This window comes from Marmota monax, unplaced genomic scaffold (genome assembly GCF_021218885.2).
Source record: "Marmota monax isolate L192 unplaced genomic scaffold, Marmota_monax_Labrador192_F-V1.1 WCK01_AAM20220418_F8-fsc00041, whole genome shotgun sequence".
Taxonomy (NCBI): Eukaryota; Metazoa; Chordata; class Mammalia; order Rodentia; family Sciuridae; genus Marmota; species Marmota monax.
Genome location: NW_026695238.1, coordinates 1,167,996 through 1,372,500, shown reverse-complemented (window position 1 = coordinate 1,372,500; position 204,505 = coordinate 1,167,996). Strand labels below are relative to the sequence as shown.

Genomic DNA, 204,505 nt, shown 5'->3' with positions numbered 1-204,505 from the left:
TCTCTCCCTCCACTTCTGACATGCTTATTGCTCTTGCTACAAGTCCCTCGGTTACCAGTCTGGAAATATCTGCTGACCACAACCTAGTCTGTTATACTAAAGATTCTCATTAAAGTGAAAACAGACAACAGAGGAAATTGAGATTTTTAAAACAAGATTTACAATCTAATTTCCACTAACCAAATAAATGTGTGACTTGGTGTCCCAATGACTTATAGGAGATATACTCTGCATTTTAAAATGTGAATTATTCTACCAGTTTCTTTCTCTCTTTTTATTTATTTATTTTTAGGTACCAGGGATTGAACTCAGGGGCACTCAACCATTGAGCCACATCCCCAGCCTTATTTTGTATTTTATTTAGAGACAGGGTCTCACTGAGTTGCTTAGTGCCTTGCTTTTGCTGAAGCTGGCTTTGAACTTGCAATCCTCTTGCCTCAGCCTCTTGAGATGCTGGGATTACAGGCATGCACCACCAAGTGTGACTTATTCCACCAATTTCACAGGAATACTATAAATATGAAATGAGTTAATAGAGGTAAAATGGTTTGTAAACTATAAATATTGTACAATTCATCACAGGATTTTTGAAGAAGTATGTACATGGTATGACCAAAGTAAAAGGTGAGGTGGTAAAATGGCTCAACTTAAATTCTCAGGGAGTGGGGTGGCTGTGGGCCAGGTACCTCAAGAGAGAGGCACTGCAGACTCTGAATTTTGTAGGTCACGGGCAAGGGAGCCAGGCAAAGAACTCACCCCCTTGCCCTCTGTTACTCAGAAGCACATGAGAAATGGCTTGGTGGGGGAAATTCAGATTAGTTTCTGAGAGAGATGCTTCCAGGCCATAAAAACCACACCTGGAGTTCATGAGTCCTATAACAGTATCATAAATGAAAAGAGCAGTGCCTAGGGGAGAAGAAGAGATAGTCACAGGCTTCCTGTGGGACATCCAGCTCTCAGTGAGGCAGGGACTGTCCCCATGGTTAAGGGCAAGGAGGAGGTCTGCAGGCCAGGGGGGTCTGGGGGCTGAATGAAAATGTGGGGTAGGGGGGTGTTTCTCAATTTATCCAGCCATCTCAGTCCCCACAGCCACTCTCGCACCAGTTGACCCACACAAAATCCACTTTCATTGTAATTTAATCACTTGGCCATTATGCTGCCAGAGGGAGGGAGGGATTAAACCAGGCACATCGTTAGAATTGCCTCAAGTTACTCACAGTGAAATTTGAACAATTGAGGCTTGTTTTTTCTTTTTTTAAAGTCAGTAATAATTCTAAGAAAAGAAATTATTACTTCAGCTTTAGTTTAGGCAGACAGAGAACTAAGTGTGTCAATGACCACTCACCCATATCTTTTTTTTTTTCTTTTTGAGTAATGGGGATTGAATCCAGGGGCACTCAACCACTAAGCCACATCCCCAGCCCTATTTTCTATTTTATTTAGAGATAGGGTTTCATGGAGTTGCTTAGCACCTTGCCTTTGCTGTGGCTGGCTTTGAACTCGTGATCCTCCTGCCTCAGCCTCCTGAGCTGCTGGGATTATAGGCATGCACCACCGCACTGGCTCAAATCTTTTGAACAAACTTTAACCTTTGTCTTTTCCGCCCCCCTCCAAATAATGGCTGAAGCCTAATGTCTTTGGTGAAGACCAGAATATCCCCAAAGGTAGCTTCTCCCTCTAATTGTTCTCCTAAAAGCAAGTGACCACAGTTCTCCTAGCAAAAGAAAAACTCTTCCCTTTTACATGTGTGTCAAGTCCACCTTCCCTTTGAGTAGCCTCAGCCTACTTGGGTCAAGACAGGCTCTCTTGGGGACCCCAAGCACAGCCTGCTGAGGCTCAAGTTGCAGGGTGACTAATGCTTGTGGGTGATGAGGCCACAGGGGATAAAACTTGTTTTCAAAGCAGTTATAATTCTAATTTTTGATCACATCTTAGCAATAAAACCATCCTGGCACACTAAAATAATAATCGTTTTAATTTTTATAGACAAAAGGGAGAAAGAAAAGGATAGGTTGACACATGATGACAACTTACATGACACATGGGATTTTAGCTTCAGCTGTTCTGTTGAAGAAGACAATGAGGGCTTCTTTCTGCTGCTGTTTCTGTTGAAAGAAAGGTTGAGAGCTTCAAGACCACTCTTGGGGCTCTGGGATAAGCTGACCAACTACTGCTACTCAGCTTTACCAACACTCACCACCAGTCAATGGAGTCAGAGACCCCAGACTCTGACACTGACTTATTTGCTTCCTCTTGGCCACGTCATAGGAACTGCCTGGGCTCAGGCAGAATCAGCGTTATACCTACCCTGTCTTTCTCTGAGAACTGCTGGAGAAACCTAATTAGACAAGTGTTGAGAGCCACAGCCAAGTCGGAATGGCTCCTGGCATTTTGCCAGAAGTAATGGTCGAGAGGCGAGCCATTAAGATGATGCTGGATTGATTCAATTGTATATTAGATCTTTACTGTCTGGTAATAGGGCGGCTCTTGCTGCCTCTGGCACCCACTACTTTGGAGTTCCCTTTGAGTTCTCCCGGGGTTCCGGAGAGTGAGTGCGTGCGCAACCTGGATTTGAACATACAAGTGCTTTGTGGCGGCTCAGTGATTTGTGCCCAGCCAGACTGTGGCCGACAAGGAACATAAAAGATCTTCTGAAAGGCATTTCAGGTGGTGCTTCACACGCATCAGACTCATGGGATCCACTGAGATGTGGCTGTGGCCACTCACATCTATTTCCTGTAGCACAGTGACAACTTATGTGTGGTGTTTGCCCAGCTTGTTTTCTTCTGTCAAATGGTGTCTGTGCCCCACTGATCAGGCTCACCTCTGTCCAAGACTTAGTGAAATCACTTCATCTGGCTTTGACTGTTCTAATATCATTTCAAAACCAATACTCATGTGTTTTCAGCCTGCCTCCTAAAGAAGGGACTTCACTACCTGGGAGAAGAAACCATGTTCTCTATGGTTTGTATCTAAATTAATCCCACTAAAAAGTACCATATATATAAAGAATGCTAACGCTGGAGACACTCAGCTATGATCACTCTGACCTCCCAGCAATGCTCCTCCACCACTGGTAATGCAGTGCTGTGGTCCTATTTAGTGAAGTACTATTCAAAAGAGTAACTGAAAATAACTTAAAGGCCCAACTAAAACAATTGACAAAACTATAGTATTGCTATCTGAGAAAACACAATACAGTCTTTAAATACTATATTTTAGCTGACATGGGATGGTGCATGCCTATAATCTCAGTGACTTGGGAGGTTAAGGCCACAAGATGAAAACTGCAAGTTTAATGCCAGCCTGGGCAACTTTGCCAGGCTGTCTTAAAGAATTAAAAAAAAAAAAAAAGAAATCTCCATACTGCTTTCCATATTGGCTACACAATTTGCAGTCCCACCAGCAATGTATGAGTGTACCATTTTCCCCACATCCTCACCAATATTTATTGTTGTGTGTCTTCATAATAGCTGCCATTCTGACTGGAGTGAAATGATATCTTAGAGTAGTTTTGATTTGCATTTCTCTAATTGCTAGAGTGATGAACATTTTTTCATATATTTGTTGATTGATTGTATATCCTCTTCTGAGAAGTGTCTGTTCAGGTCCTTAGCCCATTTGTTGAGTGGGTTATTTGTTTTTTTTGGTGCTTAGCTTTTTCAGTTCTTTATATATACACTAGAGATTAGTGCTCTTTCTGATGTGTGAGGGATAAAAATTTGCTCTCAGGATGTAGAAAGCAGTATGGAGATTCCTTGGAAATCTGGGAATGGAACCACCACCATTTGACCCAGCTATCCCTGTCCTCGAACTATTCCCAAAGGACTTAAAAACAGCATACTACAGAGAGACAGCCATATCAATGTTTATAGCAGCACAATTCACAATAGCTAAACTGTGGAGCCAACCTAGATGCCCTTCAGTGGATGAATGGATTAAAAAACGCAAAAAATGTGCATATATACACAATGGAATTTTATTCAGCAATAAAAGAATAAATCATGGCATTTGCAGGTAAAAGGATGGTTTGGAGAAGATAATACTAAGTAAAGTTAGCCAATCCAAAAAAAAAAAAAAAAATGCCAAATGTTTTCTCTGATATAAGGAGGCTGACTCATAGTGGGGTAGGGAGGGGGAGCATGGGAGGAAAAGATAATTCTAGATAGGGAAGAGGGGTGGGAGGGAAAGGGAGGGGGCAGGGGACTAGCAAGGACAGTGGAATGTGATAAATATCATTATCCAAAGTACATGTATGAACATACGAATTGGTGTCATCATATTTTATATACAACCAGAGATATGTAAAATTGTGCTATATATGTGTAATATGAATTGTAATGCATTCCGCTCTAATTTTTTTAATCAATAAAAAATTAAATTAATTAATTAATTAATTAAATAAAAAGGGCTGGGGATATAGCTCAGTTGTAGAGTGCCCCTGGTTTCAATCAAAAGTATTATACATACACATACACACACAAAAAAAAACCCCAACAATAACAACAAAACTGTTTTAAAAAGAACACTTAACAATATGGAAGTCTTCCCGGCAGCTTTGTAACTTGTTTTTCTTCCCACTTGATGGGTGTTTGTATGATCTGAATCTGCTTTTAAAATACATATACATATATGTATATGAATATATATACATATATGTATATACACATATGCATATGTATATGTACATATACATATATACAAATACATATATGTATATGTACATATACATATATCATTATCCAAAGTACATGTATGAAGATATGAATTGATGTCAACATATGTATATGTATATATGTATATGTACATGTACATATGTATGTTTATGTACATATGTATATGTTTATGTACATATACATATATGTATATATATTACTTATTACATAAATAATGTATCATATATATTTGGTTTATTTATAGGTATACACAAATATATTCTGTGACTACTTATATATAGGTATATATGAATGTATTTTAAACAAAATATACATATTATAGAAAACTATCCAAATGCTAAAATTATGTAATAAAAAAAGATTTTTTTATGGTACAGCAATAAAACAATAATATTTATGCACTACTTATTATGGGCCAGACAGTGTTCCAAGATATATAAGTGCATTAACTCATTAATAATCAACATTGCTATGAGGAAGGTACTATTGTCCCCATCCGCAGAGATGAAGGGAATTGAAGCAAAATGTTGAGTGATCTTGTCACACTACTACTAAAAACTGGGTAAGTGCTTGATCACTGAGTGACATTCTCAGCCCTATCCTATTGCATTTTAAATGTGGGAGAAATCAATAGCTTTAGCTTATAAAAAAAAAATCACCAACCTTCATTAATAATCTCACTTCTTTTGCTGGTTACGGGCCAGATATTTTAAATAATCTGAATTCTTTGTTCCTGCCTCCTAGACTTTTATTAAATTAGATCCACTGGAGTTCTCAAATTATTTTTCTGTGTTGGAAATTTGTATGGATTGCCAAATGACAAGGGTGAACAGATATTGTCACCAGGAAGTCTGCATTGACTTGCTCTATTGTTCTGCTTCTGGACTTGCTGCTCAAAAAATGGCTTTAGACTAAGAATGATTACAGTCAGCTTTCCTCAGCTTGTGAAGTAATATCTATTATTTCAGCTGAAAAATGAGAAAAGGCTTTCATTATAGCATTGTATTTTATAAATTGGCAACTTCACCTTGGCTTCTGTGACTTGAAGCATTTTTTTTTTTTTTAATGTCCTCCTCCAGATGGAAAAGTGTGAAGAACAAAAAATTAACTCCTGACAGGCTGTTCAGCAGGGCTCAGCGGAACCCGCACCACAAGCAAAGCTGCAGGGAAATAGGGCTAAAAAAAGTATTGACAAGAACCAGTGTGTGGGGTACTCAGTAGAGGACAGAGGCTTGACCCAATCAAGAAAATATCATTACCCATTTTAACTCTTTGAACTTGGTTGGGATTTCACAGCTGGCCAGGATTTGGAAGGGATGTCTGTAGTCATCTAGTCTAACCAGCCAATGCTGGCTCTGGTTTCTGAAGGAAGCAAGGGTGATGCTCCTGCTTGGATTCATGGCTTACAACTGCACCATGTCAGTGGCTTTAGAAGTAGAAAGGTTTTGATGGTCCAAAGCAGAAAGCACACCAAATTCACTTTCTACTCAGATCTATTACAAAAATGAACTTATATTAAAGAGCACCAAGATTTCAAGGACTTACTATCAAAAAGAATTTAGTATCTAATTTCAGTAATACACTGAAGGTAATGTGCACCAACTCAATTTTTATCTTTCAGACATAGGCAATTTGTCTAAGACTCCAGGGAAGCAGACTGCAATTCTCAAGTGCTGGATTGAGAAGAGCTCTGGGCTCTTTCTCAGCTGCAGTCTTAAAACATTACACTCTAATTTGGGCTTTATTTTCATAATCTGCAAAACAAAGTTAAGACTCCAGGGAGTTTTTAAGACAAAGATGACAATCACACAATCGGCAGGACCCTGAGCAATTGGTTCTTATGTTCTTCCCAGCACCAAGGCAGGTTGTGGCTCCCCTTCCTAGATACAAAAATATTAAAACATCCCCCTAAATTTAAGGGACCAAAAGCTGTAAAACATCCAACATTCTTCATTTTCATGGATTAACTTAATTTCATATTACCAATAAACTCTAATATTAAACTTTCAGGCTGCATCTGAAATCTTTTTTTTTTTTTAAATGTTTTTCAGTTGTTGATGGACCTTTATTTTTTATTTATTTATATGCAGTGCTGAGAACCAAACCCAGTGCCTCACACATGCTAGGCAAGTGCTCTACCACTGAGCCACAGTCCCAGCCCAAATATTCAGATCTTTGCATTTAAAAGTAGTTCATTCCTGAATTTTTTTCCCATGAATATATTTACTGTGAGAGCTGGGTGTGGCAGCACATGCCTATAATCCCAGTGACTCTGGAGTCTGAGGCAGAAGGATTGCAAATTTCAGGCCAGCCTGGACAACTTAGGGAGGCCCTAATCAACTTAGCAAGACTCTGTCTCAAAATAAAAAATAAAAAGAACTGGGGATGTAGCTCAGTGATAAAGTAGGAAAAAAATTATTATTATTATTATATAAGGGAAAAAATGAGAAAAAAATTCCACTTATTACATTTTTCTTGTTTTCTTTCTTTGTTTTTGCAGTGTTAGGGATTGAATCCTGGGCTTCATGCATACCAGGCAAGCACTCTACTACTGACCTACATTCCCAGCCCTCATTCACTGAATTTTTATCTCAACCAGGAAAGGACTACCAAGATTGATTTTAGCAACAGAGCACCTATTTCTACTGAAATGTAATTTTTTCGGGGGGTACCACAGATCAAACTCAAAGGCACTCAACCACTGAGCCACATCCCCAGCCCTATTTTATATTTTAGAGACAGGATCTCACTGAGTTGCTTAGCACCTTGTTGCTGAGCTGGCTTTGAACTCGTAATCTTCCTGCCTCAGCCTCCCGAGCTGCTGGGATTATACTGAAGTGTAATTTGAGAACACAGTTCTGTATGTCCACATCAGTACTTCTGAACTTTGAAAACTTCACAGCAAAGAGATTATGCTTGCTCATTTCCTTGGGACTATCCAGATTATCATATGTAACACAACGTAAATTAAATAGTGTAACAATTTACCAGTGCATCTTCTATACTATCCTGTTTCTTAAAAGTTACCAGTTATCTTTGCTCACCACCAGATAAAATAACAGTAAAAACATTGCACATTTTATCTGCTGTCATTCTAATTTACTTTGTAATATCCCAGAAGGCTGAGATCTCATTTGTATCTAAGTTTCTTCATATGGAGCAATATCAAACCCAAGTAATGCTTTGTGATTATGTCAAAAATTATAGAAAGTAGTATAGATAAATTCATAGCACTTAGTAGAGTGTAACACTGAAGACAAAATAAAAGTATATTGAGGGCTGGGATGTAGCTCAAGCGGTAGCGTGCTTGCCTGGCATGCGCGCGGTGCTGGGTTCGAATCTCAGCACCACATACAAATAAAATAAAGATGTTGTGTCCACCGAAAAACTAAAAAATAAATATTAAAAAAATCCTCTCTCTCTTTAAAAAAAAAAAAAGAAAAAAAGTATATTGAAAAGATAGAACACCACAGTGGGAAGAGCCCTAAATCACTGGGGTAAAAGCCAGTTCTAGCCTTGCTGCTGCCATGGAACAGCCATGAGACCCCAGGGGGCAAACTGCAATCTCTGTGAGCCTGTTTTCCTTCTCTGAAAAATGGGGATGCCAGCTTCCTGCCTACCATAAATAGCTATATCTAAGTAGGATTCAAAAGGTTTAAAGGCTTAGCCAGTGTGGTAGCACACTCCTGTATCCTAGCTAGCTACCTGGGAGGCTGAGGCAGAGGAATCACAAGTTCAAGCCCAATCTGGGTAATTTGATCAGATTTTGTCTTGAAATAAAATTTAAGAAGGGCTGGGAATGTAGTTCAATGGTAGAACACTTGCCAGTATGTGCAAGGTCCTCGGTTCAATCCCTAGTACCTCCCACCACACACACACACACACACACACACACACACACACACACACACACATACACATACAGGTTCAGAGGGTTTGAAAACTCTGTTTTGTTATATAAATGTCCATTTGTTATTCTGACTAACACAAACCAAAGGGAAGAGCTAGAGGGTTAACATGTATCAAACACATGTAGGACAAATTTTCTAACAACTGTTACAATACCGAGGCATTCTCAAAATACTCTAAGAGTGAATTTCAATTTTCTTTAAGGTATTCAAAATTTTTTATATCAGCTTCAGCTCTCCGAGGTTGGAAAAGCCCAAGTAGTCCCAGCCCTAGGACATCTGGGGATAGAGACCAGGTTAGACTGCTCACAGGACAGGAGCAAAAGGCAGAGATCCCTCTTTGTTCAGGGAACTTCAAGTGATAGATGAACCCCAGATAAGAAAAATAAGAAAAAGAAAGGAAAAGGAAAAAGCCATTCTGCCACTGCCCTAGAGTTATTTGTATGACCACAGGTTAACAGCGATCCACACAAATATAAAACCACAAATTAATAAGAGATTTTCAAAAGAGATCAGGTAGGCTGAGAAATAAACTGGCTGGCTCTTCCTGCCCAGGGAAGTGGAAAAGGTGCTGGAAAGGCAAGTTCAGAGAACTCAGGGTCATGTGCACAGAACATTTTACAAAAAGGAACCCCCGTGGACATGTCTGTTTCCACATCCTTCACCAGCCCCACACTCACAGTCTGGCCCTGGGTCATTTCCATGGCTGCAGCATCCAGGGTGGCTCTGGCCCTGGCACTCATCCGTCCTGGGGAGACCACCACCGTCTTGCGCTGTTTGGCTGGCAGCTGGGAAAGGACGTCAGACTTGAGGCGTCGCAGCATGACCGCTTCTTCCAGCAAGAGCTTCAGCTCTCCGAGGTTGGAGGAGCCGGAGTAGTCCCAGCCCCAGGACATCTGGGGATAGAGACCAGGACAGACTGCTCACAGGCCAGGAGCAAAAGGCAGGAATCCCTCTTTGTTCAAAGAACTTCAAGTGATAGATGAACTCCCAGATAGGAAAAAGAAAGGAAAAGGAAAAAGCCATTCCACAACCTGGCACTAACCCTGCAGCTCCAAATGCAAAAAGTCCAACAACTCGTGCTTGTTTTATTAAAAGACAGAAAACTCTGCTTATCAGACTATTACTGTATATTAAGTAGAGTCATAAATCTTACCCAAGGGTTCCCCTTCAGAATTCACTGTACAATGTAATAAACAATGTCAGTAACATCTGTATTTGAGACTTAGAAGGATTTAAAAACTACTATTTCTCAATATCAGTTTCAGCACCCAACCAAGTACAACACAGTTAATGCAACTGCGGTCTTGCTGTGGGCGGTAGAGGCTGAAGCTTGGCAAGAGGGGCCAGAACACAGGCTTGTGCCAGGCTGGCTGAAACCAGAGGGTTCTGGGGGTCCTACAAAGTCCTTCACAAACATGATTTCCTCATTTTGTAGCTCCGAGGAGGCAGTGAACTCAAATGTCTATGCCTTCTCACATGGCTAGGGAAGTTAGCAATTAAAATAAAAACCTGGGAGTAATTCAGCAGAACACTTGCCTAGCATGCATAAGGCTCTGGGTTCAATTCCCAGCAATGCAAAAAAAACAAAACAAAAACCAATCAATAATAAAATAAGAGACCCTATCCTCCACTACAATATTGCTGGAAACAGGGTTGATTTCCACAGACTTTGCACAACTCTGGTGAGCCAGTATGTCTGCTGCTTTGCATTGCTAGGTGCTCCATCCTCTCCAGCTCCACATGCCCTGGACTGTGAGCTGCCAGAAGATAGGAGATAGGCTTGCTAGCCTCACATGGCCCACGGGTCTACCATAACAGTGGAGACAGGGTAGGATCCTGTAGATCTATATTAAATAGAGAATAAAGAAATAAATGAATCAAAGCTGTTTCTTGGGCTGGGATTGTAGCTCAGTGGTAGAGCACTTGCCTAAATGTGTCAGGCACTGAGTTTGATTCTTAGCACCACATAAAAATAAATAAATTAATTCAATAAAGATATTTTTAAAAGCTGTTTCTTCTTAAAACAAACAAACAAACAAAATAACACCTCGAAATTGCACTTGGGATGTAGTCCAGTGGTACAGTGTTTACCTAGCATATGTGAGACATATATGTGAGACATATAAGGCCCAGTGTTCAGCCACAAAAGAAACAAACAAACAAATAAAAAAGCAAAAAATTTCACCCCTCTGAAATCAACTGAAAGTTCTCAGCAAATACCTGAGACAGCCAGGAGATAGCAAATGAGCTCAGCGTGGGTATTCCCTTCTTAATGCAAGAAGCTGGAGGGGGCAGGGGTGGGGGGGAAGCAGTCTGCCTTTTGAGCTGCATTTAAAAAAAAATGTTGTGACCAGGTGGATATCATAATTAATTTGGGTATTATGCTCCTAAGTTTAATGTTGTTACCTCTTAATTTTGCAGGTTAAAATCCCAAATATTAAAGATTTAAAATTGGACTTTGGAATAATCATAATCCAACAAGCTCTTACTGAAAACTTACTCAGACACTGGGCTGGGTAAAAGGAAGCATGAAGAGACTCTGCGGTAGGGCTGGGATGAGAGCAGAGGAGGGAATGGGAGTGGTCAAGGATGATGCCTGTTTCAGATGTGAGAAACTGGGAGGGGCAGGCTTGAAAATGAGAACCCAGGAAAGGAGAGTCTAGAGAGTAGAGATGACAAATTCTACCTTCAGCTCCTTCCATCATCAGCTACAGACCTATCTAGACAAAGGAGAGATCTTAAGAAGTCGAATATTTGCAAACAGGATGTCAGTACAAATCACACATGAAAACTCTACACAATCTAATCTGGATTAATCCATGGGCAAACTGAGTTGCAGAGTTTGTTAAAGAAGTGTATGGTTTTTGTTTTCTGCTCACTGTTGTCCACGCTGATCTCAAACTCCTGGGTTCAAGCAATCCTTCTCCTTCAGCCTTCTAAGACGCTGGACTATGAGTGTGTACTATCACACCTAGCAAAAGTATATGACTTTTAAATATATTTAACAATTTGAGAAATTTCCTGCCTCAACAACCAGCTTTGCAATTAACTTTTCAAACCACTACAATTTACATTTTAAGTACTTTGCATGTAAATGGATATTTTCTAAGTATCTGAGTTTTTTTCCCTTAAAAAATAGTTTAAAAATATAGCAAACAGCCAGGCATGGTTTTGTGCATGCCCCAGCAACTTAGTGAGACCCTGTCTCAAAAGAAAAAAAAAGATCTGGGGGATGTGGCTCAATGGCTAATCAGCCCTGGGTTCAATTCCTGGTACCAAAATAAAATAATAATAAAAATATAACAAATAATCATGAATTTGCATAGCAGGGATTTGCCCTCATAGATGGCTGATGAGTAGCTATAACCATTTCTCTAAGTATCAGTGTCACTGATGCAAATAGGGGTTCAGTGTATTTTGATTTGATCACAAAGCAAGAATCACTCAGGTCTGAAAAAATGTGAATTCATAAATGGAGATATTGACTGAAATGCATTTCTGTTTACAAGGCTGCCCTTTACATTTCTGGAGAATTGCAGCAGCTGTGTCCAGGTACTTGCTCCACTGACTGTATTCATAGAACCAATCTTAGGTCAGAGGCTTCGGCCTACTGACCAGGCAGTGATGCACTGAGTCACCACTTATGGGCAAAGGCTCGCTGAGAAAGGTCCTTACAAGGCATCTTGGGATCACACTTCCACTCTACCTGCTCAAAGGTTCTCCTTCACCTTTCTGCACAGATAGGATTTTTCTTTTACTTCATATTCCTCCCATGCCAAGCAACCTTGCCACCTTATATACTTTATTGCCTCTGCCTAGGGCTTCAGCTGTAACCCACCTTAGTGCCCTCCTCTGGAGCTAACTTCTGGCATGGACTTTCCTTCTACAATCCCAGCACCATGCCTTGTGCAGGAGCTATTAACTAAGGCCAGACCTGCTGGTTCTCAGAGCTCCACACACCTGCACATTAGCTGGTGGTCTTTTTCCTAGAGAACACTGACTTGGAATCACCACAAACATTGAAACTAGGAGATATTAATTTCATTTCATCTTGCCCTTGAGAATACTCCAAGGTTGAGGTAGGGGGTAAACATGAACTAAAATCATGATCCATTCCCTGATCCCTTTTCCTCAGTTCACTTATACCACTGCCAAAGAAAGGAATAGAGATTAGATGTAGAGCCTGGTGGTAGAGCGCTTGTCTAGCATATGCAGAACCCTGGGTTCAATACTCAATACCACCAGAAAGAAAAGTAGGGCCTGGGGATGTATCTCAATGGTAGAGCACATGTGTGCAAGGCCCTAGTCTGATCCCCACCACCAGGGAGGGGGGAGGGAGGGAGAGAGAGGAGGAACAGAAAGGTAAGTGTCAGAATCAGGACAAGGGATGGGTGGGCTCAGAGGAAAGAAAAAACAAATACCTGCTTGGCATCACAGTAGCGAAGTCCAAAGGCATGAAACTGAGGGAAGAAAGTTGGCTTGACTGCAATGATCTGTGTGTAGAGCTCTGCAGGCCGGGACATGGCTGGTGTACCTGACAGTAAGATCACCCTCTTGGCAACCTAGAAGACAAACAGCCAAAGGTGCCCTGAATACACAGGGAGAAGAACACAGGGAGCATCCAAAATGCCCGTGAGGCGGGAGCTAGATGCCATAAGAAATAGCAAAACCTCCTGGCATTCAGCCTGACCACCTTCCTGGCCTCTCACTGCTGGCAGTTCTCAAGTTCAAACATCACAGAAACAAGGGTAGATCTAGATTCCAAAGATACTCAATACCAGCCTTACTATAGACCTTCACGTGGTGGACAAACTGGGGTCTCTATGCAGGGCACTATGAGCCGCGAGGACCTAATGGAGATGCCGATATGGTAAGACGTCTTCTCCTTTTCTTAAATCCTTCCTGACTGCCATCACAGCACTTAACATTTTCTTTTCCATCTCTCCAACTAGATGGAAAGCTCCTTGAGGTAAAGGACTAGGCTGGGTTCTATTTCCTGTAGCATTTGGTGCCTGGCACAAAGTTAAATAATCAGGAAGTATTCACTGAATGCCGAGAAAAATTCAGAAGGAAGCTAGTTAGTGTCACAAGGAACATGGAGTAAACATAAAGAATACAGCACTGGAACCAGAAGTGGGAAAGAGCGACAGGTCTGAACTTCTGAATAGATTTCTGACATTCAAGTAGAATTTACTATAAGATAATGACACTGCTATGACCTGAAGGAAGTGACAGAGATTGCCTGTGTATATAGCCTCTATTTGATGTTCTTTAAATGAAAAAAAGGACTTCCCCATCTTCACCTTGGTTCAAGCCTAGAGGTCTCTGACTCCAGCTCATTTTGCAGTTAATAGGGACTTTAAATGGCAGCACCCAGATCCACATTCCTTAATTCAGCCCAGGTCTGCAGCAGCCTGGTCAGCAGTGGGCAGGATGGAAATAGTCAATTTTAATGATGTTCTCCACTACCCTAACAGAGACCTGTCCCCAAGGAGATCAGACCCAAATCCTGCACCTCTTGTAAAAAGAAGAGAAAGAGGTTGAGACTGAAAAAGTTCCGGCTCTGTTGGAACTTAATATCACCACAAATTACTGAAGAGAAAATTCACTTCAGCTCTGGGAAGGGACCCTACCTGGAGTTCAGTTGTCTAAAAACAGCTTGTTAACCACTGTAACCTTGAGCTAATGACAGTAATATAAGGCAATCGCATTGAGTAAATCTCCTCGAGGAGGAAATTAGTTTTTTAAATGGATACACTGCCTCAGGAAAATAAATAAAGGTGTAGCAATGGGAAGAAAAATGATTCCTTATAAATATACAATATATACAATTCTAAAAATGCACTTATGCCCTCTTAGCCACTGCCAATACTAATTTCATTTTGAAGGGGCAGCTATGCATTTCACCAGCTATAATTTTCCACAGTTCAATTACTTGGGTCTTCTAATTTCCTGCAAGGTTTAATGCAAACTAATTAAAATAACAATGAGCTTCCTCAATGAAGTCTGTTGCATCTCTCACCCTGGCTTAAAACCATTTCAATGAAAGGGACAAGATGAAAAGGTTCTATAGATAAGAGAAGATCTGCCAGGTCCCAAACCCACTCCCCGTGTGGCTGTGCTTGCCCAGGACGGAGCCTGGGCCAAACCAGCTCTGGCTCCAGGGTCTCCTGCTGGATATTTATAGGCTGTTAATATAATACTGAGTCACTTCTCTCATATACATCCCAGACCAGAGTGACAGGAGCTGTGCAAATGGATGTTGGGGGGTGTTAAAAAGCACAAACAACAGTACAGATAGAGAAAAAGGCTGGCTCTGAAAAGAAAGCTGCACAGCATCTAATCTGATTGACTGAGCCTGTTCCCTGCTCAGTCCCAAAACGTTCAATTTATCATCACTGTCATTTGTAACGCCTTTAATCTATACCCAGCTGCAAATGATTTATATGATTTATGTTTCCATCTCAGAGAACTTCCAAGCTAGGAAAATATAAATGCATAAAGCCAGATAAATCAACACTAACCTGAACACGACAGTTAACCAGCCTGGCTAAGGAAAAGTGGCACCCAAGAAAGCTCCAATGGAACAATGGGAAAAAATAATCTCTGCTTGGTGTGATTCATGAGCAGACACTGTTGGGGGCAGATAACCTTCAAAGATAGGCTTGGTTTCTTCCTGAGCTGGGTGTGGGAAAGTCCTGCAGAATAGGTTGCTAGCAGGATAGTAGGTCAAATTAACCAAGAGAATCCTATGTGGTTATTCAAATAGATAACCTTTACGTAGGTTTTAAAATATGAGCCCAGAGAATGTTCTACTGCAGAGAAAGGAGATGAAGTTGTTTTAAACAAGTTCATACAAGAAGCAGTTTCAAAATGTTTCATCACTTTTCATTGTTATCTCTCTTTTTTTTAATTCCAACTGAGCCAATAATTTGTTTGCAGAATAATTCTGATTGGCTATAACATCCTTTACCAAGACCTAGGCCAGAAATAAAATCATGTTCCACAAAGCTCAGTCCCATTCTTTTATCCAGTATTACTCCTAATAGTCCTCTAAATAAAGTTTATGCAATAATCTCAATTTAGAAATAAGACAAAAAAAAAAAAAAAGACAGGTAACATCAAAGAGTAGACCACATCCAGACTACCCAATTGTCCAACACTCATAAACCCTGACATGGCAGGGACAATGAAGCTATTAAACTAGTACAGAAGTCATTATGCAATCTTCAAAAATAAGGACAGTGGCAAACACAGCTTAGAGCAATTGACCAAAAGCACCCAGATCAAAAACAAATTTAGGGGCTGGGAATATAGCTCAGTTGGCAGAGTGCTTGCTTTGCATGTACAATGCCCTAGGTTTAATCCCCAGCATCACAAAACACAACAACAACAAAACAAAAACAAAAACACAACATCAACAAATGCAAGATCAGAGTGACCCCTCTCCCAAGGAGAAACAGCAAAATCCAAGGCTTGAGGACAGAGGAAAGACCCTTAAGCAGATAAACCCAGAGATGAGAATTTGGGAAGGGGACTGAGGTTCTGTGCTTCATTTTGCCCCCAGGCATCGTTTTCCCCAGGACAAACGAGACCAAACCAAGACAAACAGCATAATTATGGCCACTGCTGCCCAAAGCCATCCCCAGTACCAGCCAAAGGCCACTTAACACTCAGTGATACCTAGTGAATGGCCTTTTTGAGCCTCTGATTAGGTCAGCATATTTTATGTAGGTGAAATGATTCCTCTAGGTCCTCACCTGTGTTCCAAAAACTCTGAAAGGTACTGACATGACTAGACTGATCTGCATGATAATAGGGCTTTCAAGCTACACAACAGCATTTCGGCTACCAACGAAATTGTGATGCCACAGTTCAGGCAGTCCTTGGGTTAGAACAGACAGAATGAAGACGATTACAGGCGTATTGATTCAAAATACCAATATGCTATAATGAGAATACAGCAAATGGTGTAATTCTAGCTGATTAAAGTCATGCCATCATGAGCTTCAAGGCTTGCAAACCACTCGTGGACAGGTATTAAGAGAGCATGCATGTGAAAATTAAATACTAAGGTGGATTTTTTTACTCTAGAAAACAGTCTATTTCTGTAAGTATCAGATGCCAATAATTTCCTTTTAAGTCTGACTCTGTAATGAACTTGAGAATAAACCAGAATGGCTACGCCCAGGGGCTTCACTTGTAGACTTGACACAACAGGGGAAAAAAACACAACCAGCCAGCTGATGGCCCTCTCCCCTCTGGCCTGAAGAAAGCACAGAGCCATCTCTTCCAGATGCAGGGAACTGAATTTTCTAGTGCCTGCTTCTGAATCATTGAGAAGATGGTCAGTCACTGCAGCATTGTAAGAGCTATGATTTAGCTACAAATCCATCAAAAGGGAAGAGATTCATATTTGATGGATTTATACAATAATTCTATTTGTAAGAAAAGAGGGAGAATCTTTTGGAATGATAAAGAATGATTTTCAAGATACATTATTAAGGAAAAAAAGGCAGGTTTAGAGCAGTGGTGGTAGTACACTCTGAGGGAGAAAGGAAACATGCACACCCACACTGTGTGGGTGTGGGCTAGTCCACAGAAGAAAACTGGAAATTGAGTGCCTACGGCTGCTTGGGGAGAGGGATGAGACAGGATCCTGAGGTAGAGGAAAGATGTAGTTTTGTACTACAGTGTAAAGATGTAGTTTTCCTTCCTTTCACACATTTGAACGAAAAATCTATTTGAACTACTCTAATAAAAAAGGAAAAAGAAAAGCCTGAGCCTTTTAGCCAATCTCTCATTAACTTATCATTAGAGATATAAAAAGCACTCTACTCACAGGAAAGAGAAACAGTATTTATTAGGAAAGGATGGTGGGATTCCAGGGGCCTTTTCTCTTTAAAAATTATAATTTTGTTATTATAGTGGTTTAATAGCAACAACAACATATAGTATAAACAAAACCAATTACTAACAAAAAACCCAAGCACATACACTAGATGCTCAAAAGAGAGATGATAATCCTCAGAGCTGGTGTCCGGTGGGGGAAGAGGGCCCTGATAGAGGTTGAATGGGAATGAGAAGGGTTCTGCCCGGCCAGGCTGGACTCAGAGGCTCCACCAGAAGGTACAATGAGAACCAAGAAATCCTGCTTATAGGAATTTGTCCTGATATGATAAGCAGCCAACTACATACAGATGGATGATGTTCACTGCTCAATTATTTGTATCAACAAAGAAGGATAAGGATCAAGGCCTGACGCTAAAGGTTAACCTCCAGGGTGTTTTACACAATGGCATGCTCTACATCACTAAAAACTTCCATCTTGCCCTACAATTGGCATGTCAGAAAAATAACCAATTGTTAACAGTGGTTTTCAAGTTTTAATTTTGTCGTTTAGAGTTTTTTGTTTTACCTACTTTCATACGTTTACATATACTGTATACTTACTTATAGACTAAGCCACTTGGTTTAGTATTAGTAACTCAGGCAAACAATGCTGTGGGGGAAGAAAGAGGTCCTCTTTCCCATGGGACAAGGATACCAGTTTCTTATGAGCTAACAACATGACCTCTATATGCTGAATGCTGACCACTTACAAAATTCACATTTCTGGTACAATCTAGTTCTGCTATCTCACAGGCTATAAGATAATATGAAACACATGTGCTGAAAATATTTTATGATATTCATAATCAGAATATAGATTTTGGTTTAGTTTGAGTACTAGGGATTGAACCCAGGGACACTTAACCATTGAGCCACATCCCCAGCACTTTTTATATTTTATTTTGAGACAGGGTCTTGCTAAGTTGCTTAGGGCTTTGATAAGTTGCTGAGGCTGGCTTTGAACTTGCAATCCTCCTGCCTCAGCCTCCCTAGTCACTGGGATTACAGGCCCATAATATAGTTCTGAAAGATGTACTTTTAGAAAACAATCGAGTGACATTCAATTGGCCCATTAGGTGGCTTTTCAAAGACATACTTTGCTTCTTACCAACTATCTCCTTATTCCCAAAGCATTCAGACTCATTTCCTTAAAACATTTAGATCAGCGATTCTCAATGGGTTTGGGAAGCGGCTGGCTGGTAGGAAACATCTGGAGACAATGTTAGTTATCAAAGCTGGAAGTCCTACTGGCAGCTAGTGTGCAGAGGCCAAGGATGCTGCAGACATCCTACCATGCACAGGACGGCCAAAGAATCATCCAACCCAAAATACCAATAGCACCAAGGTTGAGCAACCTCTGATCTAGATTAAAATATAGCAAAGAGAGAGCAAAAGGTTTAGTGAACAGAATTACAAGGGAAGCCCTGCCCAACTCCTTCACCCCAATCCTTTCATTGTCCAGCACTATATGAAGTCAATATTACTTCAAGACACCTTCATGGACAGCAGGCCATGTTCATAGCTCCTACTTTAAAATATTAATTCACCCACGACCTGAAGCAAATGTAGAGTAATGTGTTCTTGTCAGCAGTTTAAAGATTTGTTTTAAATATGTCACTTTGAAATATACTCAAGATATTAAAGATGTATGTGTTCCAAAGGCCTGGCTCAGCAGCACATATTTCAGAACCTACTACATAGTTCTGAGTGCCCAACCAGACAATGGCTACATTGACAAGGCCTGCTAAGATGCTTTCATATTACAATTTTAATGATATGATCTATCTACTGTGCAATCCTTTTGTCATCAGAGGTACAGATTTAATTTTAGCTTTGTCTATAATTCTGGAACCACAGTACTAAGACCTATTAACATATTTATAAGTTAAACATATCAAAGCCTCTCCAAAGACAGAAAGACATTTCATTTATGTGTCCATAAATGGCTATCAACATATAAATATTTATAGGTATAGCAGCAGAGAATCAAGCCTTTTAAAGTAAAAAACTTTTATTTTTAGGTTTGTAGCATATGACATAACTCTGCCTTGGAAGATGTATCTTATCACCTGTTATTCCTTAATAAAATTAAAACTTTAAATGAGTAGACATTCATGTTCCGTTTTTGGGGTGGTGGTATTACAGTTTAGATATGAGGTGTTGCCCAAAAGCTTGTGTGTGAGACAATGTAAGAATGCTCAGAGGCAAAATTAGTCAAGATTATTAAATCTATTGACCTAGTCGGTGGATTAACTCACTGATATGGATTAACTGGGTAGTCAATGAAGGCAGGTAGGGTGTGGCTGGAGAAAAGGTCACTGGCAATGTGTCTTTGGGTTTTACATTTTGTTCCTGGTGAGCAGAGCTCTCTCTGCTTCCTGGTTGCCATTTCCTGAGCGGCTTTCCTCCACCATGCCCTTCCGCTATGATCCTTTGTTTCACCTCGAGCCCAGAGCCATGGAGTCCACCAACCATGGACTTCATTAACCTCTGAAAACATGAGCCAACACAAACTTTTCCTCTGCCAAGTTATTCTTGTCAGGTGTTTTGGTCACAGCGACACAAAGCTAGCTAAAACAGGTGGGAAAATTAAATTAATTGTCAAATGCTAAATTTCAGTAACAGCAAATCTGTTCCGCTTAGTTTAGGCAAAACTGGAAGCTCTTTTTAGGCACTAAAAGCTGCAGTTTCAAAACACTGGGGTGACACAAAGACTGCCGAAATAGAATGCAGGATAAACTTGAACTTCTGTTGGCTCTACATCAGCTAAAGTGGGTTCCTCCAAAGCCACTGTGAGACTTCTAACTTGCATGAGAGAAAATGCTACTTTCATAATCCATCTTCACATGAGGAAAAAAACTTACCCTAAAGAAATTTGGTGCCTACCCGCTCCGTGAGGGGTAGGGACCAAGACACCAACAAGAATGCCAGAGAAACACAGAGCCTGGACTGCACACCAGACATGTGCAGGGAAAGACCTGACCCTACACCTCATACCCACCCCTGCTCTGCTCTGAATCAGAACTCTCACAAGTCCAGGTGCTCAGGGACTAGTGCAGAACCCCACAGAAAAGAATGTAAACAGCCAGTGCTCCCATGAACCAAGGAAGCCCAGAGAGCACTGAAAGGTGACCAGCTTATAAGGCATGTCTCAGTTCTGCCAGTCCTTCCTGCTGATAACCACTGGCCCTGGCTGGTCCTAGGTTTGGAAAGTCAACTTCTTTGGTTCCCAATACCTTGATAGAGGTGATTCAGATTCTTCTGAGCTGCTCTGTGAATAAGCTGATAAAGGTTATCCCATACCCAGGAAGGAAGCCAGAGAAGGATTCTGGAGTCCTATTCCAACCTGGCTTGTGACCCTCAACAGGACTTCAACTGGACTACTAGGTTCTTAGAAGAATGTCAGGAAGGAAAATGGAACTGACACCAAACCCTAAGGAAAGCTGCCCTCAGTCAATCCTGAATCCTGTCCACCTACAGCTCACAGGCCTGGACAGCAACGGCTCTACAAGGACAACCACACACCTGAGCAATCCCACAGGTTTCAAGGCTCAGCGGGCACAGTCCCCAACTCTCCTCTCATTGGCACTCACCTTTAGAATGGGCATAGCTGCTCGACAGCGGGCGGTCTTGATGTTTTTGAGGAAGTGAGATTCATCCTGAAAGAAACAGCTGTGTGGGTGAACAAGGCTCAGTTCTGAGTGGGCAGAGGGAGCCTACCTTAAGCTTGATCTTGGCCTGGCATTTTCCGTGTGGATGCCTCCCATGCCATGTTCTCATTCAAGGAGATGAAGCAGGGGACCCAGGGAAGGACCCAGGGCTCTGAAGCAGCTTCTTTACTACACTCTAGGCAAGTCACTTACATCTCTCCAGGCAGTGAATCCCTGCCCCCTCAGAGGCTGCTTGGATGAACAAGCCACTGAAAATTGATTTGCTGCTTCATAAGAGGCACCTCACATCTGTGTGGCACAGGAGTAAGATGTACTAAGGACCCACCATGGTCCAGTACCTGCCCTAGGGGCCAGCAGTACAGTGAGGATGTTGGACACTGATCAGTCAGTATTACCACTGCAGGGTGTGAATGAAGCACCGTGGGGACTGAGAAAAAAAAGGATGATCCTGTCCTCCAGGAACAGGCAATCATGCCCGAATATGACACCTCTGCATTCTGTGTATAAGGAAACACAGACTCCATCATATCTCCTAAAGACAAATGAGTTACTACAAATTATTAGTACATGAGGGTACATTTTCTAGGTTGGTACACATTCTAATTTCTTGCTATGTGACTCTGAAAAGCTAACTGACCTCTCTATGGAGCCAGTTTCTCCACCTGCAAAATGGGTATAATGATAGCTCTTAACATATGAGGTTGCTGTATTTGTGTATGTATGTATGTGTATACACACACACACACACACACAAATAATATTGTGCATATATTATGTATATATTTCCCCCCCTGGTGGTACTAGGGACTAAATCCAGGGCCTTGGGCATGCTTGGTCTTACACACAGAGCCCTCATATCAGTCCTGCCACTTAGCATTCCATGTAGCTGTCCTATGACTAGGGGTACTAAAAAGACTCAGCTCTGTCTCTGGAGAAATCTACAAGGACTCCTGTTCCATTTCAGCTCTGATGAACAAAGAGCTCCTCAAAAGCAGAATGGAGGGAAGCATGAGATGCCCCCAAAGCGTTAAGATAGACACTTTGACTCTAGTCACAGAAATGTGGGGTGTAACAGTCATGCTCTGGCTTCATGTCAAGTCCTCAGAACAGTCATGAGATTTCTCTCTTTATAGAGAAAATCACAGAAAGTGCAAGGACACAAAGGGACCAGACCCTCAGACTAATGGGTGAAAACGTGTCCCAAGCAATGGCTTGAAACCAAAGCTGCTTCTAAGAAGCATGACATGACAGGATTGTCACTATATTCCTTTCTACCATGTTTCTTTGAAGTCACCAGAAGACAGGGCTTTTACTTCACTGAAGAACAAGCCAACGTTTGCCAAAAAATATCATGGCAGAAATAGAAAATCCAATTCTGAAGCCAGATGCAACCTGCTTTAATCAATGATCCTCTACATTGTTAGCTTTATGTCTCTGGGGAAATGATCATTACTCCCACTGTCAGCTCCGTTAGCTGTGAAGGGATAACTCAGGAACAAAAGACCATACCTGCTCCGGGGGCTCTGGGAAGATCAGTGGTTACATTTCATGCAAGGGGACACACAAGAGATAAAGGTGTTCTGCTCCTAACACCCAGAGCCATCGTCTTCCACCCTGGAATACCCTTTTATGTTTTTTGAAAAATTTTTGTGCTACTAGGAGTTGAACCCAGAAACTTGTGCATGTTAGGCAAGTAGGATATTCTGCTATTTTCATTTCACTTGGATGCTGACAGTTTTTAAAGCCAGTGAATTTGTGCCAAACTACAAATGACTCCCTCAAAGACTTGTTACCCTTATAGCTTTCAAAAAAAAAAAAAAAAAGTACATTTCTGTTTGTTTATGCCAAGAACACAGTGTGGTTCTCATGTCCAGAACATGGTAAGAGATCCCCTGAGGTCAGCAATTGTCTTCTCCTTCTCTTGTCTGAGCTCCCAAGATGTTTTTATTTGGGAACTATGTTGACACATTCAGTTCCCAAAGAGCTGGCTGGGTACCAAGTCTGCCCAGACTTTCCTCATGAGTGCATGAGCCGTGAAAGAAGGAAAGCCAGGAAATGAAAGATGCGCTGTGGGATCTGGGAGCAGGACTCTAGTAGACTTCTTTTTAAAAATTTTTTAAAACTCCAGTAAAAGGTGCTTTTTATGTTTGTTGGTTTGGTTTGGTTGGGGATGGGGCAGGGTGTCTTTATAATGGTTGAAAGGAAACTTATTATTGAACCACTTTGACAAAATGGCACACCCTTGCTGTCCAGGCTGCTGGCCTAGAGCCCCAGGTGGTCTCGGGTCAAGGTGCTGGCCTCATCTGCAGGATAAAAACCCTAGCACAGACACATTCAACCACAGTTTTAAAATGTTCCCCAGGAAATGATATTGGCCAAATTATATTATTATGTTGTATGCATGTACAAATACATAACAACAAATCCCATCATTATGTACAACTGTAATGCACCAAAAATCAAATAAACAAACAAAAAACCCTGTTAACATTTAAAAAAAGGGAAAAAAAATTTAAAAAGCTCCCCAGGAAATTCTAATATGCAGCCAGGGTTGAGAACTGCTATTTGAGAGGAATGCAATGCCAGCTCTCCACAAAATAAAAACAGCGATTTCTGTTCCCCATGGAACTGAGAAAGGCCCAATGAGATTACAGATCCCTCTAGGAGTTTCTAAGAGATTTCACAGAGACAAAATACTTGAAGACTTTGCAAGTCACTTACAATGATGACAACTTTGAAAGGGGTCTTTAGCTGTTTTTCCAACTTGCTAAGAAGGTCAAAACTGACAATGTTGACCAAGCCAGCTGTCAGACGGCCCTTCCCAGTTATTACCACATTGATCTGATTTGGGCTCAGAGACGGAAGCCACTGAAGGAATGCCTGTGGATGACAAGGGAGAACAAAACACAATAAATGAAGATCAGCCAGCCCTCTCTGGCGCTCTCAATATGGACTGATTTTATCATTTCCTGAAAAGCACATCTGGTTTCACTCTCCACACCCCCTGCATCTGCCAAAAAAAAAAAAGCCTTGTTATCTCTACCTCCCTCTAACCCACCTGCCCCCTCATTGTCCACTGACAGGACACCCCCTCCCTTGTCAGCAGGTACTTGTGGTGACTCTGGGTTTCATCTCTGTGGTCTCAACTAGACAAGAAGTTTCTGCTGGGGAAGAATGTCATTCTTTCTAAGAATTTTATGAAGGACTTAGGAGAGCAATGAAGGCAAACTCCAGTTACTGATGATGATGTAAATACTTATGTAAATTTATGTAAATATTTTCTACAAACACAACTGCCTCCCGCCCCCCCCCCAAAAAAAAAAAACAAAAAACCTGCTCTCCCCAGCAACCCTATAGCCTCTAGTCAAATTTGCTCCCTGGAGCCAGTGGAAGGTCACCAGGCACCACATCAACGCTGGGTGACCATGCACTTTCCAGCACTGCCTGGGCTGCAGTGTTCTGACACTGGGGGTGCTGGCCTTTTCGTCTTGGTACTGCCTATAACCATCTCTCTGACTTCCCTGGAACTTCTGGGTGCTGAGGGAATCTAACACATACAGGTTATTGACTTAATCGTTGCTGTCCACAGGTGTTGGCAGAACTCAGAACACAGATAACAAAAGAATGTATTGTTTCTACACACATTTTTTAAAGTTTTTGCCTTCTCTTTGGTTAGGATGGCACATCTGGGATCAGGCTGACCAGCAGCAGAAAGAAGCCATGCTATATGGAAGCGGGAAGAGACAAAAGTCAGGAAGAGCTACGGCTGATGAGCTAGGTCTTCCTTCTCAGCTGTGTTTGCTTACAGAGATTTGATAACTCAGTGTTCACATTTTTTAGGTTCTCAATCCATAAGGTGACTTGGGTGACAGTGAACATCCCACTCATACCACCCTCTATAGAGTGCAAAACACTGAGCCAAGAAGTCAAGAGGGGCCTTCAAATCCCACACTGCTCCTCACTAGCAGGAGACATGGTACATAACCCATCTAACATTTAGTTTGCTCATTCGTAAAACTGGTCACTGCCTTGTGTTATGGGATTAAGGGAGCAAAGCTATTTTGGAAATAAAGTATGGGGCAGATGGAAGCTATTACTGTGCATACAGAGGGAACAGAGGTACTGAAAGTGTCTACTGTTGGACCAACTGATGTCCCTAAGGTGGTGAATCCTGGACTTTCTTCCCCAAAACATAACCTGACTAATTCAGAAAATGTAAGCCTTGCCAGCTTAAAATAAAAGGATGCCAACTTCTTTCTTTTCCTGTCTTCATTTGAGACCAGAACTTCAAAGATTCCAGGCCTTGTCTCCAAGCCATTCTTTTGTTATTCTAGCACCAAGGAAAATCTTTCTTAAGATTCCAATACAAAGAGAATTAACCTGCTCCCAGGTGAAGCGCACAGAGGACGGTACCACAACCAGGAGTGGCCACTCCTTCCTGTAAAAGGCCGCTATGCAGATGGCTTGGATGGTCTTTCCCAGGCCCATGTCATCAGCAAGCAGCAGGCGACCTCTTTTTGCTATGGCAAAACTGCAAGCAGACAAAGGAAAGTCAGTAGCTTAGTACATGTGTTCCAATACAATCCATTTTCATCAACCTGCTACTACCAAAAGCAGGCTGCTCTGAGCAGCATGGGCTCTACTTGCAGCAAGATTTGCTCCCAAAAGAGGAAAGTATAGGTGCAGATTAGGGGGCAATATAAAAAAAACAGAAAGAGGGAGTCAACACAGGGAAAATATGAAATGGTGATCAAGTAGCAGGGAGAAGACCTAGAAGACAATTTGGCTATGGGAGCCGAGGGGCAAGGTTCCAAGAGAGGACGCATGAGGGAGGAGGTGTCAGCAAGAGGAATCAGAGGAGGGAAGGTTTCAGGGACAGGAGCCAACCCACACAGAGTGGAGCGCGGGCAGATGAGGGAACATGAAGGTGGGGCAAGCTCAGCTGTCCATCACCAGGGCAATGACTCACTTGGGAAATCTGCCCAGGAAGAACAGACAGAAAGACGAGTCAGAGGGGTTAAAAATAAAGCTTTCTGAAGATCTGAGTGCACTTCATAAGCATATAAGCAGAGGGCAGAGCTGGCAGAGACAGAAAATGCTAGAGAGGAGGAAGATGCACCAGGAGTGTCTAAGAGGGAGCTCAGCCTTAGCACAGGGTTTTCTCAATTAGCAGCAGCCAGGATCCTGAAGCCTTAAGGTCTACAGATGCTAACAGTGTGCAGATTTGGAGGATTTCACCATTCTGGAGCCAGATGGTCTGTGCTGGAATCCCACTTCCATCACTAAGCAGCTGCACTGCTTTACGCACCCCTATGCCTCGGCTCCCCTGACAGTGAAGAGGGAATAATAGCAGTGCCTGCCCTCGGGGTGGGGGGAGGACTGACGGAGACAATATTCAGTGCACTTAAGACAGTGCCTGGCACCTTAATAAGCACCAAGAAGTGGTTACATTAGAACTATTATTTCACAAAAATGAGAAAAATATTCAAGACACAAACAGCAAAATGACTTGCTTGAGTCACTAGCAAATCAGTGAGAAGCTAAAAGGATCCCAAATGCCAAACATCTGGTCCCTTGCTCCAAACCCCCGTCCTTTCATCATTAGATGAAAAAAACTGACATTTGCCCAGAAACCTGATAATCAGCTGGTAGAATAGCTCTTTCTTTAATTCTCCTGTAGTAAAAAGAGAAAGTACCATCTTCTAACCTGCATCTGGTAGGGCATATGAGGATTCTAAGAGGCACCTGGCCTTTCTGATTTCTTGGAAACATTGTTTCCCAGGAGGGAAACTAAGCAGCAGCTCTCTAGGGACCTGAAGCTAGCATGCCCAAGGCCCAGCACCATGTACGACAAAGGTGTCATGTTGTAGACTTCCCTGTCCTCCCAACAGCATCTACCTGGGTGAGAGGGAGTGTCCCTCCCTGTAGCCCCAGCCTTGGCTGCTGGGAGGAGGAAGCAGAGTGCCACCCTCCTGTCCCCTACAGGACTGGCCGCCCCCTGCACACCTGCTCTATGAAGTCTTCCCATCCAGTTCTGGGATCTACCCACAGCACAGACAAACAAGGAAGGCGGGTGTGAAAATTTCATCTTTTCATTTCATTTTCTGACTTGCAAAATTGGTGGCCAGGGAGGACAGGCAGTACATAAGAAACAAAATCCATAGAGAACAGCACTCCCTTTGAGTGCCTTTTGTCTCAGCCTCCTCAGCTGTGCCACCCACAACTTCCAGATGGCTTGGTCCATCTGATCATTCTCAACACAGAACAGACCCCCGAACTTTGCATTCTTTCCCCTCCCCTGCCCTCAGGTGGCCCAACTAAGGAACAAAGTGTCCAAAGCATGAGAACAAAGAAAAGGTCTGGATAACAGAGCAACACAGCCAAATGCATCTTCTCTAATTTGGTATTACAGTGAAGAAAGAGCTTCAGGCATCATCAGAAACCACAGACTTGAGCCTCAATTCCATTTCTGAGTGACTTTGAGTAAGTGGCTCTTTCTGGTCCTGGATGCATTCATCTGCTGAATGGAACCAGTTATATATTAGTGGAAGCTGATATAAGATTCTGCTCCATAAATATGAAGGTATGTTTGACACAGTCCTTATATTAAAAAACAAAGATAGTGGAATTGACAGCCCACATCCCCCTAAACTAAATCTCTAACCATTCAGAGACTGAAAGTTAAAATCTGAATTTAATTAGAAAGCTTTGAAGAAAGGCTACAAGGACCATCAGCAGCTTTACAACCATATAGTGTGAAAAAGATGAAAGCTCCTATCCACAGTCCAGTCCTATGGCTACAGCTGTGGTCACATGCACACCTGTCTGGGATGTCTCACACACATACCTCCCTCAGGGTAATGGTGTGAGCTGGCAAGACCAGTATTCACCAAGTGCCAAAGGATATCTAACAGAGCATGAAGAACATGGATACAGCAGAAGGGCTGCTCAGAGGGTGGGGCCTGGCCACCTGTCTCAGGTCTAGTGAAGAAGCCAGAGGAAAAAAGATCAAAGAATAAGCTATCCTGAGCCTCATGAAAACAAGGCCTGAAGGACACTCAACAGATGAAGGATTGAAATGGCAAAGCAAGTAGTTCTTCAAAGTAGTTCTTTTAAGAGAGATGGAAGTTGGAGGGGAAAGGAAAAAAGAGGTGTCAGGCAGGGCTGGGACCACAGTGTTACAAGGGTAGCTGTGTCCAAATAGTACATAGAGAAGAGAATTCCCCCAGAGTAGTAGCTGAGCTTACAACAGAGCACCACACTCAGGCTACAGGCAAGCAGTTTTACAGTTTGTCAGCTCCACTGAGAACTTGGGTTCCCTCCCTTGCATGGGCTCTGTCTCCAGCCATGCTGCCTAATAACAGCTCTAACTCCAATTACTTCTGGATAGACCATTGAGACTTCCTCTTTTCACTCTTTCAAATCCCATATTTTATGAGAAGGCAAGTTGAAAACTAGCATTTACTTCTTCCAAGAAACTCTGGGGGAAAATGGTCAGGACATGACTTGATCTTTTTTCTTTCTATAACAAGATCACCCTGACTTTCCACTCTCAGACCAAATAATTCAGGTGTCATAGGCCCTACCCACTGGATCCAAAGGTGGATTTAACCAGCAGGACTTTAAGCCTCCAAGTCCACATGACTGGCTCCAGCATCACCATTAGACCCAATGACAACAGTGTGAGATCCATCAGGAAAAATGGGTTTCAGCTGGGTTGCTGAGCTGATGGAAGGCGAAGCCCAAAACATCACAAGCTGTCACTAAGAGGAATGTCTGGGTGAGAATAGTGCAAGCCAAGAAGAAAGTAGAGTGAAGAGAGGACCACAGAGTCGTGATGAGATCTTAAACATGATAGATTTTCTATCATGTGCAGAGAGAAATTTCTATTTAAGCTACTTTGAATAGGGTCTCTGCACACCTGCAATCCGGAGTCCTGGTTAATGCATGGAAATTGAAATCAGTAGTTATAATAAGGCTCTGGTAACTGTGCATCTGATTGTTTAATGCCTAGATGTTTTTAATCACCCATGCAAGATGAGTATCCAAAAAAGAGGTAGCATCTGAATCCAGTCCCTGGTGAGTGATGAAATTCAGAAATTCATGCAAGAGAGTGTGAAAGGAAGATCAACAACCTACTTGACTCCAGCTCTCTGAAAGGGCATCAGAGTAGACACAAGCTTGGCATCCACTTCAGAAAGGTCTGCCTCAGGGACCTCAGCAGGTTGGAGAGATGTCTTTTCCAGCTGAGAAGCAAATGCCAGGGTGAGAGTCTTGGGCAGAGGATCCAGCTGAACTTGTGGGAGGCAGCGTACCCTTGTAACTGGAAAGAATAGAGGCATGTGAGCCAGAATGGTCATGCCCAAGAGACATGGGGAAGAAGAAAGGGCTTCAGATGCACAATTCAACAAGTTCTGCCACATGTCATCTTCTCAAAAAGGCCGGATGCAAACTGGGATCTGACAGCTGCATACTAGCATAGTACATGAACCTAGAAAATTAATTTTCTCTCTGTGTTCCTTGATTTCTGCAAATAAAGCACTGGATAATGCAAAACTGACTTGGTAGACTACACAAACACTGGAAGAATTGCCAAGTATTTTTGTGATTGATGTTTTTAAATCTAAAGTAATCTTAAAAAATTGTCTTGGTTTTCCCATTAAATTCAATAAACACCCATATTAAAACCTCACCCTGGAAGACTCCTAAAAAAGCAAGTCTTAAGCAGAATGAATCTCGCCTTATTTCCCTTCTTGTGCTTTGATGTTCTTGATGTCTGAGAAGGCAGCCAACTCTAAGTCACCTGCTGTCAACAGCTCTGCACAGGATATTAGGTGTTCCCAAGGAAGACTGCTAGGGCAGCAGTGCTGCCTACAAACATCAAAAGGCACAGTTCATGCAAATGCCTCAAACTGATAAAAACACACATTTTGACCCTTTTCATAAAAAAAAAAAAAAATAGTTATCTCTAAAATATCCATTAGTCTGAGTATGAACTTATACTCATGATCCCCTTTAGCGGGGGTCAGAAAGTTAAGGCTTGAGAGCCAATTCAGCTTACTTCCTTTTTTTTGGGGTGGGGGGGGAGGTATTCTAGAGATTTAACCCAGAGGACTTTACCACTGAGCTATATCCCCAGTCTTTTTTGTTTTGTATTTTGAGACAGGGTCTCACTAAGTTATTTAGGGCCTTATTAAGTTGCTGAGGCTGGCCTTGAACTCACAATCCTCCTATCTCAAGTCTCCTGAGCCACTGGGATTATAGGTGTGTACCCCCATACCGGGCCAGTTGCCTGGTTTTTTAAGATAAAGTTTTACTGGACCACAGCCATACCATTCAATTCTGGATTGTCTATGGCTACTTTCACACGACAATGGCAGAGCTGAGCAGTTCAGACAGAGATTCACATAGTCCAAAGCCTAACACACTTATTATCTGGTCCATTTAAAAAAAAAAAAAAAAAAGTTTTATTGTGTTGGGGATGCAACTCAGTGGTACAGCATTTGCTTAGCAAGTACAAAGTCCTGGGTTCCATCCCTAGCAACACACACACACACAAAAAAAAAAAAAAAAAAAAAAGAAAAAAAAAGAAAAACCTACCAACTCTGGCTAAAATTAGAGTATGCACTATTACTTAGAGTGACTCTTTGAGTTTAGGGCCCTTTCCCTTTCAAGTAAACTGATTCTAAACCCCTTTACAATGGATGGAGAAATCTTCTAGTTAGGGCCATTAACCCAAGTGGGAGAAAAAGCTTAACTGGGATCCATACAGAAATGAAAGCAAATAAATTGTACCAAATTTGCTTCCTGAAAGAATTTAGCCTCACCTGATTTTAAAATTAAGAAAAAGAAGGAAAAAAAATTCACACCTTTATTCAATAGAGAAACAAAATAAGTGAACCAGAGATTTAAAAAAAAAAAAGTTGATAAAATATGACTGACCTAGATATCCCTGGCAGCTAGTCACCATTAAATTCTGATCACAGTCTGCTATATGTGGGCTGTATCTTAAGATGTTCCCTTTTATCATTTGTCTTAAAAAAAAAAAAAAAAATCTAATTAGAAGAGTAACCATTATTTACAGATCTTAGTTGCTCTTTCTCCATCATCTCTTCAAGGGTACCCTAGGAGTCATAACAACCACCAGTGGGCTAATTGCCCTTAGGTACCCAGGAAAGGATACCAAAAAGAAAAACAATAAACATTTTATTTCTACCCAATATTACTTGAATTCTAAGGTTATTGGTTCTCTATTCTATAGAGTCAGGTGTGATCAGATGTGTTCTTTTGGAGGGAGAGGGTACTGGGGCACTCAAACACTGAGCCACATCCCCAGCAATCTATTTTGTATTTTATTTAGAGAGAGGGTCTCATTGAATTGCTTAGCACCTGATGGGGGTAAGGCTGTTTATGATCTCGCAATCCTCCTGCCTCAGCCTCCAGAGTCACTGGGATTACAGGCAGGTACCACCTGCAGGGCTGAATATGTTGTTAAGATCCTCACAGGTATTCCACGTCTTCAGACCCAACCATTAACTCTTCACCTCCAAAAATACCTATGTGAAGATGGAGGGCTGAGCTATCACTGCTACCTTCAATTCCTTCGTATTTTCAATATATTTAAATCCATTTTTGTCCTTCATCAAACATAAGTACCTGTTATTTCTGGAAACAGTTTCTATGAACAGAATCACCATGATAGGAAATTAGGGAAGGTTGGCAGCTTTAATATAAAACACGCTGTCCATATTAATGTAGAAATCCATCTTATGTCTCCAAATTAAATCTGAGCATGCTGATTTCTGCACACTCCAGGAGACTAAGCACTCCATGTACTTGCAAAAACCATTTTCATTTTAATCCTAGAGATCTTCAGAACTCAAATACCTGATGAAAGCTAAAGGCTGATGTGAAATGTGGTACTTTGTAAGCACTATGTTCTTTTAGCTATTCCAAATGAGGGCATGGGGTGGGGGGGATACATCTACTGTCTCCAAAATCCTTTGCTGCTAGTTCAGCCAGCTGGGTGTGTTTGTGAGAATGCCACCATTCGCCATTCTTGTGAACCACCATCTCTACTGTCCTTTCTTTGATGCAGAGAATGTGTGCCTGGCTTCATGAGTCACCTAGAAGTCATTTCTATGAAAAGCTCTTTGGCAGAATGCTACTAGCCACACAGCTGAGAGATGCAAATGTTTTCAAATAGCAGCTGACAAGACAAGATTGTTGAGAACCCTTCTGGACTGTGACAGCCAGGAGAAACAAAAGGCCACATGCCAATCTCACTGCAGGCAGAAGGACACAAGGCACTTGAAAAGAGAGCAGGATAGCTTTTAGGTTCACTTTACTTAGAGAAAATAACCGTTACCATGCCATCAAAGGGCATTACATACTCGGGTCTTACGGCCATTTCTGCATTAGTTTAACAAGCACGTGCTCGGGTCAGTGATCTAATTTCACACATGAGGGAGAAGACCTCAGGGCGGGGAGGGAAATACACATTCCCCAGGCCTATGGTGTTAATGACGGAATCAGAAATGAACTGAAAACTGTGCTACATTTTACAATGCCTTCCCTCCCTGGCTTCTTAGTTGATGAGCTGGCTTCTAAATTTCCTAATGGGTACTTACAAATGCAGATGGCAATTTTAGTCTTATTTCTGACACTGACTCTACTGTGATCCTGCAATGCTCCCAAGAAAGAAAACAACTCCTTCCTTTCCCTGGGCCCAAGCTTTCTCCCATGTGCAAAATGGGCAGGATAAGTCTTATCTCCTGTGAGACTTTGTAATGATAAGAAAGCATGTAAAAACTCTAAATCTAGAATTCTTAACTCAGGATCTACAGAATTATTAAAGTAAAATGCAAACTTATATGTATGTTCATTATGTGTACTTTTCTGGATGAAGAACCAACCATGTTCATTAGATAATTTAAGGAGTCTACGGCCCACAAAAGATTATAAATCACTACATAATGCTATATGTCAGAAGCCATGGTTTTTTAGCATTACATTCATCTGCAAATGCTATAAGTATCCTGCTTTTTGTCACTCCACAAAAGTCAGTCTTTATAGCTAAGATATTTATGTATCTTTCTTGGTTGAAAAACAATGAGGTAAGAGGAAAGAACTAACTCTTATTTCTCATCAAAAATTCAATTTTGGTCAAATAGTTCCCACTGAATCACAAGTTGCAAATAGCAGCAGCCAGAGAGCCTGATGGACACCGTCCATCCTCCTGTCTCGGTCAGCATTTACTGATACTAAATAGCATCACCTCATATTCAAAATTAACCTTGAAGTTTACAGCAAGGCCTTCCTCAAAGACCCAAAAGCCTTTTCCTTATATTTAATTCCAGTCAGTAAGAGATAAAGATTAAAGATTAGATTCCTTTTTTTTTTTTTTAAACAGAAGGGACAAATGGGACCCAGGATGTTGACATTATCTATACAGGACATCACACATTAAGTCACAAAATCGGAGACACGGAGAAGGAACCCAGCTTGTCATTCTTCCTTAAAACCCTTGGGGCTGGAATTATGGCTCAGCAGTAGAGCACTCGCCTAGGACGGGCGGGACCCGGGTTCGATTCTCAGCACCACATAAAAATAAAGGCATTGTGTTGTGTCCATCTACAAAAAAGATTCAAATTCTCTCTCAATCTCTCTTTCTCTTTAAAACAAACAAACAACAACAACAAAAAAAACCCTCACCTGAGGGGCAAGATGGTCAGCTCCCAGGGCTGGGTCAGGTCTCTTCTGGCTGATAGGCACCAAAACATGCCTCCTCCCACTGTACAGAAGGCCCAGCAGGCCCACAGGGGGACAGACAGGGGAACACACGGTGCTACTGCACACCCACTGCAGAATCACCAAAGCTTGGAAGATGGACAACACTGGCATTCTAGTTCCAGGACAGGTCAAGATTCGACCATGCCCCTCTACCTCAGGCATATTAGAATTTTCTGCCCCATCTAAGCAGGGCACACAGAAGAAAATTGATAAGTCCAACTGCCCAACTGCATCCCCTTCTTCTTTTTTGTGTGTGGGGGGGGGGGGACTAGGGATGAACCTAGGGCATTTAACCCCTGAGCCATATCCCCAGGCCAGTTTTTAAAATTTTGAGACAGGGGACTTGCTAAGTTGCTTAGGGCCTTATTAGGTTGCTGAGGCTGGCTTTGAACTCATGATCCTCCTGCTTCAGGCTCCCAAGCCACTGGGATGACAAGCATGTACCACTATGCCCAGCAAGCATCCCCTTCTCTTACCAGTACACATACCTCCTTCCTCTGGTCAGCCTCTGCAATACCTGTTAAAATGCTGAAGTTCCCTGGTCTAAACTTCTGTGTCTAATAGAATGCACCTCGTTATAAAACTGATAACCACTGAGACTACTTTCTTGAGCTGTTTGTTCTAGAAGTAAACTGAGAGCCTGTTTGTAGAGGCCATCTAAGGCCTCTCCCCTAAGCTAAGCAATCCCAGCTCACGATTGATTCCTTACATCCGCATCACTTCTATGATGAAGGAAGGTTTTTAGGCCTCAGGGATTTTAACAGCAGCATCACACCCTGAGGGATGAAGAACAATATGTCTGCATGGGCTGTCATAAAACTACTATGTCAGTGGACATTAAAAAAGTTGCCTGAGAACATCTCACCTTTACCTACCCTGTCCTCAGTCATCTGAAGTTACTACAGTAGAAGGAGAAGAAGACTCTTCAAAGACATTACATTTAAAGACTATTAAGTCTTAAAAACAGGACAATATAAAAATAGCAAGGTGGGCTTCTCACTCAGTTTATTGTGTTCTTCCAAGAGAAAGTTCCATTTCCTGGTATTGGCATCTGTAATGAGAAGAAAAAACAATACTAAGCCAACAGGACACATGGCCCTCCTGCTGGGTCAGCATACTCATTCACTCCCTGGCTTCCTAACCCTCCACTAAACCGTAGTGACAGGGATGGTCACACGCTGGGCACTGGGGATAAAGAAATAAAGAGCACTTGCCCTTGAGGCATCCACAACACACCAAGAGGGAGGACAGCAAAGATGATAATGATCATGGGTTATAAGGGCTGTGATAAAAGATGCTACAGGACACATGACTGAGGATGGCTCAGGTCACAAATGCCCTGAATATCCAAGATGGGGATGACAATCGTAGCTTACATTTACTCGGCACTTACTTTAAGCCAGGCACCATGCCAAGAAAAGCCCTGGTGCCATCTTACCTGCCTCACAACTCCATGCAGTGGGCTCTGAGACTAGCTCCATTTCCACATAGGAAACAAACTGCATGTGTTCAAAGTGGTCAAACCACCTACGTTCAAATCACAGCTCTGCCTCTTACTGCTGTGTGATCTTGGGCAAGCTCTGTAACACCACTGTGCCTCAATTTCTATATCTAAAAGATGAGGCCACTACAGGGTTATTGTGAGGATTACATGGAATTTACATGTAAAATGCTTATAAAAGTATGCATTGGGTTGGTGGCTCAGTAGTAGAGAACTTGTCCAGTACAAGTGAGGCACTAGGTTTGATCCTCGGCACCACATAAAAATAAATAAATAAAATAAAGGTATTGTGTCCATCTACTACTTTAAAAAAAATTTTATATTAAAAAAAAAAGTATGTCTGGAAAATAATGAACACTCAGAAAGCTGGTTCTTTTTTAATTTTTTTAATATTTTTTTTAGTTGTCAATGGATCTTTTATTTAATTTATTTATTTATATGTTGTGCTGCAGATTGAACCCAGGGCCTCACACACGCCAGGCAAGTCCTCTACCGCTGAGCCACACCCCAGCCCCCAGAAAGCTGGTTCTTAAGATATTGCTATAGTCACTATTATGTCATGTGCTAATTAGTAAGTGTAGCATAAATTATATACAATGTTAACTAGAAGGGGGAGCATCTTACTACTCAGCAGTGGCTAATTTTTTAATTAGAAGGATTTCCCTACTAATTTACTATTTGAGAAAATCAAGAAGGTTTGGATTTTGAAAATGCTATCTGAGCAGCAAAAGTCAATTCCCCCTCTAAGGTCATTTCTAAAGAAAAAAGCATAATGGACATAGGCCCAATTGAGGAAGTTACAAGTAACAAAGCCTAAGTGGCACTGATGGGAGGACCAGACCAGAGATGGTCTTGAATGTAGGGGCAGCAGAGGAAGCCTCTGCCCGACTACAACTTGTTCTGATGGCAGCAGAGCAGCAAGTGGGGAAATCCATGAGGAAGAGCTGTGGCCAAGAAGCCCACCCTGGTTTCTGGAAGTCTGGGTGTGCACAGGATGGGCTATTGATATTTTAGTCCTATCCACTCACCATATAGCAGGCCAGGTTGGGAGCAATTTCAAAAGTGGGTGGTAGACACCCATCATGTGTTGCCTTTTAAGGATCACCAACCACCAGCTAAAGCCAAACATCTGAGTAGGCGAGGAGCAGGGAATCCCAGGTCTCACATGAGCAGCTCACTTCATGACCAGGCCTCCCACACCCAAACCCTGCTGAGCAGTCCAGGCTCCTCAGCTAAAATCTGCGCAGCTAAGAAATGGTGACTTCTGGTCAGCATCACAAGCTCCCTGGAGCCCAGGCTCTGATCTAAGCTCTCAAGAGCAGAGATTCCACAGTGGCATCTTCCGTGACCTTGTCTGGAATGGGGGCCTCACAGGCATGATGTTTCCAGGGTTTGTTTTCTACTTGCCTAAGGAAAAGACTAAGACCCTCCCAAGAATGGGAGAACATTAATCTATAAAATTCAGATTGTTTTTTAAAAACACCATGGGCTGAGCTGAGGAGGAAACCCAAGATGAGCCCCAGGAGTCTAGACTCCAAAGTTGCCCCTGCCCTATTCTGAATGGGCAGCTTTTAAAGAACCTCACTAAATAAATAAATAAATAAATAAATAAATAAATAAATAAATAAAGCGAAATCACTCTACTTTAGCCAGTGTTTTTCAATCTGGTCTGATTATTAGGTTTGCTTGAAGATTTTTAAAATATTTTTGAAAACCAAAGCCCCAACCCCATCTCTGACCATTGAAATAAGCACCTCTGGTTGGGAAGGAGGCACCAGTGTTTTTGATGCAGCCCAGAGAAACTAATGAGCAGTCAGAGAGCAGACCCAGAAGTATTTTCAGACTGAGGCACTGTGTTCCCCTGACCAGCAGCAGGACCAGGGAACTTGTTGGAAACAGATTCTTTTTTCTTTTCCCCACTCTAGAGCTACACAATCAGAAACTGGTGTCTGATAAGCCATATTTTAACAAGTTGTACAGGTGGTTACCATGAATGCTCAGGTTTGCAAACCACTGCCTTCATCTACAGAAAGGCATATTTTTAATGGCAACCAGTGTTTTTATGTTCAGATAAGGCTAAAATGGAAATACATACTTTTTAATGGCTTAAAAAGGAATTTATGTATTTTTACACAAGATGACACAGACCAGGTGACTAGGGAAAATTGTGGAGTCTTCTCTCAGGAGGCCTTAAGAATAAAACAGTCCCCACTATGTGTTCACCATCTGGAATAAGTGAAGTGTCATCTTTCTATAGCAAAGAGGCAGAACTAGAAGGTACTATCAAGAAAGTCATTTTTGAGCCCAGTGCACTAGCACATGCCTGTAATCCTAGCAACTTGGAATGCTGAGGCAGGAGGATGACAAGTTTAAGGTCAGCCTCAGAAATTTAGGAAGGCCTTAAGCAACTCAGCAAGACTCTGTCTCAAAATTAAACATAAAAAAAGGCTGGAGATACGACTCAGTAGTAAAGCACCCCTGGGTTCAATCCCCAGCACCAAAAAAAGGTAATTTTTAAATAAAGATAGAGAAACTTCACTGGGATCACAGACCACTCTATAATCACACAGAGACCAATTACTTGCCATATTTCCTGGAATCCATCTGTTTAAATAGAGCGATCAGGTCCTCTGAATAGCTGACGTCTACCTCGAAGCGGGCCCGGGAGATGAGCATGCATCTCCCTTTGACAAAAGCAAGGGACGGAGCTGAAGGAAGGCTGGCGTATCCCCCAGAGCTGCCACCAACCCCTTCCAATGGCTCCAGGGTGATTGTGGGGAGGCGCTGAGCAGCTTTCACTGTGAAAGAAGAGAAAAAAGTCAGAAGTGACAAGGTGGACAACTCTGGGCAACTTTCGTGTGGCCTAGGGTGACAAGGCAAGCAAGAAAGTAGGGTAGGGATAAGGTATGTAGCAGATAGGTGAGAAGAGATACTATTAGGCTAGGAAGGCTTGCAAGTGTCCTTTAACTGGGGCTTTAGGAATTTCCATACTTATTGAATGTGACAGGTGCACGATGCACACCTGTAGTCCCAGCTATTTGGTAAGCAAAGGCAGAAGGATCTCTTGAGCTCAGGAGTCTGAGGCCAAACCAGGCAACTTAGCAATACCCCTCTTAAAATCAACACACACACACACAGAATATAATTCTTCTGATCAAGTTTTTTAAATTAAAAAATAAAGAATTCAGCAATTAACAAGGGGGGAGAAACAGTTCACTGGAATAAGTAAACTTGGGTAATTTCTGATATAGTATTGGAGAAGCCACTGAAGTCAACACAGCACAAATCAGCCATTTAAACCCTATTCTCGGGTCACTACTCTGACACTGGCTTGGAGAATAAGGGAACAAGAGACAGGACTGACAGACCACAAATGAATGTTTCTAAACATAATTTCATGTATCACAGTTGCATTTTGTGGATCAACAGATTTGACTGTATACAACCAAACAGAAAGAAACAAACTGCACCAAAGGGCAAGACAACCGAGCAAAGATATTTCCAAGAAACAAAAACAAATCTCATGCTTTAAAAAGTATTAAGGCCATGAAATAAAATATATATATAAATGTAACCAACTCAATACAGCAGAAAAAATGACTAGGAAATATTGGAAGAAATGTTCAACTTCACAAATACTAGGAAATATAAGAAGTTATTTTTTTATTTACCAAAGTTACAGAGGGAAAACCAGTTAGACATCTGCATTGCTAGTTGGGAATAAAACCTCTGGAGAAAACTTGGCAGTATACATGTCAGCTCTAAAAAGTGATCATAATGATCCAACTTCTGGGAATCTATGCCAAGTAACAACTGAAAACAGACATATTCTTGTTCACAGAGAAGCTCCTTATAGCTGGCTGGAAGACTGGGGAAAATGGGAGCAAATTAAGCAGTAAGAAAATGATTCAAACAACCTGTGGCATATTCATACACTCAATGTTATGCAGTCATTACTATTTTTTAGAAATTCTGGAAAAGGCAAAAGTTGAAAAATACTATTACATTCAATAACATGAAATCATTTATTGTTTGTTTTTTGATACCAGGGATTGAACCCACAGGGGCACTCAACCATTGAGCCACATCCCCAGTCCTTTTTATATTTTATTTAGAGACAGGGTCTCTCTAAGTTGCTTAGGGCCTTGCTAAGTTGCTGAGGCTGGCTTTGAACTTGCAATTGTCCTGCCTCAGCCTGAAAAGCTGCTGAGATTACAAGCATGTGCTACGCCATCTGGTTTCTGAAATCATTTTTTGAAGGTCACAAGGGCACATTATTGTAATGTTTGCATCACTCAGAATTAACTGTTAACATTAATTAAAATAATTTAGCAGGGCTCTAAGCAACTTAATAAGCCCGTGTCTAAAAATAAAAATATAAAAAATAAAAATAAAATAAAATAAAAAGGACTGGGGATGTGGCTCAGTGGTTAAATGCCCTTGGGATCAATTCCTGGTACCAAAGTAACTAAATAAATAATAAAATAAAAGGCTTGTGCTGAAATAGTATATCAAAAGGCAAGACAAAAATTACATACAAATATAAAATGTTTCTTTTAATGCAAAATAAAAGGCTGGAGGAAGAAAACCAAAATGTTAATAGTGGCTAAGTGAGGAGACTATAAAGCATAGTTTTTCTTCTCTATTGTGTTAATGCTCTGTGTGTACTATAATGAGTGTGCAGTACAGTTAAAGCAAAATCCGGGGCTGAGGTTATGGATCAGTGGTAGGGTGTGTGCCTAGCATGTGTGAGACACTGGGATGGATCCTCAGCACCACAAAAAAATAAATAAATTAAATAAAGGTATTGTTTCCATCTATAACTTAAAAAATCTGGGCTGGGGATATAGCTCTATGATAGAACATGGGTCTAGCCTTTGCAAGGATCAGGGTTTGATCCCAAGTACTGAAAAAAAAAAAAATCTATTAAAATGACAGAACAATCATGAACTATATGAAAATTAGAAATACCATGACAAAGATTTCAAGGCAGAAATGCCAAATAATTCAGTAAACTTTACCTAAATGCTACATAGTGAATTTTGGGCCCAATAAACTGTTTTCAAAAAATAGATGATAATTCCAGAAGGTGAGGCAGGAGGATTACAGGTTCAAGGCCAGCCTCGGCAACTTAGCGACCCTGTCTCCAAATAAAAAATGTGGCTCAGTGATAGAGCTTCTCTGGATTCAATCCCCAGTACTGCAAAAATGCAACAAAAATACGTGGAACATTACAAAAAGCAACCATACCACACAGAAAGTCTAATGAATTTGCAAAAGCAGAGTCATCTCTCACCAAGCATCGTGGTCAGAAAACAGAAGTGAAAAAAAAAAAAAAAACGAAACGAAACCTGATGCAGTGGGAATCACCGGTTTCAAAAGAGCAACTATGAAAATACCAGGATGTCAAGACCAGCAATCTTTTTTGGGGGGAAGGGGGACCAGCCCTTTTTTTTTTTTTTAATTTTTAATTTTGTGATAGGGTCTCACTAAGTAGCTGAGGGCCTCACTAGTTTGCTGAGGCTGGCCTCAAACTTGCAATCCTTCTGTCTTATTAGTCTCCCAAATCATTGGGAGATGTGCTCCACAACTGGCAAGACCAACAATCTTAGCCCAGAGCAGTGGGTCTCCTTCCAATATGGTACAAAAATGGATTAAAAAGAGGGCTTCCTACCAGCTGTGTCATGGGCTGAATTATGACCCTCCAAAATTCATGCTGGATCCTAATTCCAAGTACTTCAGAATATGACTGTGAGATATAGCCTTTAAAGTTACATGAGGGCTGGGGATATGGCTCAAGCGGTAGCGCGCTCGCCTGGCATGCGTGCGGCCCGGGTTCGATCCTCAGCACCACATACAAACAAAGATGTTGTGTCTGCCTAAAACTAAAAAAAAAAAAAATTAAAAAATTCTCTCTCTCTCTCTCTCTCTCTCTCTCTCTCTCTTTAAAAAAAAAAAAATTTAAAGTTACATGAGGTCATTAGGGTGGGCCCTAATCCAATATGACTGGTATCCTTTTAAGAAGAAAGACCCCAGAGATTTGGCCATGGGAGGACACAGAGAGAACTGTCCATCTGCAAGTCAAGGAGAGGCCTCTGAAGAAACCAACTCTGCACACACCTGATCTCAAACCTCTTTCCTCTCAGATTGTGAGGAAATATACTTCTGGTGCAAACCCTTCATCCTTACCCCATCTGTGTTAAGACAGCCCTAGAAAACTAATGCACCAGAGGTTACCAAAACATAAGAACAAGACAAGTAGCCAAGGCCAGGAGAGAGCAGGAAATTCTAGAAACTGTACTGCTGACCTCAAAGAATTCTGCCTCATGCCCCAAATCCACACAGAAGTGATCTGAGCATGTATGCTATCTTTCCCTTTTTTGAGCTGGGCAGGGGAAAGAACAGGTATAGAAATGGATGCTAGGAAGGATGAGTAAAATAAAAGATGAAAGGACCTGGGGCTGTTTCATTGACAGAAGAATAGGCTAGGGGGCCAGGAAGAGGGGACAAAAACTTTCACATAGGACAGTCAACAAATGCTCCAAAGAGAATGGTGTATCCAGGGGCTAACAACAAGCAGACATAACATTGACTGGCTCCTGCCAGGGCAACCCTTCCCAGCACCTCTCTAGCCAGAGTACTATGGGATCTGGGGCTATGTGCTAAACGGTGACCTTTCTAGGAGCAGGGCACAGCATACTGCCTGTCACTGGCACTATCCAGTGGAAACATGCACTCTATGGCATGAATCTCAAAGGTAACTTGTAGGCTGTGTGACCCTGTATTAGTTACTCAGCCTTTCTGGAACCGTTTCCCCATCCATAAAATGGTTGTTATAAGGAGTTAGCATAACTTAGGAGCTTACAACAGCTTAATGCATAGAAGAGACCATAAAATGATAGCTTTTAGCTGACTGTGGTGGCCCATACCTAGAATTCCAGTGACTTGGGAGGCTGAGGCAGAAGGATTGAAAGCTTGAGGCCAGTCTCAACAATTTAGTGAGAACCTGCCTCTAAATAAATTATACAAGGGACTGGGAAAGTATCTCCATGGTAAAGTGCCCATCCTCGGTGACAAAAAAGAAAAAAAAAAAAGTGCTAGCTCTTATTAACATAAGCAATGACCTTTGCTCAAGGAGCCACCTCCTTAGGTTGGCCATAGTGGAAGGAGAATGAGGAGATGCACACCAGGAGCTAGACCTTTTGGTGCTAGGATGGCCCTCCAGAGGGGACAAAGATGTACTCACTTACTCAAAGCACTGTAGTCAGACATGTTAAAGTCCCACGTCTTGGTGGCAGGATCTGAAATAAAACAGAAGGCTGATGACTCTTAATTTGTACTTGAACACTTAATAAAAGTTTGTTTTCTAGGGCTGGGGATAAAGCCAGTTAGTAGAGTGCTTGCCTCGTATGTACAAGGCCCTGGATTCCATGCCCAGCACCACAAAAAAAAGTTTATTTTCTGAATAAATGCCAAGGTCAACATAGTTGACCCACAAGCCCCTTCTGATTTACAAAATCTCTACAGAAGTAGCAAATAAAGGTAATTATTTTGTTTCACCTCAGGCCTGGAAAGTTATGGGCCTTACTTAAGAAGGCTGAGGGCAGTTAAGATGAGAACTCAATTTCTCTGAATCCTAGTGCAAGTCAGGTAAAGCAACATTTAGACCAGTCGTGCTGAAGTGTGGCCAAGCTAGCCACGTCCGGCTCTCCCCTCCAGATCAATCAACCTAGCAGTCCCATTGATTTTAAAATGTGGGGGAAATCTACATTTTTTTAAACAAAAGTTTTTAGGCTTAAATCCTGCAATACATGCAAAACACCTGGCAAAGAAACTGGCTTCTTGGTAAATATTCAGCTATTCTTCCTATGGCCATGCAGTAGATCCTCAGTTTGGCAGCTGTCTGAGGCAATGTCTATTATAAAATAGAATAAGTTTTAATAACTGGATGGACAGAATGTGCCAATGCACTCTTAATATTTATGAGAAACTGTTAGATTAGAAGAGACTCTAAAAATAGGAAAAACATCTGCAGAACAAAGGACTCATTACCATAACTTCTGCTGGGCAGACTCTTAAACACTGCGAGGAGCTGCTTATTATAGCCGATCTGCACCCGGAAACGATCTCCATCCCTTATGCATTTTCCCTGTGTAGAGCTAACTGCTTTTTGGAGTGAGGTCCCCAATTTCTGTTGGAAACTTCCTTCAGTCCTGGATGTCACACCCCCTGAGCCATGATGGATATCAGACATCCTCTGCCCTGAAGTGGAAGTTTTCACTGCCTTGGCCTCTAATTTAGGATCCCAGGGAGGCTGTCCAGAGGAAGAAGCTGGTGTCTCCTGGGAACTCTTTGCTTTGACCAAAGGCTCATGAGCTGTGTTAGCAAGGGATGTTGATTCGATCTTATGTGAAGTCTGAGGATGACCTTGATCTAACTTATAGCTCAAGAGGAACTGGTTATGGACATTTGGAGGACTCTGTGCCAAAGGTGGAGAGAGTTCAGCAAGAGTCTTTTGCCTTGGTGGGCTGTGGCTTGGGCAGGCTGTGGACTTCTTTTCTTGGCTCTTCCATATCCCCGTTGCCTGCTCGGGTGTACTGAGCTGAAAATGGTGGGAATGATGAGGTCTTTGGTGACCCTGAGATGAATTACTGAGATTCTGTTGCTTGAAAATGACACCATCGTTCACTTTCTTAGAAGGCTCTTTTGGGAGATTTTGGGAATAGCCTTGCTTGGACTGGGAAGGGTTGGCAGCAAGAGAGGAGCTCAAGGCTGTGCTTGTGGGCTGTTCTGCTGTTAACTTCTCGGCTCTACGAGCCAGAGCCTTTTGTCGATTTTCTTCAATCTTTTTCCTCTGCTCCTCTGTAAGGGTCAAGGACATTTTAACAGGGAAATGCTTATGCAGTAATGTTGACCTTTAATTGAAAAATTGGCAAAAGCTGTCAAAGAAAAAGATTGAAATAAACATTAAGTGTGGCATACTCCAAACCTTTACTTTAACAAGCTTTTGTCTCGGGAAATGCATAAAAGCACAACTAAACTGTATATTAAAATTTCCTTTACAGTTTAAAAAAAGTGCACACACACATGCAGGTAGTAGGTAGCATATGCAAATATAATGATCCTGATGACAAAGCAAGCACAAAGCTAAAAAGGTATTTCAATTGCAATATTTTTCTCATTCCCATTCCCAGCCAGTTATCAGATCCCAAGAAAGTTCTTCTGTGTAACCTAAATCCATCAGATAATGAGAAAGGTGACATTTTAAACTAGAAAGGATAATGGATTCGACAGAAATAGACCAAACAACCACATACCATGGTGTGACACTTTCTAATAGTCTCTTTCCAGCCTGGAAGAAGGAAAAGCGCATTAGTCTCACATACACCATACACACTAACTTTCCCTTTGCATTCAATTCTATTATCATCCCTGGTGAATCTATCTGTACATGACTGAGCGCAAGACAGAGCCACGGGTATTAGTGTCTGACTTTCAAATGCAAAAGCCAAGTGACTCTCTCAGAGAAATAAGAAAAAAAGTAATGCTCATTCTGCAAAATCCAGATGGCACATAAAGATGTAAAGAAAAGGGGCTGGAGTTGTAACTCAGTGGTAGAGCACTTGTCTTGCAAGTGTGAGGCTCTGGGTTCGATCCTAGCACCACATAAAAACAAATAAAGGCATTGAGTCCATATACAACTAAAAAAAATTTTTTTAAAGATGTAAAAAGAGTGAAATTCAACAGTAATCTCACTAGCCACAACCCATTGCAAATTCAGAGTACAGTTCAGTTCTGAATGTTTTCCATGACATACTCAAAAGATACAGGCATTTATTACCAAGAAGGATCGTCCTATACATTTGTGCTCAGAATTTACCCTCCACATTTTCCTACGAGCTGGGCCAATTTTACAATATTCTGGAACCAAGGAGCAGGACACCCATTTCTCCAGCTTCCACGCAGTGTAAGCCATGCAGTGCTCCTAAGCTGACGTCAGGAGTACTTGAGTAGCACAGTTAGGCCTCTGAGAGGAGCTGGAGGGCTCAAAGGTTTCCTTCCCTGATGGGGCTCCCTTTAACCAGAGCCCCCCAAAACATCGACCCTCTGAGACGTTACACTTCCTTCAACCACCAACATTTAGGAAGGATTAAGAAGACTTTGTTCCCAGGGCACGGCAGCTCTCAGTCTTCCTGGGGAACACCCCCTGCCTAACTTTCCAACCAGGGCTCTCCTGCACTTCCAAACTCCCCAGGTCCAAGGTCTGATGAGTTCATTGCCTCGCTGGACCCGAGAGGTGAGGCCCTGAGATGAGAAGTCCCACTGAGTAGCCCCAAACCATAAAGACATACCACTACATAGGCCCTCGGCCGAGGCGCGCCTTCGCCCCACCCGCTCCTATTTTTCCACTTGGGTTTTCCCGTCCCCTTGGTCCCTTCCCTCCCCCAGGCTGACTTTTGGTCTCGTCCGCCTCCGTCGCCCTCCTCCCCGCGCTCCCTCTCACCGAGTGAGGCCTAGAACACTAGCCGCTTTCGCAGCGGACCCCGAGGCCTAAGCGCGTCTTCAGAGCCCTCCCAAGGCAGTTTACTCTCTGGCTGGACGGTTAGAGGAACGGGAACTCAAGCGCCGCCAGTTCAGCCGCCTTGTTGCAGCGCCCAGGCCTGAGGACTTGATTACGACCGAACTACTCTTCCCAGCGGGCAATGCGGCTGCAGTTCTGCTTCAGTTAGTGGGAATGATAAGACGGGTGCTGCGTGGTCTTCTGGGATTTGTAGTTCATCCAGGAGCCTGGCGAGAAGTAGAAGAGTCGCAACGTCAGGGGCGGGGCCTAGTTCTCAGTTTTTCAAAAAGCTAAACAGCTCAGGATCCTGGAAACCTGGGATGTTGGGGTTTCCAAAGCTGGAGTTTCGCTGTTAGAGCTGTTTCCGGAGGGCATTCCAGACAGCCAAAGTGATTTGGTATCTCTTAACAAAAAGTATCTCTCGGAACGTCTATTCCTAGTATTGCAATCCTAGCAATTTAAGTCCCACCGCTGCTCCAGCCCCCACCTTCCTGGACCAAAGGCGAATTAGCATTGCCGTTATCATTGTTATGTTGTCATCATCAGTCATAGTGTTGAACATTAATATGGACTATCTCATTTAATCCATACTACAATTTATGGAACACAGATTATTCTTATCCTCATTTTACAGATAGGGAAAACGGAACCAGAGCTATCCCAAAACTTTCTCAAAGCTTTATTAGGCTAGTTTGTGATTCTAATTCCAAAGCCCCTGCTTTTATTGGACACTCTCAGAGTTAGTTTACCCCATTTCTGAGCACAAACACCTTTTCCCTTCTGCAGTCAACTCCATTATTACTAATGATGGTATCTTATTCTCTCATTTATGTACTGGTAAAAATTGCTTTGATTCTGTATTCAGACATTGCTCATTTAAAACAAAGAAATAGATCTCTACTTAAGGATTTGAAAAATATACTTAAAAAAAGAGGAAGAAGAAGCATAGCAATATGTAAACAGCAATGTGTGCAGTTTGTTCCATTAAAAAAAGAAAAGTAAAAAAAAAATCCCCTTCCTTATAAATGCATGTAAACATGAAAAAAAGGTGTGTGAAAAGGAAATGCAAAAGCTCACCAAGCTATTCAACATCAGGGTAATGTAGGTAACAGCCTTTTAAGCTATATTGTTTCTGAATTATTTGAATTTTCTTTGATAATCATGTAGAATTTGTGTGACTTGAAACAATCATTTTTTTTTAAATGACAAAGACACTGGTCTATCCTATGGTTCTAGAGGAGAGAGCATTCAAATTTCAGTTTTGCTTTTTTCTTTTTTTAAACCACTGAGCCATATCCTCAGCCCTTTTTTATTTTTATTTTGAGACAGGGTCTCACTAACTTGCCTAGGGTCCTGTTAAATTGCTGAGGCTGGCCTTGATTTCATAATCTTGTGTTCCTCCTGCCTCAGCCTCTGGAGTTGCTGGGATTACAGATGTGCACCACTGTGCCTGGCTATCAACTCTTTTTTTTTTTTTTTTTTGGTCCTATAAACAGTGACTGTGACTTCATTTCTTATTTGAAAAGAAGCCAGGTGCAATGGCATGCCTGTAATCCCAGCAACTCAGGACTGGTATGCAACTCAGCAGTAAAGCACCTTGGGTTCAAGCTCTCAGTACCAGGGGGAAAAAAAGGTAGAAAACAATACCACATAGTTAAATCTCCTTATTGTAAGAGTTGGATTTGAAGTACGGTAATATTGGGAAAATGCTTAGTGAACTGTGAAATCCCAGAATCAATGAGAGAGGGGTGTTGCTATTTTTCAATATAAATCTTAGATCTTTCATTTCTCTACACCCATCATTCATTTCCTGCTATAAAGTGTGACTAGAAACTAAACAATGAGCTCCCGACCCGTCACTGCCCTTCCTGCCCCCAACAGAATCAGTTCATTTGCTAAAAAACAGTGCTGTGCACTTTACCCATGCCTGTCACTGATTCATAGGACAATGTGCTCATTCTCCTGGACCTCAGTTGTCTCACCTATAAAATATGCCCTCTGGTACATGCTAAGAGGACATGAGATCAGTGGATCCTAATATTTGATGCTAGAATTTCTATAAATTCAAGGATCGTACCCCCAGAAATCCAATTTGGTAAGTTTGGAATTGAACTAAAATTGTGATTACATTTATACCTCTAAGAATTCAGTATAGGTCTGGGGTTGTGGCTCAGTTGTAGAGCACTTACCTAGCATGTGTGAGGCACTGGTTTCAATTCTCAGCACCACATATAAACAAATAAATAAATAAAGGTCCATCAATAACTAATAAAAATAGTTTTTAAAAATAATTCAGTATAAAAATCATCTTCAGAAGTAATAAGCCCATACTCAACATTCACATTTTTTACTTCATTAACAGCTTTATTTTCTGAGATTGCACTGTGTGCAAAGCTTTTTTAAAAAAAATTTCTAGGCTGGGAATATAGTTCAGTTGGTAGAGTGTTTGCCTGGTATGCACAAAGCCCTGGGTTCAATCCCCAGTACCACAACAAAATAAAATAAAATCATAAACCTCAGTAATTAAATTTTTTATACAGAAAAATTTCCTTTTCAGAAATTCTTAAGGTAATTTATATTGAGCTAGGTGTAGTCGTGCACTCCTATAATTCCAGTGACTCAGTAGGCTGAGGCAGGAGGATTGCAAGTTTGAGTCCAGCCTCAGAAAATTAGCAAGATCCTAAGCAACTTTAGCAAGACCCTGTCTCAAAATAAACAACAACAATAATAATAAAATATAAAAAGTTGGGGATACGGCTCAGTGCTTAAGCACCCCTGGGTTCAATCCCTAGTACCCCTAACCCCCCAAAAAGGTATTTTATGGTTGTACATTGAGTTCCAATTTAACTCTGAGTTTCCTGGAAGCTAAAGCAAAAGAATCAAGAAGTCATCTGTGTTCATAGCTCAGTGGTGGAGCATTTGCCTAGCATGTGTGGGCCCCTGGGTTCAGTTCCCCCAGCATCACACACAAAGTCAAGCAATCAAACAAGCCCTGCAAGTGTATGCCCAAAGCTCACAAACATCAGTCAGCTGGATAGTGCCAATCTGATCTGAAGTTTGACCCGGTTGTCTTAGAAACTGAGGAACCAAAGGACCTATAGTGAATGTTTTGTAAAGCTAAATTATTATTATTAAATATAAAATCTTTAGTTTGTTTTGTAGTTTTTAATGTTCAACTGGCTTTTCTTTAGCAAAGTGCTAATGGTTTTATAAGCATCTTTTTCTGGCAAAATAGAAAGTTATTTTCCCCTCTTTAAAAAAAAATCCAATTACGTTCAGTCTGTAAATCCCAAAATGTAGCAGACACTATTGTAAGAGAATCTAGAGATAAGTTCAGTTATGTCCCTTCCTCGGGTTACAGTATTTGGAGAATAGAAGTCAAATAGCTAGAATTGCCATATTTAGCAAATGTCCCAAATATTTGTCCCACATTTTGCATGGGACATGTGTATACTAAAAAAGGATCCATTGTTCATCTGAAATTCAAATTTAACCGGGTGTTCTGTATTTTATCTGCATTCGTAAGAGCAGTCCATTCCTATTGAGAGAGGCTCAGGAGTAAGCTGACCAGTAAACACAGGTGCATTGATAGACGATTCACAGATAAGTGGATACATTGAATTTTAAAGCTAGAAGGGGCTTTATTATTTTTAAAAATTTATTTAGTTTTTGGTGGTTCTGAGATGGAACTTAGCCTCATGCATACTAGGCAAGCGCCCTACCACTGAACCACACCCCCAGCCTAAAGGGTTCTCTATGGCCTTGTTTCATAAGTGAGGGAATAAACCCAGATCAGCTGCTGGTTCATATGGCACCTCTATTATCTCAGGTTGCTGTAACAAAATACCATAGAACAGACAGCTTAATCAAGAGAAATTTATTTTCTGGGGGCAGGGAAGTCCAAGGTCAGATTTCGTTTCTGGTAAGAATCTCTTCCTGGATGTATCTTCACTTTGCAGGGGGAAGGTAGAGGAGAGGGAAGGAGGGAGGAAAGAAGGGGCTAAAGAGAGACAGAGGGAGGGGGAGAAAGCATGCCTTCTGATGTCTCTTCTTATGAAGACAAATCCTGTCATGTCAAAGTCCCACTCCTTATGACCTCAGTTAACCTAATTACCTCCCTGTAGGCCCTGTCTCCAACTGAGGGTTTGGCTTTGAACCTATGAATTTGGGGAAAACAATTCAGTTCACAGCAGAGCATTAATGCAAGGGCCTCATGCTCTGCCAAAGCAGGGAGTGCAGGATTCAGATGGAAACAACCAGATTCTCTCCTTCTGGAGTTGGGACTTAAAGATGATGTGGTGAGAGGCAAAGCCAACCATCGTCTGCGGCAGCCCAGGGTGACCTTGAATGGAAACTACTCCTTAGTTCCTGCCACCCACTTTCCAGAGTTCCCCTGGCCCTGTCATTCCTGAGTCCTGATTCTGGTATTCTTGTGAACTACTTTTAGCTTTCTTAATTTTGGAGGGAGAAGGAGGGGCATAATTAAGCAAAACATCTTTGGATGTTACTTACATCCAAAGATGACCAAATTCTACCTCTTTTTGCAGGGAGGGGTGTACTAGGGTTACCAGGGGCAATTTACCACTGAGCTACATCCCCAGACCTTTTTTATTTTTTATTTTGAGACAGGGTCTCACCTAGGTTGCTTTGGGCCTTACTAAATTGCTGAGGCTGGTCTTGAACTTGCAATCCTCCTACCTCAGCCTCCCAAGCCATTGGGATTATAACTTGGCAACACCACTTCTGCCTCTCAGGTCAGAGTGCCCCACCCTCCTTCCCTTCCTTTCAATAGTCAGCTGAAGTTTTGCTATGAAATATAGGCACAAAATGGCAATGATTTTAAAAGGGCCCAAGTGGTGTGACTCTGTGGTTCTCAGGTTCAACTCAAGTCCCTTAGGACTCCATGGCATCATCTCCGGGTTATCTTGGACTCTGGGTCCCTCGAGAACAACTGCTGTGTCTAAGACATATTCTTTCCAGTCTCTAATTCTGAATTTTCCACCTTGGATACTCTGGGGCCCACAGAGTATGATAGCAGTGTTGCTGATACATTTCCAGAGAATCTTTCTAGTTTCCTTTTCTTGATCCATATAGTAAGATTCAGAGGGACCTTGGGGAGTGTCAATCTGCCTTTAGAGGTAAGGAAACAAGCTCAGAGAGGTTAATTGGGACTAATCTACCAGACCAGGCAGAGGCCGGGCAGGAAGGAGGAACCCCAGACTCCTAGTAGGGCTCTTTCTAGTCCTTAATTAAATGTACAGACAGTCACTGCATGCCTGCCCTTGCCTGACAGCCTGTGTCTGGGCACCTACAACAGATGACACCTCCCTCTGGAGCTTCCCTGCTAGGATGGAAGTGCTGGGCTTCCCGCTTCCTCCTTTGCTGATTCCCTAGAGGGCGTGACAGCCTTTTGGGAAGGGATTTTTGACAGCCATCTCAAGGGCATGCCATCTCTCAGGTTAATTACACCTAGAGTGTGGCGATGAGACTGCGAGCAGATGCCAGGCTTTGGGTAGAGAAGGAGGCAGTTCCCTCCTCCCGAGCTGCCTGACAGCAAAGTCATTTGCATATCCAAAGCTCTGAGGAGCAATGTGGTTTATAAGCCAAGAGATTCACCTTCCTTAGCGGTTGTTCCGTTCTGATGGACTTAATTGCTTTGCGTCTGACAGTTCAGTTCTCCTCCCTCCTCTTGTCTCCCCCCCCTCCCATTCTCAATGTAGTATAACCACAGAACCTGCAGTAGAATTTCTACCCCATTTGTTCCATGGTCTGGTGTGAGGGTGCCCCAAGTGTCTTAATTTCTCTGACTGGGCTTCGTGGCTGTGATTACTTCACAAGCCTCCCTCTCAAATCTGGCACATTTTCACGACTTTGTACATCCTTTGCCAAAATACATCCCCCTCTGCACCCTGCTCCACTGTTCTCAGACTTGTGAAATGTCACTTTTTTTGGTTCCTCCAATATTGCAAATTTCACTTCATTCATCCATTCATTCATCTATTCACTTAATGAAAATTCTAGTCCCTAGATGGGCCACTCACAGTGTAAAGGCACTGGGGCTCTAACAGTGAATAAGAACCCACAAAAAACCCAAAATATTCACCCCAAATTGTTACCCTTTCTTCATAGAATTTAGTCTAGTTAAGAAGGCAGAGTCAAAAAAAAAAAAAAGAAGAAGAAGAAGAAGAAGAAGAAGAAGGGGTGGGGAAGGAACAAATAAACAAAGTGATAAGTGGTGTGCAGGCACAAGTAGGGACAGCTGAGGGAGCTATTTTCAGGGTGCTCAGGGAAGGTGGCCTCAGGGAGCCATTGAACTGAGACCTAAGGAGAGGACTTAGCGAAGCAGATCCAAGAGGCAAAGGCAAGCTCAACTGTACAGACAAGCAAAAACCAGGCATGTTTAAGAAGCTGAGAGGCCGGCAAGGCTGGGGGGATGTGACAGCAGGCGAGCAGCAGGTAAGGCTGCAGAGGTAAGCAGCACAGGTAAGCAGCAGGTCCTGCAAATGTAGAAAGAAGTTCAGCTTTGGTTTTGAGAGCAGTGGGAAGTCACCTAAAGAAATGACACTGGAATGATGTGAGCTCATGTATGCCTCAGAAGATTGCTCCTGCTGGAGTGGAGAAAGCCCCAGAGGAAGGCAGAGTGCCCACAGGAAGACCCTGGAGGAAGCCATCCCAGGAACCTGGAGAAAAGAGAGTAAAGATGGGAAGATAGCCAGATTGGAGTCTTAATCTGTTTCTGTCACTAATAACGCAATACCAGACTGGGTAAGTTATGTGGAAAAGATGCTTATTTGGGCTCACAGTTATGGTCCAAGTTCAAGGGGCTACATCTGGTAATGACCTTGCTGGCAGAGTCCTGAGACAGTGCAGGTAAGACAGGGAGCATACGTGAGACCTAGCCAAATGGGCTTGTATAGAGACCCACGCTCAAGAACCCATAACCTACTAATGCATTAATCCATTAATCTCACTAATTGTTAATCCATTCATGGGGGCAGGGCCCTAATCGCCTCTTATGAAGGGATATTAATTATTATTATGATATTAATGATTATTAATTCTCTTAATATCTCATAAGGAGAATTAAATTTCAACATGAATTTCAGAAGGGACAAATTATATTCAAGCCATCGCAGAGGGAAACTCCATCAGCTCCACATCTCCATCTCAGAAAGCATCAACCTCTGGGTCCCGCACACACTCATGCAGACCTCCCCATTTCCTGTGCTGGACATGAGACTATCTTAGATAGTTGAGGTAGTATGGGGAACTTTCTCATAGACCATTATTTTTTTTTCATATACTAGACAGCTTCTTTGCAGAAATATGAATTAGAAAAATTGCATTTGTTCATGAATATGAAAGTTCAAAAAATGAAGGCAAAAGGAAGCCTAGTAGCTTGTTCAAGAATATAGCTAACATTGGAGCCCAAACTGGATCTTAGGTGTCCTAGTTCCTACTGCTAATAAGTATGCTGCTCTGTAGATCCCACAACAGAGGCCAGCCACCAGCTTTTTCCCAGTAGTTCTATTCTGGATATGATTTTGTTCATCTCATGAAAAATTTTAACATTTGTCTACAAATGTGAAAATTTAACACTGGATTATATGCCATTGGCCAACTGCAATGTCCCAGAGGACCACAAGAGGGCAGATAATATCCCATGAAAACTTGTTGGTGTCCTCTGTATCTCCTAAGCCTGTCCGGGCTCATGTCTTCTTGGTTCTGTATGTTAATACTTTGTCTCTTCCTGTGTCTTTATTTTTTGTTTAATGTTACATCTATTTGCTTTTTATCCTTCTCTGCTCCTCTGCATCCAGTCTACCCATAGCGTGGAACAGAAGCTTATTTTCAGTAGTTTGTTGCTTGCTTTGCGTTGCTTCTGGTTTTGAGTTCAAGTTGTAACGGGAGGACAAGTGAAACACTTTGTATTTCCTTTAACTAGCCTTTCTGCATCCTTATTTGTTTCACTTTTTATTTCTATGGCCACCAATTTCCTTCTCCCCTTATAGCTGAATGATATCCAATAGAAAAAAGAAAAGGGTACCCACCCTTGAACAAAATAAGACAAGACAGGAACAACGAAAGGACATTCCGTTGTGGAGGAATTTCAAGGGTAGGAGATATTTTAACAGTCCTGGGGCCTGCAGCCTGTCTCCATTCTACCTTAGGCAACGTCTAAATAGCCACCTGAAGTGGGATTCTATGGATCTGGGGATCCTTCACTTAGAATTTCGCATTTCTTATTGTCAGGAGTTTCCTCTCAGTGTCTATTCCAAATTCTCTGCAAGTTCGGATTTGTTCTGTCCTTGGATGGGAGAGAGATGGGAAGGAACTGCTGGGTACTTAATGCTATTGCCGAACTGGGCCAGGCTCTGAGCTGCAGGTTCAGACATTAGGGTGATGAGGACACAGAGCTCTCACAGCCAAAAGAACTCTTCACATCTGCGTTTGATGGAGGCACTCTCGGACTAAATCAGGGAGAGGGATCCATTCCATTCATCATGAATGTAAAGTATCCTAATTGAGCAGTTAAGAGCATGAATGCTTTCTAGGTAGTTTACAATAAGGGGCCTCCTCCTCCTGGATGCAATAATAGAAAACCACCAGCCATCAGCTCCATCTGGGAAGGAGCATTAGCATCCCAACTGCTCACCTCCTTGGTCCTTAGCACTAGCTTCCAGGAAATCAGCTCCCTCTTAGCAATCAGCTCAATATTATTCGAGTTTTTATTTTATATTTCTCTTATAAGCTTCTGAAAAAGCAGGCTGGCTTTTTCTTAACCCTACGTGTGAAGCAAATCGTATGTAGCCCAGTCTGTATTCAAAGCCTTTCAGAATTACGGCACAAGCCTCCTCTTCTGGATTATGGAAGTAAATCCCCACCCCCCACTGCCCTGCTTCCATTAAATGGACAATTACAATTCCAGAACTCCTTCCCAGTGCCCTCCTCCAGCTTGCTATAGACACATCCTCCCATGCTTGCAGACAAGTGAAAACACTCAGTTCTTTGCTTTAGGTTTTTTTTTTTTTTTCTTTGTACTAGGGATTAAACCCATGAGTGTTTAACCCCTGAGCCACATTCCAGAACCCTCCCCCCCCACACCTCTTTTAAATTTTGAGACAGGGTTTTGCTAAACTGCTTAGGACCTCCCTAAATTGCTGAGGCTGGCTCTGAGCTTGTGATCCTCCTGCCTCTGCCTCCCTAGCCGCTGGGATGACAAGCAAGTGCCACCAAGCCCTGCATTATTTGATTTTTGAAACATTTAAAAGGGCTGTTTTTTTTTTCTGTCAGTTGAAGAAATGGTCCTTAAGAATATTAATTTAAAACAACATATTTCTCGAATAGGCAATGCATTTACATCCTTCAGAGTCACACTCTCACAAAGGCACGTCCAGGAGACAGATGGGGAACAGGAAGCCGCAGGAGCTGCAGCTTCTGAGCTGCTTGTGCACATGCTCCAGTCAAGGGTCCTACACTCCATTTTATATTCATAATTCTGTGTTTTTTCTGTAAAAGCAATCCCTCGATTGAATGAACTTCATTGCCCCCAAACTTGATTCTGCTCTGGTCCCATCCCAGGCCCTCATCGTCCTATTCCTTTCCCAATAGTAACCAATATCATCCATTTCTTGCATATTTTTCTATATGTATCTTATGTACTTTTAAAAAAAAACCATGCATTTATGTCCTTTCTTTTTATACCAATGGAAGCATGGTGTATGCACAGCCCTGCACTTTTTTCTTTGCATTTGATCTCTTCACATTTTTGTTTCTCCATATAGAAATAATTAGACCTATCCCATAGACCTCCTGTTAGGGTTAAATGAGATAATATGAAACACTTAACTCACTTTCTATAATACAGTAAGTAATCAATAAATGCAAGCCATTACTCTATTGTTAGTTTAAATACACTGCCGAGCTATAATAATGGAAACAGTATGGATAACACTATGGTAGATGAATGAAAGAGAAGGAAGCCTCTGCTACTCAGTCTTTATGATTTGTGTGCAAGATACTATTGCCCATGGGTCAAATATAAGCATCAAAAAGATAAAGGCTGCCTCCATAATTTAAAAGGCATGTGTCAATAATAGCTAAGCTATGGAACCAACCTAGGTGCCCTTCAACAGAGGAATGGATAAAGGAAATATAGTATATATACACAATGGAATATTACTCAGCCATAAGAAAAAGAATGAAAACACAGTATTTTCCAGTAAATGGATGGAACTGGAGACAATCATGCTAAGTGAAATAAGCCAATTCCAAGAAACCAAAGACGGAATGTTTTCTCTGATATGTGAATGTTAACCCACAACAAGAGGGGTGGGGAGAAAAGAAGTTCATTGTATTAGACAAAGGGGAATCAAGGGAAGGGTAAAGGGATGGGAATAGGAAAGAATAGAATAAATTGGACATAGCTTTCCTATGTTCATATATGAATACACGACCAGTGAAACTTCATATCATGTTCAACCACAAGAACTGGATCCTAATTAGAATAAATTATACTCCATGTATGAATAACATGTCAAAATGCATTCTACTATCATGTATATCTAAAACGAATAAATAAAAAAATTTTAAAAAGGAGACATGTCAAAAGTATAATACAAAAGGTGCTGGGGATGTGGCTCAAGCGGTAGCGCGCTCGCCTGGCACGCGTGCGGCCCGGGTTCGATCCTCAGCACCACATACCAACAAAGATGTTGTGTCTGCCGAGTACTAAAAATAAATAAATAAATAAATATTAAAAAAAAAAAAAGTATAATACAAAAGGAATTATGGAGCTGGGTGCATGGCACACACCTGCAATCCAGTGGGTCAGGAGGATCTTGAGTTCAAAGCCAGCCTCAGCAATTTATCAAGGCCGTAAGTGACTCAGTGAGACCCTTTCTCCAAATAAAATACAAAAAAAAAGGGCTGGGGAAGTGGCTCAGTGGTTAAGTGCCCCTGGATTCATCCCCAGTATCCCAAACAAACAACAACAACAACAAAACCCCACAAAATTTAAAGGACTGGTGATTTACTGTCGTGACATAGTTCCCCTGGGTTCAGTCCTTAGTACCACCCCTGCAAATTATGGCCGAATTGCTGTAAGGGATTTAGTGAGGGGCTCTGATGGAGGGTGCATTGGGAGTACCGAGCGAGGGGATCTGTCTAAGTGGATGAAGTGATACCTGACCAGGCCTTTAGGGATAAATAGGAATTTGACATCAAGAAATCAAAGGGGAAATGGCGGTTATTATAAATAGGCATGATTCCATCTGACAGAATTGCAAATGCTGAGGAAAATTCCATCAATTGAATGAAATAATGCTCAAAAGAGAAAGTTTATTATTTATCAGAGGATTATAGATTGACAGGGAGCTTTCCTATATGACATGGTCCTTGGGGTCTTTTTGAATCATTGAAGGAGCACTGGGAGTCCCTTGGTGAGGTCCTCTATAGGTTTTGGTGGAATTTGGCAGCTAGGTCTAACTCTCAGTTACAATTAAAGGGGCCGGGGGAGGGGAAGCATCAATATTAACAAAATCTCTGCCTCGTGAGCAAACTCAAAGTCTAAATCTTTAGCTAGTGCTTTATCAATCACACGCTTTAATTACATTTGAGACTTTGAAAATATGTCTCTGTATGATAATTTCAGTAAAGTAGATTTTAGTCACAGGAACTTACGAATTGCAGTTGTTCAGAAGCAATAGGGAGTTTGTCACTAGTGTCATTTGGTGGCAATTGCAGATATCCACAGTACAATGCTTGAACAATGGGCGTGCCTTTCTCTCTCTCTCTCTCTCCCTCCCCTGTATATATGCAAAACACTCCAAAGGCCATCTGATCCCTCCCCAAGGACAGATGGGGCTTTGGGGAAACTGAGTGCAGAGCCACATAATAAATAAAATGAAGCTCAGGTCTTGACCTCAGCAATTAAAAGCTCTATGGCGAAGTCACCTTCCACACAAGTGCAAGCCCTACAGAAGAATCAGTTCCTCAAGGCTCAGTCCTTGGATCAAACTCTTTTCAGACCTGCAAAAGAGGGAGCCCCTGGAGCTGGGCCCAGCCCAAAGTACCCCTGGAGGACATCTTTTCTCCACCTGGCACCTCTTTAATCCAGCTCCTCCTCTGTCTAGATTTCCCTGCCCACCCCTCGCCCCCCTGCCCCCACCCCGCCCCCGCCCCGTCTCACGCAACCAGGGTGTGCTGTTTGTGTGATCAGCAAGTCATTTAGGGAAAAGCCTTTTAATTAAGGGGAGAGCAACAAATTATTAAATCAGAGTCATTTATTACCCTGCCATCTGGCCAGAACTCTTTCTGCACCCCCCCACCCCGCCCTCCTTCTCCAAGCCTGCATAAAAAATGATAGAACAGAAAAAAGAGGAGGAGTTTGTCAGCCTGGGCTTGGAAAGGATCACCCAGCTCTTGCTAGAAGCAGGATGAGGGTACTGAAGACTCCTCGGTGTCTTTTCCACCCCAGAGAGGTGAGGTCTTTGTTCCCTTGCCTATAAAATGGGGGTGATAAAGTGTACCTCCATATTGTGAGAGGGTTGATGCAATGGCTGGTGCAGTGGAGGTGCTGGGGAAATGGAATCAGATCTGAAGCTTGCAAAGGAGAAGCTTTGTTATGGATGATGGTGGCAGCGGTGCCCACGTGAGGCTGCCAGATGTTTCCTCTCTGTTTGCCCCACCTGGTCGGAAGGAGCATTCTCTAGCTCCCTTTTGCCAAATGCCAGGCAAGCTCAGAAGACCCATGTCCGCCCCTTGCCCCTCCTCCCACCAGACCTGGCTGCTAGCATGTCACCCTAGGCAAATGCAGCTGGAGGGGGCAGTGCATGGTGAGAGGAGGGGCAGAAAGAGAGTACTAAGCAGCAGAATCAAACTTAGGGGTACATTTCAATAGGTATCAGCCCAGGGAGGACAGCCCTGGAAGACACAATGAAACAGTCAGATACTATTTTCTAAAAGTAAAATCAGCCCAAATGAGACAGCTTTGTGGGAAAACTAACGCAGGCCTATTGGAGACTGGTGACCACGAATAGCTTGGTTGTCAGGGACGTGATTTTCCAAAATGGCGGACAATTCTGGTAAAGAACTGACCAAAACAAAGAATGTACATCCTTCCTTTAATTTGCTAAGAAGTTCCATTCTTACTGTATACTTAGTGTATAGTAAAAAGAAATCAAGGGAGGAATATATAAAACTAAATTAAATATACAAAATTAAATTTGTATATTCTTAGCAGATTAAGGGAGGAATATACAATAGCAAAGATCCTAAAACTCAGATGACTATAGATAACTTTTTTTTTTTTACTTTTTAAAAATTTATATATGACAGTGGAATACATTACAGTTCTTATTACACATATAGAGCACAATTTTTCATATCTCTGGTTGTATACACAATATACTCACACTATTTGTGTCTTCATACCTGTACTTTGGATAATAATGATCATCACATTCCACCATCATTAATTACCCCATGTCCCCTCCCTTTCTCTCCAACCCCTCTGCCCTACCTAGAGTTCGTCTATTCCTCCCATACTCCTACTCCCTATCCCACTATGAATCAGCCTCCTTATATCAAAGAAAACATTTGGCACTTGGTTATTTAGAATTGGTTAACTTCACTTAGCATTATCTTTTCTAAACTCCATCCATTTACCTGCAAATGCCATGATTTTATTCTCTTTTATTGCTGAGTAATATTTATAGATAACTTTTCTACCTCTATAAATAGCCAGTGGGACTTTTGAAGCTTCATGGAGTGTGGGATAGACATGTGCAAGATCGTCTCTCCAAATGAAGAATATTACGCTGCCTGGGGTCCCACCTCTACTTGCCAGGAGTTGCCCCCAAGGCATCAGTGGGGCACCAAAACACTCCACACCTTTCTCAAATGCCTCTCAGGGAGTAACCTGTGCTAGGCTAAGAACTCAAATGTCAATCAAACGAAATTAAATGTTTTTTAAAAGCCGTGACATAATCAAGAAATCCTAATTTAAACAAAAGATATGAAGTAAATTTTGTTCATTTTGTTAAGTATGATAATTAAATAGTTTTATATGAAAAACACAATCATGTATATGCTTAAGCAAAAAAGAAAATTATAATAAAATCTTAATAATGACCATCTGAGAACAATATGTTTTTTTTTAGAGGATCTTTTTTTTAAATTTTTTTTATTATTAATTGTTCAAAACATTACAAAGCTCTTGACATATTACAATATGTTTATGAGCTTTATAAAAATAGTTCTTGAGTGGCTGGGTGTCATGGCACATGCCTGTAATCCCAGTGACTTGGGAAACTGAAAGATCACAAGTTTGAGGACATCCTTGGGAACTTAACAAGGCTATGTCTCGGGCTGGGGTTGCGGCTCAGCGATAGAGCACTCGCCTAGCACATGCAAGGCCCTGGGTTCGATCCTCAGCACCACATAAAAAAAAATAAACAAAATGAAGGTATTGTGTACAACTAAAAAATAATTTTAAAAAAGACTATGTCTCAAAATAATAATAAAGAACTGGGCTTGTAGCTCAGTGGTAGATCATTTAAATATCCAGTATCAAAAAAAGAAAAGAAGAAGGGGAGGAAGGAAAGAAAGAAAAGAAAAAATTTCTTGGGGAGCTGCCCAGTTCCCATTCACTCCTGTTTGGGAACTTCTTTAATTCAGTTCTCAAGGTAAGCCTCAATTGTAGAATTGTGTCACTTCTTCCCAGTTCATAGGTGATCTGACTAGGTGAGATTCAGGCCTCAATTCAAGCCCATCATATGTTCTTTCACAGAAAGTAGGTATTTTGTAAGAACAACTGGGGAGTCTGTTTTATGTTGCTTTAACAAAATACCCTGAGACTGAGTACTTCACGAAGAAAAGAGGTTTATTCAGCTCATAGTTCTAGAGAACCAAGAGCATGGTGCCAGCATTGGTTACTGGTGAGGGTCTCATGGTGGATAGTACCATATAGTAGGAGAGGGAAAGTGGGGCAGAGAGAGAGATGTTACAGAGAGGAAGCAAGAGAGCAAGCTAAGAAAACAGAACTTGCTTTATAACTGTTCTTGTGGTAACCAATCCAGTCCCAGGAGACCTAACCCATGCCCAAGGGAGCAGCATTAGTCCCTTCAGAAGGTGGTTCCCTCAATGACCTAATTGCTATCTACTAGGACTCTACCTTCTGAAGGGTTCCACCACTTCTCAATGCCATTACATTGGGGACCAAGTCTCCAGCAGATAAACTTTGGGGAACAAACATACTTGAACCATAGAAGGGAGTCTGGGGCGTGCAGACTGAGTCATATTAATGGCACCCCCTAGAAAAGAACTTCACGCTACAGGTGCTGAGGTTTCCAAGGACATTTGTTTCCTGCCCTCTTTAAGATTTAGTAATCAAATCTTCCATGGTTTCTATGAGACATCGTAGAATGCTTCTCCCAAATCTAATTTTTTTGTACTCAAGCCAACAAAAGTTTGTTTCTGTTATTTGTAACTAAAGAATATCTGTGAGATGCTCTCAACTTGGGAGGAAATCATATATCAGGAAACGGCTTAGAGTCTGAAGATCTAGCACCACAGATTAAGTTCATTGCAGAGATATTAAGTTCCAGAATCTGCTTGCATTTATTAAACCTACAAAGGGGATACAATCAAACATGGCAAATCATTTCTCTTTGCATATTTTGAAAAAAACATCATTTGAACAGAATAACTATGATAGCCTTGGCCTGTGCTTTCTACTGGGTATTCACATTCTTGTTTAGTCCCCTCCCGTATTGAACAGGACTGAATTGTGTAACCAATGTAATATGGCAGAACACTGTGTGTGGAGTATGACTTCTAAGGCCTGGTCATAAAAGCCATGGCGGCCTCCATCTTATTCTCCCAGATCACTCACTGAGGAGGGAAGAACATACCTATTGCATGAATTCTCTTTCAGCCCTGTGGAGAGAGTGACATGGACAGAGCTGAGGCCTCCTGCTATAGCCAGCACCAAGTGGTCAGGCCTGTTGAGTGTCTCTTCTTGGAAGCGGATTCTCCAGTCTCAGCCAAAAAAGCCCTCAGATGGATACAGCCCCAGGCCAACATCCTGATTGCAATCTCATGGAAGACCCTGAACTACTAAAACTGCAAGGTAATAGATGTTTGCTGTTGTTGTAAGTCACCATGTGAAAATTTGAGGAAATTTTCACATGGTGACTTACAACGTCCTAGGTGGTCTGCCTGTCCCCTCACGTTCCCTATCTACATCTTCATGGCCTAGTTCTCTCCCTTCTTTTCCTTCTGCTTCAGATTCACTGGCCACTCTGCTTCTCCTGGAGCATACCAGGCATGCTCCTGCCTCAGACACCTTGTGTTTGTTGGTCTCTGTGCCCAGGCTGTTCTTTTCATTTGTCATGTGGCTCTCTCCACGGGGCTGATGAGAGACCTCATACCTAGGCATGCTCTTCCCTCCTCAGTGAGTGATTCAGGAGAACAAGATGGAAGCCTCTGTGGCTTCATCGACCTGGCCTTAGAAGTCATACTCCACACACAATGTTTTGGAATTTTTTATTGGTTACCCAAGTCCCTCCTACTCAATATGATAGAGAACTAAACAAAAAATGTGAATCCCATCTAGCGCATTGAATATTTTCTCCTGGACACTCAATGACTCACTCCCCCCACCTCCTTCAAATCTTACCTTCACGATGAAGTCTTCTCTGGTCACCATTTTAAAAATGAAAACCCTTTTACTCACCTGGAAATTCCATCTCCCTTCCCCACTTTATTTTCTCCATTATCCTTATCACCAGTTAACATTCTATGTGTTTCACTTGTCCATCTTCTTTATCATTTGCTTTATGAGGGTGAAGGTTTTTGTAGGTTTTATTCATTACTTTCCTAGGTCCAGAACAATGCCTAGCACACAGGAAGTACTCAGTAACTATTTTTTTCTTAAAAATTTGTTTCCATAATTATTTTCTAAATGAATGGATAAACGAATTAATCTAGTAAGCTTAGAACATTAAACACATGATGATTTCCTTATACAAAAATTAGTAACTATGATAAGTCTTAGGTTGAAATAAGAACCATCATTTGGAAAGATCCAGCACGAACATTTTTCTGTATATTCTTTCTGACTGCTCTCATCGGTGCCATTTGTTACAAAGAATGGAAATTCACTCTGACCCAGACAAGGAGGGTATTTATCAAAGGCTGCATCGGACTCTAGGGAAATCTGCAGGGCACAAAGTGCCTCTGAGCATTCAGGGAACTAAACTCCAACAGACACCAAAGTTGCTCTCTCTGGCTCATGGGGCCTTAGAATCTCCCTCCCAGGGCATCTAGCTTCCTCTCTTCATCTGCTCCAGTCTGCTCCCTGCAGATCCCTTTCTTTTGCTCACTCATTAGTTCACACATGGTTCTCATGTCTGCCTTGGGACCACCATGATTCTTTTCAGTCTCACTGGCCTAGTCTCTCATTGTCCAATTCCCAGTTCCAACAAGACTCTGATTTTGCCAGCTTAGGCCAGGCATCCTTCTCAGGTGAATAAGGCCAGATCCATAGTAGTTTGCTAGAGTTATCATAAAGTACAAGATGCTGGGTGGGCCAAGCAACAGAAATTTATTGTCTCATGGTTCTGTAGACTAGAAATATGTATGCAAAAATATTATAATTTATTTTATTAGATTTCTTCTTATATTTTTGGTTATTATTTTATACAATACTAAAATGAATTCCTTTGTCCCTAAATCTTAGTGCACACTGATATTTATTTCCCTAGGATAGATTCTAAGTAGAATTGGAGGAACAAGTAAAATGACATTTTAAACATCTTAATATACTTTATTGAGCTGATTTCCAGGATGTTTGTGGAGAATGCCTACATCCCAACCTCTTTGCCAGCATCTAATAAAATATTTTTGTTTGGCCTAAATTGAAAAGATTAAAAAATATCTTATAGTAGTTCCAGTTTCTATTTTTGGAGTGAGGTTGAATATTTCTGCATAGTTATCAGTGTATTTTTTATGTATAGTTATTAGTGTATTTTTTTTAATTTGAGGAATTGTTTATTCACTTATTTCACCTAACTTTTTATTGAATTTTTTTATTAATTTGTGTTAATTGTCTACCTTATGGATATTAAACTCTTGCAAGTTGTAGCTGTTTGTTTAGTGGTGTGAGCTTATGAAATTGTCAGAAGCAAAATGGAGACACCTTTGTCAGACCCCAGCTAAGCAGAAGTAGGAGACCATAAAGGGAAAGGCCTCATGCATGATTTGATTGACAACAAGAGAATGCACCAAACCACAGCTCTTTGTACCATTCACAAGGACAGCTATCTAGATGTACAAGAACATTTGCTTAGTGAACTGACATCAACTCCTGCAATAAACCAATGTTCCCTTTGTCTCAAAACAACTTATATAATCCTCCTCATTTTGCCTTTAAAGACCCAAGCTTTCATTTCTCTCCCAGAGTACACCTAAAGCCTCCCCATGGTTTACCAAGGCACTAAAATCTCAGATTGCAACCTTCTGTCACATGCTCCCTAATAAACTCTTTTCTTTGGAAGTCCTATCTGAGTTTCCTTTTGGGGTTAACAAGCTTTTTTTCTTGCTTTGTTTCAGTGCTGAGATTGAACCCAGGGACAGGCACATGCTAAGCAAGTGCTCTACCACCGAGATGGACATCATTACCCCAGACCTTTTTATTTTTTATATTGAGTCAGGGTCTTGCTAATTTGTCCAGGCTGGCCTCAAACTTCTGATTTTCCTTTCCTAACCTCCCAAGTCACTGGTATTGTATTATGAATGTCCATCTCATTCCACCATCTTTTAATTTTTTTTAATATAAAAATATTGATCTGTATGCTCTTGTTGCCTCTGGTAGATTAAATGATGGTTGAACATTTTTTGCTTCTCTTTCCTTTAAGAGTATAATGCCCTTCTTGAGTGGGGTGAGACTTGGTTGATCTATGATAGAATATTCTATGGTTAAGACTGGTGACTTGGGAATTCTGAAGCTAGTTCATATTCTTATTATACAAGCTTGTAGAGTTCCAATCTCCATAATAGAAGCCCAATTACCTTAAGCTACTATGCTGGAGAGGTTATGTGTAAGCATTTGTTTATCCCAGCTGAGCCCAGAATTCCAATAATTTGCAACAAGATATCAGAAAAGTGAGTGAATTCACCTTGAACTGTCCATCTCAGCCTGTCTGTCAACTGATTATCACCAAGTAACTTCTGTCAACACTAAGTGGTGCAGAAGAATCAGCCAGCTGAGCCCTGCGCAAATTCTGGACCCATAAACTTATGAGATATAAATATACACTTGTTGTTTTAAGCTACTAAATTTTATGGTAGTTTATTATGCAACAATAAACAACTGGAAAGTTCTCTCTTTCCTAGGGTATTATAACAGAATTATACTAATCTGTGATATGCAGGAAGAAGCACCGGAGTTGCTTATTGAATTTTTTTTATTAAAGAGAAATGGGAGCATCAAGAGCTTCAACAAGCTCATAACTGCCAATGACTAATGCTACTAAATCCAGCAGGATTTATAGCTGACATGTACTCTGAAGCAGGACAAAAAGGCAAATTAACCCTGACTCCAACAGATTTTGGGAAAATGCTTTTTTTTTTTTTTTAAATAATGGCAATCCATGGTGTGTTTTAAATGTACCACATATAAAAATAAATTTTAACACTGATTTTCCTCATCTAAACTTCAGTAGACTCCCTGGGAGTCAATGCCATTGTTGTTCCCATTTTACAGATGAGGAAATGGAGGCTTTGAGAGTCTCAGTAATGTGCCTATGGTCACAGAGCTTGAAATAAGACTTGCATCTGAGCTGTTTTCTTGGCCACAGGACTCGCCTCCTTTCCTCAATATCTAAATGAGGGTGATGCTCCAATATCAACTCTCAGATAGTGCCCTCTTCACCAAGGATCATGCCATATATCTGCAAGTCTGTGAAAACAAAGGGTTGATCCAGATACCCTCAAACCTTATAAACTTCTGGTTCCTAAAACCAGACCATAAACTGGGCCTGTGCTTCATGAACAACTCACAGGAAAGCAAGGAGTCCCTCTAAGCCCAGGACTCGGGAGCCTCTGGTTCGACATGCCTGGAGGGACAGGGTAAAGCCATTGGAGAGGAAGGTCCCTGGAGGGACAGGGAAAAGCCATTGGAGAGGAAGGTCCCTGAAGGGAGGAATCAGGTCTAATTCATCTGTCCCTAAGCCCAACAAAATGTCAGGCCTCTCAAGATACATTGAACATAGAAGAGAAAGCTCCTCAAACCACAGTGGCTTGAGTTGGGTCCTCATACGATTTCAGAGAGCTTCCCAGGGTGCTGCCTCACCCATGTCTGGGAACAAGTTCTTGAGCTTATTTCACTCCATCTTATCTCTCAGCCACGGCCTTGTCCATCCACCCTGTGATAGTCCCACTGGGTACAGCTGCCCAGCCACCACCACCACCACCACGGGTTCTACTCTTAAACCTCCAGCGAGGAAACACTACTCATTGATCCACTGCTTTGTCCCAAATAGGTATCAGTCTCCTTCCTCAGCCACTAACTAATATCACTGAGACTGAGCTGTAAATCTCAAAGAGACTGTTCTCTAAGTCTGGGGTTATGGGAAAGAAATCATGAAAACCAAGAATTACCAAAATCTCTTGTCTTGTATGGGGCTCATCCTTAGGATCTCTTTCTTTGCCTGGCTCCTAGCCTGCCTGTAGTTTGCCTATATTTGACAAAGCACAGCCCTCCTGCTGCCTGAACATGCACTCAGGCTGGAAATGTCCCAGACCTCTCTTGGCCTTGGGGCACCAGCTGAAGAGATGTTCTACTCTAGAGGAAAGTAATACTTTTCCTCTTTATAGCCAGCATCAAATTAAATTCTTGCCAGGACAACAGACAACGACAGTATCCATTTGCTTCAAGGGCAGGATTCCACCCCCACCTCTCCACTACAGTATGTCTGGCTCAGATAAGACAATCACAGAATGGTCTGGCATTAATCAGTGCCTTCCACTGGCTTCTCCAGACCTATCCACGTGCACCTTGTTAATGAATGAATGAACAACCTGACCAAAATCAAGGTACTCACTCTGATTCCCATGGAGAAGTTACATACTGAGTATCTTTTTAAGTATTCAGACAGCTTCCCCTTCACACCAGAGCTTATAAATTCATAGCACAACTCCCAACCCCATCAACACCATCCCCTCCTCTGACCATTGTCTGCTCCCCAAGTCCAAGATCATTAATCACCCTGCTGCCTGGCAGGCCCTCTCTGTCAGCGATGGTTCCCCTCTGACCTACCCCGTCAGTTTCTCTCCCTTGCTCCAGCCTCTGACAGAACAGAGCCGAAGCTCACACCTGTCGGAATGGAGTAGACTGAAACCAATCAACATGGTGATGAATCTCCCCCACCGCCTTCCCACGCCCTGCAATATTTCATTCCTCTACCCCTCGGGTAGCCTTCCAGGCACTGACACATCTAGTTCTAAAATTTCCTTCTGGAATTGGCCAAGGGGTGAGAGAAAGTGGGGAAGAACCCAGAGAGAAACAATGATTTAGAGGGGTGCCCTTGAACTGTGGGAGCACCCTAACATCACGCTGCCTCACACGTGGGGGAAAGCTCTCCAACTTGGACCCAGGTTCCCAGAACAGGGAGAAGCCAAACCTAAATGGGAATGCAGAGGAGAGGCAGACTCTGGTGCTTTCCATGTAGGCCCCACAACCTTATTTTCTTTAAAGCCTGCTGCCTAATTTCTGTGTCTATACTGGCAAACACAGCAGAATGAAGCACTAGTAACCCTCTCTCTGTAGCTTTCCCAGGGCTTGGGTTGCCGCAGTCTGGCTGGGCACACAATCACGAGCCACCACACAGCTTGTAGGTTCAAACAGCAACTCTTTATTCCCGAACTCACACCAGCCGTCTACAATCACGTTCTGGGGAAATCCACGTTCTCTGCCTAAATCCACCTCCACTGGGCTTCTATCTCCCAAAAAATACTGTCTGAATCCCGTGAGAACTCAAGGGGAACTCAGGCAGCAGGATACGCCCTATTCCCAGCAGGAATAATCTTAAACCTGGAATGCCCTAAACCCGATTATCCTAAACCGGGAACACCCTAATCCGCCCTGGTCCTTGAGCAAGGTCACCTACATGCAATGTCACTGCAAAATGTCCTATTTCCACGAGTCCTTCCACTAAGCAACATGGGGTACGCTGGCAAGGAAATTGTCATACCTACTTGGCTAATGGCTCCCAGCATTGGGTCACAGGGGCATGAATGAATTGAGTGACTGGTGCCTCAGGAGGAGGCAAAATTATAAAGAGACCATTCCAGTCTTCTCTGAGCTCCTGGCACTGTTAGCTCTTTGTGCTAAAAGGGGCACACTCTAGGGCCTCCCTTTCACTCCCAGGAAACTTCTTTTAATGGTGACCTGCTGGAAAACAAATGGCCCCATCCTTTGTCATCTAAAACCTTAGTGACTCAACGATAGGAATTGCAGGTCTGATAAGAAAGGAGGGTGTCCTAGGCAGGTGGGTAGTGGAGATATTTTTAGGCAGGCAGAGCCTCAGAGAACCCATCAAATCACAGAGGCCCGCCCACTCCACCTGTGTGTCAGCTTTGAATTTGGATTAAATTTTTGGTGGCACAAAAGATTCTGTGCCTCCTGCCCCCAGGAGGGCCTATTCTCCTATGGTGCTGTCTCTGGTTATTCTGCCTCTACAGCATCCAACTGGCTGACTGAGCCTGAAGGATCTGGACAGTCTCTTTGTACTGGCCATCTGTCCAAGGTGAGGACCTCCCTGAGCTGCAGACACAGCTGCTCCAGAGAGGAAACTTTAAAGCATGTGTTGTCCTGGGTACCACTACCTGGGAAGATGTGGGTGCTGGGTTAGTGACTTTTAGGACATATCCTCAATGTCTGTGGGGACCATTCAAAAAAATGGGACCCAATATCAGGCATGGGAGGTGAGGGAGAAAGAATAGGGCTTGAATAGTCAGGAGATGTGGTTTCTGGCCCTGGCTCTGCCACTCACTTTGTGACTTTGAAAATCACTTCCCTTGAGGTGATTAGGTAAACAACTTAGACTGCATCTAAGTTTCCTTTTAACTCTTTTGTGGATCCAATATGACCCAACAATCAAATATATGTATGGAGCATTCAGGCAATATCTACAATGATTCAGTAGAACTTGAAATTGTGACAAGCATTCAAAACTGAGGCCCATCTTTCCTCAATGTTATTAATATTCCTAGGCAGAGTATTTTATTCTATTTGGGAAAGCTAGGGAGAGAGGCTTACTAGTGCTTCATTCTGCTGTGTTTGCCAGTATAGACACAGTCAAAGCATTCAGATGGTTTTAGTGGACTGGTATCTGAGGTATATACCTTGTCTACTTGGAGATCACTTTCTCATTCTAGGAACACTGTTTCTGTATCAGTTAGATCACATTTTGTTGATAGGGACAAAAATCCCAACTCCAATGGACTAAATCTAAGCAAGAAAATGTATCCTCTCATATATATATATATATTACACACACACACACACACACACACATATATATATATATGATTTATATATATATGAGATATATATATATATATATGATTTATATATATATATGAGATATATATATATATATATATATATATATATATATGATTTTTGCTACAACCTATCTCTTCTCTCTCCTCAGCTCTGCATCCTCTGTGTTTTCTCAGGTCTTAGTTAGGAGCTTCTTTGGTGATGAGAAGAGACCTTGCAGGAACTCCTAGGCCTACATACATCCATACTGAAGTCTATGCCAGTTGGTATTATTTAAGCTCCAAACAACAGAAAATCTGATTCAAAGTAACTCAATAAGGAAAAAAAATTACTTCATATAACAAGAAATCCAAATATGGAGTAAGATCCAGGGTGGTTAATTAAGTGCCTCAACAATGTCATCCAGGTGCCAAGATTTTTGCATCCCTTCATTTTCAACTCTGTCTTCCACTCAGGATAGCTTCCCTCATGCTCACACAATAGCTGTTGAAGTTCCAGCAGCAGGTACAGACAACGCAATGTGTAAAGCAACAAACACAAACACAAAACAAAAGGCACCTCTTCCTTCTGCTCTTTCTTAAGAAGGAAACATCTCCCAGAATCTTCTAGCAGATTTCCCATATCTTATGGGATAGAATTGCATCACATGCCCATTCCTCAACCAACCATTACCAAGTGGGTTAAAAATTTCCATGGTTAGCTTAAACTTGTGGTTCCACAACACCACCAAAACCCAGACCTCTCACTGAGAGGCCATGGGCAAGAACTGTATTTATGCTTGGACTCAAAATAGCAGGAGCAGCAGTGGGAGGTCAGGGGGACTGTCTGGAAATGCTAGAGGATGACGCTTGGGAATTGCTCATTCTACCTGGTGGGTGGAAGTGCGGTGGCTTTAATTTTCTCCATTTTGTAGCATTTATCACTTAAGGAGATGCTCAGTTGACCTAGGGAAGTAAAAGCAGGAGGAGTGGAGAAGAAGAAGGCAGCTGAGAGTGAACAGAGAGGGAGAACTCGTTTGCATATATGCTGTTTGTCCCCAACTCAGATGACTTCTCTGCCCTGGACACTGATCTCTGTGACCCAGAGACCTAGACTCCCCTGCCCTGTGGCTCTCAGTTGGGTTTGGCAATGGGTAGCATCATCAAGGAAGGAAAGAGAAATTGGGATATTTATTCCTCCTGCTTCCTCCCTGAGCTTTCAGCGTTCTGACAGTGGCTACATCCCACCATGACTGGTGCTTCTGTTGGCCAGGAAACAAAGCAGCACTTCCTCCCTTTCTCCTTCAGATCTAAGGGTGGCATTAACCCCCTGGTGACATCTTCTTGATGACTTAATACTCTTCACTTGTCCCCTTAATCCTACTTACATATCTGTGAATAGTACCTATATTAGAAATTCTCTGAGTATATCTGTCATCTGGTTCCTACAAGGATCCTGACCAATACAATGGGCAGTGGTAGGTAAAGGCCATTCATGTTACACTGCCGTGACAGCTGGGCATGGTGGCACACACCTGTAATCCCAGCCACTGGAGAGGCTCAGACAGAAGGATTGCAAGTTTGAGGCCAGTCTCAGTAACATAGTGAGGACTTGTCTCAAAATAAATAAGACTTGGCTGTAGGTCAATGGAAAATTGCCCTTGGGTTCAATCTCTGGTACCAAAAATAAACAAACTTCCTTGAGCACGCCCAATGCTTCATGAACCTAAAGAATAGCCACTCATAACTGTTCTTTAGGACCTGGCCTTCTTGAGATGCCTAGTAGTTAAAATGATAAATTTGAAGGTTATGCTTCCTCTCTCCTTTCAAACTCTGCCAACTTTTCCCTATCGTCTAAATAAGTAAAAAGTGTGTTAACCATACTGTATTTGATAATAGTGACTACCATTTTATACAAGCTAGTATGTGTTTCAGGTGGGGGTACTAGAGATTGAAGCCAAGAAGCCATGCACAACTGAGCTATATTCCCTGTCCTTTTTAAATTTTATTTTGAGACAGGGTCTGGCTAAAATGCTGAGCCTGACCTTGAATTTGCAACCCTCCTGCCTCAGCTTCTCAAGTCTCGGGATTACAGTGTGCACCACTATGCCCAGCTCTTATAAAAAACTGTGCCAGATGCTGTGCCAAACACTTAATATACTTTCTCACATTCAATCTTCACAACAAATCATTATGGGGATACTATTGCTTGCCCCATTTTATAGATAAGAGAACTGAGGCTTAAAGAATTTAGTTATTTACCCAAGATAAAATGGCTGGTAAATGGTTATAGTAGTTAACACCATTAACCACTGACATTTTCTATTCTCTTTCCTTTCCTGAAAAACTACATTTTCCAACTCTCATTACAATTGGGTCTTGTAATTGGCCCAAGTGACCTCTTTTTCTTTGGGTCTAGTTTTGACAATGTGTTGTGACTTTAGATGATAAGGCACTGTTGGACAGACTGACACATTTCAGAAATAGCATGTGATATTTAACACTTTGCCTTTGTGCCACAGCAGTCATAGAAGCATGTATTAAAATGGAGGAACCATAAGATGAGTAGATTGCTGATCCCCTACATGAAGGCTGATGCCCTGCAGAGTGATGTGGACCTACACTGACTTGGTATAAAGGCAAATTAAACATTTATTAGTTAAGAAACTGAAATTTTGGTGCTGTTTGTTACTATAGCAAAACATAACTGATACCAACTGAAACAGTGGAGGAACTGGGATTGAAACCAAGTCTTTCTGAACCATAAGTTAGTGTCTTTCACAACTGGGAAATACTGATTTTCCTCATGTCCTTATCCAAGGAGGCTTTTTGAAGTTGTGGCCTTGGAAGGATGAGAGAAGGAAACCAACAAACAAAAACAAAAAGTGACACTAATAAGGATTATTATTAGAGGAAGAAAATAGTTATGGAAGAGAGACTGTGTTTCCTTTGCTTCCCATATTAACAAAAAAAAATACAGAAAAATTTTAAAAGGCATCTTCAAGAAATATTGGTAGGTGGGGCCTCCAAAAATTTTGCTCTTGGACAGGGAACTAATTATGTCTGATTCTCACTGAAAACAGGTTTGTAGCCCATCTCTAGGGAAGCATAACTGGGAATGCTGTGTGATTTGGAAGACAGGTACCAAGCCATGGCTCTTCTGAAAGCAGGATAGAACCTCCATTTGTGTCATTGTCTCCCTGGGTGGTTTTTCTCTCTCTTGGTTCAATAAGGACAATTTGTTGCTTTATAATTGTTTATAAAGCTTAGCCACCTCCTTCTTTCAAGCCTCTGTTGCCCACCACTCTGAAATCCCAAGGATTGACAGACCAGATCTTTGTATTTAAGTTTGGAAAGAATCAAAGTAGGGAGGCCAGTGTCCATGTTAGCTAAAGGCACTTTGTGTAAAGAATGACACAAGGTTACTAGGAAACCTGAGTTTAAAGGAATTATACAGGAAACTAAGAAGCCAAAGTGACCTCTTTTTCTTGAGTGAAGAAGACACTATTTTTTTATTGAAAAAAAAAAAAGTTTTGACAGGATGGTGCCCATTGCTCACATATTCATGTGCCCATGGATGAGAACATAGAGTGGCCAGACCTATCCATTTCCAGATATGTGTGCATGGGTCCCCAAACCATGAACAGCTATGAGAAAAGCTGCTAATTGGCATCATGTTTACCCTTTTATTGTCAACCATAATTACTTGTTTATTAGAGCAGAGGCTTCCCTGTTTATTATAGTCATTATAGTCTGTCAGTAAGAGAGAATGTGCTCAAATTTCACAAGTATGTGAAAAATTGAACAAAGTTTACCAGCCCTAGCTAGGACCAACTCTGAGTGAAAATAATTTTCAAGAAGGCATGGGATTTTATTTTAGCTAATAAGTCCTGCCCAACAGAACTGCAAATCTAAGTAAGGAATTTGCAGCCAATTCCTTATTTAGCACTAAGCCATGCTTCTCTTCAGCAGTGCTAATGCCTAGCATCGAGCAAGGTGCTTACACACAAGTAGGTTCTATTTCCATTCTCATACAACTCTCCCAGGTAGGCAGGAGCAGCCTCATTCTCTAGATAAGGCAGATAGGGCTCTGAGAGGTCAAGTGACTTGCACTGAAGAGCAGGTCTAGGATGCCTGGGATCCAGATCCAGTGTTGTTCACGTACACACTCTCGACTCACACCCATGTGTTCCACACAACTGACTTAGAGAAGAACATTGGCTGGGCCAGTTTTCCTGTGTACACGACTGCAGGGATATATACAAAGGGAAATTTCTCGGTGGTCCAGAGGCAGAAAGCAGAGTCTCTAGATCAGGAAAGAAGAGGGGTGACAACATGTCAAGGTGAGCCAACTAGTGACAGGAAGAGGCTGTAGTGCCTGCTTAGAAGGTTAGAAAACATGACGCCTCACTGGGGAGTTGAATGACCAAAATTTATTGGTTTGGCTGCTGTGGATGAAGTTGGACAACCAGGATTTTAAAAATAATTAGTTAGGCCTCTGATTACAATGGATCTTTTTTGCTTTTACAGAATGTTCTGGGGAGCAGAGGTTGTGGCCCCTAAATGGTGCAATGCATTCTGTGGTCTCTGGGTGCTGCAAGAGTTAGGGTGGCTGTGATCATAATGGAAATAGCTGGCTCCTGGTGAGAGTTATGTGCCAGATACCATGCAAAGTGTTTGACATTAATTTCCTCATTTAATCTTTACACAACTCTTTGAAGTGGGTTCATTGTGTTTGCGGGCAAAGAAACAAGCATTGGTTAAGCAAAGTGGCTAAGGTGACACAATCATAAATTATCAAATATCAAGACTCTGGACTAAAAGAGTTCTGGGATGGGCCCCATCTACTAAGGACACTTTATTTCCCTGACCCTAGTTATGAGACTTATGTCCTGAGGTTTAAGAGGTAACTTTGTTTCTCTTACATTAATATGGAGGTATTTACTTATATATAGTAGAGCACATGAATTTTAAATGGATAGCTTAATGGATTTTTAACCAATTATATATCCATATAATAGCTTTCTATTTTAATAACTATATCTAATCCTAAAAGGTAAAATGATAAACATCGCAGGAAATGCAATTACAATATTTTAATCTCCAGGTAATGTTATTTAGATCAGAATCATAGAGCATGTGTGGGTATGGTATTACATACAAATTATTGTTATCATTTACAGAATCCAAGTCTCCTTTATCTTGAATGGTGTATGATTCTGATTCTCAACGTACATGAGGTACATAAGCAAAAATGTTATAGGATTTTCTGTTTACATTAATTCTGCTTCACATCTCATGCATAAATACTTTCTGGTCTCTGCATAGAGAGGACTAGACACATCCTGTGAATTCCCCAGGAGAAGAGGGCATATAAATTCAAGGTTTTATTATTGTTATGTAAGTATCTAAAAATCAATATTCCTATCTGTCTAGGTATTGATCTACATGTGCACATTGGGTAGTCATTTAAAACAGGCTCTTTTTAACGCTATGTTGTATTAAGTGGACCCTCTGTTATAATGGGTTAGTTTACATGGCTGAAATTAGTAGGATGTGGGTGTCATATATATGTGGGCTGGGGGGTTTTGAGGTAAATATGGATTACATTTTAATTAAGCACTGCAGATGTGAGCGTACATGTTCATCTCAGACACATAATACTCCTTGCACAGTCACATGTCACTCAAACAAGATGATAATGTCATCAATGAGGAATGTTCTATGGAGGCTTTTGTCCCCATGAAGGACAAAAGCCCTCTCATTCTGGGACCACTTGTGAAATGGACACATCAGAAAAGCCCAGGGAAGCATTGGCTGAGACCATCCTCCTTCATCCCAGCCTGACTATGAGCCGGCAGCCACCCTCTCAGCACAATTGAGAAGCAGGTTCCATCTATCATGTCCCACTGTCTCATTGCAGGGTTATTAAATATTTAATAATATCATTTGCCTTTCCAGAAAAAGAGCTTGGAGAAGTTGACACAAATGTGGGTACAGGAGGTGGACATCAGGGCCAGTGCTGACAAAAGCAGTCATGCCCCTCCAAGAGCATCCACAAACTGGATCCCCCAGGAGACGGCTCTGGGCTGGGATGTGGCAGGGGGAGAAGACCATCTGGGTGGTTTCAGGAACCAGTCAGGAGCCTTAGAGGGAAGAAGAAGCGCAGAACTGCTATCAGATGACCATGGCATGCAGTGAGATGGAAACAAGAGCCTTATGTTCCACTCACGTAGAAGAACTTGGTTCAAATTCACGTTACCATAGTGTATTTCATGGAGTGGGGACAACTAGAAGAATCACATTGCCTTTTAGTCCCAAGCAGTGTTTTACCAATTGGGAAATAGGGGCCCTGGTTGTAATGAGTCTCTGGAGTCACAGAGCGAATTAGTGGCAAAAAATATTTCTACTTTTGCTTACTTTCATTCCATTTTCAGCAACGAAAGTGGTCTTTAAAAAAAAATAGAAACCAAATAGTTAAAATTTTTCCATGACTTCCCCACTCACTTAGAATTAATTGCAATTTCCTTCCCCATGGTTTCAGGACCTTACCCAGGATTCTAGTCCTCCTCACTGATGTCACCTTCCAGCATCCATCCCCTCATTCTCTTGCCCCCAGCCAACCTTCTTTCTGTTCCCTTAACATGTCATGCCATCCCACCTGTGCTGGCTGGCTTCCCCACTGGAACCCTCTGTCTCAGGTCTTGATATCATTTGTTCCTTCTCCCCCTTTTGGTCTAAATTCAGTGAGGGCTCTCCTACCTTCTGTGTTCCTCCATCAATATGCATGCTGATCATTCCTATCACCCTACCCTGTTTAGTTTCCTTATGGCATTCACCATAGGAAATTAACTTATTTTATTAATTTGCTTATCTATTTTCTACACTAGGACTTAATCTGTCTTGTTCCCTACTGCACACCTATCCCCAGGAATAGTACAGGACTCCAGTGGTAGATAAACAAATCTCTATTTAGCACCTTTTCCATTTCACTATGTTACCTCCTATTGATACTGATTTGTAAATTACGCTTTACTTACTCATATCATGAGATGTCATGGCAGGCAGTGGCTAGCCTTGCTCTTGTGGGGGCTGGTAACTGGAGGGTGGGACCCTGGCTCTGAGCTTTATCCTCTGCCAGGGTTCTGAAAAATGGAGAAGTACCACTTGCCTCAACACCACTCAAAGAACACCCAAAAGTGCATATCCTAAATCTTATACTAGATATACTGAATCCACATCTCTGGAGGTGACGGCCTTACCTAGGAATCTGCACTGTTAACAAGCTCTAGGGGTGATCCTTAAGACACATTCCTATATCATGAGTTCAAGCTCACCCATTAAGCATACCAAAATACTTTTTTTCTCCCTATTGAGTTCTCACATTTATACTTGCATTGCATTATCAATGATCAAATTCTGTCTGAGGTCCTGGGAAATACCTTGAGGTATAGAAAGCATGGGTATAGTGATTGATGTTCTGAGTACCCTCATGTATGAGTTATGAATTATCAATTGCAGTGTAACACATTACCCCAAACATCTACGTTCCTCCATCAACATACATGCTGATCATTCCCTATCACATTACCTTGTTTAGTTTCCTTATGGCATTCATTAGGCTACTTCATTAGAGACACTTTTCTGTTTACTAGAATTTTCTTGAGAAGGATGTGGGTAGGATGACATGAGTCAGGAGCCGAAATAGGAAAGGAAATTAAAATTCATTTCAAATTGCCTATTGTCTGGCTCAGTGAAAGGCTTAGATAAGGAGGAAGTTGAGGATATTAGTTAAGATGAGGCTGTAATATTGCTCTGGATTCTCATGATCCATAAGTAAAAGAGGACTAGGCTTGGAGTAGTGATGACTGTGGTGATAGTGACCATAATCTTTTCAATAAATATTTATTGAGCACCTACTATATGCCATCACTGACATAGGCCCGAACATCAAAACAAAATCCCTACTCTATGAAGTCTAAGTTCTAGAAAAAGAAATGAAAGATAATGATGGTAGCATTTTCCCTTCCTGTTGAGCATTTCCTTCTCATGAGTTCATAGTCATTTCGGATTCTACCAGTTCCTTAGGCCCAATAAGGGATTCTAGAAACTTTATCTCATCCAGGGTATTTTTAGACTGATATCTATTCAAAATGAACTCTGGCAGAAAGGTAGCTATCTCTGTATATGTGTTGGTGGTGAGAGATATGACAGTGTACAGAGGACTTAGAATAACTTCATTTATCTCATGGTTTTTGTAGGTTAGGAAATTCAGGGGCACGTGAGCTGCTCAGGCACTTTCATGAGGGTACTGTCAAGATATGCTGTAGTCAATCAAGGTTCAACTGGGAAAGGATCCACTGCCAAGTTCATTCACATAGCTATTGGCAATACTCAGTTCCTCGTGGGCTGTTGGACTTAGGGCCTTGGTTCCTTGTCATTTGCTCACTACATGGTCCTCACTACATGGTCCTCTCCATAGGGCCGTCACAACACAGTGGCTGGCTTCCATCACAATGAGTAAGTGAGAAGAGCCAGAGAGAATGTCAGCAAGGTCAAAGTCACAGAATATAGCACCCTTACCTCTGAAGAGATATCCCATCACTTTTGCTATTCAATTAGAGAAGTCAGGATGTCCAACCCTGCTCAAGAGGAGGTTAAATAAGGGCATCAATGTCCCTAGGCAGGGATCTGTGGGGGACATTTTAAAAGCTCCTTAATCCTCCTTTTGAACTATCTTTTGACATGGAACTCATTTTGGTAGACAAATAACTATGTGGAGATTCCAATGTGGCACCTGGAAATTTAATTAAAAATGGAGTGTTACACAGTAAGAAGAACACAGACTTCAGGTCCAGGGAGGCCTCTGTTAGAATTTCAACTTTGGCATTTACCAACTGCATGACCTTAGACTTCCAACCTCAGTTTTCTTATCTGAAAGATGTGAAAAATAATACCTGCCACATGATTCAAGATCAGAAAAATCACTTGAGTAAGGTACTTATCAAAATGTTAATTCCCAGGTTGCTCCCCAAGAAATTCTTATTCAGTAGACTTGGGTGTGGCACCTTAGAATTTCTGTTTTTAATGAGCACCCAGGCATTTCTGAGTACATAAGAAGAGGGCATGAGGTCCTATATTTGGTTAATAATTTGCATATTAATAGTAACTGTGCAAATATTCTTAAGGAGCTATATATTTGAGGAGAGTCAACTGGGATAGAACAAAATTTAGGAAAGCAAATTATACTGAGGATCAGAAAATGTATGAATTCTAGTCTTTGTCTGACACTTGGCTGTGGGATATTTGGATCAGAGCTGTCTAATCTTTTTTTTTTTTTTTTTAAGTCTCTGTAAAATCTCCTATAACCTTGGTACTGTTGTATAGGTAAAGAAGAAACAAGAACAACCAGCCTGAAATCCATTTAGAGTGTGGAGAATCAAGTGCAGAGGCCTTCACAATGAGTCATTGAGTCTGAATTTTTGAGTCTTCTAATATTTCTTCCTGTAGACAATTCCTTGGAGCCTCTCATTCTTCTACTCTTCTTCTAATTGATATGACCCCAACATCTCTGTATGTAATGAAATATATCTGAAAACAAACCCGTTTAAAAGAATAAATCTATTAAGGAACTGAGAACTTTCTGGCATGAAATGAAAAATATTGATTGCTTCCCACCTGTTAGCAACGAAATTCCATCCAGTTAATTAACCTGCTCAGTGATAAAGTTTATTTTTGCCCTTCACCTTCAGCTCCAACTCTTTAAAACCATTAAAACAAGTACCTGGTCAATGAATAAATCTTCCCTAGAGTGGCATTTAGGGCCTTCTGTAATCTGGCTCCTTCACTTCTGGTTACTTAGCTTCAATCCCCTTCCAGCCCATCCAAATGGAAGAGCTAAAGTATTCAGTGTTTCTACTGCCAGGAATGTGCTTTCTTCCTTTGAATTCTATATACTTTAACTCAGTTCAAATGTCATTTCTTGAAAAAAGCTTTCCTAGAGATCTGGCATCTATCTCCTTCTCTCGCCCCCCCCCCCACTCTTCCCACCTCTCTTAATTGCTGCCAAACTGTGTTACCTCCCTATTCAGAACACTCCTAAAACTTCTCAGACTTTGTTGCACTTATTATTCTATGCCTTTCATTATGAGTATGTACATAGAAGACCCTACAAGATGCAATTCCAACAAACTCATTTTTGTGCTCTCTTTATCTTCCAACACCATTGCTTACCTATGATTGGTGTTCAGTAAATACTGTTTGAATGTTTAAATGGAGATCCATTGATTTAACATTTTCTTTATGGTTGTTTTTACTCTTGGGGCTCATGATTCAACACCAACATAAGGAGAGTCTAACTCAGTGAAATGTTTTTCAGGATTCCCATTATATACACAATAGAGTTCTCAAGCCTCTCAGTCTCTCCAAAGACAATCTTATTGTTTTATCCCACCCCTGGCAACTTATTGTTTATACAGATCTTTATTCTTTCAGTGGAAGGGTTGGGAGAAGTGGTCTTATTATGAATATCACCTATTTCTATGACTCTGAAGATAGGCTTCAGATGGTCTTTTTATTTTGTGCTCCAGTTCACTTGCATAACACATTTGGAACTAGCATTTTATGAATATAAACCTAAACATCAATTTTAGACAAAGCAGATATTTTGTCATGTATGTCACACATATTTGTCTAGACCAAAGGGGAGAAATATGTAACTTCACTGGAATAAAAAATATCTATTTATTCATAAAGCTATTTTTTGTCATCTACTGGACTCTAGGTGTGGTGTTATATGCTGCTAATACAAATATAAATACAGTCCCTTCAAGGAGCTCTGAGTCATATGAAGGGAGGTGAATGAGATGATTTTTATAGCGAATTGCACAATGCCAGAGGCGGATACAGGGTGAGTGGAACACAGATGATTTTCAATAAAGAAGTTTGTTTTCATAGCACAGTGTCCATACAGATATCAATAATTTAAGCATTATTTTGTAGTTATTAAAAGCATCAGCATCATTCTCAAACCACTCATCTTGGGCAGGGTCTTAGCATCCATAGTGTGTACTGGGGCATGAATCAGATAAGCAGCCATGCAGGGTTAGTCAAGACCCAGACGTAAATTCTTGTTCCTTAGAGCTTATAAGGAATGAATCATTCACGGAGATGTCAGCAAAGGGGTAGTTTTCTTATGATTCATTGGGCTGAACTTCATGCCAACGATATTTTGGTGCAGAGATTTTGCATGGCGCTGTGTCTATGGTTTCAGTATTTCTAGACACATTATCACAGCTGTATAGATGACTCATTGGAATATGTTCCCCAAGTCTATGACCCTAGAGGTGTGTGTGTGTGTGTGTGTGTGTGTGTGTGTGTGAGAGAGAGAGAGAGAGAGAGAGAGAGAGAGATTGATTTAAGAGAAAAGTCAAGAAGTATTTTTAAGTTTTAAATGACCAAAGTCTACAGCTGCAATTACTGGTTATTTACACAAACTCTTTTAAATATCCTTCTTCCTCTAGCTCTGCACATTGAGGGATACTTTTCTGCTCACTATAAACTCCTTGAGAGAGATGGGGTAGGGTGACATGAGTCAGAAGCAGAAAAATGAGAGGAAATTAAAATCCATTTCAAATTACTCCTTGCAGGTGGCTCAGTAAAAAGTTTGGATATGGAGGCAATTGGGGATATTGGTTAAGATGAGGCTATAATATTGCTCTGGATTCTTATGATTCACACTAAAAAAGGACTAGATTTGGAGTAATGATGATTGTGGTCATGGCGATCACAAGTTATTTAACAAATATTTACCTTACTATATGCCACTGACTTGGGTACATGGAATCAAAATGGGCCAAAACAAACAAACCAACAAAATAAATAGCCGGCCCTTTGGAGCTTAAATTCTAGAGGGAGAAACCGTCAAACGTGGTGCTAGAATTGTCCTTTCTGCTTGTAGGTTTGAAGAGTTTCTTTCTCATGAGGTCTTAGTCATGAGGGACTTTAGTCTGCATCAAGTCCAAACTCCAATATCAAAGTCACAAAACTTTGTCTCTTCCAAAGCTTGCAGACCCACAACTACTTTAAGTGTTTATATGAATAGCGACATGGACACTGATTGAGAGGTATCTGTCTCTGTATACGTGCACTGAAGGCAGCGGTGACAATAAATGGGCAGAAATCCTACAAATGGTACCGTCCACACTGATAGTTTCCACCTGGGTGGAAATGCGAGAGTTAGTACCTGAATCACACCGCCCCCACCCCCGCCATCCCAGTTACCTTTCTGCCTTTACCTTTTACTCTTCACTTGGCTCCCTCCTCTCTTGCCACCTCCCTTTCCCTTGGTCCCTCCCCATCCCCTTCCCTCGCACGGTTCTTTTCTCCTCCTCCTGCTCCCTCTCCCTCTAGCCTCTTTCCCTCTCGTCTCCTTTCCCTCCTCCATCCCTCCGTGGCATCTGCGTCAGGCCCCCACTAGCGTGACGCGCGGGGTCTGGGTGGGAGCTGTCCACTCGCCCCGGGTGCTGAATGCAGCGGCGGCGGCCTCGGCCGCGGCGGTGGAGATCGCTGGGAGCCTCCTCGCTCCGGCAACCTCGTTTCCAGTCCTCGGACCGGCAGCTTACCGCCCCGCCACCTCCCTTCCAGCACCACCCCTTTGGGAACTGAGCCAGGGGGGCAGCAGTCGCGGCGGCGGCGGGTGCTGAGCAACGGCGGAAGACAACACCTGGCAGCAGCCTGGAATCTGATTTGCTTCCTTTCAGCTTTTATACGAGATATATCTGTACACGGTTCGGGGGAGTCTCGAGGACCAAGCTGGAGCCAAGTGCCGGCTGCCTCCCACCTCGGCCACGTTGCTCCGCTCCCCCCTCCCCACCTTCGGCTGGCACCGCGGACAAGCCTTACCTAGTTGCATCTGCGAGGAGAGGTAGCCACCGCGAGCCCAGCCAGCCAGAGGCGGCGACAGGAGGGAGGGGCGGGGTGGGGGTGGGGGCACAGAGCCCCGCGAGGCCGCCCTTGGTGGGGGTAGCGGGGGCAGAGCTGCCGAGAAGACCTGGCAGCCGCCCTCCTCCGCCCCCACCCACCAGAAGCACTCTTTCCTGATTATCTGAGAATCGAATTATTACATTAGTATTCTTTCATTTTTGTATCATCCCCCCTCCTCACTCCCCAACCGCCCCCACCCCCACGCCTGCCTCGTCTCTGGTTGCATGGCAGCACTGCCCGGGCGCGGGGGCTCAGGGCCGGCCCCCCGGGAAGGAGGAGGAGGAGGAGGAGGATCATGAAGCCCGGAGTCGCGACCGCGCCGGACGGCGGGCAGCAGCCAGAGGACGAGCCCGAGCAGCCCCCGCCCCGGAGACACCAGGACGCCGACCAGCAGTCGCCTCTGCCGCCACAGCAGCAGCGGCGGGCGCGGGCAGCCCAAGAGCCAGAGGAGGGTGACAACGACCCAGAGGAGGAAGAGGAGAAGAAGGCGAGGCCACTCGCCCGCCAGGATCTGCCCTTCTCCCACCTCGCCCGAAGGGACCTTTGATGGAACCAAGGGGAGGGGGCCACGGATTTGCAGCCTGCAGCAGGAGTGGGTTAGGGGCTGAGATAATGTAACTATTTCTTTCTCCCGTCCCCTCCCACACGCCCCTCTTCTACCCTCCTCTACACCACCCCCATACACCCTTCCTCTAGCCAGGATCTTCACTCTCAGGAAGGACGTGGCTCTGTGAGGGTTAAAAGATCTTTTCTTGTTCTCCCTTCCTTTCCTCTCCCACGACCCCCTATTTTCCCACCTCTGATCACCAAATTGGCTTTCCCTTCTTCCGTGTAGCCCTTTGGCTGCATAGGCAAAGCACAACCCCCTTGCCCAATATAGCCTGCAACCTTCTCTCCTCCACCCAACTGTTCTTAAAGCAACTCTGGTGCTTCCGGGGGTTAATTGCCCCAGTTTTCTGCCCAGGAGAATTAAAACTTCTTCCAGGCTCCTTTCCGCCTCCACCTTTCCCCCTCAACCCGTTCCCTCCTACTACCTGAGGAAAACTACCTTTTCTCTCTCACATATGCAGCCCTCAATTCTTCATTGAGCTAGATTTCCCTAAACCCAGCTCAGTCCACTTCAAATTTGATTTATAACCTTCCTCACCCTTTTATATAAAAGAAAGAGATTTACCACTGCCAAGGGGTTCCAGAAGAACCCAGTAATCTTTTCCTGGGGAACTTTTAACAATTAGACACTGATCTTAAGGTTCTAACAGCCCAGCATCAACACTTCTTCCGTCACCCTGCTCCTTCCAGAGTCTTGGGGTCAAAGGCAGAAAAGGAGACACCTTGAGCAAAGTCTGAGAAGGGGTTGGGCTGCAAAGGCAAGAAAAACTTTTTTGTTTTACATTTTCCAGGTAGAGTTCAGAATCAGTGACTCACAGTTCTCAGTTCTGGGAGCAATTTATTTGCTGCTTGGAGGGGTTGTAAGAAGAACCAGTAAGAAAGGAGATTCCTCCAGTAACAGCAACACTGTGGACCCCAAGCCCCATCCTATTCATCTCTTCAAAGACTCCAGCTGCCCTCTTGGTCCTCTGCTTTCTGTGGGCACATGCTGATGCCCCTGGGTGGGCTGTTCTGGTGGTGGTGGTGCTGCTACTGCTTCTGTGGCTGGTACTGCTGTGGATTGTGCACCCCAGCTCCCCAGATGTTGCGCCACCAGGGTCTCCTTAAGTGCCGCTGCCGCATGCTCTTCAATGACCTGAAGGTTTTCCTACTGAGGCGCCCCCCTCCAGCGCCCCTGCCCATGCACGGTGACCCCCAGCCCCCGGGTGTGGCGGCCAACAACAACACCCTTCCGGCTCTGGGCGCCGGAGGGTGGGCAGGCTGGAGGGGCCCTCGAGAAGTGGTGGGAAGGGAGACCCCTCCTCTGCCACCTCCACCACCTTTGCCACCTTCTTCTGTGGAAGATGACTGGGGTGGCCAAGCAGAGCCACCTGCCTCACTGCTCAGCAGTGCCTCCTCAGATGATTTCTGTAAGAAGGCTGAGGATCGCTACTCACTGGGCAGTAGCTTGGACAGTGGTATGAGGACTCCGCTCTGCCGCATCTGCTTCCAGGGGCCAGAACAGGTGAGTCCCTTTCCCCTTTCCTTGTAGCATCTCCAGGTCCTGCAGGTTGCTGCTCACCTGCTTGCCCTGGGGAACCATCATGCCGTTGCCAGTGTCAAGGACTATAACTTTTAAGAGCTTCTCAGTGATGTTTCTTGTAGTGAAGTTTGCCCAATAGTTGTCTGGTTTCTGATGGAGGCTGTTTGGTGGCTCAGTTGTACCCTGGTTTTTACATTTTCCTCTCCGTACTAGTGACTTCAACTCCATCCAAAACATTCCATAAACATCACTCAGAATCCAAGATCCAAAAGAAATGAAGGGACTTGGTGGTATGTTCAGGCCTGTTGCCAAGATATCCTTTTCACTGATTTCTTGCCAGTAACATCTTCCCCAGATCATCTTCAGCCCCACTGTCAAACTTCTTCCCTCTCTGAAGTGTGCCAAGAATTTGTTCTCTTTCCCTGTTATTATAGGTGAAATCCAGTAAGTCTGTATTTTTCACTTTGAGCCTATCTCAATTTTCTCAAACACTCTCAAGTTTTCCTATATTGAAGCTGGTAGGCAAGTCCAGGTACGAGTGACTTTAAGGGACATGGAGAAGGAAGTAGGGAATCCGGTCATATCGATTACTCTTCATAGGCCTGATGTGCACTGACAAAGAGTTTCCCTTAAAACTTTCCCCACCCAGGACAGGGGATGCCAAGCATCCCATGGTGGACACATTTCTCAAGTCCGGTGGGTCCTCCCCACCCTGTCCATTCAGGTTTTTGCAGACACCTCATTTACTACTCCACTTACAATCCAGTGCCTGAAACACTGGATAGCATGTGTACACTCTTCAGAAGTAATGAGTTGTGAAAATACTTTGCAGATAATCCCAGACAGAAAAGGCTCACCTGAAAAATCTGATCTCATTAGTGATGCAGGCAAAGGAATATTCGATTCCAACATAAGCAGGATTTTGTGCTCACCTCGGCCTCCTCTTTGGTAATTTCCTGAAGCATAGGGAAGACTTCTGGGTGTGCCTTGAACAAGGGAAATAGAATGCCACCTTAGTGCTCCTGACCAGCCCTGGTTCTTGCTGAGGGCTTGCTCTGTGCAAGGCAGGCTTAGCTGACATTTTCATTCATTTTTTTCTCTTTGCTCTGAATGGACAAAGCACTTCAGGGACCCATGATGCCTGGGGCTGAAGCCTGGGAATGATAAGGGGAAGTGATTTAGATCTCAGTGTGAATAAATGTCTCTGAGAAGCTGAGGGCTGTGTTCCTCCTCCCTGTGACTAAGATTACCTGAAGCACCAAACAAAATGTTGCCCAGAGTTGAAAACTCCTGTTAGGTGAGAAGGTCCAGGATGTCTGCTCCACACCTTTCTTCTAGCCTTTTGCTCCACTGCCAAGGCTGAGCCTCTCGCAGTGCCATGGGGTAGGGTGGCGAGAGTGAACCTCACTTTGGGTTGATCTGGGTCAGGATCTTCCCCATCAGGAACTTCATCTTCTCCAAAAGAAAAAAATGATTTAGTTTCCTGCCTTCCTAAGAAATTTCTTTCTTCTCCCACATGGGCTAGCTCAGGTGTGCATGTTACAGGGGCTGCTGGGAGTGTGCCTTCTGGCTAGAACACTCGAGTCTTGAGAAAATGGCAGGACTTGGAATGTGTCCTGGGAAATATTTCACCTGCTGTGTGAACTTTGTCAAACAGCTTTATGTCTCTGTGCCTCTTTTCCAATTTCTGCAAGGCACTGTTTGCCATCCCTTCCCTTTCCTTACAAGAGGGACCAGAAGATAATGAGTATAAAACTATCTTGGGAAAAATCCATATATAATGAGCATGTATTTTGATCCTGTAAAGGCTGTATTATTGAAATTATTGAAAAGGCTTTTTTTTTGTTGTTGAAAAAAGAAATGGAAAGGGATCATTAGCAATATGTGAAATGCCTTCATGTCATACAAGGTTTGGTCAGAGGTTGGGAGCTTTGCTTTTCTGTTCATTATTTGTACTATGTGTCATAAATAAAGCACTAGATTAAAAGCTAGCACCAATGGGTTCTGCTATTATGTGGGAGGACTAGGGGGCTATGTCTACATTAAGACTGGATCAAATCAAGCACTTTCTACATGTAATTATTATGTTGTGAGGGTTTATTTTGTGCAGAAACCAAGAGGTTTTGGTGAGGTTGTGTTATAGTAGTAAGAATAATTAGATACGGAGAACACACTTTCCCACTTCTTGCTTTTGGTCACAGAGTTTCAATGAGGAAGGGAGACAAAGGAGAACAGATAGGGTAAACTTTAAAAAAGGAAGAGAAATGAAGATGCTGAAAGAGAAAGAAAGGTGGGCAGCCTGAGATTTCTGTATTTCAGTTTCTATTCAAAGAGAGAGAGCTGTCCAGCGATAGTCTACACATGGTCCTGGAGGGAGAGCAGTCTGTAATCTCAGGAGCTGAATATCTTGGTCTTTTCCTGCCCAAACAAAGGAACTGGAAACCTCCCTTCCTATCCACCGTCTCACTCATTTGCTACTTCTCTATGAACTAAAAGACAAATAAAGACTCCATCTCTTTCTGCAAAGGGCTTGCAATATGTGTGGTGAGGGGCAACAGGAAGATGCGGCTCTTTCTACCTTTGTACATATCTACAAAGGAATTTGCATTCCTGCATGCATGCATGCATGCATGCATTTATTTAACAGATATTTCTGGGGCATCTACAGTATGCCAGATGCTGTTCCAGGCACTATTCAGGAGTGAACAAAAGAGATGAGATCTCTGCTTTCCTGAAGCTCCATTATGGTGGAGACACAGAAATAGAGAAATAAATAAATAGAGAAATAGAGAAATAAATAAAAAATAGATAAATCAGGCGATTTCAGATAGCCCAGGGTGCCATGATGAGACCAAGTGAGATGAAACTAACACCAGAAAGTGAGTTAGTCATGAATGCAAGGGATGAGATGGGAGAGGTACCACCACAGTAAATAGGGCAATCAGGAAAATCCTTCCTAAGAATGTCTCCTCTGAGCTGACACTTAGATGATGAAAAGGACCCAGCCATGCACAGACAAGGCAAGGGCACTTCAGGTAGAGGCAACAGCAAGCTCAGAAACCTGACTATGGACAAAGTTTGGCATGTTTGAAATCAGATGAGAAGACAGAAGGAAAGAAAGGGCTGGGGTGGGAACAAATGCTTTGAAAATCCACTTGGCTCCACTCTGGATAGTTCCTGAGTAGCAGCCATTCATTCATGGATGACAGGGACCAAGGACCCATTAGACTGTCAGGCAGGAGCCCATTTGGCACCTCCTCACCCTCTACTTGTGGTTGAAACTGCCCTTGTCCACCTCGAGGGCCAGAGTACCATGGTATTATGCAGAGTCCTCTAAATCCAGGTGGTCCAGTTAGGAGGCTTAACAACTTACCCCATCTCTCTGTGCCTCAGACATTTGTAAAAATAATGACATTCTCTACTTCATAAGATTATTCTGAGCATCAAATCATCCAGTACTATGAGAGCAGTGTTGTCACTGTGTTTTTGTTATTATATCTCAAATGCAAGAGAGTGCTCTTCTTGCTTTGTTGAAAAAGTATGCCCCAGCTCACTGACTGGCGGGAGGCTGGCTATGGTCACAGATGGCTTTTTCTTACACTTACAATACTTTGGACACAGAGTGCTGCTCATCTGTTTCAAACACCAAAGTCTTTATTAAGCACCTACCTGTGCCTGCTGCTCTGCAGAGCTGGAGCTAGAGGCACACAGTAGATGTGGCCCTGCCCTCTAGGATGTCACTGTCTAATCCAGACATCACAGGCACTGACAGAGATCAAGAACACGCAGTGGGTGGGCCCAAGTGAATTACAGTAATACTAGTACAAGAAAGAGAGGCACATTTAAAAGCGGGTAGTGGATGGGGTGCCTATTCAGAGAGATGGGGTGGCAGGGAAAATTTGCTACCTTTCCCCTAATTAGCCAGAGGAGCTTCTGTGTTGTTGCTGATGACCAAATGAGAAAAATTGGATTAGGCTGCAAGAAGAGATGAAGAGTCACATGGGTAACTTCACAAAGAGGTGAAACCACCTCCCAGGTGGGGCAGATGTGAAGTCTGGAGTTGGCCCCAGGATGCTCTCCACCATGGCAGTCAGGAACAGGTGGAAGGGACCTGATCTGGATCTAATAGACAGCAGAAAATGAATACAGAGGGGTTTCACGGGCTAGGTTGCCTTCCTCCTTCTTCTGTGTTTGGCCTCCTTGGAGCTCTGCCTTCAGAGGAGGCAAGAATGCTATAGGATGTTCAGTCAGTGTGTTGGGTTATTTTAGGGTTAGGAAAAGGGCTTTCAGATGACATTCTCTACTTCATAAGAGAATGAAGGGGGGAACCTGGAGACCCCAACATCCAATGAGAGCCCTGGGAATGAATCAAGAGGATTTTAGGAAGGATCCAAATAGTATACTTATTCTTGTAGGCACTGTAGTTTTACTTTACATTTATTTATACGTTTATTTTATTTGTGTATGTCTGTACAAAGAATAGACCTGCACCTGACATTTATCAGCTTTAGGGCAAGACTAAGTGGTGGCTCACATACCAGAGGCCTGTGTATTAAATGAAATGTTCGAACTTTCTTTCTTTCTCTCTCTTTCTTTTTTTCTTCCAGTACTGGGGATTGAACGCTGAGCTACATTCCCAGTCCTTTCTTATTTTTATTTTTTATTTTGAGACAGGGTCTCACTATAATTGCTGAGGGTCTCACTAAATTGCTGAGGCTGTTCTCAAACTTGTGATCCTCCTGCCTCAGCCTCCCAAGTGTCTGGGATGATAGGTATGTACCACTGCACAGGATTCAGCTGAAAAACTGTTAAATGCAATACAGTCTATCATTGCATCCTGACAGATGTACCTTCAAAAGCATCTGAAAGACAGGCTTGAATTTGGAGCTTTTGGATTTGTCTGAATTCTTTGATATCCAAATAGGAATGTCTGGCCTGTGGCCCATAGGCCACTCTGATTCTTTTTCTACCACTGACACTATTCTGCATGGAGGAATTTTGGATACACACACATAGATACTTCTGTGGGTTTGTCCAAGTTCTGTCTCCACCATCCCCTGAATGGTGGCTCTTTACCTTGTTCCCCTGTCCTCCTTGGAGGGAAGTTTATGGACCTGAAGAAGAGAAACTTACAGGTCTTGGGATCAGGCTCAAGGCTGTTTGGGCAGGAATTCCAGGGTCCCAGGTAACTGGAGCACATTCCTGAAGTGGGGTGTGGCTACTGGACCCTACAGGCTCCTCCCCTGCAGGAGAAGTATACCTGAAGAGGGACTGGAGTGGGGTTTTCCAAAGTTAGGGACACTTCTGCCTGGGCCCAAGGGAGGCACTGCAAAGGGACTGCAAGAGGAAGTGACCTGTGCATGTTTGCTCATCACTGACTGGGTCATCAGCTCTCAACCCAGTGCCTGGCATCTGCTTCATGCTCTGTAATTACTGACACATTTGCTCATTGAATAGGAAGCTCCACGGGCAGAGGAAGTGGAAAAAAGAGAACATTCAGGAGAAGAATATTTACTGGCGTCAAATGCTGAAAGTGTGCTTTGCAGAATGAGGGGAACAAAGGGCAGCGCGTTGGCCAGTGAGGAAATCTCCCAGAAGTCAACTTGGGTTTTGATCTTAGAAAGAACTTTCCATCAAAGCTGTCCCAAGATACTATGGTCTGCCTTAAAAGAGGAATCATATGGTTGACGGGGACTAGATGACCCTCCAGATCTCTTCTGAGCCTGAGACTTTGAAATTCATAAGTGAGATTTTTTGGGGGGTCCAGAGAGATATTTAATCTAAGCAGAAAGAAATGACCCTTCCTTCTTCACCAGTGCAAAGGCTCATCTCATGCCAGGACACCTTGTTCCAGTGTCTGTATTACATGGCATATATAAATGTGACTGCAGCAAAGATTTCAGAGAACAGTCTCTGTCCTGTGTTTATAGAAATCCCAAGCTGTTGGCAGTCATGTGATTGCTGCAATTGTGAATTTTTGCCATGCACCCACCATGACAGGACAGCGAGTCCTTCATGGCCAGTAGACTGTAGATCCCACATGGACTTACGGATAGAGAACCATCCCTGAAAAAGGGGAACCAGTAACTGGGGTCAACTTTTCCATAGTTGCCTTTTAGTTTCTACTCTCACTGGTCCTGGTTCCACTTAAACTGGAATCCCCAAGGACCCTTTCTTTATTCAAGGCCCTAAATGATGCTCTGTTTAATGAGAGATGGCATAAGAAACGTGGTATAAACCCCACTGTCAGATTCCTGGCTATTTCACAGATTTATGTATCTGTCACTTACGTGTGTGCATGTCACACGACACATGAATAAAACATGGAGCGTGCCTGTCTCACATTCACAGACAGAACTCTGGATGGGCGGTGGGGAGACTCCTGATGTCTTGCCAGTTGTGGAGCAGTTCTCCAATAAATTGTCTGTCGATCCGCCACAAAGTGGTCACTGTGGAGTGATCCTTCACTTGCCAGCCTCCAGCAGCTTGGGGTGCTGAGCTAATGTATTGGGTGTGGCTTCTAGCTGAGTCTCTCATAGAGTTACTTAATAAGGCAGGTAGAGCAAGAGGTTGTGAAATATGGATTTCAAAAGAGCCAGGGAAAAGAAAGGAACGATATTGGGAGTCTCTCTCTGCTCCCTTTTCCAGCTCTTATGCAGAGAAGCCCAGCTGTGTCCTGTGAGCTGGGGGAGGGGAAGGAGGCTGGAGGGGGAGGAGATTCTCAAAGAAGTGTGGGAATCAGTGAGCTGTTTCTTACTTGCTGGGAACGGGGCCAAGTTGGAAGTGAGCCCGGATGTAAAGGAGCTGGCAAGCAAATACTGTATGGCCTGAGCCATATACCACCCCCCTCCTGAGGTGTATTGTATGTAAGCTAGGATTTGTGTATGTATATCACACACACAGAACACACTTGACACCTCCTCTGTGTATCTAAGAGCAAAAGCAGGGTGCAGGGGCTGGGGATGTGGCTCGAGTGGTAGCGTGCTCGCCTGGCATGCGTGCGGCCCGGGTTCCATCCTCAGCACCACATACAAAGATGTTATGTCTGCCAATAACTAAAAAATAAACATTAAAAATTCTCTCTCTCTCTCTAAAAAAAAAAAAAAAAGCAGGGTGCACACAGGGGATACTGCTTCCTGACAAAATAACAAAATTGAATAAATTACTGTTGGAGTCCCAGGTAGATGCAAACTGGCAAGGGAAAACAAAAGGAAAATCTGGCAACATAGGTTCTGTCCAACTTTGTGATCCAAGGAGGGACTTTGTGTGCCATAAGAGGACAACCAGGCCTCAATCTTGGGCCCAGCTAATTGCTCTCCTAAGGATTTCTCCAGGGTCTGTCCACAGAAGAAAGGAGGACAGATTAAATCATTTTCCTCCTTTATGGAAAGATTACTTTGGCTGGGGTTGAAGCGAATCAACATCCAAAGAACCCTCTTGAAGCCACCCCAGCGGCTAGCAGAGGGCTCTGCATACAGCAGGGACTTAGTATTTGTTGATCCTTTTCCTTTCTCCTGGCACACGTTCATTCCAGATAAACAGTGCTATCTTTGGTCCCTACTATATCATGGCATAAAGTATAATTGCATGTGTGTGCGCACTTGTACAGGTGTGTGTATAACAAGTTCAAATGCCAAATAAGCAGGATATGGATGATCTCTTGAGATCCCATCCAGCCCGATTTTGTGATTCTATAATGACAAATAGTGATGATTTCTCATCCTAATAATCGTAGTGGTCATTACTTCAGCTTGAGACCACTTGACCCGCAACAGACCTTCCCTCATTCTATTGTGGAATGATGGGAAGAAGATAGATCTTTTTTTTTTTTTCCATACCGAGAGTGGACATGTCCCACTTCTTCTTTTTTTTTTTTTAATTTATTTTTTTTATTGGTAAGAAGATAGATCTTGAAGACAGAAGGGCATGGATTTCATTCCCACTTTGGATTTTTCCCAGTTGAGTGATCTTGGGCTACTTATTTACCTTCCCTAGACCTAGATTTCAAGGTTCATAAAACAGGGATACAATCCTGAGTTTGCACCCTTGTAAGGAGCTGACATGCTGTTTTAAAGATGGAGATATATATATAACAACTGCTCATGAAAGGGAAGTGATATTTACTCCCTCCCATCAGTGTGTCTCCAGGACCAGAAGTGGGGCCTCCAGGTTACATGGCTGCGTTTCCTACTACCTGACTGGAGCCTTCAAAAATCAGACCCTTTATGGGCTTGGATCACAGTAGAATCCAAGTTGATGGTGTGCCTGACCCATCAGGAATGTGGCTCTAGGCACAGTGTCTCTGTTTAGCGGATGCTCTGCCTCTGTGTTTCCTGACTCAGCTGAACTCTGTCCTCTCCGCCTTGAGTCCTTCACTCCCAATAGAGTTGTCTTTATCTGTCTCCATCAGCCCAGGGCCTGACAGATCTTTGTTAAGCAGTGTTCTCTGCTTGGCAGCAACTGTGCAGGAAGACACTTGCTGGAGGCTGAGTCCCCAGAGGCCTGGGGCAGACCAGGCATGCTGAGGAACATGAAGAGGAAGTGGCAGCAGAAATGCTTGCCCTGCGTGCGACAGCAAGATGCTTACATTCAGGGTCATCCCTAGATGAATTTTTCAGGAAATCTGGAATGGGACAGAAACCCCCAGCGATGTTAAATAATATTGATCTGCATTGAGAACGTTGCTCCTCTTCAGTTTCCACTAGTGCCTTGTGATTCTGTCCAGGAGAAACATCTCTCTGTAGTAACAATATGTCTTTTAACACCTTTCTAATGCTGTCAAGATTTTTCGTAAACAAAGAGAGGAGGTGCCAGACTCGGAGCCTTTGGACACACACCAATATCCAGCTGGAACGAGTTCATCTTGTTTTGTTTATATTTGTGTGACTATTATTTTTAGTAGACTTGAGTCTTTAGAGCAGTTTTGTGCTCAGGGTGAAACTGAACAGAAAGTACAGAGCATTCCCATGCACCCCTGCCTCCTGTTGTCACATCTCCCACCAGAGTGGTCCATTTGTCATGACTGATTAACCAACATTGATACTTCATTATCTAAGTTTAATTTTTAAAACCATTTTTTTTTTTGTGGTACTGGGTATTGAATCCAGGGCTTCACACATTCTACCACTGAGCTTTATCTCCAGCCCTTTTCTTTTTATTTTGAAACAGGGTCTCCTTATGTTGCTGAGGCTGGCCACAGATTTTCAATCCTCCTGCCTCAGCCTCCCAAGTTGCTGGGAATACAGGCGTACATCACCACACTCAGCAACATATCATTATCACCCAAAGTCCAAGGTTCACACTAGGCTTCATTCTCCGCTTTATACTTTCCAAGCATTTTGACAAATGTATAATGGCTTGTCTCCACTACTAATCATAGAGAACTGTTTCACTGCCCTAAAAATCCTCTTGGCTCATCCAGCTGTTCACACCTCTGCTTCCACCCCCAAGCTCTTGGCTGTGCAGTTTGGCCTTTGTCAGAATGTCAGTCATAGAGTTGGAGCCATATGGGTGTGTAGCATTTTCAAATTGCCTTTTCAGTTAGTAACTGTATTTCAATTTCCTCCCCGTCTTTGTGGCTTACTGTTTTTGTTTTGTGGGCTTGATAGAACATTCTTTTTAGCACTAATATTTCATTGCATGGAAGTCTTATAGTTTATCTCTTCTTTTATGGGAAATGATACCAGCTTTTCATTTATGGTAGTAACAGAAAGTCTCCCTTAGGATAAATTTATTGAAGTAAAATTGTGAGACATTTAAAGACAAGTGTTAAGTTTGAAAGAAATGAGGTATAAGTAGACTACATCAAAAATGTAAATGACGGAAGTCTCAGTGATGCTGGCTTGGGATGTACATCTTTAAATAGTTCTGAAACATTTGTGGATACTACAGAGTACCACAGGAAGGGGATAAAATCCAGAGTTCCAGGCCAGGTCCCTGAGTGGTAGCCTGGAATCTGCATTTTCAACCATTGGCTTTGGCAATTCCATGGCAGGTGATTACTTCAGGAATACTGTGTATTAGTTGGCAGGCCAATGGGGAGAAGAAATGTGCCCTTCAGACCTGACTGAGGTGCTCAGACAGACAAGGAACAGGGGTGGGGGCACTGGAGGAGGAGGGAAGAGTTATATTGGAGTGCACATGTGACCAAGAAGTAAGTGACATGTGTCACCCAGGGCAGAGCAGAAAGGGGTGGTTCTTGCATCTCCCTCGCCTTCCCTGCCTCAGTGATCTGAGAGCTGCACGTTCCAGATGGTAGAGCCACCATCTGGAGTCTAACCCACATGGGACTGTGACATGAGGGAGATGCTCACTTTGATTGCCTTAAGACACTGAGGTTTGGGTGTTTGTCTGTTACCCAGCTAATGCTAATTTCCTGACTACTCCAACCATCAATTCTCACTCCTGAGTTATGTTTGGAGGGTGTTTGAATGAAGTCAAATCAGGGGCTTCCCTGGGGAAGTCCAAGAATCCCAGAGCAGAGCAACAGATGGTAAACAGTTCCATCCCTCACGACTCGCTAAGTACCAACGACTCAGTGCCTCACTTGGATGACACATTGCTTTTGCCTACAACTCCCTGGTTGTATCTAGGAACATGGCTGTGCCTAACAGCAACAAGGATGGGGAGTGGAATTCTCCCGGGTGCCTGGAAGGAGAGAACATTCTGAATCGAATGAGCTCTAGCAATCTCTCCCTCAACAGTAGTAGTACTGCTCTCTTAGGGTAGTTGGGAGTTGAATGATAGGACACATGTCACGTTCAACTCAGAAAGCACTCAGTAAATGTTAGTCATTATTGTTATTATTTCCTTGTTTATTTTATTGTTTTTAATATTTTTTTTAGTTGTGGATGGAACTTTATTTTATTTATTTGTATGTGGTGCTGAGAATCGAACCCAGTGCCTCATGCATTCTAGGCAAGCGCGCTACCACTGAGTCACAACCCCAGCCCTATTTCCTTGTTTATAAAAGGAGGAGGTTGTGCTTAGGAATACTCAAACCCCTTCAACCTCAGCTGTTCTCATTTGTGCCATATCAGAGGAAGAAACAGAAGCCAGTGCTGGTAGAAATCCAATATCTCCTTCCTCCAAAAAAAAAAAAAAAAAAAAAAAAAGTCTCCCTAGAACAATAACCCTAGAGCAGAACATTAAAGACTGAATTGGGGAAAGAGTTTGGAAAGTAGGAAATGAAGATTGTTCCAGGCATAGGAACCATGGAAACAAAGAGTCAAAGACACTTTTGGAAAAAATTAGCATGGTGGATAGGAACATGGGGCCTTTACGCTTGACCTTGACCTTAGCTAAGAGGCTAGACTTGAGGTTTTCAGAATCAGGCCTTCAAATCCCAGTGTTGCCTTTGCAGATAAGTGACCTTGGATGAGTGTCTTACAGACTCTGAATCTTAATTTCCTCCCTGTAGAATGAGAATGATAATAATAGTACCTACCCCAGACACTGTTGTGAGGTTCAACATGTCAAACTCTAAGCATAGTGTGGAATGCAAGCATGCAATAAAATCACAAACACACAGTAAACATCTGCTTTTGACGATGTTATCTGACTTTGCCGTTCTCCATGGTCCTCAAACTGATAATTTCTGCTTTGGTCTGAGTGCGTCTTTGGGCTGTTGACCACAGCAGGAACTACCTACATGTCACAGGATAGGCAGAACTAAATAGACTCAAGCATTACCTGTCACTGTCTAACAAGTATCTCACAGCCATGCAAATGATTCTTCAAGTGTATAGGAAAGCCTCATGATGAACAAAACCAGAAGCATCCTTCAATGTAGTGTAACCTTATGTCAATAAACTTATTCTCAAACAACATATACTCAAAGGATAACTATAGTCATTTGAGGTTTTGTGGAATTTTTTGAATATTAAAGAAGGTCCAAGTTGAGGGATCTTCTACAAAGTAACTGGCTAATACTTTCCAAAAGTGTCAAGGTCTTGAATGATGAATGAAGGAGCAACTGCTCTAGATTGGAGGAGCATAAGGAGGGATGATACAATGTGTTATCATGTGTTCTCTGGATGGGATTCTGGACCAGATAAAAGACCTATGAGATAAGGTGTGTAGATTGGTTAGAAGTCTTATATCAAGGTTAAACTCCTGGTTTTGGTTATTGTATTATGGTTATGTAGAATGTTAACCTTTGGGGAAGTTGGGTGAAGGGTATATGAGAACTCTTCATGCTATTTTTAAAAATAAGTTTGAAAGTATTTCCAAATTAAAAACTTAAAAATAAAGATAATTTAAACAGAGAGGTAGTTTCTCAGACTTGGAAAAATCAGAACTCACTAGTGGAGAAAAAGGGTATGGACATGGTGGTTAGAAATACCTGGATTATAATCCAGGATCTAACATTTACTAGCTCTTCCTCTTTGGGAAAATCACTAATTCCTCTGAACTTCATGCTCTATCTGTAACATAGAGTTAAAAATAAATACTATATAGAATTGTTTTGAGAACTTGAGCAGACAACACCTTGCACAGAGTATAAAAGGAGCACAGGGAAAATGTCAGTTCTCTGTCTGGTGTCTCCTTCTCCCATTGTCCAAAGTGGATGATAAACAGGCTCCGCTCATTTCCCCAGGTGTGAGTACTGTGTGCTAAGTGCTTTGAGATTGACAGGGTGATACCTGAGTAATGCAAAGTGTTGCGTGGGCAGGAAAGTTTTCCTAATGTGGGATCTTAAGCATGTAAACAGAGTTAATAATCATCAGCATAAACAGCGTTGGCCATTATGTTTTGTTCTTTAACACTTTTTAACCTGACACCCCAAAAGGGGTGATTTGGCACACTCAGTACTTGTGAGCTGTATATTTTGAATCATCCTGTGGCGATCCCTCCAGGAGCCCCAGATTTAAGCCTCTATGGAGCAATGTGCTACTTTAGAAAGAAAAGCTTTCCAGGCCTGGGGCACTTAGCTCTCCAGTGTGTTTAGAAAGCAAATGCCAAAGCCAGGCAGTGGCAGGTGAGTGAGAGCAGGCATGAGTGGGTGTGCGGGGGGGTGTCACTCCCTTTGTGTGTGTGCTTGTGGGTGGGAGTGAGAAGTTGGGGGGTGGGCATATGTCTGAGCATGAACTACAGAATTTGATACAGAAGAAAAAGGCTCTCAGGGGTTGGTCCATTTGGCTGCTTCTGCCACTTATGCATCTTTGTTCCAAAGAGCCCAGAGGCTCTGGTCTTTGGAAAGTCACTGCAGACATTCCACACAATGGAATGTTGCAGTGACTTTCCAAGCAACAACTGCCTTGTTGCTTGCTTTGAAGGACTGTACAGTATGATTTCAAAGATTTTTCATCCCCCCACAAAAAAAACCTCCCATTTATTGGGAAATGACCCTAGAAAGGAGTTCCTTATGAGTTCAATTAATTTCCATTTTCCCCAGGAAAGTAATGCAAGTCAAAAAGTGTGTGTTTGACACGATGCCTGGAATTTGCCTCAAAATAACCCAGTGACTACAGATGAAACGAGACTGGCCCTGTATACAGTTGCTGGTGCTGGGTGAGATTCATTCTACCACTAGTCTCTCGACGCTTACGTGTGTTTGAAATTTTTCATAATAACACAATGAAGATAATAATCTAACATTATCATTATTATCTAATAAAATATTATTATGAAGATATTATTATCTGGTTAATGTGATTGTTTGGTTAATGTGTTAGTCATTTGTTCATTGCTATGAAAACCCTTGAGAAAAATCAACTTGGAAGAGGAAAGATTTATTGTGGTTCACGTGTTCAGAGGTTTCAGTCCCAAGTCAGCTGGTTCCAAGGCAGAAACATCATGGCAGAAGGGTGTGGTGGAGGCAAGCTGCTCAGCTCCATCAGATGGAAAGCCAAGTGGGGGAGGGGAAAAGATCTATTCCCCAAGAGCATGTCCCCAGTGACCTACTTCCTCCAACAATGTCCACCTGCCTACAGTTTCCACCTCCTCCCAGTAGTCCCTTCAAGTTATTAATCCATCAATGGATTACTCTACTGATGAAGTTAGAGCCCTCATGACCCAATCACTTCTCAAAAGCCCTGGTCATTGCTGCCCTGGGGACCAAGTCTTCAGCCCACGAACTTAGTGGGGACATCTAGATCCAGATCATAATAGTTAATAATGAGGTTGCCAAAAGACAAGCATTAAATAGGTTTTACAAAAAGGACAGGTGGAACTAGCTGAGGGTAGACAAGATAGGTTTGGGCACACTTCTACTGAAGAACCAGGGCATTTCATCAGTTTTGCTCCATGAGGAGAATACAGTGAAGACCTCTCGAGGGATCTTTTACCCTCAAAGGTTGTAATGTAAATATGAAAATATTTTATTGCTCATTTCCTTTCTGGCCACCAGGTCTGATGGTAGCAAAAGAACCAGTGTGACACTGAATGAACACAGCTGGGTGCCATGCCCTGGGCATGCAGAGGTGAGATGGGAGCTCAGCATGTAGTACCAGAGACGGGTGTGCTAAGACACCATCACAGGACAACACAACAAGTGCCTCAGATTAGAGTTATATGCACTGTGTTTGGCTCAGGGGGCTAGTACTGCTTGGGAGAGCTGGAGTAGGGACACCAGAGAAGCTGACCTTTGAGTGGCCCAGTTTGGGCACGAGTAGGTGGACAGGCAGCTAAGGGAATTCTCCAGGTGGAATGAGCACCTGAGTATGGCAAAGGGAGGTCAACCCCAACTTCCCACCAGAAACATCCCCCTTTCCACCTGGCCTAATCCGCCATCCCTCTCGTTGCTTTTCAAATTGTCCTGCTATGTTTTAGGACCCAGTATGGTTTTCCTCCGAGAAGTGGTTGGTTGCAGAGGGTGCAAGGGCAGGGCCTAGACAGGACAGGGGCTTGTTTATTCTTCTTTAGTGACTGCCCTGACAATGCCAGATCTTCTAGGCTTGGTCCTCATGGTCTTTCTGGTCCTAATGGCCTGATGGTTTGGCTGAGTTTGGGGCCACTGTCTGAGAAGAGGACCTCCACAGAAACCTTGTTGGTTGACTGGAATTTTTATCTGGAAGTTTCCAAAGAGTCTTGAAAGAAACTTTACGACGGCAGAAGCTTCCTTGTTCTCCAACTTGTGAAGAACCCGATTTCTGTGGTTGGGAGGGAAGAGCAGAAATTAGGATCCTAATCTTTAAAAATGAGAAATCAGTATCTAGAGAGGTGAGATGACATGCCTGAGACAGGGAAACAGCAGTGACTAAATCTGCACCCTACAGGAGGAAGAAATGTTTCCTTCTTCTTCCTTTCCAGTCTCAGAACTATGGACTTCCTAACATGTTAATAATATATTGTCACAAAGTACAGAATGTTTAGAGAATAGAAAAGAACAGGGAGGAGAACGGATCGGAGTAGAATGAGTTTATGGTCAATTTTATTTTCCAGTGAACTTTTTGGAGCTAATCCTATAACTAATTTTAATCTTTACAGTTGAAAATCTTTAGAAAATGCGCAGTACTGCACTTTAGCAAAGTGCAGTACATTTAGACGTTGCCCCAAATTTCTTTTATGTTAAGAGATTGTTGTTTAACGCTGGGCTCTGTGGTTCTAGAAGGCACAGGAGACAAAGTTCTAGCTTTAGAGACCACAGGATATCTCATAGAAGCTGGTGGGTGGATTTTATTTAAACAACTTGTTTTATCTTTCTCCCACGTGAGTGGAGTACAGTATCTAGTTCATTCATTCAGCAAAACTTTGTTGAGCAACTGCTTCGGGTCAGAACTATGGAGGATTCTGGAGACTATGGTGACTCCTGTTCTGCTGGAGCTTTGCCAGTGATGTGACTGCAGGTGGGACGAGTGAGATACAGTAGAGGTCAGGAACAGGATTGTGGAAGAACTAGGGAGTATAGGCTGGAGGACCAGGGCAGGCTGCTCAGTAGAAGGGATGACTATGGTGGGCCTGAAGTTGGCCAGTGGAAGAGAGTAGAAGGCATTCCAGGCAGAAGGAAGGGTTTTGGAAAGGAGTATCATCCCCAGGAGGAATGGAAAGATCCAGTGTGCTTCAACACACAAGCACACACTCACTGTCTTTCCCAGGCACTGTGACCTGTGGAGTTTCATCTGCTTCCCTGGAGCATTGGCGCATCGGCTGTAGTAGCTGTGAGTTTAATTTAACTTGGAAACTTCCTCTGTGAAAGGGGGTTGGGGAGATCCCTCCAATAGGTTGCTGGGGAGTGTAACAGGTTTATAAAGGGGGGTACAGAAACTCAAGAATTTCAAATTCTAAATGTGCTGAGGTCCATGCAGTGCTCTTGATAAAGAATGTCTCATTCAAGACCCAGGCACATTTTTATTTCAGATCTCTCACCTATAAGCTGTTTTCTGAAGAAAAAAACAAAAGACAGTGTCAGGCAAGTAGCATCTGCCGTGTAGTTTGTCCAGACCTTCAGCTTATCCAGTTTTCCCCAAACTCCTCAGGGCTCGCTCATATCTGCAGGGACTCAGGACCAAGGTGCCAGGTCCGCCTTTCTTTTTCTTTTTAAAATTATCATTTCTCACTTGCCATCATCATTTTTACTACCTAGCCTCATGCTAGAAGATGTCAGGAGGTTTTGTCACTTATAAAACAATGTAGAATTTTATTTTTTGGTTCTGAGAATTGAACCCAGGGGTGCTTAACTACCAAGTTACATCCCCAGTTCCTTTTCCCCCCCATTTTTTAATTTTCAGACAAGGTCTCACTAAGTTGCTGAGGCTGGCCTCAAACTTGCAGTCCTCCTTCCTCAATCTCTTGAGTCACTGGGATTACAGGTGTGAGCCGCACCCAGCTAGAAAAACACACTTTGAGAATGGGACCCTCCTTCATTTTTGAGATAAGAGAAATAGGGTTCAAAGAGGGTGAGTGATGTGTCTGTATCACTGTTATCCACAGACACAGTGCTGGCCCAAACAATGCAGTCATGAGCAAACAGGCAAGGCCTCCACTCCCATGGGCTTCACAGTCTGAAGGTAAAGTTCAGCAGGATTATGGGGCTTCGGGTTCTGAGAATGGTCCAGTTAGACTCCAGGTAGCCTTGGCCACTGGGTGAATTGCTCCAGCTTCTTAGAATTCCACTACAGCTTGTTCTGTCCTCCTACTGACATGACAAGCCTTCATCCTCTCAGATAATATCAACAAATTTCTTGACCAACTTTCCAGTCCACTGCATTTCGGCCCCAGACATTCAAAGATGCTCTTTTTCTTGCACTTGATGAAGTCTGTCGTGCAGTGGACCTCCATGGGAGCATTATCTGCCTGTGCTCTCTAAAAACTCTGTGGCTTCTGAATAAGTAATGATGACTGAGGTGAGCATAAAGGGTAAAAGTGCAGCTTTTATGCTCCAGGAATAGAAGAAGGTCTTCTAGAACACAACCATGAAATAGAGATTATCATCCCTTTGGAAGAGAGGTCCACTCGGAAGGCAAGTAACTTGTTTGTTGGTTATAGGGCTGGGGTTTATATTTAGGACTCCTGGCTGCAAGTTCAATGCTCTTTCTACTACTTAATTACATTAAATTAATTGTGCCAAGCATAGTGCTGGCCCTTAGATTACAGGTAAATAAATATGTATCCTTCTCTCAAGAACTTTTTAGTCTAAACAGAGACAAATGTGTAAGCAGTAATTGTCATGAAGGTCATGGTAGAGAGATGTCCTGGATGTAACATGGGTAGAAAGGAGGGAAGGGCCAACTCTGCTTGAGTGAGCAGAGGCAGGTGGATTCATAGACCAAAGAACAGAATCTCCAGCTAGTGGTAGGAAAATGGGCAAGTGCTCACAGAAGTGGCTGCAGTTGGGGGCACTCCAGCACTTACAGAGATGAGGCGGCATGGTACAAGGTAGTGTTGGGTCACAGTGATGTGATGTAGCATGGTGTGGCAGCATATGAAAGGGAGTACCCATGAAGAGTGTCAGGAAACCGCTGGACAAGGACCAGAGGTCTCTGAGCATGCTCATTTTGTCATTTCCCTAAGGCATTTCTGCAGTGAAGAGGTTGGTAAAACATCTGGCCCCCCTTTGTCCCAGTAATAATTAGGGGCTCTGTGCAGTTCACTTTCATGCTTCTCATTGTCATGGAAAGAGTTAAATGCCCTCAGCACAGTGACAATCAGGGATAGCCTGGGTTCATCTCCCCAACTTCCCACCAGGTCCTCTGGCCAGTTCCACTGCCTGCCATTTGTCAACTACCACCTTAGCTCTCCTCTTTTCACTCCATCCCAAGTCTTCCTTCTCCTTGGGACTTCCGCTCCCTCTTCCTTCACCAGCCTAAACCCCCAACTCCTCCACAGCCTACCTCCCATATCACCACCTCCACAAGGCCTCCCCCACTGCACCTCAGCTTATCAGGCTGCAGCACTTTCCCCCTGCAGGCTGCCCTCCCTGTCACCAGAACGAGTGTACCTCCATTTCCTTCTGGTAACTATGGAGTCAAGGGGACTTGTTTGGCATGTCCAGTTCCCTTCATATTGTCCACTGTGGCTAGCAGTTGTAGGGGCTCAAGAAGGTAATGCAATTAATGCAATCCAAGTAAATTAGATATCTGAGTACTTTCACAGATACATTCCAGATAAGCATTTGTCCTTATTTGCTAAGGTGTGAGGTAGGAGACGAGCTATGAAACATGTTTTTTTCCATCTCTGTAGCTGGCACATACCTCCCAACTGGCACATTGGGCACATACTCTGGTGCCCACTCTGGGAATCTGTCAGGGAGTGTCCACACAAGCCCCGCCCTCAAGGAGCCTACCTTCTTGCTGTCCGAAGCAGAAGCCTGAGAATAGCAAAATGGCCCAAATTGGGAGACATTCAGCAAAATAACTGATCAGTAGTCTTCCGGGATATCAGAGTCCTGAAAAGGAGAAAGGCGAAGGACTGTTATACATACTGGAGACAAGGAATAAATAACACTAAATGCAACCTGAGATCCTGAAACCAGAATAAAGGATATTAATATAAGCTGGTGGAGCTCAAATGGGGTCATTAGTTGGTGCCATAATTTCTTGGGTCTGATAATTGTACAGTGAATGTGTTTAGTGTTAACACTGGGACAGATTTAATGGGAGACAGGTGGAAACCACATTATTTTTTGGAGGGGGGTACCAGAGGTTGAACTCAGGGGCACTCGGCCACTGAGCCACATCCCCAGCCCTATTTTATATCTTATTTAGAGAGAGGGTCTTACTGAGTTGCTTAGCGCTTCACTTTTGCTGAGGCTGGCTTTGGATTTGGGATCCTCCTACCACAGCCCCTCGAGCAGCTGGGATGCGCCACGGTGCCCAGAAGGAAACTGCATTATTTTTGCAACTTTTCTATAAGTCTAGAAATAGTTCAAAACATAAACAATCCCTGAGCATAGTCCTCAATCCCTCTTTTTTTACTTTCACTTTTTTTCCATTAAGGACATTTTTCAACCAATGCCCTTGTTCTGTGGCTTTTACTTCTCAGATATCTCTTCAACCATCCATTCCTGTGTCTAAACTGCTGTCATCTTCCATTGTATCTTTCCTGGAGATGTTGAGCTCCTTCGGGTTCAGAGGAGCCATGCTCTCTTTGTGGACCTCCATTGCCTCTCCTTCAAAGCCCCTCACCTACCCTTCTCACCTGGAGAACTTCTTTCATCCTTCAGAAGTCCCTGGCCCTGTCTGTGGGCTGGGCCTCCTCCTGCAGCTTCTGCGGACACTACACTCACTGTGCACTCACTCACTTCATGTTGTCACTTCTGTATTCCCCTCCAGACTGTAGTCCCTAGGGGAGCAGGTGTTGTGTCCACGCTGGGACCATCGATTCCCAATACCTTACATGGAGGCTGGCACACATTCAATGAATTTTTGTTGAATGAATGAACCAACATTTTTAAGCATTAAAAGTACACACAAAACACCAAAGATCCTCATTCTGTGTGTTCACAAGAGATTGGCAGGTGCCCAGGAAGCAGAACACCTTACCATCAAGGGTGTGTATGTGAGCGGAGGGGTGGGGGAACAAGTTCAAATTGTTGCTTAACATAGGCACCAACCATTACATTCTGATCAGAACTGACATAGATCCCAGGATGTGGGACTTACAGTGCTAAAACTGGGACAGTCCCATGGACCATTGGTCACCCCAAAGAATGCTCCAATTCATTGCTTTGTAAACTGTTAAACCCAAGAGACAGCACTCAGGTGCTGAAGCTGCTTGTGTAGTGGAGAAGCATTTGATGACTGGTTGATTGGGCCTGTTTACACACTCTGGGAACTAAGAGCCAGCAGCTCTTTGCCAGGCCTCTTAGAAATAAGGAGGTGTGATCTCTGAGACCCCCCTATTTAATCTCACATAGGGCAGGCAAGCCAGGGTCGGCTTAGATCTCTCGTACAAAGCAATATCTCTAGCACAGGGCTTTCCAAGACTTCAGTATGGATATGAGTAGCCTAGCATCTTTGCTAAACTATGGATCCTGATTCTGCAGGTGTAGGGTAGCGCCCGAGATTCTGCATTTTTTATAGGTACCCAGGCCAGGGGACTTCTGGTCCACAGACGATGCTTTGAGTAGCAAAGGATCAGTGGTTCTCATCCTTAGGTATGAGAATTTTCTGGAGGAATTTTTGGTGTCCAGCCATGAAACCAGAGCAATTAAGTCATTTTCTAGGGTGGGACCAGTCATCGGTATTTTTAACTTTTCCCAGAATTTCCAATGTGCAGACAGGACTGCAAATCCCAGGAAGGGGAAGTAGAGAAAAATATCACTTGATGATAAAGGCTGATTGATTGGTCCAGATGGGCTAGGCTGTGCTGTCAAGAGATTCATTGGAAGTTGAATCAGAAATCTAAAAGAGGGAGCTTATTTTGGAAAGCCTAGAGGCAGTATTATTTAAAAAAAAATCAGGGTATAATGGTTTGTGTTTTTTTGGCATCGAGCAGGGATCCACCAACATTTCCTGAGCCCTTAGTGAGATGGCGGCCATGCGCAATTATGGAGTGGGGAGGAAAAGGGAGAGAGCAGAGACCTCCCAAAACCAGAGAAGCACAGGTTTCAGACCAAGTCATCTACATCGGTCCTCTGACTATATAATATCTTTTATTTCCTTGCTTGTTGATGCTTCCTAGTAGCTGTTCCAGATATTTCCCTTTCACTTCAAGTTGCCAAGCAGATGACCTTGCCTCCTACTTTACTGACAAAGTTGGAGTCCACCATTCACATTCCACCATCTTCCTCCTTCCACTTACCATTACTCTCTCAGCCTCTGCAATTGTCTCTCTTTATCTAGCCTGTCCCTTTCCCTGTTTGGAAAGAAGCATGCTGCCTCTTTCCCAAGGTGACCCCACAGTGGTGCTCTTCCATCTCCACGTGGACTTGGCTTCATCCATTGCAACCCCACTTGGACATCTGCAGTCCCTTCCCCTCCACCGGCTCCCTCTCCTCTGCACACAGTGCCAGTGTCTGTAATACCCCTCTCTTTCATCTCCTCATGCCCTGGTTTCCACTTCCATCGCTGATTTAAAATGTTCTTTGGAAGGTCTCCGATAACCTAATTGTAAACATCAGTGCCTCTTAGAAGACCCACCCTCCTCTCCTGATTCCCCCCTTCTCGATCAGGTACCTTGCTCTCTTGGTTCTCTTTTTCTTAATTTCTGTGTGCAGTGCCTAAGAGGACCAGCTGCTCCATACCAGCCTGCTTCTGGTAAAATCCTGTGTCAACTTCCTTCTCCACCCGTGGTGATGAGATCAATGGCATGATTGAAACACAGCCAGCATTTTCCCACCCCATTCCCCAACGTATCACCAAATAGAGCAGAATAGGACAGAAAAAAATCAGAGCACACTACATATAGGAAGCATAAGTATAGTCACCTGTCGCCGAACACCATTTCAATGGTTCCAATGATGGACCACATATGCAATGGTGGTCCCATAAGATCACCTTGCCCAGTGAAGTCACAGTCATCTGAGCTTGTGTAAATACATTATGTGATGGGCACACACGGATGAAATTGCCTAGTGGCACATTTCTCAGGATATATTCCCATGGTTAAGCAAGGTGTGACTGTACTGTGTACTTTAGCTACGGATGACTTTAAAAGTTGGGAACTTTCTGTGCTAGTTTGCCCTTCTGTACTACCAAGCTGAGAAGTAAGAATGACACTTCCCAGACCTCTGTAAGGAATGCAACACTTCTAAGATCAAAGTAAGCCTATCTTCTACTAAACTGAGCCCTCTCCCAAGTTCTCTATATTGCTAATGGTTTCACCGGGATGCTCTGTGACTCCCCTGCCCCGCATTCATACTGAATTGGTCACAAGGACCACTCGAGGACCCAGCGTTCCCTCCCCGGTATTCCTCCCCATTTCTACTGCAGTTACAGACAGAACTGCTCAGACCCAGACAGCGCTCCCAGCTGCTGTTCCCTCTCTAGTTTCTCCAAGCCTTCCAGCGTTTAGTTAGAATCCCCACTGTCATCTCCTAGCTGCCTCAGGAACACCTGGGGACATTTCTAAGCTTTAATATCCTTACCTGCAAAGTGGAAACTCAATACTTTTCTCACAGGACAGTTGTACAGAGATACAGAAAGAAAACACACACACACACACACACACACACACACACCCCTCTATCTGCCTACCTACCTAGGGGTGGATAAAGGATCCTTAGAATCTGGCACAAGTTGGACCTCAGATATTAGCCTCCAGTTTCGGCCACTGTGGATCCCCTATTCTCCAGGGTGATGGTGAGAGGTACCTGAGTTAAGATGATGAAGCCAAGAGCATGGAGCATGCATGATGGAAACAGTGAATGTATAAGAAAAGACTAGAGCTCCTCTCTCAGCCCCACGAGGATACAGCAAGAAGGCAGCCTGCTGCAAGCCACGCAGAGAGGCCTCACCAGAAGCCAACCATGCCAGCACCCTGATCTTAGAGTTCCCAGCTTCCAGAACTATGAGAAATAAGCATCTGTTGTTTAAGCCACCCAGTTAGTGACATTTTACAACAGCCCAAACTAAGGTATCTGCTACCAAACCATCTATAGCTCCCTATTGTTTACTGATTAATGTGTCTCAGCTCTGTTCTTGTCCCCAGCACGTCCTCCCACCTGCCCACAGCCTTTCACTTCTGCCGTCACTTTCCTTGTCCTTTTGGGCAGGGGGACAATGTGCTGTTCCCTCCGATAGTCACACATGCTCCCATTACTGAGCTCTCTTTCCAGGCCTCTCTTTCTGCCTGCCCTGTCCTGCACTCAGCCACACCTGTCCCCTGAAGTCACAGTCCTGCAGGAGGTATCACCTGCTGTGCCAGCTGGTGGCCCCACAGGGAGCTGGGGGACAGCAGGCCTCTTGGAAGGGAGGTGGAGCTCCCAGGTGGAGAAGGCGGTGTGGGGGCCTTTCTACGGGCCTGTGGGACCTAAAACTTCAGCCCGCTAACTTCCTTATAGGGGCCCGAATCCTCCACCATGGCCCAGGTTCACTCATTATTCTGGCTGGAATAAACTCTAGAATTGAACACCCTACCCTATACCCCATTCCCTATATAAACTTATACCCAGTTCCTGGCCACTCCCATAGATAGCTATCCTAGGCTAGTCAGACAGACAGACAGACACACACACACACACACACACACACACCTGGTCTGGCTCCTCTTGAAAACTTGGAGGATGAGAACTCAGTGGGCCTCCCCCTCCAGGAGACAGTCCTGGGCTATTGCTGAGAGTGCCCTGACATTGGGCAGTTGGCTACAGCCATCTGCAACCCCTTTCTCTGACCCCTGGGCACATGGCTGATATGTAGCACTGCTGATATTGGGGTTCTTCTGAGTGGTTGGTGAGCAGCTGTGATCTGGGAGTCTACCATCCTGGACATTCCAGTTTCTCTCTCACCTTCCCAGAAAACTCAACAGAAGCCAGTAAATAAAGGGTCAAAGTCAGCACAATAGGTGGCCTCTGGAGCCTCTTCAGGGGGGCTAAAGGGAGCTGACTGGTTGGTCTCTATGCTCAGATGTTCTGGGTTGAGCCTGAAACAGCACGGGGAACAGGGTGGAGCACACAGTAGGTAGATTATTGACTGACTGTGGACTGAGGCCTGCTGTGCCGGCTTCCTCTCCTTTGTCTCCCTTCTTCCCTGATGACAGAACCTGTCCCATCCTTCCTGCAGGGTCCCCTTTCCAGGTCTCATCCACCCACAGGAAGGCAGGTGGGTCCCCCGCCCATGCCCCTCAGCTGCAAGCGGCCTCTTGCAGAAGCCAGAGGCTGGGATACAGATGGTGCTTTCTGCTCGTGGGCAGTCTGAGTAGTCATCCACGAGAGACTGTGGGTGTCATCAAAACCAGGCTATTTCTTAGACAATGGAAACAAACAGAAGAGCCATCTCAGTCAGGGCGGGGAAGCGCCAGCGGGGAGCCCGCAGACTGGAGGAGCTGTTAAATGGTATAAAGTGACGAAAACCGTTCTGCCTGTGCTCCCTGGTTCCTGCTCCACTCTGCCTGCCTGCCTGCCTCAGACTGACTCACAGCTGCTTTCCTTCCCCTGACCCCCGACCCTAGGGTGGGGGTGGACTTGGGGATGGAAGGAGAAGAGGGGTAAGAGGGGGAAGAGGAAGTTGTAGAGAGTTCCCAACCTGGACGGAAATGGGGGAAACATTTAATTTCCAAAGCCAGGAGGCTTCCATGTGAATCCTGTGCTGCCCCTGGCTGGCTGTGTGATCTTGGGCAAGGCACCTCACCTCTCTGGGCCTTAGTTTTCATATTTCTGAGTAAACTGAGCGAATGGGGCGCATCTGACTCCTTGCCTGCCCTGATGTTCTGTAGCCCCCACCCCACACTCTTTCATATATGCTACCCCCAGCACTATTTTCTGTTGAAATTATTTGGTTCCCCACCCCCACCCCCCACATGGCCAGGAATACCCCACTTCTTTTCCCTTTTTGTCCATGAGATCCTAGGAGCATGGAAGGTGGTTGGTCTGTGGAGAATGTGGCCAAATGGGTGGTGGGTTGGGGTGCAAAGACTGTTGCTGGTGCAGCCACATGGGGCTGCTTACACAGGAAGCACAGAGGATCACTGTCTCCACTGTGGGGTTCACTACTTTCACACTGAGACACAAACCTGGGACCTACCTGCCCCTTCCTCCACTTCTGCCAAGGAGCCAAGGACAGCCTCAGGGGAAGGCCGCAGAGGGAGAGCTGGGGCAGGGGGTGTTGGAAGTTCCTGGTTGAAAGTGAACTTCCATCCCTTTGAAATCATTTTGGGGTTCACATTCACATGCAGCCCTAAATTAAACAAGCAAACACACTCAGAGGAGGAAGCTTCCTCACCTGGAAGGGCCTCCTTGTGTCCAGGAAGTCCAGAAGGTCTGAAAAGCCTGGTGGCGGATCTGGCCAACTCCACCTTCTCCACTTCCTGTTTCCTTTGTTTGGGGCCAGGGGTCGGATGGGAAGGGGAGTGGTAGCTTCTCCTGGAGATTCACTTCTCCACCCAAGCAAGGGAAGGGGGTGGCACTGGGGAGCAGCCCAGCAGGGGGGAGCCAGCTGCTGTTTGATTTAAGGAGTTGTTTTTGAATCACCCCAGCAGGAGGCCCAGAAACGTGGTAGAAATTATGTGCAGAACTCCCCTGAGGCTCCACGCTGCCCTATTGCCCTGGCTGAGTCCCTGTGATAATGGGGTCTCCTGGAGGGTCTCTATAGGATCCCTGGTGATACCCGCCTTATAACTGAGAGACCCCAATAAAACCCAGAGCCCTCAGTCAGTGCCAGCCCCACACTGGGCAAATGAATGAACGAAATGAACAGATGGATGAATGACCAGGGGGGCAGAGGAGGATTTGAAAAGGATTGTAAAACTGCCAGACTCCCCATCTTAATGCCACTTTCTCTCTTGCTGAAGAAAAACACTTCTTGGCTGAACAGTTAAGATAGGAAAACATGTTTTACAAGAGGAGCGGGGTGGAGAGAAAAGAATGAATGGATTTTGTGTTTTGACATATTTACTAAGAAATGTGGAAACTGCTTAGCACCTGCTAATTAGAGCCAGAGCAGCCCGAGCTCCCTGTGATGAGCAAATGCCATGGGAGCTGAAGCCTGGAGATGGCTGGATTTTCCAAAGGGAATTGTGGGCTTCTCTCCATTGAGGATGGAAGGCCACGCCAAGTGGGACGGTGGAAACCAGGAACTGGAAATGGCAGGGCCTTGACATGGCACCTTAGATCTCAGCGTCTTTTCTCCCCTCAGAGGCCAAACACTTTCTTCTCTCACAGATGCCAAATGAGGGGGCCTGCTGGGGAGCACTGGGAAAAGGGGGTTTGTTGACCAGGTCCGTGCTGTCAAACTATAGCTCAGCACCTGCAGCGCTGAGGTCAATACGTTACGGAACTGGGGCCTCCTGAGGAACCGAGGCAGCATGAGGACATCCTCTTCACACCCCAATTCTCGCAATCAAGTCGGAAAGATTTCAGTCAGGTCGCTCAGAGTAACAGGAATGAGATTATTAAAGGGATGGGGAAAAGGGAGAGGGGACACTCTCAAGGGAGAGAGTGGGTCCTCCAGTTTTATTGGGGATCCCAGAGAAGTTTCTAGAGAGTCTAGCCCAGTCCACCTCTTGACTTTTGACTGACAGCAGGGTAACATCAGACTTTTTTTCTTTTTTAAAACTTTTTATAGTTGTAGATGGACAGAATGCCTTTATTTTATTGCTTATTTTTATGTGTTGCTGAGGATCGAACCCAGTGCCTCATGCATGCTAGGCAAGCATACTGCCACTGAGCTACAGCCCCAGCCCCACATCAGACTTTCAAGTCTCCACTGTCATGGCAACTCTAGGTTACCTTGGCCCATGCTGAGTGGTTCTAATTGGATTGGGGTTTTTTTAATATTTATTTATTATTTTTAGTTATAAATGGACACAACGCCTTTATTTTATTTTTATGTGGTGCTGAGGATCGAATCCAGAGCCTCACACATGGTAGGTGAACGCTCTACCTCTGAGACACAACACAATCCAGCCCTAACTGGATTCTTAACCACACATTCTTACAGATTTTATGGTTAGGAGGAACTATCCTTATCTCCCAGGGTTTCAGGATCTGGTCACAAAAGTCTCCTCCTTTAGTGTAACTTGAGTTTCTCTCATCACCATTATTTTTGGCCGGCATTTCTCCTGCAGCGAATAGGTAGTTTGCTGAGGAATGTAACATATCCTGTCCACTGAGGCCAGGCAGGGCTGCAGGTAAATTGCTTCTTGGAACAGAAAGCCTGTGAGAGTCAGCACAGTGGGCCTATTTAATAGAATTATTTCCTTAACCTTGTGTTCCCACCATCCTCATCTATCTGTTCCCTAACAGAAAGACTGGTTCAAGATCCTCCTTGTGGCTGGGCACTAGACCCTGTAATCCCAGTGTGGCTGAGGCAGGAGGATCACAAGTTCAAGGCTACTCTCAGCAACTTAGCAAGGTACTAAGGAATTTAGGGAGAGCCTCTCTCAAAATAAAAAATAAAAAAGGCTGGGGATGTGGCTCAGTGGTTTGAGTGCCCTGGTACCAAAAAAAAAACAAAAACAAAGATCCTCTTTCTCTGGCCATTCACTAACTCATGTTTTTCTTGAGATCTTACCCATCTCTCTTCTGCAGACAAATTTTCAGGAGCACGGACCCTGCATTCCCCTGCTTGCTCGCTGTATCTTTCAGGAAAGTCTCTGGGCCTGGGAGATAACCCAGCACTCACTTTATAGGATTGTTGTCAGGAGTAAATGGGATGCTCCACAGAAAGACCTTGAACTTAACAAGTACCCAATGAATATGGACAATCACCTGTGAAGATCCTGCAGTCCCAGAGCCATGAGTCTCCTAGCTCAGCTGATGATTAGGTGTGCGAGTCCTTGGGTCCCAGGAGCCCCTTTCCCTGTTGGTACCCCTTGTCTGTTCTGGAAAATGGGCACTACTAGGTAATCCAAGGAGGGATTGCAATGCAGGGGACTAGTTACAAAAGATTGGAGGAGCTGGGAGTGCAAGATGCTGAGGCAGAGCAGAGGCCCTTGTCCTTAAGCTGAAAGGACAGGAGGAGGTGGTTACCAACACCAGAGAATCCAAGCCTCCCAGTGAACACTGGGGCCACCCAGGAGGAGCGATGGAACCAAACTAGTTGGACTACTGTGTGGTTTCTCCCTAACTCCCATCCTTCCTCCTGGCAATGGCGCTAAGGTAGATGGTGGAGTCGGTGCCTGCGACATAGAGCAGAAGAGGCAGGGCGAGGAGGGACCGGGCTTGTTACTAACCCTCCTGCACTTGAGTGTTCTAAACTGAGTAAGAAAAGTGGGGGAAGAGAAGGAACTGCCTATGATGTCTGGGAGGATGATTGGAGAAAGGCAGCTCAGAGTCTGGTCATTCACTGAAAAGGTGCTCAAGTTGTTCCTGCTCAGGATCCAAGGCCCGACGTCGTCACTCCCCTGTGTGATCTTATACCATTTTGCTCATACTTTTATCAGGGTGTTTCTCACATGGCAGTGCCGTTTGGATCTATTACCTGACTCTTCCACCAGAGTACGGCTCCCAGGAGCCCCTTTCCCTGTTGGTACCCCTTGTCCTCGGGTGCAGACCCTGCAGGTCAACATGCAGCACTGCACCATCCAAAGCAGCCTCCCAGCATGGCTGGGGCTGAGGACTGTGGATTCCCAGCCGGGGTCACTAACAGGATTTTAAAGGAGGGAAAGAAAAGAGGGAGGAAGAGACAGGAGGTCAGAGGAAGATGGAATGGCTCGGGGTGGGGGTTCATTCCAGGTCATGAATATGTAGCAAGACTTGTGAGGTCTGGTTTCTAAGCTACCAGGTGTCAATGGGACTGGGGCTGGGGCTCAGCGGTAGAGCGCTTGCCTGGCACGGGTCAGGTGCTGGATTTGATCCTAAGTGCCACATATAAATAAATAAATAAATAAAATAGAATAAAGGTATTGTGTCCATCTACAACTAAAAGTATTAAAAGAAAAACTCTTGATTTTCCTTTATAAAAATCATTATGAAAGTTTTAGAGATTTCAGGTAAATAAAAAGAAGAAAATAAAAATAAAAATAAAAATTATCCATAATGCCAACTCCCCAAATAATAGTAAATATTTTGGAGTTTATCCATGCAGTCATACACATGTGGCTTTTTTTTTTCTTACTACAGCAGTGTCAGTCTGTTTGACAACCTGTTTTTCTTTTTCTTTCTTTCTTTTCTTTTTTTAACTTAACAATAATGCTTTAACAACTATCCAAAACATTAAATATTCTTTCACAGAGCACATTTTAAAGCTTCATAGCAGGCCGTTGTAACACTTTTACTCAATTTATTTAATCAACCCCCCTTTTATTGAAATTTTAACTTGTCTTTACTATTTTATCATACTAGATAATTCTATTAAGACATTCATGGAATCTAATCTTTTTTTCACATTGTCATTATTTCTTTAGGACAATTTTCTAGAAATGCAGTTGTTGATCAATGAACACACACACATACAGATTCTAGCAAGGGTTATTGAATTGTTTTTTAGAAAGCCATTTTTCTTCTTCTTCTCTCTCTCTCTCCTTAAATCTATTTGCATTCTCTGCTTATAAAGGAACTGGTTCTAGGTAAATTCACCACCACCGAATTGCTCTAAAGCCATTTCTCCAAAAATTGATTCACCAAATGGCCAATTCGTAAATAGCAAAGTAGGAAGATATATAGTTAGACCAACAGCCAGCAGACAGCCAGCCAGCCAAAGCCATTCATGAAATAACCCGTTAACAGAGCAGGCAACTTAACAAATATACTGATGAACATAGTTATAAGGCTTTCTATTGCTCAGGAAGGTTTGCCTATGGTTTTTGGAGACTGCTATCAAATTTGAGAGGACCTGTTTTCATTTTGTTCTTTAGGTAACAATTTAAGGATGGCTCAGTTTGTTAAAATGATGAGGCTTTGTGAGTGAGCATCTTTAATATTCAAAAAGTGTTTCTCCTTGCTGGAAACCAGAATGTCGCCATTCTAAATGGGCAGTAGCTACTGATTTCTTTTGAATTCTTTTCCATGTCATTTTTGGTTGCAGCACGTAAAATTTTTATGAGTTTCCAGCTAATTTCTAATACTTCCTCAGTGTGTTTCTAGCAATTGGTGAAATTTAGTATATGTTTTGAGGGTTGCTGTCACTTCTGAGTTGCCCTCTCAGCTTACCAACCCTCTAGCATTTTTAGGATTAATAACCAGTTTGCTTTTAATCTTTCCTCAGTAATTTCATATTGATGATTAACGTCCATCCGACTGAGTCACTCGTTAGATCATTATTGTTATCATTATTAGTGATCTTCTTGGTTTCTGTGCTCCTTTTCTGCTGCTTTTTCAAATTGCTTTGAACAGTTTGCCCTTTCATGACAGCCCTTCTCCAAACTGCTCCGAAATCTTCATATCCCAATTACTCCTTGCTGAAACCAGAATGTCAGGATTTCATATTTGATGGGACTGTCCCTCAAATTTCTTTAGTATTCTGGGAACGTCTTTTAATATTTTCTATTATATGCACTTTAAATATTCACTCGCTGATTCCTCAAATCGCAACTCAGTGATAATGCATTGTTTCTTTCCACATTTCTCTTATGAAGGGGCTGTTGGACCTCTCATATGCCATTTCCTATTTTTCCAATCTTCAGTCCTTTGGGGTACACATTCATCAATTTCTCAAACAACACATCAGCTCTAATATTGAATTTACAGAATTCAGCTGATAAAATTGTTGCTACCCTTTTCTTGCTTTGCCTGTCTTCTGGGGTTCACATGATTTGAGGCCAATTAGTGTTTGGTTCTTTCCCCAGTTATTTCATATGGACGGTGAGTCATTATTTAGAATTGGTGATTCTGTTTGTCACCAATACTTTCTTTTTTATGCGTTGGCCACTTATGTCCTAAGTTGTGAAATATTCATATTCCTGCAAATTGCTACCAAGTTGATCTTTCCATGTATGTTCTTTGTGACATAGAAATTTTAGCCATTCTGTGGGGTTACATGGTTTATCATTGTGCTTTTGAATTTTAAAAAAAATTACCACTGAAGCTGGGCATTTTCATAAATCTGTTGGTCCTTTGGTCATCTTCTTTTGTGAAGTTCTTATTCAAACCTTTTGCCCACTTTATCTAACTCTTGCATTTTGGTTTTTAGGAGTTCCTTATATATTCTATATTTCAGTTCTGTGTCTTATATGTATTTTTCAAATATCTTCTATTCTAAAGCTTGCCTTTTTATTCTCTAAATATTTAGACGCACTGAAGTTCTTGATTTAAACAAATTCTTTTCTGATGTGGTTAATTCTATTTGTATGCCATGTTAAACAAACAAGAACCAAACTTACCTATGTCAAAGATCTTGGGGGCTGGGGCTGGAGCTCAGTGGCAGAGCACTTGCCTAGCATGTGTGAGGCACTGGGTTCGCTCCTTAACATCACATAAAAATCAACAAATAAAATATGTTTTTAATTATGAAAATTGTCTTGTCTTCTTTTAGAAGTTAATTCATCTAAAATTGTTTTTGTGTATGGGTAAGGTGGGTTCAGATTCACTTTTTTTTTGGAATGGATATGCAATTCACATTTACTAAGAAGACTTACTTCCCCTGCAGCCCTACAATTTCACATTTCTCATAAATCAAGTCATTGTGTCTGTGTACATGGACCTGGGCAGGGACACTACTTTGTTCCAGTAGTCTCTTTCAATTCAATTTAATTCCACACTGAATTAATTTCTGTGGCTTGATCATTAGTCTTTCCTGGTCCTGGGGATCCAGCCTAGGACTTTGCACAAGCTAGACAAGCATTCTGCCACTGAGCTACATCCACAGACCTTTCTATTTTGAGACACGGTCTCACTGTTTCCCAGGCTGGCCTAGAACTTTCCTCTAGCCTTCTGAGTACCTGGGATTATAGACATGTGTCACCATACCCATCTTGCTGACCCTCTTTTATCTGGAGTCTAGTTAGAGATCTATCCATGTTATTTTCATTAGATTTTTCAAATACCTGATTTTTTAACTTTCTTGATTTTCTCTGATATGCATTTGTTTTTGTATTTCATTAATTTATAATCTTAATTTTATGATTCCCTTCCCTCTACTTACTTTGGGTTTAATTTGCTTCTGAAGTATTTGAATGAATTCTTAGATTCTTGATTTTCAGCCTTTCTTTTTTTTCCTAATATAAATATATAAAGACACAAGTGAAGCTATAATATAATTTCTGATATGTCATATTTTTATTGCTAAGGATGGAAATTTCCACATGATTTTGTCTTTGACCCATGGATTATTTAGGGGTTTGTGTTAGCTTTCTGTTACTGGATAAAATACCTGACATAATCACTTAAAGAGAAGAAAGATGTATTATAGTTACAGTTTCAGAGCTGTCAGCCCATGGTCAATTGGCCCTGTTACTTTTGGGGATGTAGCAAAGAAGCACATCATGACAGGAACATGTGGTAGAGGAAGACACTTACCTCATGGTGGCCAAGAAGCAAAGACAGAGGGAAAGGGGGTTGGGTCCCAACATCTCAATCAAGAGCTCACCTCTAGCGACTTAACCTTCTTGCACTAGGCTCCAGATTGCAAAGATCCCTCTACTTCTCAATAGTGCCACGGGCTGGCAACTGAGACCTTAGCATATGGGCCTTTGGGAGACAGATCTTAGCCATAACAGAGCTTATTATTCAATTCTCAATATTTAGTCATAATCTAGTCATTTTTTTTGTTAATGATTCTCGGTTTAATTTATCATGATCAGAGGAAATTCTGAGTGATTTAGATTCTTAAACTTTTCTTCAGAATTTGCTTTTTGGTATAAAATCTGTTCAAATTTGGTACATGTTTCATGGGGAAAGATGTGCATCTTACCATAATTATGAACAGGTTTTACATATGTTGGTAGGTCAAGCAGGTCTGTTTTTCAGACCTTTCATATCCTTATTGATTTTTTTGGTCTGATGATTCTCAGTTATCAAGGGAATTGTGTTATTAATTCTCTCTATGATTGTGGTTTTGTCTATTTCTCCTTTTATTTCCATCAATCTTTGCCATATATATTTTGGGTTCCAGAAAAGTTGTATGGAAAGAATTATTCTATTTTCCTGATGGATTGACCATATTATCATTATGAAACATTATTAATGAAAACCATTGGCCATATTCTCATTATAAAATGAATGATCATGTTCGTTTACTGCAGATCAGTCCCCAGCAAGGCTTCTAACTACAGTACACTGTGATATCAGTGCAGCTGGACAGTTTTCTTCTGGTGATGTTTCCAAGGTGTCGCCATTCTCCTTTACTTGCAATCTTCTACATCTTTATTGTAAGGGTTATTTCATTGGATTTTGATTTTTTTACGCAGCCTTCCCCCCCCAAAAAAAATTGTGGGGGGTGTACTAGGGATTGAACTCGGGCATTTGGCCACTGAGCCACCTCCTCAGCCGTATTTTGTATTTTATTTAGAAACAGGGTTTCACTGAGTTGCTTAGCACCTTGATTTTGATAAGGTGATTTTGCTGAGGCTGACTTTGAACTTGTGATCCTCCTGCTTTAGCCTCCCGAGTCACTGGGATTACAGCGCCTGCCTCTGACCAAATTTTTATTTTAATTGAAGCAGTCCACTGATACTGAAGGTAATTACTGAGATAGTTGGGTTTATATTTACCATTTGCTTTCTACATTTTGATTTGTCCTATTTTTTGTCTTTTCTCCTCCTTTCCATTTTTGTGTTAATTTAGAATATTTTCCTTTCTCTTAGCTTTTTAGTTACATATTCTTCTAGTGGCCATCTTTCTTTACTGCAGGTTAATATAAATGGGTACTTGGCATTTTTCTCATTTCTAAGATACTGTCAAGACTTTAAAATGTTTATATCTGTCAACCACATCTGGCAGTTTTTGTTATTAATAGATTTTAATTCTGCAAATATTTAAAACCTCATATCACTGTGGTTTTGTGCAGCCAATATGCTATTGTATTTATCCACATTTTACTCTTTGAGCTGCTCCTCATTTCTTCTGGAACTGTCTACAAACAGCTGATACACTGGATGGTGACCTCATCCACCAAGATGTGAACTAGGACTCCCGTGGTCCCTGGGGGACAAAGCTGGGACATAGCAGGATCTACAGTGAAAGGGACACCTGGCCTGGGTCACCTGCTGGGCCCCTCAAACAACCCATGTAGTATTCATAGGCCTCAATTTCTTCACCTATTAAAGTCATAATTATACACCTGCCTGTCTTACCGGTCTTACAGGTATATTCGAGATTAAATGAGATAGTAGTCTAGAAAACACTGCAAACTAAACCAGGGACTGTAACAGACCCCTGGGCTGCATTCAGGCAGCAGACATGCTTTAAAATTGTTTTTTCTTATTATTACAGAGCTCTTTCATTTTTAAACCAAGCCACTGTTAAAAAAAAAAATCACATTTCTTTCAGGTGCAGTGGGGCATGCTTGTAATCCCAGTTACTTAGGAGGCTGAGGCAGACAGATAGTCTTGAGGCCAGCTTCAGCAATTTAGCAAAACCGTGTCTCAAAATTTAAAAATAATAAGGCTGTGGATGTAGCCCTAGTTTCAATTCCCAGTGCCAAGGAAAAAATAATCATAGTTCACAAAAAAATACAGATTTCTGCCTCTCCCGCCTCAGGGGGTGCCATCTGAAGATCAGCTGACGGTGGACCTGGCCTCACCCCTGAGGCCAATGGGCTGGGACTGAGGAGTGACCCCTTGGGCCTGAGCCCAGCCTCAGCTGTGTGGAAGGCCACTGTCCTGGTGCGCACCCAGCAGAACCCGGCTTGCCAAGAGTGCTCCAGTCTGTGCCCTGTCTCAGTCTGTGGCCCTGCTAAAGCATCGTATCAACAGTAGTTGTTACTACTCATTTAAAAGCAGGGACACACAGGGACAGAGCTTTCTAGTGTTAAGTGTTGCTAAGCGCTGAAACAGGTGACTGAGGGAGGTTGTAGAAACATTTCCCTGGAGACCTAAAAATAACACAGATTTATCCACAGCCTCTCCAGGAAGCAGGAGAAGGGCAAAATGACGGTGCCAGCTTCTTCCAGGTCCCAGTTGGCAGTCGGGATGGGGGGGGTGATGGGGGGGGGGAGAACCTGAATTTTAGAACCCACCTGCTAGAGGGAGGTAGGCATAGTATCCTAGATTATGTGTTATATAGGTTCCTTATTACAGTATCATTCAGCATTTAGAAAACAAAACAAAATTTTATAATATAGACAACAGCAAGGCATGAGGCTTTTATCATAACAGATATAGGAGTAGTGGCCACCTGTATTTCCAGTGTCTCAGGAAGATGAGGCAAGAAGATTGCAAGTTCAAGGCCAGTCTCATCAATTTAGCAAGGCTCTAAGCAAGTTATTCTGTCTCAGAATAAAAAAAAATTAAAAGGGCTGGGGATGTGGCTCAGGGGTAGAAATGCCCCTGGGTTCAATTGCCAATACCAGTAAATAAATAAATAAATAAATAAATAAAATAGACATGGGCTAGTCAATACGTACTGACTAGTTCACTTAAAATCTGCAACTTTTACTGTTTGCTCATAATATCTCAATTAAAATTTTTTTAAAGTAAAAACAAAATTTAAAAAGGGAGGCAAGGAATAAATTATAATTCTAGCAGTACCAGGCATTTATTAGGTGCCAAGCAGTGTTCTATATACCACATATCGATTACTGCATTATCTGCCCTCTCAGTATCTTATGAGGTAGGCGCTATCGTTGTCCCATTTTACTTCTGCTGAGAACTGAAGTTCAGGGTGATGAAACACTGTACCAGTTTCTTGGGCTGTAGCTGGGGGAGCTCACCTTGAACTCCAAGCTGAAGGATCCCCACGTTCTCACTCCTCCGCCCTGCCCTCATGGCTTGGATGACTGCAAGGAGAGAATTCATTGTTATCAGTGTGAGGAGTGAGAGACATGTCAGTGGAACTTACTGTAGCATGGATCTGGATGGCTGGCTCACTCAGGGTTAGGTAGGCTTGTTTGGAAGACCCAAGCCACTCAGAGAGTGGCCACTGGGCTCCGACGGCAGGGGGGTCAGACGCCAGACAAGAGGGGAAGGGTTCTTCTGATTGCTTCTTCCCAAGGGAGGCTGGGACTCCCTGGCCTTCCTGGTAAGCAGTTTTGTTTTCTGACAGGACACCTCATGATGAGACGTATTCACAGAATATACTCTGACCATCCAGCCAAGTTAGTGTACCTGAGACCAGCTCTTCATTTGAAAATCTGATGAACGTTAAGAATCCTTCTACAGAAGAAGTGTGCATGGACATGCCCATGTGAAATAAGACTACATTTCAGGAGGTTCAGAGATACCCTGAAGTCATTTATGGACCTCAAGTCATAAACCTGTACTAGCCGGGCATGGTGCCGCATACCTGTAACCACAGTGGCTTGGGAGGCTGAGCCAGGAGGATTGCAAGTTCAAAGCCAGCCTCAGCAACTTAATGAGGAGCTAAACAACTCAGTCTAAATAAAATACAACAAAAGGGGGGTTGGTGATATGGCTCAGTGGTTAAGTATTCGTGGGTTCAATCCCTGGTACCAAAAAAGAAAAAAACCCCACAAAAACCTTTGTACTAAATGAGGATGGGGACAGTTCATAGACCTCGAGCCAGCCTTCAACTTCTCTGATTATTTCAAGCGCCTCATTACCAGTTGGCCAATCATCTGGCTTTAGCTTGTTTTCCTCCTAATGGTTTGATGTGTACCTCTTGATTTCTTCTTGTCTCCTGATGAACCGATCCTGGTAAGTATGTTCCAGGAGATGCTGGCTTTGCTGAATCTCATTCCTACACACATCATCTCATCGTCATCATCATCATCATCATCATTATCATTGTTCTCATCATCATGCTCAAGGCTTTTGATCAGTCTAGTCCTAGTTTCGCAGCCATTTCAGTCACAAAGACTCGCATAATAGGAGTCTTGTTTAGAGGTTCACCACGTGCAGATGTGCAGGTTGTTCACTGGACAAGAGTGGCAGGTTGGGAGAGCTAGTCACTGGAGTAGAAATCTAGCTCATGCTTTCCTCCTCGTCCTAGGTACCAGGGCCCACGGCTGGTTCTTCTTAGAAGAATGGATGTCTTTCTCTAACTCACCCAAATACAGTGTGTGGGACACTGGCAGTCCTGCCTTATTAGCAGTGGCACAGCAGAATTAGAAGCCTGATTTATCTGAGGATCAAACACCAGGGGGTCCTGCTCTGGTTTTGTATCACTGGTTACCTCATGTCTTCTTTCTCCTCAGTGAACAAAACTGTAATATTCCTGGGGCAGCATTGGCTTAGAAGGATGAGCACTTTCCCTGTGGATCAGAGGAGCATGTCAGGGGACAGCCAGGCAGAAGCTCTGCTGAGGGCTGGGCCTTTCTGGATGACCATAGAGGGGGCTGTCTGGGAGTGTACGCCAAGCAACTGGGGGTGCTCGTTCCATGACCAAGTAGAGGTGAGCCTGGGGAGTTGGCTTCTCAGTCCCTGGGGAAGGAAGCCATGTGACAGGCTGGGAATCAACTCCCAGCATCTAGAGGGGTTTCCTGATCCAACCCCGTTCCTGCCGTCGTCCAGTTTCAGCAGAAGGTTCAGTGGCTGCATTTCCCACATTGTTTTCACATAAAACACAGCAGATTGGAGTCTTGGAGGAGGCTTATTGTGTTTCCTGAGAAGCTAACAGAAGGTTGGTAGCCTTTTTGCTCAAAACTGTAGCATTTCTCTATCCTCAAACTCTCTTCGAAGTGTGAATGATTTGAAAATAGCTGAGGGAAAGCAGGTAGAATTACACTGGCTTCCGTGGGCTGGGCCTTTGTTGTTCTCTCACTCCAGGCAGAACACGTAACCACCTCAGAGGTTCAACTCACCAATCCCACCAGCATTTATGAGCGTGTCTTACACTGGGTACAGTTCCACGCCTGGGAGTACAGAAACACAGCCCTTTCCCCTGGTGGAGCGGATTTGCTTTAAGGAAAGCATGTCTTACACTCTACGAACATTCTGGCAAAATAAAAATTTAAAAATTCATCTTTTGAAGAAAAGGAAATGAGTCCCCTAATCCCACCTCCCTAGCATAACATGACTTTCATTTTTGTGTGTCCCTTTTTTATCATCTTTGTTTTTAAAGATCCCTAAAGAAGTCGTTTTGATGCTTTATCTTCATCACATCAGTAAGGTTTTGAGGCAAAAAAAATCTCTTAAGCTGTAAATGCTTCCCATTAGCTAATCCAGAATCCCTTCCGTGACCAACATGGCTGTGGGCAATGGCGCTCCCAGTGCGGCTCTGATTTCATCTCCTGCCTTTCTGCTCATTCCTGGCAGCCTTCCTGGGGTTCTTTGCCCACAGCAGCTGGATCCTACCTCAGAGCCTGAGAACGTGCTCTCCTGTGTCTGGAAGGCTTCCCCTGAGAGTCACCACTTCATTCCTGTATCTGCTCAACTTTATCTCCTTAGAGACACTTTCTCCGGCATCTTCTCTTTCTCTCTATTCCTTCATCCAAAGCTAAATATCTTCATAGCACCAATGACCCCCTCCCTTTGAAATGAGTCACCTGAGGCCCTTGGTCCCCTCACTGCCATATCCCCCTCGAGCAGTAGTGGGCCGATGAGAGGTGCATCTTCCTGCTGAATGATGCTTATCCTTCAGCCTCAACAGAGGTGGTGAGGACCTGTCTGCTTTCCTCGGGATAACATTCTTTCAGAGATGAGTCAATCTCTGATAGGCACATTAACTTGCAGGGCCTTGGGATTAAAGGTGTGGGGACTACTCTGCTATATGTGGGTGATTTGAGTCCAGCCTCTTGCTACAAGCAGGCTCCCCTGTTTCTGTTCTGATGAGCAGCTCCCTGTCATTCCTGCAGCCTGCATCTGAGGCCTGCTGGGAAGGGCTGGTTGTACTTGGTTGGCCGAACCCTTCTCTTTCCTGAGAATCTTATTCTGTGCTCCCTTTACCTGCTCAGTGTCAGACAGCTGGATGGCTGAGATTTTTCCACTGTCTTCCATCAGCACAAACTGGAATGGCAGAATTCTCTTGGTCACCAGCATGTCCATTGTTCATTGACATCCGCCACAACATCCCCATATGATGTGGCCATATCCCATCTATCCTTTACCAGCTCATGGAGAAATGTAAAAAGACTTCATTTAAAAAGGAACAGGAAGTTGGGGCTGGGGTTGTGGCTCAGCGGTAGAGCGCTCATCTCACGTGTGCGAGGTCCTGGGTTCTATCCTCAGCACCACATAAAAATACATAGATAAAATAAAGATCATGTTCAACTACCACTAAAAAATAAATTAAAAAAAAAAAGGAACAGGAAGTTGGTGTTGTACATGGGAGCCCAGGCTGGGTCCTCATGGGAGAAGAGGGGTTTTTGTGACCAGTGAAATAGAAGTTTTAAAGCCTGGCCTCTCTGTTGCACTTCCCTGACATCATATAATAAAAGTTACATATACTCAAAAGTATTCTTATCACCCTAAAAACTTCTATGAAGATAAGAAAGTATCACTGCCAAACAATGATTCTGCTCTTGTCCAGCCAGTGTGGACAAGAGGGCAGGTCTTCTAGGAAGACACTAATTGAAGATTATGCTGTGGCCTCAATATGGTTTGTCCCCCTGAAACTTATGCTGGAGTTTAACTTCTAAATTTAATCTGACAATGACATCCAGAGGGGCCTTTGGCGGGTGATTGGGATTAGACAAGATCATTAGGGTGCAACAACCTTGATTGAATCCTGGGAAAGACACCAAAAGACACACACAGGTCCGCTCCCTGTCTCTTGCCATTGTGATGCCCTGTATCACCTTGGGACTCTGCCCACAAAAAGGTCATCATGCAATACAGGCCCTTGACTTTGCACCTCCAGAACTATGGACCAAGACAAACCCTTTTCTTTCTTTCTTTCTTCCTTTTTTTAAATATTTTTTTTTAGTTGTCAATGGACCTTTATTTTATTTATTTATATCTGGTGCGAAGAATTGAACCCACACGTGCTAGGCAAGCACTCTAACACTGAGCCACAATCCCATCCCCAAACCCTTTTCTTTGTAAAGTAGCGAGCTTTGGGTATTTCATCATAGTAATGAAAAATGGACTAATTCAGAGAAGCACTTGCATCAGGCTTGTACTTGACAGGCTCAGAAGCCTCTTTCTGGCTACTTTGGACTCAAGAAGGCAGAGGAGAGGGTTTTGCAGGTAGCATCTCTTCCCTCCTTTACAGGCAATCCTCTTGCCTACCCCATCACATCCTGAGACTTGCTCTCCCCTGGGATTCCTCTGATGTGCCCAGCAACTACTTTCTCAAACATGTTCTTCCTTATTCCTTAGGGTGGGATTCTTAAAGCAGGGTCCCCAGACCATGTGCTTCTGAGTCACCCTGCGTGCGTTCATAGAATGCATTTTGGGGGCAGCATTCCTGAATTGCAGAATCAGAATTTCTGGGGTGGGAGGTTATGAGCATAGAGCAATTTGAGAACTTCTGCCTCAGTCTTCAGGCACAGTTTTAGTTTCTTGCTGCAGTGGCGTGGTCTCTTCTTCTCTGACTCCACACTCTCCACGAGTGCTTGTCTCTTTTCTCCAAAGGAAAGAACCCTTGTAACACCCGTTCCTAGAAATGTGCTCTGCCTCTCTTTTGTCAAATCTGAGAGCTGCCTCTTCTTTGCAAGTTTTTGCCAGCCTTTGCTGTTTTCCCCCTGTTGGAGAAGGACAGGTGGAAGATAGGGCCTCTGTTATTATAGGGAATTGAGCAGGAAGCACAGCACAGGAAGCAGTTAAGATGTTCTCAGCAGGAAGGCTGCTCTCCGGGAAGCGCAGAAAGCTGTCAGGACAAGTGACCTTTCTAATCACGCCTGACATTTCACAGTCTCCAAGGCGGAAGGGCTGCCCTTATTCCAGAGGCTCAGTGTTGTGCTGTGTCATCCCAGACACCTGCGTCTGCGACCACGGTGACTTGGCCTCCAACCAGGCGATGAATCAGAGCACGTAAGGGCTTTGTTTCCCAGGCAAAGAGACAACATTGAGCAGGGGCTGATGTGGACCCGGCCTGGAAGGCACTGGTGGAGGAGGATTTTTTCTTCCCTGTGCCCAGGGGCTCAGGTGCTGCTGATCAAATGGGCTGCTCTGAGGAATCAGGATTATCTTCCAGTCCCTTCTGGTCCAAGGGGACCTTGATGTCTCATTTTTTTTTAATATTAAAAAACTATGTGTGCTTATTCTTCAAAGGTCATATACAATGGTATAAGGAAGAAAGTGAAAATACAAAATTTAATCCCGTCACTCTGGGATAAATGTCGTTGACATTTAAAGGACATTTCTATACATATATACAATATTTTAAAACAAAATACAATCCTATAATAAATAATGTCTTGTAAACTGCATTTTTTTGGGGGGGTGGGGTTCTGATGATTGAACCCAGGACACTGTACCAGTGAGCCACATCCCCAGCCCTTTTTATTTCTTATTTTAAGAAAGGTTCTCACTAAGTTGCTTAGGGCCTCACTAAGTTTCTAAGGCTGGCCTCAAACTTGCAATCCTCCTGCCTCAGGCTCCTGAGTTGCTGGGATTACAGGTGTGTGTTATCATATCGGGAAAGCTGTGATTTTAAATTTAACATTTTGAACACATTTTCACATGCATAAACAAGAAATTGAGCAATCATTCTTAATGATTTCACTGTAACCCAGTATATGAATGTAGCCTCCTGGGTTTGTCTCTGGTTTTTAATCAAGATAGAAGATACTATAATGGACATCCTCATGATTAAACCTTTCTGCAGAACTTGGAGCACTTCCTTATGACAGATTCCTAGAAGTGGATTTGCTGAGTTGAAGAATAAGCAGCTTTTACGTCTTTTGCTATCCATCTTCTAGAAAGGTTAAACCAGTGTACATTCCCACCAGAAGGGTACAGAGGATATGCTACTTCCTACTCTCCTTGACCTGAGATTACCATTCTTTTAAATAAAGATTTAAAATCTTGGGAGTGAAAAATAGAATATCCCAATTGCTTTTCTGTGTATTTCTCTGTTTATCAGAGTTAAAATTATTTCCTATGTGTTTCTTATTTTGTGATTCACTTGACCATTTTCTCCCTCTTTGGAGTGTTAACCATTCTGATATTTAGTTTTAAGTACTTTTTAGATAATAAAGATAACAATTAACTGTGCTTGAAGTTATACTATTTTATTTAGCTTACGATTTGTCTTCAATTTTATGAGGAAGTTAAAACTTCTGAAGTTTGAACACATAGTTTCAGTTTGTTGTAGTTGTTGATTTGTTTATTTTGAATCACATTTAGAAAGGCCTTCTCTACCTCAGGGTTATAAAGTTATTTATTTGTGTTTTCTTCTTGTGCATTTGGTCTCAACTCCCATGGTCTCTCGACCACTGTCCTCCTGCCTGAAATGATCTTCCTTCACTCTTCAACTGGGTGGTTCCTTCTGTTTCCCAAGTCTCTGATGAAATGCCCATCTCCTCCGAACACTCTGTGGTTTTCCCTTATAGCTTTTATTAAGAAATGCGGTTATAGCTTGTGTACTTATTCACTATCTGCATCCTCATAGACTGTAAAATCTACAGGGGACAAAATTGTACCTGCTTTGTATTCTAAGCACCTAACCGAATATCTGGCACATGGCAGATATACAAAACGTATTTGTTATGAGTCATTGAATGTTAAATCCACCTAAAATGTGCTGGTGTAGGTGTGGACTGGAGATCTAATTTATATTCTTCCACACAGCATTTGTGCTCATGACATACAACTAGAATGCAGACTAGTTTTCTTAGAATTCCCATTTCACCTGGCTCCAAGAAATGAAACCCAGGCTGTGAGAGATGATAGAATCGATGGCTCTCATTATTGCTCTTCTCCAGCCTCATTGTCTCCTCTCTCCACAATGACTTCCCTTTCTCCATTACTGCCTCAGCTCTAAGTGCTTCCCATAATGCTTATTTCAGGGCTTACCCTAGAGCGGATCCTTAATTAATGGTATTTACTGGCTGATTCACATCACTTAAATGGCAAGGGAATCAGATATCTTTGATGTGTTTCATACAATATTCACATTAGCCTTTGGAAGCTCTGAGAAATCTTTGCTCTCTCTACACCCTGAGAAATTGGATTTCTCCACAGCCCTTCCTTATCTAGGTATCCCCTCTACCAGCTGTGAACAAGAATGAGAGATGGAGGTTGTCAGAGACAAAGAGGAAGACAGCGACACTCACCTCCGTGTGCTTTTAAAGTTTCTCAGGTCTCATGCTGTTTGCTCCTTCACAACCCCCCAGCTGTGGAGACCTGACAATGAGGCTTCAGGACAGAATTTTCAATCCTTAAATCTTAACATCAGTAAGTTTTTCCCAATTTATGAAAGTAACACACCCCTAGGCATAAAATAATGGAAGAAATAACGAAAGAATCCATTTTACTCCATTTAGACACTGTTTTAATGAACCTAATAATCAAAGGAATGCAACTTAAATAATACTGGTAATAATACTAATCATCAAAGGAGTACAACTAAAAAAAAATAATTAAATATTATTTACCTCCCAAGCAATGGAAGTCACAAAGAAGAACCAATTGTACTCCATTTCAACTTTACAAAAAATCAAAAGACACAACTTAAGATAGCAATTACATTCCATGGGTCCTAATAAATTCATTGCAATACAAGGTATTATAATGCTTAATGCTGAGCAGAATGGAATAAGAGAAGAGGTTCATGCACTATGGAGGGGAGAATCAATAGATGTTTCTAGAATGGAATTTCCCAGGAAGAAGCAAGAACCTTACAAATGTTCATACTCTACTGACTCCTAATCTTACATCTATAAATCTCTCCTAAAAATGTTAATCATATGGCTGTTTATTAAAGTATAAAAATGTGATAAAATTTGAGTGTTTACCAATAAGTACATAACTAAAATATGTAGGATCTAGCCATAACATGGACTATTATAGAATCATTATCAATCGTATTTCCAAAGGTTGTTTAATGACATGGGATAGGCTCATGAATCAAGTAAGTACCCTGAGTTTGACTCCAAATTTTAGTTTAAAATTATATTTTTATAGGAAATGAATTATAAGAGAGATGAAGTTTTAGTAGTATTTATCTCTAGATGGTAGGATTATAGGTCAAATTCTGTTTTTTTGTTAATATTTTCCAAATACTTTACAATTTACTTTAAAAAGATATTTCCCCTCTTCTCCCTTCCCATCCCTTAATTATATTTATGTGGTCTTGGACTATATTCATTTAAATCAAAAAAGGGAAGTCAGAGAGCTCTGAATCCCTCTCTTGTCAGTCTAACACCTGTGATGTTCAGGATGAAGCCCTCTGGAAGATATACCATATATTAAGTGCATTAATAAAGGGGTGGTCATAACAAAGGGACTTAAAATCATGCAACATGAAGAATGGCTGGAAGACATATGCAGGCTCCACCTGCCCATAAGAGCTAAAGGTTATCATGAAGCAGAGAGCACACTTATTCTGTGTCACCCAGAAGATGGGATCAAAGGCTGGAAAGAACAAAAAACTAGAATTTGGCTTAGTACAAGAAGAACTATCTAACGATTGGAACTGCCTCAAAGAGAAAGAATAGCCTAAGAAGGGATTCTCCTCTGGGGGCCAAGGCTGGATAACCAGTCGGTGACAATGTTGAGAGGAACCTGGTACCACTAATTGCCTGCACTGTTAGGGCTCTACAGAGCCTCATACAGGCCAAGAATAGACACTTCATCCATTATACAATGGGGAGGAGGGTCCTGGAGATACCTCTTGGTCATTTTCTTCTCTCTGTCAGCTCTTTTTCTCCAAGCAGGAAGACTCCATGCCACTGAGATGGGTGGTTCTCTGAGTGAGATGGTTGGAATAGAGCTTGGGGATCAAAGAAACAGAAGCATATTGGATTGTTTGTGGTTGCAAGGATCAGAAAGCCAACGGAACTATCATACAAAATAGAAGTGAATTAAAAATCAAAAACAATAAAAAAAAAAAAAACAAATCAGGAAAGCCCAAGTGAACAGAACTGGGTGCATCCTGACTGGAATCACAGGCTCTGTTCCTGCTCCCATTGTTGGTTTGTGTGGCTGAGTCTGGCTACCTCAGGAGGTAGGCCTCTGCATATGGAAGTAAGAGTTCATGTTGTACCTACAGGTGATGCACTCAGCTCAGACTGAAGCTCAGGTAATATCCTTGGGCAGATCTCCTTAGATGGCTTGGGTCATGTGACCCACCCCTAAACCAGTCACTGTGTCCTAGGGTAGGAATCCTCTAATTCCTTAGGCTGGACATATAACCAGAGGAAGTTAACTTCAAGTACTATGTGGGTAAACAGCTGTGGAAAGGAAGTGTTCTATGGTCACTATTGGGAGATTTTTTGCCTGTATAAAAAATATTTGGGAAAAGAGATGTACAGCTGCCACAGAAATCTATTTCATGCATCTAGCATCTGGTAATTCCACCTCTCTTCTAGCTCAAATTCCTCCTGCTGTAGTTTCCACCCATCTTGTTCTGTCCCATCTTCAGGGTAGATTTAGATCAAAATCTCTTCTCTCACAGACACACTGTGAGGATTAATTAGGTTTTCCAGAAACCATCTGTAAAGTGCCATGGGACCTTCAGGACCAGATGCTTTGTAAAGATATTTTGCTATTAGAATCAGCTCTTCATTTTTTATGCTTATGGGGGATTGGGGATGAGAACAGATCAAAAGGCAAGGAGGTGGAAATCTACAAATTATCCCAAGATTTCCTTTTGCTTATGATAACCATTCTCTTTCCTCTGGAAGTACTTTGCCTCTGCCATTCACAAAGACCAAACATGGAAACCATGAATGGGTTTGAATGTCCACACCCTTCTCCAAAAGGAATAGGAGAAGTTGGGAGCAGGGAGTCAGGAGTGGCTGAACAGGTTGTATAACATGAACCAAAGTAGAATCAGTGCCTAGAGGATTAGCAGCTGGCTGTGTCGAGTGGCTTTCCTTTTTTAGCTCAGGTTAATGAGCTATGAATGATATATAACTGTCTGGGCAGTGTGTGAGTATCACAGTCTGGGCTCCTCTGTCAGCCTGCAGGATGCTTTTCTGGGGACTGTCAGGGATAAATGCTGAAGCACAGTGAGTTAGTGAGAGGATCACATCTCAGGATGCAGGAAGAAGTCACCTTTCAGCAGGATCCAACACATAGCAGGGTTTTTCTGTACTGTTGGATCGTGTGGGTTATGTGGACCCATCTAGGGCAGGTGATGCAGGTAACAGGTTTCTGTGGCTATTCTAGCAAGGCTGGAAGTCAAGCTCAGAGCTGTCTGCCTGACTTCTTTTTCCCCTTTATTTAAAAAAAATTCTCCAACTTTTAATTTTAAAATCATTCAAAATCAGAAAAGTCAAAAGAAGGCTAGGGATGAATCTCAGTGGCAGAGTGCTAGCATATGTGAAGCCCTGGGTTCAATCCCTAGCACTGCACAAAAGAAAAAAGTTGAAAGATTAGTACAATGAACACCCATATGCCCTTCACCCAGATTTATCATTTTGACACATTGTGCGTATTCTCTCTCTATCCTTCTGTGTGTGTTTATACATACGTATACACATCTATGTTTATCTATCTATATTTTCTCCTAAGTCATTTGAGAATAAGTTGCAGACTTTATGCTACTTTACTCCTAAACACTTCTTTCTGGAACTCCTAAGAATAACCTGTGTAAGCACAATATGATTATCACACTCAAGAAATTTAGCATAGAGATAATGCAAAAAGCTAATAGAAAATCTGGGTTCGAAGGAGCTGAATGTCCCCATAATGTCCTTTCAACCTCTTCCCCGTCTAGCTCCTATACCTTTGCCTATTGTTCAGGACATCACATTTTTAAAGAATGAAAAGTCCATGACAGTCAGTCATTCATGAGACTGTCTCTCAATTTGGATTTGTTTGATCATTTCCACATTCCCTCATGGCCAGGTTCAAGTTAAATGCATAAGTTCTTAGCTGTGTGACTTTGAGTAAGTCACTGGATGACGAAGAACCTCAAATTACCCATAACGTTACATACTTCATAAGGTCATGAGAATGAACAGAGAGGATAACTAAAGTTCTCAGCATGGGAATGGCCAATAAGCACCTGAAAATTATTTGCTCTGTGATTAGCATTATGATTGTCACCCCCTGCCACAGTCTGATGCATCCGGTTCCCAAACACATTTTCATCTCTCTGAGGAATGTCCAGAATCCTGGACTCCAGTTTCCTCATCTGCAAATGGAGAATAAGTCTATCCTGAATAGTTTGCTTACTGGGCTATTACAAGAATCAAATTTTTAAAAATATGATTCACAGTGTAGTGCAAACTAAAACATATGTGAAAATGCAAGGAAACATCATTATTATCTTCTGTGTTTGCATATGTTTAAATCAGTCTCTTGTATAACAGAAAACCCAAAGTGGGGGTTAAAATGAAATTAGCATCCAAAAAAAATCTTGTTTCTAACTATGCTTAATACAATAGTTTTCAGGTATTTTTAAATTTAATTTTTATTTTTATTCAGAATTTTCTGTTATCAGGTACTGCACTTCTCTCCCTGCCCCCATTTTTTATTGGTGCATTATACTCAGATACTTTTAAATCATCAGAATCTAACTTTCAAATGAAATCCATGAAACTTTGAAATACCAAGCAGTTTAAAATAAGGCCCCTGTGAGTGAAGTTTGGGTGGAATACCTATGGCCCCCCTACAGAGCCCCTGCACAGACCCCAGCTGCTTCACTGGTAAGGGCCCTCTGGGGATTGCCTTAGTCTCCCCTTGGCCCCTGTTCACAGAGCCATACCATCCTTTTCTCCGCACTCCTAGCCCGTTCCTGCTGAGGAATAGTCATATCGGCAAACCCCAGTGATGATTTGCTCAGTTCATTATTAATCATTATTAATTGCTTATAAACATCCTTTTCCCTGGAAGCAGCATTAAATGCCTTGCACTCAGCAAGACAGACATTGACAGATCACATAAAGAGCAGTTCATGCTGGAGGCTTCAGCACAAGAGTCACCTGTACTTGCATCCCACATGTCCCGAGTTGGACTGGCCACTCCTGTAGCCCAACCAAATCTGCACACCCCCAACCTTACTCTTAAAGGTTAGGGCTTCATCTAGCAACCTGATGAGGTGTTGTTTACCCATTTGGGCCACCTACTTTGCATTTCATATTCAAATCAATCCCAGAAAGTGGACAAATCCTCACTTAGGTACCTTGTTCAAGGTCACCCAACCATGGAAAAGCAGAATGCAAACCAAGATCCTTTAGACTCCAAAGTGTATGCATTCCCAGTGGAGGCTCATACACTGACCTATTTTTTTTTTTTAATGTTTATTTTTTAGTTGTAGTTAGACACAATATCTTTGTTTTGTTTATTTATATGTGGTGCTGAGGATTGAACTCAGGGCCTCACACGTGCTAGGCGAGTGTTCTACCGCTGAGCCACAACCCCAGCCCCTGACCTACTTTCTTAGGACTTCTGGAAATATCATCTGTGCCAATGGCACCCGTGGATCACTGCCACAGGCATGTCCCTTGACCTCTCCAACAATCTTGTGAGCTAAAGTATTAATAGTATCAGCTAAAGCTTGTATGTTACCATCATAAGCTCAGTACAGACCGTTTATTAACTGTTTTATTAATAACCATTTATTATTTGTGTGATCCTGACTATAACCACATGAAATAGGTACTCTTCATTTTACTGATAAGGGTGATGAGGAACTAAGAGGTTGTGTGACATACAGAAGAATGTTGCATAGTTGATGGCAGCAGATCTGGGATTTGGACCCAGGGAGTCTAACTCTAAGATCTAAGCTCTTCATGACTGTGCCAAAACTGAAATATGGTTAATTACTAGCTTCAGTTTATAGACAAGAGAACTGAGAGGTTCAGAGGGGTTGGGCGACCTGCCCAGGATCACATGGTATTATTTGCAGGAAAATCTGGTGGGGAGAGAGTCACAAAATAGTGTGGACAAGAGGCCAAAACTTGTCCTGTAAAATAAAAATGGAATTCTCTTCCACTGATTGGAGTTGCCAAAATAGAGTGGGATATGTCCAAGGGCTGGATTCTAGAGGGAAATCTGGAGTCAAAACTAGGAAAAATTGACAGGAAGACAAAGCTTAGTCACTAGGGCCAGACATAATTGGGTTGGGGAAGAAAGGGCCTGGAATCCTATCTTAGGTCCATCTAAAGTCTCAAAACTGTCAAGGTCCAGAACTGTCAACTTTAAGAGCTGGGCCATAGTTGGAATGCGATCTCCTGAATTAATCCAAGCTGGAAGCTTCACAGGAAGGACTGCATGAGGTATGCTGGGGGATTCCAAAGGAGGGGGCTCAGCTGGCTGAGAGGATGGCTGCTGAGAGGTTTGGAACTTCGATCAGCAGTGAGGGAGACCTTACTTCCTTTGGTCCCTATTCTCCCAGTGACCATCTTTCTTATCAAAAGGTGTATAAGAATATTCCTAGTAACCACAAACCAGAAGCCTTTCCAATTTCAGTCAACACTGTGATATATTCTCACAGTGAGCATACAGTGAAGAGAACATCTATATTGATAGAGCTTATGACAAATGGAACCCATTACAACTGTGCCGTAAGTCCCCATCAAAGTCTGGATCAGGAGCACCATATTGAAGCTGAGCCAGGCTGAAGTCAAATGTAATCACTGAGCCCAAATAGGAAGCCTGGTTACTCAGGGCCAGAGAGTCAAGTTGGGTTCAGAAGTTAGTATGAAACGTCCCCAGTAGACAAAGGGGACAGGTGAGAAAGACCAGACAGAGCAGGTGGACAGGATGCCTTTGCCATTGGCCAGATGGTGTGTTCAGACAAGACAAGCCCTTTGCCCAGGGATCCTAGAGTTGGGTTTGTGGGGTCTGCTTTTAAAAGGGAACAAATGGAACCTTTGGCTGTACCTCTAGGTAAAGCTTCCAAGTTGCAAAGATCCACAACTCTAAACAGTAAACTGATTACTATTTAAGTCGAAAGCTACCTGTATGTCATCACTATGGGACAGAAAAGCTCTGAGACGCAATGAGTGAAGTCTTCTAATGGTGTCTCATGGTTCCGGGGGATCCATGTGGCCACACGAAAGGCTGTGCACTGGGCAACCCCAAGGGCCCTGCTCACATAACTACAATGGGATGGTGGCCCCTGGAGTTGTACCACCCACTACCTACACAGACACACGTGGAAGTCCTGCCTGGGAGATAAAGCTCTCCTTGTAGGGAATGTGTCATGAATGCCTGCTTTCCCTGCTGGACCATCAGCAGGGGCCACAATATCCCCAGTTCTTACCATGGTACCTGGCACATGATATGCATCAAGTACTTTGTGAACAAATGCATGAATGTGTGACCCAATGTGTAGCCTGTTTACAGCAGAGCTAGCCAGGGGCCCTTGTGTGCCCAGGGAGGAAGCCAAAGGAGCGGCGGTTTAGAAGCCCACATTCACAGCCATCGGTGGCCTTCCTTTTATTAGTTTTGTACATTGACATTCCTTGAGGGATACATGTAGGGAAAAGGTTCCAACTACTCAGAAAAGTGTGTGTGGAAATCACTATTCTAGACCTTACCCTCCCCCAGCTATCCCTTGCTCCCTCCCATCTTTTCTTCCTTTTTCCTTCCTTCCAGAAACTTCCACAGAAATAAGGCCTGTCAGGCATTTAAAAAGAGAAACCCTTGCCTTCCTTCTCTCCCTGGATTTTCTTTCTTTCCCACCACCCTGTAATTTGTTGTAAAAAAGGAAACCGTCTGAATGTGTTCCACAGAGAAGACAAGACGGGATCCTCCTGACTAAACAAAACAGCACACTGAGGGCCACCAGCAGCCCAGCACTGGGTTGTGTGAGCAGCGGGGTGGAGCCCGGGATCCTGGGCTCAGCCTGCTTCCCTACCCTGATCGTGTGCACACTTGCTTATACACATACACGTGCACATTCACACCACACACCATATGTCCACCTCATTCGGGTTTCCCAGCTGGAACTCAGAGGCACACATGGGTGTGAACCTGTGAGGGCCCAACTAAGGTACTGGCTATCTGGAGGACCTATACCTGCCAGGGAGGGAGAAGGGTGGGCGTCATGCTGCTCCTGAGGTCAGGCCTGGAGCAGTTTGGATGCTTTGTCAGAAGCAAAAGGGGCATTGTGTGTGTGTGTGTGTGTGTGTGTGTGTGTGTGAAAGAGAGAGGTGGGGAGGGGAGAGATTGGAGTTGGGAGTTCAGGAGATAGGCAAGAGCAAGGTAAAATGTGTTATGAAGTGTGTGTGCAGCCAGTAAACTCAGCATATTCATGAATGAAGCAAGAGATGCTGTAGTATAGCGGGGGGTGGGGGAGGGAGGACACATGCATGCAAGGTTTCCACACTTAAAGTTCTAAGACTAGCACACAGTTGCTGCATAACATTGGGCAAGTGACCTCACTTCCATCCTCAGTTTATTTGCTTATGAAATGCAGATGATGACCACTCACCTCTTGGCACTTTTGTTGAATTAAATTAGTTTGCTTGAGGTTCACATACACTAAGCAGCTAATAAAGGACTCTTGCTATTGTGTAGTAGACATCTTCACTCTGATGTTTAGAAACATTCAAAACAAGATAAAACTAATAATGACTAAAATATACCTCAGTAAAATTATTAAATTCTGGCAAAAAGAATTACAGCTTCTTGACAAAATTCAGGTCTGCCAACTTTGACCTAGAAAAAATTAGATTTGGAAAGATAATAGAGCCACAAAACAAAGTCTTCAATGACAAAGCTGTACTCTTTTGGTATAGATTAAGAACTAATCAACTAATCAAATGCAGTAGTTACTGCCTATCTTACTTATACCATGATTTAGCTCAATAAAAAGTTCCAATATCATTAAATGAGAAATGAGAAAAGGGAAGTAATTTAACTGCTCTATATTAAAAAAAAATTGATTGAAAATTCAACTGACTTAAGGGAAGTATCTTAGGAAAATACATTCTCAATGAGAGTTTTTCAATGCAGCTATAATTCTGATTAAAACTTTGCAGGTGTAAATACAGAATTGAAATGTCCTGGGAGTCCAAATGGTAAAATCAGTTTGTTCAGTAGTGGGTGATGATGACGATGATAATGGCAATGACTATAATGAAAAATGCTTTGGTAAAAGAAGGGTGGGATGTGGGTGGAGACAGATGTTGGGTTGTTCTGGTGAGAAAGGAGAATGTTAAGATACACAGTCCTTCTGTCTCTCCTTAATCTTGGGGATTTACACAGTCATTCCTCTCTGGACCTCAGAGATGAGTACAGGAAAATGGCTGGCAATGACACTCAGGCCTTGATTCCTTTCAAATGGCCAGGACCTCTCAGAACAGCCTCCAACCAAACTGCTCAGTTTTCTCACATCCCTATGATAAATCCAGGCTGAGAAGTGGAGGGTCAAATGAGGACAGATTCTAAACTCTTTGCCATACAACCTGTGTGAATGTGTGTCAGTATGACTGGGGCCAAGAGAGGCCTGCCCCACCCAGACCTCTACTTTCTTGGTGAGACTTGTAGCAGCTCCTAAGCAACCCAGGTTGGTACTTTTATTCCATATCCTCTACCTTCTCTCTTTATTCCCTGTTCTTCTATTATTATTATTATTATTATTATTATTATTATTATTATTATTATTATTTGTGGTTGTAGAAGAACACGATACCTTTATTTTATTTCTTTATCTATATATTGTGATGAGGATCAAACCCAGTGCCTCACATGTGCTAGGCAAGCACTCCATCACTGAGCCACAACCACAGCCCTCTTCTCTATTCTTTTTGCCTCTGGTATTTCAATCTGAGAGTTAGAGTCAATACAGGAAAGATGATGCTCCTCGAAAACAGGGATAGGGCTTTATTCCAAAAGTCAGAAATGGAATAGATGATGGAGGAAATTGTCACATAACTGATGGGAGAGAGCATCAGGCCATGTACCACAACCACAAACACATTCAGAAAGACCAAGTGTATAACCTTGAATTCATACCCATATATGTCCTTTCTTGTCCATGTGCTTACCAGTTTCACCAATATAGAAACTCATCACCATGTTTCTGAGCATCTTTAGATCTTAGTAATGCTGCTTTGCCATGGCTTAGACAGACTTCTGCCCTCCTGCAGCTTATAATTTAACATTTCTCCATTCCTCCAACAAGCATTTGTTGGTTGACACTTTTTTTAAAAAAATGGAACAGGTAGCCTCATGAGATAGTAAGCTCCCCATCATTGAGAGGCTAGTGGAAGATTAAGGATGGCACACAAGAGCTGCTTCCATGGTGAATTAAATGACTTCTACAGAGTCAACAAATGTTTTCTACACTGTCCTGAATTCTAAGAAAGACTTCACAGATGGGAATTTACAGAGTGAAAACAAAGAAGGAATAGAAACAAAAATCATATGATATTGTCCTTACATCATACATATCTCAATAATAGTACCCATTCTTTGTTGAATAAGGGTATAGGGATAATTAGGAGAAGGGAGGAGACAACCAAACTTAAGAGTAAAATTTCCCCTTACTTCCCTGCAAAGTTGTGTTGAGAGAAGCCATCATATCCTCCCTCATTCATTACAGCTTCTCTTTCTTTCACTGAGGGGTCTAGGTATCAGTTATGCAAGTGTGGAACCTTGGATTCCTAACCTTTAACTCTTTAAAGATACAATTCAGGCCAAGAAAACTCATATGGAGCCATGATAGAGACCAGAAAGCTGATTTATATTTACAGTGAGAGATGCGCCTTTTCAATATTAGAGTGCTATGTGCCCATGTCAAGGGAGTGCAGTCTAGGATCTCATATAGCTGAGAAGTCAAATAAAAGATAAGAAGCTTGCCTAGTGACCTGGGGCATGAGGAAGTGAATAAGATGCTTTATAAATGTGACTGAGTTAGCAATAGAAAGCTACCTTTTTCCACTCTAGGGAGCAATTCTTTCCAGTGCTTTGAGTACTGCCCTGGCAGTGTGCCTCTCTCTGACATGCTGCAGATGCACAGTCGCAAACTGCTCTCCAGCTTCCCTGTTTTAGGGTTCTGGGATGGACACCAGTGATTGATGTGGCCATTTCCAGGTGACTTCTTGAGCTTCCCATCGAGTGTGCTCACTTTAATTACAAAGAACTCCTGCTTCTAGACCTTTGGCCTATTTCACCGTCAAGCACTTCCTGGAATCTGGTGTTGGGTGGTTTCTCATCTATGGAGACTTTGTATAATTTGTAGAATCTTTAAGAGTCAGAAACTGCCAGATGCTAGTGGATTTGATTAATCCAATGCTCCCTTTTAACGAATGAATAAACAGTAACCCCAGAAACAGAAATTGACTTGCTCTAATTGCAAGTGGAGGGACCAGAACTGAGAGCCAGGCATCCACCCACGCTGCTCTCAGAGCTGCTTCTTCATCCCTAAACCTTCAGGAATGCACACACTTTGGGCATACCTACTCTCTGGGCTCCACTCCCAGTCAAGTGCCCCAGCCATGCTTCATTCCAGTACCTTGGACAGTGGAGAAAACACTGGTTCTTCCTCCCTGTATTCCCCTAACCTATTAGAGAACCAAGAAATGTGAGAAAAATCATTTGTTGGAGGGGTGAGATGATTTATGCAGCCAATTACTTCTTTAAATAGCTGTCCTGCTCATTTCCCAAGCACTGATGATCCAGTTGGGAGATTAGACACAGGAGCCTGGGAACCCAAGTATGATCCAAGGATCTAGTTTGCAGGGGAAAGGGTTGTTTCCAGTAGTGGAGTCCTGTTCTCTCTTCTAAGAGAAGAACCAAAGCTGTCTTCCTTGAGTTCATTGGGTTCAGGACTTCCATCTGATTTTTTCAGGGGAAAAAGTTCTCCCCATTTCAGAGGAGATGCTATGCATTGAGAACTTTTTCTAGTCTGGCTACTCTATTTTAATTCCATTGTTCTGAGCTTAAACCAGAAAGATGTCTTATTCCTCATGAGCTATGAGAGGGGGACATTGAGAGGGAAAATAGAATTGAGTTGTACATTTTTGTTGTCATTACAAATTAAAAGCTTGTTAGATTGTCATTATATCTTTATAAATTATAAAATGCCATTCTTCTAGTCTCCTTTAATACATTGCTCCCCTTCCTAGCTGAATTTGTGATGAACTTTCAATAAAAATTTGATAATAAATATCTAGAAGCACAGTAAAAATAAAACTGTTGTTATAAATTATGGGCTATTGCTGAGTGTTTTAAAGTATTAATGAAATAGAGTTTCCTTGAAAATTCTTGAATTTGTATCAAAACTTCATCTCACAGAATAATTTTCTGAAGGTATTGACTTTGCCTGTGTATTTTTAGTTGTTCTGCTTTGCATTTGTTACTAGGTTTTCCACGCCACCAGGTCCATAGAGCATGGGCCAGTCAATGATTAGTTCTACCCTAGAAGCAATTGTGAAAACACATTTATTGAGTCTCTGCCCTACTTTAAGCTCTGTACACATCATTCTTTCTAACACTCCTATTAGACAAGTATTACTATTGCCCTCATTTTATTGATGAGGAAACTAAGGCACAAAGACATTAAATAACCTAACAGTCTCCAAAACCACATGCATTATTGTACATTGATGGGAATAAACACACATTGTCTTAATTTTCACAGTCACACCTCTGGCCAGGAATTGCCACGGCAGAATGAACGCTCACATTATTATGAGAATACATTTCCCCTAAACATTATCACATTAATTTATTTGAGTGAAAAAAGTATTGACATCACTGAGAAACAACCACACAGGGATGCCGTGCCATTGCACAGACAGACAAATGGACATACACAAGCAGACAAATTACACCACAATGCATGAATGCATCCAGGAGGTTAAGCTTGTATTTGGAAAGCTCTCTGAAGCAGAAGACTGGTTCTACGTGTGACAGTAACTATGTAGTGCTCCTCTCATGGAAGGCAGTGGAAACAGAGATGAGGAGGTCTACAGGCTGGGTTCTCCTGTGCTGAGCACCCCAACTGTGCTGTGTGAGAGGTCCTTCACCTTGGCTGCAGTCCATCCCTGGAACTGGAACTGTGCTGTTGCATCCAGAATGGCCTCTAAATGTGGCAGGTCCTTGCTGCCATGGCCTCCGTAGGGCCTTTCCCTTAGAGCTTCTCTCACCTGCTTTGTTTTGGGGGAGGGCTGGGTGTGGGAGGACCAACCCTTCTCTGTGCCTCCTGCCATGATGCTTTCACAGCCAATTACAATTCTATTCCATTCCTAGCAAGGGAGCTGGCAGCTTTGGGTCTCCCCAGCAGGACTGGCTGGCTGCAATTAATGTCTCTTCTAGAGCCTGATTAGCTAAGGAGAGGCCAGAATACTTATTCTACCTCAAAAATCATTTAAATTAGGGAATGGGGGTTTCCCATCCTGTTGCTTCTATTCAGATTCATCAGGTAATTCAAACATGTTAACTCTTTGTATTTCACTCTTTATTTTTTAAATATTGAGTAGATACTATTTATTTATTTATTTTTTAGTTATACGTGGCAGCAGAATGTATTTTGGCAGGATGTACATACATAAAGTATAACTTATTTTATTGAGGTTTCCACTCTTGTGGTCATACAGGATATGGAGTTACCCTGGTCATATATATAAATATAAGACTAGGATAGTTATGTCCAATTAATTTTTGTGTCTTTCCCATTCCCCTCCCCATCCCTTCCCTTCAGATTTCTATTATTCCCCTCCCCAATCTCTCTTGTTTTGGGTTAATATACACAAATCAGAAAGAACATTTACTCTTGGTAGTAGAGCTAAATCAGAGAGCCAAGAGATCATATCTCAACTGGACAGACAGAGGAATACAGGGAAGGGAGACTCCTTTATTCTCCAAATTCCAGATCCCTGGCATGAACTGAGGGCCACCTTTATTAGGCACAGTCTAAGAGCTGGGGATTCAACAGAATCCACAGACATGTTTAGTGTTATATTGGAGCTTTATGTAGAAGATAATACAGGGGAATGACTCATTCAAGAAAACAGAGATGGTTCAAATGAAGAAAAAGGAGGAAAAAAGGAAATTAATAAAAATGGAATGTTTATTTTGTGGCAGACATTTTATGTCTATTATAGCAAGGAGTTTCTACAAAAAAAAAACTGCGTGCTTTTATAAATGTTGGAAGTAAAGCTCAAGTTAAAGGATTTGTCTAAGGTTATACAGTGAATGTGGTGGGTTGATTGTACTAGTGGCCCTAGATCTTTAGGTCTTGGGTTGCCACTTCCTTTTGGTGATACTCACCCTGACTCTGGATGGGCCATGTGACCTGCTTTGGCCAATAGGATCTTGAAAAACTTGATGCAGACATGGGCTTGACTTGCCTGCCCTCTCTTGCTGGTGGGAACTCTTTTGCCATGCAAACAAGCTGTTCAGTTCTATTGGATGATAATGACATGTGTGCAGCAGAGCTGGGTCATCCTGTCCTAGAGCTGCCAGCCTCTAGCTAATTCAGATACCTGAGCCAGTCCAGCCATGATCAACCAAACTATATCAGCAGAACCACTCAGCTACTTGTAGACAAGTGAAAAATAATAAGTAGTTGTTATTTTTAAACCAGTAATTTGGGGGAATATTTGCAGGAGCATAATTAATGGCTGGAGTTAACTGAATCAGCTGGCAAATGGCAGAGCCAGCAGTTGTCTATCTCAAAGCTTAAATGTTGTCCACTCACATGAAAAGACAGGAAAAGACTGAAATTGCAGCAGAGAAAATACAGGTTATATTAAGATATATTTTTAAAGTTATTTTTTATCTTTCATTTTCTTTATTGATGAATTATAATTACATATAATAGAGGGGTTCACTGTGCTATATTTGTTCAGTATGTTACATGATTCTATCAGTCTCATTCCTTCCCCCCCCCCTTCTTCCCCTCCTGATCTGTTTGTTCTACTCTATTGATCTCCCTTCTATTATTACTATTGTTATTTTAACTAGTGCATTATAATTTTATATATATACATATATAAAATTCACTGTGGTATATTCATTAATGGACATAGCATAATTTAGTAGATTTCATCCTGCAATATTTCCTAATGCCCTCTCCTTCTCCCTCCTGACCGACCTACTTCCTTTACTCTATCGGTCTCTTTTCTATTTTCATAAGATTCCTCCCTTTTAAAATTCATATTTTCTCTCTCTCTCTCTCTCTCCCACTTGTGAGAGAAAACATTTGACCTTTGATTTTCTAAATCTGGCTCATTTCACTTAGCATGATGTTCTCCAGTTCCATCCATTGACCAGTAAATGTTATAATTTCATTCTTCTTTATGACTGAATAAACCTGCACTATGTATAATATCACATTTTCTTTATTCATTCATCTGTTGATGGACATCTAGGATGGCTTTATAATTAGGCTACTGTGTGAGGCAAATGTGATGACTACTACACTACAGAAACTGACATAACTTGGCTATTGTAAATTGTGTAGCTACAAACGTTGGTGGGCAAGTATCACTGTAGTATGCTGATTTTAGTTCTTTTGGATAAATACCAAGAAGTGAGATAGCTGGGTCATATGTGGTTCCATTTTTAATCTTTTGAGGAATTTCCATTCCTTCCCAAGGTGATTATACTAATTTGGAGTCCCCCGACAACATGAAAGTGAGCTTTTTTTTTTTTTATATCTTCACCAGCAAATTATGGTTATTTGTATTTTTGGTGATTGACATTCTAACTGGAATGAGATGAAATCTCAGAGTAGTTTTTCTGTTTTTTTGTTTTGTTTTGTTTTGTTTTTGTGGTGCTAGATATTGAACCCATGGCCTTGTGCATGCAAAGCAAGCACTCAACCAACTGAGCTATACCCCCAGACCTCAGTGTAGTTTTGATTTGAATTTTCTTGATTGCTAAGGGTGTGAACTTTTAGATATTTGCTAGTCATTTGTATTTCTTCTTTTGAGAAATGTCTGTTAGATAATTTGTCCATTTGATTGGGCTATTTGTTCTCATTGTGTGTGTTAAATTCTTTGAGTTCTTGTATATTCAGGATATTAATCCTCTGTTAGAGGAATAGCTGGCAGAGATCCACCCTCCCCTGGCTGTAGGCTTTCTTTTCACACTCTTAATTATTTCCTTTGCAGTGCAGAAGCTTTTTAATTTGATACCACCCTACTTATTGATTCTTGGTTATATTTCTTGAGTTTTAGGAGTAGATTAAGATACATTTTTAACCACAATGTCTTCCACTCACACAAAGGTCTTTCTGGGGGAGTGTGAAGTTCCCATATCTGGGTATCTTAAAGGACAGTGGTAGGCAATTATTTGACTGAAAGTTCTTAAAAGTGGACCCTTCATTCCAGGGGGCTTAGCCCCATAGTTTGCCATCTCAAAATTTGAGCTATGATGAGGCTCCTGACAGGAATACTTCAAATCATCCCTATCATTTATTAGTTCCTCGGAGTAGGAAAATCACCCAGGCGAAGCTCCTGCTGGCTCCCCAGCTAAGCGCTTCTTGGTTCTTTCATGGCTGAGGCCTCCCTGAGGACTGCTTCAGCCGTACTGCTGTTCATTCTCAACCTACCCCCAATCCTGCTCCTTTCCTACAGTGCAGAGCAAAGTAGAAAGGCACAGATTGTCCCTATGTTCTAAGCCTTCTTTCTCAGGGTCACAGCTCTGGTACCATTGACAGTTGTCCATGAGAATATGGAGAAAGAACAAGGCCTTGAGTGTGAAGCAGTAACAGCAAACAGTAGCCTACTCTGCTGATGTGGATGGGAATTGTTGTCGTCCTTCTGAAGGCCAACTTATTTATCAACAACCTTAACAATATCCATGACCTTTGAATCCAGGACTGCCTTCAAAGGACATTTATGATCCATGAAGTATGGTGAGAATTTTTTCATAACATAGTGTGGATGGAAAACTACAATTTAAAGATAGATGTTTATCATTATGTACATTATGTTCCTGATTGGGAGAGTTATATATGATTGAGACGGATCTATTGTCATGAGAAAACATTAATTTATTTATTATTATTTTCTACATACTTTTAAGACATACCCATGCTCACTATCTGACCATGTGCATCCTTGGCTGCTTTAGACATAGGAGGAAAACTTAGCTTAAAAACCTAAAAGACTGGTAAAGATCTGGAAAAAAAAGTGGCTGAAATGATCAATGACATGAGAATAGGATCTAAAAATAGGACTTTTCGATGTGGATGGATGATGGCTAAAGGGAAACGAATAATCATGACATCTAAGAAAAAGAGGAACATGGACTTGGGTCACCAAATCCCAGAAATATTTGCAAATAGCAAATCCCAACTGCTTGCTTAACTACCTGGTCATCTGACAAAGAATAAAAGCAAATAAAAGGAGGTAATGTATTATACATCAGCCCCTAATTAAGTGAGATGTAGACTGAAAACCATAGCCAAAGCTGAGCATCTGCTGGGACTGAGAATGTGTATCCTCACATATGAAAGGCTCTTGGGCTGGGACCATCTTGAGTTCTTAACGCCAGGACTGAGTATCAGTGCCACCAAATCTACTGAATGGCTCCTGAAAAGGGGCCATAGGCTGTGACTTCAGTCCTCGGAGAGAATAGTGCTGGTCTGTAAATATCCCCCCATCCCTGAATCCAGAGGCTATGACTGTTCTATGAGCTGTGACCCTGTCCCACACTGGTTTTCACCCATGATCTGAAAGGGAAAACTGGGAGACTCTGGTGAACAAAGATGAACTTTGGGTTCCTTCCATCTATCCCAGTTGGAAACAGTCAGTCTGACCAGAAGCTAGGGGATAGGGAGGAGGACCTCTCAGACCTTCAAACTCAACCCCTCCCAGCTCCAGAAGCAAGGAAGATAGAATTTTTTTGAACGAGAAAATAAAATTGCCAAGATGACAGAAGCCACAGCCACTTGGAGCAGCTTAGAAACTTGGAGCCAACAGACTGGGGTCTATTCACACACTAGAGTCACTCAAATTCTACTTAGCATGCTTTTTCCTGACAGGGAGCTGGAGCATTTCAGGAATAGTATGCTTCCTTAAGAGGTGTGAAAAAAACTGGGCCAGGTTTGCAGCAGACTCTGGCATGGTATCTCCTGCCCACAGTGACCTGGGACTCACTCTTTGGAGCTTCGTACCTGGAGGAGGTTTAGGTCTGAATCTTTTCCTATTTCATTGTTGTCCCACTGCACCACCCTAGGAAAGGCTAGTACCATCTTTGGCCTTTAGATTTTTCAGTCAAGATTAAGTATAATGAGGCCGATATAAAAAAGAAAGGAAAATTCCATATAGGGGAAGCGTTAGAAAACAATGTCCAGGGTTTACTGCAATCTCTTTAAAAAGCAAGCAGAGGAAGCCTGGGACCGGGGCACACACCTGTAATCCCAGTAACCCAGGAGGCTGGGGCAGGAGGATCACAAGTTCAAGGCCAGCCTCAACAATTTCACAAGGCTCTAAGCAACTTAATAAGGCCCTGTCTCAGGATAAAAAATTAAAAGGGCTGAGGGTGTAGCTCAGTGGTAAAGTGCCCCTAGGTTCAATCCCAGGTACAAATTTTTTTAAAAAGGAAGAAAGAGAGAAGGAAGGGAGGGAGAGAGGGAGGGAGGAAAGGAAAAGGAAGAGAAGATAAAAGAAAAAGAAAAAAAGTAAGCAGAGGAAACTATAGGGCAAAAATATTTTCCTTCTCTCCTGCTTCCCTCTCACTGCTAAACTTTTGCAGATCATGGTAGCTTCCTGGCCTGCTCTCCATTCCCCTCCCATTCTGTAGGCATCACAAAGACCCCAGTTCTCAGTTGGCTCCATGAACACTTAAGGTCGCAACTCTACCTGCAAGGGGGAGAGGGAGAGAAGCAAGATGGCTGTCCTGTTCTTCCCTGTCCCTTGAGGTAGAAACACAGGCATGTGAGAAAGAGGCTCAGGGAGGGGCAAGTCCTAAGGAAGACTTGGGGCAGGTAGGTGAATGAAGAGCTCAAGTACCTGTTTTGTTCTTGCCCCTCCTGAAATGCCAGGGCAGGTAGCGGCACCTGCAGACTCCTTTCCCTGCAGTCATTACCTGTTTATATCATCCAGCTCCCAGGCAACTGACAACACACAGGCTTCAGACTTGTGACCTTCATTTATTAGGCAGTTAAGTGAGGTGCTTGGTAAGGCAACGGACTGCAGAGTCCCCTCAATCTACAAGGTGTGCAGCAACCCTGACTTGCTCCTTAGGGTGTGAAGAGATTCCATTAAGTAGGTAAGCACATGAGGACCAGCCAGTAATGATGCTACAGTGAGCACTGTCTGGGTGCTAGACAGGGATCTGAGCACTTTCCATTAGGCACTACCCCATTTATCCTCTTGAGAACCTGAGAAGGCAGCAAGTATCTTCAGAGCCACTTTAACCTGTGAAAACTTGCCTGAGGTCATACACATAATAAAGGGCAGAGTGAGCATTCAGTCCACAGTCCCCACTAACCATGCTGGACTGCCTCATACAATTCAGGTGCAATGTGTGGCCCGCAGCATGTATTTCAAGGCATGAGCTAGCAAGAGAGACAGCCATAATAGATGAAGTGCTACTAAAACAATATAGTTGCAGGAGACAGGACGGGAGGCTCAGAGAGGGCAAAGTGCCCAAAGTCCCCCAGCGAGCTAATTGGAGAACCAGGATTCGAACCCAGCAGTCAAAGCCTGTAGACAGGGTTTGGCACACAGTGGGTACTCAATAAATTTTAGCTATTGGCACTTATTTTTATCTTTGTATACATAAAAGTCTTAAAGTGATATATGAGACAGAAGGTTTGCTGAAGAATATCTGGTCCAGCACTTCACAAAATGAGTCTTAGCCAAACTTGCTTCCAGAGACGAAGAGCAGGTCTTTATGGAATCAATCTCTGGAGTGAAGTTGGCACGGGGATTCTTAACAAGTCTCCCAAGTGATTTTTATGCATGCTAAACTCTGAGAACCAGTGAATCAAGGCTTAGATGGCTTAAATCCACAGTCACCAGCCAGAGGGTGGCAGAGCTGGGATTGGCACCCAGGAAATATCTTGTTTTTTCTTCTGTGTAAAAGCCAGCCATCCATAGAGGTAGGTCTAAGTGCCTCGAGCAGTGATCTGGACCATTGTGAAGTGTAACACATCATCTCAGCTCCTGTGTACCTGCCACATCTGCCATGTCCCTGAGTGATACATTAATTATGGTGAATAAATTAAATTTTGAACAATTTCATCACAACCTCTTCAAAGAATAGCATGACGGTTTTGCACAACTAAACTAAGGCTGGGCATCCGTCTGCCTGTGTGTAGGGACCATGGAAGACCTACTGGGGGAGCGATTGAGTATTCACCCCTAACTTGCCACATGACTGTGTCCTGCCTTGGCCTGATTTCTAAGACAGAAAGAGAACACGGTGACCTGGCATCCCTGAAATTTCAGTCTAGTGGCCTGGAACCTTGGAAACAGGCCCAGCCTACTGTATGCAAATAGCCCAGTTCTGGCCACTCAAGGTTTATCTAAATTATATTTTTCGGTTGAGCCAGGCAGAATTCTGAAGGAAGACCAACCTTTAATTTTAGCTCTTTGGAGACGACAAGGATGGTAATGATGAGTTATACAGAAAGAAAACTGACAGTACATTGCATTTTTAAGTGGTTAAAAATACAGATATGATTATGAATATACACATTAAATATGACCTTCTTTCTTCCCGCCAGCCCTCGTATAATATGCTTTGTTTACTATGCAGATCATGTTTGACTTCATAGAATTGGATGTTATTTAAATTCAATTATTGTGAGGTTAAGTTCTTCTCTCAGTATCAGTTGAGTAAATTTAGAGGCAGTTATAAGGAATAGGTACATTTGTCTTATACCAGTTGAATTACAGGGAGAGAAGCACCAGAGGAATAAAATAATTACCCTGAAAATGAAAATCCCCATTTGGAAGGGTGGTTTGGGTCTGTTTGTTTTCTTTGGCTCATTTTTTATTCCTTTTTTTTTTTTTTTTTTGAGATGATGAGTAGGTAAGCTGATGATATTTCCACAAAGATGGAGGGATATTATGTGTGTGTGTGTGTGTGTGCGTGCGTGCGTGCATACACTTGTTTGTGAAAGTAAGCTGCTGGTATGAGACTAGAACTAGAAATAATTATGTGGTTAATTGGATTCAGTTTAGATAACTACAGCTCATTAAGGCCTTAAATCTTTTTTGGTCTTCTTAGTAATAGAGTACTTTCTTTTTTAAATCAAATTATCTCTCAACAATTTCTTACTTCCTTCTGCCAGCATTGAGACACTGTTAATCCCTTGAAGCCAAAATTTGTCCTTGGCACCATTGAGAGAGGAAGCAAGAAGACCAGGTATGGCTTGGCTGGGAAGGAAGTGTGAATGCCAAGGATGGGTGATGGTAAAAGACTGGCTGGAAAGGACTCCTGCAAGAAAACAGAGAGCTGCCCAAATGCTGTTTGACAAATATGCACAGAATTCAGATTGGCTTGTCTGTGAGCAATAATGGATTCTCTGGTCACTTGGGATCTTTGGAGGTCGTCTTGCCAACCAGCCTGCCTGTACCAGATAAGGGGGAAATTCTCATATCATCCTATAGAAAAGTAGAAATCACAACACTCCCCCCACCCCCAATCTCTCCTTCACAATCTTTGCTGACAAGAAGTTCTCCATGATAGGTCATTTTTTTTTTAAATCCTGATACCAGGATACACTAATTCCACAACACCCCCCACCCCAGGCCTGGAGAATAAAGAAATCATTGCCTGCTGCCCTAAGGCAGAAGGCACTGGACTCTTCTAGAGTTTCCTAGCTTCTTCCTTCTATTCACTAACCCCACTTGAGTTTCTCCTTTGTCTCCTCCCTCCCCAAACCTCTATCAATCCAGATCACAGCTACACAAATAGTTGATCAATGTCATGGATGCGTTTGGTTGTGCCCATAAAATTGGAAGAGTCTGTTTTTGAGAAGCCTTATTGTTAGTTGGCTTCAAGGGATTAACAGTGTCTCAATGCTGGCAGAAGGAAGTAAGAAATTGTTGAGAGATAATTTGATTTAAAAAAGAAAGTACTCTATTACTAAGAAGACCAAAAAAGATTTAAGGCCTTAATGAGCTTAATGAGAGTCCAGGAAGTGATAGAACCATTATCAACTACCTATCATTATAGACTACCTAGGATGGACATTGGAAATTTCCTACCGTCTTTGATATCCCTTTTTTTTTTCTTTTCCTCAATTCCAATGAACTTTTTCTACTCCTATGCCTATTCCTCCCCACCCCAATACACATAGGTTCCAGCTCTACCCTGTAGGGAAGTTCTGATTTCAAAGCTTTTGATCCTGTGGGCCTTCATAGTAGAACATCTACTAGACAAGTGGGTCTTTCCTTGGTTATATAGATTCCATCTCAGAGCAATCTTTACTTCGCTTATAAAAATCTCTGTTTATTAACTTTATCTTAAATGTCTTAATAACTTTGTCCTTCTGAGAGTGGGACCATGAAGGAGTGAAGAGAAAGGAAAACCCCATCCTGTCCTTCTCTGCACACAGACATCAATTAATGGCCAATGAGCACTACCTAGAAATAGAATCAGAGAAGGGGAATGAAGGAAAGAACAACTGGGTTTCTAAAAGGGGAAATAGCAAGACCATCTCTTATATCAGAATAGGAAAAGTAAGGATCTGATGGACAGGCTGCTATGGATGAGACAAGAGACAAAAGGCATGTGACACCATCATGGGCAGAGATGATTTGGGTAAATCAGAGGCAGCCTGGTGAAACCGAACTGGTTTGGGAGCCCTACTCTTTCATTTGTTTGAACAAGGAACAACCTCACCATGTGGGTATCTTTCTCTGTAATGGGGACAATTGTTGTTAGTCTTGTGGGTTTATTGAGGTAGCAGGTGGTATAAAACCTATGGAAGTGTTCTGTAGATCTATGAAATGTTCTTACCATTAGGATTATTACTAGCCAGAGGGTGTTACAGAAAGAAGGAAGAAAGAAAGAAAAGTGATCAACATTGAAAGGAGGTGAGAAGGTAGGCTTAGAAGAGGGAGATCTGTCAAGCCCTATTGAACCCCTTAGATATCAGCCAGTATTTCCTGGGCACTTACTGTGTGCCAGGCATGGATCTAATTATAGTCTCTTACTACCCTCTTCTCTTGGTTTCACAGATGAGTCATTTTATTTTAATGAAACCCTCTCTACACTCTCCCAGGTAACTATTTTCTATCAACCTCAGACCTCTAATATCTCTTCCCTAACTTTGCTCTCAGCCCTGAGACTTTTCTGCATATTTTATCTAGAAAACAGAAGAAATAATAAATAAAACTTGCTGAATTCAGATTAATTCTTGGTTCTCATCCAACTTGACCCATGCACAACATTTGTAAGGCTGACAACTCCCTCTTTTCTTGAAATACTTTGCCTTCTTCCTTGGCTTTTGGAGCACCACGTTCCCTTCTTATCTCGCTGACCTTCCTTTCTCTGTCTTTTCTGCTGGTTCTCCACATCTCCTGACCTCTGAACACTGGCATCCCACCAGGATCAGCTCCAGGACCCCTTCCTTTTTTTTACCTAAACTCACAGCTTTGATTACCTCATCCAGGCTTGTGGATTTAAACACCATCTCTATGCCAATAACTCTCAAGTTTCTATTTTGACCTCTCAGCTCCACTCCAGAAAAATATGCACTAGTGCTTATGTGACATCTCCACTTGGAGAGTGAATAGACCTTTCAAAGTTGACACTTCCAAAACTGAGCTCCCAATCTCTCCTTCAAAACCTATTCCTCCTTCAGTTTTCTCATTTCACCAAAAGGTAACTCTCCATCTTTCCCAATGCTCAGATCAAAATTAGTATCATCTTTGACTTTTCTGCTTTGCTTACATCTACTCCATTAGCACATCTTGACATCTAATTCTTCAAAATATATCCAGAAACTGACCATTTTTCAGCATTTCCACTGCTACCATACTGGTCTGAAACATGACCATCACTTACCTGGATTATTGCAACAGTCTCCTGTGTCTGTGTTTTCCTGTATGTCTCTCCAGTCTGTTCCCAATAGAGCAGCCAATGCAATCCTGTCAAACACGGTCAGACTGTACCATTTGAAGGAGGTGAGAAGGTGGGCTTAGAGACAAGGAAATCTTCTATAACACTCTCTGCTTTTACATTCATAATTTCTCATCTTAATAAATGCCAAGTCCTTAAGATGGTCCACAGGCCTTTTCTGATCTGTACCCACTTTTTTGATCCCTGTTATGACCTCATCCCCTATTCCCTTTCTTCTCACTCACTCTACTCTAGATACTCAAGCATCTTTGTTCCTAGAACATTCCAGGCATGATTCTGCCTCAGAGAATTTGCATGTGATATTCCCTCTGTCCAGAATTCTTGGCCCATAGATATCTGCATGGTTTTCTCCCTTGCCTTTCTCAGGTCTTTACATAAATATCGCCTTTTGGCCAAGTCTTCCATAACATCCTGTTTAGCATTTCAATGTACCTCCTCCCTTGGGGTCCACTTTCCTTTTCTCTGTTTATTTTTCATAGCACATGACAGCATCTTGAGTACTTATGGTTTACTTGTTATATCATTTATTGTCTATTTCTTCAAGAGAATTTCATCAATTCCATTCATTGCTCTGTGCCTAGCACCTAAAACAGAACCTGGAACATAGTGGATAAATATTGAATGAATAAAGGAATATTGAACAGGGCCCAGAGATTTAAGTTTGCCCACGTCACATAGATTGTAAAAATCCTAGGTATTCCTAAGTCTGTCCAGGAATAGTGCTAAGATCTTAACCACCATAGTAGACTCAATAAGGGAATGTGACCCTAAACTGCACCACAAGGCTGGTGTTTCTGTAGTCTCCTTTGTTCAGATCTCCCAGAACTGCAAACTTCAGCATGTATGCTGTCTTTGCTCCACTAGGCTGTATTTCTTTCTTTCTGCTCAGGGGCGGGGTTGCCTGGAAGGGGAAGTCTTTAATTTACCTGCCACTGCCATGGCAACTAAGTAACCTAAGGACTCCAGAAGTGAGTATTGCAGATTGAATCAGGCCAAAAAAATAAAAATAAAGCAAGTCCCAAATAAACAAAGAAATCTGTGAATGGAGAAGCAAGTGGAGTCTTGTACCTGCAGCTTGCTGTGCCATTAACAGAGAAAAGAATCTATCCCATTCTCTCCTTCCTCCCACTGGATCAGGCACAGCCAAGGCAAGCAAGGGCTAGAGGATCACCTTGTCCTGACTCCTCCTCCTAGCATGACCTCAATCCAAGAGAGGTCTGCACTGTTCTGTTCAGCATCCCCAAAGAAGGGTCCCCAAATGCTCAGTATCCCAAGGAAACAGAAGACAGCCTTGGGCTACAAGTTAGGAGAACTCTATTCTAATCTCTTATCCTTGAAGAGCAATTCACCTAGAAAGTTCTTTAATCTTTACCATTCTCTCTTGCTCATTTGCCCCTTTTCTTAAGGCACTTGCTCCCTCCTTATGGATTTTACCTTAGAGTGATAGTAGGAAAATAAAATAGAGTTGTAGTAGAGAAAACTATAAGATTATAATCTAAATGTAAATTAAAATTGTAACATTTTTAACAAGAGGACTTACTTGTGCCAGGCTGCGTCAAGTTCTTGGCATGCTTGATCTCATGTAATCCATCTTTGGAGGAGGCAAGAATTATTTGCCCCAGAAAGATAAAGAAATAGAGCTTCAGAGAGGTTAAGAAGCTTGCCTAAGTTTGTACAGTTGATAATTAGTAAGAAGGCATTCAAAACCAAATTATCTCTTTCCCACAACCATGCTAGCCACTCCTCACATTGTGCCCCTTAGGGGGCAGGGGACTAGGGAGGATCCCATTTTTCTTGTCTTGGTCATTCCCAGGTAATCTTCCTACCCAAAGCTCTGAGAAGTGCATTGAGGAAGTGTCTGGTGTCCTTTGCATTTAATGAACCCTCTTCAGCCTCAGAATTTGCTGAGCTTTGCAGACAAGATCATGGTAGTCCCCCCAGCCCAACAGCCAGAGCTTGGGAGCTGGACCAGACGGGCATGTCCTTTCCTAAACCCTGGTGCCTATGCAGTGAGTAAACATACCTTTCACATGCATCTCTGATGGGCTCAGTTTGATGGATTATGTAAGAGCAGCCCAAATCCCAGAGGATTTGAAAATGATAAAGTGCCAAGCTGGGTGAAGATGCAGAAGGAGAGACAGGTCTGGAGTGGCAGCTGTGGGAGGCTTGGCTGAGTGGCCTGATCTGGACCAGGAATTGGGTGGATCTGGAAAAGAAACACAGGGAAGAGATCCATGGCACAGGTGCAGGTGGGGCAGCAGGAATAGGGACAGAGATATGGTGAAGCTCAGATGCTGAAGTCAGAAGGGCCTGGCTGCCATTCTGTCCACACATCAGCTAGCTCTGCGACTTGACTTGAGATTTTTTAAGCTTGGCTTTTAATGGAGTTTACTGTAGAAACATCTGCATTAAGTCTACCTTGACTCCACGGGGCTGCCAGGCATTTCCTCTTCCATTATTCTGGAAGACATACATCTGACCACCAGACCAGGCCCTTTAGAAGCCCTAAGTGGTAAAAAGATTATATATCCCAAATATACATAAAAACATACTAAACAAAAAGTATAAAACTTGTATGAATGCCAAGGTTAAAGTACATTCTTTCCTTCACTCCCTGTATACATCCAAAATCCTGGATCACATTTTTCATTAAATCTAAACTTCTTTTTCTAACAGTTTTGGCATTCTTGCTTTTTTAATATCTGATGAGATCAAGCATGTTTAGGGTGGTCTGACCACAGATGCTTTTTAATATCTGTAGTGCCAGAAGCAAGTCCCCATTTTGCCTTCTGGATTGTCTAGCCCAAGGGAAAGTTGTGGGTGGGAGAATGAACAAATCACTTCAGTGGAAGCAGCGCAGCCCTGGGCTCTTGGGCCTTTAGCCAGACAGTGGGCCAGGCCAGGTCGTGCTTCCTCCTTCTTCAGGTAGGTATCTGATGTTCCTCAGCCAGAGCCAAGATGGGGAGCCCAGGTTGGGTTTTCAGTTGTGCCCAGCCAGCAGGCCTTCCTGGCTTTTCCTACTTGGTAAGCAATGAGCGTAGACTTCACTGTCACTTGGCACCATTGCCAGGGACCGGAAGTAATGTCTTTTACCTGATCGGCAATTTGACATGGCTGTTTAACAACCCGATTAATCAAACCCAGCTCATCCTGTTAGAATTAATGAGCCTAGGAAATGTGGCCATGAATAACGAGGGCTTTCGCCCCTCCTCCAGCACCTCCCTCCACTACCTCCCTCGTATTTCATTCTCAGAGCCATAGAACAGCCACTCCATACCAAGGACTGTTAGGCCCCAGTAGGGATCAAGACTGGCCAGCTATGATCATATCTCCTGCCTTTCCTCCCCAAGACACTATAGTTGCCCACTGGGATCTAGAGGTTGCCTCTTGGTCATCAGACAGATATGCATATGTTCAGCTGTCAAAGTTGTACTGAGGGTCTCACTGTACCAGGCATTGCACTAGATGCGAGGAATGCAGACATGAATAAAATATTGTCCCTATGAGGGGGTCACAGTGTAGTGACCTAGACACAAATGAGGGAGTGTCATGACAGGGGGTATGGGAAGGGCCTAAAGCCACAGCAAAAGGAAGCCTGTCAATATTGGAGGAGCAGAGTGTGGAACTAGGGAGAGTTCCATGGAGCTGAACACCTAAACATTTCTGCCATCAAATTCATTCATTATACATGTATATAGGGAGTGACAAGGCACTGAAAAAGGCGTAAGATGAACATGGTTCCCTGCCAGGTTTCTGTTCTCGCGACTAAAAGGCTCAGGGGTCACTCTAGTTAAACTGGGCTAACTGGGCTGCACGAAATAACCACACAAGAGACACAAATACCTTTATCTTTGGGGTTGCTGTGACGGCTCCTCTGACCTTAAGGGTCCGCAGAAAGAGAGAGAGAGAGAGCACGTGCTGACCCCTTTTATTGAGGAGAAGCTATTCAAATGAGGCAAGGGGTCAGGTTTCAGGGGGCTGAGTCTATCTTCATGATGTCCACTGTCAGCAGGTTGACTGACACCTGGGTAGGCCACACCCAAGGGCACAGTAAGAGGAGGGGACACACACAAGGCACTTCCATGGAAGATTCTATCCTAAACAGGGCGAGGGGTTATATTACAAAGGAACAGGTGAGCATAGCTTCACCCATGGGGCTGTAGCAAGACACACCCATTTCTGTGACTGAGTGCCTCAGCACCCAGCTGGGGAGTGTAACTCAGTCACCCGTAAGGTTGGCCTCCCACAGTTCCCATTCTCACAAAGTGGGAAATGCAGAAAACCTGAGAAGACGCTGATTTATTTTTTCATTTACTCAAACCACAAAAAGCTGTTGAGGACCTTCTGGTGTAGAGCTTGGTACCAGGGGAAACAAGTACAAAGATGTACACATTACTCCTTCCTCCCTGAGTTATTTAGTGCATAGAGAGGTATATGCAGACACATGTAGTTATGTGCTAAGTACTCTAACAGGGATATGCACTTTATCACTTAAAGATATGCACTTAAAGATCAAAGTACTGGCTATGGTTGTAGCTCAGTGGTAGAGCCCTTGCCTAGCATTTGTGAAGTACTGAGTTCCTTCCTCAGCATCACATAAAAAAAAGATATAAAAAATACAATAGCATTTAAAAATAAAAGATTGAAGTACTAACTCAACTTAGAGAGGTCAGAAATGACTCCCCATAAGGGGTAGCATTAGAATCATCTTGATGACAGAGTAGCAGTTTGACAGGTAGACCATGTAGAAAAGGACTTTTTTAGCTCTCATCCAGGCCAAGGATAGGGTTTTGAGTGACAGGAGTTGGAAAGGAAAGATGATTCCAGAAATTTTGGAAGGAAATGGCTGGTTCTACAGTCTGCAGCAAAGAACATGATTAAATATGCAAATGGAAATCTAAAACTTAGAGACCAGGAGATCCTGGACTTACTTGTTCATTACTGGGAACAAGAAGTAGTTGCATGAATGGCGAAATTTCCCCATTTGAAGGGATGTGGCTCAAGTGGCCATATCTCAAACACACCAGCTGGGGTTTAGGGATAGGGTTGTACACAGCTTCTCAGAGATCCTTTGATAGGAGTGAGGCATTTATTTTAGCTGGATCTAAAATAAATAAACTGGGGGTGGAGGCATAAAGACCAAAGGAGGAGGAGGCCATGAGCAAGGTTGGGGAGTTGGTAGCCCCAACTGCTAAAGTTTCTGGAAAGGTAAATGGAGGAGCTAGGAGGATGGGGATTTAGTGATCAAACATGGTGGACCCTGAGCTAGGAGGGAGAAAGAGAACAGACATAGGTAAGCCAGATCAAAAGAAGGAGGGGAGAGAAAAGGAGCAGTGAAGCTCACGGAGACCCTTTAAGGTCACCACATCAGGTGGTGTAGAGACACAGGCTTCAGTCATGGCCATCTGAGGTATCACAGGGAGCTCTGAAGAATGAGCCCAACTCTCCGGCCCACTCATAAGGGTTCCAAATCCAGACACGATCTAGCTTGGCTAGGTCCTTTGCATCCCTGTTTCTTGTGCCCTCCGGCTGGGCTTTTGCCATTTTTGCCAAGACTGACTGGAGTGATTCAGCCTTCAGCAAGGGCACTGGCTCAACCTCTGAGGTTCCCAGGGTTCCCAGGATGCAGGCCTAACCCATATTTTTCTTACTTGAGAGACTTCATTGAAGAACCTAGATTTCTATGCATTGGCCTCAGGAGAATGCCAATGCTCAACACAAGACTCTACATTCAGGCAAAATGACCCTCACAACACGTTTTACAAACCTGCATTCCTTGTTAACACTAGACTATTGAGAGGTTTTACATAAAGATTCCCTGAAGGAATGAGGGTGCAATTCAGTGGTAGAGTTCCTTCCTAGTATACATGAGGCCCTGGGTTCAATATCCTACACACACACAAATACACACACACACACACACACACACACACACACACACACGATTCCCACCAGTCTGCACATCTACAGCTGGCTGGAGTTGATGATAGTTGTCCTTCAAACTTAGACCTGAGCCCTCCAATTCACACCAGCTGTCTTCCCTCACTTCTGTTGCCTTTCTGGCCTGGAGGGCATTTGAGTTCAAGACCCTGGACTAGGCTTTGAAAGGGAAATTCAAGGAGCCTGACACCCCTTTTGGACTGCAGAGGCTTCCACAGAAACTAACCCACTCATGTTCATAGCAACCTAGGACTTGGGCAGTACAAGAAATTCTTACCAATTGGGGACAGGGTCTAGAACTGGCAGTGGAGCTGACTGAAGTTGCTTGGCCTCCATGGTGGGGATGCTGGTGCTTGGGCCTCCTCTGTGGAGTCTAGTTACTCCAGATAAAGCCTGTGGTCTGGTCGTGGTGGCCTGGTCTGACCTACCTGGGTGGCTCAAACCAGTGTTCCAGGTCCATCCACCCATCTCTCCCTCAGACTCGGGCTCAGGCCTGACCACCCTCTGCCTCTCTCCCTGCAGGGGGAGCTGTTGAGCCCGTGCCGCTGCGATGGCTCAGTCAAGTGCACGCACCAGCCGTGCCTCATCAAATGGATCAGCGAGCGGGGCTGCTGGAGCTGTGAGCTGTGCTACTACAAGTACCACGTCATTGCCATAAGCACAAAGAACCCTCTACAGGTGAGCCTGGGGCCTGGGGTGGAGTGGGGAGGGCACTGGAACCTGGGGCCTCCACCCTGGCTGCTTCCTGGAGCAGCTTGGAGCTCAGGGGAGGCCTGCCAGCAGGAGGTAATGAAAGATATAAAAATTTTTTTTCTCTTAAGCATCAGCAATAAGAGGAAGGGACGGGGCAAGAGGGAAATAGATGTAGAAGGAAAGGAGCCAGGAGAATCTGATGGGAGAGAGAGAATAAGACAGACAGTGGGTGAATTGAAGAGTGAATGGTGAGCTAAGTCCAGTGGTGCACACCTGTAATCCCAGCCTCTTGGGAATCCCAGCCTCAACTCACTGAGGTCCTAAGCAACTTATCGAGACCCTGTCTCAAAATAAAACATAGAAAGGGCTGGGGATGTGGTTCAGTGTTAAGTGATCCTGGGTTCAAAAAAAAAGTGAATAGGGAAAGAAAGGAAGAAGGAAGTCAAGAAGGAAAGGGATAGGAAGAAAGAGAGAAATAAAAAAGGGAGGGAGGGGAAACAAGGAAGGAAGTGAAGAAAGGCTAAAAGGCAGAAGAGAGCAAGACATGGGGAAAAGACAGGGTGGGAAGGGCAAGAAGGGCCGAGTTGAGTCCAGGGCTGGAAAAGAAGAAATAGCAGCAAGAAAACTCAGCAGCCCTTTTCAAACTTTAATGTAACTGGAATTTTGTCAAAATGCCAACTAAGATTCAGTGGGTCTGAGGCAGGGCCTGAGAATCTGCATTTCTTACAAGTTATTGGGTGATGCTCTCGCCGCTGGCTCAAATCACACTTCCTGTGACAAGGAACAAAGAGAAAAATGGAGAGGAGACAAGAGAGGGAGGCAGAGAAGAGAGGGGAATAAGGAAGGAAGAAAGAGAAAGGGACAGCGTAGGAAAAGGCCACCGGGAGAGGAGAGGGTAGGCAGGGCCAGAACTGGGTCACGCCTACCAAATGGGTTCCAGCAGAACTCAGGGCCCCCCTGCCCATTGCCTCCCCTCCTGCCCTGCCCTGATGCGTTCATCTTTTCCCGAGGAGGTAGCAGGCCCTGCGCCACCCTTGCCAATCCCCCCAATCAAGCAACTCTCCCTGCAGGGTGCACACACACATAGAGAGCTCTTTTGCTTCTGGAAATACCTCCACATATGCAGGATCAGCCAATTAAGCTGCCACATAATCAATTAGCCAGCATGACAGTGAGGATGGGGACTTTGGTCTCCAGGCACAGATTCCTCCTCCTCCTCTCTGAGGGGGCAGAGAGAGAGAGCCCTGGGAGCTGGGGTTCAGCAGTGATGGGTGGGGTGGGTCCTTTGCATGAGGCATAGTTTGAACCCCTAAAATGTCCAGGGCTTTTTATTTTAAACCCTGTAGAATTGTCCATGAGGTACTCCCAGGAATGAGTGAGAAAATAACAGACAGACAGACACACACACACACATACAGAGAGAGAGAGAGAGAGAGAGAGAGAGAGAGAGAGAGAGAGGGAATATCTTATGTGCGTGAAGCAGGGGGGTAGGTGTCTTTCCAGAATCTCCCCCCTTTCCTTCTTTCTAAGAGAACCCCACTGTGGTGGGGTGTTGCTGGAAGGTGGCATTAAAAGTCTCAGGCACCTCAGCTCTTAATGGTGAGCCACAGGGTCAGAATGAGAGGTGCCCCTCCCTGCCACTGCTCCCATCTTCAGCCATTTGCTTCAAAATCTTGAAGTGTCTTAAAATAGCAGTGTCACGAGACAGCTGATTCCACGTCCTCTGGGTGCTGGCGGAGGTCTGAGTGCATTAACCACCCCTTCCTTTGCAGCTGACTCAAGCCTCAAGAAAGGTCAGATCCCAAATTCATCAGCCCAGCACAAAGTACCCACCTCTTGGCTCCACCCCTAGCTCATATAATGAAAAGCCATTCAGGAATAGCCTTTTCCTAAGGGTGAAAAAGAAGAGCTTATTCTCATCATGTAAGTCAGATAAGCAAGTGGAAGCGTTGGCAGTAATGGCCTATTAATCCATTCTCAAGTTACTACCCTGCCTTCAGTTGTGAGTTTCTGGACCCTGATGACCCCTCTGGTTCTGCTGGTTCTTAGCATTGGTGTGTGCTCAGTAAATGCTGTTTCCCTTTCGCAGAAGAAGTAGTTGGACTAGAAGTTGTGTTGTGTGTTTGTGGCCCAAACTGTCCCACTTATGTGACCTGGTCTTCTCTGGCCTATCCACATATGAGACCGCTGCCTCCTCAGCCTCAGTGGACAACCTCTGTACCCACAAACTGGCAGGATCATCTGTAGAACAGGATGGGGCTGGCAGCTCTGATCACAAGCAAGCAGAGCAAAGGGTCTGCTCTCTGAGGGTCATGTTCCTTCTAGGTCTCTTGGGTCTCTCAGCTCCTGATTCGTGCCATATGCAAAGCTATAGGAAATAGCACCACTATTCACCATGCAGCAGTACCTCAGTGACTGTCTCTCTGAAAGCAATGTTTCCAGCCAGAATAACCATAGGAAAGGAGTCACAGCATACCTTGTGGGTCTCAAGTCTCCATGGCTGCTACACCTAAACTGCAATTATAGCAGACCTCCCTTTTCCATGATTTTCCTTTCTGTGGTTTCAGTTAACCATGGCCAACTGCAGTCCAAAAATTTAAAATGGAAAATTCCAGAAATAAATAATTCATAAGTTTTAAATTGCATCCCATTCTGAGTAGCATGATGAAATCTCATGCTGTCCTGCTCCATCCTGCCTGGGACATGAATCATCCCTTTGTCCAGAGTATTTACACTGAATATGTTACCTACCTGTTAGTTACTTAGTAACTGCCTCAGTCATCAGAACAACTGTTGTGATATCACATATAGTGCTTGTATATAGAATTCAGTACCTGCTGAGGTTTCAGATATCCACTGGAGGTCTTGGATTGTACTCCCCTTGGATAAGGGGGGACTATAGTTTATTAATAAATATGTAGTTAGTGCTTATTAGGTGCTAGTCAGTGTTCTAAATATTCATATATATTGCCTAATTCAATCCTGAAAACAACGCAGTGAAGTGGGTACTGTTATTCCCAATTTACAGATGAGACAATGGAGGCACAGAGGGATTTGATGGTCTTCCCAAGTTTGCATAGTAATTAAGTGGTAGAGCAGGGTTGCTATCTGAAGATACTCCTGGGCTCAGGCTCTTAACCTGTCCCCAGAGTGCCCATGCACCCTGAGGACTACAACTGTCTTAACAGGCTTATCTGTTTTTGCTGAAACAATACACTGGCTTGACAGTTTTTTCATTTAACCCTCACGATACTCTAGAAAGCAAGAAGGACCAATTATTTCTATTTTTATAGAAAGAAAATTGATAGTCTTCATGACTTATTGGCTTCTCACTCACACTCAGCAAGTCTGAACAGAGCTCAACTAGAATCAGGTCTTCTGACCCCTGCTCCACGCCCCTATCTGTTATATATACTGTCTTCCTGCTCTAGCCCTTGGTCTCTCATTCACTTGTGCAGCAGGGCAGGAATGGAGATGGAGAAGACTCATGATATCAGGGTCAGAATCTTTGGACAGAGGTTTCAAAGTTGCAGGTGTCTGGTGAAGCAGAGCCCGTACCACTGACACCTCTCCCCCTCCCAGCCTTCCTTTGAGATTTCAGAGCTCTCTCCTTGGAGTGGCTTCCCCCACGTCTCTGTGGGGTGTCACATGGAAGGCATAGGAGGAGAGTTCTTATCCATAGCACCCCAATCTGTTCCTTCATCATGCTTCACACTGAGGTCAGGAGCCCTGTTAGGCTCCTAGGTTCTGCAGGTGACTTAGGGGTGGTAGAAGAGGTCAGGGATGAGGAGGACTTTTTTGCCTCTATATTTGGGGCTCTTGAAGTCTAGAGGAATAGAACAAGTTGAGATTTACTGATGCCTCAATGATAAACAGGAAATGCTCACTCAGGAGCTCTCCCTCTAGGCAGTGGGGCAGACCCTGGGGAAAGCATTTGTTGTTCACAAGAGAAGTCTATGTGATAGGGCCATCTTCTGGAAATCTCCTTTGTTTTGTGTAACCCTAGGCTGGGAGATGCAATGGAAAGTTTAAAGGCCCAATTCCCTGTAATGGGATGCTATCTCTATCATTAAAGGTCAAGGCCAATGTCCTACATTTGGACTAGCAAGTGCAATGTTTCCCAATGGTTACGATTTCTCAGGAGGCCACTGGCCAGTGCCTGTTCCAGGTCGTTGAAGGCAAGGTGAGGGCTCCCTGTTTGCAGGAGCTGGGCCTGTCCTCTTGCTCAGATGGCAATGCTTCCTGGGGGTATTCCCAGTAGGGCACTATGCATACCCCTCCAATCAGGAGATCTCCTTGCCTCCACCTTCCCAAGTCTGATCCTGTCAGCTATACCTAAAAACCATTCACGCATTACATGTACTCTTAGGCAAAGTCCTAGATCTGTACGCATTTTACAAAACTCTGCATGGTCTTCCCTTTCGCCATTGTCTCACCTCAGTCTCTTGCTTCCTCCCCTCCATTCACTCTGATCTCCATCCAGGTTTTCATACGTATTGTGCTTTCTTCTGAACAGGGCCTTTGCACATGCTCTTTCCTCTGCTTGGGATACTCTTTCTTCCTCTATTTGCCTAGTAAACTCCTACTCAGTTCAAGCATCATCCTACGGGAAGCCAAATGCCCTATCACAGACTTTCCCAATACCATGTACTTCCTTTTTTTACCCGAGATGAATCATAGTTGTGAATTCACAGGGCTATGCTTCCTACACTGTGAGCTTCATTGGGGTGGGGTGGGGTGTGACCTTGTTTTTGCCTAATGCTTTATCTCTGGCACGTAGAACAGTGGCCAGACACATGAAAGTTACTTAACACATAGTCGTTGAGTGATAACATAAATAAATAACCCCAAAACTGAAATCCAACTCTTGGCTTATTTAAGCAAGTACTGCCTGGACCTGCTGTGGAATCATAAAATTCCAAAGCTGAAACTCACCCACACCCTTCAATTCATCCATCAGTACTGCTATAAGTACAGTACTTTTTCTGTAAAAGAAAAAGAAATATCAGTATTAATATACATTCAGTAAATTATAAACTATTTTTCTTATTTCTCCCCCATATCCTGTTTTCTCCTTAACTATTGAATTGGTAATCTCTAGCGTGTATATTAAATGGCATGCAGGATGGTGTTGTAGAAACAAAACAGGCAGGAGAGAGACCTGTGACCTTTCAAAACCTATTTGTGGGAAAATAAACTGTGTTGCTCTGAAAAGAAGATTCTGAAGCCCTGAATCACCACCCACACTTAGTCTATTTTCTTTTTCTCCTTCCCATTTCTCTGTCTGTTTAATAATCAAATATATAAGGATCTTCTTCTTAGCTATGCCTGCCCAGAACTCTCTCCTTACAAAATTTGTGATCATTTCATGGGATGTGGTTTTCCTCTGCATCAAAAGTACAATGTAAAATTGCAAAAATATTCATTGTAGTACAAGTTGAGAAGCTCTAATTTAAATTCAATATCAGAGGTGAGCTGTTAGAGCAGGTGGAAGAAGGATGAAAATGGGTAAGGGCATCCAAGCAACAGCTAACCTGCCACTCTCTCCTTCCTAGTGGCAGGCTATCTCTCTGACAGTCATCGAGAAGGTTCAGATTGCGGCCGCCATCTTGGGTTCCCTCTTCCTCATCGCCAGTATCTCTTGGCTCATCTGGTCGACCTTCAGTCCCTCAGCAAAATGGCAGCGCCAAGACCTCCTCTTCCAGATCTGCTACGGGATGTATGGCTTCATGGACGTGGTGTGCATAGGTGGGTCCGTGGGCTTGTCTTCAAGGGAGGTGGGGAGCCATGTGCTGATGAGGTGGCCAGAACCCTCAGGATCTCATCCCCTGGAAGCCAAAGCAGAAATGGCTCCAAGTTCAAGACCTATGAGCTCAGGAGAGGCCATAGCTGAGATAGGAGAGGGAGGAAGCAGGACAGGGAAGAAAGATCAAAACATACGCAAGTAAATCTGTCTTGCCCAGCTGAAGACAAGGATAAGGAGGCTTGCAGGTAAGATTTGAGAGGTCAGTTGGTCAGTCCATCTGCCTCAGGCAGGCTGTGGAAAACCTCTTCTGTGTTATATGCCCCTTGGCTGTCCTGTCATGACAAGGGATGTCTATACAATTCCATTCTCTTCCCAGCAAAATGCTCAGAAATAGCTGTCATGGTATTTGCCTCACTCCTCCCCCAGTTTTATATAATCCTACTCCAATGCCCTAAATTTCTCCAGTCCAGTGGTTTTCAAACTGTGTGTAGTGCTGGGGTTTCATACACAGCTCCAGAAACCATCTTTGAAAGTAGGAAATAGAATGCTACACAGACAGGTTCTGAATCCTCACCACTGCTTCACCCTGAGTTTTTGTACTTTTATCTATTTACATATATTTCTGTTTCAGGAAAGATTTTGTTTAAAAAGCTTTGGTGTTTTGGAAGAATTTGGAATCCATTGCTTTACTTCTTGCTTCTTCTCTTACCCTGTCATGTTCCTTTTCTCTTCTACCATGACTAGTGGAGGGCTGGGTCCTTTTTGTCCCAATAGATAATTATGGCTGTCAACCTCAAAGGATTGGTCCAAGCAACTGAGGAGGCAGAGAAGGGCCCTGGCTTTTCTGAGTGAAATGAAGCATGAGTAATCCCTGGCTATACCTCCCAACCTGGAATGCTTGGTATCCCCTATGCAACAGGAGTGGGAGCATTAGCATTCCATGATTGTCTTCTCTGGGCACTAGTGTGTGTATTATATTAAATATACTCTGCTTCTCTGTTTGGCAGGAAAACATCTATTAGAATTTGGCTAGGATAATGTTGATGTGAGTTTCTTTGGGGTTCTTTAATATTAGGAATCAGAAAGACCAAAAGACTGGCATACTGATAGCAACAGCTTCAGACCAGTGATGCTAGAACTTGTGAATTTATCTAAGCCATCTTTCTGCCTCTCTATGCTAACGAAATCAATATATCAAGCCCAAGTTCAAGAGCCTTGTAATTATGGCCCCTATGCAGTGAGAGAAACAGACAGCCCAGGTGTGAAGGATTGTGGAAAAGAAAAGACTATGAATAGGGAGGAATTTGACATTGATGCATTCAAATCTACTTTCCCATCCCATAAAACTCTCTCCCTACTCCTGCTGAGGTCTGGGTTGTTAATGCCAAAATCCAGGTGTCTCCATATGGAGGATTATGGCAGCTCTGGCATGGAGGTGAGAACAGTAGAGGGGCTTCCTGTGGGGGCTCCTCCAGCTGCCCTTCATTCTCTTTCAGGTAGACAGTAGGTCTGTTCCTGAGGTGTGCTTCTATGATTTTCCTGTCATGTAGTGTATTAGTTTTCTCCTTCAGGTAGACATTAGGTCTGTTCCTGAGGTGTGCTTCTGTGATTTTCCTGTCATGTAGTGTATTAGTTAGGTTTGGCTGCAGTAACAAAAAAATTCCCTCAAATCACAGTTTCTTCAACAAACATTTCCCATTCATGGGTTTGTGAGATAGTTAAGACTCTGCTGGTGGGTTGGTGTTGTAGCTCAGTGGTAGAGCACTCACCAGCACATATGAGGCACTGGATTTGATCCTCAGCACCATATAAAAATAAATAGATAGATAGATAGAGGTATTGCGTCCATCTATAACGAGAGAGAGAGAGAGAGAGAGAGAGAGAGAGAGAGAGAGAGAGAGAGAGAGAGAGATTGACTCACTTAAAAAAAATTAAAAAGAGAGAGAGACTGCTGAGCTTGGCTTGGTTTAGCTGCTGGCTGTGCATTGCTTTCAGGCCCACTCCCAGTGTCTACTCATGCTGGGACCTGGGCTAAAGGAGCTGAGACTACTAAGATTAAGATGTGCTCTTCTAGCCAAGTGCAGAAGTACAAGAGGATTGGTGGAAATTTTCTCAAAGCTTCTGTTTATAACTAGAATACTGTCCCTTCTGCAGACAGCTCAATGGCCAATGCAGCCACCAAAATGCCCAATGTCAATAGGGTTGTAGGGCAGAGAAGTATGCTTCTCCTCACCCAGGGACAGTGTGGCTGAGAGAGATGAGCATAAATACTGTCTACTGCTTATAGTGCTACAGATTACAGGTCTGCTCTGAACATAGAAGAAACTATGCAGTCAACCAGAACAACTCTCTTGTTTTGCAACTGAGAGACATGGGGTTCAGAGAAGTGAAGTAATCAGTTCAAGGTACTTGGCTGAGCTTAGAAGCAAGGTTGACTCGTAGTCCAGTTTTCTTTCCATTGGCCCTCTTACATCAGGTATCAGGAGTCTCAAGGCTTCCTTTATGTGATACTTACAGATGCCACCTATGCCACCTATGACTTCAAGTATACCTGACCCTGTTTTATAGAGGGAGCCACCTCCCTGGGGCTCTGAGCCACAGCACTCCTGCTTTGGCCTATATGGGGCTCTGGTCTCTCTTGCTCCCAGCATCTCTCTGAGCAGGGTTCCATGCCACTACTTCCTCCTCTGTCTCTTGTTTGGCTCCTCTCTCCCTGCCTGCCTTCCCCCCAGCCAATTTCTATCTCACTAACTCTTTCTCTTCTGGTATGCATGTGACACTGAGTCCTTTATTTTCTGGGATGAACACTGAGAGTTCTCACATTATTTCTCCTCTTCCCTGCTTTTAGGAAAGAATAATTTCCCAGGACACAAAGCCATATACTCTATCCACTCTGCTCAGATAATCCAGTGACAGTTTGGAAATAGCCATGGGGTAGGAGGGGAACACATAGAGACCCTAACAGCTTTTGGTGACCTCACCAAAAAAATCAGATAATAGATTGATGTATAAGAATATTTCTATCACTTTATTAGTTATAATTGGAGTTAATTCCATTTCAGAGCATGTCCCTAGGAGCAAGGACTATTCTTTCCACCTTTAGGGCTGCAACTCTGAGACTAAACTCTGAGACTAAATGTAAGGTGGCAGGTCTATCTTAGGCTGAGTCAGGCAGCAAAGTGAGACTCTCAGTTTTGTGTTTTCCTAGAAGAACTGTCTGTCCATAGGAGAAAATGCTAGGAGATGAAATAAAACAGAGAGTGATACAGCAGATACTCTCTGTGATATGTGGCCTAGAGAAGGGAGTAGGAGATGACAGGCTGTAGTCAGAACCCACAGATTCTTGTGGTAGTTGTGATGATGGTAATGATAATGATGTTGACAATGATCCATGGTGACAATGATGGTTTTGAAGGGGAAATTCAAGTAGCAATTATTCCCTCTTCTGCAGTGTTCTGACCAGTAGAGTAAAAAAACATAGCACTATACAAGTGAGTATAAAAATATCTGCTTTTTAGGGACTTTCTGGGGGAACAATCTGGCAGAGACTGCTATGCCCACTAGAGATCTTTATTTCAACTGAACATTCAGATCCTCAGGGTCCGCTAGAGAGCACACTGGGCATTGGAGTCATTGAGAGAAAAGTAAGGTGGCATGTCAAGTTTACCTCTGCAGGGGAGTTCTTGTTGCACTCCACACCCTGCCCAGGGCTCACCTCTTGGCTCAAGAACAAGGAGATGACAGCCATCAGGTGGGTGCAGGTCCAATTGAGCAAAGTTTCTAGGTATGCCTGGAAATGTTGGTTGAAAAATGTTGAGTGAAAGAATCCTTTTCCATAGACACAAACTCCTTGGGTGGTGGAGCAATTCAGCACCTGGATGATTATCACCAAGAGACAAGAAAATGAGTCTAGTTCTGTATTAGCTCAAAAGGCTGAACCAGAGAAGAGGAATAAAACCATCTGCTGTTATGATTCTATGGACTTTATTTTTGCAGTTATCAGGAGCAATTTATCTATTCCTCAAGTTGGCTAAATGGCCACAGATAGAAAAGAATATGAGTAAACATAAAATGGCTTATTTTGATGAATTCTTAATATATATATATATATATATATATATATATATATATATATATATATATATCTTTTCTATTGGAGTTGTATTCCAAGGGAGAGATCACAAGAGTGGGTAGGACTCTGAGGTGAACTCTACCAGGAGCTAACAGCAGATACTATCTACCATGAAGCCAAGAGGATGCAGAGGCTGGAACATGGCCTGCTCGCTGCTCAGGAAACATGTCAGCTGTCTTCCCTGGTGAATTCCAGAACGACCAGTGGTCAAGAAGACCCCATCATAGCAATAACCCTAAAATGGTTGCCAGGAAGTTCTGGGTTCCCTACTTGTTGCAGCACACCTCCGGGTTTGAGGTTAATGGCTCTGAACTTGGTCATATAAGAGGGTTGGGCATTTAGCGATACAAGCTTCTCCTATAGATAAAGCATCTCTTGGCTTAGAGTTCTAATTTTTCTGTACCAATGCATGTCACTATGAAAGCCAATATAAGTTGTTGAGGACAGAATGAACTACAAAATTCCTACAAGAAAATGATGAAGGATACAACAATCTTAAAAGATAAGCAGGGTAAGTACTATGACCCATGTTTAACAGGAGAGGAAAGGCTTAAAGCTGTTGTTCTCCAGGTCATACCACTAAGCAAATGGTGAAGCTGAGGATGGGATCGAGAACCTCTGGCTCCAATTCCGGGGCACTTTTTATGCCAATTTTATTTCTGAGTGCTCTGTGAAGTTGCCTCCAGCAATCAAAGATACCCCCAACCCATGCACTGCTGTAACAGAGGAGAGCGTGGGTAGAGGTGGGACGAGAGAAGTTGGCCCAGTAATTGCATGTAGCAATCAGAACTTCAGTGAACCCCAGCTGCTCCTGTCTTGCGTTCAGGGTTCAGGAGGTTAACCATTGTCACACCTCCTTTTGGATCAGTGCTATTTTGATGCCAATTGACAAAGAGGCTTGAGAAATTGAGATGAAATTTGGATGGCTTATCTGGTGTTGAAAGGTACTTGGGGTCCAGGAAGCTAAGTCTACTGCTTACCAAGAACTTGAGAAATCCATCCATTCATTAAAAAATATTTGTTGAAAGCCAGGCATATTGGTTTGTGCCTGTGGTTCCTGTTACTCAGGGTGCTGAAGTAGGAGGGTGTTTTGAGCCCATAAGTTCAAGACTAGCTCAGGCAAAATAGAGAGACCCTATCTTAAACAAACAAAAATATATATTGAAAGGGCCCTGGCAGTGGCTGTGATGGCTGAGTTGTTAAGACATTGGACTCAAAAGGGCCCTGGCAATACACACTCAAATAAGAGAGTAGTCTACTCTTGAGGAGCTTATGTTTCATGGGGAAGGTGGAGGAGGCAAAAACTGGTCCTCAGGCAAGAGCTGTAACTGAGGTCCAAACACAGGATGAGTGAAAATGGGGTAAGGAATTTGAGTCAGAGGGACTAGGATGGTCACATCCATTCATTCAGTAACATTTATAGCTGCCTTACACTCCCTTGCCTACAAGGAGCTCACTGTCTAAAATTACATCACAAGACAGAGGCTTTACCTGGCAGAACAGAGAGCAATCAACTTTCTCTAGGGGGAGTCACAAGAAGCTTGTCAAAGGAAGAAACCCTATCCTTAAAAGTAGTTTCCAATGATTAAGTTTATATAGAAGAGGGAGAACACTCCAGGCAGAGGGAGTATAGAACAGACAGGGTGAACAGAGCATGCTCAGGAAACTTCTGATGGGTTTGTGTGTCTCAGTGCATGTATCAGGGTGGGAGGTTGGCAATGGGCAACAAGTTGGGAGGTTGGCAGAGGCTGAATTCCAGAGTCATGAATCGTGTTAAGAACTCAGACTTTACCCTGATGAGGGTGGGGAAGCATTGATAAAGTTTTACACAGAAAGAAGTTTGATCAGATGTGTGTTTTAAACCTGTAATGCTGGTAACTGGGGGGACAATGGATCAGAGCTAAACAGACTGAAGATAGGAGAGACCAGTTGAGAAACGCCTATAATAGTCCAAGCAGGAAGCAAAGAGATGCAGTGCAGTGGCAGACGGATAGAAGTGTAGGGGTGACCTTGAGATGCAGCTAGGATGTGGACCCCTTCCAAGAGAGTGGGAGCCCCAGGGTTCTGGCTTGAGTGGAGATTAGGCACAACAGCTGAGCATGAGGAGTGAACAGTGGGCAGAACAAAGAGGATCCAAGGGGTATGTCTCTAGCAAAGGCTACAAAACAAAATGACCATCTTAAGCTTAAAATCTAGGCAGAGAGGCAAGAACCAGTTCCTCATCCAAGAGTTTGCAGTAGAGAGAAACAAGACGCATGGAGTACATTATGGGCTGCAGAGAGGAGAAGGCAGTGCCAGAAGAGTTATCTCTGTTGGGGAAGAAAGGGAGTGGGCCTGCCATAGAACCCAGGGGGTTCCCTCCTGTGATGAGGAAGATGTTGAGGGCATCAGGCCAGTTCTGGTGAGGGCTGGTGACCAATGGGAAATGGGGGAGGTGATAAAGGAGGGATAAGAATCTGTAGTGCATTCCCCGCTTTCTGTTAGCAGGTTGATTAGATCTGCAGACAGATTTTGAGGCCAAAAAGTAAGAAGTCCTTGAAGCTGTGTGTTTTGATGAAATGATATTTGTAGGAGGAGGGTGGCTAGGGACAAAGAACTGAGGACATTAAACATTTAAGGGCTGGATGGAGACAGAGAATGAGAAAAATAGATGGAACCAAACTCAGAGTGGTGGGTTCCAAACAGGTAGGAGTGGTGCTACAGAATAGTCTAGGGCCAGGGGCCACATTTCACTCAGTTTCTCACTAACCTTGTGACCATGAGTGATTTACCCAACCTCTCTCTGCTTCCCTTTTCTCATCTTTGAAATGGGAATGATAACAGCATCCTCAGAAGATTGTTGAGAGGAAGATGGCATATATAAGGGGTCAGCCCTCAAAAGTATCAGTGACCAGACTAAGAGGCACTGGAGCAGGGTCCATTCTCCCTGACCAGGGTACTGGACAAAGGCTTGCCAAAACTGACGACCTAAATCCAATCACAGCCTAAAGAGAGACCTAGCCTGACCCCGTGTCCTCACCTAATGAAGAGTCTGTTCTTATTGGGAGAATTGTGTTCCCTTGAGGGTTCTTGGGTCCCTCACCTGTATCCCCTCACCAAAATCTGATTATATCTAATGGCCTTGTTCCACCTGCCTCCTACTCCATCATCTCTAGTGATGTTGTCTGCTGTGGCCAGAAGGCTGACAGGGAACAAATGGGGCACTCTCTGCTCCAGTGGGTCAAGTTATTAGGATTTAACAAGGGCAAATTAATTAAGGGCTTTGGCACCAAAAAGCATACATACATTTTTTACTCTGCAGACCTAAGAGGTTGGTCATCAAAATTTCAACACTGCAAAAATGAGGGCCTCATTGTTATCATGTCTGTTTTTCACTTGTAAGTTTTTCACTCCAGGGGAAGGAAGGAGAGGAATGTTTCTGAATTACTTTAAAACTTTAAAACAGTGGAAGATGGTAGTCAACAAAACTATGGAAACATCTTTTTTGAAGGCTTCCTCTGTGTATGAGGTCCCTTGAGGCTCTTTCCAGTGATGGAGAGATGCTTGGTCCCTGTCCTCTGAGATAAAGAGATTTAAATCTCACTTTATAGCAAGTGGGAAGGGCAGCAGGATTGTGAAAACATTTTTTTTCAAATCTGACTTCACATTAACTAAAAAGATACACATGTATACCACAAAGATTCTTTCCTTTCTTCCTTCCTTTCAGCTAAAAATTACCCCACCTATCAAGTCTATCAATTTTATTTGAAAATATGGCAGAGGCAACCTGGTGCAGGAAAACTAGGAAGACCAGATTAGCCACTAACAACCTTGGTGACCTTGGGCAAGTTAACCTCTGTCTACAAGTGGTTTCCTCATCTATAAAATGAGAGGGTTGAACCCAATAATCTCCAGGGTCCTTCTAGGTCTGACATCCTAGGATTTAGAAACTGCATTCATTGTGAGTGGACAGCAGGGTTCTCAAAGGCCAGCTACTGTGGCTATGGGGGATTCCCAATAATATCAGGCCAGACATGAGAAACGTCATCCCCATAAATGGGCAAGACGATGCTCAGTCCATGCTCTGTTACTTGCATGCAGTTTATACAGTTTTCTGGATTAATTTAACTCATATTCTAACCCCCAGGTCTTCCTATGCAGGACCACCTCTCTCCACAGCAGAGCTGCTGGATACTCAGAGGATGAAGGTGATTAATTCATACGCAGACATGCCAAGTGATCACTATCCAGTTCAAAGGAGACACCATGGTTGGGGCACTTCACTTATTCCAGTTGTGCTGACAAAGCTCAAAATATTTTAGGAACACCTCTTAGGGACAGTTCTTGGTGCAGGACAGATCCAGAAGTGGCATATCTGTCCACTGATGGAGGTTTGTGATTAGAAATGGCCCAAATCTAATAAATAAGGTAGACAGACGCTCAAGACAGTTAATACATTTTGGGGACTACATGAAACATGCCATCAAGTCACAAACTGGTCTTCTCTTTTGGACCCTACCCTGGCACTAAAGGTATATAATTGTCAGTGGCTTAACTCAGTAGACGTTCCTGAGCAGTGGGAGATTCTCCCTCACACAGTGAGTGATTCAAGGACTCAAGTTCCTTCCATCCTGTAGCTCCATAGTCCTCTAGGGCTTTTAAGTCTTTTACATTCAGCTAATAGAAAATAAAAGAGAATATAAATAAGTCAGCCCACCTCCCACTTTCTCTTTAATACTGACTCATGTTCACATTCAGTACTAGTTACCTGGTCCCTCCTAAATATAAAGGACTGGGAAAATGTCATTCCTGCTTAATGGTGACTCTGTACTGAGGAGGGCAGTGTGGAGTTTTGGTGGACAGTTAACCATCTTTATGAAAGAGGGCCCATCCTATTATTTCCAGAAATTTTTTGAGCTAGGAGAGTCTGATAGGAGAAAAGACCCTAGTCATCTTTTAAAGTTCCAAGGAGTTTAAGAGACAAAACTCTTTTTGGCGACAGAAAGTTTAGCATGTCTGCTTAAATGAACTACTTTTGTAACTTTATAATAACTTATATGAAGTACAGCCTGGCCACACCTGAGAGAAGCATGAAGCTGTACCCCTGGAGAATATATGGTATATGCTAGCATTTCCAATCTTGCATCTCCCAGCAGCACCAAAAATAGCTTGTTTTATTTTATCATTATTTATGTAAGATGAAATCACATGACACTTATTTAATAATGATAAAATAAAAACTAGCATTTTTATTCATTATGTTCCAAGTACTGTGAAAAGTTCCATATATGTTTTAAGCATTATCTACTCCTACAACTATATGTAGTAACTATCATAATGCCCGTAAAATGAGAATGAAAGGTGAATCACCTGAGGTCTTCCAACTAAAACCCAATTTCATCTGATTCCAAAGCTTGCTTCATTAATCACTCTGTTAAAATTGTGCAACACATCATTGCAAGAGATACCTCATTATGAATTCAAATAGAAATTGTATACATACCTGCAAAATTTTTAAAAATTATCTTCTCCTTATTTTCTAACTGTTTGAGGGGTGCATGTGACCTGGAACATGGAGAAGCCCCCCAGACATGCGCTGTTTGTTTCAGATGAACCTGGGGTTATGTCCCACTTCATGGGCATGCTCTGTCTTCCTGGGCAAGATATTTAGTCTCTCTGAGCTCACTTGCCTCATAGGATTTCTGTGAGAGGTACTTTATTTTGCAAAACTCTTTTAAAGTGACAAACATAGTAAGCATTAAATACATATAAACTATTGTTGCTGTCACCATCATCATCAACCATGACCCTCATCATCCCTCTAAGCACTAATATGACCCAGTGTGGCTGAGGTGATGCCAGTTCTCTTGGCATTCTGTCCAGATAGTGAAAGTCCTAAACCCCACAAGATTTACTGAAAAATATCCCCAAATATCTTGGTATGTATCTTCCCCAAAATGTATCTTCCCAGGAATGGACCCCTCAGGGATACCAGTGCATATTTGGGACTTCAGAATTTCTCTCCCCTACCGGGTTCAACTGGGTTAGGCTCACTTCATTTTGAAGCATCTCAGGCTCTTACTGGTTTCCTAGGGAATGGTTTCTTAGATCTGCACTGCCCTAGGTTATCAGAGGGACTGGAATGGCTGAGTCAGAGGCCTTGAGAAACACTATACAGCTTGAACAAGGTCAACCAGGCCAGCAAGGGCCACTAGGAGGAAGAGAACTCTAATAGAAGTTACCTCCAAGGGGTCACTTACCTCCTGGGGTAGCATTGAAGGAACAGAAACAGAAGGGAAAGTAGCTTTGTATTCACCCTCATCAAATCCTTTTGGCATTTTTGTCCTTTGAGTCTACACTGCTGGAAGTATTTGAGTAAAGATGAGCCTGCCCAAATGCGGCCCCTGGATCCACCTCTCACCACCTCCTCAGGGAAGACCCCAGAAGTGCATCCTGGATGTACCTATGAGAAGCATGAAGATGCAACCCTGGAAAATATTGGGCAGGTAGTAGCCAATCTGGTGCTTTCTAGTAGCACTCCCCTGAACCCACCAAAATAGCTGGTTATGTTTCTTTCTTTCCCACACTTGTTCAATGTTTTTTAGTATAGTTCTGAACAGGGTGGGTCTTCTACCAGTAAAATCTGGAAGCTGAGTGTTTGGTCATGGTGGCACCTCAGTTTAAGACTTTAGGTCCCACCTTAGAGCTGTTTAAGAGGGAAATTCTGTAGAGGAGGGGTGCCCCTCAACTGGCAGTACTGAAGGCTTTGGTGGTGGGAGAGGAGGTGCAGGAGGGAGGGCTTATCTCGATTCTTATAGAATCCATTAATTCCTAGAGCATCTTTCAGCTCAGGCATATTATCCATCTATACACAGTGACTCAACCTGAAAATTGGGAAGAACAGTTCAGTGGAAGAAGAGGTGCTTATGGTGGGGACAGGTTGCCAACAAAGAAGGTGGCAGAGACGGTGTGTCCTATGGTCTCCCTGATGACAATCAATTCATGTGGCCTTGAGTGTTGTGTATCGGATGCGCACACAGGACTCATCATCTTATCTCTGAGTAAGCAGGTATTGGTTCCAATCTACTGATAAGAAAACTGATAAAGAGGAAATCACTTACCTGAAGCCATAAGGCTAGTAAGTGGCAGAAATTTTAATGCTCAGTATATGTTCATTGGTGAGTAAGTTAATTCAAAATCATGGAGCCCAAAAATCTACTGGGATCCTATTTAGAATAAGATGTAATCCATGTTTTTATAAATATGTCAAAATATACTCTACTGTTAAAAAGAAAAAATATTCTCCAGGGATTCATCTTTATGCTTCTCACAGTTACAGCCAGGATGCACTGCTGAGGGCCTCCCCAAGGAGGTAGTGCAAGATGGATCCAGGGGCCGCATTTGAGTAAAGGCAGGCTCATCTTTACTCAAATGCTTCCTGCAATGAAAATTCAAAGGACAAAAATGCCAAAAGGATTTAATAAGGGTGCTTCTGTGAAGCAGTGGTCAGCCATAAGAACCATGTTCCAGGCAGTGGTACTAAAGTGTAGCCCACTCACAGGCAGATCAGCATCACCTAAGGCTTCTTAGAAATGCAGATTGTATATAGGGTGCCATGTCTCAAATTTGCAATTTGGGATGCTGAGGCAGGAGGATTGCAAGTTTGAGGTCAGCCTGAAAAAATTTTTTTTTTTTAAAAAAGGTCTGAAGATAAAGCTCAGAGGTAAAGTGACCCTGGGTTTATTCCCCAGTATCAAAAAAAAAAAAAAAGAAAAAAAAAAAGAAAGAGGAAGAAGTACACATTCTCAGGCTTCATCCCAAACCTTCTGAGTCAAACTCTCCAGGGGTAAGGCCCCAAATTTCCTTTACCAAGCTGTCCCAAGATTCCAATGCTTGCTAAAGTTTGAAGAGCACCAATCTAGCATTTTTGGCAATTTTTATGCCACTTAAACCAGGATTCTGACAGGAGGTGGGGGCAGAGCAGGGACTCTGGCATTACTGAGGGAATCAGAGGCTTTTCTATAAACTTCTCTCTTAGCCCAGACCTGTCATTCCATACATGGTGGGAACCCATGATTTTGTCCATCATAGGTGCTCAGAGAAGCACATAGCAGGTCCTAAGGAAGGACTTACTAAATTAGGTGTCTCTCACTGCTCTGGGCGTAGCAGGAGCCAGTGATCAAAATGCAGCAGAGGAGGAGGGGGACACTTCATCAGGAGAACTCTGCCATTGTTATGATGTGAAAGGGTGTGAAGGGGCACTGCCTTCCCTCCCATCCTCACTGGCCAAGCAAAGAGCCATTTCTGCTGGACACTGGGATGGGGGAGAGAGATGATAACAAAAGACGGGTCTGACAACCTATGGAGTCTAGGCCTGTGTGAAGAAGAGGAGCCCCAAAGGTGGAGAGACTTGAAAAAAAGGTGAAGATGCAATTCTTTCTGAACTGGGCTTTCTGCAAATACAGCCCAGGGCTGGGGCATTGTGGGTGACTACTAGATAGCCATTGAATTAAATAGAAACCCCCAGAAAAGGGCTCAATCACATTTGCTGGGATTCTGATTTTACCACATAGCTTAATTTCCATTTTCTTCTGTTTCTCTATCCCCTTCATCAATAATTTTCTTTCCTCCTCATCTAAAATCAACCTCTTTCCTCTATCACTGCCATTTCCTACCCTATCCTTCTCAACTTTCCTGAGTCACCTGCCCTATCAAATGAGCCCCACCCATCTTCCCCATTTGCTAAAAATCCTTCCATCCAAAGAATCAATAAGTAATTTGTAAAGCAGGAAGCATAGAAAGGGCTGTGGGAAATGGTTGTGAATGAGGTAGTTTGTGTTTTTCCAACTTTTGCCAAGCAAGTATTATCTAGAAAAACAGGTGCACCTTCCTCCCCTTCAGCCACCTCTCCATTAAAATGTTTTAATTACTTCCTGAATGCTAGAAAGATAATTAAAAGGCAGTGTTCAGACCAAAAATTCAAGCCATCCTCTTCAATCAGGGTAAAATTGTCTGATCGAAAAGCTAATTAGGCAGTGAATATAGTGGCTCTCACTGGAAAGAGTTAATTTGGCATTTCAGAAGATCCTGCTTCTCTCTGTCCAGGCCCCAGGCTCCTCCACCATCACCAGGGTTCATTATGCTCCTGATGCTGCGTTGGCGGCAAGAGAATCAACCAGACCTGGCCCTGTTCTCAAGGGGTTGGCAACCTGGAAAAAAGAGCACTGTGGTATTTGAACAGCTTCATGGAAAAAATGGACAAAGAAGTGGCATCGGTGCCAAGGAGGCACAGGTGCATATTAAAGAGGTGGACAGGAATAAGGGAAGTCGGGAGGGGTGAGGCAGTGGGGCAGAGAGCAAGTCTCCTTGTTTAGAATCTGTTAAGCCAGATCAAGGGGGTCCCTAGGGGCCTTCAGGAGAAACACAAGCCCTCTGCATCTGTAAGAATGATTTGGATGTCTGGATTTTGTTTTGTTCCCCAGGGAGATGATCCTTACCTTGCATCAGCTACTCAAAGGGGCATGACCCTAATAAAGGGCCAGGAACCACTGAGACTCTGTCTTCCTTCCAATGAATGCTTCAAGACTTGTTGGGCAAAGTGCAACTTGGGGTCCTTTTGGGATATTGAAGACGAAGTGGCAGTTGGTGACTTGCTCCTATCTCCTAGAGTTTCCATGTAGGTGAAGCGTCAAGAGCTTTGAGCTGTTCCACCAAGTTCCTTGGCTTTACATTGAGGAGGTGGAGGTGACTGCCATTTGCTCCTGCAAGCTGGCTCCTCCCCAGGGTTCTCCATCCCCATAGGATGATCCCATCCCTCCTGGCAGCCCCAGTCACCTCTCTTGCCATCCCAGGCCTAGCTCAGCGACCACCCACCCCCCAAATGGACAACCGTCCTTTCTCAGTTGTGCTCATCCCATCTCCCCGGCCTTTCTATCATGCTCTCTGCAGCATTAGCAACCTCTTCTGGGTGTTTCTTTCTTCGTCCTTTGCCTGAAACAGCTGTCTTCTGAGGACACCTTTTCCCCATGGCTCCCTAGCGGTGGCTCTTCTCTCTCCCACACACTGTAGTCTGTGGGGCCTGGAGATGGGTCCATGTGCTTCTTACTTCCTACTACTTCTATTACACTGCCTCTCCTCTTTTCCTTCCAAAGCCCCAGCCCTTTGAAATGAATGTCATCTTTCTTTGCCTCCTTTCTGAATGCTGTTGCCTACATTTCCTGATATAAATGGCTCACTCGCCCCTCCACGACTCTTGCCCATAGCATCTATATTCAGCAGTGGTACCATCCCCTTCAGAGGCATTCTGGAAATGCATGGGCTTTGTTTATTTTCTAATGTAGTTGTGCCCCAGGATTTATGTTGAAATTTACATTGTTTTGGTACAAATATCTTCCCTTATTGCTTTATGTTTTAGGGCATCCCATTATTTTTCTTTAAAGAAATCATAGTAGCTTATAATAGTTTTATGAATTTGATTTCAGGATAGGAAAGAGTATATTAAAATATACTTGTTATAAAAAGAGAATAATTCATCTGGTAGCATTGAGGATGGCTTGTGCCTCTCTATTACTCCAAGGGTCTTTTCTTCTAGCCCACTTCAATCCCTAATCAAGTGGTCACCCCCTAGACCCATAATCAAGTGGTTATTCCCTAGACCCATCAACATTAATAACCACATTACTTCCAAAATCTGGATTTAAGTCTAGCCATCATCCAATCTTATAGTTCACTGACTCTAGCAATTCTCCAGCCTCATGAACACCTCCTGCCCTTGGCTCTATCACTCTCTATTTTCCATGATTATCTTTTGTATCCTCAATTCTTCCCTTCCCAGCCTAGACTCCAAGGTCCACCATGATACCACTTACTTGCAAACATGAATAACTGTCATATCTGCTTACCCAGAAAAGCAATTTATGCTAGTTAAACTTATAACCTTCTTACTCCTCACATATACCTGAGCAAGCAGTTGAAGATGTGGAGAAAAATTACACAACCTATGACTAAACACACTTCAGATTTATGGCCTCAAATCTCAAATGGGAACTCAATGCAGCCAGATTATTTTATCACACCTACCTCAAAAAATGCACTCTTTCCAAGATATGATTTCCCACCTTCTTTCTCCACAAAAACTCAACATATCCTCCTTGATCCCTTTCACCTTAGCTGATGATCTCATGGGAGACAAAGATGCACTTGGATGAGAACCACTTCTATTATTCTACTTCCACCTGTGTCCACCAAGCCAATGGCCATACCTCACTTTACCTGAGTTGCCCTCTCAACAATATTGAAGAGTTCCCATGCTCTCTTTCTTGACACATCCTTGTGTAACTTATGGGTCTCCCCCGCATGCTGGACTTGCTCCTACCCTCTTGAGGGCTTCTTCAGAGCCTCTCTGCTGGCTATACCTCTGCCAATGCCTCCACCAAATACCTTCTACCAACATCAGAAGCCCAGGGATCTGCATGGGCCCTCTTCTATCCTATAATATCTCAGCATTTCCAAGGCTTCAAAGTCTACCTGTCCTATTCTATTTTGGGTTGTTATAAGAAAATATCCAAGACTGTAAATTATAAATAATAGAAATTTATAATAATTCTGGGGTCTAGGAGGTTGAATATCACTGTATGACATCTGTTGAGGGATTTCTTGCTACATTCTCCCATGGCAAAAGATGAAAGGGCAAGAAAGAACCAACTTTCTCTGTCAAGGTCCTTTACAGACACCTAATCTCCTTCACAAGGAAGGAGACCTCATGGCCTAGTTACTTATTAAAGGCCTCACTTCTTTAGACTGTCTCACTGGCAACACCTGAATTTTAAAGATGACACATTCAAACAACAGCACCACCTCTACACCCAAGACCTCCATCTTCAGGCCAGACTTATCCCTAAACTTCAGTTTCATAGGTCCAATTGCCCACCTGACCTTTCAGTTAGATTTCTCATGGGACATCTTACATTTTCATGACAAAAATATCACTAATCACTGTTGTAGGCTGAATGATGACCCTCAGAGACATTCAGGTCCTAATCTCTTAGCTGTTTAGTTTCCTTAGATGGAAAAAGATATTAATTTAAAGTTCTTGAATTGAGGAGATTATCCTGGATTATTCAGTTGGGCCCCACATAATATTCTTTTTTTTTTTTTTTTAAATAGGAAAATATTTTATTGTATGTTTTCAAGAAAAAAGCTTTTCTTACATTTCTTCACCTCTTCTAGATCATGAGAAAATGTAGGAGATAACTTAATAATTCTCTATCCTGTTATCCAAGTATGAAAGAAAAAAATACTTATTCAGACTAATCAAGCACTTTTTGAAATAAAAGAAAATTAAGTGCCACACATGAACATACACCATTCTTCTATCTCAACAACATAATTTGCAGTTTCACTAATCTGGAAGTGAAAAAAAAGGATATTTTGAGATTGAAGTCTGATTAGAGCTTTCATGAAGTTATTCAGGTTGTTTAAAATATCTAGCTACATGTATTTTCACATATGTGTAGCATGGAAAACAGACTTAATCTTATATATTTAGTTTCAGTTAATTAGTAAGAATCTCTGACTTACAGGTATTTGTTAACAAAAAAAAATCATGGTGAATGGGAGAGTATTTGTTATGAAGAAAACCATTATAGTGAGATTAGCCTTTCAGATTTTCGGATAGTTATCATCTTTTTAAGATAACACCTAATCTTAAAGAATCCCATCTGTCAATTTAAAAAATTGAAATAAATTTTAAAAGCTAGTATCTAATTTATGAAAACAATATATGGGTAGTTTTATAAAATGTATAACCAGAATTTATAATTTTTTTTTTTTTTTGGAGTCAAGTGATCCTCCTATTTCTTCCAAGTATTTTTACATGTTCAGGAAATGGTAAAATTTCTAACTTGTTTTTCATTCTAAATATTCACATGGCATTGAAAAATAAGTATTTATCATTCATCTTGATTTTCATAGAAGGTCAATATTTATCTATTGCAAATTCATATCAACTGTTATCATTCTCAAGAAAGAAAATTCCGAAGATAAAAAGAACTGACTGAGATTTGACTCATGAGAAGAGAATTGAATGGTCTTCTTGTAACTCTGTTCAGAATTTCATAATTCTTGCTAAACTGTAAGCAGAGGGCCAAAAGCAATAAAACAGCTGAAACCCAAGTAAGAATGTGCCAGAGTTCAGAGAACAATTGCCCCAGGCTTACCTTCATGACCTTTTAATCTGTTTGGGTCATCAGTGATTTCTCTATAAAGCATCCAACAACGTGATGGTGCTCAGGCCTTGAATAGTTCTTTTTTTTTTTTTAATTTTTTATTGTTGGCTGTTCAAAACATTACATAGTTCTTGATATATCATATTTCACAATTTGATTCAAGTGGGTTATGAGCTCCCATTTTTACCCCATGTACAGATTGCAGAATCACATCAGTTACACATCCATTGATTTACATATTGCCATACTAGTGTCTGTTGTATTCTGCTGCCTTTCCTATCCTCTACTATCCCCCCTCCCCTCCCCTCCCCTCCCCTCCCCTCTTCTCTCTCTGCTCCCTCTACTGACATTCATTTGTCCCCCTTATATTATTTTCCCCCTTCCCCTCACTTCCTCTTGTATGTACTTTTGTATAACTCTGAGGGTCTCCTTCCATTTCCATGCATTTTCCCTTCTCTCTCCCTTTCCCTCCCATCTCTCATCCCTGTTTAATGTTAATCTTCTTCTCATGCTCTTCGACCCTACTCTGTTCTTAGTTACTCTCCTTATATCAAAGAAGACATTTGGCATTTGTTTTTTAGGGATTGGCTAGCTTCACTTAGCATAATCTGCTCTAATGCCATCCATTTCCCTGTAAATTCTATGATTTTGTCATTTTTTAATGCAGAGTAATACTCCATTGTGTATAAATGCCACATTTTTTTTATCCATTCATCCATTGAAGGGCATCTAGGTTGGTTCCACAGTCTAGCTATTGTGAATTGTGCTGCTATGAACATCGATGTAGCAGTGTCCCTGTAGCATGCTCTTTTTAGGTCTTTAGGGAATAGACCGAGAAGGGGAATAGCTGGGTCAAATGGTGGCTCCATTCCCAGCTTTCCAAGAAATCTCCATACTGCTTTCCAAATTGGCTGCACCAATTTGCAGTCCCACCAGCAATGTACAAGTGTACCCTTTTCCCCACATCCTCGCCAGCACTTGTTGTTGTTTGACTTCATAATGGCTGCCAATCTAACTGGAGTGAGATGGTATCTTAGGGTGGTTTTGATTTGCATTTCTCTGACTGCTAGAGATGGTGAGCATTTTTTCATGTACTTGTTGATTGATTGTATGTCCTCCTCTGAGAAGTGTCTGTTCAGGTCCTTGGCCCATTTGTTGATTGGGTTGTTTGTTCTCTTATTGTCTAATTTTTTGAGTTCTTTGTATACTCTGGATATTAGGGCTCTATCTGAAGTGTGAGGAGTAAAGATTTGTTCCCAGGATGTAGGCTCTCTATTTACCTCTCTTATTGTATCTTTTGCTGAGAAAAAACTTTTTAGTTTGAGTAAGTCCCATTTGTTGATTCTAGTTATTAACTTTTGTGCTATGGGTGTCCTATTGAGGAATTTGGAGCCCGACCCCACAGTATGTAGATCGTAGCCAACTTTTTCTTCTATCAGACGGCGTGTCTCTGATTTGATATCAAGCTCCTTGATCCATTTTGAATTCACTTTTGTGCATGGCGAGAGAAAGGGATTCAGTTTCATTTTGTTGCATATGGATTTCCAGTTTTCCCAGCACCATTTGTTGAAGATGCTATCCTTCCTCCATTGCATGCTTTTAGCCCCTTTATCAAATATAAGGTAGTTGTAGTTTTGTGGATTGGTTTCTGTGTCCTCTATTCTGTACCATTGGTCCACCCGCCTGTTTTGGTACCAGTACCATGCTGTTTTTGTTACTATTGCTCTGTAGTATAGTTTGAAGTCTGGTATCGCTATACCGCCTGATTCACACTTCCTGCTTAGCATTGTTCTTGCTATTCTGGGTCTTTTGTTTTTCCATATGAATTTCATGATTGATTTCTCTATTTCTACAAGAAATGCCGTTGGGATTTTGATTGGCATTGCATTAAACCTATAGAGAACTTTTGGTAATATCGCCATTTTGATGATGTTAGTTCTGCCTATCCATGAACAGGGTATATTTTTCCATCTTCTAAGATCTTCTTCTATTTGTTTCTTTAGTGTTCTGTAGTTTTCATTGTATAAGTCTTTCACCTCTTTTGTTAGGTTGATTCCCAAGTATTTTATTTTTTTTTGAAGATATTGTGAATGGAGTGGTTGTCCTCATTTCCATTTCAGAGGATTTGTCGCTGATATACAGGAATGCCTTTGATTTATGCGTGTTGATTTTATATCCTGCCACTTTGCTGAATTCATTTATTAGCTCTAATAGTTTCTTTGTAGACCCTTTTGGGTCTGCTAGGTATAGAATCATGTCATCTGCAAATAGTGATAATTTAAGTTCTTCTTTTCCTATTTTGATGCCTTTAATTTCTTTCGTCTGTCTAATTGCTCTGGCCAGTGTTTCGAGAACTATGTTGAACAGAAGTGGTGAGAGAGGGCATCCCTGTCTTGTTCCAGATTTTGAATGCCTTCAATTTTTCTCCATTCAGAATGATGCTAGCCTGAGGCTTAGCATAGATTGCTTTTACAATATTGAGGTATGTTCCTGTTATCCCTAGTTTTTCTAGAGTTTTGAACATAAAGGGATGCTGTACTTTGTCAAATGCTTTTTCCGCATCTATCGAGATGATCATATGATTCTTATTTTTAAGTCTATTGATGTGGTGAATAACATTTATTGATTTCCGTATATTGAACCAGCCTTGCATCCCAGGGATGAATCCTGCTTGATCATGGTGCACAATTTTTTTGATTAGTTTTTGTATCCAAGTGGCCAGAATTTTATTGAGGATTTTTGCATCTAGGTTCATTAGAGATATTGGTCTGTAGTTTTCTTTCTTTGAAGTGTCTTTGTCTGGTTTAGGTATCAGGGTGATGTTGGCCTCGTAGAATGAATTTGGAAGTTCTCCCTCTTTTTCTATTTCCTGAAGTAGCTTGAAAAGTATTGGTATTAGTTCCTCTTTAAAGGTTTTGTAAAACTCTGCTGTATACCCATCCGGTCCTGGGCTTTTCTTAGTTGGTAGTCTTTTGATGGTTTCTTCTATTTCCTCAATTGATATTGGTCTGTTTAGGTTGTCTATATCCTCCTGACTCAATCTGGGAAGATCATATGACTTAAGAAATTTATCTATGCCTTCACTATCTTCTAATTTATTGGAGTATAAGGATTCAAAATAATTTTTGATTATCTTCTGTATTTCTGAAGTGTCTGTTGTGATATTGCCTCTTTCATCCCGTATGTTAGTAATTTGAGTTCTCTCTCTTCTTCTCTTCGCTAGCATGGCTAAGGGTCTGTCGATTTTGTTTATTTTTTCAAAGAACCAACTTTTAGTTTTGTCAATTTTTTCAATTGTTTCTTTTGTTTCGATTTCATTAATTTCAGCTCTGATTTTAATTATTTCTTGCCTTCTACTTCTTTTGCTGTTGTTTTGCTCTTCTTTTTCTAGGATTTTGAGATGAAGTATGAGATCATTTTTTTTTTTTTTTTAATTTTTTATTGTGGGTTGTTCAAAACATTACAAATTTCTTGACATATCATATTCCACACTTTGATTCTAGTGGGTTATGAACTCCCACCTTCACCCCATACACAGATTGCAGATTCACATCAGTTACACATCCATTGATTTACAAATTGCCATACTAGTGTCTGCTGTGCTCCGCTGCCTTTCCCATCATCCACCCTCCCCCCTCCCCACCTCTCCCCTCCCCTCCCCTCCTCTCTCTCTACCCCCTCCACTGTATAACCCTGAGGGTCTCCTTCCATTACCGTGCAATTTACCTTCTCTCTCCCTTTCCCTCCCACCTCTCATCCCTGTTAAATGTTAATCTTCTTCTCCTGTTCTTCGTCCCTACTCTGTTCTTAGTTACTTTCCTTATATCAAAGAAGACATTTGGCATTTGTTTTTTAGGGATTGGCTAGCTTCACTTAGCATAATCTGCTCTAATGCCATCCATTTCCCTGTAAATTCTATGATTTTGTCATTTTTTAATGCAGAGTAATACTCCATTGTGTATAAATGCCACATTTTTTTTATCCATTCGTCTATTGAAGGGCATCTAGGTTGGTTCCACAGTCTTGCTATTGTGAACTGTGCTGCTATGAACATCGATGTAGCAGTGTCCCTGTAGCATGCTCTTTTTAGGTCTTTAGGGAATAGACCAAGAAGGGGAATAGCTGGGTCAAATGGTGGCTCCATTCCCAGCTTTCCAAGAACTCTCCATACTGCTTTCCAAATTGGCTGCACCAATCTGCAGTCCCACCAGCAATGTACAAGTGTACCCTTTTCCCCACATCCTCGCCAGCACTTGTTGTTGTTTGACTTCCTAATGGCTGCCAATCTTACTGGAGTGAGATGGTATCTTAGGGTGGTTTTGATTTGCATTTCTCTGACAGCTAGAGATGTTGAGCATTTTTTCATGTACTTGTTGATTGACTGTATGTCCTCCTCTGTGAAGTGTCTGTTCAGGTCCTTGGCCCATTTGTTGATTGGGTTGTTTGTTCTCTTATTGTCTAATTTTTTGAGTTCTTTGTATACTCTGGATATTAGGGCTCTATCTGAAGTGTGAGGAGTAAAGATTTGTTCCCAGGATGTAGGCTCCCTATTTACCTCTCTTATTGTTTCTTTTGCTGAGAAAAAACTTCTTAGTTTGAGTAAGTCCCATTTGTTGATTCTAGTTATTAACTTTTGTGCTATGGGTGTCCTATTGAGGAATTTGGAGCCCGACCCCACTGACTGTAGATCGTAGCCAACTTTTTCTTCTATCAGACGGCGCGTCTCTGATTTGATATCAAGTTCCTTGATCCATTTTGAATTCACTTTTGTGCATGGCGAGAGAAAGGGATTCAGTTTCATTTTGTTGCATATGGATTTCCAGTTTTCCCAGCACCATTTGTTGAAGATGCTATCCTTCCTCCATTGCATGCTTTTAGCCCCTTTATCAAATATAAGATAGTTGTAGTTTTGTGGATTGGTTTCTGTGTCCTCTATTCTGTACCATTGGTCCACACGCCTGTTTTGGTACCAGTACCATGCTGTTTTTGTTACTATTGCTCTGTAGTATAGTTTGAAGTCTGGTATCGCTATACCGCCTGATTCACACTTCTTGCTTAGCATTGTTTTTGCTATTCTGGGTCTTTTATTTTTCCATATGAATTTCATGATTGCTTTCTCTATTTCTACAAGAAATGCCATTGGGATTTTGATTGGCATTGCATTAAACCTATAGAGAACTTTTGGTAATATCGCCATTTTGATGATGTTAGTTCTGCCTATCCATGAACAGGGTATATTTTTCCATCTTCTAAGATCTTCTTCTATTTCTCTCTTTAGGGTTCTGTAGTTTTCATTGTATAAGTCTTTCACCTCTTTTGTTAGGTTGATTCCCAAGTATTTTATTTTTTTTGAAGATATTTTGAATGGAGTGGTTGTCCTCATTTCCATTTCAGAGGATTTGTCGCTGATATACAGGAATGCCTTTGATTTATGCGTGTTGATTTTAAATCCTGCCACTTTGCTGAATTCATTTATTAGCTCTAATAGTTTCTTTGTAGAGCCTTTTGGGTCTGCTAGATATAGAATCATATCATCTGCAAATAGTGATAATTTAATTTCTTCTTTTCCTATTTTTATGCCTTTAATTTCTTTCGTCTGTCTAATTGCTCTGGCCAGTGTTTCGAGAACTATGTTGAAGAGAAGTGGAGAGAGAGGGCATCCCTGTCTTGTTCCAGATTTTAGAGGGAATGCCTTCAGTTTTTCTCCATTCAGAATAATGCTAGCCTGAGGCTTAGCATAGATTGCTTTTACAATATTGAGGTATGTTCCTGTTATCCCTAGTTTTTCTAGAGTTTTGAACATAAAGGGATGCTGTACTTTGTCAAATGCTTTTTCCGCATCTATCGAGATGATCATATGGTTCTTATTTTTAAGTCTATTGATGTGGTGAATAACATTTATTGATTTCCGTATATTGAACCAGCCTTGCATCCCAGGGATGAATCCTACTTGATCATGGTGTACAATTTTTTTTATATGTTTTTGTATCCGATTCGCCAGAATTTTATTGAGGATTTTTGCATCTAGGTTCATTAGAGATATTGGTCTGTAGTTTTCTTTCTTTGAAGTGTCTTTGTCTGGTTTAGGTATCAGGGTGATGTTGGCCTCATAGAATGAATTTGGAAGTTCTCCCTCCTTTTCTATTTCCTGAAGTAGCTTGAAAAGTATTGGTATTAGTTCTTCTTTAAAGGTTTTGTAAAATTCTGCTGTATACCCATCGGGACCTGGGCTTTTCTTAGTTGGTAGTCTTTTGATGGTTTCTTCTATCTTCTCAATTGATATTGGTCTGTTTAGGGTTTCTATATCCTCCTGACTCAATCTGGGCAGATCATATGACTTAAGAAATTTATCTATGCCTTCACTATCTTCTAATTTATTGGAGTATAAGGATTCAAAATAGTTTTTGATTATCTTCTGTATTTCTGAAGTGTCTGTTGTGATATTGCCTTTTTCATCCCGTATGCTAGTAATTTGAGTTCTCTCTCTTCTTCTCTTCACTAGCATCGCTAAGGGTCTGTCGATTTTGTTTATTTTTTCAAAGAACCAACTTTTAGTTTTGTCAATTTTTTCAATTGTTTCTTTTGTTTCGATTTCATTAATTTCAGCTCTGATTTTAATTATTTCTTGCCTTCTACTTCTTTTGCTGTTGTTTTGCTCTTCTTTTTCAAGGATTTTGAGATGAAGTATGAGATCATTTATTTGTTGGTTTTTTCTTTTTTTAAGGAATGAACTCCAAGCAATGAATTTTCCTCTTAGAACTGCTTTTAATGTGTCCCATAGATTCCGATATGTTGTGTCTGTGTTTTCATTTATCTCTAAGAATTTTTTAATTTCCTCCTTGATGTCTTCTATAACCCATTGATCATTCAGTAACCTATTGTTCATTCTCCAATTGATGTATGCTTTTTCCTTCCTTCTTTTATCGTTGATTTTCAGTTTCATTCCATTATGATCAGATAAGATGCATGGTAATATCTCTACTCCTTTATATTGTCTAAGAGTTGCCCTGTGACATAATATATGATCTATTTTTGAGAAGGATCCATGTGCTGCTGAGAAAAAAGTGTAACTGCTTGATGTTGGGTGGTATACTCTATATATGTCAATTAGGTCTAGGTTATTAATAGTGTTATTGAGTTCTATAGTTTCCTTATTCAACTTTTGTTTGGAAGATCTGTCCAGTGGCGAGAGAGGTGTGTTGAAGTCTCCCATGATTATGGTGTGGTGGTCTATTAGACTCTTGAACTTGAGAAGAGTTTGTTTGACGAACATAGCTGCACCATTGTTTGGGGCATAAATATTTATGATTGTTATGTCTTGTTGGTGTATGGTTCCCTTAAGCAGTATGTAGTGTCCCTCTTTATCTCTTTTGATTAACTTTGGCTTGAAATCTATTTTATTTGATATGAGTATGGACACGCCTGCTTGTTTCCGAAGTCCATATGAGTGATATGATTTTTCCCAACCTTTCACCTTCAGCCTATGTATGTCTTTTCCTATCAAATGCGTCTCCTGTAGGCAGCATATTGTTGGGTCTTGTTTTGTGATCCATTCTACTAGCCTGTGTCTCTTAATTGGTGAGTTTAAGCCATTAACATTTAGGGTTATTATTGAGATATGGGTTGTTCTTCCAGCCATATTTGTTTATTTCTGTTACTAAACATTGTTTGTTTTCCTCTTTGATTGTTTCCCCCCCCCCTTTACTGTCCTACCTCCCACTGTTGGTTTTCATTGTTATTTTCCATTTCCTCTTCCTGTAATACTTTGGCTAGGATGTTTTGAAGAGATGGTTTTCTAGCTGCGAATTCTTTAAACTTTTGTTTATCGTGGAAGGTTTTAATTTCATTCTCCATCCTGAAGCTTAATTTCGCTGGATACACAATTCTTGGTTGGAACCCATTATCTTTCAGTGTTTGAAATATGTTATTCCAGGATCTTCTAGCTTTCAGAGTCTGTGTTGAAAGATCAGCTGTTATCCTGATTGGCTTGCCCCTAAATGTAATCTGCTTCCTTTCTCTTGTAGCTTTTAAAATTCTCTCCTTATTCTGTATGTTGGGCATCTTCATTATAATGTGTCTAGGTGTGGATCTCTTATGATTTTGCACATTCGGCGTCCTGTAGGCTTCTAGGATTTGGGATTCTGTCTCATTCTTCAAGTCTGGGAAGTTTTCTTGTATTATTTCATGGAATAGACTGCTCATTCCTTTGGTTTGGAGCTCTGTACCTTCCTGTATCCCAATGACTCTTAAGTTTGGTCTCTTAATGTTATCCCATATTTCTTGGATGTTCTGCTCATGGTTTCTTAACAGTCTTGCTGAGCTGTCTATGTTCTTTTCCAGTTGAAATACTTTGTCTTCATTGTCTGATGTTCTATCTTCTAAGTGTTCTACTCTGTTGGTAGTATTCTCCATTGAGTTTTTAAGTTGGTTTATTGCTTCCTGCATTTCTAGGATTTCTGATTGCTTGTTTTTTATAACCTCTATCTCCCTGTATAGTTGATCCTTTGCTTCCTGGATTTGTTTGCGTAATTCGTTGTCGAAGTGATCTTTCATTGTCTGATTTTGCTGTTTAATGTCTTCCTTGATACTCCAGATCATCTGAAGCATGTATATCCTGAATTCTTTATCTGACATTCCATCTGCTGCAGCTGTTACCTCTTCTAAAGTTGCGTTGACCTGCATTGCTTGTGGTCCTTTCTTTCCTTGTCTTTTCATACTGCTTGCGTATCTTTCCTGCAGGTGCGGGCGGCGGCTCTGCTCTCTCCTTATTCCAATTGGGGTGTCGTGGCTACCACGCCGGCAGGTCACTGGGCCTGTTCTGGGAGCTGGTGGCGGCTCTGTTCTGCCCCTACTCCAATTGGGGTGACGTGTCTGTCGTACCAGCAGGCCACTGGGCCTGTCCTGCTGGTCGGTCGCAGATCTGCCCACCTTTCGGGCACGAGTGGAGGCTCTGCTTTGCCCCTACTCCAATTGGGGTGTCGTGACTACCCCGCCTGCAGGATGCTGGGTCTGTTCCTGGCAAGGGAGGCGACTCTGCTCTGTCACTACTCCAATTAGGGTGGTATTTGTACCCCGCCGGCAGGCTCCTGGGCCTGATCCGCAGGTCTGTTGTAGGTCTGCCTACCTTGAAGGCGCGGGCGGCGGATCTGCCCTGCCCCTCCTACCACGCCTGCGGACCCCTGGGCCTGATCTGCAGGTTGATCACTGGTCTGCTCACCCTGCGGGCACGGGTGGCGGTTCCGCTCCACCCCCACTCCAATTGGGGTCACGTGACCACCACACTGGCAGGGCCTGATCCGGGCGTGGGATAAGGATCTGCTCTGCCCCTACTCGAGTTGGGGTGACGTGTGTACCACACTGGCAGGCCACTGGGCCTGACCCGCCAGGCTGTCACAGGTCTGTTTACCTTGCAAGCGCGAAGGGCGGCTCTGCCCTGCCCCTCCTACCACGCCCATGTACTACTGGGTCGTGGGTCTGCCCACCTGGCGGGTTTGGGTGGCGGCTCCGCTCCGCCCCCTCTCCAATTGGGGTCACGCGGTCACCACGCTGGCGAGCCGCTGGGCCTGCTCCGGGGGCTGGCGGCGGCCCGGCTCCTTCCCTCTGGCTCGAGGACAAATTGAGGAGACTCGGGTGACTGAGCCTCACCCCCCTTACCAGGAGACCAACTGCTTATGTCACCGCTGGTATTGATGAAGATCTCTCCTCCACCGCTTTCTGCTGACATCAGATCTCTGCCATGTTGGTATCCTATGCGAATGGCAGCATTTCGTTCCCCTTGCCAGGCAACCCAAGCAATGGGTGAGTCCTGACCTGCCCTCAGCAGGACCCGGACCGAGACACAGTTTCCGCGGGCTCCCAGCCCCGGTCCAGGGAAGTTCCGGGAGCCGGAACTCGGCCGCTCCGTGCTCGGTGTAAGCTCCTATAAGTGTAGGCTCCAAGAAGCAGCCCCCGCGGGCTCAGTTCCGGGAGCCGGAATTCGGCCGCCTAGTGTTTGGTGTATGCTCTGATAGTAGCAGGGTCCAAGAAGCAGCCTCCGCGGGCTCCGCAGCCCTGAGCCAGGGCGGTTCCGGGACGGTTCCGGGAGCCGGAACTCGGCCGCTCTGTGCTCGGTGTAAGCTCCTATAAGTGTAAGCTCCAAGAAGCAGTCCCCGCGGGCTCAGTTCCGGGAGCCGGAACTCGGCCTCTTGGTGTTTCGTGTTTGCTCTGATATTAGCAGGGTCCAAGAAGCAGCCTCCGCAGGCTCCGCAGCCCGGAGCCAGGGCGGTTCCGGGACGGCTCCGGGAGCCGGGACTCGGCCGCCCCGCGCTCCGTGTTCACTCCGATAAGATCAGATTTTAAGAAGCCCCCAGGCGCTGAACCCTAGCAATCTGTCTGCAAGCCGCAGGCGAATTGCAGCCTGAAATTACCTGTTCTATGGCTGAATGAGCTGCGGTCAGTCAAAAACAGGTGTGGTGACGTCAGTTTACCAACATGGTGGCTGCTGGCCTCCTCTGTGGTCTGACCGGTGTGGAGAACCGAGATGGACCGCTTCCTTCCCCGTCTCGAACCCAGAATTCAGCCCTGAGTGCGGTGCTTGCGCGTCTGGCAGAAACTGCAGCGCTGTAACCCTGCGTCTCTATCCCAGCGCGCCTTGCAGACTCCAGCCGCGGGGCGATTCGCTGAATAAGCAGTTTTACCCTCCGTGCGACAAACCTCTCGCGTTTGAGTCCCCGTAGCCGATCCTCATGCGATGGAAATCCTTCCTCCAGGTTCCGGCGCACCCCACTATTGCTGGAAATTCCCAACAAGATATCCTTCAGCCGTCCTGACTTGTCACACTCCCACACAGTGAAGCAGCACACGGGGGTAATGCACTCCCCTCGCCGCCATCTTCCCTCCTCCATGAGATCATTTTTTTGTTGGTTTTTTCTTTTTTTAAGGAATGAACTCCAAGCAATGAATTTTCCTCTTAGAACTGCTTTCAATGTGTCCCATAGATTCCGATATGTTGTGTCTGTGTTTTCATTAATCTCTAAGAATTTTTTAATTTCTTCCTTGATGTCTTCTATAACCCATTGATCATTCAGTAACCTATTGTTCATTCTCCAAGTGATGTATTCTTTTCCCTTCCTTCTTTTATCGTTGATTTTCAGTTCCATTCCATTATGATCAGATAGGATGCATGGTATTATCTCTACTCCTTTATATTGTCTAAGAGTTGCCCTGTGACATAATATATGATCTATTTTTGAGAAGGATCCATGTGCTGCTGAGAAAAAAGTGTAACTGCTTGATGTTGGGTGGTATATTCTATATATGTCAATTAAGTCTAGGTTATTAATTGTGTTATTGAGTTCTATAGTTTCCTTATTCAACTTTTGTTTGGAAGATCTGTCCAGTGGTGATAGAGGTGTGTTGAAGTCTCCCATGATTATTGTATGGTGGTCAATTAGACTCTTGAACTTGAGAAGAGTTTGTTTGATGAACATAGCTGCACCATTGTTTGGGGCATATATATTTATGATTGTTATGTCTTGTTGGTGTATGGTTCCCTTGAGCAGTATGTAGTGTCCCTCTTTATCCCTTTTGATTAACTTTGGCTTGAAATCTATTTTATTTGATATGAGTATGGATACTCCTGCTTGTTTCCGAAGTCCATATGAGTGATATGATTTTTCCCAACCTTTCACCTTCAGCCTATGTATGTCTTTTCCTATCAAATGCGTCTCCTGTAGGCAGCATATTGTTGGGTCTTGTTTTGTGATCCATTCTACTAGCCTGTGTCTCTTGATTGGTGAGTTTAAGCCATTAACATTTAGGGTTATTATTGAGATATGGGTTGTTCTTCCAGCCATATTTGTTTATTTATGTTACTAAACATGGTTTGTTTTCCTCTTTGATTATTTTCCCCCCTTTAGTGTCCTACCTCCCACTGTTGGTTTTCATTGTTATTTTCCATTTCCTCTTCCTGTAATGTTTTGCCAAGGATGTTTTGAAGAGATGGTTTTCTAGCTGCAAATTCTTTTAACTTTTGTTTATCGTGGAAGGTTTTAATTTCATCTTCCATCCTGAAGCTTAATTTCGCTGGAAACACAATTCTTGGTTGGAACCCATTTTCTTTCAGTGTTTGAAATATGTTATTCCAGGATCTTCTAGCTTTCAGAGTCTGTGTTGAAAGATCAGCTGTTATCCTGAGTGGCTTACCCCTAAATGTGGTCTGCTTCCTTTCTCTTGTAGCTTTTAAAATTCTCTCCTTATTCTGTATGTTGGGCATCTTCATTATAATGTGTGGGTCTCTTATGATTTTGCACATTCGGCGTCCTGTAGGCTTCTAGGATTTGGGGTTCTGTCTCATTCTTCAAGTCTGGGAAGTTTTCTCATATTATTTCATTGAATAGATTGCTCATTCCTTTGGTTTGAAACTCTGTCCCTTCCTGTATCCCAATGACTCTTAAATTTGGTCTCTTGATGTTATCCCATATTTCTTGGATGTTCTGCTCATGGTTTCTTAACAGTCTTGCTGAGCTGTCTATGTTCTTTTCAAGTTGAAATACTTTATCTTCATTGTCTGATGTTCTGTCTTCTAAGTGTTCTACTCTGCTGGTAGTATTCTCAATTGAGTTTTTAAGTTGGCTTATTGCTTCCTGCATTTCTAGGATTTCTGTTTGTTTGTTTTTTATAACCTCTATTTCCCTGTATACTTGATCTTTTGCTTCTTGGATTTGTTTATGTAATTCATTGTTGAAGTGATCTTTCATTGTCTGATTTTGCTGTCTGATGTCTTCCTTGAGACTCCAGATCATCTGAAGCATGTATATCCTGAATTCTTTATCTGACATTCCATCTGCTGCAGCTATTACCTCTTCCAACGTTGAGTTGACCTGCAATGCTTGTGGTCCTTTCTTTCCTTGTCTCTTCATACTGTTCGCGTTCCTTTCTACTTGGTGAAACTGTTGTGCTATTGAATTTTCCCCCTATATATTTATATTGGTCTTGTATAGTTGCAAAGTCTCCCTCGCAGGCGCGGGCGGCGGCTCTGTCCCTCTGCGGGCCGCTAGGCTTGTTCTGTCGGTGGTCACAGTTCTGTCTACTTTGCAGGCGCAGGCAGCGGCACTGCCCCTCTGCAGGCCTCTGGGGCTGTACTGCCACTGGGTCGCAGGTCCGCCTACCTTGCAGGCGCGGGGGGGGGGAGGGCGGCTCTACCCTTCCTCAGGCCACTGGGCCTGTTCTGTCTCTCGGTTGCAGGTCTGGCCTGTTCTGATGATGGTCACAGTTCCGTCTACCTTGCAGGCGCGGGGGGAGGGGGCGGCTCTGCCTCTCAGCAGGCCGCTGCTCCTCTTCTGCCGGTGGGTCGCAGGCCCGCCTACCTTGCAGGAGTGATTGGAAGCTCTGCCACTCCGCGGGCCACTGGGCCTTTTCTGTCGGTGGTCACAGTTCCCCTACCTGGCAGGCGCGGGGGGTGTGGGGCGGCTCTGCCCCTCAGCAGGCCGCTGGGCCTGCTCTGTGCATGGTCACAGTTCCCTCTACTTTGCCGGCACAGGGGGAGGGGGCGGCTCAGCCTCTCAGCAGGCCACTGCTCCTCTTCTGCCGGTGGGTCGCAGGCCCGCCTACCTTGCAGGAGTGATTGGAAGCTCTGTCCCGCCGCGGGCCACTGGGCCTTTTCTGTCGGTGGTCACCGTTCCACCTACCTGGGAGGCGCAGGGGGTGGGGGGCGGCTCTGCCCCTCAGAAGGCCGCTGGGCCTGCTCTCTGTGTGGTCACAGTTCCCTCTACCTTGCCGGTACAGGGGGAGAGGGCGGCTCTGCCTATCAGCAGGCCGCTGCTCCTCTTCTGCTGGTGGGTCGCAGGCCCGCCTACCTTGCAGGAGTGATTGGAAGCTCTGTCCCGCCGCGGGCCACTGGGCCTTTTCTGTCCGTGGTCACAGTTCCACCTACCTGGCAGGCGCGGGGGGAGGGGGGCGGCTCTGCCCCTCAGCAGGCCGCTGGGCCTGCTCTGTGCGTGGTCACAGTTCCCTCTACCTTGCCGGTGCAGGGGGAGGGGGCGGCTCTGCCTCTCAGCAGGCCGCTGCTCCTCTTCTGCCGGTGGGTTGCAGGCCCGCCTACCTTGCAGGAGTGATTGGAAGCTCTGTCCCGCCGCGGGCCACTGGGCCTTTTCTGTCCGTGGTCACAGTTCCCCTACCTGGCAGGCGCGGGGGGTGGGGGGCGGCTCTGCCCCTCAGCAGGCCGCTGGGCCTGCTCTGTGCGTGGTCACAGTTCCCTCTACCTTGCCGGTGCCCCCACATAATATTCTTATGAGAAGGAAGCAGAGAAAGATCTGACGACAGAAGCGTAATGACATATGACAATAGAAGAAAGGGGTTGGAATGATGCAAGAAAGAGATGAAGATGCCAGCAACTTCTAGAAGCTAAAAAAGGAAACAGATTCTCCCTCAAAGCCTTCAGGAGGACCCAGGCCTGGTGAATTCTTCACTTTGGCCCAGTGAGACTGACTTAGCCTTCTAATTTTCAGAATTGTAAGCGAATGCATGCCTGTGGCTTTAGGTCAGTAAATGTGTAGTCATTTGTTACTGCAGCCATAACTAATATAGTCAGTGCCACAAGTCCACACCGCTGACCCTGGTGCCCTCCACATCATGGTAAATGGTACTTTTACTCATCCACTGGCTGAGACCAGAAGCTTCAGAGTGGTCCAGATATTTCTCTTTGCTCACACCTCTCCTGTCAGCAGGTCTGTCAGATCTTCCTCCAGCATACATCCTGCCTCCAACAATGTCTCGCTGTCTCTGCAGCTATAACCCTAATCTTGGCTGCTCTCATTTCCAACCTGAGTTACTACATCACTTCCTTTAATTATCCCCTCCTACTCTTGTCCATGCCTGCACCAGAATGAATTTTCTGAAGGGTGAATCAGATTCCATCATTCCCCATAGTAAGCCTCTCAGTGGCTTCCCATTATACTCAGGATTAAATACAAATTCCTTGTCATGGCCTTAAAGACCCAACCATGGGTTGGCCTCTGTCCACTTTATCTCCCTGCACATTAAAACTCCTGGGCACGCAGACTTTCATTCTGACCCTTGTTCAATTCATCCCCGTCTCCTATCTTTGGCACTTGTATTTCCTACCCCTAGAGTACTCTCTAGATCTTTGCAGAGGTCCCTCCTTGTCATTTAAGTTTTAACTTAAATATAACCACCTCTTTTCCAACTTGTTATAATAGGACCCTTGACTCAGTAGCCAGTGGCTAGCTAACCCTACTTTATTTTCCTTGTAGCATTTGTCAGCATCTGAAATAGTCTGGTTTCTGCCATACTGTGTGTCTCTTCACCTTAATGTAAGCTCTCTAAGGACAAGACACTGTCTCCATCACTGCAGTATATCCAGTGCTTGCACACAGTAGGCGCACACTATTGATTTGCCTTGTTGCCTGGTGTGGCCCATTTCCACTCTACCTCTGCCTCTGGTCAGTACAACTGTATTACCTTATCTCTCTAGGGGTTTTGTATTTCAGCAGCATTGGGCTATTTGTGCAAGGAACTAACCAGCAGAATTTCAGACTTCATTCAGCAGGTGTGGAATGACCACAGGGTTTCTTATATGCTGCTTTTAAAAGCACACAATTCATTCAACATCTGCTAAATACTGGGTGTGATGGGTATGTAATACAGGGAGGAAAAGATATTTATATTGTGCCTCAATGGAAGAATCTGGTTTGCATCAAGCCAAGAAGGAGGCAAATGGAGTCAGAGAGGTAGGCAAAGGCACTGCATGTCTATTTCATGACTTGGTGTGGTGGCCCCTCCACCTTCTCCCTACGGAAGGAAGACTTGTCCAGCCTAAGAAACTAGGCTTGACCTAGTGAGACTGACTTAAACTTCTGATGGGAAGAGAATCATGTGGCTCAGAGCTGGAAGGTAGATTTGAAGAATATAAACCAAACCAATAAATCCCATCTTACTCCAGGACCTGTATCTGTTTGTAAACTGGGGGAGACATTGGATTTCTCCTAGCAATGGCTCACCATCTCTTGCTTAGCTTTTGTTTTTCTCTTCTCCCTGTTGCCTCAGGTCTCATCATCCACGAGGGACCCTCTGTGTATCGCATCTTTAAAAGGTGGCAGGCTGTCAATCAACAGTGGAAAGTGCTGAACTATGACAAGGCAAAAGACCTAGAGGATCAAAAATCAGGAGGCAGGACAAACCTCCGGACCTCCTCATCTGTCCAGGCCAATGTCCCCTCCTCGGAAGAGGAGGCAGCCAGCAGCCCTGCCCCTGAAGAAGGCCCTGCCCGGGTTACCAGCCACCCCTCAGGCCCTCTGTCCAATCACCACTGTGCTTACACCATCCTGCACATCCTGAGTCACTTGAGACCTCATGAACAGCGGAGTCCCCAGGGCGGCAGCCGAGAGCTCGTCATGAGAGTCACGACAGTGTGACTGGAGAGCCCTGGGAGGAAGGGAGAGAATGCAGGAGACAGGTCGGGTGGGAGGGGCCAGGGAGCAGGTGTGGGGAGGCCAGAGCAGAAGGTGGTGGGCCTCGAGGAGCCCTGGAAAAGGGTGGAGCTGGATGGAGGCTGGCACCAGGAGCAGTTTTGTGATTTCCAGTCACTAGCATTTGCTAACAGCAACGGAAACCAGTACAAGCTCAGCACCATGGGCAATACAGACAGACAGAGCCTAACACAACGACCTCCCAGATGTATCCAGAGGTGCAGGAGGAGAGGCTGAGGGAGGGCAACACTGTCTGACTGGTGACGGTGCCTGCAGTACACAGGCCACAGAGAGAAAAGGCCAAGGTGACCAAGAGGAAGAGCATTTGAAGCCTGCTCCGTTTCATCCTTGACCTTGTTTCTGTTTCTTCCTGGTCTGTGCTCCTAGGCAGTCGGGGGAGGGGGAGGGACATGTGGGCTGGTAGGGAGGACACACTGGCTTTGGGGTCTCTGGGCTCATCTTGTGGCAGAATTTTTTTGATGATTCAAATGGCTTTAGGGACCCTGGGATGGATGGCGCAGGGAGGGATATGTTGGTGTGAGTTACCAAGGGTATGTCTCCTCCCATGTGAACTTTCCCAGCTGGAACTTCCAATTTCAGGTGGGGTCAAAGAGGGTTTAGGTTTAAAGATGGGTGTCTGTCTGTGCCCTTGTTACTCTATTTCATGGTGATTTGATTCAAAGATGTTTACAGGACACACACACACACATGCACACACACCACGAGGAAAGTTTGATTACTGGTGGGTAACACAAGCACAGTCCTGCTGCTGTGGTTCAGCCTTCAATGCTGTCAATCCAAGAGAAACTTTCCCAACTACCCAGCCCACCCATGACCACTCAGGCTCAGTGCCATGCCTCTATAACCTGAACACAGGCACAGAAGGCCATCCCATATGTCCCCTCCCACCTGGGTCTCCCAGCACAGCTGCTGTGGTACGAGCAGAAGATGGCTGATGTACCCCAAGGTGAGAAATGGAAACCTGGTTAAGTATTCCCTACTGCTTGGGGACCCTCTCCGAAGAGGTGGTTTGGTTAGTACTCAGTGCTGTGTGCTCCCAGGTCCTTCCTGTGCAGCCAGGCAGGCCAAGGGTCCTGACAGGGAACACCATCTTTGGAGCCCACCTGCCGGTTCCTGGGACCCTGCCAGGGAAGGCCACTGGGTAGTCACTTGCAGAGTTTCTTGTTGTCGTTGCACAATGGCCACATCATCCTTGGGTATTAAAAGGACACTGTCAAGTACTTTTTTAAACTAGTTTTTAGGGTTTTTTAAAACTCTCTGTTGTTTGTAATATTCTCTTAAAGCTTGAAAATAAAATTTCTTTCCCTACCACTAGTGTCCCTTTCCATACTAGAATTCTTCCTTCTTCTTTCCCGTTCTCCCTCTGTGATATAACCTGCCTTCTTTTCCACGTTCTGTCTCCTTCACCCCCAGAGTCTCCTTTTAGCAGGAACTGCAGTGTTTTCATCTCTCCTGTGCGGGTACTGATGGAGCAAGGCAGACAGGTTTGCTCCTGTCAGCATGCAGCATGCGTGTGTGCGTGTGGCTTGTGTGTTTGTGTGTGTACCTACAGGAAAGCACTGTGACTCCAGCTTCTAGGTTTCCTTGCCCAGGAAAAATGCTCCAACTCTCCCAAGGATACAGCCAAGAAAACTAGAAGCTGGGACATTGTGCTGGAAGGAAGCTTGGGGTGTTCCAGCTCCATCCTGATGGGTCGTTTCACAGAAGCTGATGTAGCCTGAGGAGATGAGAGCAGGACCTCCTTCACCTGAGAGTTTCCCCTCAAATATCAGAGAAGAGCCCAAGTCAGGGTTCTGGGAGAGGTTAGACAGACCATGAACAGCAGACAAGCCCTCCTCTCCCTTTATCCTGGCCTGGCCCTCCCTTCTTGGGGTCCACAGGTGGTCAGGCAGTGTTGTCAACAGAATGTGCACGGGTTTAGGAGGCTTCCTCCCCAGTTAAGCTTATAATTCAGAGGGTTAGAGCATAATTGGTAAGAGAACAGAAGACATACAAGGAAAACGTAAAACAAATGAAAACCAACAACACTGAACAGATAAGTTATTTTTGAATAATGGTCTAGGGACAGGCCATTCAGTTTAATGAAATATTATGAACACTATGGTTGTTTTACATGGATTATCCATTTTTAAAAACATATCAGAATGCAACAAAAATCTGCGTATCATCAGATATTGTGACCATTAAACTATCTTTGGTGATTTACAGGAACCTCAGAATACTGTGGACATTCATAGTTGTCCTTTGGAATCTGTGTTACTGAAGGACAGGCAATCAATGAAAAATTTTCATAGGATGCTAAAGTTTTCTGGTTCTTGAAGACACATACTCCAAAAGAGCCAGGATGTGATATGTCTTGTTCACTGCCATATAACCAGGACCTACAGTAGTGCCTGACACACAGTAGGGCTCAACAAACAATTATGAATAATAAGACACTCCTGGAAGAGTACAAGAGGATGTACCATCAGCACCAAGGAACCTACAGTGCTTTCTGTCTGCCAAACTCTATCCCAAACCTTCAACAACATTTTAACTCTAATTTAATTCTTCAAATCAATGAGAACTACCATCATTTTCATTTCGCAGGTAAGTAAAGTGAGACATAGAAAAGCTCAGCATAATTCCCAAAGTCATGGACCTATAAATGGCAACGTCCCAATTAATACCTTAGCAGCCTGGTAGCATGCATTGAGCTGTTAACCACTGTATCACACTGCCTTTTGGAAAAGCAGAAAGGCATTTACTAGGTTTGTCCTGATTCAAAAGGCCATAGAGGAAAATGAGTGAGTCCTACACCAGCTGGACATGACTCAGATGCCAGCCATGTCACATGCCTCCAACGGTCAACACAGGCCAGTTTCAACTTCTCTATCCCTTATCCAATGGAAAAGTTGATTCCTTCATCAGAGTTTCTAATAATTCAGACCTTTAAAATTTTTTTTCCCAGTTGCCTCCTACTCCAATATCTAGAATCTTCTGAATTCAGGATTTCCATTCCCTGTCTTCAACAATTCCTTTATTTGAACCCTGTTAAGCCCAAATGTTGGACATGATTCCTTCACATTGATTCTCCCTCCCCTCCAAATATTGGGCCTAACAGCTTTACTGGAAATCTGGAGGTAATTTGAGGTTTATTCACATTAAAACCTGTGGTGAGAAACTGCCATATGGAAGGTTCTTGCCAGGTGGGTGCCTCAAATATAAATGAGATAAACCACCTTCCAGGATCCCATTATCTAGTTATTAGATTAGTAAGAAGCCCAGCATTTCTCATCAAAACTTTTCCCACAAAAAAGCCTGGAAAGTTTATTCTTACTAACTGTAAATAAGTAAAGTAACATTCCTTTCCTGGGGAATTTGCATTTTTAAAAGGAGATAATGGGGTTGGGGTTGTAGCTCAGTGGTAGAGGGCTTGCCTATCACGTGTGAGGCACTGGATTCAATGCTCAGCACCACAAAAAAAAATTGATGAATAAAATTTTAAAAGGTATTGTGTCCATCTACAACTAAAAAAATATTTTTAAAAAAGGAGATAATGCTTAAGTAAGAGAAATGACTTTATAAGTGATGGAATTTCAATCATCCCCAAGTAGGTGGAGAGTTTGGCTGCATTCTTCGAACTAGGATGATCACTGCGTATATACATGCATTTGACACACAGACATGCATACAGGATGACATAAACACAGAGAGAACAACAAATACATCCCCTGAAAAGTACATGGAGTCAAGGCCTGTTGACTGAGCAGTCCTTCTGTATTCCTTGGGAAATCAAGACACCCAGGCAGCAGGTGGAAAGAGGCAGGAAGATCCTCTGAGCTCTGTAATATTGCTTGGTTTGAGCAGTCTCATTGTCTAGAGGCTGGATTTACAATAACTTCTGCTCAGCCAGTGACCATTCCAAGGGTGATTTGTTGAAGGGAGCCCTGTGCACCTTCCTTCCAGGAAGCTCTCTTTCTTCCAAGAAAAAGTGTAGAAATTCTGGAACTGCCACTGCCCTGAACATGCTGAGTCTATACCTGCCCAGTGAATCATGGTGACTTTATTGTAAGTGCTAGTCCCTCCTTCAAAAGCCTCAAGGCTGAAGCATCACCTCATATCAGCCCTTTCTCCTCAAGTCATTTCAATGGATGTCTGTTGTTTTTGTCTGTCCATCACACAGAACCCTCTTCATGGGAAACCCAGGACAATTGGTTCTAGTAGGACAGAACCCCCATAACAATTCCTACCATCGAAGTGGGACTGTGATCCGGGCTTGGATAATTGAAGTGTCCCATTTCCCTGCCTATGGGGATTGGCTTAGAGATGGGCATGTGAACAAAGTCAGTGCGAGTCCTCCCTGGGACTTTTCCTTCAGGACTAGAGGGAAACACCATTTCCCTTCACAAATATTGCTGGCTGGGAGTCAGTAGGTCTGGGAAAATTTTCTGCCATATGGAAAGCACCTCTCTTAAAAATAAAGTCAAGTAGACACATATGGAGCAAAGAGGAGATGAAGATAGACCTGCCTCTCCTGGACTAGGCCAGTTTCTCCACTATATTTCTCAGGATAATAAATTCCACTGTAGCTTACATCATTCTGAACTGGATTTATGTCATTTGCAACAACAACAAAAATTCCATTATGAATGCAAAAATTTATAAATATCCTCATCACAAAACTTTGGGCTAAACCCGAAGGAGGTGTATTGGTTGAGAGGCCAAAGAAACTGGAATGAGTTGCCTCCCTCTCCTATGGAGTAGGGGCTCAAGTGTGTAAGGTGTTAGCATTTACAACCGTCATACTCCTTTAGTTCTCTTTATGAATCTGCTCAAAGTTACCAAATGATTAAATATGCACAATATGCACAGATAGATATGTACTTTTAAACAGTATCTTTTAAAAAATGTCTCAAGTTTACATCAGGGAGACAATGAAAAGACCTAAGATGAAAAATAGACAGACTTATTATCCTAAATCTGATTTAAGGGCTGAGAAGGAACATATAATGTCACATGATAGTAGTCTGGATTCCAAGATTCAGAGCGGAAGGTAAGAGCCAAAGCTGGGAGTAAGACCTTGATCCACTCAAAGTCAAAGGGGTTATCCATTATTCACCAAGGCATGGCCCCATACAGATGCCCTAAATCATATTATTCACTGAAAAATACAAGCTGCAGGACAATATATACAATGACTACACAGTTGTAGAGGAGTATCCCCCTCAAAAAAAAAAAAAAAAAGACAACCTCATCCACATAATATTTCAAAATGCCATACATCACAGGGGCAGGAAAGATGGTAGAATGAGATAGACATCATTACCCTAGGTACATGTATATACATGTATACACATACGTACATGTATATGCATATATGGTGCAGTGCTACATAGTGTATAATCAGAGAAATGAAAAGTTGTGCTGCAATTGCGAACAATGAATCAAAATGCATTCTGCTGTCATATATACTAATTAAAATAAATAAATTTTTAAAAATGCCATAGGTCACCTTACCATTATTAGTATTGTTCTTGCTAGGTTAAGCAAGCCACCATGAGTTCCTGACTTTAAGAATGATACTTATGGAAGCAACCAGAACTAGATCAGATCTTTTGTGAATGTGGGCAAGAAACAGCATTTTTAGTCTCTGGTTTCCTCATCTTTAAAATAAAAATAATCAATTCACCTCCCAGGACCTTTGTGATATCAAAAATAGAACATATAAAGTAGGCAGTGAATAAATGAGTCCTATTTATTGAATCATTACCATAGCATATAAAAAACAAGGTTAAATCAAAGCAAAAATGGGTACATGGCACCAATATTCTCTTTTAACTTATCACTCAGATATAAGTAACAAAATACCCAACTAGAAAGAACTAAAACAATTTAGGGCTTATTTTTCTTTTATAATTAGCCATCCGGAGTAGGTGGCTGCTGGTATCAATCTAACTGCTCAGCTATGTCACTAGCAATCCAGGCCCTTTTTGTCTCTCTGCTGTGGCAACCTAAGAATGTTGATTTGTCTCCTGTGGCTGTAACCTCACAGTCTCGCGTGGGCTGCTATAGATCAAAGCACAAAAAAAGGGAGAAGGGCTGGCCCAGTCACATTCCTTCTTTATATCAGAAAAAGCTTGTGCTTTCTCAGAACCATGTTTTGGCTCTTAGGTGCTTCCATGTTTATCATTTGGCCAGAATTGTGTCACATAGCCACCTCACTGCGGGAGAGACTGGGAAAGTGATTATTTACCCTGTTTAATTCCTGCTATGGAATATATCAAAGGAGAAAGAGATGGGATTGGATGCTGGGTAGGCCAGCTGGGGGTGTCTTGTCCATACCGAGGATAGGAAGATAAATCAGTGTGCTATTTTTGAGGACCATTTGGTAGCATTTCATTAAATTTAAAGTGCACATACCCTTCAACCCAGGAATTCCATTCTTTTGGAACTCTCCTAGAGAGATAGTAGCAGATGTTGCATTTACAAAGAGCTTGGGAAACAAGGATTCAATGTCATTTAATAATGAAAAGAAAAATTGGAAAGAACCTAAGGCTTGTCAACATGGGAGTGATGAAGTTTGAAACCAGTATCTGAGAGAATGTCACATCCCTCAGGC

At 43.0% G+C, this 204,505-nt stretch overlaps 2 protein-coding genes across 4 annotated transcripts in view; one reads left to right on the top strand and one right to left on the bottom strand.

Moving 5' to 3' along the window:
- Smarcal1 (SWI/SNF related, matrix associated, actin dependent regulator of chromatin, subfamily a like 1) overlaps positions 1–46,134 on the bottom strand; it is a 59,147-nt gene extending 13,013 nt beyond the window's left edge. The window contains exons 1-13 of one of the 3 annotated variants that reach the window (XM_046439762.2): positions 45,948–46,134; positions 44,761–44,795; positions 43,496–44,382; positions 42,694–42,744; positions 38,029–38,241; positions 34,943–34,993; positions 29,290–29,473; positions 25,531–25,681; positions 23,872–24,030; positions 21,073–21,138; positions 13,009–13,149; positions 9,265–9,480; positions 2,035–2,105 (exon numbers count right to left, since the gene is read on the bottom strand). In XM_046439762.2, the coding sequence (XP_046295718.1) occupies positions 2,035–2,105; positions 9,265–9,480; positions 13,009–13,149; positions 21,073–21,138; positions 23,872–24,030; positions 25,531–25,681; positions 29,290–29,473; positions 34,943–34,993; positions 38,029–38,241; positions 42,694–42,744; positions 43,496–44,324 (2,132 nt within the window). In that variant the 5' untranslated portion in view covers positions 44,325–44,382; positions 44,761–44,795; positions 45,948–46,134. Of the gene's footprint in view, positions 1–2,034; positions 2,106–9,264; positions 9,481–13,008; positions 13,150–21,072; positions 21,139–23,871; positions 24,031–25,530; positions 25,682–29,289; positions 29,474–34,942; positions 34,994–38,028; positions 38,242–42,693; positions 42,745–43,495; positions 44,383–44,760; positions 44,796–45,795; positions 45,878–45,947 lie in introns of those variants that run through there. The other 2 variants (XM_046439763.1, XM_046439764.2) reach the window with 2 other exon arrangements.
- Positions 46,135–84,123: 37,989 nt separating this feature from the next.
- On the top strand, positions 84,124–199,212 carry Marchf4 (membrane associated ring-CH-type finger 4). The gene is made up of 4 exons (XM_058577518.1): positions 84,124–84,648; positions 158,164–158,319; positions 163,890–164,082; positions 197,462–199,212. The coding sequence occupies exons 1-4, from the start codon at positions 84,130–84,132 to the stop codon at positions 197,827–197,829; spliced, it is 1,236 nt and encodes a 411-aa protein (XP_058433501.1). The 5' UTR covers positions 84,124–84,129; the 3' UTR covers positions 197,830–199,212.
- Positions 199,213–204,505: the final 5,293 nt, after the last annotated feature.

Bases quoted from the DNA above. Each gene is read 5' to 3' on its own strand.
- Marchf4 (XM_058577518.1), top strand. From the start codon at position 84,130: ATGCTGATGCCCCTGGGTGGGCTGTTCTGGTGGTGGTGGTGCTGCTAC. The intron at 84,649-158,163 runs GTGAGTCCCTTT...CTCTCCCTGCAG, and splicing joins GCTTCCAGGGGCCAGAACAG to GGGGAGCTGTTGAGCCCGTG. The intron at 158,320-163,889 runs GTGAGCCTGGGG...TCTCCTTCCTAG, and splicing joins GCACAAAGAACCCTCTACAG to TGGCAGGCTATCTCTCTGAC.